General features: G+C 46.0%; 2 protein-coding genes across 2 annotated transcripts in view; both read left to right on the top strand.

Annotated features, from left to right (window-relative positions):
- Positions 1-7,995, top strand: part of LOC119963923 (coiled-coil domain-containing protein 142-like) — a 26,106-nt gene extending 18,111 nt beyond the window's left edge. The window contains exon 3 of the mRNA XM_038793348.1: positions 7,322-7,995. Within this exon, the coding sequence (XP_038649276.1) occupies positions 7,322-7,587 (266 nt within the window). The 3' untranslated portion in view covers positions 7,588-7,995. The remainder of the gene's footprint in view (positions 1-7,321) is intronic.
- A 130,076-nt stretch (positions 7,996-138,071) lies between these two features.
- LOC119963921 (protein FAM53A-like) lies at positions 138,072-273,339 on the top strand. The gene is given in 6 exon segments (XM_038793340.1): positions 138,072-138,250; positions 159,926-160,179; positions 180,335-180,389; positions 187,320-188,131; positions 272,297-272,311; positions 272,313-273,339. Coding segments are annotated over 5 exon segments (1,353 nt in total). The 5' UTR covers positions 138,072-138,250; positions 159,926-160,026; the 3' UTR covers positions 272,631-273,339.
- The last annotated feature ends 15,019 nt before the right edge of the window (positions 273,340-288,358 follow it).

The raw sequence follows: 288,358 nt of genomic DNA, 5'->3' as shown, positions 1-288,358 counted from the left end.
GATGACTATACTTGCTCAGTATTTTTGGAGGAAACCAGAAAATCAGGAAATATACAAGTTAGTCCTGATTTGTGCAGCTTCAACCAAATGATCTTTCAGTTCCTTTATAAGTGTAACAGTACAACATTTCTTGACTTGAAATGCTGAAGCGGACATGTAATCAGTTTCCGTCTGACAAGCAAGGTGATGGGAATTGAAAATTGTGTGGTGGGGGGCATTATTACTGTGTTTACCGTTTTCACAATCTGTCATTAGGAGTGGGCTGCTGCAAGTTCACAGTTTCATTGACAGCTCCAAAGACGTTATCAAGGATTAGCTTTTTATGATGTAGAGTTATGAAAAAAATATTAAGTGTTTGAAGGGATTTAAACATTTTGAATAGGCTTCTATCAATTAGATTAATTTTATGTAGTGAAGTCTTTAATGAATACTACAAAAATTATTTCATTTAATCTCAGCATGGCTCCTGAGGTCTTCTCATGGTGGATACTGGATGAGTTAGTGTAAAGGATGGTGGGTGGGAGCATGGGTTGGGATAACAAAGAACAAAGGAAATTACAGCACAGGAACAGGCCCTTCGGCCCTCCCAACCTGCGCCGATCCAGATCCTTTATCTAAACCTGTCTCCTATTTTCCAAGGTCTACTTCCCTCTGTTCCCACCCATTCATATACCTGTCCAGATGCTTCTTAAATGATGCTATCATGCCCGCCTCTACCACTTCCGCTGGTAAAGCGTTCCAGGCACCCACCACCCTCTGCGTAAAAAACTTTCCACGCACATCACGTGGCATAGCCTCAAAATAAGGGGAAGTAGATTTAGAACTGAGTTTAGGAGGAACTTCTTCACCCAAAGGGTTGTGAATCTATGGAATTCCTTGCCCAGTGAAGCAGTTGAGGCTCCTTCATTACATGTTTTTAAGGTAAAGATAGATAGTTTTTTGAAGAATAAAGGGATTAAGGGTTATGGTGTTCGGGCCGGAAAGTGGAGATGAGTCCACAAAAGATCAGCCATGATCTCATTGAATGGCGGAGCAGGCTCGAGGGGCCAGATGGCCTACTCCTGCTCCTAGTTCTTATGTTCTTATGTTCTTATCACCCTTAAACTTTCCCCCTCTCACCTTGAAATCGTGACCCCTTGTAACTGACACCCCCACTCTTGGGAAAAGCTTGTTGCTATCCACCCTGTCCATACCTCTCATAATTTTGTAGACCTCAATCAGGTCCCCCTCAACCTCCGTCTTTCCAACGAAAACAATCCTAATCTACTCAACCTTTCTTCATAGCTAGCACCCTCCATACCAGGCAACATCCTGGTGAACCTCCTCTGCACCCTCTCCAAGGCATCCACATCCTTCTGGTAATGTGGCGACCAGAACTGCACGCAGTATTCCAAATGTGGCCGAACCAAAGTCCTATACAACTGTAACATGACCTGCCAACTCTTGTACTCAATACCCCGTCCGATGAAGGCAAGCATGCTGTATGCCTTCTTGACCACTCTATCAACCTGCGTTGCCACCTTCAGGGTACAATGGACCTGAACTCCCAGATCTCTCTGCACATTAATTTTCCCCAAGACCCTTCCATTGACCATATAGTCCGCTCTTGAATTTGATCTTCCAAAATGCATCACCTCGCATTTGCCTGGATTGAACTCCATCTGCCATTTCTCTGCCCAACTCTCCAATCTATCAACAGTCCTCCTCGCTATCTGCAACTCCACCAATCTTAGTATCATCTGCAAACTTGCTAATCAGACCACCTATACCTTCCTCCAGGTCATTTATGTAGATCACAAACAACAGTGGTCCGAGTATGGATCCCTGTGGAACACCACTAGTCACCCTTCTCCATTTTGAGACACTCCCTTCCACCACTACTCTCTGTCTCCTGTTGCCCAGCCAGTTCTTTATCCATCTAGCTGGTACACCCTGAACCCCATACGACTTCACTTTTTCCATCAACCTGCCATGGGAAACCTTATCAAACGCCTTACTAAAGTCCATGTATACGACATCTACAGCCCTTCCCTCATCAATTAACTTTGTCACTTCCTCAAAGAATTCTATTAGGTTTGTAAGACATGACCTTCCCTGCACAAAACCATGCTGCCTTTCACTGATACGTCTATTTTCTTCCAGATGTGAATCGATCCTATCCCTCAGTATCTTCTCCAACAGTTTGCCTACCACTGACGTCAAGCTCACAGGTCTATAATTCCCTGGATTATCCCTGCTACCCTTCTTAAACAAAGGGACAACATTAGCAATTCTCCAGTCCTCCAGGACCTCACCCGTGCTCAAGGATGCTGCAAAGATATCTGTTAAGGCCCCAGCTATTTCGACCCTCGCTTCCCTCAGTAACCTGGGATAGATCCCATCCGGTCCTGGGGACTTGTCCACCTTAATGTCTTTTAGAATACCCAAAACTTCCCCCTTCCGTATGACAACTTGACCGAGAGTATTTAAACATCCATCCCTAGCCTCAACATCCGTCTTGTCCCTCTCCTTTGTGAATACCGATGCAAAGTACTCATTAAGAATCTCACCCATTTCCTCTGAGTCCACGCATAAATTCCCTCTTTTGTCTTTAAGTGGGCCAATCCTTTCTCTAGTTACCCTCTTGCTCCTTGCATATGAATAAAATGCTTTGGGATTTTCCTTAACCCTGGTAGCCAAAGATATTTCATGACCCCTTTTAGCCCTCTTTATTGCGCGTTTGAGATTCGTCCTACTTTCCCGATATTCCTCCAAAGCTTCATCAGTTTTGAGTTGCCTCGATCCTATGTATGCTTCCTTTTTCATCTTAGCTAGTCTCACAATTTCACCCGTCATCCATGGTTCCCTAATCTTGCCATTTCTATCTTTCATTTTCACAGGAACATGTCTGTCCTGCACTCTAATCAACCTTTCCTTAAAAGACTTCCACATTTCAAATGTGGATTTACCCTTAAACAACTGCTCCCAATCCACATTCCCTAGCTCCTGCCGAATTTTGTTATACTCTGCCTTTCCCCAATTTAGTACTCTTCCTTTCGGACCCCTCTTGTCCTTGTCCATGAGTATTCTAAAACTTACGGAATTGTGATCGCTATTCCCAAAGTAATCACCGACTAAAACAGCAACCACCTGGCCGGGATCATTCCCCAATACCAGGTCCAGTATGGCCCCTTCCCGAGTTGGACTATTTACATACTGCTCTAAAAAAAACTCTCCTGGATGCTCCTTACAAACTCTGCTCCATCTACGTCTCCAACACTACACAAATCCCATTCAATGTTGGGGAAGTTAAAATCTCCCATCACAACCACCCTATTGCTCCTACATTTTTCTATAATCTGTCTGCAAATTTGTACCTCTACTTCATGCTCGCTTTTGGAAGGCCTGTAGTAAAGTCCCAACAATGTTACTGCACCCTTCCTATTTCTCAGCTCCACCCATATTGCCTCAGTGCTCGAATCCTCCATCATGCCCTCCTTAATCACAGCTGTGATATCATCTCTGACGAGTAATGCAACTCCTCCACCCCTTCTACCTCCCTCTCTATCCCTCCTGAAGCATCTATACCCTGGGATATTCAGTTGCCAGTCCTGCCCTTCCCTCAACCAAGTCTCAGTAATACCAATAGCATCATATTCCCAGGTACTGATCCAAGCCCTAAGTTCATCTGCCTTACCTGCTACACTTCTCGCATTAAAACAAATGCACCTCAGACCACCTTTGCGTTCATCATCTCTTCCCTGTCTACTCTTCCCCTTAGTCACATTGAGTTTATTGTCTCGTACCTTACTGGCTTTTGTTGCTGCTTCTTTACTGACCTATAACTTCCTAATCTGGTTCCCATCCCCCTGCCACATTAGTTTAAAACCTCCCCAACAGAGTTAGCAAAAGCACCCCCTAGGACATTGGTTCCAGTCCTGCCCAGGTGTAGACCATCTGGTTTGTAATATTAGCACTAAGTTGTCAGAGAATCTATAAAGGGCCATGGGTGTAAGTGGAGAGTCAAGAGTTGGCACTAAGTTGGCATAGGGTCTAATGGGGCAATGGGGATGAGTGGTCAATCATGGGTTGGCAAGGAGGTATGATGGGTCATTGGGGGGTGGGTGGAGGCATGAGTTTCCATACATGAAGCATGGGCATTGGCTAGGGTGGTAAGAGGGTATGAGAGCACGACATCACACAACATGACTTTTAAAAAATTAATTTACAGGATATGAGCGTCGCTGGCTAGGCCAGCATTTATTACCCATCCCTAGTTGCCCTCGAAAGGGGAAAGTAAATCTCAGGGAACCGAGGCAGGCCTTTTAATCAGACTACCTCTGAAATGATTTTGGGGCAGCAGTCCTGACTCCAGCACTTACCACCAACACCTACCACCAACATCTCCCCCACCCGCCGGATTGAAGATCCCCCAGTTCAAGGCACTTTCTCCAAAGGAGGCTGTGGCAATTCTTTTTCCAACTCTTCGCACCCACCTGAGAAGCGATACAGGCCCCTGAGTTTTATCCTTTAACCATTCCTCTATCTGCAGTGATATATTAGTCTGAAGCCTTTGAGCTCTTGTGCCTTTCGATGGCACCTTACTGAATGCCTTCTGAAAATCCAAATGTGCCATGTCTATTGATTCTCTTTTATTTACTCTGAAGGAGGAGAGAAAGTTGAAGAGGCAGGGAGGTTTAGGGAGTGAATTGCAGAGTTTAAGGTCCAGGCAACTGAAATCCCTGCTGGTGCAGTAGTTAAAATTGAGGATATCCAAGAATCCAAGGAACATGAAGCATTTTGGGGATGAAGGTTACAGAGACAAGAGGATGAGTCCATGGAAGTATTTAAAAACAAGAATGCAAATATTAAAGTTGTGCCATTGCCAGATGGAGAGCCAGTGTAGATCAGAGAGCACAGGGGTAATAAGTGAACAGGCCAGTGCAAGTTAAAATACAGAATATTGAAGTGTAACAATAGTGAAAAGTAACAAATTTGTGGATAAAGATTTCAACATCATACTCATATCTAACATAGCATTGTACAAAGTAGAGGGTTGTAGGAATTTAGAAAATTAAAACATAGCAGATAATTTTTTTGGCATCATGAAATGTTTCAGTCTGAACTCCTAACAATTTCAATCCTCACCACCAGAATATTATTGAAACTCTTCAGGTTACAATATGAAGCAAAATCTCAGCCTCCTATCCTGTCAGCATGGTGTTGCTATTCGGTCTGCTTTCTTGATGAAGTTGATTTTAGCTTGTTCTGTTGAACTTTGGGTTGGATTAGAAATCCACAAGAAGACAATTGTTACATCAACCTGAAACGGTTCTCTTCACTATTGAGTTCAGTTTTGAAACTGTCACATTAACTCCATTCCTTCCATTTGTTACTCCAGCTTCAACCTTCCTTTCAAGGAACAGTCTCTAGCCCGTGTCTTTCTAAGATGAGAGGTTGGTAATTACAAAGCATATAACTCAACCAAGAACACTCTTTGTTATATCTAGTGGAAAAGCATAACCCGCCATTGGCCATCAGTGGATTGGATCTCTGCTCTTGCTGGAGATTTTAGTTTTATCCTTTCATGGAATGTAAGCATCGCTGGCACAGCCAGCAGTTATTGCCCATGAGAAGGTGGTGGTGAGCCACCTTCTTGAATCACCAAGGTCCATGTGACATAGGCGCAGCAACAGTGCTGTTAGGAAGGGGATTCCAGGATTTTGACCCAGCAACATTGAATTCATACAATTCCAAATGAAGATGCTGCGTTGCTTGGGGAGGGGGGCGGGATATTCCAGGCGGTGGTGTTCCCAAATGCCAGCTGCCCTTGTTCTTCCAGGTGGTAGAGGTCGCATGTTGGAAGGTGTCATCAAAGGAGGCTTGGGAGTTGCAGCAGTGTATCTTGTGGATGATACACACTGCTGCCACTCTGCACTCCTGGCAGAGGAAGTGGATCTTGGAGGTGGTGGATGGGTTGCCAATCAACTGTCTGCTTTGTCCTGGATGGTGTCGAACGACTTGGGTGTTGTTGGAGCTGCACTTTTCCAGACAAGAGGAGAGTATTCCATCACACTCCTGACTTGTGCCTTGGAGATACTGAACAGTTTTCGGAGAGTCGGGGTGAGTTAGTTGCCACAGAATTCCCAACCTCTGATCTGCTCTTGTTGCTACAGTATTTAAATGGCTAGTTTCTGGTCAATGGCAATCCTCAGGATGTTGATAGTAGGGGATTCAGCAATAGGAACACCAGTGAGTGTTGTGGAGAGATGAATTGATTTTTCTCTTGTTAGTCATTGCCTGGCACTTGTGTGGCACAAATGTTACTTGTCATTTATCAGCCCAAGCCTGAATATTGTCTGGGTCTTGGTGCATTTGGACGCACAGATTACTTCACTGACTAGTCTGTGGGTCAGCTCTCCCAATTAACATCCCCTGGCATCAGTGAGATGGACTTTCCAGGGCTGTCTGGGCAGGTTGTGCCTTTGGTGTTTCCAGTGCCTAGGTCAATGCATGGTGGTCGGTCTGCATTCTGTAGCGGTTCCATATAACTTGGTAGATTGCTAGGCCATATCAGAAGGCAGGTGAGGGTCAGCCAAATAGCTGTGCGTCTGGAGTCACGTGGGCCAGATCAGGTAAGGATGGCAGATTTCTTTCCCTGAGGACTTTGGTGAACCAGATGATTTTTTAATGAAATTCCAGGCATTTCATGATCATCATTGTTGATGCTATCTTTTTATTTCAGATTTAGCAATGTGCAGTGAGATTTAAACTCTGTAGGATTAGTTCAGGCCTCTAGATTACTAGTCTAGCAACATTTCCCCTGTGCTACTGTTAATTAATTTCTCTCAATCTCTATGACGATCAATTACAGGTTAACATAAAATCATTGAGACAGAGAACAGAATAAAACATTGTTGAAAAGAAGCTGCTCAAAATGGAGTTTATTTACTTACACTTCTATTTCAGGAAAATAACCATTTTTAAATCCATCAGTTCCTCAGCATTCCTTACACTGATGAGTAAAAGGAAGGGGGAGCAAAGTTTCTCTTGTAGTGATTTTTCTATCTATTATTACTCTTGATTGATATGGCATTTGGAAGACGGTTAAATTGGTCTGAAGTTAAATAATTAGTGTTATCTTTGGATGAAGGGTGATGTTTAAATTCTGATTTTAAACTTTGAAATCCTTTATAATTAATACCAACTGTATAATAGTTCTGTGGGTCAAACATTTGAACCTATTTTTGATCAATCATAGGTTTGCTGGAACAGGCTGAGATTGGCCTTTTGATTCTTTCAGCTTCGAACTCTACTGATGAAATATTTTTCTTTGCTATAGGCTCCTCTTCCACCAGGACAGTCGACTTCAGTCACGGGAGCTTGAACAGTCTTGACAGCCTGGATTTGCGGACTGAAAGGACCAGAGCAAACTTTCAGCCTAAACCCTCCACAGGCTCTGATCTACTGAGCAAGATTAGGGCGACCGGGCATCCAGAGTCCTATTTGGCAGTAAATCAGGAGGAGTGGCTTGCACTGAGAGTGGACAGCAATAGACGCCGGAACGTTCTCCGCTTGCCCTGCATGAATAAAACTGCAGAGCAGTGAAATGTCGATGCCATTTTGGTTTATAAATTGGAATTGTTGATCCGTAGGATTGCATTTACAGCAAAGCACTTTAATGTATTTTTTTACCTTTCAGTTAAATATGTTACTCATTTAAAGGTCTTGTCTAACTTGAACTTGAAGACGTGTTACATTTCCTGTCTGATCGACCACAATTCAGGGCATAGTCTTGAGCTATCTTGTAGCTCTGAAACATGAACACTATGAATGCTGATGGCCAACCCTAAAAAAAACTCCTTTTGTGAAAGGACTTTCATATCGTCTTGCGATCTTATTCCTTTTTTTTACCATTTGTGTTACTGCTGATTTTATGTTATCTTGTGTTTGAAAGAATTCATTGTACTATTTTGAAAAACAGTATTTTTTGACTCTGAAGTATACTACGTAATAATTTATCATATTTTTAAATACAAATATTTGTGTTACTGCTGATTTTATGTTATCTTGTGTTTGAAAGAATTCATTGTACTATTTTGAAAAACAGTATTTTTTGACTCTGAAGTATACTACGTAATAATTTATCATATTTTTAAATACAAATAACACTGACCTGAAATGGAACATCTTTACCAATCTTTGGGTGATTGATACAGTACTGCCTCCAAAAACTGTTTGTAATGTTGCAACTTGGAAGATGCCAGGTATGATTGACTTTTATTTGGGTCAGGCAAAAGAAACTGTAAACAATACTTAATGAGTGCCTGTCTTTAATTATCTTTCCTATAGAAGATTTTGTATTCAGATCATATACATTAAAAAAATATGTAATATATTTTTCTTTGCATTGAGTCCTAACTTATTTAGACATTGCCCAATCATGCCCCTTCCAATTTTTCTCTCTTTTCTGGAAGGCACAAACTGATGTTGGATACAGTTTCAGTGACAGCAGCTGAGTTCCTGTAATCTTGTCCAACACCCATTCTTCTTACATGTCTAACATACACAGTTATGGAGGAGACTGGTAGATGGGTGGGGAGGTGGATAGAGTCGAGTCTGGTCCTCATCAAATTTTCACACGCAACCTTGCACAAAAGTTCACTTGAAGGTCATTGGGTGGTGATCAGGGGTGGAGACGACTTCTGACCCCACATCAGTGTGGAAACACAAATGCGGCACAATTTTATGATGCAGTGTGTTTAATTGGCCAGGAGTCACATTCGCCACCCAATTAGTGGCGCAGATGTGGGAATGAGATGGAACCAAGCTGGAAGCAGGCCTGATTTAAAGGACACATTGCAGCCATTGCTGAGGCTGTTGTTCATGCACAAAATAGAAACACAACTTGAAGAGAGAACCAAAATATAAACAGAAAATGTTGGAAAGACTCAGCAGGTCTGGCAGCATCTGTGGAGAGAGAAACAGAAGCTGGGATTTCCCAGTTTGTTTGGCCGAATTTGGTGACAGTAGCAGAAGATCTCAAAAAATGCCCAAAATCCCAACATCAGGAACCTCATTATAATAAATGTGAATGTAATTATCAGGCCTCTACACCTGATCATTCCCCTCCCCCATTAGATCATCCATTCAGGCCTGCATCGGGGCACGGCAGCATGAATTACAACTGATCTCCCACAGCGGGCACCTGGTGGGCAGACCCGTCAGATCGCCTAATCATTCAAGGGGGAGAAAGTCATGCGTGGGCAGTGGCAAGGGACAGTCACAGGAGAGTGTTTGGGGGGGGGGGGGGGGTCCATTCTAACACTTGTGTACTGGAACAGCCTTTACAAATGATGCCCCGATCTTTTCTATCCCACCAGAATAATGACGTGGGTCCTGCCGCTTCAAGTTGTTGTAACTAAATTCCGAGCAATACAGCAGGGAAAGCCACCATTGGGGCGGGAAGCTTCAAAGCTGCTTTTCCTATCTGCTGCTACTCTCCATCAAACAGGGAAAATTCTGTCTAGAGTTAATGTCTCAAGTCCGTATGACTTCTGAGCTGAAGAAGGGTAGAAATGTGCTGAATTATGTAGATGGAGAGTTGAAGCAGAATAGAAGGCCGGGATAGATGGGAACTCAGGGGAGATTGACAAAGATGTTATGGACACAAGTTGCGCGACTTTCTGGAAAGGTTTCCAAGTGTGGTGGAGAGCGCAAACTGCCACGAGCCACCCAGCGAGGCCAGCAACGCTATTCAACATTAATTGGTCCACTTAACGAGGTCCCACGACTTCTCGCTGCAAATGAAGGCTTGCCAGCCAATTCCGTGCACTCCAGTGCCTCGCTAACAACGTCGAGCAGCACTTAAATAGTATTGGCACAGTCAACTCGCAGCCATGGCGCCGAGAAGACCGTCCCCAAGATTTGGGGAGGTTCCTCGATGCGGTGGAAGGATGTCCTATTCCCCCGAGGGACCTGGAGGATAAGCCACAGGACAGCTGGTTTGAGCCCCGGATGCCCCTGCACCATCTGGCTCTGCCAGCCCCTGACGGCTCCCCGATGCCTGCACCATCGTGTTAACGCCCTCGACGATGCTCCTCAGTGACTGGGACATGCACTGCAGCGCCTTGGCAATGCCCACCTGCAACTGGGACAAGCTCCACAGCGCCTCAGCCATTCCCATGTGAGAGTGGGACACGTCTCGCAGAACCTCATCAAGGTCAGCCTGGTACTGGTTCATAGTGAGTCAGACATTCTGCCTGGATCCTCAGCCATGGCTGTCACCGACTGCGCGACGCCTCGGTAACCTTCACTAATGGTGCTGATGTTGTGCACCAGGCTCTCCACTGCGGTCGCCACCCTAGCAGTGTTGGTCTCGGTGCTACGCATTGCTGGCAACATCTCCGGAGCCCTTAGCCTCTGGGACTCCTCCAATCGGTTATGGATCTGCTGGAATGCCGCTGACATCTCTCTCTGAATGACCTGACTGCACCCTTATCATCTCCATCAGTTCTGGGAATACCTCTTCCATAGGCTCAGCATCAGGCTGGGACCCAGCAGGGTCCTGGGATCCAGCAGACCTCCGACTGCTGTCTCGCCTGGAGGTTCATGCCTCCACCCGATCTACATCATCAGCAGTGTGGTGCTCACCAGATTATGCCCCAGAAGTCTGACCACTAACCTTTCCCACCTGTGCCTGTATCTGTGCTGGTGGAGGGTGGGGATGACAGCTGTAACACCTCAGTCATGTCTTCCGTGGAGCCCTCCTTCGAGGTAGTCTCCTAGGAGGCTGTAGATGGGGCCACCTGGGATGGGTCAGTGCTGTCAGCTAGAGGATCTGTGGGAAAATGGACACGTGGTCAGTGGGAGGGATGGGTCAGTCGGTATGGCAATAACAACTCACGTTTGACAGGTCCACCGGGGGGGGGCCCATTGGATCCTCACCTCTGTGGCGGTCACCACCTCTGTCCTCGGCCACCCCCAGGGCCCATTCCTCAAAGGTGGTGAAGATTCTTAGGTTCCAGGGCAGCACGGTGGCACAGTGGTTAGCATTGCTGCCTATGGCGCTGAGGACCCGGGTTCGAAACCCGGCCCTGGGTCACTGTCCGTGTGGAGTTTGCACATTCTCCCCGTGTCTGCGTGGGTTTCGCCCCCACAACCCAAAGATGTGCAGGTTAGGTGAATTGGCCACGCTAAATTGCCCCTTAATTGGAAAAAATAATTGGGTACTCTAAAAAAAATTTTTTTAAAGATTCTTAGGTTCCGCATCCCTCCGCCAGTCTGGGCCCTCTCCCAGCCATTATGGGAGCGTTCTACCTGAGGGGATACAGAGAGGGTGGGTGGGAGGGGGGAGTGGAGGTGAAGGAAGGGTTGCAGGAGATTGAAGGGAGTGTTGGAAGTCGCATGGAGAGTTGGTGGGGGGAGGGGTGGATGCTCGCATGGGGGCAGAATGGTCCTGGGGGTGGGTGTTGGTGTCTACGTTTTTCCGGCACTGAAGGCCAGTCCTCCTGGTCACAATCCCAGAGCTTACAGTTGCCGCCACCTCATCCCAGGCAGCTGTGGCTGACCCTCCGGGACCCTCGAGGGAACAGGACATCCCTCCTGGACTACACGCCGTAAAGCAGCCTCCCCAGTTCACTGTCCCCGAATCTTGGGGCTGGTATCCTTGGCGCCATTGTTGCAAGCTCGCTTGGGTTGGCTGAGCAAGTGCAGCTTAAGTGCTACTCGATCATGTTAACTGGGGGCTGGCGAGTGCGGTCCTGGCGAATCGGCTGGCGAGCCTTCATTTACAGTGAGAAGTCCATGGGGCTCGTTAAGCGGACCAAATAATGTTGGATAGCGTTGTCAACCTCGCTAGGCCATGCGCCAGGAAGCTCGAGGCAATTCCCGCTCGCTACTTAGAAATCTTTTCAGAGGGGCAGCACGGTGGCCTAGTGGTTAGCACAGCTGCCTCACGGTGCTGAGGTCCCAGGTTCGATCCCGGCTCTGGGTCACTGTCCGTGTGGAGTTTGCACATTCTTCCTGTGTCTGCGTGGGTTTCGCCCCCACAACCCAAAAATGTGCAGAATAGGTGGATTGGCCAAGCTAAATTGCCCCCTTAATTGGAAAAAATAATTGGATAATCTAAATTTATAAAAATTTAAAAAAAAGAAAAAATCTTTTCGGAGAATCACGCCCTTACTTTAGATGGACTTTTGACGGGTTCCCACATGTGAGACTGATCAAGAAGATAAAAACCCATGGATTCCAGGGCAATTTGTCAAATTGGATCCCAATATAGCTTAGAGGCAGAGGGTGATGATTGGAGGTTGTTTTTTGTGACTGGAAGCCTGTGTTCAGTGGTGTACCACAACGATCGATGCCGGGTCCCTTGATGTTTGCAGTGTACAATAATGATCTCGACGTGAATGTGGGGGATATGATCAGTAAGTTCGCAGATGACACGAAAATTGGTGGTGTGGTAAATAGCAAGGAAGAAAGCCTTAGATTACAGGATGATATAGATGGGTTGGTCAGGTGGGCAAAACATGTAATTTAACCCTGAAAAGTGTGAGGTGATGCATTTTGGATGGGCCAACAAGGCAATACACAATGAACAGTAAGATACTAAGAGGAACAGAGGACATGTCCAATGATGTCTGAAGGTAGCAGGACAGGTAGATAAGTTGGCTAAAAAGGCATTTGGGATACTTGCCTTTATTAGCCGAGGCATAGAATATAAGAACAGGGAGGTTATAAAACCCTTGTTAGGCCTCAGCTAGAGTACTTACTGTGTGCAGTTCTGGTTGCTACACCATAGGAAGGGTATGCAGAGGAGATTCACCAAGATGTTGCCTGTGCTGGAGCATTTCAGCTATGAAAAGAGGCTGCTTAGGCTCTGGTTGTTTTCCTTAGAGCAGGGAATGCGGAGGGGACCTGATTGTAGTGTACAAAATTATGAGGGAAAGAGGGTATATAAGAAAAAACCTTTTGACTTAGTTGGGTCAATAACCAGGGGGAACAGATTTAAGGTGCTGGGGCAGGAGGTTTAGAAAGGATTTGAGGAAAAACATTTTCACCAAGAAGGTGGTGGGAATCTGCCTGAAAGGGTGGTAGAGGCTAGAACCCGCGACATTTAAGAAGCATTTTCTTGAGCACTTGAAACGCCATAGCATACAAGTCTATGGACCAAGTGCTGAAAAAGGATGAAAATAGATTGTTGTTTGTTGGCCGGCACCGACATGATGGGCCGAAGGGCCACTCTGTGCTGTAAAACTCTCATGCTGTCACTTCAGCGTTGGGCTTCACTGGAATATTGCAGCTGGCCACAAATGGAAATGTGGACACGGGAGCAAGATAGAGTCATAGAATCATAGAAAAGTTACAGCACAAAATGAGGCCATTCGGCCCATCTGGTCCATGCCAGCCCTAGGACACCACGGTGCCCTTTCTAATCCCACCTTCCCTCCTCGAGTTTTACTGCACAAAACGAGGCCCTTCGGCCCATGGTGTACGGACCAACTATCAAGTACCTAACCTAAGATAGTGAGTTATAATGGCAAGTGACTGGAAGATCAGGGTCACGCTTGTGGAGTGAACATAGGTGTTCTGTAAAGTGTCTATCCAGTCGTGTTTCGTTTAAGTAGCGGGCAGTGGATCGTGAGCACACCCCTATGCTATAAATAGACTGCAGGTTTATATACTTTCCCAAAGGGAAAAGAAAGCCACATAGGCTTTGTTATAACCTGCCTGATTACTATTGGCTGGGGACTAATGGCAATCCCACAATCCTTAGTGAGTATGAGCTTGTCCAATGAGGGGGGCAATCATTAGCAGAGTCACCTGCATAAATAGAGCTGGCCAGTGTGGAACCAGCTAGAGAGGAGAGAGCAGTAAGGGAGTACTGCTGCTGTTGTATATTTGTAATTGTAAATAAAGTTATTTCTTTCGATTCGACAAACTCGTGCTGGATTCTTCGTGGCCCTCACAAAAGACTAAAACGCTGGATTGATGTATAGAAAAGGAAAGACTTGCATTTATATAGCACTTATGGACGCCTCGGAGCACTTTCAAACAAATGAAGTGCTGCGACCATCAATTCACTCAGAGACACGAGTTGGAGTAAACTGTGGCTTTAATCGGCTTACAACTGAGCCTGCCTGCGACTGCACGATACTGAGGGCGATCTCGCAGGACTGCAGCATTTATACTCCCTAAAGGGGGCCCTGCACATGCTCCTCGTCTCCCCCTGTGGACAGAGCCGCACAGTGGCTCACAGATGGGGCCCACAGGGACAACAGTAAGGTACAGTGTGAATTACCAGTTACACATTCACCAAATGATGTGCTTGTGAAATATATTCACTGTTATTTAGGAAACACGGCAGCCAATTTGTGCTCAGCAAGTTCTCAGCAATGACCAGATAATCGATTTATTTGTGATGTTGACTCACGGATAAATATAGATATGGATCGGCTGGGACACCATGGATAACTCCCATGCTCGTCTTTCAAATAGTGCCATGGAATTTTTAACATCCACCCTTGGGTTGATGTCTCATTCGAAAGAACTCCGTCGGCATTGCACTGGAGTTAGCCTTGCCTTTTGCAGTCCGACAACGGAGTGATAATTAAACATTAAGATTCAGAGGTGAAAGTGCTACCGTCTGACCCGCGTATGCTAAAGATTCTGTGAACTAATGTAATTGCTTAAAACAAGACAGTGACAAGACTGTTCATAGTTTCACAGAAACTATAGTGCAGAAGGAGGCCATTTGGCCCACCGAGTCTGCACCGGCCCTTGGAAGGAGCACCCTACCCAAGCCCACACCTTCACCCTATCCCAGTAACCCCACCCAACCCTTTCGGACACTAAGGTCAATTTAGCATAGCCAATCCACCTAACCTGCACATCTTTGGATTGTGGGAGGAAACCGGAACACCCGGAGGAGACCCACGCAGACACGGGGAGAACGTGCAGACTCCGCACAGACAGTGACCCAAGTTGGGAATTGAACCTGGTTACTGGAGCTGTGAAGCAACTGTGCTAACCATTGTGCTACCATGCCGCCCATATTTGGTTACATTGACTAGGGTGGACCAAGGGTCAGGTGTTCAAATTATGCAAGGGGAAAAACTAAATTAGACTGCAGAAAATTATTTTCCTCCAATGGAGGGGGGTAGACTCCTGGAACAAATTGCTGGATTGTTCTGCTACAATCGTTCAAAAGCAAATTCCTGTCAGGAACCAGGACCATGACAGGCAAAAGATAGGTTAGATGCCAAGTACAGTAAATCAAATGTGGACTTCAGAGCTGGTTCTGATTGACGAAGGGATCTCAGTGAAAGTTTCCAGCTGTTTCCCCCTAAACTGCCTTGGATTTCTTTGCTTCTCACAGGAGGTTACACAGTTTAGTAGCAGAGTTGGGGTTGGGCTGCAATGCCAGCCGGGGCCGAAAGGGACTCCGCCGGCCGACGCAGGTCCGCGCATGTGCGGGAGCGTCAGTGGCTGCTGACGTTATCCTCGCGCATGCACAGGGAGTTCACCTATGCATCGGCCATCGCGGAGGCTGACACGGCGCGTAGGAAAAGAGTGTCCCCACGGCACAGGCCCGCCCGCGGATTGGTGGACCCCGATCGCGGGCCAGGCCTCTGTGGGGGTACCTCCCCAGGGTCAGATCGGCCCACGCCCCCCCCCCCAGGACCCCGGAGTCCGCCCGCGCCGCCAGGTCCCGCCGGTAAGGGACCTAGTCTAATTTACACCGCTGGTCACAGGCCTCCTGAGAAACAACCCTCCACAACCACCCTTTGCCTTCAGTCGCCAAGACAATTTTGTATCCAATTGGCTACCTTACCCTGGATTACGCGAGATTTATCCTTTTGCAACAACCTACCATGCAGTACCTTGTCAAAGTCCTTGCTGAAGTCCATGTAGACAACGTCGATTGCACTGCCCTCATCTTCTTGGTTACCCTTCAAAAAACTCAAATCAAATTGGTGAGACATGACTTTTCCCTGACAAAGCCATGCTGACTTTCCCTAATTAGCCCTTGCCTGTCTAAATGCCTGTGGATCCTGTCCCTCAGAATATCTTCTAACAATTTACCTGCTATAGAAGTAAGGCTAACTGGTCTGTAGTTCCCAGGCTTATCCCTACAGCTCTTCTTAAACAAGGGCACAACATTTGCTCCCCTCCTAACATTCGTGCCTTTCTCAACAGTAAATACTGATGATAAATATTCATTCAGGACCTCTCCCATTCCTTGTGGATGTGCACATAGATGACCTTGTTTATCCTTAAGAGGCCCTACCCTCTCCCTAGTCACTCTTATGTCCTTTATGTATCTTTTCCTTATCTGCCAAGACAATCGTACGTCGCCTTTTTGCCTTCCTGATTAAAATGTATAACGTGTTTCTTTTTAAAGAGCGCTGCCAACAAACGCTCTCTGCTTTGCAATAGCAGAAGTCACGTTAGCTTGAATTTTAAAAATAGCTTTACCTATCCCCGGGATTATTCAATTCATAATCAAACTGAAATAATATTTTTAATTCATAATTTCCAATGCTCAATAGCTCTCAAACTCTGGAATCTCTGTAGTATTGATTGATATGTGCCAAGGATACATTTGATTATTTATATATCCAAGCTCGGCACAAAACAAAAATTGCTTTAAAACGGGTTTAATGCAATGAGTGCCCCATTTCCTCAAGGGCAATTTGTGATGTTCAATAAACACTGGCCTTGGCAGCAATGCTCATATCCCAAGAAGCAACCAAAAAACACCAAGCCCCCTGTTAATAAACACTAACACACTATAAGCCTTCTTCACGGCTCTATCCACTTGAGTGGTGATGCACGATCAATTGCACAAAGACTAAGGTTGGGTACAACTGTGGCTTTATTGCAGTCAGATGCATGGCCTCCTGCTGCAGCTGGCGAAATGGCTGATTAATGGAGGACATGCATATTTATACTCCTCCTGCTGGGCAGAGCCAGCCGGCAGGGGCTACCAGTGAACCTGTAATACAGGTCCTACCTTAAATCCCCTAATACAGGTGTACAGTGGTTCACCACATTCACCCCCTGTTAAAAATGAGTCCGGCGGGGGTGGTGTGGAACTATATACAGCATTATATACAGCGTTGAGAATTATGTACAGTGTCTTAGGAAAGAAGTGGGGGAGAAAACAAATGTCCATTTTGACGTTCCGGTGCCCGTTAGAGGTTCAGTCGATGCGGTGCTTTGACGATTCGCTGGGAGCGACGTAACGGTGGCGGCGATGTCGGTGCTGGCGGTGTTGGTGTCACCGATGTTGGTGGTGGCGGTGCTGGTGTTGGCCAGTAGTCGGATGACCCCGGGAGCGTGCCAAAATCTTCTTTGTCCTCTTGCGTGGGCAGGGGAAGGAGGGATGGACCTTGTGGGGTTAATGTTGGGAGCACCGGGGGAGGGGAGCATGGCGCCTGGGTGGGGAAGTGTGTTTGGTTGGAACCTGACGGTGCCAGGTCCCTGAGGGAGACAGTATCCTGACGGCCATCGGGGAACTCCACGTAGGCATACTGGGGGTTGGCGTGGAGCAAGTGTACCCTGTCCACCAACGGGTCCGCCTTGTGGGGTCGGACATGCCTACGGAGCAGGACCGGTCCTGGAGCTGCGAGCCAAGTCGGGAGCGACACCCCAGATGTGGACTTCCTGGGGAAGGTGAAAAGACGTTCATGGGGTGTGCTATTTGTGACGGTGCACAGTAGCGACCGGATGGAGTGTAGTGCATCAGGGAGGACCTCCTGCCAGCAGGAGGCTGGGAGGTTTCTGGACCGTAGGGCCAGCTGGACGGCCCTCCAGACCGTCCCATTCTCCCGCTCCACCTGCCCGTTTCCCCGGGGGTTATACCTGGTCGTCCTGCTGGAGGCGATACCCCTGCTGAGCAGGAACTGACGCAGCTCATCACTCATGAATGAGGATCCCCTGTCACTGTGGATGTAGGCGGGGAAGCCGAACAGAGCGAAGATGGTGTTGAGGGCCTTGATGACGGTGGCAGACGTCATATCGGGGCATGGCATGGCGAAGGGGAATCTGGAGTACTCATCGACCACACTGAGGATATATGTGCTGCGGTCGGTAGAGGGGAGGGTCCCTTTGAAATCCACGCTGAGGCATTCAAAGGGGCGGGAGGCCTTCACCAGGCGCGCACGGTCTGGCCGGTAGAAGTGCGGTTTGCACTCCGCACAGACCTGGCAGTCTCTGGTGACTGTCCGTACTTCCTCGACGGAGTAGGGCAGATTGCGGGCTTTGACGAGGTGGTACAGTCGTGTGACCCCCGGGTGACAAAGGCTGTCGTGTAGGGCCCAGAGTTGGTCTTCTTGTGCGCTGGCACATGTACCTCGGGAGAGGGCGTCTGGGGGCTCATTGAGTTTACCGGGGCGATACAAAATCTCGTATTTATAGGTGGAGAGCTCGATTCTCCACCGCAAGATTTTATCGTTTTTGATCTTGCCCCGCTGTGGGTTATTGAACATGAAGGCTACCGACCGTTAGTCAGTGAGGAGAGTGAATCTCCTGCTGGCCAGGTAATGCCTCCAATGCCGCACAGCTTCAACGATTGCCTGGGCCTCTTTTTCGACGGATGAGTGCCGAATTTCAGAGGCATGAGGGGTGCGGGAAAAGAATGTCACGGGTCTGCCTGCCTGATTCAGCGTGGCGGCAAGGGCGACATCTGAAGCGTCGCTTTCTACTTGGAAGGGCAGTGTCTCGTCTACTGCGTGCATCCCGGCCTTGGCTATGTCTGCTCTGATACGGGCGAAGGCCTGTTGTGCCTCGGCCATGAGGGGAAATTGGGTGGACTGTATGAGTGGGCGGGCCTTGTCCGCGTAGTTTGGGACCCACTGAGCGCAGTACGAAAAGAACCCCAGGCAGTGTTTGAGGTCCTTGGGGCAGTGGGGGAGGGGAAACTCCATGAGGGGACGCATGCGGTCGGGATCGGGCCCCAGAAGTCCATTCTGGACTACATAGCTGAGGATGGCTAAGCAAGTCGTGCTGAACACACACTTCTCTTTATTATAAGTGAGGTTGAGAAGAGTGGCGGTGCGGAGGAATTTAGCGAGGTTGGCATCGTGGTCCTGCTGATCATGGCCGCAGATGGTGACATTATCTAAGTACGGTAACGTGACCCGCAAACCGTGCCGGTCGACCATTGGGTCCATCTCCCTTTGGAAGACCGAGACCCCGTTGGTGACGCCAAAGGGAACCCTAAGAAAGTGATAGAGCCGACCGTCCGCCTCGAAGGCAGTGTATGGACGGTCCGATTTACGGATGGGGAGCTGGTGGTAGGCGGATTTCAGGTCAATTGTTGAGAAGATCCGGTACTGCCAATCTGGTTGACCATATCAGATATGCGAGGGAGGGGGTACGCATTGAGCTGCGTGTACCGATTGATGGTCTGGCTGTAGTCCACGACCATTCTGTGTTTCTCCCCAGTTTTAACTACCACAACTTGGGCTCTCCATGGGGCTGTTGCTGGCCTCGATAATACCCTCCCGAAGCAACCTCTGGACCTCGGACCTGATGGAGGCCTTGTCCTGGGCACTGTACCGTCTGCACCTGGTGGCAACGGGTTTGAAATCGGAAGTTAGATTGGCAAAGAGGGAGGGGGGGGTTAACCTTGAGGGTTGCGAGGCCGCAAACGGTGAGTGGAGGTAGGGGCCCGCAGAATTTGAGGGTGAGGCTCTGGAGATTGCACTGAAAATCCAGGCCCAGCAATAGTGCAGCGCAGAGATTAGGAAGGGCGTAGAGACGGAAACCACTGAATTCTACGCCCTGAACTGTGAGAGTGACCGTGCAGAACCCTCGGATCAGGACAGAATGGGATCCGGAGGCCAGGAAGATCCGTTGATTGGCGGGGTGGGCCGCAAGGGAGCAGCACCTTACCATATCCGGGTGTAGGAAGCTTTCGGTGCTCCCGGAGTCCAGCAGGCAAGAGGTCGCGTGGCCGTTGATTTTCACCATTGTCGAAGCGGTGGCCAGGTTGTGTGGACGAGCCTGGTCCAGCACCATCGAGGCGAGCTGCGGGTGATCATCAGAGGTTTCAGACGGAGAGCGTTGGCGGCCCAGGTCGTGGGATGTCGTTGGCGTTCCTGCCCCATGGGGAAGACAAGATGGCGGCGTCCGGAGGTCCTGCGGGGAACAAAATGGCGGCGCCCATGGGGCGCACAATGCGGGGGCGGGACAAGATGGCGGCACCCATGGGTCGCACGTGGACTGAGGGGAAGAAGATGGAGGCGCCCATTGTGCGTTTGGCAGGGGGGAGGGGTCGATAGCGGCGACTTCGCGGGCCTGGCACACTGCGGCGAAGTGGTCCTTTTTGTTACAAGACTTGTAAGTGGCCGGGTAGCGTTGGTGGGGGTCCTTCTGGTGACCACAGAAGTAGCAGCGGGGACCCCCCAGCATGCGTGGACTGACATGTGGCGCAGGCGTATTGCCAGCTGGGTGGGTCATTTGCGGGGTCCAGGAGGGATAGGAGTGGGTGGGCCATGCGGCAGGGGGGTAGGCCTGAACATTACGGGAAGCGACCGTCATGGAGAGCGCTAATGTTTTTGTCTCCGCTAGGTCGAGCGTGGTCCCTTCCAGCAGTCGTTGTCAGATGAGGTCCGACCCAATCCCCGTTACGAACGCATCGCGCATGAGGAGATTAGAATGTTCGGTGGCCGCAACGGCCTGACAGTCACAGTCCCGGACAAGTGGGATTAGGGCCCGCCAGAAGTCTTCGATGGACTCACCAGGGAGTTGAGAGCGAGTGGCGAGTACGTGCCTGGTGAAGAGCGTGTTTGCTTTCTGCGTGTAGTTCTCTTTTAGGAGTGCCATGGTTTCCGCGTAAGTCGAGGCATCCTGGATCAACGGGAACACACTTGAGCTCAACGTGGAATACAGGACCATTATCTTCTGAGCTTCCGTTGGTGTGGGGTTTGCTGTGTTGATGTAAGCCTCGAAGCAAGCTAGTCAGTGATTAAAGTCCTTTCTGGTGTTGGGCGAGTGCAGATCCTGCTGCAGGCGATCTGGTTTGATTATGATATCCATCTTGTTGAAAATCTGACTGCAATAAATTGATGCACGATCAATTGCACAAAGACTAAGGTTGGGTACAACTGTGGCTTTATTGCAGTCAGATGTGTGGCCTCCTGCTGCAGCTGGCGAAGTGGCAGATCAATGAAGACCCGCATATTTATACTCCTCCTACTGGGCGGAGCTAGCCGGCAGGGGCTACCAGCGAACCTGTAATACAGGTCCTACCTTAAATCCCCTAATACAGGTGTACAATGGTTCACCACAAGTGGCAACCTTCAGAGATCTGTGGACATGAACCCCAAGATCTCTCTGTTCCTCCATATTCCTCAGAACCCTGCCGTTGACCCTGTGATCCACATTCAAATTTTTTCGACCAAAATTAATCACCTCGCACTTATCAGGGTTAAACTCCATCTGCCATTTGTCGGCCCAGCTCTGCATCCTATCAATGTCTCTTAGCAGCCTACAACAGCCCTCCACCTTATCCACTACTCCACCAATCTTGGCGTCATCAGCAAATTTACTGACCCACCCTTCAGCCCCCTCCTCCAAGTCATTGATAAAAATTACAAATAGCAGAGGACCCAGCACTGATCCCTGTGGTACACCGCTGGTAACTGGTCTCCAGTCTGAAAATTTTCCATCCGCCACCACCCTCTGTCTTCTATGTGATAGCCAGTGACTTATCCAATTGGCCAAATTTCCCCCTACCCCGCACCTCCTTACTTTCTTCATGAGCCGACCATGGGGAACCTTATCAAACGCCTTACTAAAATCCATGTATACGACATCAACTGCTCTACCTTCTGTGGTGAATGAGATTCACACGGTATTATAATCTGTATATATATGTATCAATATTGTAAGTGCAGTTGCACTACCTGACCTCCAGGGGGAGTAGCTCTGGGAGTACTCGAGAGTTGTACTGGGCTCCTCCCTTGGCTCCGCCCAGGACTCTCCCCATGGAGCTGCTGTATAAAGATCCGTGCCACAGGGTCAGCCAGCATTCACCGAAAGTTCAACGGCTAATAGGCTGGCTCTGTTGTAAGTATATTAAAACCGCTATTCTAATCCTACAAGCACTTGTCCGTAGAATTGTTGGTTCCAACAATTTAATATACTTACGAAACAGTCAAAGTAAATCATGGAAGCAGCACTCAAGCCCGGACGCCTAGAACTCGACCCGCAGGATGCAGAGGCTAAGGAAATTTTTTCCCACTGGCTGAGATGTTTTAAAGCCTACCTGGCAGAAGCCAGCACCGCCGGAACAACGGAGGAACAAAAACTCAGCCTACTGCACGCGAGGGTAAGCCACAGAATCTACACACAGCTAAATCCGGCTGATTCTTACACCGCAGCGCTGGCGATATTGGACAAAATGTACGTTAGGCCCATTAACGAGGTTTATGCACGCCACATGTTTATGACTCACCGTCAGCGGCCTACAGAAACGCTAGCCGAGTTTGTACGGGAACTGAACAATCTTTCCAATGACTGTAATTATCAAGCCGTTACCGCAGCTGAACAACCACTTGCTGTGCGGGATGTTTTCTTAGCGGGCCTTAGATCTAACTATGTGTGCACCAAAGACTGCTAGAAAAGGGGGCCCAGGACTTAGATACTACTGTGGAGGCTCGATTCCCGCGGACCCCGCGACCTCATCGTGAACCCCCGACCAACAATCCCCCCAGGCCTGTGCCGCACGGACCCCCAGCTACCGCGCTGCCAAAGCCAGTTACTCTGCTGCCCCAGCCAGCTACTCAGATGCCCCAGCCTGCCATTTCTGTGGCCAAAGCCAGCACCTGCGGCAGCACTGCCCAGCCCAATCCGCGACCTGCAGCAGCTGCGGGAAGAAAGGCCACTATGCCAGAGTGTGCCTCGCGAAAAGGGCCCCAGTTTTTAACTCCCCAGTAGAGAGAACAAATCGCTCCCAACACCAGCGGGCCCGCGGGGCCCGAAACGCTGCGGCCTATGCCCTGACTCCGCCCCCTCCCACCACGTGCGATCCATGGGGGCCGCCATCTTGGCATACCCCCACCACGCGGCCGGCCACATGCGGCTCATGGGGGCCGCCATCTTCCTCGCCGCTCACCACGTGCGATCCATGGGCCCCATCTGCATCTCCATGCTCAGAAAGCTCATCTGAAGACTACGACTTCCCCGGGCACCCATCACGTGGCCCGCAACTCAGCGCAGCGATCCTGCATCAAGCTCGCCAGAACGTACCGGCATCTACTCGACCGGATGCCCACTCAGAAGACTATGACCTTCCCGGGCACTCATCACGCAGCCCGCAACTCAACGCGGTCACCCTAGATCAATCCCACCCCAAGCACCTACGAAGTTCGATGGCGGAGGGCCAGTCAACGGGTACAGCACGCCATGCCTCTTTGACTCCGGGAGCACCGAGAGCTTTATACACCCAGAGCTGGTAAGACGCTGTTCGCTTCCTATTTTTCCTGTGAGCCAAACTATCGCCCTCGCTTCGGGCTCCCACTCAGTCCAAATCCAAGGACGCACCGTTGCTACGCTCACAATTCGAGGCGCTAGTTATTCAAAATTTAAACTTTATGTCCTGCCTGACCTCTGCACACCACTCTTATTAAGCCTGGATTTCCAGTGCAACCTCAAGAGCCTCACCCTCAGCTTCGGCGGGCCTCTGCGCCCACTCACTATCTGCAGCCTCGCCATGCTGCGCATCTCCCCCCCTCCGCTCTTCGCCAATCTCACTCCAGATTGCAAACCAGTAGCTACTCGCAGCAGGCGATACAGCCTACAGGATAGGGTCTTTATCCGATCGGAGGTCCGACGGCTGCTCAGTGAGGGGATCATAGAGGCCAGTAATAGTCCCTGGATAGCTCAGGTGGTGGTCATCAAGACCAGGGAAAGATTTTGCATGGTCGTCGACTATAGCCAGACCATAAACCGCTTTACGCTCCTAGACACGTATCCCCTCCCCAGAATTGCAGACATGGTTAATTAGATCGCCCAATATCGGCTATTTTCCACGGTGGATCTGAAGCCTGCATACCACCAGCTCCCAATCTGCCCGGAGGACCGCCACTACACGGCGTTCGAGGCCGATGGCCGCCTCTTCCATTTCCTCCGGGTTCCCTTCGGCGTCACTAACGGGGTTTCGGTGTTCCAACGAGCAATGGACCGAATGGTGGAACAGTACGGGCTGCGGGCCACGTTTCCGTATCTGGACAATGTTACCATCTGCGGCTATGACCAGCAGGACCACGACGCCAACCTCCACCGTTTTCTCCAGACAGCACAGAAATTAAACCTCACTTATAACAAGGAGAAATGCGTTTTCCGCACAAACAGACTGGCTATCCTCGGCTACGTCGTGGAGAACGGAGTCCTGGGCCCCCTCCCTCATTGCCCCAAGGCCCTCAAAAGGTGCTTGGGGTTCTTTTCATACTACGCCCAGTGGGTCCCCCAATATGCGGACAAAGTCCGCCCACTCTTTAAGGCCACACGATTTCCCCTGTCAGCTGAGGCGCGCCAGGCCTTCAGCTGCATCAAGGAGGACATCGCCAAAGCAGCCATGCAGGCGGTGGATGAATCCACTCCCTTTCAGGTTGAGAGCGACGCCTCAGAGGTAGCTCTAGCAGCCACTTTAAATCAGGCAGGGAGGCCCGTTGCATTTTTCTCCCGTACCCTATCCGCTTCAGAACTCCGACGCTCCTCTTTCGAGAAGAAAGCACAAGCCATCGTGGAGGCTGTTCGTCACTGGAGGCACTACCTCGCAGGTAGGAGGTTCACCCTCATCACCGACCAACGATCGGTTGCCTTTATGTTTGACAACTCGCAAAGGGGCAAAATAAAAAATGATAAAATCCTTCGGTGGAGGATCGAACTCTCCACCTATAGTTACGATATTAAATATCAACCGGGGAAGCTCAACGAGCCCTCGGATGCCCTATCCCGCGGGACATGCGCCAGCGCGCAGATCAGCCGTCTGAAAGCCATCCACGTGGACCTCTGCCATCCAGGGGTCACCCGGCTCACCCACTACATCAGAGCCCGAAACTTGCCTTTCTCCAACGAGGAGGTAAAAGCGGTTACCAGGGACTGCCCGATCTGTGCAGAGTGCAAACCGCACTTCTATAGACCAGACAGGGCCCACCTGGTCAAGGCTTCTAGGCCCTTTGAACGCCTTGCGATCGATTTCAAAGGGCCACTCCCCTCCACTAACAAAAACATTTATTTCCTCAACATCATTGATGAGTTCTCCCGATTCCCTTTTGCCATTCCATGCCCCGATATGACCTCCCACACAGTCATTAGGGCCCTGCATAGTGTCTTCACCCTGTTCGGTTTCCCCAGCTACGTGCACAGCGACTGGGGTTCGTCCTTTATGAGCGACGAGCTGCGTCAGTACCTGCTCGACAAGGGCATCGCCTCAAGCAGGACTACCAGCTACAACCCCAGGGGGAACGGGCAGATGGAGAGGGAGAACGCGACGGTCTGGAAGACCGTCCTACTGACCCTCCGGTCTAGAAAACTCCAAGTCTCCCAATGGCAAGAAGTACTCCCAGACGCGCTCCACGCAATCAGATCCCTCCTCTGTACAGCGACAAATCAATCCCCTCACGAGCGGCTCTTCATTTCTTCTAGGGGCACCACCACGGGGGTCTCACTTCCGGCGTGGCTGAGGACACCAGGCCCGGTTCTCCTGAGGAAGCACGTCAGGGGGCACAAAACTGACCCCCTTGTTGAAAAGGTGCACCTCCTCCATTCCAACCCCCAGTACGCATTTGTGGAGTTCCCGGATGGTCGCCAGGACACAGTATCCCAGATACAGTGACCGCAATGCACTGATGCAGATTTTCCCCGCAACAGCCAATCAGCAGCTCCGCTCTGCTGCCCTACACTTCAGGGACTGCAGCAGTTCAATAAGGGCAACTAGGGATGGGCAATAAATGCTGGCTTAACCAACGACGCCCACATCCCGTAAATGACTAAAAAAGTCAATTCTTTGATTGAACAAACGAAAAGAAATACCACCCTCCATCTTCCCGTAGCCCTGTATATTCTTCAGAGGCCAATATAAGTGTTTTGCAGCCAACAATCAGCAGGTTCCACATCATCTTAAGTGTGAATTATTTATCAAGAACGATTCTTACCTTTATGACCAAAGGTAGCACTTAAATTGCCCTCAACAGTTAGGTGATCAAGATGAGGAGAAATCTTTTATCTCAGAAAGAATGTCTTTGGAACTCCCGTCCTCCAAAGACAGTGGGAGCGGAGTCTTTGAATATTGTTAAGGCAGAGCTAGATAGATTCTTGATGAACAAAGAGGTGAAAGGTTATCAGGCCTGGGCAGGGATGTGGGTGGAAGTTACAATCAGATCAGCCACGATCTTATTGAATGGTGGCGAAGGGGCCTCGAGGGGCCGAGTGGCCTATTCCTGCTCCTGATTCGTATGTTCGAATCGAGTTCAGAGATCAGCGCTGATTAATAATGATGCCAGTTTTATTCTAGCGGATGCTAGAATTTCAGCACAGCCAAAGTGTCACTGATCTGAGAAGATGTTTCCATATTACCATTCTGAAAAGCTACATAGGCCATGGAAAGACACAGTCAACTAATAGTAAAGAGATTGTGAGACATAGTGTGTGCCTGATCCAGGGAAACATTCCAATGTATCATTTTCATTTACTCATATTAGACAGAAGTCCTTATTGAGGTATATGGCTGATCCAAGCATAACATTCCTGAGCAAATTAGTTATGTATTCACCAGGGTTTGACTGAGTCTGCAGTCTCTGAGCCTGGTTATGTTGCTCAGTAGCTAGAAGCTATTGACTCAAAAGCTTTTTTAAACCTGGAACTCCCTTATTTTTGCAGAATCTGGAGTGACATTTTTTTTTATAGAACTCGACACTTAGTATGGAAACCTTCACTAGATTTGTTCCAGTTCTTTTAGCTGCACAAGTGAGATCCAGCCGAACATACAACAGCTTCCAATGAACTAAAACATTTCTTGTTCTGTGAGTGTTGCTGAACAAAGTAATTTCATCGAAGTTTTTGGCTTGCACTCATCAGGACAATCACAACAATACCAATGTCAGGAGAAACAACAACTTTATGCCATATAAAAAAAGAGAGCTGACTGGTTGCCAGGTGCACTCTGATTGGTGGAGGTGTTGCCATAGAGACTGCACCAGGTGACTGACTGTTAACTGCCAAGCATTGTTTGAAATTTAAACCAGGCAGCTTGATTTCTAGCAATGTTTTGACTACTATATTTGAACGGAACATAATCAGGTAAAGCAGAGGAAGTTGCAAAGGCTGTGCAAAGTCAGGAAGTGGGATTAGCTTTGGATTGCGCTAGCAAAGAACAAAGAAAATTCACAGCACAGGAACAGGCCCATCGGCCCTCCAAGCCTGCGCCGATCCAGATCCTCTATCTAAAACTGTTGTCCATTTTCTAAGGATCTGTATCCCTCTGCTCCCTGCCCATTCATGTACCTGTCTAGATACATCTTAAATGACACTATCGTGCCCGCCCCTACCACCTCTGCCGGCAATGCGTTCCAGGCACCCACCACCCTCTGTGTAAAGAACTTTCCACGCATATCCCCTTAAACTTTTCCCCTCTCACCTTGAATTCGTGACCCCTAGTAATTGAGTCCCCCACTCTGGGAAAAAGCTTCTTGCTATCCACCCTGTCCATACCTCTCATTATTTTGTAGACCTCAATGAGGTCCCCCCTCAACCTCTGTCTTTCTGATGAAAATAATCCTAATCTACTCAACCTCTCTTCATAGCTAGCACCCTCCATACCAGGCAACATCCTGGTGACCCTCCTCTGCACCTTCTCCAAAGCATCCACATCCTTTGGTAATGTTGCGACCAGAACTGTACGCAGTATTCCAAATGTGGCCGAACCAAAGTCTTATACAACTGTAACATGACCTGCCAACTCTTGTACTCAATACCCCTTCCGATGAAAGAAAGCATGCTGTATGCCTTCTTGACCACTCTATCGACCTGCGCAGCCACCTTCAGGGTACAATGGACCTGAATACCCAGATCTCTTTGTACATCAATTTTCCCCAGGGCTTTTACATTGACCGTATTGTTTGCTCTTGAATTGGATCTTCCAAAATGCATCACGTTGCATTTGCCCGGATTGAACTCCATCTGCCATTTCTCCGCCCAACTCTCCACTCTATCTATATTCTGCTGTATTCTCTGACAGTCCCCTTCACTATCTGTTACTCCACCAATCTTAGTGTCATCTGCAAACTTGCTAATCAGACCCCCTATACCTTCCTCCAGATCATTTATGTATATCACAAACAACAGTGTTTCGAGCACGGATCCCTGTGGAACACCACTAGTCACCCTTTTCCATTTTGAGACACTCCCTTCCACCACTACTCTCTGTCTCCTGTTGCCCAGCCAGTTCTTTATCCATCTAGCTAGTACACCCTGTTTTTTAAAGATCGGGGCACAATTTTTAAAAGCGTCCCTGCTACACAGGAGTTGGAATAGCATCCTCCACCCCACACAACAACCCCTCCCACGATGCAACACCCCTCAGCACGGCTTACAAGCACTGTCCAGGCACTGTCAAGACTGCCAGTGCTGGAGGCCCAGGAAGTGCCTGGGTACTTCCCAGGCATCCTCCTCTTCACCCTGAATGATGCGCTCACCTGACCTCCTCCAGCGGGTCTGCCTACCAGATAAATACAATGGGAGACCAGTTTTACATCGCGCCAGTGTACCCTCAAACCGACGTGAATGGAAAATCTAACGCTGGGAGGGCCGGGGGGGGGGGGTGGGGGGGGGGGGGGGGGGGGAATGATCAGGCATAAAGCCCCGGTAATTAGATTCAAATTTATTATAATGCGGTTCAACATTGGGATTCCCATAACTTCACTGCCAGGTGGGGCGGGGGCTATCGTGGCGAGACTTTTCACTGACGTTAAATGCGACTTGGGCCTCTCCCGTCACCAAAACCGCCTGAGAAACACGGGAGCAGAAAATCTCAGTAAGTAAGTAGCACAATGTTGAAAAGTGTACGGTAGTAGAGAGGCCATGAGGTCCATTTACACAAATCCTTAAAGATTGATTAGTTGATAAAGTGGTTGGTAAAACATATGAGTTACTTGAGTCAGATGAGTCAATGGGTGCGATTTAACGGAATAGTTTCGAAGTGTCGTTTCGGGCGCATTTAGTGGCGGGGTATTCCTCGACAGCCGCATTGCCGCTGAGGATCCATTGCCGCTGCACCCAGATGATCTGTCTCAAGTGAGTTATTCATGTCAGACAAAAGGATCCTTCCCTCTGACTGACCACATGTGCATTATCTCACAGGATCTCCATCTGATGAGGTCAGGCCATCCGGAGGTCCCCCCCCCCCCCACCCCCCACCCAAGAGACCACATCAGAGGAGATCTCTGAAGAGCTCACCATCAAGGTGTCACAGCTTTCAACTGCACTTTCCACGATCGCAGAGACACACACCTCAGTGGGTGACATTAGTGGACAGACTTCAGGGGCACAATCTGGTGAGCATCACACAGTTGCTGATGTACATCAGGTTGAGGCAGGAACATCCAAGAGAGACAGCAGTCAGAGGTCTGCTGGACCCCAGGACTCAGCTGGGTCCCAGCCAGAGGCAGAGCCGATGTAACTGATAGGCCAGACCCTTGGCATTCAGGAGGAGATGTCAGCAACATTCCAGTGACAGGAAAGCCGATTGGAGGAGTTCCAAAGGCATTCATAACCCTCCGGAGTGGAGAATTGCCAAACACTTTGAGTGAATAGATTTCTCCTCGTTTCAGTCCTAAATAATCGGTTCCTTATCCTGAGAATGTGTTCAATTCTTCTAGATTCGCCAGCCAGGAAACATTGATCCTGACTGATGAGCGGCATGGTAGCACAGTGGTTAGCACTGTTTTTTCACAGCACCAGGGTCCCAGGTTCGATGCCCGGCTTGGGTCACTGTGTGGAGCCTGCACGTTCTCCACGTGTCTGCGCGGGTTTCCTCCGGGTGCTCCGGTTTCCTCCTAAAAGTCCCAAAAGACGTGCTGTTGGCTAATTTGGACATTCTGAATTCTCGCTGTGTGTACCCGAACAAGCGCCGGAATGTGGCGACTGGGGGATTTTTACAGTAACTTCATTGCAGTGATAATGTAATCCTACTTGTGACAATAATAAAGAATATTATTATTATGATTGTTGGTAATTGAGCAATGGGGGTGCTGTAACCTTGTGACGCAGTTGGTACAATACGGCATTTCTTGACCACTTATGTGAGGCCATTAAACTGGTCCTGGCACTGCATGCTGTTTCTTAGCATTAACCTCCACAGCTGTCTGTTTCCACTGTTTTCTCACCATGTGTCTGGGGGGCTTCCTGCTGCTCTGAGGAAACAGCACATCTCACCTTCTTTCCACCCAGGTGCCTACTTTCTCTTACGATTAGCCATTCTTCTCCCATTCACAGATCAAATCCAGGTACAGAACAACTCCCCGTGCCTGCTCCAGCCACAATTCACTTCCCCTTTAAGGGATTCAGGCTAGCTCAATGTAGTGGCGGCCAGCTGTAAGTAGTGCATGATACTAGCCATATTGAGCTTGCTGCTGATGCATGTAGCTAATGAACGAGGAGCGCTGGCTACATTAGGCAATCAATATAAATGGCAGGCAGCATGAAGTTGGCATGATGCCTGCATTCCACTCAATGGGTAGTGGGTTAATCACACATCCAATCCTTGTGCACATTTTCATGGGCTAACCAATTTATACCCAGAGAAAGGCAGGTCAATAGAAGGGTTTAAATGCAAGGATATCACCTTAAATGGTTTGGGAGACCATAAACAGAAGATCGAAAGGCACCGGTTAGGTGTATTCATACCTCCTATATATAGCCTTTAGAACTTTGTAATAATTTAGTAGATCGTCTTTTTTAAGTGTGTTCCTAATGGTTTCACATCTCTCAGCAGCAGAGTTCATTAAGAATGCTCCCATCCCACATGACGGTCACGTTATGGGTAAAAGTAAAATTAATTATTAATGAAAATCTCTTCCAAAAATCATGGTCCTTTACGTATTACCTTATTAAGCACCTCCCTCCCCACCCTCACTAAAACTCACAGGACAGCTTTAGGCTTTATTTAGATTGCTGTAGAATCATAAAATCATAGAATTTATTGATTGATTGATATTTATTGTCACATGCACCGAATAAAAATTATTTTTCTGCGGCCGAGGGAACGTACACAGTACGTACACAGTAGACAAAAAGAATAATCAACAGAGAACATTGGCAAATGGCACATTGACAAACAGTGATTGGTTACAGTGCGGAACAAGGGGCCAAACAAAGCAGATACATGAGCACGAGTAGCATTGGGCATCATACAGGGAACAGATCAGTCCAAGGGAGAGTCATTGAGCAGTCTAGTAGCTGTGGGGAAGAAGCTGTTCCTATGCCTGAATGTGCTGTTCTTCAGACTTCGGTATCTTCTGCCTGAGGAAAGGGTCTGGAAGAGGGCAAAGCCTGGGTGGGAGGGGTCTCTGACAATTCAGTCTGCCTTTCTGAGGCAGTGGGAGGTGTAGACAGAATCAATGGGAGGTGGCAAGCTTGTGTGATGTGTTGGACTGAGTTCACCACACTCTGCAGTTTCTTGCTATCTTGGACTGAGAGTTGCCATACCAAGCTGTGATACAGCCGGATAGGATGCTCTCTATGGCACATCTGTAGAAGTTTGTGAAAGTCGATGCAAACATGTCGAATTTCTTTAGCTTCCGTAGGAAGTAGAGATGTTGTTGGGCTTTCTTGACTGTTGCATCAACGTGAGTGGACCAGGACAGACTGTTGGTGATGGTGACCCCCAGGAACTTAAAGCTATCGACCATCTCCACTTTGGAGCCATTGATGTAGGAGGGGTGAGGGAGGTGTCGTGCTCCGCTTCCTGAAGGCGATGATCAGTTCCTTGGTCTTTCCGACATTTAGAGAGAGGTAGTTTTGGGTACACCATGCAAGAAAGTGATCCATCTGTAGTCTGAATTTACAGTGCAGAAAGAGGCCATTCAGCTCATCGAGTCTGCACTGGCCCTTGGAAAGAGCACCCGACTTAAGCCCACGCCCCCTCCCTATTCCCGTAACCCAGTTACCCCACCTAACCTTTTTGGACATTAAGGCCAATTTAGCATGGCCAATCCACCTGGGACCCTGGAGCTGTGAAGCAAAAGTGCTAACCACTGTGCTACCGTGCCACCCAGAACTCGTAAAACTATATAAATGTATTTAGGGTTCATTTTCTGATTGTATAAAATATCATTATTTACACTTACCTGCTCAGAAGTTGCGTACATGAAATGAAAAATGAAATGAAAATCGCTTATTGTCACAAGTAGGCTTCAATGAAGTTACTATGAAAAGCCCCTAGTCGCCACATTCCGGCGCCTGTTCGGGGAGGCTGGTACAGGAAATCAGAGATGAATAAAATAAACCTTTTGTGTTATTATGTTGTGGTAGTATGACTAGGGGTATTACGGTACCTGGAAGTGTGAGCTGCCATTGGTGCAGAGGACTCGCTGCCCATTGGCCTAGGTAAGTCATGTGCCTCTCAGCCGATTGGCTGAGAGGTAGGTAGCTCCGCCTACGAGGCGGGATATAAGAACCCGTGCTTCCCGGCAGTCGGCCTTTCTTCTGTACGTCTGCTGCCGGGTACACTTCTTGTGTATTAAAGCCTATCGTTCGGACTGTCCATTGATTGTGCATCAATTTAATGCACAAGACTTTAAAGGATGGAGCTTCGTATCAAGCCGCAGTGCCTTCGACTCAGCCCGCACGCAGCAAATGCAACAGCAGCATTTAAACACTGGCTGGCTTGCTTCAATAGTTACTTGAGTACAGCTGAAAACCCCCCAACGAGGGAACAAAAACTGCACATCCTCCACTCGTGCGTTGGCACCGCTGTGTACACGCTCATAGAGGACACGACAGACTATGACGCAGCCATGGACTTGCTTAAAGGACATTTCATCCGGCCGGTGAACCAGGTCTACGCTCGGCACTTACTGGCCACGAGACAGCAATTCCCCGGTGAGTCTTTAGACAAATTTTACCGGGCCCTCCTCGTTCTGGGGAGGAACTGCGTCTGCCCACAGGTTTCTGCAGCCGAACACACCGAACGTTTAATCAGAGACGTTTTCGTTGCGGGTATTCAATCTTTGCAGATCCACCAAAGACTTTTAGAGAAAGAGACAGTAAGCCTCACTGAGGCACGGGCCCTCGCCTCCTCCCTAGACGTTGCGAATCGTAACACCGGCGCGTACGCCCCCGACCGCGCAGCAGCCCCCTGGGCAGCGTGGAATGCGGCCCCCCTCACCTCCGCAGACTCGGACCCCCCCAAGCCTGTGCCGCAGGGCACCCCGATAAACCCACGGGGCCCCCCTGCTACTTTTGATGCCAGGCAAAGCACCCACGCTAGTGCTGCCCAGCCCGCTCCGCAGCCTGTAAAGGCTGCGGCAAGAAGGGACACTTTGCAGCCGTCTGCCAATCAAAGACGGTCGCTGCGGTCCCGAGCAGCAACCGCGGGTCCCCCCCCCCGCTCTCCTCAGGGGCCCCGTGCAGCCCGCGGACCTCGCTGCCCCCACCCCCCCACCGCCACGTGTGATCCCGGGTGCCGCCATTTTGGGCCCCCAACACCACGTGCGACCCCCGGACGCCGCCATTTTGGGCCCTCGACTCCACGTGTGATCCCCGGGCGCCGCCATTCTGTCCACTACCCACCATGTGCGGCCGACGGGCGCCGCCATCTTGGATCGGCACCGAGGACCCCGCAGGCGGCTACTTTCTGCCAGATGACGACTCGGAGTTTCTGCCACGACTTGCCTCAGTCACATTGGACCAGTCGCGGCCTCGCACGCTATCCACGGTGACCACGAAGATCCTCCTCAACGGCCACGAGACAAGCTGCCTGCTGGACTCCGGGAGCACAGAGAGTTTCGTCCACCCCGCCATGGTAAGATGCTGCGCTCTTCCTGTTTACCCAGTCAAACAAAAAAATCGCTCTGGCCTCCGGTTCGCACTCGGTCCAGATCACGGGGTGCTGCATAGCGGACCTCACGGTCCAGGGGAGGGAGTTTAAAAATTACAAGCTCTTCGTCCTTCCCCACCTCTGCGCAGCAGCACTCCTGGGGTTAGATTTCCAGTGCAACCTCCAGAGCTTCCCCCTTACTGTCTGCAGCCTCGCGTCCCTCAAGGTCGATCCCCCCGTCCTTGTTTGCAAACCTCACCCCGGATTGCAAACCCGTCGCCACCAGGAGCAGACGGTACAGTGCCCAGGACAGGACCTTCATCAGGTCGGAAGTCCAAAGGCTTCTGAAGGAAGGGGTTATCGAGGCCAGCAACAGCCCCTGACGAGCACAAGTGCTGGTGGTCAAGACCGAGGAGAAAAATAGGATGGTCATAGACTACAGTCAGACCATCAACAGGTTTAGCAGCTGGACGCGTACCCTCTCCCCGTATCTCCAACCTGGTCAACAGGATCGTGCAGTACAAGGTCTTCTCCACAGTGGACCTCAAGTCCGCCTACCATCAGCTCCCCATCCGTGCGAGTGACCGAAAGTACACTGCGTTTGAAGTGGATGGGCGGCTCTATCACTTTTTAAGGGTTCCCTTCGGTGTCACAAACGGGGTCTCGGTCTTCCAAAGGGAGATAGACTGAATGGTCGACCAATACGGTTTACGGGCTACCTTCCCGTATCTCGACAATGGCACCATCTGCGGCCACGATCAGCAGGACCACGACACCAACCTCCCAAAATTCCTCCGAACCGTAAAATTCCTTAATCTGACCTACAACAAGGATAAATGCGTGTTTAGCACCGACCGTCTAGCCATCCTCGGCTACGTAATGCGTAATTGAGTGATAGGCTCTGACCCGGAACGCATGTGCCCCCTGATGGACCTCCCCCTCCCCCACTCCCCCAAAGCCCTCATGCGCTGTCTGGGTTTCTTTTCATATTACGCCCAGTGGGTCCCCAATTATGCCGACAAAGCCCGTCCCCTCATCCAGTCGACCACGTTTCCCCTGTTGGTGGAGGCCCGCCAGGCCTTTAGCCGCATCAAAGCAGACATTGCAAAGGCCACGATGCGTGCTATCAACAAGTCCCTCCCCTTTCAAGTCGAGAGCGACGCGTCTGATGTTGCCCTGGCGGCCAGCCTCAATCAAGCGGGCAGACCCGTGGCCTTCTTCTCCCGTACCCTCCACGCTTCCGAAATCCGCCACTCCTCGGTCGAAAAAGAAGCAAAGGCCACAGTAGAAGCTGTGCGACATTGGAGGCACTATCTGGCCGGCAGGAGGTTCACCCTCCTCACAGACCAATGGTCAGTGGCCTTCATGTTTGATAATGCACAGAGGGGCAAGATAAAGAACGACAAGATCTTGCGATGGAGGATAGAACTGTCCACGTACAACTACGACATCTTGTATTGTCCTGGGAAGCTAAGCGAGCCTCCCAATGCCCTGTTCCGCGGCACCTGTGCCAACGCACAAGTGGACCATCTTCGAACCCTCCACGCGGACTTCTGTCACCCGGGGGTCACCCGCTTTTTCCATTTCATAAAGACCCGCAACCTGCCCTACTCCATCGAGGAGGTCAGGACAGTGACGAGGGACTGCCACATCTGCGCGGATTGAAACTCGCACTTCTACCACCTCGAACAAGTGCATCTGATAAAGGCTTCCCACCCCTTTGAACGTCCCCTCCCCTCCAACAACCGCAACACGTATTTCCTCAACATAATTGACGAGTACTCCCGCTTCCCCTTCGTCATCCCCTGCCCTGACATGACCACACCCACCATCATTAAAGTCCTACACACCATCTTCTCCCTGTTCGGTTACCCCGCATACATTCATAGTGATAGGGGATCCTCATTTATGAGTGACGAGCTGCGTCAATTCCTGCTCAGCAGGGGCATCGCCTCCAGCAGGACGACCAGTTACAACCCCCGGGGTAACGGACAGGTCGAGAGGGAGAACGGTACAGTCTGGAAGACCGTCCTGCTGGCCCTACAATCCAGAAATCTCCCAGTCTCCCACTGGCAAGAGGTCCTCCCAGACGCCCTCCACTCAATCCGGTCATTTCTCTGTACCGCCACTAACCAAACGCCTCACGAACGCCTTCTTGTTTTTCCCAGGAAGTCTTCCTCAGGGACCCCTCTCCTGACCTGGTTGGCTCTCCTCTGGCCCATTCTGCTCCGGAAACGCGTGCGGGTGCACAAGTCGGACCCGTTGGTCGAAAGAGTCCAGCTACTCCACGCAAATCCGCAATACGCATATGTGGAGTACCCCGATGGCCGACAGGACACGGTCTCCCTTTGGGACCTAGCACCCGCCGGATCCCGGCCACCACCCCCCGGCGCTAGCACCCCCCCCCATCCCTAACTGCCCCCAGAAAGCCCCACCCCCCCCCGGTCCCACCGACACCCACATACCCACGACCCAGCAGACAGGACACCCCTCCCCCGGCCTGGCCCCCGCTAGCTCCGACCAGGGGTACGGACACAAGAACAGGATCATCGCTCCCGGAGTCACGGACAACCGCCGCTCCAACGTCGCCGGTACAGCTACGCAGGTCGAACAGGACGTCCAAGGCGCCCGATCGACTGATTGAATCGATGTGACCTACTAATGGACTCTTATTTTCCTTGTCTGTTGTCCATTTTTTCCCCACCCCAAATTTTATATACTGTAAATAGTTTTGTCGTATTTTGCACATAATTGTGGGCCAGTGGGCAGCCATCAATGCAATGGTATGGCCTAACATCTCTAGTCATACTACCAGTCTCTCACGTACTCATGGGACACGCCCCCCCCCCCACATCCGCGTTTCCCGTACCCCCCCCGGTTCCTTTTTCAACAGGGGGTGAATGTTGTAGTATGACTAGGGGTATTACAGTACGTGGAAGTGTGAGCTGCCATTGGTGCAGAGGACTCGCTGCCCATTGGCCAAGATAAGCCATGTGCCTCTCAGCCAATTGGCTGAGAGGTAGGTAGCTCCGCCTACAAGGCGGGATATAAGAACCCATGCTTCCCGGCAGTCGGCCTTTCTTCTGTACGTCTGGTGTCTTGTGTATTAAAGCCTATCGTTCAGACTTCATCTACGTTTTGTGTCCATTGATTGTGCATCATATGTAATCTCCAATTGAAACATGATGAATGTCTCTTTTTGTATTAAACATATACCAATCTGTCAGATTTGTAGTTTAAGAGAAACAAGCTGTTACTTGTTATGGAAATGTCTATGTTCACCCCTTTATAAAAATATTTTATCAGTAACGTGGCCGTGATTCTCCCCTACCTGGTGGGGCGGGGGGGTCCCAGCGTGTTGGAGTGGCATGAACCACTCCAGCGTCGGGCCGCCCCAAAGGTGCTGAAGTCTTTGCACCTTGGACGGGATTCTCCGAACCCCTCCGGGTTGGAGAATCACCTGGGGCCGGCGTCAATCCCGCCCCCACCGTGTCCCGAATTCTCCGCCCCCCGAGATTTGGCGGGGGCGGGAATCGCGCTGCGCTGGTCGGTGGGCCCCCCGCAGCGATTCTCCGGCCCGCGATGGGCCGAAGTCCCGCCGCTGACAGGCCTCTCCCGCCGGCGTGGATTAAACCACCTACCTGACCGGCGGGATTGGCGGCGCGGGCTGGCGCCGGAGTCCTGGGGGGTGATCTAACCCCGGGGGGTGCCCCCACGGTGGCCTGGCCCGCGATCGGGGCCCACCAATCAGCCGGCGGGCCTGTGCCATGGAAGCTCTCTTTTCCTTCCGCCTTCGCCAAGGTCTTCACCATGGCGGAGGCCGGAAGAGACCCCCTCCCCTGCGCATGCGCCAGGATGATGTCAGCAGCCGCTGACGCTCCGGCGCATGCACGGACTTATGCCAGCCGGCGGAGTGGGAACCACTCCGGCGCGGGCCTAGCCCCTCAATGTGAGGGCTTGGCCCCTAAAGGTGCGGAAGTGGGGCGGCCCGACGCCGGAGTGGTTCACGCCACTCCAACACGCCGGGACCCCCCGCCCCACCGATTAGGGGAGAATCCCGGACCTTTAGGGGCCAATCCCTCACATTGAGGGGCTAGGCCCGAGCCGGAGTGGTTCCCACTCTGCCAGCTGGCGTGAACGGCCTTTGGCACTACTCCAGCCGGGACCGAAAGGACTTCGCCGGCCGGCGTAAGTCCGCTCATGCGCCGGAGAAAACACATGCACAGGGGAGGGGCTCTCTTCCGCCTCCGCCATGGCGAAGGCGGAAGAAAAAGAGTGCCCCCACGGCACAGGTCCGTCCGCCGATCGGTGGGCCCCGATCTCTGGCCAGGCCACCGTGAGGGCATCCCCTGGGGTCAGATCGCCCCGCGCCCCCACCCTCAGGACCCCGGCACCCGCCCGCGCCGTCAATCCCTCCGATCAGGTAGGTGGTTTCATCCACGCCGGTGGGAGAGGCCTGTCAGCGGCGGGACTTCGGCCCATCGCGGGCCGGAGAATCGCCGCGGGGGGCCCGCCGACTGGCACGGCGCGATTCCCGCCCCCGCCGAATCTCGGGGGGTGGAGAATTCGGGACACGGTGGGGGCGAGATTGACGCCGGCCCCGGGCGATTCCACGACCCGGCGGGGGTCAGAGAATCCCGCCCCTTATTTGAGTACATTTTCACTCAAAACCTTCAAACTCCATAGACAAAATGTAAGATTGTTCTGGTAACCCCGAGAATGTGCCAATAGACTAATGAAGCTATCACTACAGGCACAGTGTTTGACAGCCATCCTTTCTCTCCATATAGGCTGTAATTCTCCGGCTCTTTGCTGGTGGCAGGGTTCTGTGGACCTGCAGGCAGCGCACCCCCCTGCCCGTGGCTTTTCCACTGGTGTGGGGGGGGGGTCTTACATGGGAATTCCCACTGTCAGCGGCGATAGGAGAGAATCCCATTGCAAGCGAATGACACATCACCTCCCATTACTGAGAAACATGGGGCTGGGTGCCAGAACATCCCGCCAAGAGTCAACTCCATCAGTCCGATTGGGCGGAGAATTGGTTTGGCACCGAAATTGTGGCGGGCACTGGGTTCATGACAAATCACAATTCTCTGGTGTCTCGACAGCGGGTCTGGTCCATGGGATGGAAGATGATGACAACCCGCTCTGCAATGATCTCTGATGCTCCACATCATTTGACAATGTCTGACTCCTGCCCACGGTAGCACTTTCCCACAGGGTGATCCCTGCATGCAAGCTGGCCATTCCAGCACACGGTCCCATCGAATCCCAGGGTGGCGGAGGTGGGGACGCTGGTTGGGAGGGGGGGGGGGGTGACACCAGAATGCAGAACGGTGCGCGCTGGCTGAAGTACAGTCCCTGAGCCAAGCCCACCCCCAACATCACCCATTCCAGTACCCCCCCCCCCCCCCCCCCCGCACCATCCAGCATCTCTTCTGCATAACCCGCCCCCCACACTCTTCTGACAGTGTGGCAGCACAAGTGGCTAGCACTGTGGCTTCACAACGCCAGGGCCCCAGGTTCGCTTCCCCGCTGGGTCACTGTCTGTGCAGAGTCTGCACGCTCTCCCCGTGTCTGCGTGGGTTTCCTCCGGGTGCTCCGGTTTCCTCCCACAGTCCAAAGACGTGCAGGTTAGGTGGATTGGCCGTGATAAATTGCCCTTAGTGACCAAAAAGGTTAGGAGGGGTTAATGGGTTACGGGGATAACGTGGAAGTGAGGGCTTAAGTGGGTTGGTGCAGACCCGATGGGCCGAATGGCCTCCTTCTGCACTGTGTGTTCTATGAGAGCACCAAGGCAGGTTGTGACATTTTTCACAGGTGTTTAATGTGAAAACACATATACAGAATTGTGCCCTAGCCCCTATCGCTAAACTGTGGCCTGCACCCATGCCAGCTTAGCTACTGTCAAACAGTCTGGCCTTATGGGCCTTAATGTTACATCTGGGTGGATCCCCAGATGGTACATCAGGAGTGGAGGCCGTCTGCTATAATTCCCGCCCTGTGACCTGGGTCCCCTGTGGCGGCCGTCTTCTTGAGCGACCAGGGCCGGTTGCTGCTCAGGTACCTGGGTGGCGTGATATCACCCTGCTCTGTGATGCGCCAGGGACAGGACGGGGAGTCCGTGGTGCTGCGGTGTTCTGGTACCAGCCCTGGGAGAGTCACCGGCACTGACCCCATCACCTCCTCCTTCCTCAGGGTGCCCAATAGCCCCAGGTGACTCCATGGGACAGGGGTGTGAGCGAAGCTAACGCTAGAGGCTCACCCGCCACCTTGTGCTGCCAGTCCTGGAGGGCCACTGGAGGGGCAGCACGGTAGCATTGTGGATAGCACAATCGCTTCACAGCTCCAGGGTCCCAGGTTCGATTCCCGGCTTGGGTCACTGTCTGTGCGGAGTCTGCACATCCTCCCTGTGTGTGCGTGGGTTTCCTCCGGGTGCTCCGGTTTCCTCCCACAGTCCAAAGATGTGCGGGTTAGGTGGATTGGCCATGATAAATTGCCCTTAGTGTCAAAAATTGCCCTTAGTGTTGGGTGGGGTTACTGAGTTATGGGGATAGGGTGGAGGTGTTGACCTGGGTAGAGGGTAGGGTGCTCTTTCCAAGAGCCGGTGCAGACTCAATGGGCCAAATGGCCTCCTTCTGCACTGTAAATTCTATGTAATCTATGTAATCTCGGCCAGGGTCTGCATGCTCGCGGCCATGGAGCACAGGGAGTGGACCACCTCCATCTGGGACTGCGCCACATCACACTGCGACTGTGCCAGCACCTTCTGGGTCTGTGCCACATCAGCCACTGACTGCGCCACCTCCCTCTGGGTCTAGGCCGCCTCCCTCTGTGTCTGTGCCACTTCGGCCAGCGCCCTGGAAACGCCGTGGATGCTCTCAGCCATGGCCTGCTGTGACTGGGCCACGCTCAGAAACGCTGCTACAATACCCAGCTGGCCCTGGCACATGGCTGCCTGTGAGAGGGCAGCCCTGTCCGAGGCATCAGCCACCGTCCCAGGCCTTGGACATGTTGATCCATGGCCGAATCCCTCACTCCAAAGGCCTCCACCCATGCTGTCTTGGCTTGGGTGGCACGCACTGTCGGCAGCACCTCCTGCTCCTGCCCATGGTTGGAGTCCTCCAATTGTACCTGCAGGTGCTGGATGCTCGCCGACAGCCCCTCATGCATTCCCTGGCTCTGTGACTGCATCTCCACAATCAATGGGACTGTCTGTTCCAGAAGCTCGAAACCAGGCTGGAGGGCAGCTAATCCCTGGTGTTGGCCCACCCTCCGTTCCCTCGGGAGTTCATACCTCCACCTGCTGTACCGGAGCATGTGTGTGGTGCGCACCAGGTAGGCACCAGGAGCCTCTTCATTAACATGCCCACCCCAGGTGAGTGTCTCTCGGATGCTGGAGGGTGTTGGTGACAGCTGTGATGGGAAACCTGTCATCCTCGCACCCCAGCACCGGGATGTGCTGGGATTCGGGTTGAGGGTTCCTGTCCGTGTCGGTATTGTCACTGGTCGGCAGCTGGGGTTCTGGCTGTGGCTGGGATTGGGTGTAGGGGACAGAAAACGCAGTGTTCGACAGTCCGACGCATGCAGTCCAGGGACTGCTGATACCTTCAGTGGTCAGGGCACCCGGCCATAGTGTCTGGTCTGGGTGCCGCCATGTGGTGCAGTCCAGGCATCTGAATCATACCTTCAGTAGTCCTATGATCTGTACTGCGAGGGAGCTTGTGGTGGTGTGAACAGCATTGTACCTTTCCTCGGCTGGAGTCCGAGGGTGTCACATCAGAGTCATTAGCCAGTGTTTAAGTGGACAGGCCTTATCCCCTGGCAACATCACTGCAAACTTTCTGACCCCTCAAAGATTCAAGGCATCTGAGAGTCACTGAGGATATAGTAGTCATGACAACTCCCAGGGAATTGTGCACAGCAACTGCACGTTGACACAATGAAAGCCCTTGTAATTAGTGGACATCGAAGGCTGCTGCCAGGACGCATTTAACCACATGGGTGCAGTCTATTCCACCCTGCACCCTTGGGTAACCAGAGAATTAAAAAAAAAAAAATTTAGACGACCCAATTATTTTTTTCCAATTAAGGGGCACTTTAGCGTGGCCAATTCGCCTACCATTTGGGTTATGGAGGTGAAGCCACGCAGACAAGAGGAGAATGTACAAACCCGACATGGACAGTGACCCAGGGTTGTGGTCGAACCTGGGACCTCGGCGGCGTGAGGCAGCAATGCTAACCACTGCGCCCTGTACCGTGCTGCCCTTTTGGAACCCAGAGATAGCTGCAAAGCCCCAGAATCTCTGAGCCTGTCTACCCTCGTCCAGAGCAAAGTTGACATTGTGATGAACGCTCCTATAAGGGTCATTCCTGTACCAGCCTCCCAGAACAGGTGCCGGAATGTGGCCACTAGGGGCTTTTCACAGTAACTTCATTTGAAGCCTACTCGTGACAATAAGCGATTTTCATTTCATTTTCATTTCATTTTGTTGGTCACTGCCTGAATATAGAGATGTGTTGCTGACTGTGAAATGCTGCACAGATCCCCAGTAGCTCTCTGGAAACTCCCAGAAGCAAAGAATATGAGCGCTGTATCACCTTCAGGGCCACTGGCAGGGGAGAAACTCCAAACCCACTGTCATAATATACATCCATGTATATGATGGTGCACAGACAGGCAGTGATTGACACACAGGATGACCAATGAACACACAGAACACAGCAGCCAATCACCAGACAGGGCACGACCACTATAAAGCCAGAGGGCACCAGGCTTCCCGCTCTCTCGGGATCCAGCCTCTGAGACAGTCAGAGCCCGTGAGCAGCAACTAGAACAAACACCATGTGGTAGTAAGATAGTCTGGTCAGGTTAGCCTCAGGTCTCCAGTCAACTCAGCATCGTGTCAACCCACAGTTAAAGCATGTATGATAGTTAAGAGTTCAATAAAACTTCAAGTGTTGGAAGCCTGTCTCTCTCACTGCTGCAGTAAACGCAGTCCTCGCAGACCCAGCTTACCCAACATATCACCCACGTGCCGCCAGGTGGCATATATGGTGGACCAAACCTCAGGAAAATGGCCCCCTTGCCCTGCACTGCCTCTCACTAGAGAAAGTGGACCCGTGGTCAGTAGCCGCCCGGTGTTGCCAGTTGTCTCCTCAGCCTGGGTCTCGGCTCCTCAGCCCCCTGTAGATGCTCACACTCCCTCTGGCCGTGTCCCACATGCAGCGCCTCCTGCTGGAACTGACCACACAGAAGCCTTTCCCTCCTTCAATCCTGCCTCAAATGAGGATTCATATGAAAGCTCCCGGGATTACTGGATTCACTCTCCCTTTATCAGAATAATTTACGGGCGCTTAAAGCAAAGGTGCGAACAAGAGACCTGTGGGAGAAGTTGGCCAGCTAATCTTTGGCACCATTGAAGCAATGTGATTCTGAACTCCATGACTGACTTGGCATAACTATGAGCATTCCTTTGCTCCTGCTGAATGCATGGAACCTGTTTGGCCAATGATGAATGGCATTAATTGTGAACCCATGAGTCCCCTTCACTGATGTGATGGCAGGATTGATGCAACCGTGCCCACTTGGCTGTAGCCTTCACCTCTCCAAAGCTGCATTCCTGTCTTCCAAGATGTAGCTTTTCCAAATTTGACCTGGGTCTATTGAGTTGTGCCAATCCCTTTCAAAGCGCAAAATTAGAAATCCGGCTTGCTCTTGCCTTCTGGACAATGGGCTCTTTGCTCTATGTAATTGACCTGGACCCTGTCCACTGTAGGGACACCAACAAGTGTGCATGCAGTCCAAGAAGGAACTCCAGAGCCCAGCTTAGTGGTCCTCCCACGGTTCATCATACCCCTCCCAGGTAGAAGATGCCATTTTACCTGAGTGTGGAGATGGTGGTGCTGCATCTTGAATACAGGATGGAGTTCCACCCTCCCTTCCTTACTGTCCGCGTGCCTCTGATTTACCTGGAACCTCAGGTAGAGATGCCACTTCTGGATTCTCAGCTCTGAAGAAGAGTCATATTATTATTATGTGGACTCGAAACGTTAACTCTGGGCTGGATTCTCTGTTTGAGGACTAAGTGCTGACACTGGGACTAAATGGTGGGTGTTCCACGGTCCCAATGGGGGTGCGACTGCCAGAGCCGTTCGGGACAGGCTAATGGGCCTGCACTCGCGCCATGTGGAACTAGTGCAATTCCGATACATGCCTGCTGGGGTCGGGAATGGCACTCGAGAGCCTGACTAGCTGCAGCTGCAGATAAGCACTCCTAGTCCCCACACTGTCGTTCCAGCCAAGAAGATGACACCCGGAGAACGGCCCAGAGGTTTGCAGACGCAGAGCGAGAGATATTGCTGGATGCTGTGGATGAGAAGTGGGGCACCCTGTTTCCCCAGGGTGGGAAGGAGGCTGCAACCTCCCGATGTCAACCGGTCCTGGGCGGAGGTGGCAGAGGTCATGAATGCCGTAGGCCCCAACGCGAGGATCAGACAGCAGTGCCGTAAGAAGCTGCACAACCTCCTCGGGGCGGGGCTCAGGTGAATCACCAGCACCATGCCCCTGGCACCAGGCACACCCCAACCCCAAACCCAGCTTACCCTTTCCCACCCCCATGCGGCACCCACCAGGCGGATCAGGAGCCAGAGCTGGGTGATCATGGGCAACCCCAGACCAGCCAGAGTGAGGCACCACCACCACGCCCCTGGCACCACCCCGTCCCACACTCCCGTAACTCACCCCCTCCTCCTAGAGAGCGACCGAACCCCCCCCCCCCCCCCCCCCCCCCGCCAGCATACACACCCCACCCTGCACCACAGGTCAACATGCATACCGCCTGCCGTAGCCGGGTGCCCTGCCCGCACAGGCCACTGGACACAGACATCGTTCGCTGCCTGTGGTGAATTCATGCTGTATTGTAATTCACACTGTATTGTATTGTATAGTATTGTGCCCTTGTGGGCTCTGTCTGTGAGCCGTTGCACGGCTCTGCCCATAGGGAGAGATGAGGAGCTAGTACAGGGCTCCACCCTTGGCTCCGCCCATGGCCCCTGCCACTACCGGAAGCATAAAGTGCTGCAGCTGTGAGCCTGCCCTCAGTTCTTCTGGTCGCAGGCAGGCTCAGTTGTAAGACTATTAAAACCACAGTTTGCTTCCAATCGCGTTCCGAGTGAATTGATGGTCACATCACTGCCCGCATCTGAGTGTCTCACACTGTGCATTTTCCGTCGTCCCAGGAGAAGGCGGCCCGCCACCTCCAGGATTGGGAGAAGACTAAAGGGGCCCCTCACCGTTGTAGAGCAGAGGGCGATGGACCTGGTTGGTGGAGTGGCAGAGTGGGCAGTCACAGAGGTGTAGGTCGGCATGGGACAACCAAGTGAGACCTCAATGCGTTGCGATGTCCCTATGACACGTGAGTCACCCCTCCCCCCCGCACCACGCCTGCCCTTGAACACACCATGCGTCTTGTCTTGTATCTTGCAGGGTCACCTCCCAACGAGGCAGGGCCGTCTGGGGCCCTCTCCCCCAGCCACAACCCCACAGCACCCCACAGCACCAGTCCCGACGTGGTGGCACAGTGGTTAGCACTGCTTTCTCACAGCGCCAGGGACCCGAGTTCAGTTCCAGTTTCAGGTGTCTGTATGGAGTTTGCACGTTCTCCCCGTGTCTGTGTGGGTTTCTTTTGGGTGCAAAGATGTGCAGGTTAGGTGGATTGGTCACATGAAATTGCCCTTAGTGTCCAAAGGTAAGGTGGGGTTACTGGGTTTACGGGGGAGTGGGTCTAGTTGAGGTGCTCTTTCAGAGGCTAGGTGCAGACTCGATGGGCGAATGACCTCCTCTGCACTGAGGGATTCTATGATTCTATGACACCGACTTCTTGTCACTGCTGTCACCAACATCCTCCACCATCCCAGAGGCACCCACCTCAGTTGGGCACTTTGATGAAGAGGCTATTGGGGCACTATCTGGTGCACACCACAGACATGCAGCGGTACAGCAGGTAAGAACCCCCGATGGGGCAGACAGTCGGAGGGCAGTCCGACCACAGGGATTGGCTGCCGTCCAGACAGGTCTAGCACTTCTAGAGAGGGAAGTCCCATTGATTTTGGAGATGCAGGTGCAGAGCCGGGACTACACGAGGACATGTCAGCAACCATCCAACACCTGCAGGTGCAGTTGGAGGTGCCACGCAGGCCAACACTGAATGGGTGGCATCCATGGTGGAAGGTTCAAGGGTTAGGGTCATGGATCAGGATGTCCAAAGTCCGTGGCACAGAGTGCAGGGGGTGGCTGAGGCACAGAACAGGGCAGCCATATCACAGGCAGCCATGTACCTGGGCCACATGGACTTCGATGCGATGCTCCAGAGCGTGGTTCAGTTACAATGGGCCATGGCTGCGTCAAGGGCATTGGTCTAGTGCTGGCTGACCAGAACCCGTCACAGAGTGACGTGGTACAAACCCAGAGGGACATGGCACAGACCTAGGGGGACATGACACAGTGTCAGAGGGACATGGCACAGACCTAGGGGGACATGGCACAGTGTCAGAGGAATGTGGCACAGTCCCTGTGCTCCATGACCGTGAGCATTGTGAGCCTAGTCAAGACGAAACCGGGCCTCGACGACAGACAGCACCAGGTGACAGTGGAGCCCCTGGAGTTTGATCCGATCATGCCCCCATCCAAAGGAGTAGGCCGAGGGCCATCGGTGCCCATGCCGATGACTCCCGCAGAGGACGTGCTGGAACACCACAGTGCCTCTGAATCGCCCCCAACTCAAATCTCATTGTCAATTTGGTCATTGTGGGAATCTCCCACGCACGATCGCGGAGACAAAATCGTGGCCCTTACATCATCTTCACAACTTACCTTCCTACCTATGCTTGTGTCATCATCAAATTTAGCAACTTTACTCAATCCCTTTATCCATGTCATTGATCTGAATTGTAAATAGTGACGGCCCCAGCGCTGATCCTGTGCACTTCACTTGTCCCATTTTACCAACCTGAAAAAGACCCATTTTCCTCTGTTAACTAACCAATCCTCTATCAAGCTATGATGTGCTGCCCTCAGTATTTTATGGAGCCTGTGCCCCAAGGTTCTGCTTGCATCCTGAACTGTTGATTTCACGAGTGTTCTGGCACAGAGGGATAGGATTCTCCGTCGCCCGACTCCGAAATCGGGATCGGCGATCAGACGGAGAATGGCTTCTGATAATCGGGGCAGGCGGTGGTTTGACGCTGGTCCACGATGCACCGCCCCTCCAAATCGGTGACATCGGGTCGCACGCCGCGCGCAGTCACAACGCCGTTGGCGTGATTTCAGCCGGCCCACTCACGATGCTCCACCCTCCGATGGGCCGAGTTCCCGACGGCGCGGGCTATGTGGGGTCCCAGCAGTCAGGAACCTGGCGTGCTGGCTACGGATTGTGTCCAGGGCTGCCACACTCAGCTGGGATCTGTGCCGCTGGCCGGTGGCCTTCTGCCAGGGCTGGGGGGGAGTGACGGAGGGTGGGCTGTGGGGTCGGGGTGGGCAGGTATGTAGTCCAGCATGGCCGCCGCAAGTTTTCCCAGCGCAATCAGTGGCCGCAGCTTGTCAGCCCTGCGCATGCACAGCCTGGGACCCGGCCATTCTCCGGCCGTTCTCCGCACGATCTGTGGACGTTCCGCGCTGTGCTGGTGCTAGCCCCTCATTGGTACTGGAATCGGTGAGGGATTGTGCCGATTTCCACATCGTGGACCACCACGGATTCTCCATTGGCTCCGGCACATAGCCGCAGAAACTGAGAATCCAGCATCTTTCTGCTTAGTCGGGAATCGAACCTGGGACCGTGGAGCTGTGAAGCAACTATGCTAACCACTGTGCTACCGAGCTGCCCACGGTATATAGATTGCTTAGGAATTGGGAAACTCCTCGGTGATTGCAGCAGCCCCTGTTAATGAATTGTAATTTTTAAATAATTCACCATATCATTTGCTCCAAATTAGAATGTATAGGCATTTACATATTAAAGAAGTGTCCTCGATGATGAACCTATCATCTTTCATAGATTCACAGAAAGGTTGTAGCTGTGGAGGAACCCATCAAGCTCGCCAAGCCAATGCATGCTTTCTGTAAAAGCATGTTATATTTTGTTTTAAAATTCATTTATGAAATGTGGGTGTTGCTCGCTATGCCAGCATCAATTGCCCATCCTGAATTGCCCTTGAGAAGGTGGTGGTGTGCTGCCTTTTTGAACCGCTGCAGTCCATGTGGTGCAGGTACACCCATTGTGTTATTAGGGAGGGAGTTCCTGGATTTTGACCCAGCGACAGTGAAGGAACGGTGGTATATTTCCAAATCAGGATTATGAGTTGCTTGGAGGGGAACCTCCAGATGGTGGTGCTCCCATGTGCCTGCTACCCCGTACCCATACAGACACACGAGGATCACTCGTCACAGAAAGATGCATTTGGTAGATGTGTACCTCTTACGTAAGAGAGCTATTAAATACTCACACCAATGAGCCTCAGAAGCAAGCTTAATACGTGAAAAAAAAAGGTGACTTTGCTCCACTTGAAGCTGCCCCTTCCCTCAATCAATGATTTAAATGCTGGTTAATATGTTTGAACTATAATGCTTAAACTCAGCAATTCATTTACTGGGCTGAACGCATATTAGGGCTAATAATTTCCAAAGCAGATTGTTCACCCTGGCAGCTATTTTTCCTCAGAGCGCTAATAATGTGCTGTTTGTACTACAGCCCCACCCAGGGATTTTCTGGATTAAGGCGACCACATTTCAACCTAATCACGCCGCTTAAATGTGATCAATTTAAAAATAACATCACTGGCCCACTAACATTTTAAGTGACAGATTATGTGACCAGGGGAAGTAAAGCATCTTGAACAATGAGGTGAAAATTTGAAGGCCTGTACACACATATATATTTAAGCTGCAATCTGTACTTTAATCATTTTAAAATTATTATCATTACAAGCAACTGCAACTATTTGCCCTTTACTGACCTGCACTGAGCATTCAAGACAACTCCCATCCCTTTCCGCAGGCACCAACATTTTGTTGAGCAGATTACTATTTGAGCAGTGAATAAATCTGAGGCAAAGGCTATATTTAACAGCAACTTTGGTGAAGCAGTTATTTTGCCGCCAATGCTGCGGATGATGTCTGGACACTGGGTCCTCTAAATGGCAGAGTGGCATCAACATTGGGAGTGCTATGTTTCAATGTAATAGTGCCTTTGGGTTCAACTAGAACACAGTTTGGAAAGTAAATCAGGGCTTCATAATGCTGGAGGGGAAGTAACTACACCCATTGCTAAGACAGTACTTAAAGGCCCAAAAAACCCCCCAAAATTGTCGAATCATCAAAATTTATAACACAGGATCATAGAATCATGAAATGATCAGAGCACAGAAGGAGGCCATTTGGTCTGTCAAATGGGGGAGGTAGTGGTGTGGTGGTTCTGTCACTGGACTAGTATTCCAGAGACCCAGGGGTAATCCTCTGGTGGTGGAAGGCTATTTACATGCAGGTATTTAACATTTTAGGAAAATTTACAAATTCAGACGATCGGGCGCCTTGATCCGTTGTTGCGAGCACCACAGTCCCGGTGGCGATGCAGACATCCGGGAGCGTGTTGACCTCATCTTCATCCCCGGGTGGGACTAAGGGGAGGACGGATCGTCCTGGAGCAGGGGCTGTGCTGGGGTGCGCCAGGGGGAGGGAGGGTGGCGCCGGGGCAGAGGGGAGGTGTGTGGGGGGACCCAGCTGGTGTCAGGTCCCTGAAGGAGACTGTGTCTTGGCGGCTGTTGGGGTACGCCATGTAGGTGTACTGCGGGTTCGTGTGAATTTGCTGTACCCTCTCAACCAACGGGTCCACCTTGTGGAGCCGTACGTGCCAAAGGAGAACAGGTCCTGGAGCTGCCAGCTATGTTGGGAGCGAAACCCCGGATGTGGACTTCCTAGGGAAGGCAAAGAGACGTTCATGGGGAGTTTTGTTAGTCGCAGTGCAAAGGAGCGACCAAATGGAGTGAAGGGCGTCGGGGAGGACCTCCTGCCAGCGGGAGGCCGGGAGATTTCTGGACCGTAGGGCCAGCCGGACAGCCTTCCAGACCGTCCCATTCTCCCTCTCCACCTGCCCGTTTCCCCGGGGGTTGTAGCTGGTCGTCCTGCTCGAGGCGATGCCCTTGCTGAGCAGATACTGGCACAGCTCATCGCTCATAAATGACAATCCCCGGTCGCTGTGGACGTAAGCGGGGAAACTGAACAGAACGAAGATGATGTTGAGGGCTTTGATGGCGGTGGCAGACGTCATATTTGGGCATGGGACGGCGAAGGGGAATGTGGAGTATTCGTCGACCCAGTTAAGAAAGTACGTGTTTCGATCGGTGGAGGGGAGGGCCCCTTTGAAATCCACGCTGAGGCGTTCAAAGGGGCGGGAGGCCTTCACCAGGCGCGCACGGTCTGGCTGGTAGAAGTGTGACCCCTGGGTGGCAGAGGTTGTCGTGCAGGGTCCGGAGTCGGTCCACTTGTGCGCTGGCACATGTACCTCGGGATTGGGCATCGGGGGGCTCGTTGAGCTTCCCGGGGTGATACAAAATCTTGTATTTGTAGGTGGAGAGCTCGATCCTCCACCTCAAGATCTTATCATTTTTGATCTTGCCCCGCTGTGTTTTGTTGAACATGAAGGCAACCGACCGTTGGTCAGTGAGGACAGTGAATCTCCTGCTGGCCAGGTAAAGGCTCCAATGCTGCACAGCTTCTACGATGGCTTGGGCCTCCTTCTCGACGGAGGAGTGCCGAATTTCGGAGGCATGGAGGGTGCGTGAAAAGAATGCCACGGGTCTGCCTGCTTGGTTGAGGGTGGCGGCCAGAGCGCGTCTGATGCATCGCTCTTGACTTGGAAGGGGAGCGTTTCTTTGACCGCGTACATCGCGGCCTTGGCGATGTCGGCCTTGATACGGTTGAAAGCCTGGTGAGCCTCGGCCATCAGTGGGAAAACAGTGGAGTGAATGAGTGGGCGCGTCTTGTCCGCATAGTTTGGGACCCACTGGGCGTGATACGAGAAGAACCCCAGGCACTGTTTGAGGGCCTTGGGGAAGTGGGGGAGGGGGAGTTCCATGAGGGGGCACATGCGGTTGGGATCGGGCCCTAGAACCCCATTTTGAGTCACATAGCCGAGGATGGCTAATTGGTTAGTGCTGAACACGCACTTCTCCTTGTTGGACGTAAGGTTGAGTTTGGCAGTGTGGAGGAATTTGGAAAGGTTAGCGTCGTGGTCCTGCTGGTCGTGGCCGCAGATGGTGACGTTATCCAGGTACAGGAAGGTGGCCCGCAGACCGAACCAGTCAACCATTTAGTCCATCTCCCGTTGGAGGACCGAGACCCTGTTAGTGATGCCGAAGGGAACCCTAAGGAAGTGGTAAAGGCGGCCGTCCGCTTCAAACGCAGTGTATTGGCGATCCGCATTACGGATGGGGAGCTGGTGGTAGGCAGATTTCAGGTCCACTGTCGAGAAGACCCGGTACTGTGCAATCTGATTGACCATATCAGATATGCGAGGGAGGGGGTGCGTGTCGAGCTGCGTGTACCGATTGATGGCCTGGTTGTAGTCAACGACCATCCTGTGTTTCTCCCCAGTTTTTACAACTATCACTTGGGCTCTCCAGGGGCTGTTGCTGGCCTCGATGATACCTTCCCACAGCAGTCGCTGGACCTCGGACCTGATAAAGGTCCGGTCCTGGGCACTGTACCGTCTGCTCCTGGTAGCGACGGGTTTGCAATCCGGGGTGAGGTTTGAAAACAGAGAAGGCGGGTTGACCTTAAGGGTCGTGAGGCCGCAGACAGTAAGAGGTGGTAGGGGTCTGCCAAATTTCAGGGATAGGCTCTGGAGGTTGCACTGGAAGTCCAGGCCGAGTAGCAGGGCAGCGCAGCGATTGGAAAGGACATAGAGCCGGAAGCCGCTGAACTCCACGCCCTGGATGGTGAGGGTGGCGATGCGGTACCCCCGGATCGCCACGGAGTGGGATCCGGACAGGGAGATGTTCTGGTTAATGGGGTGTACCGTGAGGGAGCAGCGCCTTACCGTACCGGGATGGATGAAGCTCTCAGTTCTCCCAGAGTCCAGAAGGCAGGAGATCTCGTGCCCATCGATCTTCACTGTCGTCAACGCGGTCGCGAGGTTGTGCGGTCGGGACTGGTCGACCGTGATGGAGGTGAGACGCGGCTGGTCGGCGTCGGTTGCAGGTGATGAGCGGCCTGATGAGGTGCCCGACGAGCAGGGGTCCTGAGGCGGGGAAGATGGCGGCGCCCACGGGGGGCACGTGGCGGGCGGCGTTAAAGATGACGGCGCCCACGGGCTGCAAGTGTCCTGAGGGAGGCAAGATGGCGGTGCCCACGGGCCGCACGTGTTGTGAGGCGAGGAAGATGGCGGCGCCCACGGGTCGCACGTGGGGGGAGTGCAGGGACAATAGCGGCGATCGAGCGGGCCTGGCACACAGCAGCAAAATGTCCTTTCTTCCCGCAGGCCTTGCAGAACGCGCTCCGTGCCGGGCAGCGCTGCCGGGGGTGCTTTGTCTGTCCTGGTCCCCCGGGTTGGTTGGCTGCCGTGTGGCGCAGGCCTGGGGTTGGCTGTGGGCGGCCGCTGGTGGGATCCACGATGGGGTGTTTGTTGGCGCGGTCCACGATGCCCAGTAGGGGTGGGCTGTGCATTCGGGGGCATACGCCTGTACATTGCGGGAGGCGACCGTGAGTGAAATCACTAGCTTCTTGGTCGCCACAAGGTCGAGGGTAGCCCCTTCTGAGAGGCGCTGGGAGATGTAAGCAGACCCTATGCCAGTAATGAACGCGTCTCTAATTAGAAGTTCCGAATGTTCAACGGACGAAACGGCCTGGCAATCGCAGTCCCTCGCCAGGGCGTGCAGGGTACGCCAGAAATCTTCCACAGATTTTCTTTGGGCAGCACGGTAGCATAGTGGTTACCACAATTGCTTCAAAGCTCCAGGGTCCCAGGTTCGATTCCGGCTTGGGTCACTGCCTGTGCGGAGTCTTCACATTCTCCCCGTGTGTGCGTGGGTTTCCTCCGGGTGCTCCGGTTTCCTCCCACAGTCCAAAGATGTGCAGGTTAGGTGGATTGGCCATGATAAATTGCCCTGATTGTCCAAAATTGCACTTAGTGTTGGGTGGGGTTGCTGGGAAATGGGGATAGGGTGGAGGTGTGGGCTTAGGTCGGGTTCTCTTTCCAAGTGCCAGTGCAGACTTGATGGGCCGAATGGCCTCCTTCTGCACTGTAAATTCTATGAGCTATGACTCACCGGGGAGTTGATGCCACGTGAACAGGAGGTACCTGGCGTAGATTTTGTTGGTCTGCTGAGCGTAGTTCTCCTTCAGTAGAGCCATGGCCTCAGCGTAGGTAGGCACGTCCCAGATGAGGGGAAAGATATCAGAGCTCAGCCACGTGTAAAGGATCTGGAGCTTCTGTGCCTCTGAGGGCGGTTCTGTCACAGATCCGATGTCGGCTTCAAAGCAAGCTAGCCAATGTGCGAAGGCTGACTTGCCGTTGTCTGCTTGAGGGTGAAGCTGCAGGTGATCAGGTTTGATGCGGAGATCCATTGTTGTAAAATCTCTGCGTAATAAATTGATGCACTATCAATTACGACGAGACGAGAGTAGAGAGTAATCGAGGCTTCATTACACAGAGATGTGGAGCCTCCCCCAGCTGCTGCCGAAATGGCTGCAGCTCGGAGAGCCCACACATTTATACTCCGCCTACTGGGCGGAGTCAGCAGACAGGGATCTACCCCCGTACCTGTAGTACAGGAGCCTTACAGTAGTACACCTTATATACGCTATATACAATACAACAGTGGTGACTACCATACACCCCGTCAACATTCCTCTCACCATGCTCTTCTCCCCCAGGAGAACCATCCCTGCTCTTCCAATTTATCCATGCAGCTGAAGTCCATTATCGTCATTTATGATGATTTAAACTAACCCTTAAAATCTTTTTCACTAACTTTCCCGTCGCTCAGATGGGGTTGACTGGGATAGGAGTTTATTCGCTCAGATTGCTAGAGTGTGGTGCAGAATGATGTCAACAGCACAGGTTCAATCCCTGCCTTGCCCCATGCTTGATGTGGGCCAATGCCCCTGAGGTTATATGGCCCCCTGCTTCTCTCTCTCTTTGTAACAGAGAGTGATACCTATTGTCCTTCATGGACTGTGGCTAATCCTCTGAATTTTCAGTCTCCCTTTTTGAACAATAGTACAAGGTAAGCCATCCTCCTTTGTCACTCCTGTATCCAGAGAGGATTGGAAAATGATGGTCTGAGTCTCCATAATGTCCTCTCTGCTTCTCTGGGTTACACTTCATCCAAACCTGGTGATTTATCTATTTTCAAAGATGTTAAACTCCTTAATATTTCCTCTCTCACTATGTTTATCCCAAGATAACCTATTTTTAAACCATTACCATATGGTAGAATAAACTGCTGTATGATTATCTCCACAAATGTCACAATTAACTCTCACTTTGATGCAAAGTTCTGAACTCCCTGCATTTCAAGCCAACAACTTCTTATTCAATTGGCATTTGACCAGCTGTCGAAAGGTCTTGTTTAATCCTCCCTAAAAACCAATCTAAATTCTGTACATTTTAAAATGTAAGATTAGGTACACCTTAATGCAAACTAATGAATACACCATAAGAATGTGAAGGCATTGGAGAGAGTACAGAAATGATTCATGAGGTTAGTTCCGAGGATGAGAAACCTCAGTTAAGAAGATAGATTGGAGAAGTTAGGACTGTCTTCCTTAGAGAAAAGAAGGCGGAGAGGAGATTTGGTGGAGGTGTTCAAAATCATGAAGGTTTTGGGCCAGGGAGATACGAGGGAAATTTAACATTAGAACATTACATCGCAGTACAGGCCCTTCGGCCCTCGATGTTGCGCCAACCTGTGAAACCCCTCTAAAGCCCACCTACACTATTCCATTATCTTCCATGTTTATCCAATAACCATTTAAATGTCCTTAATGTTGGCGAGTCCACTACTGTTGCAGGCAGGGCATTCCATGCCCTTACTACTCTCTGAGTAAAGAACCTACCTCTGACATCTGTCCTGTATCTCTCTCCCCTCAATTTAAAGCTATGTCCCCTCGTGCTAGCCATCACCATCCGAGGAAAAAGGCTCTCACTGTCCACCCTATCTAATCCTCTGATCATCTTGTATGCCTCTATTAAGTCACCTCTTAACCTTCTTCTTTCTAACAAAAACAGCCTCAAGTCCCTCCGCCTTTCCTCATAAGATCTTCCCTCCATAACAGGCAACATTCTGGTAAATCTCCTCTGCACCCTTTCCAATACTTCCACATCCTTCCTATAATGCGGCGACCAGAATTGCACGCAATGCTCCAAATGCGGCCGCACCAGAGTTTTGTACAGTTGCAACATGACCTCATAGCTCCGAAACTCAATCCCTCTACCAATAAAAGCTAACACACCGTACGCCTTCTTAACAACCCTATCAACCTGGGTGGCAACTTTCAGGGATCTATGTACATGGACACCGAGATCTCTCTGCTCATCCACACTACCAAGAATCTTACCATTAGTCCAGTACTCTGTCTTCCTGTTATTCCTTCCAAAATGAATCACCTCACACTTTTAGAACAAAGGAAATAGAAAAATACAGCACAGAACAGGCCCTTCGGCCCACGATGTTGTGCTGAACATTTGTCCTAGATTAAGAACAAATTAATCTACACCCTATCATTCTACCGTAATCCATGTACCTATTCAATAGCCGCTTGAAGGTCCCTAATATTTCCGACTCAGCTACTTCCACATGCAGTGCATTCCATGCCCCCACTACTCTCTGGGTAAAGAACCGACCTCTGACATCCCCCCTATATCTTCCACCATTCACCTTAAATTTATGTCCCCTTGTTATGGTTTGTTCCACCCAGGGAAAAAGTCTCTGACTGTCTATTCTATCTATTCCCTGATCATCTTATGTACCTCTATCAAGTCGCCCCTCACCCTTCTCCGTTCTAATGAGAAAAGGCCCAGCACCCTCAACCTTGCCTCGTCAGACCTACTCTCCATTCCAGGCAACATCCTAGTAAATCTCCTTTGCACCTTTTCCAAACCTTCCACATCCTTCCTAAAATGAGGTGACCAGAACTGCACACACTACTCCAAATGTGGCCTTACCAAGGTTTTGTACAGCTGCATCATCACCTCACGGCTCTTAAATTCAATCCCTCTGCTAATGAACGCTAGCACACCATAGGCCTTCTTCACAGCTCTATCCACTTGAGTGGCTGCGACAACGAATGAACGGGCATCGTGCGACAATCACCAGGCAGGAATGTTCCCTTCCAGTCGGGGAACACTTCAGCAGTCAAGGGCATTCAGCCTCTGATCTCCGGGTAAGCGTTCTCCAAGGCGGTCTTCAGGACACGCGACAACGCAGAATTGCCGAGCAAAAACTTATAGCTAAGTTCCGCTCGCATGAGTGCGGCCTCAACCAGGATCTTGGATTCATGTCGCATTACATTCATCCCCACCATCTGGCCTGGACTTGCAAAATCCTACCAACTGTTCTGGCTTGAGACAATTTACACCTCTTTAACCTGTGATTATCCCTCTCCCTGGATCTGTAATGATTTGATTACCTGCAAATGCTCGCATTCCAAGCATTGTCCAGCATCTCTGACTTTGTCTATATAAATGTTTCTGGAACATACCTCTCCATTCACCTGAGGAAGGAGCTGTGCTCCGAAAGCTCGTGTTTGAAACAAACCTGTTGGACTTTAACCTGGTGTTGTAAGACTTCTTACTGTGCTCACCCCAGTCCAACGCCGGCATCACCACATCACTTGAGTGGCAACTTTCAAAGATCTATGAACATAGACCCCAAGATCTCTCTGCTCCTCCACATTGCCAAGATACCTACTGTTAACCCTGTATTCCACATTCATATTTGTCCTTCCAAAATGGACAATCTCACACTTTTCAGGGTTAAACTCCATCTGCCACTTCTCAGCCCAGCTCTGCATCTCATCTATGTCTCTTTGCAGCCGACAACAGCCCTCCTCACTATCCACAACTCCACCAATCTTCGTATCATCTGCAAATTTACTGACCCACCCTTCAACTCCCTCATCCAAGTCGTTAATGAAAATCACAAACAGCAGAGGACGAGAACTGATCCCTACGGTACGCCACTGGTAACTGGGCTCCAGGCTGAATATTTGCCACCCACCACCACTCTCTGACTTCTATCGGTTAGTCAGTTTGTTATCCAACTGGCCAAATTTCCCACTATCCCATGCCTCCTTACTTTCTGCATAAGCCTACCATGGGGAACCTTATCAAATGCCTTACTAAAATCCTGTCTGAACCTTGTTTCCTCAGCCTTACATAAGTAGCCTTCTTCCTCTTAACAAGACATTCAACTCTCTTGTCAACCACACTCAACCATCTCTTCCCTGCCTGGCAGGGACATGCATATCAAGGACACGTAGTACCTGTTCCTTGAACAAGTTCCACATTTCAATTGTGTCCTTCCCTGACAGCCGATGTTCCCAACTGATGCACTTCAGTTCTTGTCTGACAGCATCATATTTACTCTTCACCCAATTGTAAACCTTGCCCTGTTGCATGCACCTATCCTTCTCCATTACTAAACTGAAAGTCACAGAATTGTGGTCACTATCTCCTAAATGCTCCCCCACTAACAAATCTATCATTTGCCCTGGTTCATTACCAAGTACCAAATCCAATATGGCCTCCCCTCTGGTCGGACAATTTACATACTGTGTTAGAAAAGCTTCCTGGACACATTGCACAAACACCACCCCATCCAAACTATTTGATCTAAAGAGTTTCCACTCAATATTTGGGAAGTTGAAGTCACCCATGACTACTACCCTGTGACTTCTGCACCTTTCCAAAATCTGTTTCCCAATCTGTTCCCCCACATATCTGCTGCTATTGGGGGGCCTATAGAAAACTCCCAACAAGGTGACTGCTCCTTTCCTATTTCTGACTTCAACCCATACTACCTCAGTAGGCAGATCCTCCTCAAACTGCCTTTCTGCAGCTGTTATACTATCTCCAATTAACAATGCAACCCTCCCACCTCTTTTACCATCCTCCCTAATCTTATTGAAACATCTATAACCAGGACCTCCAACAACCATTTCTGCCCCTCTTCTATCTAAGTTTCCGTGATGGCCACCACATCGTAGTCCCAAGTACCGATCCATGCCTTAAGTTCACCCACCTTATTCCTGATGCTTCTTGCATTGAAGTATACACACTTCAACCCATCTCCTTGCCTGCAAGTACTCTCCTTTGTTAGCGTTCCCTTTCCCACTGCCTCACGACACTCTATGACATCCTGAACATCGGCTACCTGAGTTGCTCGATTACAAGACAGGTTCCCATTCCCCTGCCAAATTAATTTAAACCCTCCCGAAGAGTACTAGAAAAACCTCCCTCCCAGGATATTGGTGCCCCTCTGGTTCGGATGCAACCCGTCCTGCTTGTACAGGTCCCACCTTCCCCAGAATGCACTCCAATTATCCAAATATCTGAAGCCCTCCCTCCTACACCATTCCTTTTTTTAAAAAAATACTTTTTATTCAAATTTTCACAAAATGTCAATAACAAAAAATACTAAGAAAAGAAAGAACAACCCCCCCCCCCCCCCACCCCCCCCCCCCCCCCCGTGTATACAAAAAGGAAGAGATAAATTAACGCCCGTCATTAGCAAAGAACAAATATACACGTCCCTTCAGCCCAAAACAAAGAGACGACCCCCCCCCCCCCCCCCCCCCCCGGGCTGCTGCTGTTGGCCTTTTTCTACCGTTCTGCCAGGAAATCTAGGAAAGGCTGCCACCGCCTGAAGAACCCCTGCACTGATCCCCTCAGGGAAAATTTCACCCTCTCCAATTTAATAAACCCCGCCATATCATTGATCCAGGCCTCCACACCCAGGGGCCGCGCATCCTTCCACTGAAGAAGAATCCTCCGCCGGGCTACCAGGGAGGCAAAGGCCAGAATACCAGCCTCTTTCGCCTCCAGCCCTCCCGGCTCCTCTGCAACCCTAAATATTGCGAGCCCCCAGCCCGGTTTGACCCGGAATCCTACCACCCCCGTCACCGCCCTTGCTGAGCCCTTCCAAAATTCCCCCAGCGCTGGGCATGCCCAGAACATATGGACATGATTTGCTGGGCTCCCTGAGCACCTAACACACCTGTCCTCACTCCCAAAGAACCGGCTCATCCTTGTCCCGATCATGTGAGCCCTATGCAGCACCTTAAACTGTATGAGGCTAAGCCTCGCACACGAAGAGGAGGAGTTCACCCTTCCTAGGGCGTCCGCCACATCCCCTCCTCAATCTCCTCACCCAGCTCCTCCTCCCATTTACCCTTCAGCTCCTCCACCGAGGCCTCTTCTACCTCCTGCATCACTTGGTACGTTGCCGAGATCCTCCCCTCTCCAACCCACACTCCCGAGAGCACCCTGAACTGGACCCCCCGCGGCGGCAACAGAGGGAACTCCGCTACCTGCAGCCTGACAAACGCCCTTACCTGCATGTACCTAAAGGTGTTCCCCAGGGGGAGCCCGAGCTTCCCTTCCAGCTCACCCAGGCTCGCGAACTTCCCGTCTATAAACAGGTCCCCCAACCTCCTGATACCTGCCCTGTGCCAACTCAGGAACCCGCCGTCAATTCTCCCCGGAACAAACCAGTGGTTCCCACGTATCGGGGACCTCATCGAGGCCCCCACCTCCCCCCGTGCCGTCTCCATTGCCCCCAAATTTTGAGGGTAGCCGCCACCACTGGGCTCGTTGTATACCTCGTTGGAGGGAGCGGCAGCGGCGCTGTTACCAGCGCCTCCAGGCTCGTGCCCACACAGGACGCCATCTCCATCCTCTTCGATGCTGTCCCTTCCCCGTCCATTACCCACTTACACACCATTGCTGTTTTGGCAGCCCAATAATACCCACAGAGGTTGGGCATCGCCAGCCCCCCCTATCCCTGCCTCGCACCAGGAACACCCTTCTCACCCTCGGGGTCCCGTGCGCCCACACAAACCCTGCAATGCTCCTGTTAACCCGCTTGAAGAAGGCCTTTGGGATAAGGATGGGGAGGCACTGGAACAGGAACAGAAACCTCGGGAGCACCGTCATCTTGACTGACTGCACCCTACCCGCCAGAGACAGCGGCAACATGTCCCATCTCTTAAACTCCTCCTCCATTTGCTCCACCAGCCTTGTGAGGTTAAGCTTATGCAAGGCCCCTCAGCTCCTGGCCATCTGGACCCCCAAGTACCTGAAGCTCCTCTCCGCCCTTTTTAGTGGGAGCCTACCAATCCCCCCCTCCAGGTCCCCCGGGTGTACAACGAACAGCTCGCTCTTCCCCAAGTTGAGCTTGTACCCTGAGAAATCCCCAAATTCCCTGAGAATCCTCATCACCTCCGGCATTCCCCCCACCGGGTCCGCCACATACAACAATAGATCATCCGCATAAAGCGACACTCGGTGTTCCTCCCCACCCCGCACCAGCCCCCTCCAGTTCCTCGACTCCCTCAGCGCCATGGCCAGGGGTTCAATGCCAGCGCAAAAAGCAGGGGGGACAAGGGACACCCCTGCCTCATCCCTCGGTATAGCCGAAAATACTCCGACCTTCTCCTATTCGTGGCCACGCTCGCCATCGGGGCCTCATATAACAGCCTCACCCAACTGACAAACCCCTCCCCAAACCCGAACCTTTCCAGCACCTCCCACAAGTACCCCCACTCAACCCTATCAAAGGCCTTCTCCGCGTCCAACGCCACCACTATCTCCGCCTCCCCTCCTACTGCCGGCATCATTATAACATTCAAGAGCCTCCGTATGTTAGTATTCAGCTGCCTCCCTTTCTCGAAACCCGTTTGATCCTCGTGGATAACCTGTGGCACATAGTCCTCTATCCTCGTGGTTAAAATCTTCGGCAACAGCTTGGCGTCTACATTTAAGAGTGAGATCGGCCTGTATGACCCACACTGCAGGGGATCCTTGTCCCGCTTAAGAATCAAGGAAATCAGCGCCCGAGACATCGTCGGAGGCAGAGCCCCCCCTTCCCTTGCCTCGTTGAAGGTCCTAACCAACAGGGGGCCCGACAGGTCTGCATACGTCTTATAGAATTCGACCAGGAACCCATCCTGCCCCGGCGCCTTCCCCGACTGCATGCTCCTTATCCCTTTGACCAGCTCCTCCAGCTCAACTGGCGCCCCCAGCCCCTCCACCACTCTCGGGAATCTCTGCCGGTCCAAAAAGCGCCCCATCCCCCCCTCCTCCGCTGGGGGTTTGGACCGATACAGTTCCTCATAAAAGTCCCTGAAGACCCCATTAATGTCTACCCCCCTTCGCACCACATTCCCTCCCCTATCCTTAACTCCACCAATCTCCCTGGCCGCATCCCACTTACGGAGCTGTGCGCCAGCATCCTGCTCGCCTTCTCCCCATATTCATAAACCGCTCCCTGTGCCTTCCTCCACTGAGCTTCCGCCTTTCTGGTGGTCAACAAGACGAACTCAGCCTGGAGACTACGCCGCTCCCTCAGCAATCCCTCCTCCGGAGCCTCCGCGTATCTCCTGTCCACCCTGACCATCTCCCCCACCAGTCTCTCCCTCTCTCTCTGCTCTCTCCTCTCCCTCTGGGCTCGAATGGAGATCAACTCCCCCCTAACCACCACCTTCAGCGCCTCCCAGACCGCCCCCACTCGGACCTCCCCATAGTCATTGGCCTCCAGGTACCTCTCAATACATCCTCGAACCCGCCCGCCCACCTCCTCGTCCGCAAGCAGCCCCACCTCCAAGCGCCAAAGCGGGTGCTGGTCTCTCTCCTTCCCCAGCTCGAGGTCCACCCAGTGCGGGGCATGGTCAGAAATGGCTATCGCCGAGTAGTCAGCATCCTCCACTCTCACAATCAGCGCCCTACTCATAACGAAAAAATCAATCCGGGAATAGGCCTTATGCACATTGGAGAAGTATGAAAATTCCCTGGCCCTCGGCCTCGCAAACTTCCATGGATCCACCCCTCCCATCTGGTCCATAAACCCCCTCAACACCTTAGCCGCCGCTGGCCTCCTACCCGTCCTGGATCTAGATCGATCCAGTGGCGGATCCAGCACCGTGTTAAATCCCCCCCCCATTATCAGGCCCCCCGCCTCCAAATCTGGAATCTGGCCCAACATGCGCTGCATGAAACCCGCATCGTCCAAATTTGGGGCGTATACATTGACCAGCACCACCCGCTCCCCCTGCAGCTTGCCGCTTACCATCACATACCTCCCGCCGCTGTCTGCCACCACATTCGATGCCTCAAACGACACCCTCTTCCCCACCAGGATCGCCACCCTCCGATTTTTTGCATCCAGCCCCGAATGAAACGCCTGGCCTACCCATCCCTTCCTCAATCTAACCTGATCCGCCACCTTCAGGTGCGTCTCCTGAAGCACCGGCAACAAACCAGAGATGACAACTCTGTCTGTCCTGGCCTTTAACTTCCAGCCTAACTGCCTAAACTTGTTTGTTACATCCACACCCCTTTTCCTACCTACGTCGTTGGTACCAATGTGCACCACGAATTCTGTCTGCTCACCCTCCCCCTTAAGAATCCTGAAGACACAATCTGAGATATCCCTGGCCCTGGCACCCGGGAGGCAACATACCTTCGGGAGTCTCGTTCGCGATCACAGAATCTCCTATCCATTCCCCCTAACCATTGAGTCTCCTATCACTATTCCTTTTCTATTCTCCCCCCTTCCCTTCTGAGCCTCAGAGCCAGATTCAGTGCCAGAGACCTGGCCGCTAGGGCCTTCCCCCGGTAGGTCATCCCCCCCAACAGCATCCAAAATGGTATACTTGTTTTGAAAGGGAACAGCCACAAGGGATCCCTGCACTGTCTGCCCATTTGTTTTCTTTCACCTGACTGTAACCCAGCTACTCTTGTCCTGTACCTTGGGTGTGGCTAACTCCCTGTAACTCTTCTCTATTACCTCCTCTGCCTCCCGGATGATCTGAAGTTCATCCAGCTCCAGCTCCAGTTCCCTAACACGGCCTCTGAGGAGCTGGAGTTGGGTGCACTTCCCGCAGGTATAGTCAGTGGGGACACCAATGGTATCCCTCACCACCCACATCCAACAGGAGGAGCATTCAACTGCCCTGGCCTCCATCCCCTCTTACCTTACAGAATACAGCTGCACTGTGGAGCAACTGGAACTCTGCCTTCCGACTCTGCTCCCAGTCAGCTGCAGTCTCTGTAAACTCCGGGCTCCCTTCTCGCTCTTTGATTGGATTGGATTGGATTTGTTTATTGTCACGTGTACCGAGGTACAGTGAAAAGTATTTTTCTGCAAGCAGCTCAACAGATCATTCAGTACATGGAAGAAAAGGGAATTAAACAAAATTCAAGAAAATACAAGAAAATACATAATAGGGCAACAGAAGATATACAATGTAACTACATAAGCATTGGCATCGGATGAAGCATACAGGGTGTAGTGTTAATGAGGTCAGTCAATAAGAGGGTCATTTAGGAGTCTGGTGACAGTGGGGAAGAAGCTGTTTTTGAGTCTGTTTATGCGTGGTCTCACACATTTGTGTCTCCTGCCCGATGGAAGAAGTTGGAAAAGTGAGTAAGCCGGGTGGGAGGGGTCTTTGATTATGCTGCCCACTTTCCCCCGGCAGCGGAGGTGTAGATGGAGTCCATGGATGGGAGGCAGGTTTGTGTGATGGACTGGGTGGTATTCACGACTCTCTGAAGTTCCTTGCGGTCCTGGGCCGAGCAGTTGCCATACCAGGCTGTGATGCAGCCCGATAGGATGCTTTCTATAGTGCATCTGTAAAAGTTAATGTAGGAAATGAAATGAAAGGAGCACTTTACTCCCTCCTCACCTAACTCCCTCAGTCACCAAACTCTCACTATAGCACTCAAATGCACCCAAATTCAGCACTCCCTCAGTCACCAAACTCTCACTATAGCACTCAAATGCACCCAAATTCAGCACTCCCTCAGTCACCAAACTCTCACTATAGCACTCAAATGCACCCAAATTCAGCACTCCCTCAGTCACCAAACTCTCACTATAGCACTCAAATGCACCCAAATTCAGCACTCAGTGAAAACAAAGTCTGCACTGTAGCTGGCTCACTTTTATACTGTGAATCTAGCCTCTGAAAACTGGCCTAATCCAATTAACTAATTAACAAGCTCCAGTTGCAAGTAGCTACAAGTAGAACCTTTGTTTAAAGCTAATTAAAAAATCACCTTCTTCTCAACCAAACAGCAACCTTTAAGTTAATTAACTAAATAAAAGAAAGACTAGACTTTAGATAAAAATAAAAAATATACCCTTAATATCCCTCAGTCACCAAACTCTCATTATAGCACTCAAATGCACCCAAATTCAGCACTCATTCAGCATTTTCTGCATTAAACTCCATTTGCCACTTCTCATCCCAGCTCTGCAGTTTATCTATGTCCCTCTGTAACCTGCAACATCCTTCCGCACTGTCCACAACTCCAGGAAACTGCTGCCCTTGTGAAAGGATCAAGGACGAGAGGGCACAAATTTGAAGTAATTGGCAAAAGAAGCAATAGTCATATGAGGAGAAACTTTGCAGCGAGTGGTTAAGGCTTGGAATGCACTGCCTGAGAGTTTGGTGGAGACAGATTCAATTGAAGCATTCAAAAAGGAGTTTGGCTGAAACAGAATAATGTGCCGCGTTACGGGGAGAAGGCAGGAGTATGGAACTAGGTAAATGCTCATTCGGAGAACCATGATGGGCCGAATGGCTTCTTGCTGCGCTGTGATCAAAAGTCTTGCTCAATTCAGGAGACCTGACTCCCGCCTCTCAGACTCTTGTTCCTCGGCAGCAAGAGGCGGTGCGGAGTTTGGGGTGGCGTCAATGGGAATCCCGCTGTCAACGGTATTTCCCATTGACGCCACCCCACTCCGCTGGGAAACCCGCAGCGGGGATTCGCTGCCGGCGGAACCAGAGAATCCCGCCGGCGGGTAAGGCCGAGGAATTTGTTTTACTTGAGTTGTGAATCCAGTGTGTGAAGATGTAATTACAACTCACTTACTCTGGCGTGGGACTGGGTGTGACGTTGGGGGTAACACACTTTGTCATTTCACCTTTGGGAATTGAATTTCAATCAATCTCGAACAGCATGGGCAGATTTAATTTCACTGATGGTGACTAAATAGTGCAATATGTTCTTAAAAAAACGCCTGTCCTTCGTCTGTGGAACCTGACAGATTGTGGTGGCGGGGGGGGGGGGGGGGGGGGGGGGGTTGTCTGCTAAATTGGTAATACTGCGTTTGATACAATACAGTCTGGGATCAGTATTTATCCTGTTTAAATAGGATTAAACCCGGGTAGGGAGGTTCTAAATCAATTGATTTCAGTTTTCAGGGATGTAAGTACAGTTTTCTCAGTACTTATAAGAAAAGAGCAAGAGAGATTGACAGCATCCAAAACGGTATTGAGATACCCTCAATTACGACACAGGAGAGAAGATTGGTAATTCAAAGGCTTTAATTACCAGAGAACCGGACAGCTGCCGAGAAGTGTGGTCACAGCACGCTGACCAGGGAGCATCACCTTATATACCGTTTCCTGGGGGCGGAGCCAGAGGCGGAGTCCCCCAGGGTTCCAAGCCCGGTCTTAAAGGGCCAATGTATTAAAGGCAAGGTACAGTTACAGCAGTTACCGATACCATTCATCACAGGTATACTTGTTTTGAAGGGGAACGGCCGAGGTGGTGGACCGAGAGAGAATGGGTAATGTTTTGAGACAAAGAGTTAAATGACTGGGCCTCTGGCATCCTAGCTTTTTGTGAGTGGGGGCTGTGCCTCTATTTTGCTGTTAGTGGCAGGTGTGGAGAACAACGCAATATAAATGAAGTGACCTTCGAGCCCCCACAAGATGTTTGAGAACTGTTGTAGGGGCGTTGGACACAGTTCAGTAGATCTGAGGAAGTTTTTGTCCTCACACTAAGTTGACTGTCAATCTTTATTGACTCTTAGAACTATTTACGAATATGCGGCAAAGTTTATAAACTGGGAGTTGACTCAATGCTTGGGTCTGCACGTGGGTCTGTCCAATACTAGACTGACCCTGGGTGTGGGTCAGATGCTCCCTTACATCACTGACTGGGTGGTACAGGACTCAGTCCCACACTCACCCGGAATGTGCCAGATGCTTCCACTACAGGGACCAGCATTTTGCGGCTATGTTGAAGAGAAGTTGGTGATCCAGAAGGTGCAAGACTGGCTCACCAACAGAAGACCCGTGGCCCACAGGAACACCAGACGGGAGGGGAAGCACAATGTCTGGAGTGCTGCCGTCTCAGTTTAACAGCAACAAAGTTTGAATGTGTTTTATAAACTACGCTGCACGATTTTCGGCAGTGTCGACAATTCATAGAAACTAACTGTTAAATTAATCATCATTTGTGAAGCAATTAAACCTCGGGTTTTCCACCTTCATGAATACAACAGATGGCAGGAAATTCGAAAACTAGTTGCTGGCAGAGGATTTGCATCTGACTTAACTGTCATCATTTGCCATATTTAAACATAATAGCCTTTACTCTATTTACTTGCACAGTATTAATAAACTGCACATTTTTCTGGGTTGGATTTGTGTTTGTTGAAAGGAATTGACCGCTATTGAAAGGCTGAAAGAGTGTACCTTTAAATAGTGGCTTATTGCAGCCTCAACATCCCAATCAACTTCATACGGGTAACCATGACAGCAACATACCATATAATGCAAATTAGGTGAGTGGCCAGTTTGTGTTTGTATCTTTGTTCTCAGGTGCAAGGCTCCATTTATTTTCTTTTTTTCAAAATATTTTTATTCAAGGCATGGGCAGCACGGTAGCACAAGTGGATAGCACTGTGGCTGCACAGCGCCAGGGTCCCAGGTTCGATTCCCCGCTGGATCACTGTCTGTGCGGAGTCTGCATGTTCTCCCCGTGTCTGCGTGGGCTTCCTCCGGGTGCTCCAGTTTCCTCCCACAGTCCAAAGATGTGCAGGTTAGGTGGATTGGCCATGATAAAATTGCCCTTAGTGACTAAAAAGGTTAGGAGGGGTTATTGGGTTACAGGGATAGGGGGGAAGTGAGGGCTAAAGTGGGTCGGTGCAGACTCGATGGGCCGAATAGCCTCCTTATGCACTGTATGCTCTATGTTATATTTTCACATTATTCACAAAGCACAGAACACAAGTAACCGTAGTCCTGACACCAAATCCCTTCACGTTCCAACCCAATCCACTTTCCAATTACTGGAAAAACACAACAAAAACCCCCACAACACAGTAAAAACAACCCCAACCAAGGGCAGCACGGTGGCACAGTGGTTAGCATTGCTGCCTCACAGCGCTGAGGTCCCAGGTACAATCCCGGCTCTGGGTCACTGTCCGTGTGGACTTAACACATTCTCCCCGTGTTTGCGTGGGTTTTGCCCCCACAACCCAAAGATATGCAGGGTAGGTGGATTGGCCGCACTAAATTGCTCCTTACTCGGAAAAAATGAATTGGGAACTCTAAATTTTAAAAAAATACAAAAAACAACCCCAACCAGCCCCCAGCCCCCCAGCTGACGTTTACCATTCCTTAAAGTAGGAGATTAACAACCTCCTCCTCGAAGAGAACCCCACTTCTGATCCCCTAATGGCATGAAGAAATTCCGCCAAGCCACTCACCTACCCCGCCATCTTAGGTGTCTCCGGATCCCACCACCCTAATGAGATCCGCCTCCAGGCTATCAGGGAGGCAAAGGCAGCGCCGGCCCGAGGGTTTCTGGCGCCCCGGGCAAGCTGAACTTCGGCGCCCTTCGGGGGGGGTCGGGTCGGGTCGGGTCGGGTCAGGGTCGGGTCGGGTCGGGGGCGGGGGGGTCGGGTCGGGGCGGGGGGGGGGGTCGGGTCGGGGGCGGGGGGGGTCGGGTCGGGGGCGGGGGGGGGTCGGGTCGTGTCGGGGGCGGGGGGGGTCGGGTCGGGTCGGGGGCGGGGGGGTCGGGTCGGGGCGGGGGGGTCGGGTTCGGGGGCGGGGGGTGTCGGGTCGGGGGCGGGGTGGTCGGGTTGGGGGCGGGGGGGTCGTTTCGGGGGTGGGGGGGGTCAGGTCGGGGGCGGGGGGGGTCGGGTCGGGGCGGGGGGGGGGTCGGGTCGGGGCGGGGGGGGTCGGGTCGTTTCGGGGGCGGGGGGGGGGGTCGGGTCGGGTCGGGGGCGGGGGGGGGGGGGTCGGGGCGGGTCGGAGGGGGACCGGAGTGACCTGGTATATGATCGGGACTCACCGATCGGCGGGCCGGTCTCTCTGTCGGCAGGTCTCTGACGCCGGTCACACACTCGTTGATGGCGCCCCCTAGCACATGGTGCCCCGGGCGACTGCCCGAGTTGCCGGTACCTTGAGCCGGCCCTGGGCAAAGGCCAACATGTCATCCTCTCTCCCCACCTGCACTCCTGGATACTCCAACGCCTTAAATAGTGCCACCCATGGGCTCGGCGCCACCCTCACCCCTAAAATCTTTGACATAGTCTTCGCAAAGGGCTTCCAGAACTCCTCCAGGCCCAGAACGTATGGGTGTGATTGGCACCAGCTGCATCTACTTTCTCCCCCTGGAAAAAAAATACCTAATCCACGACACTGTTATGTGCCCTCTGTGCAGCACTTTAACCTGAATGAGGCTTAACCTCGCGCACAAGGTTGAATTTACCCTTCGCAGAGCCTCACTGATGCACTATCAATTACGACGAGATGAGAGTAGAGAGTAATCGAGGCTTTATTACGCAGAGATGTGGAGCCTCCCCCAGCTGCTGCCGAAATGGCTGCAGCTCGGAGAGCCCACACATTTATACCCGGCCTACAGGGCGGAGCCAGCAGGCAGGGATCTACACCCGTACCTGTACTACAGGGACTTACCGTAATACATCTCATATGTGGTAACTACAATACAATACAACACTGGTGACAACCACATTCAGCCCCTGTTAAAAAAGAGTCAGGCAGGGGTGGTGGAAGGCTATTTACATGTCGGCGTTTGAAATTTTAGGATCAGTTCATAAATTTAGACGATCAGGCACCTTGAGTCGTCGTTGAGAGCGCCGCAGTCTCGGTGGCGATTCAGGCGCCGGTTCGGTCGTCGGTGACTCCGGGATCGTGTCGACCTCATCTTCATCCCCGGTTCGGACCAAGGGGAGGGCGGATCGTCCTGGAGCGGGGGCTGTGGTGGGGTGTGCTGGGGGAAGGGACGGTGGTGCAGGGGCAGAGGGCTGGTGCCAGGTCCCGGAGGGAGACTGTGTCTTGGCAGCCGTCGGGGTATGCCACGTAGGCGTACTGCAGGCTCGCGTGGAGCAGCTGTACCCTCTCAATCAACATGTCCGCCTTGTGGAGCCGCACGTGCTTGCAGAAGGGAACGGGTCCTGGAGCTGCCAGCCACATTGGGAGCGAAACCCCGGAGGTGGACTTCCTGGGAAAGGCAAGGAGACGTTCATGGGGAGTTTCGTTAGCCGCCATGCAAAGGAGCGACCGAATGGAGTGGAGGGTATCGGGGAGGACCTGCTGCCAGCGGAACGGCGGGAGGTTCCTGGACTGTAGGGCCAGCTGGATGGCCTTCCAGACCGTCCCATTCTCCTGCTGCACCTGCCCGTTTCCCCGGGGGTTGTAGCTGGTCGTCCTGCTCGAGGCAATGCCCCTGCTGATAAATGTGGATCCCCGGTTGCTGTGGATGTAGGCGGGGAAACCGAACAGAGCGAAGATGGTGTTGAGGGCTTTGATGACGGTGGCAGGCGTCATATCGGGGCATGGGACGGCGAAGGGGAATCTGAAATACTCGTCGACCACGTTAAGAATGTACGTGTTTCGATCGGTGGAGGGGAGGGGCCCTTTGAAATCCACGCTGAGGCGTTCAAAGGGGCGGGAGGCCTTCACCAGGTGCGCTCGGTCTGGCCGGTAGAAGTGCAGTTTGCACTCCGCACAGACCTGGCAGTCTCTGGTTACGGTCCTGACCTCTGCAATGGAGTAGGGCAGATTGCGGGCCTTGACCCCGAGGTGACAGAAATCGTCGTGCAGGGTCCGGAGTCGGTCCAATTGTGCCCTGGCACATGTACCTCGGGATAGGGCATCGCGGGGCTCGTTGAGCTTACCGGGGCGATAAAAAATCTCATAATTGTACATGGAGAGCTCGATTCTCCACCTCTAGATTTTATCATTTTTGATCTTACCCCGCTGTGTGTTATTGAACATGACGGCAACCGACCGTTGGTCAGTGAGGAGAGTGAATCTCCTGCCGGCCAGGTAATGCCTCCAATGCCGCACAGCTTCTACTTTGGCCTGGGCCTCCTTCTCGGCGGAGGAGTGCCGAATTTCGGAGGCATGGAGGGCACACCCCGGCACACCACCCTTCACGTGCGTCGCCAGCACCTTAGCCAATAGCTTCACATCCACATTCAACAACGATATCGGACGATATGGTCCACACTCCTCTGGATCCTTTTCCCTTCTTCAAAATAAGTGAAATTGATGCCTGTGTCAATGTGGGCGGAAGCTCCCTCTTACCAGTCGACCTGTTAAACATCTCGGCCGGGATTCTCCCCTACCCGGCGTGTCGGAATGGCATGAACCACTCCGGCGTCTCCGCACCTTTAGGGTCCAAGACCTTACATTGAGGGGCTAGGCCCGCGCCGGAGTGGTTCCCACTCCGCCGGCTGGCGTGAACGGCCTTTGGCGCCATGCCAGCCGGGGCCGAAAAGACTTTGCCTGACAGCGTAAGTCTGTGCATGCGCCTGTGCGTCAGCGGCTGCTGACGTCATACCGGCGCATGCGCAGGGGAGGGGGTCTCTTCCGCCTCCGCCATGGTGAAGACCATGGCGGGGGCGGAAGAAAAAGAGTGCCCCCACGGCACAGGCCCGCCCGCGGATCGGTGGGCCCCGATCGCGGGCCTAGCCACCGTAGATGCACCCCCTGGGGTCAGATCGCCCCACGCCCCCCTCCAGGACCCCGGAGCCCACCCGCGCCGCCAATCCCGCCGGTAAGAGAGGTGGTTTAATCCACACCGATAGGAGAGGCCTGTCAGTGGCAGGACTTCGGCCCATCGCGGGCCGGAGAATCACCGCAGGGGGCAGGCCGACCGGCGCGGGAGGCCCGCCGACCAGCACGGTGCAATTCCCGCCCCCGCCGAATCTCGGGGGGTGGAGAATTCGGGATACGGCGGGGGCGGGATTGACTACTTCTCTGTATTTAAGTCAGCCTCTCAGGGAATTCTGGGAGAAGCATGGTGAGAAGCACAAGGAGAAGCTTAGAGCAGAGTGAATGTTGATTAGAGATAGCACGAGGTTAGATCATAGTGTAGTTAGTGACTAGATATGCTATTGAATACTGTAAGACAGATTCAATATCATTTATTATCATCTGTAGCTCTGTAGAGTGTTTTAGCTTCATTTAGTTAGCAGTGTAATAATAAATTAGTCTTGTTTCAATCTTTTAATTGGTATATTCTTTGTCAACATGACACGGGTCATACAAAAGACAAAGAATACAACATATTACCAATAGTGGCAATATAACACTCTAAAAGGGGTCCCGGTTCTGTAACATATTTTTTTATAGAATACACTGGGAAACAGTCCAGACCCGAGCCCTTCCCAGACTGCATCAACCCCACAAACCCAATCACTGCCACAGCCCAAACGGGGCACCCAATCCCTGTAGCTTCCCCTCCTCTGCCACCGGAAAGTCCAGACCATCCAAGAACCACCTCATGCCTGAGTCCCCTCCCGGGGGCTCCGATCTGTACAACCCGCGGTAGAAGACCTGAAATACCCCATTCACCCTTCTGACTCAGTGATCATCCTACACGCCCCTCCCCCCCCACCCCGAATCCTTCATCCATCCAATTTCCCTCACTGCCACCTGCCGTCTCAACTGTGCCCAAGCAACCTCCTAGCCTTCTCCCCAAGCTCGTACAGAGCCCCTCCTAGCCTGACACAGCTGCCCCACCACCTTTCCTGCAGACATAAGCTTGAACTCCACCTGGAGCTTCTTCTTCTCCTTCAACAGCCACCGAATACCCCCGATCCACCGTCAGAATGGCCTCCAATCTCTGCCTCTCCAACCGTTCCACCTTACCCCTATGTGCCAGAATCAAAATAAACTCCCCCCTAATTACAGCCTTCAGCACCTCCCACAGCACGGCGGCAGAGACTTCCTCACTTTTATTGGGTTCTACATAAGTGCGTATGGCCACCACTATTGTCTCACAAGCCTCCTTATTGGCCAAGAACCCAACATCCATCACTGCAGCCGGTGATAACCTCCCTTCTCCACACACAGGTGCACAAGATGTGGCACATGATCCGACACCACAATCGCTGAATACTCCCTCCCAACCATCCCCGCCAATAACGTCCAGGCCAAAACCATCGACCCGGGAACACACCCGATTTACATGAGAAAAGAATGAAATTTCCTTCGCCCTAGACCTACGAAACCGCAACAAGTCCGCACCCCTTATCCGTCCATAAACCCAAACAATTCCCTCTTCATTGCCGACACCTTCAAGAACTTGGGGCACGACCGATCCAGCCTAAACTCAAGAACGATACTAAAATCCTCCCCATAATCAACCTCTGCATGTCAAGGTCTTGCACCCTCGTCAGAAAACCGTGCTGCCTCTCGCTAATACGTCATAGAACATAGAACGATACAGCGCAGTACAGGCCCTTCGGCCCTCGATGTTGCACCGACATGGAAAAAATCTAAAGGCCATCTAACCTACACTATGCCCTTATCATCCATATGCTTATCCAATAAATTTTTAAATGCCCTCAATGTTGGCATGTTCACTACTGTTGCAGGTAGGGCATTCCACGGCCTCACCACTCTTTGCGTAAAAAACCCACCTCTGACCTCTGTCCTATATCTATTACCCCTCAATTTAAGGCTATGTCCCCTCGTGCTAGCCACCTCCATCCGCGGGAGAAGGCTCTCGCTGTCCACCCTATCTAACCCTCTGATCATTTTGTATGCCTCGATTAAGTCACCTCTTAACCTTCTTCTCTCTAACGAAAACAACCTCAAGTCCATCAGCCTTTCCTCATAAGATTTTCCCTCCATACCAGGCAACATCCTGGTAAATCTCCTCTGCACCCGTTCCAAAGCTTCCACGTCCTTCCTATAATGAGGCGACCAGAACTGTACGCAATACTCCAAATGCGGCCGTACTAGAGTTTTGTACAACTGCAACATGACCTCATGACTCCGGAACTCAATCCCTCTACCAATAAAGGCCAACACACCATAGGCCTTCTTCACAACCCTATCAACCTGGGTGGCAACTTTCAGGGATCTATGTACATGGACACCGAGATCCCTCTGCTCATCCACACTACCAAGAATTTTACCATTAGCCAAATATTCCGCATTTCTGTTATTCTTTCCAAAGTGAATCACCTCACACTTCTCCACATTAAACTCCATTTGCCACCTCTCAGCCCAGCTCTGCAGCTTATCTATGTCCCTCTGTAACCTGCAACATCCTTCCGCACTGTCTACAACTCCACCGACTTTAGTGTCGTCTGCAAATTTACTCACCCATCCTTCTGCGCCCTCCTCTAGGTCATTTATAAAAATGACAAACAGCAACGGCCCCAGAACAGATCCTTGTGGTACGCCACTCGTAACTGAACTCCATTCTGAACATTTCCCATCAACTACCACTCTCTGTCTTCTTTCAACTAGCCAATTTCTGATCCACATCTCTAAATCACCCTCAATCCCCAGCCTCCGTATTTTCTGCAATAGACGACCGTGGGGAACCTTATCAAACGCTTTACTGAAATCCATATACACCACATCAACTGCTCTACCCTCGTCTACCTGTTCAGTCACCTTCTCAAAGAACTCGATAAGGTTTGTGAGGCATGACCTACCCTTCACAAAACCATGCTGACTGTCCCTAATCATATTATTCCTATCTAGATGATTATAAATCGTATCTTTTATAATCCTCTCCAAGACTTTACCCACCACAGACGTTAGGCTCACCGGCCTATAGTTACCGGGGTTATCTCTACTCCCCTTCTTGAACAAAGGGACCACATTTGCCATCCTCCAGTCCTCTGGCACTATTCCTGTAGCCAATGATGACCTAAAAATCAAAGCCAAAGGCTCAGCAATCTCTTCCCTGGCTTCCCAGAGAATCCTAGGATAAATCCCATCCGGCCCCGGGGACTTATCTATTTTCACCTTGTCCAGAATTGCCAACACTTCTTCCCTACGCACCTCAATGCCATCTATTCTAATAGCCTGGGTCTCAGCATTCTCCTCCACAATATTATCTTTTTCTTGAGTGAATACTGACGAAAAGTATTCATTTAGTATCTCGCTTATCTCCTCAGCCTCCACACACAACTTCCCACCACTGTCCTTGACTGGCCCTACTCTTACCCTAGTCATTCTTTTATTCCTGACATACCTATAGAAAGCTTTTGGGTTTTCCTTGATCCTACCTGCCAAAGACTTCTCATGTCCCCTCCTTGCTCGTCTCAGCTCTCTCTTTAGATCCTTCCTCGCTTCCTTGTAAATATCAAGCGCCCCAACTGAAACTTCACGCCTCATCTTCACATAGGCCTCCTTCTTCCTCTTAACAAGAGATTCCACTTCTTTGGTAAACCACGGTTCCCTCGCTCGACCCCTTCCTCCCTGCCTGACTGGTACGTACTTATCAAGAACATGCAATAGCTGTTCCTTGAACAAGCTCCACATATCCAGTGTGCCCAACCCTTGCAGCCTACTTCTCCAACCAACACATCCTAAGTCATGTCTAATGGCATCATAATTGCCCTTCCCCCAGCTATAACTCTTGCCCTGCGGGGTATACTTATCCCTTTCCATCACTAACGTAAAGGTCACCGAATTGTGGTCACTGTTTCCAAAGTGCTCACCTACCTCCAGATCTAACACCTGGCCTGGTTCATTACCCAAAACCAAATCCAATGTGGCCTCGCCTCTTGTTGGCCTGTCAACATATTGTGTCAGGAAACCCTCCTGCACACATTGTACAAAGAATGACCCATCTAATGTACTCGAACTATATCTTTTCCAGTCAATATTTGGAAAGTTAAAGTCTCCCATAACAACTACCCTGTTACTTTCGCTCTTTTCCAGAATCATCTTCGCCATCCTTTCCTCTACATCCCTAGAACTATTAGGTGGCCTATAGAAAACTCCCAACAGGGTGACCTCTCCTTTCCTGTTTCTAACCTCAGCCCATACTACCTCAGAAGAAGAGTCCCCATCTAGCATCCTTTCCGCCACTGTAATACTGTCCTTGACAAGCAGCGCCACACCTCCCCCTCTTTTGCCCCCTTCTCTGACCTTACTAAAACACCTAAACCCCGGAACCTGCAACAACCATTCCTGTCCCTGCTCTATCCATGTCTCTGAAATGGCCACAACATCGAAGTCCCAGGTACCAACCCATGCTGCCAGTTCCCCTACCTTATTTCGTATACTCCTGGCATTGAAGTAGACACACTTCAAACCACCTACCTGAACACTGGCACCCTCCTGCGAAGTCAAATCTGTTCTCCTGACCTCTATACTCTCAATCTCCCGTACCCTAAAACTACAATCCAGGCTCCCATGCCCCTGCTGAATTAGTTTAAACCCCCCCAAAGAGCACTAACAAATCTCCCCCCCAGGATATTGGTGCCCCTCAGGTTCAGATGTAGACCATCCTGTCTATAGAGGTCCCACCTTCCCCAGAAAGAGCCCCAGTTATCCAGAAATCTGAATCCCTCCCGCCTGCACCATCCCTGTAGCCACGTGTTTAATTGCTCTCTCTCCCTATTCCTCATCTCACTATCACGTGGCACGGGCAACAACCCAGAGATAACAACTCTGTTTGTTCTCGCTCTGAGCTTCCATCCTAGCTCCCTAAAGGCCTGCCTGACATCCTTGTCCCCTTTCCTACCTATGTCGTTAGTGCCAATGTGGACTACGACTTGGGGCTGCTCCCCCTCCCCCTTAAGGACCCGGAAAACACGATCCGAGACATCACGTACCCTTGCACCTGGGAGGCAACATACCAAACGTGAGTCTCTCTCGCTCCCACAAAATCTCCTATCTGTGCCCCTGACTATTGAGTCCCCAATTACTAATGTTCTACTCCTTTCCCCCCTTCCCTTCTGAGCAACAGGGACAGACTCCGTGCCAGAGGCCCGTACCCCACGGCTTACCCCTGGTAAGTCGTCCCCCCCACAAGTATCCAAAACGGTATACTTGTTACTCAGGGGAACGACCGCAGGGGGTCCCTGCACTGACTGCTTCTTCCCAGTCCCTCTTACAGTTACCCATCTATCTCCAGTCTTTGGTGTAACTATTTCCCTGAAGCTCCTATCTATGACCCCCTCTGCCTCCCGAATGATCCGAAGTTCATCCAGCTCAAGCTCCAGGTCCCTAACACGGTTTTTGAGGAGCTGGAGTTGGGTGCACTTCCCACAGGCACAGGCGTCCATTTGCTTCCAAATGGGAGTAGATCCCGTCTCGAAGAATTCTCTCCAGTAATTTCCTTACCACTGACGTTGGGGCATAGGTGTTCACCAATGCCACGGGCGCACCCTCCAGCCTCCCACTCACCATCACATTCCTACCCCCTGGATCCCCCACTATACTGCTAGACAAAAAAGCCATCATCTTACTAATCAGCACCACAACCTGCTCGTCTTCATATCTAACCCTGAATGAAACACCTGCCCCACCCACCCTTTCCTCAGTCTCATCTGATCTGCAAACCTCAGATGCGTCTCTTGCATGAACATCACATTTGCCTTCAAACTCTTAAGTGGACCCCCCCCCCCCCTCCCCCCCGACCCCTGCCCTCCCCTTCCAGCCACCTTATTCAGCCATATCTATGTTTCAAAGGACTCCTCCAGACCCATGTTCCGCCCACCACCCGGGTCTGCACAGGATAGCCGCAGCCATCCCCACCACCACCCCCGGCCAACTGCTTCACAACAATCACTTCAATGTCAGCAACTCACCGCTCCCCCCAAACCCTCCTCCAAACTAAACACAAAAACAAAACGTCCTGCCTCCCCAGGCTCACCACCCCCACCCAAGCCACCAACAAAGAAGACCAACAAAGCGCAAAAAGAAAACACCTCCCAACCCCCCTCCCTCCACAACTCTTCCCCCACTTTGGATCCTCACTGTCTTCAGGTGATGTTCCAGAGGACTGGAGAATAGCTAATGTTGTTCCTTTGTTTAAGAAGGGTAGCAAGGATAATCCAGGGAACTACAGGCCGGTGATCCTTACGTCAGTGGTAGGAAAACTACTAGAGAGAATTCTTCGAGACAGGATCTACTCCCATTTGGAAGCAAATGGACGTATTAGCGAGAGGCAGCACGGTTTTGTGAAGGGGAGGTCGTGTATCACTAACTTGATAGAGTTTTTCGAAGAGGTCACAAAGATGATTGATGCAGGTAGGGTAGTGGATGTTGTCTATATGGACTTCAGTAAGGCCTTTGACAAGGTCCCTCATGGCAGACTGGTACAAAAGGTGAAGTCACACGGGATCAGAGGTGAGCTGGCAAGATGGATACATAGAACATAGAACAGTACAGCACAGAACAGGCCCTTCGGCCCTCGATGTTGTGCCGAGCAATGATCACCCTACTCAAACCCACGTATCCACCCTATACCCGTAACCCAACAACCCCCCCTTAACCTTACTTTTTTTAGGACACTACGGGCAATTTAGCATGGCCAATCCACCTAACCCGCACATCTTTGGACTGTGGGAGGAAACCGGAGCACCCGGAGGAAACCCACGCACACACGGGGAGGTCGTGCAGACTCCGCACAGACAGTGACCCAGCCGGGAACCGAACCTGGGACCCTGGCGCTGTGAAGCATTTATGCTAACCACCATGCTACCGTGCTGCCCACCCATGCTACCGTGCTGCCACAGAACTGGCTAGGTCATAGAAGGCAGAGAGAAGCAATGGAAGGGTGCTTTTCTGATTGGAGGGCTGTGACTAGTGGTGTTCCGCAGGGATCAGTGCTGGGACCTTTGCTGTTCATAGTATATATAAATGATTTGGAGGAAAATGTAACTGGTCTGATTAGTAAGTTTGCAGATGACACAAAGGTTGGTGGAATTGCGGATAGCGACGAGAACTGTCAGAGGATACAGCAGGATTTAGATCATTTGGAGACTTGGGCGGAGAGATGGCAGATGGAGTTTAATCTGGCCAAACGTGAGGTAATGCATTTTGGAAGGTCTAATGCAGGTAGGGAATATACAGTGAATGGTAGAACCCTCAAGAGTATTGACAATCAGAGAGATCAGGTGTACAGGTCCACAGGTCACTGAAAGGGGCAACACGGGTGGAGAAGGTAGTCAAAAAGGCATACGGCATGCTTGCCTTCATTGGCCGGGGCATTGAGCATAAGAATTGGCAAGTCATGTTGCAGCTGTATAGAACATTAGTTAGGCCACACGGAGTATAGTGTTCAATTCTGGTCGCCACATTACCAGAAGGATGTGGAGGATTTAGCGAGGGTGCAGAAAAGATTTACCAGGATGTTACCTGGTATGGGGGGCATTAGCTATGAGGAGCGGTTGAATAAACTTGGTTTGTTCTCACTGGAACGAAGGAGGTTGAGTGGCGACCTGATAGAGGTCTACAAAATTATGAGGGGCATAGACAGAGTGGATAGTCAGAGGCTTTTTCCCAGGATAGAGGGGGTCAATTACTTGGGGGCATAGGTTTAAGGTGCGAGAGGCAAGGTTTAGAGGAGATGTACGAGGCAGGTTTTTACACAGAGGGTGGTGGGTGCCTGGAACTCGCTGCTGGAGGAGGTGGTGGAAGCAGGGACGATAGTGATATTTAAGGGGCATCTTGACAAATACATGAATAGGATGGGAATAGAGGGATACGGACCCAGGAAGTGTAGAAGATTTTAGTTTAGACGGGCATCATGGTCGGCACAGGCTTGGAGGGCCGAAGGGCCTGTTCCTGTGCTGTACCTTTCTTTGTTCTTTGTTCACTTCCATTGCCCACCAAGTCCCACGCATTTTATATTACAAACACCACTACCCCCAACACGGGGAAGCAAAAAAGATTCAAAATTCTACAATCATCATCGATTCCCCACAGTGTAGAAGGAGGCCATTCGGCCCATATAGTCTGCACCTTACCAGGTCCGCTCCCCACCCTATTCTGTAACTCCACCTAACCTAAGGGACATTAAGGGGCAATTTAGCATGGCCAATCCACCTCACCTGCACATATTTGAACTGTGTGATGAAACCGGAGGAAACCCACACGGACGCAGGAAGAAAGTCCAAACTCCACACAGAGAGTCACTCAAGGGCAGAATTGAAGCTGGGTCGCTGGTGCTGTGAGGCAGCAGTGCTAACCACTGTGCCACAGTATATTGCTGGAGTCAATGAATGGTGTGATTTGAATCATTTTGTTCTGTTGGTGCGGAGATCTTTCCAACCTCTTTGTCTGGTTAATTTCTTTTGTGTGCTTCAAATTCCTGTGGATTTGTTCAGTAAATTGCCTCCATGGTTTCTAAAAATAAGTTAGCGGGCAGGATTCTCCGGCCTGCCGCACCCGTTTTCTGGCAGCGGGATCCTCCATCCCACCAGGTAGCCAACGGGGTTTCCCATTGTGGGCACCGCCACGTCGTCGGGAAATCCCCGGGCATGAGTGCGCTGTGAACAAAGCAGAGGATCCTGTCGATGGTGAATCCAGCCCAGCATCTATCAAGCCAGTTTTACTCAGTGATCTGACTTGTCCAGTATTAACAATCAACTGGGTCATAACATTACAGTATTTAACTGGGCTATAATACATGACAACAGTGAGCTTCACATGACTCCATAAATTGGGTAGGCCCATGGGTATTGGTCCCACCCATACAAAGTCCCACCAAACAAACTGAGAAGCCTGAAAATTCCAGGCAGGCAGCCATTTTGAGAGTCTTGTGTTGTTGGGTGAAAACCCATCATAGACACCGAGGTTGCCCAGCAAGGGGTGCAGAGTGCTTCCAGTGTGGAAAAACGGACCATTTCCTGCATTTCTGCAAATCTCGCAATTTTAATCAAAGTCAAAGACCAGCAAATATGTATTCCTTCCAAGAAATGGAAAGTGTAGAAAGCAACAGGTCCTATAGAGGCCCTAGTGAAAATAGTCTTAACCCAGACCACTGGTCAGTTACAGGTACAAGTTCAAGGCTTTGATACTCCTTTTAAAAATTGATACTTGAGCAGCTGTTAACACATTAGCAGATAATCTCGATTGGCTTCAGTCAATGACTCTTTATCCGTCAGACATCAGGTTACAAGGTCCAGGAAGTGCTGACCTTCCAATTAAAGGCAGAATTATTGTTCCTTTAGCTGCAGAGGATGACAGATCATTGATTCTCTCTCTGTTCAATGTGCAGACTTATTGAGTGGTGATGTTGGCATACTTCTGGAAATGCTGGATCAATCGGAGTTTGCTGATTATTTGAATGACTCACTGTCTTTCCTGTAACAGTTTTCCGCCGCTCATTCAGAAGCTGAGGAAGTTTTCCCACTCAGCAGCTGGTTCCTCTCTTTCACAGAAGCGCCATCCACATGGTCCAGGGCAGAGAAGGAATCTATCAATCCTTCATGAAGTAAGGTCAGGGCTGGAGGACACAGAAGGCACTGCCGCAGACAGTACCCATCCCTAGATGACCAAACCTGCTCAATCTGAATTGGCTCTTCCTAGAGAGTGATGAGGAAGAATTCCTTGCAGCACTGAATGATTTGATGGAGGTTGAGATCCTCTACAATGATGTATCCGATGAATTCTGTGATGTCGTTTTAGAAGAATGAGCAGTGCTTTTCGTGGCCAAGCAGCATTCAGACCTTAGTTCCACTGAATCTGTTGATGTATTGCCTACTTTATCTCTGTCTTCCATAGAGAATGTTTTTCCTGAGTTCAAGGTCGAGGTCATAGAGGATCAGATTATTAGAGCTGGTGCCACCCCAGGGAGCAAGTCAATTGCCACCCGTACCTCAGACCCAGCTGAATGCCTCCTTTTTAATCAGAGCTGGAGGTCAGCACAGAAGCTCTGGCAGAATCTTGAGCACTTCTAAAGATGCCTTGTCCCAAAGTTGATTATCCTCAAAACATTACAAAAGGTGAGGCTGTCTTGTCTCCATATTCCCAGCAATTCTTCCCATTGCCCATATTGAATCTCTTCAATCAGAGGGAACTGTGGCTCTCTTATCACTGCCTATAGAAAATATTCCTCCCAGAAATTAATTGGAAAATCATCTCTTCTTCTTTTCTTATAGGAATTTGGTTGTTTTCAACTTTATTGTCTATGTTCATTGAAATCCAGGACCTTTGATGTCTTTTTAGTTTTTGTTACAGCTATGACTGTCTCCACTGGAGTTGTAGATCATTCCTCTTCTGAAACTTCTTCCCGGAGTCATTTGAGGGAGCAACAAGTTCCCTAGAGTGTCCCTGAGTTCTTCTCTTCTAGTCCCAGAAGGTCCAAAGTTCAAATCTCTTCAGTCTTCTCTTTTGAATCAGTCTTTCATGGAAAAGTCTTAGTTGTCCTTGCAGTTCAGTCATTTGGAAACCGACACTCAGCTTCCCCGTTATGTTGGCAGACAGGCTGATTGAAGTGTTGGCCTATCCTGAAGATGATGATGTCCAAGCAGATGCAGAACGCAGCTCTCATGCCTCCAAACTGTCTTCCCTGAGGGCCGAGAACACTGCGGGAGATTGAGATTGACTTATTAAGAAGAAGAGTGTGAATTGGAGTTGTGTAAAATCGGTAGTTGTAAAAACGTGATGTAAATATTTACAGACATAGACCGGGACTCCGCCCCCACCCCCCTCGGTCGGATTTCTGGTGATGGTGGAGGCTTATCATTGGCGTTGGGAGGATCTTCTGGTCTCACTGAAGTCAATACATAGAAACATAGAAAATCGAAGCAGGAGGAGGTCATTCTGCCCTTCGAGCCTGCTCCGCCATTCATCATGATCATGGCTGATTATCAAGTTCAATACCCTGATCCCGCCTTCCCTCCATATCCCTTTAACTCTTTGTTTATTTTTGGTTAGATCGGGCCCAAAGATCACTGAAAACTGCCTGTTTCCTGCCATATAATTGAATGGCGGATCAAGATTCAACTACCGAGGGCAACTCCACCATCCAAACTTTTGATCCTCTCCCTTTGGTTGATATGTTGAAGTGTGTTGGCGGAATGGTCAGGGGAATGCACAGGATGGGGCGGGAGGGTCGTGATTGTATTAATAATAATAATCTTTATGAGTGTCACAAGTGTGACATTATACAAATATACAGCATGTGAAGAGTTAATGTTATGTTAAGCCTTGCCACTAGACGGAGCTAAGGGGGACAGTACTATAAATTGCACTGGCTCTTAAGCTAGGGGGAGGAGTTTAGACTGGAGCTGAAGAAGATAAGATTCATAGTGTATTGCAGCGTTAGTTAAGATATAATAGCTATAATTGGTAGATAGAGATAGCGTTCGTGAGTGTAGTTTAATTCTTACATGTATGTTTGCTATTTTGAATAAGTGTCGAACTCAAATTTAGTAGCGTTAATAAACTTAGTTTAGTACTTCAAAAGAGCTTTGTGTATCTTTGTGATCACTGCGCCTTCGACCCTGGACATCCCTCACAAAGATCACCACAAAAAGTAGGCTTACATTAACACTGAATTGAAGTTACTGTGAAAATCCCCTCGTTGCCACACTACGGCACCTGTTCGCATACGCGGAATGTCCAATTCACCTAACAAGCACGTCTTTCAGGACTTGTGGGAGGAGACCAGAGCACCTAGAGTAAACCCACACAGACATGGGGAGAACGTGCAGACTCCATACAGACAGTGACCCAAGCAGTGCTAACCACTGTGCTACCGTGGAAAGTGATCAACAATTGGTGCTGAGATCCCTGCTGTTTTTAAATTTAAATCAGTGACTTGATTCAAAGAGAACTGGTTAAATTTACTATGATATTTTAAATAAGTGCAGTCAAAGGTAATAATGCATGCAAGGATCGAGAAAAGAAGTTGGATAAATTTGTACCGTAAATCAATACAATGGCGGTATATGGATATGTTCAAGGCAAACTTGCATATTCTGCAAATAGTGTTGAAATGGAGAAGGATGAAGCTATCAGGGGAATGTTGCAGTCGGATCACTGGATAGTGGAGAGTGATGAGGAACGAGAACATGCACTCGCACACACACACACACGTCCACACGCATGCACACACACACATATGCACACCCATGGTCAGATCAACACACACTCTGAATTATATCTTGAGCTGCATCCTAGTAACACATATCAATCTGCAAAAATATCTCCATTTATATCTCTGATGCGATTTTAAGTCAATTAAAATGCGCTTGTAATACTCATCAAAATGAATGAATTTGTTTTAATTTTTACCTCATGGGAACAGCAAAGCAACTGTAATGCAGTCTTGCTGAGCTAGTGAAAATCATGCCCCGAGCAAGGTCATGAACATCTCCTCTGCAATTCAGTGTGAAGCTGTCTAGAGAGGGCAGATCAACATTCTCAATTCTTTAGAAATGTAACTGCCTATTGCATATGAAAGATAACTTTTCTCCCCCTTCCCCAGTGCCACAGTGCCAGAGATAATGAGCCATAAAGCCTTGAAAGGTCCCAGGTTCAGTTTGAGGTTTGCTGGAATGGCGGGGGAGGGCGTGGAGAAGACAGTGGGCATTATTATCCCGAGGCTAGGGAGGGAAACTGTCAGCTTTCTCCTGATTAAAGCTGCTCATCTCTGCTAGTGTATCCGTGTGTGAGAATGTCAGGCCAGGTTAGAATGCCTGCCCGACCACCGCTCCCCCAAATCCTTCCAGCCTCTGGTTGGCACTCAGCACCTGCAATTCTGTGGTGCGTTACCAGTGTCCTGTCATTGGATAATTGGTGCAATTCCCAATAAAAGATGCAGACCACCATAGCCGATCAGAAGGCTAGGAGATCCCCAGAGAATTTCAAATCCTCACCGTCTCCGTTGGAACATAATAAATAGACAACTTCCCGGAAGGCACCGGAAGATTAGATCCTTAAAAGTGGCATCACAGGTGGAAATGGTGGTAAAGAAAGCAGGACGGGGTATCGAATATAAAAGCTCGAAAATTATATTACAATTATATAGAACGTTGGTTAGGCCACATTTGGAATACTGTATCCAATTCTGGTCACCGCACTACCAGAAGGACGTACGTAGAGGCTTTGGCGAGAGTACAGAAAAGGTTTGCCAGGATGTTGCCTGGTATGGCGGGTATTAGCTATGTGGAGAGATTGAATAAACTGGGATTGTTCTCCCCAGCGAGACGGAGGCTGAGGGGCGACCTGTTGAAAGTTTATTAAATTATTAGGGGTATAGATAGGGTGGACAGTTGGAGGTTTTTTCCCAGGGCAGAAATGACAATTACAAGGGGGCACAAGTTCAAGGTGAGGGGGGAGGAAAGGTTCAGGGGAGATGTGCGGGGGAAGTTTTTTACACAGAGGGTTGTGGTGGCCTGGAATGCACTGCCAAGTGAGGTGGTTGAGGCAGATACGTTAGTGACCTTTAAGACATATCTGGATAGGCACATCAACAGTCGGGGTATAGAAGGACACAGGCGGTTGGTCTAGATTGGACATGTGATCGGTGCAGGAGGGCCGAAGGGCCTGTTCCTGTGCTGTATTGTTCTTTGTTCTTTGTATTACTGGTGCCTGTGAAACTGCATCCTGAGAATGAACATAAGAACTAGGAACAGGAGTAGGCCATCTAGCCCCACGAGCCTGCTCCGCTATTCAATAATTCATGGCTGATTTTGGATTGGATTGAATTGAATTGGTTTATTGTCACATGTACTAAGGTAAAGCGAAATGTATTGTTCTGCGTGCAGCTCAAACAGATCATTCCGTACATGAAAAGAAAATACATAATAGGGCAAAAATAAAATTCACAATCGGCTGGATTCTCCATTATTGGGGCTATGTCCCCATACAGGCGTCAAAATGGTAGTTTTACGCCAGAAAAACTTGGATTAAAGAGACACGAATTCCCAGCGCTGCAGGGGGCGAGCAGGGACCTGGAGTAGATCTTGCAGCTTTTGCTGCAGATACGGGCCCCCGCACGTCCGGGTTGGAGGCCGCATGCGCATGACGGCAGCCTCCAGCGGCTGCGCCGTGCTCCATGGCGAACTCGGACCGCGGAGCTAGACCCACAAAAGAGACCCCCCGATCGGCTGCGTGCCCGACACTCAGCCTCCGCACAAGCATTCCCCCGCTGCCTATAAGGCACCCCCCGGCCTCCGATCTGTCCGACCCGGACTAGTCCGCAGCCGCCACGCCAGTATCCCGACAGGCTGGAGAACATTAGTTCCACTCCACCAGGACTTCTGCTGGTCGGGGGCGGAGAATGGCTGAGCAGGCCTATGGCAATGGCCTGAGGTAGGTCCCAAGTGGCGTGGTGTACTCCCTGAGTACGCCACTTTTCGGAGCCTGCAGAATCGGTGAAACGGCGCAGGTCCTGATTTCTTGCGGGAACATGGATTCTCCGCCCCCACGCCGGCCACAATTTTGGCGCAAGGGTGTGGAGAATCCAGCCCAATATGTCCAATTGTTTTGTGGACTCAGCTCCACTTACTCAACCCGCTCACCACGATCCTTGATTCCTTTACTGTTCAAAAATCTATCTTTGCCTTAAAAACATTCAATGAGGTAGCCTCAACTGCTTCACTGGGCAGGGAATTCCACAGATTCACAACCCTTTAGGTGAAGAAGTTCCTCCTAAACTCAGTCCTAAATCTCCTCCCCCTTATTTTGACGTTATGCCCCCTAGTTCTAGTTTCACCCGCCAGTGGAAACAACCTTCCTGCTTCTATCTTAACTATTCCCTTCATAATTTTATACGTTTCTACATGGCCCCCCTCATTCTTCTAAATTCCAATGCGTATAGTCCCAGTCTACTCAGTCTCTCCTCATAAGCCAATCCTCTCAACTCCAGAATCAACCTAGTGAATCTCCTCTGCGCCTCCTCCAGTGCCAATACATCCTTTCTCAAGTAAGGAGATAGTACTCCAGGTGTGGCCTCACCAGCACCCTGTACAGCTGCAACATAACCTCCCTGTTTTTAAACTCCATCTCTATAACAATGAAGGACAAAATTCCATTTGCCTTCCTAAGTACCTGCTGCACCTGCAAACCAACATTTTGCGATTCATGCACAAGGACACCCAGGTCCCTCTGCATAGCAGAATTCTGGAATTTTTTACCATTTAAATAATAGTCAATTTTTCTGTTATTCCTACCAAAATGGATGACCACACTTTGGATGACCCTGATGTTTGACACATTACACTTGATCCCCAACTCCGAATCATCTATATAATTTGTAAACAATTGTGGTCCCAATACTGATCCCTGAGGCACACCGCGAGCCACTAACGACCAATCAGAAAAACACCCATTTATCCCCACTCTTTACTCTCTGTTAGTTAACCAATCCTCTATCCATGCTAATAAATTACTCTTCATGGCGTGCACCTTTATCTTATGCAGCTGCATTTTATGCGGTACCATGTCGAGTGTACCCCAGAAAGAATATCCCAGCAAGAACCATCGATCCCAGCAAGGAGCATGCACTGCTGTGAGCAACAAATGCGGTAGCACAGTGGTTAGCACTGTTGCTTCACTGCGCCATGTTAAGTAATGGGTTAAGAGACATTGCAATTAGTTGTCTCATTTATGTTAAGTATCCAATAATTGACACAGATATGTAAAGGGGCTTCAGGTGGCCTTTGTGTCAGGTGATGTGATGTTAGAGTTTTGTACAGAGTCTGTTGAGGTGCAATAAAGGTGTTGGTGAAAAGGAGCAGAACTTTTGACTCTTTATACAGCAGCAACTAAACATCTAACATGCCATGGTCCCTGATTCGGTTCCCAGCTTGGGTGACGTGTGGAGTCTGCACCTTCCCCGTGTCTGTGTTGGTTTCCTCCGGGTGCTCCAGTCTCATCCCACAAGTCCCAAAAGATGTGCTTGTTAGGCGAATTGGACATTCTGAATTCTCCCTCAGTGTACACGAACAGGCGCCGGAATGAGGCGACTCGGGTCTTTTCACAGTAACTTCATTGCAGTGTTAATGTAAGCCTGCTTGTGACACTAATAAAGATTATTATAATTATATCCTAGCTAGAGGCATGTAACCAAACAGAGGCATGGATCCCAGCAAGGAGTGTATGTGTCAACAAGGAATGTGTACACAAGCAAGGGGTATGTACATCAGGAATAAACAATATTTACCCCGAGAAGCTTGAGTACATCTTCGGAAGACATAGGGCTAAACAGAAAGATAGCTAAAGAAAGTTCAGCTGTAATCTAAGATGTTCTGTTAATCTGAAACACTTCAGACATTTGCTATCAATAACATTATACACGAGCCACCAGTTTATAAATTATAGAAGTTCCTTAATAAGACAGCTTGTTTAAATGATTCATACTTTGCATTCGCTTGGCTCCTGGTTATGCTGTCTTTGTATCAGATGGGCCAATATGGCAATGCAATAATTAATTGATAACACAACAGCAAGTTCCACATTCACGTGTGCCAGATAAGTCACAAGATAAGTATGGATGAAGGAAGACTTTGGTGCATCTTAGCCTCCGACAGTGTCCAACGATCTTCTAAATTACAGTCAGGCTTTTGCTTCAACTTGATTAACCAAAGGTTTATTTCAATTGTTGATAGCTCTCTTCCTGAGGATCAGCCTTCCGACTGAAATTCTAAGTTTGCTTTTCACTAGTTTGAAGCTGTAACCCTCATATCCCGGGAACACTTAAGCTTTCCTGACCTGATTGGACATCATTCAGAGTAATTACATTTTTTTCGCTTTACACTTAGCTGTATTGAATTTAATCTACTATTGTTTCACCCACTTATAGATTTCAGTTAGTCTTTTTTTAGTCTGCTTCATCAGACTATAGTGTTCCCCTTCATTTAGTATTAGACTGGCTCGAACCAGCGTGTTTTGAGTTTCTGAATTCAAATTGTTGAGATAGATTGGAAACAATGGCGAACCGGTACTGATCTCTGGAGCGATCCAATCATGGTTTCCCCCAAACTCAGCATCACTTACCAATTGCTGCTTTCTTTTCCAATGCTATTTTCATCTTCACAGACATTTCCAGCTGTTTCCTTGAAACTCCACTGCTTTAATTTATGTAAAATGCAGAACTTTGTCAAATGCTTTCCAGATACCTGACGTATTAATGCTTTTCAAAGTTCGCTGCGATGTCACTTCTTCAGAAAAAGTCAAGGGTTTAGGGCAGCAACTTTTATAGGAACATAACACGGTAGCATTGTGGATAGCACAATTGCTTCACAACTCCAGGGTCCCATGTTCGATTCCCGGCTTGGGCCACTGTCTGTGCGGAGTCTGCACATCCTCCCCGTGTGTGCGTGGGTTTCCTCCGGGTGCTCCGGTTTTCTCCCACAGTCCAAAGATGTGCAGGTTAGGTGGATTGGCCATGATAAATTGCCCTAAGTGTCCAAAATTGCCCTTAGTGTTGGGTGGGGTTACTGGGTTATGGGGATAGGGTGGAGGTGTTGACCTTGGGTAGGGTGCTCTTTCCAAGAGCCGGTGCAGACTCGATGGGCCGAATGGCCTCCTTCTGCACTGTAAATTCTATGATAATCTATGATAGGAACACTGGAGTTAGGAGCAGGAGTAGGCAGTTCAGCCCTTTGGGCCTGCTCCACCATTCAGTCAGATCATGGCTGATCTCTTCCTGGTCTCAAATCCACCTCCCCACCTGTTGCCCACATCCCTTTAACTCATTTTTTAATCTGAACTATATCTACTCCTTGAAACCTTTTAATGTTTCGGACTCTACGGCACTGTGCGGCAGCAAGTTCCACAAATACGCCACCCCCTGCGAGAAATAGAGCCTCCTCACCTCAGTTCCAAATCCACCGCCTCTCAACCTATATCCGTGACAATTTTCAAAATTGTTGATCATCTTATGAAATAATGTTTTTTAAAAATCTGATCACTGAGGTTCAGTTTCGTTTCCACCAGGGTCTCTCAGTTCTTGACCTCAAACATAGACAAAAGAACTGAACTCCATAGGTGAGGTGGGAGTGACTTCTCTTGACATCAAGGCCATCCACAAACATTCACTCCCTCCTCCACCGACGCACAGTAGCAACTGTGTATACCATCTACAAGATGCATTGCAGGAAATCACAAGGCCTCCTTAAGCAGCACCTTCCAAGTCCATAACCACTACCGTGTAGCAGGACAAGGTAATAGACACATGGGAACACCAGCACCTGGATGTTCCTCTCCCAGCCATTCACCATCCTAACTTGGGAAATATATCGCTGTTCCTTCACTGTCGATGGGTCAAAATCCTGGAACTCCCTCCCTGACAACACTGTTATTTTCCAACACCACAGTGACTGCAGCGGATCAAGAAGGCAAATCACCACCACCTTCTCAAGATTTATGGATGGGCATTGAGAATGTGGAGGCAGTTTCACCAACACTTCGGGTTGGAAGTACTCAGGGAGTCCGGTAATAATAACTTCATTGAGAATTTGGAGGCAGTTTCGCCAACACTTCGGGTTGGGGGCAGGGTCAAGGGAAATGCCGATTTGGGGGAACCACAGATTTGAGCCAGGGAGGTGGGATGGAAATTTTCAGAAATGGGAGGAGCAGAGGATTAAGACACTGAAAGATTTGTTTCTTAGGGGTCGTTTTGCAGGATTGAAGGAGCTGGAAGCGAAGTATGGGCTGGAGCAGGGGGAAATGTTTAGATACATGCAGGTTCAAGATTTTTCCAGAAAGGAGATACAGAGCTTCCCGGTGGAGCCGGCCTCCACATTGCTGGAGGAGGTGCTGACGACAGAGGGACTGGAGAAGGGGGTTGTGTCAGCAGTTTACAGAGCTATTTTGGAAGAGGAGAAGGCACCACTGGAAGGGATCAAAGCAAAGTGGGAGGACGAGTTGGGAGAGGATATGGAGGAGGGGTTCTGGTGTGAGGTGCCCTGGAGAGTGAATGCCTCCACCTCGTGCACGAGGTTGGGGCTGATACAGCTGAAGGTGGTATACAGAACACACCTCACGAGGGTGAGGATCAGCCGATTCTTTGAAGGAGTAGAAGATGTGTGTGAACGTTGTGGGGGGAGGGGGGGGGGGGGGGGGCGCTAATCACGTTCATATATTTTGGTCCTGTCCAAAGCTAGAGGATTACTGGAAGGAGGTTTTTAGGGTAATTTCTAAAGTGGTGCATGTGAGACTGGACCCAGGCCCCCGGGAGGCCATATTCGGGGTATCGGACCAGCCAGGGTTGGAAACTGGTGCGGAGGCAGATGTTGTAGCCTTCGCCTCATTGATCGCCCGAAGGCGGATCCTGATGGGATGGAGAGCGGCCTCTCCACCCTGTGCCCTGGCATGACGGGGGACCTGTTGGAATTCTTGACTCTTGAGAAGGTTAAGTTCGAACTGAGGGGAAGGATGGAGGGGCTCTACAATTCATGGGCATTAGTCATCATGCACTTTCAAGAACTGGATAAAATTGAACAATAGTTGGGGGGGGGGGTTGGAGGGAGGAGGGCTGTGTGTGTTAATGGTGACTATGGGTGATTCCTCATTCCTTTTTGTCATTTGTTTATGTGAACATGTGGGCTAATGTTTGGGGTTTGGTGGTTTTGATGGGATCGTTGTTATTGATATGGGGATTGACATATTTGTTACTGATTATTGTTTATTGTTGGTGGGTGTAAATTTGGGAGAAAATGTGAAAAAGGAGGAGAATAAAGAAATATTTTTTAAAAAGTATTATGGATGGGTAATAAATGCTGGCTGAGCCAGCGATGCCCACATCTCAAGAACAATTCTTTTTTAAAAGACCAGGAGAAACTCGTCGCAATTTCATCATTAATTGTTTTCAGGGACCAATGAAAAATATTGGGTGGGATTTTCCTTCCCGCGACGCCGGAATCGCAAAACACGATCAGACGGAGATTCACATATCAGAAAACCGAAGCTGGCACCGCGCTCCAAACGTCATGCCAGTCTCCGGTCCTTTGACAGCGGCGTGAAGGCGTTCTGTGCCGCACGTTGGCATGGGCATGTAAATTGTACAGGAAAGGCCGTTGGAATACGATTAACGAGATCGCCCCGACATTCTCCAGGCCTCCCTTGATGCTCCGCCTCTACCAGGAGGAATTACCGATGGAGAGGTTCACTCAAGAAACAGGCTCCACGGCTGCTGAGGGAGAGAGAGGAGGAAAGAAATGTTCGCAAATGTGCAGCCGAGGGCTGCCGGTCCTGTCGCTGGCGAGGGGGGTTATCTGCCAGGAACAGGGGAAGTAGTGGGAATAGCCAGGGGATGGGTTGTGGGGTTAGGTTGCCCCCCTGGCACCGGGATGTCCACGCAGGGATCGCCATTGTTGCGCATCCCACTAGCTGCCCACCAGGGGCTGGTTTAGCTCACTGGGCTAAATCGCTGGCTTTTAAAGCCGACCAAGCAGGCCAGCAGCACGGTTCGATTCCCGTACCAGCCTCCCTGGACAGGCGCCAGAATGTGGCGACTAGGGGCTTTTCACAGTAACTTTATTGAAGCCTACTCGTGACAATAAGCAATTTTCATTTCATTTTCATTTCTTGGCCCATAGTTGTGCAGAGTGCCACCGGCCATATGGGCACCCCCTCCGAGGCCGTCCCGAGAAGCCCATAGACCCCCCCACCCCTGTGGGCACTGGAGTACTCGCCATGCAAACGTGTCGGCATTTGACTCCCTATAGAGAATGGGTTTCGGTCCCACTTAGTAGTGACCAAGGCACCACCACGCCCATCCAGAGACAACAAACCAACACGAGACCCAGAACAACGATGCCCATGCTGCGACCGGGGCGTGACAGAGCAGTGCGTTGGCATCCTGAAGATGCGGTTTAGGTGCCTGTACCACTCTGGAGGGGCCCACCTGTATAGCGCTGGGAGGGTCTCCCACATTGTGGTGGCCTGCTTCATCCTCCACAACATAGCGCATCAGATGGGTGACATGATGGAGAAGGAGGAAGAACACCAGGCCTCGTCCGATAAGGAGGACGTGAAGGAGGGCCAGAATGGGCAGGGCATGGGGCCTGGGCGGCCAATGGAGTCCACACAATCTGTGCGCCTGGATTGCCGTGCACTGGACACTCTAATTGACACCAGGTTCACCTCCCTCCCCTGCATCCTTCGTGCAGCCTTCCCCGGCAGTTGTATCTCTATAGGCAGCACAGGGGATGGTGGCTCTGGTGGTATGATTTGCATAACTGTCTGCCATTGGTGCAGGACACCGGCTTACCATTGGCCCTGGTCGGTCATGTGCCTCTCGACCGATTGGTTGAGACCAGTCATGTGACGGCTCTCCGATTGGTCGAGAGGCTGAGTTAACCACGCCTCCATACCGAGGTATAAATAGTCAGAACGCCCGGCGGTCGTCCATTTATTGTAGTCGACCGCAGGGCTAAGTTCTAGCTTATTAAAGCCTAACTTTTGTACAGCAACTCATCTCACGTGCAATTGATGGCTCATCAGTGGCATGTGGTGCAGGGTGGCGTGTGTACCGACAGCCGGCATGCGGGGTTCGATCATCCTCTAAGTGAGGAGTGGTCACAGGTGTGTGGGACAGGTGTTGGTGCTAGGGGCATGGTGGTGGAGGTGGCTCACTCTGGCCAGCCTGGGGGCGTTGTTCTCCCTCACTCAGGCTTGGCTGCCGGTCTGCCTGGTGGGGTACGGTTTATGGGTGTGGAGTGGTGTGGGACAGGGGTAGTGCCTGGGTCAGGGATATGGTGACTCATCCGGGCTACCCTGAGGAGGTTGTGCAGCTTCTTCCAGCACTGCTGTCCGGTCCTGTCAATGGGGTCCACAGCGCTCATGGCCTCTGCCACCTGCGCCCAGGCACGGTTTACGTCCCCGGGTGGCAGCCTCCTTAACACCCCGGGTATCCCGCCTCTCCTCCATGGCATCTAGAAATGCATCTGCAGATCTCAGGGCCACTCTTCGGGGTGGCATCATCTTGGCAGGAATGGGAGTGCGTGGGGTGTTTATACACAGCTACAGACTGTCAGGCTCTCCCAGTACTAATCCCGCCACCTGTGAATCAGATGCCGGTGTTTGTTGGAATTGCACTAGTTCCACGTGGCACCAGTGCTAGCCCATCAACGTGTCCTGAATCGCTGCAGGACCGGCATCGCTTTCATCCACGTAGAATTGTCGGGATTAGGTCCCGCCGTCAGCACTTCGTCTCTCAAACAGAGAATCCTGGCCAGAATATCCAAGGAGATCTTTTAAAATCTTTGCTTTCTTCCACAATATTTTGTTTTCCAAATTATTTCACATGAAACCCCTGCAGAAGCAGAAACATTGATTGGCCATGAGCTGTCCCACAGGGAACAGCTAATGTACTGTCAGGATACCGGACAAAAACCCCAAACAATTCTTTCAATTTGTAAAATTGTGAGGAAAGGATAGTTCACCCCAGGCGTGATGACTCGACCAGTAGGTATTTTTACGTTCAGACAAACTTTAATTTAAACACAGAAGTAACCACGTTAACATCAAAGGAATAGATTTACAATTATGAGTTAAACAGTTCTTAAAGACAAGGAAAAACTTGAATTTGCTATCTACACCTTTTAATAATAATATAATAATAATCTTTATTGTCAAGAAATAAAGTGAAAATCCCCTAGACACCACATTTCGGCACCTGTTCGGGTACACAGAGGGAGAATTCAGAATGTCCAAATTACCTCACAGCACATCTTTCGGGACTTGCGGGAGGAAACTGGAGCACACGGAGGAAATCCACGCAGGCACGGGGAGAACGTGCAGACTCCGCACAGCCAGTGACCCAAGCCGGGAATTGAACCTGGGACCTTGGTGCTGTGAAGCAACGGTGCTAACCACTGTGCTACCGTGCTGCCCACCTGACATTAATTCCAATTAAACAACCCAATACAGTTCAAATACCACTTATGAATAAAGTTAGCAAAACAGGTTACTTGCTTATCTGTGTGGAGACTTTTGGAGAGTTACCCTTTCTTTTTTGATTCATTTTCATTTGTATTTATATTTATAACAAAAAGGAAAAGATAAGAAAACACAGGAAACATATATAGAAACATGAGGCATATTAATACTAAACTCCAAATGGTTGGTTACAACAACCATACTATTAACTGTATACACCCTACCCATGGCATTAAAACATATTAGGGGTGTGTTCGAGGCAACAACGGCCGTGGCAGCATCATTGGGTTTTTCCTCCTCCCTCAATGTCCTTTAGTCCCTCTGTACTTGCTTCCCTTGCACTCTGTGTGTTGCCTCCCATTCTCCCTCCCCTTCCCCCCACCCTTTATGCCCCTCCCCCCTTCTTTTCCCCTGTCTAGCTTAGTCCCCCCCCCATCCCTTTTTCTCCCCCCCTTAGTTACTTACTGATCACGAACAGGTCCTTGAAGATGCTGATGAATTGTCTCCATGTATTGTGGAAGCCTTCTTCCGATTCCCTGATGACGAAGAGTTACCCTTTCAAGAGCAGACCCAGTACACTTATGCTCAGCCTAACAGCATTTGGCAAAGCTTCAAAACTACAGACAGACGTGGCTCCTCCCATTAATTACATCATCTGTATCTCACTAAGATGCCACATGACCTGCTTCACTAGGACGAAACACAATCCCCCAAATGACCTATACCCCTGGGAATCTCCAGCAATCAAAACATGATTTCATTAGCCCTTTATCTGTAACAAAGTAGGTGGTTGGAAGGAATGATTACCTCACCTTATATGACTCTTTAATTACAGCTTTAGTAGACATTTTGACTATGTATTTTAAACCAGGGTTTTTAATAACATTACTGCAACAGAATATAAAATATAATATAGATCAATTTCTTCCATTCATCATAGCACCGTATCTGTTTCTGCTTTCAAATGCAGCGTATGATCTTGAAACAGGCACATAAGTGTATCCATCTCACAGTCCCTCGAGCACAAGAACAGAGTCAGGATTGGTAATGGGATTTTTCATGTAATATTCATAATATGTATGTTCAGATCTATGAACAGCAACATAATAAAAGGCCCCACTGGGAGTAATTGTTCTTGGCTGGATCTTAGTGTCATCATCTAGAGTGCTGTCGGTATACACAATATGTTTTATTTATTAAGCTCAGTGGATCAATGGCTCAATCGAATGGGGCATTTTGTATGTCACTGCTCTATATTCTCATCACCATTGTGATCCAACTGTGTTTCTTTTGCCTTTTTGAGCCAGAATGAGGGAACAGCTGCACATTGGTGCCAATTTTAACTTTGGACGCACATCAGATGGATGGCGGTAGTGGGACGTGCAGTTGTGCAAAAGACCCGGCGCAATTTTAATGGTTGGCCCTCATTTTAATGTGCATGTCAAGCCAATACTGAGAGGCGGGAAATGCAACTGCTTCTGTGTAGAGGTGCTCCGTGAGTATTGACTTGGGGAATTGGTGGTCATTGAAGGAGGTGAGGGAGCCCTGAGTGGGTGAGAACATGTTATGCGGCGAGGAGAATGAACGTTCACCGAGGCCCCCAAAAAGTCACAATTGAAAGAAAAAAAATTCCTTCCTTTTTTTTTCTTGGGGTCCTGCAGCTCTCACTTCAAGGACTGCTGGCTTGACCTTCAACCTCAAAATTACATTTTCGATTTGCATTTAAGTAAGTTATTGCTGGAAAAAGGCGAGTGCCTGGGTCACCCTCACACAAAGGCCTCAAACAAAATGGCAGTGGGTGCATTGTGTGTGGGGATGGGGTGGCAGAGTTAGCTTCATGATTCGTGGAGCAGAAGCCCCTCATTATGGTCAGACAGTGCCTATGAATACGACCTCCGTCCAGCAGGGGATCTTCTTCTTTCAAAACTTGGCTGACATTTGCGATAGGGATTCCTGCTGGCGGTGGGAATGGAGGCAGTTGGGTGAGGAAAATAATGGCACCAGGTGGTCTGTCAATTTATTCGCACCATTCCCACCTCGGGCAAGCTTCATCAGGGTTGGTTGAGGGGGGGAGCGGGGTTGTTGGATGATGCTGGCGCTGAGAACCCATCTAATCCACAAATGATTGCAATTGAGGATTTTAAAGAGATAGGTTGAGATTTTGGTGAGGGTACACAGGCAAGGGTAGACCAGGTTCATAGACAGTGCAACACAGCTAGGAGTCAGTCACGGCCACCCCACACATAAAAGGGGGAGGGCTGAGGGGGGCACTGATCCATTGGCACACAGGTGTCATCAGGACTGTTCTTATTGCAGGGAGTTTCTTTTATTTACTCTTTCATGAGATGTAGGTATCATTGGCAAGGCCCATCCTTAATTGCCCTTAAACTGAGTGGCTTGCTGGGCCATTTCAGAGGGCAGTTAAGAGCCAACCACATTGCTGTGGGTCTGGTGTCACATGTAGGCCAGACCAGGTACTGATGGCAGATTTCCTTCCCTAAAGGGACATTAGTGAGCCTGATGGAACTTTACAATAATCAACACAAGTTTCACAGTCCCGTGAAAGCTAGCTTTATATTCCAGATTTACTAACTGAATTCAAATTCCACCAGTTGCCATGGTGGGATTTGAATCCACGTCCCCCACAGCATTAGCTGGGTCTCTGGATTTCTAGTCCAGCGACATTATCACTATGCCACCATCTTTGCAAAGTGCTCATTAAGCACTCAGGCCATGGATCTGGTTGTCACCCTCTAGGCATCACAGAGGTATAATGGAAGGGGGGAAGGCTTCCAGACAAAACTGGGCTACGTTCTCTGGAATTTAGGAGATTAAGAGGTGATATGATTGAAGTCTTCAGAATACTAACAGGAAAAGACAGGGTAGGTAAAGATAAACCGTTTCCATTGGTTGGAGGCTCTAGAACTAGGAGGCATAGTCTAAAAATTAGGGTCGGACCATTCACGAGAGATGTTGGGAAGTATTTCTACACACAATGGGTGGTAGAGGTTTGGAACTCTCTTCCACCTCCTGATCCTATCTTCATCTCTCTTCATTCCTCTACATTCCTCTTCATCTCTCTTCATCTCCCTTTGTCTCTGTCCATCTTTGTTCATTTCTCATCATCCTTTGTCTCTGTCCATATTTGTTCATCTCTCTTCATCTCCCTTTGTCTCTGTCCATCTTTGTTCATCTCACTTCATCGCCCTTTGTCTCTGTTCATCTCTCTTCATCCCTCTTCATTCCGTTTCATCCTTTGTCATCTTGCTTTATCTCTGATAGTCTTTTTTCATCTCTCTTCATCCCTTTTTATCTTTCTTTATTGCTCTTAATCTCTTTTCATCCCTCTTCATCTTTCTTCAGCCCTCTACATCGCTGTTCATCTCTCTTCACCACTTTTCATCCCTCTTCATCTCTCCCCATCCCTCTTCATGGTTCTTCATCTCTCTTCATCGCTTGTCATCCCTCTTCATCTCTCATCTCTCTACACCCCTCTTCATCTCTCTTCATCCCTCTTCATCTCTCTACACCCCTCTTCATCACTCTTCATTGGTCTTCATCTCTCTTCATTTCTCCTAATCCCTCTTCATCGTTCTTCATCTCTCTTCATTCTTTTCACTCCTCTTCATTGTTCTTTATCTCTCTTCATTCCTCTTCAACTTTCTTCATCTGTCTTCATTCCTCTACATTCTTCTTCATCCTGTTCAGCCCTGTTCATCCCTCTTCACCTCACTTCATCTGTTTACATCTTCCTTCATTCCTCGTCATCTCTATTCATGTCTCGTCCTTCCTTTACATTCCTCTTCATTTCTATTCATCTCTCGTACATCTCTTACATCTCTCTTACATCCCTCTTCATCTTTCTTCATCTATTTTAATCTCTTTTCATCTCTCTTCATCCCTCTTTATCTTTCTTTATCACTCTTAATCTCTCTTCATCTTTCTTTGTCTCTCTTCACCCCACACCATCTCCCTTCAACCCTCGCCATCTCTCGTCATCTCTCTTCATCCCTCTTCATCTCTATTTATTCTTAGTCATCCCTCTTCATTCTTGTTCTTCCCACTTCATCTCCCTTTCATCGCCCTTCATCCCTCTTCATCTCTCCTCATTTATCTTCATCACTCTTAATTTCTCTTTGTCTCCCACATCCCTCTTCATCTCTCTTTATCCCTCTTCACCTCCTCTCTCTACATCCCTCTTCATCCCTCTTCATTTCCCTTTATCCTTCTTCATCTCTCATAATTCCTCTTCTCCCGTACCACCATTAATAACAGGAGGCTTAATGATGTATCAATATTTACATGGTGCTCGAAAACACAGAAAGTGCACAATTATAAAAGTTCCCCAGCGACCGCTCTTTTCTCTACGTGATATTATACTCTCTGTCTTGGCTACTTCTACATGGTGCTTCCTGGTGACCTCGCTGACTCCGAGAAGGTGAAGACATGCTTGCAGGTCTTGGATTCTGGCTGAGGTGTAATTGTTGGTTTTCCATATTGTTGGGCATGGGGGTTCCCATGGGGATCCTTGCAGAGGCTGCTGCACCAGTGTTATTGCAGCAGCAGCCTCCAGCTCTGGGCTCTTTTATATGGATGCTCCCCCAGAGGGGCCTGATGGTTGATTATAGCATCAAAGTGATGGCTGGCATCCTCATCCTCCTCACTGACAGCCACCACTACAATAGAGGATACATTTCTGGAGTGTGTATCAGATGGTTTTCTGCACCAATACATTGAGGAACGAACAAGGGAACAGACCATCTTGGACTGGGTGTTGTGCAATGAGACAGGATTACTTGGCAGCCTAGTTGTGAGAGAATCTTTGGGGATGAGTGAGCATAATATGATAGAATTCCTTATCATGGTGGATAGTGAGGTAGTTAATTCTAAGACTAGGGTCCTGAACCTCAATAAATTACTTATAATGGTATGAGGCATGAGTTGGCTATGATGGACTGGGAAACATTACTGAAAGGAAGGATAGTGGATGGGAAAAGTCAAGCATTCAAGGAACGAATGGGTGAACTCCAAAAGTTGTTTATTTGACACAAGAGTAGATAGGGGACCGTGGCCAAACCATGGATTACAAGGGAAATTCGAGATAGTATTAGATTGAAAGAAAAGGCATACAACAAGTTAGCAAGAAAAAGCAATAGACCTGAGATTTGGGAACAGTTTAAAATTCAGCACAAGAGATTGATTAAGAAGAGGAAAATACAGCATGAAAGTAAGCTAGCGGGGAACATAAAAACTGAGTGTGAAAGTTTCTATCGGTATGTAAAGAGAAAAAGATTGATAAAAACTAATGTGGGCCCCTTACAGTCAGCAACGGGGAAATTCATAACGGGGAACAAAATGGCTGAGGAATTGAATTCACACTTTGTTTCTGTCTTCATAAAGGAAGACATAAATAATGTACCTGAAGTTCTGAGAAACACAAATTTCAGTGAGGAGCTAAAGGAAATTAGTATTAGTAGAGAAATGGTTTTAGGGAAATTAGTGGGATGGAAGCCGAATAAATCTCCAGGGCCTGATAACCTTCATCCCAGAGTACGTAAGGAAGTGGCCCTAGAAATAGTAGATCCATTGGCAATCATTTTCCACAATTGTTTGGATTTTGGAGTGGTTCCTACAGATTGGGGGGTAGCTAATATAACTCCGCTATTCAAAAAGGGAGGTAGAGAGAAAATAGGGAACTATAGACCAGTCAGCCTAACGTCGGTAGTAGCGAAGTTGCTGGTGTCCACTATCAAGGATTTCATAGCAAAGCATTTTAAAAGCAGTAGTATAATCAAAGTCAGACAGGGTTTATGAAGGGGAAATCATGCTTGATAAATCTACTGAAATTCTTTGAAGGTGTAACTAGTAGAGTTGACCAAGAAGACCTGGTAGGTGTGGTTTATTTAGACTTTCAGAAGGCTTTCGACAAGGTCTCACATAGCAGATTAATATGTAAAATTAAAGTGCATGGGATTATGGGCAGTGTCTTGAGATGGATAAAAAGCTGGTTCAAAGATAGGAAGCAAAACGTTGGATAAATAAGTCTTTTTTTGATTGGCAGGCAGTGACCAGTGGGGTACTGCAGGGATCTGTGATAGGACCCCAACCGTTCACATTATATATGAATGATTTGGATGAGGGAATTAAATGTAGTATTTCCAAATTTGCGAATGATACAAAGTTGGGGAGGGGGAGGGTGAGCAGTGAGGAAGATACAGAGATTCTTCAGTGGGATTTGGGCAGGCTGAGTGAGTGGGCATACGCATGGCAAATGCAGTATATAAATGTGAGATTATCCACTTTGTAGCAAAAATATGAAGGCAGATTATTATTTGAATGGGTGTAAATTGAGAGAGATGGATACTCAGCGCGACCTTGGTGTCCTTGTTCATCAGTCACTGAAAGTAAGCGCGCAGGTAAAGGAGGCAGTAATAAAGGCAAATGGTATGTTGGCCTTCATAGCGAGAGGATTTGAGCATGGGACTAGGGATGGATTAGCTGCAATTGAATAGGTGAGGCAACACCATTGGTGAAGCCACACCTGGAGTATTGTGTGCAGCTTTGGTGTCCTTATCTGAGGAAGGATGTTCTTGCTATGGAGGGAGAGCAGTGAAGGTTTACCAGACTGATTCCTGGGATGCAGGACTGTCGTACGAGGAGAGACTAAATTGGTTTGGATCATATTCATTAGAGTTTAGAAGAGTGAGGGGGGATCGCATAGAAACTTACAAAATATTTAAAATAAATTTAGAGTACCCAATTCTTCTTCTTCCAATTAAGGGGCAATTTAGCGTGGCCAATCCACCTAACCTGCACGTCTTTGGGTTATGGAGGTGCAACCCACGCAGACACGGAGAGAATGTGCAAGGGCCTGGATTCGAACCCTTGTCTTCAGTGCCGTAGTCCCTGTGCTAACCACTGCGCCACCGTGCTGCCTGCTTACAAAATTCTAACAGGATTAGACAGGGTAGATTCAGAAAGAGTGTTCCTGATGGTGGGGGACTCCAGAACTAGGGGCCATAGTTTGAGGATAAGGGGTAAACCTTTTAGGATTGGGGTGAGGAGAGATTTCTTCACCCAGAGAGAGGTGAATCTATCAAATTCACTACCACAGAAAATAGTTGAGGTGAAACCATTGTGTAATTTCAAGAAGGAATTAGGTATAGTTCATGGGGCTAAAGGGGTCATGGGATATGAGGGGAAGGCAGGATCAGTGTATTGATCTTGATGATCAACCATGATCATAATGAATGGTGGATCAGGCTCGAAGGGCCATAAGGCCTTCTCCTGCTTCTATTTTCGATGTATGTTTCTATCCACGTATGTTTCTCATATGTTCTATGTTTTTTCAATTTCTATCCCTCTTCAGAGTACGAGTTGTCATTTTTTGCCATGTCTCCAACCAAACAGCACAGTTTCATGGATCTGAGGGAAGGTGCTGAAGCAATATATTGGTAAAATCCCTCATATTATTAAGACACACATTTAAATATCTATTCTGGGATTATAATTATAATGGCATCGCTGGTCTCTTCCCTGGTCATATTGCACAATGCACAAATCTGGTCAATAGCAGTGTTTGCTGTGATTGGCAGCTTGTCCAAACACCCAGCATGCCTGTACACTTTAAGTCCTCAGGTGCTAATTTGGTTGCCACTCCATCCAAATCCTTTGAAGCCTAACTCATTGTTGAGTTGTGCCAAGATAAAGCGATGTTGGACACTTTATCCAACATTTTTAACATCATTGTATCAGGTAACAATACTTCATCTGACCTTGGTACAATAACAGAGTAATCGTTCACTGTGATGAATGACTGAGGATGGACTGATTGTTGGGCCTTGCCAATAGTCACATGATACAGCATACAGAACAAAATGACACCCGGGCTGGTGCACACACAAAATGGACTTTTGCTGCGCACTTGACATTTCTAAACAGACAGCCTTATGAAAAAGGGCTTATCCAGCAAATATCTGGGCAGTTAGTAGCCCCGAGCACTTCATTCCTCGGGTAACACCATCTGATATACAGACTCTGGAAACCACTGTTTCTGTTTCAGGTTGTGAGATCTGAAAGATGTGTCTGGCCCAGCAAAGGTATATGGGTTAACCATGTCTTATTGCTGAAAAATGTGATTTCCCCTTCATGATATAAAAATGCAGAACAGGAAACGTCACAAACTCACTGATTTTCAACCTTTGACCACATCATTCTCTTCAACTGCCTAAATGAATCGCTCCAATTGTCTCTCGTAATGTGCTCCCATTGTCTCTCCTTCAGAGTCATTACATGCTTTCCAGAAGGAGATAGATATATTTCTGATTTTAAAATAGGTCAAAGGGATCTGCGGACCAGGCAGGGTGGTGGAATTGAGACCAGGAAGAGATCTGCCATGATCTGATTAAATGGCGGAGCAGGCTCGAAAGTCTGAATTGCCTACTTCTCCTAATTCCTATGTTCCCATCAAAGAATCCCTAGAGTGCAGAAGGAAGCCATTCAGCCCATCGGATCTGCACCAGCCCCTGGAAAGAAAACCCTACTTAAACTTAAACCCACGCCGCCACCCTATCCCCGTAACCCAGTAACCCCACCTAACCTTTTTGGACACTAAGGAGCAATTTATCATGGCCAATCCACCTAACCTGCACATCTTTGGACTGTGGGAGGAAACCGGAGCAACCGGAGGAAACCCACACTATACGGGGAGAAAGTGCAAACTCCACATAGATAATCATCCGAGGCCAGAATTGAACCCGGGTCTCTGGAGCTGTGAGGCAGCAGTGCCAACTATTTATGCAGCACTGGCAAAACATCCCAAGGTGCTTCACAGAAGAATGAACATTTCAATCTCATATCAAGCCACATGGGCTCTTAGGATAGGGTGGACAAAACTCTGGTCAAAGAGGTACTGTGTAAGGATTGTCCTAATGGGAGACTGAGGGAGAGATGGAAAGCGGAACGGTTTGCGGGTGAATGCCAGAGCTTAGGGCAGCTGAGGGCACGGCTCCCTGGGATGTCTAATTATTCATTTCCAACAGACATGTGGGGCTGGATTCTCTGCACTCCGACGCTGAAATCGCATCCGGCGCCGGGGCGGAGAATCCAGTTCCACACATGGAATCGGGACCGGCGCTGGTTCCTCGATTCTCCAGCCCCTGAAAAGCGGCGTACTCTGGGAATACCCCCACCTGCGGCCATTGCCAGAGGCCCGTCCTGCTATTCTCCGCTCCGACCAGCCTGACGCCGTGGATCTAATGTGGTCCTGCTGTTCAGGATACCCACGTGGCAGCTGCTGACTCAGAGCGTGGCCGCCATGGTCAGGTGCAGGCCGATCGGAGGGCAGGGGGGGCCTCATACAGGACCGGGGTATTTTGATTTGATTTGATTTATTATTGTTACATGTATTAGTATACAGTGAAAAGTTGTTTCTTGCATGCTGTACAGACAATGCATACCGTACGTAGGGAAAGAAGGAGGGACTTTATTGAGCGGTACGGGTCGGGCTAATCGGGGGCACTATTTCCGCAGTCCAGCTCTGTGGTCTGAGACCGCCATGGGGCACGTCGCGGCCAGTGGAGGCCACCGCCGTGCGCATGCGCGGCTTCTGACCTGGCCTCGCATGGTTTGGCTGAGCGGGCAGTCCAGGCATTCAAACACAGCATGAAGAAACTGACCGCCGGATCCTGCGGGACCTGTCTGGCCCGGTTCCTGTTCAGCTAACGGATGGCTCCTCAGGCCACCACGGGAGGTGGTGCTGGCGGAGCTACTGATGGGAGTGTCGCCTCAGGTCATGTCTCAGCCTGGTCATCCCAGACCTCGGTGCGCACCACTCGGAGGCAGATGCTAGACAACACATATTGCTGCCTAGGTTCAAGCTCTGGGACGCCATCTATGTCGGGAATTTTGGCACCGGTGCCACGTGGATTCTGGGCGTGAAGCGTAGGCTGACTGGTCTGGTCTCTTATTCAGTCCCGGTGCAGAGAAAGGAAGCCTGCCGCCACCTGGACCCACGGGAACCTGCTCAGGACGCGTCGGTTCCGGATCTCCCACGGTCTCCGTCGCCGCCATCCCCGCCCATCGAGATCAAAGCTGCTGAGATGCCTGACGCAACTCGGTATACTTGGACATGGACTCCAACATGGATGGCCTGCCCAACGCCATCATACAGCCACTGCTCGCACCAAAACCCATGGCAGCCATGCCGCATCTACATCGCCGCTCCACACGCAAATGGTGCTCATTGGTGCAATATACGCCCCCCCCCCCCCCCCACCTCACCGCCCCGGCCACCCCTCCCCACCCCCAGGCCTGCTCTGTCAATGCCAGAATGATATCCGCTCCCCAAATGGACAAGAGGGATTTTATCTCAACCTATGGATGTGGACATTTCTCTGGACTTGGGAGTGGGGGGTGGGGGGGGGGGGGGGGTGCAGAGTGTTACAACCCCTTCAGGGGCCATGGACTATGTTCCAACCGGTTCTGCATAATTACCACTGAGTATGAACTCCCCCGGTAAAAAGGGGCTTCCCCTTAACAAGTGGGATCCTCATTTTGCAAGACCCCGGCCTGGGTTCAGGTCAGGGCGGTTGACCCTTAGGGTGAGGAGTTGTTAGTTGTGTTAATTGTGCAGGCTTAAATAAACCTGAGTTCATTTTATCCCACCACGCGTTCCTGCGTCTCTTTCGTTGGGTTCTCCAGGAACTATCTGGAATAATATCACTGTTGGAGGTTTTGTGCAGATTAAGGCGATTTGAACTGGGAATGAATTTTGGAGGGTGGTGAGCATCAAGATTGTGTCACCCTTCCACCCTCCCCACAACCTGACAACATCAATTTGGGGCCTGGCATATTTAACCACAATTGTTTTGTGTTTGATTATGTGAGTCTGTATGCTATTGATGCTGATTGTGCTCGATTGGTTAAGCCTTGGTGTGGATTCAGAGAAAAGGAAACAAAGCTATAGAAAGAGCTGGAAGCTGGAGCTGAAGCACGGAGCAGACATTTCAAAGTGTGAAAAGTATAAAAATAAGTTACGCAAATAGAAACTAGTGTGATCCCCATAAATCTGAAATCTAGAATATACAACAGTCAGTAACTGAGAACCGAAATTAGATTGCCATTTTGGCATCACCTCATGAGGGATCCACTGGAAGATGCCACAACACGGAAAATGTTATTTTGGTCCATTTCAGACAGGAGATTAGAACATAGAACAGATCAATATGCACACAGGAATTTAGAGGCCTGAGGCCAATCTCATTTGAAACTCAGGCCTAATTGTCATTATTTTTTCAAGGTGCAAAAGCTGCTTGAGCATCCCGAGGCAGCTTGCCAGTTTGCTGCGTGTCAACCTGTGCAGATTCTACAACGGCACTTAGGTAAGTTTTAGAGGGTGGGGGAAGGGCTGGCAAATGGAAGAAGTCTGCATAGGCCGGCATCAGCCTACAGAAATGCTGTTGGTTTGCAATCCTGCAGGAGGGCTCAAACTAGCTCTGCATAAAAGTACGCTAAAAATAAAAGAATAAAACCATTTTCTTGGCAACCATGAACAGTCACTTTAAGGACCATTGGGTAGGCTGCAGAATACCCCCAAAACTGAGCAAAACATTCCAGCGGCGCATGAGTTGCTCGATTCGCCCTACATTTGGGGAGAGTTTGTAAAACAGGTGTTAGGCCCTGCATTAACACATACAAGGGAGACAACAACTGTTTCAGGGGCTCCACAAGGCCATCTAAACATTTCCCGAACCGCTACGGCATCAGTCATACTTCCAGCGCAGTTTGGGAGAGGGTATTTGCACAAAATCTACGTTCTTGTGTTTCTCTCCTGAGCACCAAGGGGAAAAATTTACACTGCGATCTCATGGCCTCCCACCAGAACTTCTATCCTCTGCATGAGGATTTCCCAAACTGGGCCCACAGAACCCTGGGGTTCGATACATTCAGGAGTTCTGGGCTAGGCCAGGCTGGTGTATGAAATTTTAAAAATGCTATGAAGCTGCTTGTTCAATCAGAGGTTGGTTTCTCCCTGCATTGGCTGCTGATAGGCTCACTATCTCTGGTGTTCTATTTATCATTCAATCAACAAAAGACAGATAATTCGGTCATTATCACATTGCTGTTTTTTATGAGAGTTTGCTGTGCTCCTATTGAACATAGAACATAGAATTTACAGAACAGAAGGAAGCCATTTGGCCCATCGAGTCTGCACCGACCCTTGGAAAGACTACCCCACTTAAGCCCACACGTCTGCCCTATCCCCGTAACCCAGTAACCCCTCCTAACCTTTTTTGCAATTTCAGCATGGCCAATCCATCTAATCTGCACATCTTTGGACCATGGGAGGAAACTGGAGCACCCGGAGGAAACTCACGCAGAGACAGGGAGAACGTGCCGATTGCGCACCGATAGCGGCCCAAGCCGGGAATCGAACCTGGGACCCTGGAACTGTGAAGCCACAGTGCTACTCACTGTGCTACCGTGCCGGCCTCTGCTACCGTGCCGCCCATTGGCCGCCACATTTCGTACATTAGGGAACCTGGGTGTCCTTGGGCTGGCATGGACAAGATGGGCTGAATGGCCTCCTTCTGTGCTGTACCTTTTCTATGATTCTATAACAGCAGTGACGACACTTGAAAAGAAAGTGGCCTAATTCTCCAACTGTTTGCATTCTCTGTTCCTGCCCGTGGGTTTCCCAGTGGCATACGGTGGCTTCAGTGGGAAATCCCATTGGCAAGGCAGCATGGGGACAGCAGGGTAGCATGGTGGTTAGCATAAATGCTTCACAGCTCCAGGGTCCCAGGTTCGATTCCCGGCTGGGTCACTGTCTGTGTGGAGTCTGCACGTCCTCCCCCTGTGTGCGTGGGTTTCCTCCGGGTGCTCCGGTTTCCTCCCACAGTCTAAAGATGTGCGGGTTAGGTGGATTGGCCATGCTAAATTGCCCGTAGTGTCCTAATAAAAGTAAGGTTAAGGGGGGGGTTGTTGGGTTACGGGTATAGGGTGGATACGTGGGTTGAGTAGGTTGATCATGGCTCGGCACAACATTGAGGGCCGAAGGGCCTGTTCTGTGCTGTACTGTTCTATGTTCTATGTTCTAAGTGGTGGGTAAAGAGAATCCCGTCGCCAGTGAACTGCGAACCGCTGAGAAACACGCGGGTGGGGGACCGGAGAATCCAGCCCAGAAGTTCATTACCTGTGAGGTGTTTTGAGGAGTCCACTGGACATGAGAAATGCGAGATAAGCACATGACTTTTTCCTTTTTTTAATTTTTCTAACTTTTTCCACTTTTCTCCCTTAAACATCATTGCCTCTCTCTGGTCATTTATCTGCTCAAATACGAGGGCCAGCAGGCAGCTGATCCTTGTGTGGACTATCCTTCCTCTTCCCACATGACACAAACAAGACGGGCAAACAGGACCGCCTGTGGAAAAGGACGGGTGTAAATGCAGGTTGAGCTGGAAAATCGAAACCAGTTTACCTGGTCGGTGCTGCAGTGCTTCGAGCTGAGGCCCGAGCAGTGCCACCCTTGCCTGAAGGCTTGATCCCAACTGCTATGTGAAGAAACACTTACAAATCCTTCTCTGATTGGAACTACTTCCATTATTAACAGTGAATGGCTCGAACAGTACGACTGCCACAGTATTAATTGGAATAATTCATTTTTGCAGGTGAAGTGGAATGAACATTTGCCTTAGTTTCAACCAAAGAATGACAAAGAATATCGATGTGCATCTGCGAGACTCACAAGTACAGGAAAAAAGTATAAAAGCTTGATTAAAAAGCTTGATCAGGGCCAGATTATTCTAAGACTGGACCTCATTCTCTGAAGTTTAATCTGTTGCTAATCTTTTGCTTTCCTCGCCCTGGGTTAATACGCAAGCTTTTCACACAGTCTTCTTCGATCGGCATCTGTCCTCTTCCGCCCACCAGATTCCCTAATATTCTGTTCTTGTATTCTCTATCACACAAAGATACACAGATATATAGAAGATAGGAGCAGGAGGAGGCCTTTTGGCCCTTCGAGCCTGCTCCACCATTCATCACGATCATGGCTGATCATCCAACTCAATAGCCTAATCCTGCTTTCTCCCCATAGCCTTTGATTCCATTCTCCTCAAGTGCTATATCCAGCCGCCTCTTGAATGTATTCAAAGTTTTAGCATCCACAGGCTCACCACTCTTTGTATGAAGAAATGTCTCCTTATCTCTGTCCAAAATGGTTCACCCTGAATCCATTTCCATACCCTGAATCCTGAACACCTGGTTCAGGACACACCCATCATTGGTAACATCTTCCCTGCATCTACCCTGTCTAGTCCTGTTAGAATTTTATAAGTCTATGAGATCCCCCCCTCATTCTCCTGAACTCCAGCGAGAACAATCCCAACCTAGTCAATCTCTCCTCATATGACAGTCCCACCATCCCTGGAATCAGTCTGGTAAACCTTTGCTGCACTCCTTCGAGAGCAAGAACATCCTTCCTCAAAGAAGGAGACCAAAACGGCACACAATACGCCAAGTGTGGCCTCACCAAGGCACTGTACAATTGCAGCAACACATCCCTGCTTCTACACTTGAAACTTCTTGCAATGAAGGCCAACATACCATTAGCCTTCTTTACCGCCTGCTGCATCTACATGCTTACCTTCAGCGAATGGTGCACAAGGACACCCAGGTCCCGCTGCACATGCCCCTCTCCCAATTTACAACCATTCAGGTAGTAATCTGCCTTCCTTTTTCCTTCCAAAGTGAATAACCTCCCACTTATCCAAATTATACTGCATCTGCCATTGATTTTCCCACTCGCCCAACCTGTCCAGATCTTGCTGTAGGATCCCTGCATCCTCGTCACAATTCACCCTCCCACCTAATTTGGAATCATCTGCAAACTTTGAGATGTTACATTTTGTTCCCTCATCCAAATCATTAATATATACTGTGAATAGCTGGGGTCCCAGCACCGATCCCTGTGGTACCCCATTAGTTATTGACTTCCAATTTGAAAAGGGGCCATTAATCCCTACTCTTTGTTTCCTCTCTGCCAACCAGTTTTCTATCCACCACAATACATTTCCCCCAATCCCATGCACTTTAATTTTATTCATAATATCTTATGCGGGACTTTGTCAAACGCCTTCTGAAAGTCCAAATATACCACATCGACTGGCTCCCCCTTGTCGACTGTATTGGTTACCTCTTCAAAGAACTCCAACAGATTTGTCAACCATCATTTTCCCTTTATAAATCCATACTGACTCTGACTGATCCTGCTTTCTAAATGTTCCGCCATAAAGTCCTTGATAATGGATTCAAGCATTTTCCCCACTACCAATGTTGGACTTACTGGTCTATAATTCCCTGCTTTCTCTCTACCTCCCTTTTTGAATATCGGAGGGACGTGAGCTACCCTCCAATCTGCAGGGACTGTTCCAGAGTCTATAGAATCCCGGAAGATGACCACCAATGCATCCACTATTTCCAGAGCCACCTCCTTAAGCACTCTGGGATGCAGATTCTCAGGCCCTGGGGATTTATCCGCCTTTAACCTAATCAGTTTTCCCTGCACCTTTTCTCTACGAATGTTGATTTCCCTCAGTTCTTCCCTCTCACTAAACCTTTCATTCTCCAACATTTCTGGTATCTGATTTGTGTCCTCATTTGTGAAGACAGAACCAAAGTATGTATTTAATTGCTCAGCCATTTCTTTGTCCCTTATTATGCATTCCCCTGTTTCTGTTTGTAGGGGGCCTACATTTCTCTTTACCAATCTCTTTCTCGTCACATATCTATAGAAACTCTTAGTGTCAGTCTTTATAAGACCATAAGACCGTAAGAATTAGGCCACTTGGCCCATCGAGTCTGCTCCGCCATTCAATCATGGCTGATATTTTCTCATCCCCATTCTCCTGCCTTCTCCCCATAACCCCTGATCCCCTTATTAATCAAGTGTCTTAGAGACACTCAATGAATTGGCCTCCACAGCCTCCTGCGGCAAACAGTTCCACAGATTCACCACCCTCTGGCTGAAGAAATTCCTCCTCAGCTCTGTTTTAAAGGATCATCCCTTTAGTCTGAGATGGTGTCCTCTGGTTCTAGTTTTTCCTACAAGTGGAAACATCCTCTCCACGTCTACTCTATCCAGGCCTCGCAGTATCTTGTACGTTTCAATAAGATCCCCTCTCATCCTTCTAAACTCCGAGTACAGACCCAGAGTCCTCAACCGTTCCTCATACGACAAGTTCTTCATTCCAGGAATCATTCTTGTGAACCTCCTCTGGACCCTTTCCAAGGCCAGCACATCCTTCCTTAGATATGGGGCCCAAAACTGCTCACAATACTCCAAATGGGGTCTGACCAGAGCCATATACAGCCTCAGAAGTACATCCCTGGTCTTGTATTCTAGCCCTCTTGACATGAATGCTAACATTGCATTTGCCTTCTTAACTGCTGACTGAACCTGCACATTAAGAGAATCGTGAATAAGGACTCCCAAGTCCCTTTGTGCTTCTGCTTTCTGAAGCATTTCCACATTTAGAAAATAGTCCATGTCTAAATTCCTCCTTCCAAAGTGCATAACCTCACACTTTTCCACATTGTATTTCATTTGCCACTTCATTGCCCACTCTCCTAGCTTGTCCAAGACCTTCTGCAGCCCCCTTGCTTCCTCAATACTACCTGTCACTCTACTGATCTTTGTATCATCTGCAAACTTAGCAACAGTGCCTTCAGTACCTTCTTCCAGATCATTAATGTTTATTGTAAAAAGTTGTGGTCCCAGCACAGACCCCTGAGGCACACCACTAGTCACTGGCTGCCATTCTGATAAAGACCCCTTCATCCCCACTCTCTGCCTTCTGCCAGTCAGCCAGTCCTCTATCCATGCCAGGATCTTACCCTGAACACCAGAGCTCTTAACTTATTGAACAGTCTCCTCTGTGGCACCTTGTCAAAGGCCTTCTGGAAATCTAAATAAATCAAATCCACTGGTTCTCCTTTGTCTAACTTGCTTGTTACCTCCTCAAAGAACTCTAACAGGTTTGTCATATACGTCCTCCCTTTGACAAAGCCGTGCTGACTCATTCCTATTTTACCATGCGCGTCCAAATGCTTTGTGATCTCATCTTTAATAACAGACTCTAAAATCTTACCAATGACCGAAGTCAGGCTAACCGGCCTATAATTTCCTGTCTTCTGCCTCCCTCCCTTCTTAAACACTGGTGTTACATTAGCCACCTTCCAGTCCTCTGGGACCCTTCCTGCCTCCAGTGATTTCCGAAAGATCATCACCAATGCCTCCACGATCTCCTCAGCTATCACTTTTAGAACCCTGGGGTGTAGTCCATCCGGTCCAGGTGACTTATCCACCTTCAGACCTTTTCCCAGAACAGTCTCCTTAGTAATGGTCACTGCACTGACCTCTGCCCGTTGGTTCACCTGGAGCTCTGGCATCCCACTGGTGTCTTCCACCGTGAAGACTGATGCAAAGTAACTATTCAGTTCGTCTGCCATTTCCTTGTTTCCTATTATTACTTCTCCAGCCACATTTTCTAGTGGTCCAATGTCTATTTTTGCCTCTCTCTTACCTTTTATATATTGAACAAATCTCTTCCTATCTTCCTTTATATTACTAACTAGCTTGCACTCATACTTCATCTTCTCACCCCTTATTGCTTTTTTAGTTGTCCTCTGCTCGCGTTTAAAGGCTTCCCAACCCTTTGGTTTCCCACTAATCATTGCCACTTTGTATGCTTTTTCTTTAGCCTTTATGCTGTCCTTGACATCCCTCATCAGCCATAGATGCCTTGTCCTCCCCTTAGCACGTTTCCTCCTCCTTGGAATGAATTTCTGTTGTTCCTCCCTAATAACCCCCAAAAACTCCTGCCATTGCTGTTTCACTGTCTTCCCTGCTAGGCTCCTTTTCCAATCGACTCTGGCCAGCTCCTCCCTGATGTATTTGTAGTTACCCTTATTTAATTGTAATACCTTTACACCTGATTGCAGCTTCTCCCTCTCAAACTGCAGGGTAAATACTATCATATTGTGGTCACTGTTCTCTCAGGGTTCCTTCATCTTAATTTCCCGAATCAAGTCTGCCTCATTACACATCACCAAACCCAGGATTGCCTGTTCCCTAGTAGGCTGTCACAAGCTGCTCCAAAAAAACATCTAGAACATAGAACATAGAACGATACAGCGCAGTACAGGCCCTTCGACCCTCAATGTTGCACCGACATGGGAAGTCAAAAACTAAAGGCCATCTAACCTACACTATGCCATTATCATCCATATGCTTATCCAATAAACTTTTAAATGCCCTCAATGTTGGCGAGTTCACTACTGCTGCAGGTAGGGCATTCCACGGCCTCACCACTCTTTGCGTAAAAAACCCACCTCTGACCTCTGTCCTATATCTATTACCCCTCAATTTAAGGCTATGTCCCCTCGTGCTAGCCACCTCCATCCGCGGGAGAAGGCTCTCGCTGTCCACCCTATCTAACCCTCTGATCATTTTGTATGCCTCTATTAGGTCATCTCTTAACCTTCTTCTCTCTAACGAAAACAACCTCAAGTCCATCAGCCTTTCCTCATAAGATTTTCCCTCCATACCAGGCAACATCTTGGTAAACCTCCTCTGCACCCGTTCCAAAGCTTCCACGACCTTCCTATAATGAGGCGACCAGAACTGTACGCAATACTCCAAATACGGCCGTACTAGTGTTTTGTACAACTGCAACATGACCTCATGGCTCCGGAACACAATCCCTCTACCAATAAAGGCCATCACACCATAGGCCTTCTTCACAACCCTATCAACCTGGGTGGCAACTTTCAGGGATCTATGTACATGGACACCGAGATCCCTCTGCTCATCCACACTACCAAGAATTTTACCATTAACCAAATATTCCTCATTCCTGTTATTCTTTCCAAAGTGAATCACCTCACACTTCTCCACATTAAACTCCATTTGCCACCTCTCAGCCCAGCTCTGCAGACATGTCCCTCTGTAACCTGCAACATCCTTCCGCACTGTCTACAACTCCACCGACTTTAGTGTCGTCTGCAAATTTACTCACCCATCCTTCTGCGCCCTCCTCTAGGTCATTTATAAAAATGACAAACAGCAACGGCCCCAGAACAGATCCTTGTGGTACGCCACTCGTAACTGAACTCCATTCTGAACATTTCCCATCAACCACCACTCTCTGTCTTCTTTCAACTAGCCAATTTCTGATCCACATCTCTAAATCACCCTCAATCCCCAGCCTCCGTATTTTCTGCAATAGCCGACCGTGGGGAACCTTATCAAACGCTTTACTGAAATCCATATACACCACATCAACTGCTCTACCCTCATCCACCTGTTCAGTCACCTTCTCAAAGAACTCGATAAGGTTTGTGAGGCATGACCTACCCTTCACAAAACCATGCTGACTATCCCTAATCATATTATTCCTATCTAGATGATTATAAATCGTATCTTTTATAATCCTCTCCAAAACTTTACCCACCACAGACGTTAGGCTCACCGGCCTATAGTTACCGGGGTTATCTCTACTCCCCTTCTTGAACAAAGGGACCACATTTGCTATCCTCCAGTCCTCTGGCACTATTCCTGTAGCCAATGATGACCTAAAAATCAAAGCCAAAGGCTCAGCAATCTCTTCCCTGGCTTCCCAGAGAATCCTAGGATAAATCCCAACAGGCCCCGGGGACTTATCTATTTTCACCTGGTCCAGAATTGCCAACACTTCTTCCTTACGCACCTCAATGCCATATATTCTAATAGCCTGGGTCTCAGCATTCTCCTCCACAATATTATCTTTTTCCTGAGTGAATACTGACGAAAAGTATTCATTTAGTATCTCGCTTATCTCCTCAGCCTCCACACACGACTTTCCACCACTGCCCTTGACTGGCCCTACTCTTATCCTAGTCATTCTTTTATTCCTGACATACCTATAGAAAGCTTTTGGGTTTTCCTTGATCCTACCTGCCAAAGACTTCTCATGTCCCCTCCTTGCTCGTCTTAGCTCTCTCTTTAGATCCTTCCTCGCTTCCCTGTAACTGTCAAGCGCCCCAACTGAAACTTCACGCCTCATCTTCACATAGGCCTCCTTTTTCCTCTTAACAAGAGATTCCACTTCTTTGGTAAACCACGGTTCCCTCGCTCTACCCTTTCCTCCCTGTCTGACTGGTACGTACTGATCAAGAACACGCAATAGCTGTGCCTTGAACAAGCTCCACATATCCAGTGTGCCCAACCCTTGCAGCGTACTTCTCCAACCTACACATCCTAAGTCATGTCTAATGGCATCATAATTGCCCTTCCCCCAGCTATAACTCTTGCCCTGCGGGGTATACTTATCCCTTTCCATCACTAATGTAAAGGTCACCGAATTGTGGTCACTGTCTCCAAAGTGTTCACCTACCTCCAGATCTAACACCTGGCCTGGTTCATTACCCAAAACCAAATCCAAAGTGGCCTCACCTCTTGTTGGCCTGTCAACATATTGTGTCAGAAAACCCTCCTGCACACATTGTACAAAGAACGACCCATCCAATGTACTCGAACTATATATTTTCCAGTCAATATTAGGAAAGTTAAAGTCTCCCATAACAACTACACTGGTACTTTCGCTCTTTTCCAGAATCATCTTCGCCATCCTTTCCTCTACATCTCTAGAACTATTAGGTGGCCTATAGAAAACTCCCAGCAGTGTGACCTCTCCTTTCCTGTTTCTAACCTCAGCCCATACTACCTCGGAAGAAGAGTCCCCATCTTGCATCCTTTCTGCCACCGTAATACTGTCCTTGACTAGCAGCGCCACACCTCCCCCTCTTTTGCCCCCTTCTCTGAGCTTACTAAAACACCTAAACCCCGGAACCTGCAACAACCATTCCTGTCCCTGCTCTATCCATGTCTCTGAAATGGCCACAACATGGAAGTCCCAGGTACCAACCCATGCCAGTTCCCCTACCTTATTTCGTACACTCCTGGCATTGAAGTAGACACACTTCAAACCACCTACCTGAACACTGGCGCCCTCCTGCGAAGTCAAATCTGTGCTCCTGACCTCTCTATTCTCAATCTCCCGTACCCCAAAACTACAATCCAGGTTCCCATGCCCCTGCTGAATTAGTTTAAACCCCCCCCAAAGAGCACTAACAAATCTCCCCCCCAGGATATTGGTGCCCCTTAGGTTCAGATGTAGACCATCCTGTCTATAGAGGTCCCACCTTCCCCAGAAAGAGCCCGTTATCCAGAAATCTGAATCCCTCCCGCCTGCACCATCCCTGTAGCCACGTGTTTAATTGCTCTCTCTCCCTATTCCTCGTCTCACTATCACGTGGCACGGGCAACAACCCAGAGATAACAACTCTGTTTGTTCTCGCTCTGAGCTTCCATCCTAGCTCCCTAAAGGCCTGCCTGACATCCTTGTCCCCTTTCCTACCTATGTCGTTAGTGCCAATGTGGACTACGACTTGGGGCTGCTCCCCTTCCCCCTTAAGGACCCGAAAAACACGATCCGAGACATCACTTACCCTTGCACCTGGGAGGCAACATACCAAACGTGAGTCTCTCTCGCTCCCACAAAATCTCCTATCTGTGCCCCTGACTATTGAGTCCCCAATTACTAATGCTCTGCTGCTCTCCCCCTTCCCTTCTGAGCAACAGGGACAGACTCCGTGCTAGAGTCCCGTACCCCATGGCTTACCCCTGGTAAGTCGTCCCCCCCACAAGTATCCAAAACGGTACACTTGTTACTCAGGGGAACGACCGCAGGGGGTCCCTGCACTGACTGCTTCTTCCCAGTCCCTCTTACAGTTACCCATCTATCTCCAGTCTTTGGTGTAACTACTTTCCTGAAGCTCCTATCTATGACCACCTCTGCCTCCCGAATGATCCGATGTTCATCCAACTCCAGCTCCAGTACCATAACTCGGTCTTGTAGGAGCTGGAGCTGGCTGCACTTCCTGCAGGTAAAATCAGCAGGGACACTAACATATATCTGTTAGACATTCCACAAATTTCCTTTCTTGGGATCCACTACCACCTGATTTTCCCAATCCACCTGCATATTGAAATCCCCCATGATTATTGTAATATTGTCTTTTTTACATGTCTTTTCTATCTCCTGATTTATTTTCTGTCCCACATCCTGACTACTGCTAGGGGGCCTGTACATAACTCCCATCAGGGTCTTTTTACCTGTGTGATTCCTCAACTCTACCCACAGAGATTCTATGCCTTCTGATCCTATATCGCTCCTTGATATCGATTTAACCTCATCCCTTACAAACAATGCAACCCCACCCCCTTTGCCCATCTGCCTGTCCTTTTGGTAGGACATATATCCTTGGATATTTAGATCCCAGACCTGATCTCCTTGCAACCACGTCTCTGTGATGCCCAAAGCATTGTACCGTCCAATTTCAACGTGCGCAACAAGCTCATTTACCTTGTTCCTTATATTGAGCACATTTAGGTACAACACCCTCAATCCTGCGTTGGCTACCTCCCTTTTCACACTCTCCTCAGTTACTGTACCCTGTACTGTGGCCCTTTTTGATTTTTGACTATGGTTTCACTGCCTTACACTTTCCCCCTTACTGCTTTTTGTTTCTGGCCCCATTTTACTTCCCCTCCGACTTCCTGCATCAGTTCCCACCCCCCTGCCACATTAGATTAAATTATGTTCCCTTCAAGCTTCCTTTCGTATTGTACTTTCTCCTTCTTAATCAACCCCTTTGTCCTTCTTTGCTGAATTCTACACTGCTCCCAATCCTCAGATCTATTATTTTTCTTGGCCAATCTGTATGCTTCTTCCCGTATCAGATATTATTTCTAATTTCCTTTGTAAGCCATGGATTGGCCCTCTTACCCCCTTTGCTTTTGTGCCAGACAGGAATGAACAGTTGCTGTAGTTCTTACATGCGATCCTTGAATGTTTGCCATTGTCTATCCACTGTCATCCCTTTAAGTAACTTTCCCCAATCTATCAAGGCCAACTCATGCCTCATATCCTCATAGTTCCCTTTATTAAGATTCAGCACCCTAGTCTCCAAATCAATTACTTCACTCTCCATCTTGTCATGAGAATGTCACTTTAAGAAATGGTAGTCTGCTAAAGTTACTGCAGTGATGTCAGAGTGTGGGTGGAGCTGAGCTCTGGCTCTGCTTTTTAGTTTCACTTTGAGAAAAGCTTGGGTGTGGCTGTGTTCTTTTGGTTTTGTTTCAGTGTTGGAGCTGCAGACAGCCAGAGAATGTGTAATCATAGAATTTACAGTGCAGAAGGAGGCCATTCAGCCCATCGAGTCTGCACCGGCTCTTGGAAAGAGCACCCTACCCAAGGTCAACAACTCCACTCTATCCCCATAACCCAGTAACCCCAGACACTAGGGGCAATTTATCATGGCCAATCCACCTAACCTGCACATCTTTGGACTGTGGGAGGAAACCGGAGCACCCGGAGGAAACCCACGCACACACGGGGAGGATGAGCAGACTCCGCACAGACAGTGACCCAAGCCGGAATCGAACCTGGGACCCTGGAGCTGTGAAGCGATTGTGCTATCCACAATGCTACCGTGCTGCCCAATGTTGTTTTCTCTGCCATGTAAAGACTATCTCTTGATCATTTGGTGAATTCTGAGTGATAACTGGTCTCTGTAGTGAATTTAAACCTGATGTGCTTCTGTTAAAAGGTTTTTTAAAAGTCTTATGCATGTTAAATGCAAGTAAGGAATAATTAGTGTTGTATTCTTTGGGGGTTGTATTTGAATTAATGGTTGCTAAGATGGTCACTGTATGTTTTTAAAAGGGTAACTTGAGTTCATAGAATAAACATTGTTTTGCTTTAAAAAAATACTTTGATATCTGCTGTCCGACACCTGTAGAGTGGGTCGTGTGCTCCCCATACTACAATCTAGTAAAAGTCGTGGGTCAGGTGAACTCCATGATACACTTTGGGGTTCTCTAAACCCTGGCCCATAACAATCTTAATTTAAAAATTCTAATATGTTATGGTCGCTCATCCCCACTCTGGATTGTTCAATGTTCTCACTCTTGCAGCCTTGCTGTTGTCATGTGAGAGTACCTTTAAATATGAGTGTTTAAAAATGGGTGTGTATATAAATATCTGTACTGAGAGTACCTTTAAGACATGGGTATTTAAGAACTGTACCTTTAAGAAATTGGTGTTTATCAGTGATGTCAGAGTGTGGGTGGAGCTGGGTTGTCTGTCAGCTTTTTACTTTTGTTTTAGGCTGTTTTCTGCAAGGTGTGTTTTAGTTTCGTTTTCAGAGCTGGATAGCTGCAGTCACAGCCAGAAGGTGTATGAGTCCCTCTCTGTAATCTAAAAACTGTAAATCGATCATCCTTTGGTGATTTAAAACTAATAACTGCTCTCAGTAGTGACTTTAACCTGATATGCTTCGGTTTAAAGGTTTTTTTTTAAAGTCTTCTGGATGTTTAAAGGACAGCTTAAAGGATTACTTAGTGTTGCAGTCTTTGGGGGTTGTATTTGAATTAATGGTTGCTAAGATGTTCACTGTATGTTTTAAAAAGGTTAACTTGAGTTCCTAGAATAAACATTGTTTTGCTTGGAAAAATACTTTTCTATTTCTGCTGTACCACACCTGTAGAGTGGGCAGTGTTCTCCCCATACCACAATCTATTAAAAGTTGTGGGTCAGGTGAACTCCATGATACACTTTGGCATTCTCTAAACCGTGGCCCATAACAAATTGGGGGATCCAGGGAGATAAAAGTCTATCTATTGGATTGGCTTAGTGAACTTAAAGACAGTGAGGGGTGAGCATGTTGTGGCTGTTTTTCAGATGTGGTATTCTAGTTTAAGTAGTGAGTGTGTTGTGGACAATGGCTCTTTCAGAGGCTCTGAAGTTTTTGGGGGTGGTGACGGTCACACACAGTACCTTACGGACAGAGACTAAAAGCAGACTGTTAGATTTGGCTAAAACATTGCAGTTAACATTACCTGACAAAATGCAAAAAGATGAGGTAATTATGGCGGTGGCTAAGCATTTAAAGTTGCCTGAGATACATTTTGACTCATTGGAAATGGCAAAAATTCAGTTACAAATTAAACAAATGGAACATGAGAAAGAATTAAAGCAGCTTGAATACAAAAGAGAGAGAGAGGAAAAAAGAAAGAGAAAGGGAGATACAGATCAGGGGAAAATATAAAGAGAGAGAGTTTGAACTTCAGCAAATGGCCGTGAAACATGACAGTCAGTTAAAATTGGGAGGCATAAAGGGAAATGTACAGTTGGATGATAGTGATGAGGATAGTGAGAAAGAGCGTCATAGTTGAAAGCTTGTTGGGGATCTATTTAAATATGTCCAAGCATTGCCAAGGTTTGATGAGAAGGATGTAGAAACCTTTTTCATTTCATTTGAGAAGGTAGCTAACCAAATGAAATGGCCACAGGACATGTGGGTATTACTGATTCAAACAAAGAAGGTAGGTAGGGCCAGTGAAGTGTTTGCATCACTTGAGGAAGTATCTGGGACGTATGAGGAGGTGAAACATCCATCTTAGGTGCATATGAACTAGTGCCTGAAGCCTACAGACAAAGGTTTAGAAATTTAAGGAAAGAATTTGGTCAAACATACATGGAGTTTGAAAGGATCAAACAAAGTAATTTTGATAGGTGGACGAGGGCTTTGAAAATAGACCAAATGTATGCAGCTCTCAGAGAAATTATACTTTTGGAGGAGTTTAAAAATTCAATTCCTGATGTAGTGAGAACTCATGTGGAAGAGCAGAGGGTTAAATCTGCGAGGTTAGCAGCAGAAATGGCAGATGATGATGAATTAGTTCATGAATCAAAGCTTGGTTGCCGACATCACTTTCAGCCTGTGAGGGATAGAAACTGGGGACATGAGAAATACTCAAGTGGTAAAGGTAAAAGTGGTCTGATGGGAGATAATAAGGAGAGTGGTCCTCAGACTAAAAATGAAATCCAGGACGGTGGAAAAGAAATGAAAAGTTTCAAATGTTTTCACAGCAATAAACTAGGCCATGTAAAGTCACAGTGTTGGTGGTTGAAGAAAAGCACTGGGAAGGCTGATGTGGTAAAACAAGATAAGACAGTGGGGTTTGTTAAAGTGGTAAAGGAAAGCCCAAGTGAAGCAAAGGAGGGGCAAAAAATTGTACAGTCTGAACAAGAGGTGATTGATAAGAAGGTGCCAGCTCTCTTTAAAGAATTCACTTGTGTGGGTAAAGTTTACTCATGTGTATCAGGAGGAGCAGGTAAAGAAGTCACAATTTTAAGAGATACGGGAGCTAGTCAATCTTTAATGGTAAGAGATGAAGAGTTATGTAGTTTGGGAAGAATGTTGCCAGAAAAGGTGGTAATATGTGGAATTCAGGGTGAGAGGAGTAGTGTCCCATTACACAGTGCTCAGCAAAGGTTTATACCAACAAAAAGGAAGGACGGTAGAAAGAGGGAAAATCGACCGTGGATATCTAAGGAAATAAGGGAGAGTATCAAATTGAAGGAAAAAGCATACAAAGTGGCAAAGATTAGTGGGAGACCAGAGGACTGGGAAATCTTTAGGGGGCAACAGAAAGCTACTAAAAAAGCGTTACAGAAGAGTGAGATAGATTATGAGAGTAAACTTGTTCAGAATATAAAAACAGATCGTAAAGGTTTCTACAAATATATAAAACAAAAAAGAGTGGCTAAGGTAAATATTGGTCCTTTAGAGGATGAGAAGGGAGTTTTAATAATGGGAGATGAGGAAATGGCTGAGGAACTGAACAGGTTTTTTGGGTTGGTCTTCACAGTGGAAGACACAAATAACATGACAGTGACTGATGGAAATGAGGCTATGACAGGTGAGGATCTTAAGAGGATTGTTATCACTAAGGCGGTAGTGATGGGCAAGCTAATGGGGCTAAAGGTAGACAAATCTCCTGGCCCTGATGGAATGCATCCCAGAGTGCTAAAAGAGATGGCTAGGGAAATTGCAAATGCACTAGTGATAATTTATCAAAATTCACGAGACTCTGGAGTGGTCCCGGTGGATTGGAAATTAGCAAACGTGACACCATTGTTTAAAAAAGGAGGTAGGCAGAGAGCAGGTAATTATAGGCCAGTGAGCTTAACTTCGGTAGTAGGGAAGATGCTGTAATCTATTATCAAGGAAGAAATAGCGAGGCATCTGGATAGAAATTGTCCCATTGGGCTGACGCAGCATGGGTTCATAAAGGGAAGATCGTGCCTAATTAATTTAGTGGAATTTTTTGAGGACATTACCAGTGCGGTAGATAACGGGGAGCCAATGGATGTGGTATATCTGGATTTCCAGAAAGCCTTTGACAAGGTGCCACACAAAAGGTTGCTGCATAAGATAAAGATGCATGGCATTAAGGGTAAAGTAGTAGCATGGATAGAGGATTGGTTAATTAGTGGAAGGCAAAGAGTGGGGATTAATGGGTGTTTCTCTGGTTGGCAATCAGTAGCTAGTGGTGTCCCTCAGGGATCAGTGTTGGGCCCACAATTGTTCACAATTTACACGGATGATTTGGGGTGGGGGACCAAGGGCAATGTGTCCAAGTTTGCAGATGACACTAAGATTAGTGGTAAAGCGAAAAGTGCAGAGGATACTGGAAGTCTGCAGAGGGATTTGGATAGGTTAAGTGAATGGGCTAGGGTCTGGCAAATGGAATACAATGTTGCCAAATGTGAGGTTATCCATTTTGGTAGGAATAACAGCAAACAGGATTATTATTTAAATGATAAAATATTAAAACATGCTGCTGTGCAGAGAGACCTGGGTGTGCTAGTGCATGAGTCGCAAAAAGTTGGTTTGCAGGTGCAACAGGTGATTGAGAAGGCAAATGGAATTTTGTCCTTCGTTGCTAGAGGGATGGAGTTTAAGATTCGGGAGGTTATACTGCAATTGTATAAGGTGTTAATGAGGCCACACATGGAGTATTGTGTTCAGTTGTGGCCTCCTTACTTGAGAAAGGACGTACTGGCACTGGAGGGTGTGCATAGGAGATTCATTAGATTAATCCCAGAGCAGAAGGGATTGGATTATGAGGAGAGGTTGAGTAGACTGGGACTGTACTCGTTGGAATTTAGAAGGATACGGGGGATCTTATAGAAACATTTAAAATTATGAAGGGAATAGATAGGATAGATGCGGACAGGTTGTTTCCACTGGCGGGTGAAAGCAGAACTAGGGGGCATAGCCTCAGAATAAGGGGAAGCAGATTTAGGACTGTTTAGGAGGAACTTCTTCACCCAAAGGGTTGTGAATCTATGGAATTCCTTGCCCAGTGAAGCAGTTGAGGCTCCTTCATTACATGTTTTTAAGGTAAAGATAGATAGTTTTTTGAAGAATAAAGGGATTAAGGGTTGTGGCGTTTGAGCCGGAAAGTGTAGCTGAGTCCACAAAAGATCAGCCATGATCTCATTGAATGGCGGAGCAGGCTCGAGGGGCCAGATGGCTTACTCCTGCTCCTAGTTCTTATGTTCCTAGTTCTTATATAAGGTAAGGTTGGAAAGTCCAGTGAAGACGTAGTAGATGTAATAGAGAAAGTATCTTGACCAGGAATACAGTTTATCTTGGGTAATGATATAGCTGGATCGCAGGTGGGAGTGATGCCTACTGTGGTTGATAAGCCAGTGGAAAATCAGAAAATTGAAGTGTTGAAGGAGAATATCCTGGGATTGTTCCAGATTGTGTAATCACAGGTTAAGACAAGAGGAGAAATGAAAGAGTGAAGATGAAGTTGAAATGCAATTATCAGTAACAATTTTTGATCAGATGGTTGAAAAAAACATGAACAGGTGGAGGATGAGCCGGATATTTTTAGTTCAGGAAAATTGGCGGAGTTACAACAAACGCCGGATAGAAGGGAAACTCACCGAGTGTGTCATGTGAATATGCTTAAAAGGTACTTTGAATGGGAAGGAGAGGAAAAGGAATGATTCTAATTCAAAGTGACGAACCAAATCCAGATGACTGTGAATTTGACATACCTCAAATTAAATTGGAAAACAAGGATGTTCTTAAAAATTGGGATAAATTGTTGAGTTACCTTCCAGAGGAAAAACGAACTGACCTGAAAGAGTTATTGATATCACATGGGCAAGTTTGCGGAGATAAATTGGGAAGTACTAAAATGGCTATACATGATGTAGATGTGGGAAATGCTGTTCCAATCAAACAACATCCACATATACTTAACCCTTTAAAATTGGTACAGGTTAACAAAGAGATTGAGAGCATGCTTAAAAATGGCAGAATTGAAGTGGGTTGCAGCCAATGGAGCTCACCCATAGTGATGGTGCCTGAACCAGATGGTACCCAACGGTTGTGTCTGGACTACAGAAAGGTTAATGCAGTTACAAGAACGGACTCTTATCCCATCCCACGTTTGGAGGATTGCATTGAGAAAGTGGGACAATCAGCTTTTATTTCCAAACTGGATTTACTTAAAGGTTACTGGCAGGTGCCACAATTACTGTCTTGTGTCCTCTTGTCATGCTCTCCTGGATACAGCCATGGGGTGGATTTTACACAGAGTACTCCTGGTCTCCTGCTGTAACATTGTCAGAGAGTTTTGAGAACCAAGCTCAAAGTCTCTTTTCAGTTCTTTGTAATGTTTTTGGGTGCTTTGCCAAAGGTATTGCACTAGATCAGGAGATCCCCCCCCCCCCCCCCCCCCCCCCCGCACCGATACACAACAGCCCATATTGTCTTCACAAAATCATAAGATAAATACAGATGTGAAGATCCTTCCAATAAAATCAGAATCTCTTCATTCTTCGAACCAATTGTTTCTGAAATTATTTCAAGGATATTTCCTCCACTTATTTGCCTGGAAGTTTATTTCACAAGTGGATCACACTTAGTGTGAATAAATAAATTCTTGATATTACCTTAACTATACCCTTCCCTAGTTTGTGCCTGTGACTCTGAATTCTACTTCCACGGTTTAACATGTTTTGTCCTTGAAAATCTTATATGTCTCCAAGATCACATTTCAGATACCTCCTTTCCAGATATTCCCAGTTTCCCCACTCTCCTTGTGTAACAGTCCTTGACCGTTCATCCCTCCAGTCTTTGACCGTTTCTCTTGTTTCATCTGTGGAGCACTATAGTTCTGCATTTAATGTGCTGGTCCTGTGGAGGTATTATAACCCACAAGTATCTGTTGGGGTGGGAACAATTCACTTCCCCATGAACCTTGCAGATTCCGAGCTCCCCTGTCAATAAACAATGTCCAGTTATATAATATATAAAGTTGGTCAGTTAGGTACCGGCAAGGCAGATCCAGTTGGGATCTACTGTGTGATGTATATTATAGTTTTTAAATAAACTAAGTTTCTTTGAACTACTCGGTGTGGACTCCTTCATGGCCTCAGAATAGGAGGCTTGTGGGAAAGGAAGTGCTGGCTGGAAAAGTCAAAGGTCATGTTTCACTCTCTGATTTGTTCCATGCAACCATTGTGTGTATTGCAGGTACAAAATTTATTCTAAGCAATGTTTGATTTCACTGGCTGTACCATGACCAGACAGTGAGCAGCACTGAATACTGAATTCATGGCACTGTTTAACCATCACAAAAAACAGTACAGCACAGGACAGGCCCTTCGGCACTCCAAGCCTGTACCGGCCATGATATCACCCTCAGCACTTGCTTGTGTCGTATCCCTCTATACCCATCCTATCCAGGTATTTGTTGAGATGCCTTTTGAATGCCATTAATGTATCTACTTCCACAACCTCCCCTGGCAACGCGTTCCAGGCACTAACCACCCTCTACGTAAAAAAACCTGCCACTCACATCTCCATAGGCTTTGCCCCACGGACCTTAAACCTATGCCACCTGGTGACTGACCCCTCTCTGCCACTCTATCCATGCCCCTTGATGCACAATCAATGGACACGAAACGTAGATGAGATCCAAATGACAGGCTTCAATACACAAGATGTGTGCCCGGCAGCAGACGTGCAGAAGAAAGGCCGACTACCGGGACGCACGGGTTCTTATATCCCACCTTGTAGGTGGAGCTACCTACCTCTCAGCCAATCGGCTGAGAGACACATGACTTCCTCAGCCAATCGGCTAAGAGGCACATGACTTACCTGGGCCAAAGGGCAGCGAGTCCTCTGCACCAATAGCAGCTCACTTCCAAGGTACCGTAATACCCCTAGTCATACTACCACATTCACCGCTTGTTGAAAAAGAAGCGGGGTGGGGGAAACCCGGACATGAGGGGGGAAGGGGCGTGTCCCGTGAGTACGTCAGACTGGTAGTATGACTAGAGATGTTTACGTCATACCGTTGCATCGATGGCTGCCCACTGACCCGCAACTTATGTGCAAAAGAAAACAGCAACTATGTACAGTGTATAAAATTGGGGATGTGGGGGGAGAAACAAAATGGGGAACAGGCAAAGAACAAAAAAAAACACGAGTCCATCCGCAGGCAGAAGTCCACCAGTAGGTCACATCGATTCAATCAGTCTAATGGGCGCCTTCGATGTCCTTTTGACATGCGCAGCGGTGCCGGCGACGTCAGAGCGGTGGTCGTTCGTGACTCCGGGAGCGATGATCCTGTTCCTGTGTCCGTACCCCTGGTCGGAGCTAGCGGGGGCCAGGCCAGGGGAGGGGATCCGGGGGAGGGGGGGGTGCTGGGGGTAGGTGGGGTTGGAGGGGGGGTGCTGGAGCTGGGGGGTGTGGCCGAGATCCGGCGGGTGCTAGGTCCCTAAGGGAGACCGTGTCCTGTCAGCTGTTGGGATACTCCACATACGCGTATTGCGGATTTGCGTGGAGTAGCTGGACTCTTTCGGCCAACGGGTCTGACTTGTGCACCCGCACGTGCTTCCGGAGCAGAATGGGCCCGGGGGTAGCCAGCCAGGTCGGGAGCGGGGCCCCTGAGGAAGACTTCCTGGGAAAAAGTTAGAAGATGTTCGTGAGGCGTTTGTTTAGTGGCGGTACAGAGAAGTGACCGTTACCCCGGGGGTTGTAACTGGTCGTCCTGCTGGAGGCGATGCCCCTGCTGAGCAGGAATTGATGCAGCTCGTCACTCATAAATGAGGACCCCCGATCGCCATGAATGTATGCGGGGTAACCTAACAGGGAGAAGATGGTGTGTAGGGCTTTGATAATGGTGGTCGTGGTCATGTCAGGGCAGGGGATGGCGAACGGGAAACAGGAGTACTCGTCAATTATGTTGAGGAAATACGTGCTGCGGTTGTTGGAGGGAAGGGGACGTTCAAAGGGGTGGGAAGCCTTTATCAGATGCGCTTGTTCGGGGCGGTAGAAGTGCGGCTTGCACTCCGCGCAGATGTGGCAGTCCCTCGTCACTGTCCTGACCTCCTCGATGGAGTAGGGCAGGTTGCGGGTCTTTATGAAATGGAAAAAGCGGGTGACCCCCGGGTGACAGAGGTCCGCGTGGAGGGTTCGAAGATGGTCCACTTGTGCGTTGGCACAGGTACCGCGGGACAGGGCATCGGGAGGCTCGTTTAGCTTCCCAGGACGATACAAGATGTCGTAGTTGTACGTGGACAACTCGATCCTCCACCGCAAGATCTTATCGTTCTTTATCTTGCCCCTCTGTGCATTATCAAACATGAAAGCCACTGACCGTTGGTCTGTGAGGAGGGTGAACCTCCTGCCGGCCAGGTAGTGCCTCCAATATCGCACAGCTTCGACTATGGCCTGTGCTTCCTTTTCCACCGAGGAGTGGCGGATTTCGGAAGCGTGGAGGGTACGGGAGAAGAAGGCCACGGGTCTGCCCGCTTGGTTCAGGGTGGCCGCCAGGGCAACATCAGACGCGTCGCTCCCGACTTGAAAGGGGAGGGACTCATCGATAGCACGCATCGTGGCCTTTGCAATGTCTGCTTTGATGCGGCTAAAGGCCTGGCGGGCCTCCACCAACAGGGGAAACGTGGTGGACTGGATGAATGGGCGAGCTTTGTCGGCATAATTGGGGACCCACTGGACGTAATATGAAAAGAAGCCCAAACAGCGCTTGAGGGCTTTGAGGGAGTGGGGGAGGGGAAGCTCCATCAGGGGGCGCATGTGCTCGGGGTCGGGGCCTATCACTCCGTTACGCACTACGTAGCCGAGGATGGCTAGACGGTCGGTGCTAAACACGCACTTATCCTTATTGTAGGTCAGGTTAAGGAGTTTTGTGGTATGGAGGAATTTACGGAGGTTGGTGTCATGGTCCTGCTAGTCGTGGCCGCAGATGGTGACATTGTCGAGGTACGGGAAGGTTGCCCGTAAACCGTATTGGTCGACCATTCGGTCCATCTCCCGTTGGAAGACCGAGACCCCATTTGTGACACCGAAAGGAACCCTTAAAAAGTGGTAGTCGCCCATCCGCTTCGAACGCAGTGTACTTTTGGTCACTCGCGCGGATGGGGAGCTAGTGGTAGGCGGACCGTGGAAAAAGCTTTGTACTGCGCGATCCTGTTGACCAGGTCGGAGATACGTGGGAGAGGATAAGCGTCCAGCTGCGTAAATCTGTTGATGGTCTGACTGTAGTCTATGAACATCTGATTTTTCTCCCCGATCTTAACCACCAGCACTTGTACTCGCCAGGGGCTGTTGCTGGCCTCGATGACCCCCTCCTTCAGAAGCCTTTGGACTTCGGACCTGATGAAGGTCCGGTCCTGGGCACTGTACCGTCTGCTCCTGGTGGCAATGGGTTTGCAATCCGGGGTGAGGTTTGCAAACAAGGAAGTGGGGTCGACCTTGAGACACGCAAGGCTGCAGACAGTAAGGGATGGCATAGGGCCGCCAAATTTGAATGTTAAACTCTGGAAGTTGCACTGGAAATCTAACCCCAGGAGTGCTGCCGCGCAGAGGTGGGGAAGGACGAAGAGTTTATAGTTTTTAAACTCCCTCCCCTGGACTGTGAGGTCCGCTATACAGCACCCTGTGATCTGGACCGAGTGCAAACCGGAGGCCAGAGCGATTCTTTGTTTCACCGGGAAAACGGGAAGTGCGCAGCATCTTACCATGACGGGGTGGACAAAACCCTCTGTGCTCCCCGAGTCCAGCAGGCAGCTCATCTCGTGGCCGTTGAGAAGGATCTTTGTGGACAGCGTGCGTGGCCGTGACTGATCCAACGTTACTGAGGCAAGTCGTGGCAGGAACTCAGAGTCGTCATCCGGCAGCGAGTGGTCACTTGCGGGGTCCTCGGTGCCGACCCAAGATGGCGGCGCCCGTCGGCCGCACGTGGTGGGGGTGAACAAAATGGCGGCGCCCGTGGGTCGCACGTGGAGTCGGGGGCCCAAAATGGCGGCGCCCTGGGAACGTCCGTGGCGTCGGGGGGCCAAAATGGCAGCAGCCGGGGATCACTCGAGTCGGTGGTGGGTGGAGCAGCGAGGTCCGTGGGCTCCTGAGGAGCGCGGGGGGGGGGGGACCCGCGGTTGCTGCTCGGGACTGCAGCGACTGCCCTGGACTGACAAACGGCTGCAAAATGGCCCTTCTTGCCGCAGCCTTTACAGGTTGCGGTGCGGGCCGGGCAGCGCTGGTGGGGGTGCTTGGCCTGTCCGCAAAAGTAGCAGCGGGGCCCCGAGGGGGGTCCGTGTCTGCGGAGGTGAGGGGGTTTGCGTTCCATGCTGCCCAGGGGGCCGCTGACTGGTCGGGAGCGTACGCGCGGGTGTTGCGATTAGCGACATCTCGAGAGGAGGCGAGGGCCCGTGCTTCAGCGAGGCTTAAAGTTTCTTTTTCTAAGAGTCTCTGGCGTATCTGGGACGATTGCATACCCACAACGAAAGCGTCTCTGATTAAAAGTTCGGTGTGTTCGGCCGCAGAAACCTGTGGGCAGACGCAGTTCCTCCCCAGAACGAGGAGGGCCCGGTAGAATTCGTCTAAAGACTCACCGGGGAATTGCTGTCTCGTGGCCAGTAAGTGCCGAGCGTAAACCTGGTTCACCGGCCGGATGAAATGTCCTTTAAGCAAGTCCATGGCCGCGTCATAGTCTGTCGTGTCCTCTATGAGCGTGTACATGGCGGTGCCAACGCACGAGTGGAGGATGTGCAGTATTTGTTCCCTCGTTGGGGGGTTTTCGGCTGTATCCAAGTAGCTATTGAAGCAAGCCAGCCAGTGTTTAAATGCGGCTGTTGCATTTGCTGCGTGCGGGCTGAGTCGAAGGCACTCCGGTTTGATACAAAGCTCCATCCTTTAAAGTCTTGTGCATTAAATTGATGCACAATCAATGGACACGAAACGTAGATGAGATCCAAACGATAGGCTTTAATGCACAAAATGTGTGCCCGGCAGCAGACGTACAGAAGAAAGGCCGACTGCCGGAATGCACGGGTTCTTATATCCCGCCTTGTAGGCGGAGCTACCTACCTCTCAGCCAATCGGCTGAGAGACACATGACTTCCTCAGCCGATCGGCTGAGAGGCACATGACTTACCCGGGCCAATGGGCAGCGAGTCCTCTGCACCAATAGCAGCTCACTTCCAAGGTACCGTAATACCCCTAGTCATACTACCACACCCCTCATAATCTTGTAGACCTTTATCAGTTCCCCTCTCAACCTCCATCGTTCCAATGAAAAGTCTCAAACCTATGCCTTTTGGCCATTGCACTGCTTTGATACAATTCAACATTCTCATTGCTGGAAGTGGTGATACAGTGATAATACCATAGGACTAGTAATCCAGGTTACTGCTCTGGGGGCATGCTTTCAAATCCCGTCACGGCAGCTGGTGGAATTTGAATTCAATTAATAATCCTGGAATTATAAAGTTGGACTATAATGGTGGCCAATTGTTGGAAAAAAAAACATCTGCTTCACTAACACCCTTTAGGGAAGGAAATCTACCCCTTTACCTGGTCTGGTCAATGTGGTTGACTTTTAACTATCCTCTGAAATGCAAGCCATCCCATTCAAGGGCAATTAGGGATGAGCAAGATGTGTTGGCCTTTCCAGATGCCCAAGTTCCAGGAAATAAATAAAACATTCAATTGTCTTTGTTAATCACTGGGCAGGTTTAGCATAATGTCTATAAAGACTTCTAGGCCTCTCTCCCAGGGGATCTGAGGTGTGTAAGTGCATGCCCTTTGGGCAGGATGGTACCCTGGTACTGCTGGTGCAACCCAGGCACCTTGGCAGTACCAGCCTGGCACTCTGGCAGCACCAGCCTGGCACCCGGGTTGCACTGCCAGGGTGCCAGCCTGGCATTGCCAAGGTGCCCATGAGGTACGAGGTACTGCCAGATGGAAGAGATACTTCCAGGGTGCCAGCCTGGCACTGCCAAGGTGCCATGTTGGCATTTTTTCATGGGTTTGGGGGTGCCCTGCGCAGGTATTGGGCGGGTGCAGGGACCCTCCCATAGTGCATTGGGTCTTGGGGGGTCAGGGTTCGCTTAGGAGGTCATGAAGATCAGGAGGCCATTTTAAAATGGTGCTGCATTCAGCAGTGGGGCTGGATAGAGGGCCAGTGATAGGTGGAGATTAACAAAGATGTTGTGGACAAAAAGACAAAGGAATGTAAATGGTGGAGATAATGACTAAGAAGAGTGCTGATAGTGGCACATTAATAGATCAGAATGTGCTAATGGTTGAACAGAAGCAGTGTGTCAAAGACAACTGGGGCAGCACAGTAGCATTGTGGATAGCACAATCGCTTCACAACTCCAGGGTCCCAGGTTCGATTCCGGCTTGGGTCTGTCTGTGCGGAGTCTGCTCATCCTCCCCGTGTGTGCGTGGGTTTCCTCTGGGTGCTCCGGTTTCCTCCCAGTGTCCAATGATGTGCAAGTTAGGTGGATTGAACATGATAAATTGCCCTTAGTGTCCAAAATTGCCCTTAGTGTTGGGTGGGGTTACTGGGTTATGGGGATAGGGTGGAGGTGTTAACCTTGGGTAGGGTGCTCTTTCCAGGAGCCGGTGCAGACTCGATGGGCTGAATGGCCTCCTTCTGCACTGTAAATTCTATGATCTATGATGTTCACAGCTCCAGGGTCCCAGGTTCGATTCCCGGGTTGGGTCACTGTCTGTGTGGAGTCTGCACATTCTCCCTGTGTCTGTGTGGGTTTCCTCCGGGTGCTCCGGTTTCCTTCCACAAGTCCCGAAAGACCTGCTGTTCGGTAATTTGGACATTCTGAATTCTCCCTCCGTGTACCCGATCAGGCACCAGAATGCGGAGACTAGGGGCTCTTCACAGTAACTTCATTGCAGTGTTAATGTAACCCTACTTGTGACAATAAAGATTCACCTGAAGAAGGAGCCGTGCTCCGAAAGCTCGTGTTTGAAACAAACCTGTTGGACTTTAACCTGGTGTTGTAAGACTTCTTACTGTGACAATAAAGATTACTTTACTTGGAACAGAACCTGCCCTCAGTGGGCTGTGGTGGGGGGAGGGGTGATAATGGTGAGGAGAATGGAATCATGGAAGAAATTAAAATTAATTGGTAGAAATAAAAATGGGGTGAAGGTGGAGGAGAAAATTCACAGTCGGAAGTTGTTGAACTCAATGTTAAGTCCGGAATGATGCAGGGGTGGTATTTAGACCACCAAACTGCAGTGGTAATATTGGGAATAGCATTAAGCAGGAAATTAGAGATGCGTGTGATAAAGGAACCTCTGTGATTATGGGTGACTTTAATCTGCATATAGATTGGTGAGTCATATTAGTCTCAGTACAATAGAGGAGGAATTTCTCTAGTGTATACAGGATGGTTTTTCTCGACCAATACGTTGAGGAACCAACAAGGAACAGGCCATCTTGGATTGGGTGTTGTGCAATGACAAAGGATTAGTTAACATCTAGTTGAGGGCAGCACGTCGGCGCAGTGGTTAGCACTGCTGCCTCACGATGCCAAGGCCCCAGATTCGATCCCGGCCCCGGGTCACTGTCCATGTGGAGTTTGCACATTCTGCCCATGTTTGCGTGGGTCTCACCCCAAAACCTAAATATGTGCAGGGTAGGATTGGATTGGATTGGATTTGTTTATTGTCACGTGTTCCGAGGTACAGTGAAAAGTATTTTTCTGCAAGCAGCTCAACAGATCATTCAATTCAAGAAAATACAAGAAAATACATAATAGGGCAACACTAGATATACAATGTAACTACATGAGCATTGGCATCGGATGAAGCATACAGGGTGTAGGTGAATTGCCCACGCTAAATTGTCCCTTAATTGGGAAAAAAAGAATTGGGTGCTCTAAATTTTTTTTTTTTAATTCAACAAAGGCAGACCAAGGGATTGATTAAGAAGAGGAAAATACAATTTGAACATAAAAACTGACTGTAAAGGTTTCCATAGGTATGTAAAGAGAAAAAGATTAATAAAAACTAATGTAGGCCCCTTACAGTCATAAACAAAGAAATGGCTGAGGAATTAAATTCGTACTTTGCTTCTGTCTTCCCAAAGGAAGACATGAATAGTGTACCTGATGTTCTGAGAAACACAAGGTTCAGTGAGAAGCTGGACGAAATTAGTATGGTTTGGGGGAAATAAATGGGAGTGAAGGCAGAAAAATCTCCAGGGCCTGATAATCTTATTCCCAGAGTACTTTAATTTAATAATGATCTTTATTGTCACAAGTAGGCTTACATTGCAATGAAGTTACTGTGACAAGCCCCCAGTCGCCACATTCCGGCGCCTGTTCGAGTACACAGAGGGAGTATTCAGAATGTCCAAATTACCTCACAGCACATCTTTCGGGACTAGTGGGAGGAAACTGCGGATACGGGGAGAATGTGCAGACTCCACACAGGCACTGACCCAGCCGGGAATCGAACCTGGCACTGTGAAGCCACAGTGCTAACCACTGTGCTACCATGCTGCCCCTTAAGGTAGTGGCCCTAGAAATAGTAACATAGAAAATAGAAGCAGGAGAAGGCCATTTGGCCCTTCGAGTCTGCTCCACCATTCATTATGATCATGAAATGAAAAAAAATGAAATGAAAATTGCTTATTGTCACGAGTCGCCACCATCCAGCGCCTGTTCGGGGAGGCTGTTACGGGAATTGAACCGTGCTGCTGGCCTGCTTGGTATGCTTTCAAAGCCAGTGATTTAGCCCTGTGCTAAACAGCCTAAACATGACTGATCATCCAACTCAATGGCCTAATCCTGCTTTCCCCCATATCCTTTGAATTCCTTTGCCTTAATTTCTATGTCTAACTGCTTCACTGTTTCTTTAAAACATACGTTTTGGCCTCAACTACTTCCTGTGGAAACGAATTCCACAGGCCGACAACTCTCTGGGTGAAGAGGTTTTTCCTCATTCCTGTCCTAAATGGTCTATCCCGTATCCGGTCTATCCCGTATTCTGGACACACCCACCATCGGGAACATCCTTCCTGCATCTACGCTGTCCAGTCTTGTTAGAATTTTAGAGGTTTCTATGAGATCCCCCCCCCCCCCCCCCCCGTATTCTTCTGAACTCCAGCGAATACAATCCTAACCGATTCAATCTCTCCTCATACATCTTTTCCGCCATTCCTGGAATCAGTCTGATAAACATTCGCTGCACTCCCTATAGAGCAAGCCTCCCAGCCTCCCAGCCTCCCCGGACAGGTGCCGGAATGTGGCGACTAGGGGCTTTTCACAGTAACTTCATTGAAGCCTACTCGTGACAATAAGCGATTTTTCATTTCATTCCCTTCCTCAAAACAGCACACAATATTCCAGATGTAGCCTCACCAAGGCCCTGTATAATTGCAGCAGGATATCCCTGCTCCTGTACTCAAATCCTCTCGCTATGAAGGCTAACACATCATTTTACTTCATTACTGCCTGCCATACCTGTATGCTTACCTTCAGTGGCTGGCTTACGAGGACACCCAGGTCTCATTGCACATTTCCCTCTCCCAATTTATGGCCATTCAGATAATAGTTTGCCTTCTCGTTTTTGCTACCAAAGTGGATAACATCGCTTTTCTCCAAATTATACTGCATCTGCCATTCCATTTGCCCACTCATTCAACTTGTCCAAACAACACTGCAGGATCTCTGCAGTCTCCTGACAGCTCACCCTCCCACCCAACTTGGTGTTATCTGCAAATTTGGAGATATTACATTTTTTTCCCACATCTAAATCATTAATATATATTGTGAATAGCAGGGGTCCTACCACCGATTCATTGGTGCTTTTTCCAAAATTCTTTGGACTCTGGGATGGCTCCTACAGATTGGAGAGTAACTAATGTAACCCTGCTATTCAAAAAGGGAGGTGGAGAGAAAACAGGGAACTATAGGCCAGTGAGCCTAACATCGGTAGTAAAGAAATTGCTAGAGTCCATTATCAAGAATTTCATAGCACAGCATTTGGAAAGCAGTGGTATAATCAGATAAATATAGCATGGGTTTACAAAAGGAAATCATGCATGACAAATCTACTGGAATTCTTTGAAGACATAACTAATGGAGCTGACCAGCGAGAACCGGTGGATGTGGTTTATTTAGACTTTCAGAAGCCTATCCACAAGCTCTCACACAGCAGATTACTATGCAAAGTTAAAGCACATCGGTGTGTGTGTAATGTCTTGAGAAGGATAGTAAAATGAATAGTAGACAGGACGCAAAATGTTGAAATGGGTCTTTTTACGATTGGCAGGCAGTGACTAGTAAGGTACCGCAACTGTTCACATTATATATTAATGACTTCGAAGAGAGGACTTAATGTATTATCTCCAAATTTGCAAATGATACAAAGTTGGGTGGAGGGAGAGCTGTGAGAAGATGCTGAGATGCTTCAGTGGGATTTGGACAGGCTGGGTGAGTGGGCACATGCATGGCAATGCAGTATAATGTGGATAAATGTGAGGTTATCCACTTCCGTAGCAAAAATGGGAAGACAGGTCTTTATTTGGATGGCACATTAGCACAGTGATTAGCACCATTGCTTCACAGCGTCAGGGACCCATGTTCGATTCCCGCCTTGGGTCACTGTCTGTGCGGAGTCTGCACGTTCTCCCTGTGCCTGCATTGGTTTCCTCTGGGCGTTCCGGTTTCCTCCCACAAGTCATGATCAATGTTTAAAAATGGAGTTTTATTGATCTGGCTTTTATGTTCCGAGGCAAAACTATTGGCCGCAAAGAGACCAGTCGAAGTAATAAGAACAACATAAGAACATAAGAACTAGGAGCAAGAGTAGGCCATCTGGCCCCTCGAGCCTGCTCCGCCATTCAATGAGATCATGGCTGATCTTTTGTGGACTCAGCTCCACTTTCCGGCCCAAACACCATAACCCTTAATCCCTTTATTCTTCAAAAAACTATCTATCTTTACCTTATAAACATTTAATGAAGGAGCCTCAACTGCTTCACTGGGCAAGGAATTCCATAGATTCACAATCCTTTGGGTGAAAAAATTCCTCCTAAACTCAGTCCTAAATCTACTGCCCCTTATTTTGAGGCTATGTTCCCTAGTTCTGCTTTCACCCGCCAGTGGAAACAACCTGCCCGCATCTATCCTATCTATTCCCTTCATAATTTTTAATGTTTCTATAAGATCCCCCCTCATCCTTCTAAATTCCAACGAGTACAGTCCCAGTCTACTCAACCTCTCCTCGTAATCCAACCCATTCAGCTCTGGGATTAACCTAGTGAATCTGGAAAGGGGCTGGTTTAGCTCCAAGGGGCTGGTTTAGCTCCAAGGGGCTGGTTTAGCTCTAAGGGGCTGGTTTAGCTCTCTCAGCTAAATTGCTGGCTTATAAAGCAGGCCAGCAGCACGGTTCAATTCCCGTACCAGCCTCCCCGGACAGGCGCCGGAATGTGGCGACTAGGGGCTTTTCACAGTAACTTCATTGAAGCCTACTCGTGACAATAAGCGATTTTCATTTTCATTTTTTTTTTCAATCTCCTCTGCACTCCTCTCCTCCAGTGCCAGTATGTCCTTTCTCAAGTAAGGAGACCAAAACTGAACACAATACTCCAGGTGTGGCCTCACTAACACCTGATACAATTGCAGTATAACCTCCCTAGTCTTAAACTCCATCCCTCTAGCAATGAAGGACAAAATTCCATTTGCCTTCTTAATCACCTGTTGCACCTGTAAACCAACTTTTTGCGACTCATGCACTAGCACCCCCAGGTCTCTCTGCACAGCAGCATGCTTTAATATTTTATCGTTTAAATAATAATCCCGTTTGCTGTTATTCCTACCAAAATGGATAACCTCACATTTGTCAACATTGTAATCCATCTGCCAGACCCTAGCCCATTCACTTAACCTATCCAAATCCCTCTGCAGACTTCCAGTATCCTCTGCACTTTTTGCTTTACCACTCATCTTAGTGTCAAGAAGTAATGCTTCCTGTGATTTATTTTGATGAATTTCTGCACTGCAAATTCTATAAGGGGTTTTGGGGGTAGCCCTTTGGCGATGGAAGTTGACCTGTTCCCCAGCTCCAGCAGATGGCATCACCGACCTGGTAGCGCGCCGGCAATGTGTCAGGGACTGTTCGCACTTCGCATAAATAGTAATTATATATTTAATAGGGTCAACATTTTGTTCCGTGAGTTTTGTGAATGAAAGAGGGACTCGGGAGAAGCCCTTTTACTACATAAATGTTTAGATGGAGTATTTAAAAAAATGCATTATTTCCGCGTTATGTAAACAATGAACCGCAGTAACAAGTCTTCGGTCTCACTGGATGGAATGCAATCATTTAAAAGTAGCAATCTTAACTTCCTCACTCGGCCTAGGCGTGCATTGTAACGTGTTCTTTATATATACATATGTATTTCGACAAGAAAGGCTCGATTGACTATCAGGGGCAAAAAAAAACATGAGTACGATTGAATGATACGAGAAGTGGCAAGTCCCTCATTCACACGAATTGGTGTGTGCTATCTCTATATTTTACACACGTATCTTAAATATATGAACACGGAATGCCTATTTCAAAGCACGCTGCTTCCGGGCACTCTGCATTAAGACGCGGTTTGCAGCCTGGGATCCAGAAGGTTAATGGGATGAGCAATATTGCAGTGATGGTTGTTTGAAATGCTCTGTGTTTTATCCGCTCTGAGTTATTGAGCGGCTGCAGCTCCCACGAGGTTCCATTGTTGATAATCTGGGACCCGGACCGGGACTGCACCATCCCGGGCAGGCAGGAGTTTGAGGGGGGTGGATAGAGGATTGGGTTGATTTCTCACCGCGCCGTTTAAAACAAATAACACCGCAGCAAGGATGGACTTCATGTGTAAGAATTGTTTCCCTCAGAATCGAGGCCGTGCCGTCGAGGATGCCGCGCACTCGGCGTTTATTCACTCCGGACTCCCCGTCTCTTCCCCCCCATGACGCTGCGTGAGTGGTAAGTACCGAAGTTATAAAAGTGGCCGCGCTGGGCCGGCGGCTCAGTTCTCCTGGCGGTTGGGAGAAAGGTGCAAATGTGAATGGGAGCTGCTGTTCTATACTCGTACGTTGCTCACCTTTACCATAAACCAATGTGCCTGTGTTCCGAGACAGAGGGGTGGGTGGAATGGAAAGCCGGGCAAGAATTTTTGTTAGAAGGCGAGCTTGATGTCCTGTAATTTTGTTGGAGAGATGTGTTGAATGTCCAGGTATATGAAAGGGCCGGTGCAGTAATGAGGATATAGCGGCTCAGAGGAAGGTTTTTTACGGACGAGTTTTTATTGTTGCGGGAGGGAAGGGGAGAGCGACTGTTGGGGCCTCTCTAGTCTGGAGCTCGCACGGCCTTATGGGCGTTGTAGTTTTTGTATTCGGGCGAGGCGATGCGTGGGAAGAGGGAGGAACTCCATCTCCCGGCATTCCGCTTGGTTCTGCCTGGAGGTGGGGGGGCGGGGTGCTGGGAGCTCTCTCTGGAAGGTGACTGGGAGGGGAGGAGAAGAGCCGCCTGATTGACGGCTGCGCTGAGCCAATCGGACTTGGCGAGGACGCGCAGCTGTGGAGAGGAGGGGGCGGGTCTAAAGCGCTGGGGAGTCAGGTTGAGTTTTGCTCCCTGGGCTTGTGTGTGTGTGTTGTGGATGGGGGCTTGAGGCTCTCCAGAGAAAGGAGGGAGGTGGGGGTGGCACCTTGTTATTCAGCACCTCTCAGAGGGAAGTTCAGCTTTAATGGACACGGTAGGAAATAACGGTGAGTGCCTTTTAAGGAAAGCAATTTTTTTGTGAAAAAAAACAAATTCTCCTTTTTATGGATTGGCTGGTTACATTTGGGAAATGAATACAGCAGGAATATGAATTCAATTTTTGATTAGTCTCTATCATTAATTTGAAAGAAAAAAGTACTTTGATTAATAGCCAATGTTTATATTTACCCAGGACTGTTCAACATTTAAAAAAAGAAGTAAGCTGAATGGTTTTTCCATTAATTTTTTTGACCCTTGTGTGTGTTTTATATGTGCATGTTAGTTTCTGGCTTTAATTGGCATATTTGCTTTAGTATCTATAAAATGAAAATTTTGGTTGCAAGAAAATGTGTCCACACTGGGTGAACATCAAATAAATAATCAGATGCATCTTGGATCACTGTTCATCTTTGTGTCCTTTCTCTGCGAAAGCATTTAATGATGTCATTGTGGTGTTGCACTGAATCCTTGTTTTAATACCATGGCTGTTGCTATTTTGCAACAGGAGCTGAATTGTTTTTGAAGCAATTTTGTAACCAAAGATTATTGCTTTTTATACTTCTACAGTGTCGAAATATTGGATGTGTTTTGATGTCTTTTTCATATGAGCTGTATTGAAAGATCTTATGATTCCTGATATATACTGAGAATGCAGTGTGACGAACAGACGGCAAGCAGCATTCCACCAAAGTCTCTTTGAGTGGGAATGTGAAGGGTTTTGCAGTTGTTCGCCCATATGTAAATCATGAGCAGTCAATCCTAAAAGAGCTATTCAATGATTTATGAACTTATTTGCATTCAATGGTATGTGACTTCAGTATTAGGTAGATTCAAAACGTCGATTGAGGCCATGTATGGCTTTGCATTTTTGAGTTTTCCCATTTGGCAAATCCTTTTAATGAATTTCGCTGTTGAAGAATTGAAGTGAGTTAGTCTGAAATTCAGAGTCTGCCAATCTTTTGTGCTGATGGAAATCAGCTTTGCTAAACTGCAGCCACAATCTGATTTTTGCAAAGTTAATCTAGCTTGATTAAAGAAATACTTTAATTGTGGGCAGTAAAATTTCCTTCCAGGGCGATTCCATGAGATGTATGCAGATTTGAGAAATTGTGTTGTTGAGAAAATAGACTCCATTGGTAAAGGTGGATTTAAGGGAAATAAGCTGACTCCCATTCTGAATGAAAATGCATGAGCAGCATGTTGTCATTTTAATTCACTTCCAGTATAATGTGGTGAGCTGTATATCTATTGGAAATCTGTTTTTAATGATGTTGAAATAGTCTGAGCAAATGGATTTCATATCCTGTAACAGTAGGTCTGCAGTAAGCTTTAACATAGGGATAGTGCCACAAGAAATAACATTGATGATCAGTCCCTTGATCTAGATGTGGTCATGAAAGCAGAAGTAGGGACGTTACGAATGATGGACACTATCTAATATGCACCAGAAAAGATGTATATGGAGTCAACAATTGATACATTTTTTATTATAACTCAGCTATGTTTAGTAATCCCATTAATCTTGGTTTTATCTCCCATTTTCCATTGAAATGTTTGCAAGGCCGTGGTTTCCTCAGAAAAACTGAGAAAGAAAAAGTCACAGGATCTGATTCTAAACTTAGTTTTTAGATTTAGAAAATCAATTTTACCAGAAGCGATTTCGTTTTCCTGTGTACTGAAGGAAATAAATTTGTTTTGGATATCCTAATGGTGCCCATCTCAGTTTGCAGGTTGATCTGTTAACCCAAAATCTTCTCATCTTTTCCTCTTTTGTACACCTTTTTGTCATCTTGTTTACATTCGTTCAACATATATCAAGAAAGAAGTGTATCACTTGCATACAAATTAGGAGCAGGTGTCGACCACTTGACCCTTTGAGCTTGCTCTTCCATTCAATAAGATCATGGTCTGATTGTAGCATCAACTCTCATTCCCCCTGCCACCCCCAACATCCTTTCACCTTGCTTATCAGCAATCTATCTAGCTGTGCCTTAAAATTATTCGAAGATTCCACTTTCGCTGCTTTCTGAGGCAGAGTTCCAAATACTCAGACTCACCGGGAAAAAAATCAGTCTTAAGTGGTGGGCACTTATTTTTAAACAGTGACCTCTCGATCTAATTATTCCTACAAAGGAAATATCCTTCCCATGTCCACCTAGTCAAGACCCCTCAGGAGCTTGCATTTAATCAAATCATCTTTTGCTCTTCTAAATTCCAGCAGATAAACGTCCAACCTGTCCAGCCTTTTCTCATAAGACAACCCACCCCTTTGACTTATTAGTCGAGTACACCTTCTCTGAACTACTTCATCCTCATTTACATCCTCCCGTAAATAAGAAGACCAATATTGTGCACAGTACTCCAGGTGTAACCTCACCTGATGCCTTGTACAACTGAAGCGTGAACTCCTACTTTTGTGTTTAATTTGCCTTGCAACACGATACCATTCCTTTAGCTTTCATAATTACCTGCAGTGCCTATATACTAACCTTTTGTGGTTCATGCATCAGATCCCTCTGCATCTCCGAGCTCTGCAATCTTTCCATTTAGATGGTACTTTTTTTTTAACCTTCCTGCCAAATTAGACAATTTCACATTTTTCCACTATACTCAGTTTGCCAGATTTTGGTCCACTTACTTAACCTACCTATATTCCTTTGTAGCCTCCTTATGTTCTCTTCAGAACATACTTTCCTATCTATGCTGAAAGTGCTGATGACACAAAGTTTGCAAGCATACCTTTGGCCCCTTCATCCATGTCAGTTTATATAAATTGTAAAGTTGAGGCTCCGGCCTTGATCTTGCCAAACAGAAAGTGACCCACTCATGACTTTTGCTTTTTGTAAGCCGGTCAATCTTCTATCCATGCCAATGCGCTACCCCCAATACCAAGAGCTTTTATTTTATGCAAACGCCTTTGATGTGACATCTTATCAAAAGCATCATGGAAAATAAGTACAGTATGTCCACTGGTTCCCTGTTATCCATTATTATTTCTTCAAGAAAGTCCAATGAATTGGTTAAACATGATTTCTCCCTCAAAACCATGTTGACTGCCTGATGCATGGTGGCTCAATGGTTAGCACTGTTGCCTCACAGTGCTGAGGATCCGGGTTTGATCACGGCTCCAGGTCATTGTCTGTGTGGAGTTTACACACTCTCCCCGTGTCTGCGTGGGTCTTACCCCCACAACCCAAATATGTGCAGGGTAGCTGGATCGGCCATGCTAAATTGGCCCTTTTGGGGGAAAAAAGACTGCCTGATTACCCTGAATTTATGCAAGGGCTCTGCTGTAATGTATTTAATAGCTTACAATACTTTTCTTATGACAGATAAACTAACTGGAGTTACATTTGCTATTTTCCATTCTAATGGAACTTTCCCTAAATTGAGGGAATTTTGGAACATTTAAGTGAATACATCACCTATCTCACTTGCTACTTTTCAGACGTTATGATGAAGTCCCTAGTTTCCTACAAAGCAGAAGGAGGCCATTAAGCCCATCAAGTCTACAACTACCCTCTGAAAGAGCACTCTACCTAGACCCTATGCCTGTAACCCGGTGCATCGATCATGGCCAATCTACCTAGCCTGCAGATCTTTGGACAGTGGGAGGAAACCAGAGCACCCAGAGGAAACCCACACAGACGTTTGCAAATGTGCAAACTCCACACTCCACACTCACCAAAGGCCGGAGTTGAACCCAGGTCCCTGGTGCTGAGAGGCAGCAGTGCTATGCTACTATGCTGCCCACTAGGATCCAGGAACCTGTTAACCTGCAACTCAGTTTGCTCAATACCACGTGTCTTGTGATTGTAATTTTCTTGCGACTCTCTCCCCCGCCCCCCTTTCAATTCCTGATTTACAGTTTTTACTGGATTGTTGCTTGTATCCTCTCGAAGTGAAGACTGATGCAAAATATCTGTTCAATTTATCTGTCATCTCCTTATTTTCCATTATTAATTCCCCCCACTTTCTCTTGGACCAATGCTCGCTTCGTTAATGTGTTTCTATTAAAAATATTGATAGAAACTTTTCCTGTCTGTCTATATATTTCTAGCCAGCTTTCTCTCGTACTCTTATTTCCCTTCCTTTATTAATCTTTCAGTCATTCTTTGCTTTTAAAAAATATTCTGACTTGCCCACCCATCTTTGCTCAATTATATACTTTTTCTTGAGTTTAGTGCTGACTTTTAGACTTTTTTAGGTAACCATGGATGGTGGGTCCTCTGCTTGCAGGAAATACTTCTGGATTCCTTTATCCTTCCACCATGAGTTCTGTAGTGAATGGTAGTACAGTTTGTCATAACCTTTGCATGAACCAGAAGTGCACAGTCTGTTATGAATAACCTACAGTTGTTTAGCTTTCGCAGGCATTGCACAATTTAGGCCAAAAAATGAACTCTGGATTTTTTGCTCCACCAACACTTGCCTATCATCCATGAGTATTAATTTGTTCTAGTGTGGGAATGTTATATTTCTTTACCCATGATTGGAAGAAAGTTCCAGCAGGATTGACAACTCCTAATCTTTTAAATAAAAAGTAAATGTTTGAGGGTGTATGTCTTGATCACTTAGCAACTAAAGGAAATTGCATTGGGTTCTGCTGGTTTGAGATCACTGTTCGGGTCATGCTGAAGGGCTGAATTATAAGCTTCAGTCATCCATTCAAAAAGGAGTAATGACTGTAATAACCTCTAGTACATAGTGTAAAGTTGTTCTGCTGCAATACTTCTATTGGAATGGGAGGCCGGGTGAGTAATAACTCCTTAAATTTAGAGCACTGGTGTTGATTCTTAAAAGGTGAAAACGCTCTAGAAATATTCATGGTCAAATAATTTGTGTTTGAGAATGTTTCCTAAATCAAATGGATTTTACTTAAAGGGTAGGTTTTTTTGCCATTATTGGGTCGATGCTAATGTTAAGACATTTTACAGATGGTATTTGAACTCCAGAAAATGTTTATTTCAAAATAAAAACAACCTTGAATGTAAGCCTCTGTGCATTTTCTGCTTATGTGCAGGCACTCTCACAGTTAGTTATGACATAGGAGCAGGAGTAGGCCAACCAGATGGAGCCTGCTCTACCATTTAATTAGATCATAGTTAATCACAAGACATCTGATTAAATCTAGGAAAGCTGTAAGTGGTTTACATTGCTTTGGCACTGGCATGTCCAAGTTACAGGCTTTTTGGGCTATTTCCCCCCTGTGGAAGCTTTGTTTTTTAACTACTTGTATTTTTGTATTCTGTTGCTTCTCCAGTTTGATCTGGATGTCTGTAAAGTACTGCTTTCAGCAATGCTCTGGTTACATTTGACATTTATCCAAGTTCATTTAGAATTAGCTTGAGATGTATGCAGGTTTATTGGCAAGTTCATTTACACTGGGCATGCAGGCTTTTATGGTAGCAATTCAAAAGTGACCCACGACGAGTTTGACTACTCTTATTGAGGTTTTGCAGTGCCGGTGCATGTAGAATTTTTAATACCATTGTAAGGAATGTTTAACTGGATGTGATCTAGGTCAGTCAAATTGGTGACTTCATCTGACAGACTTGAGTATAGAGCTGGAAATATTTGGCTGTGGTGTGGGTGCTGACCCTCAAAACAGCAAACTAAACACTCCACTTTGGCCCTCCAATGTATGTAACAGGGTAGAGCTTTGCTAACTGAGCATGTGAAAGGCGTTGCAATTTATCTTGCCTCCGTCATTAAGTCAGTGGAAACTGCATTGTCCGAGTAGCATCAGCTTCAACAGAAAACAAGTGATCCTGACTGGTGTATCTTGTGCTGTATTTATTCCTGTGCAGCGCTGCTTCCATGCTGCTCCTTAAGCACCTTCCCACTGTTAGCCCCTGCTATTGCACTCTCAAAGATAGTCAGTAACAAAGCTGCAAACCACAGTTTTTTTAAAAAGTAACCTGGCAAACTGTGATACATTGCATGTTTTTATTTTTAAACGGGCCTTCCTTGAAATTCGTGTACCATTCAAAATGTAATCAAGATATGGGCATTTAAGTGATTTGCAAAGAGGAAATAAAGGCAGCTGTTGAAGTTTCAGCACTAATCTAAGATTTATTTTGTCCACTTATGTAAAAACTGGGGCAAGTACCGGTGCACCCTTTTTCAGTAGGATGCAGTTGAGACTGGAAGAAAAATATGAGCATTGTGTTGCTGCAATTAACACACATACCCTTGAGCTTTCTTGTCCTCCCTCTTTTTCTAAAATCATAAAAGACCAAAGCAGAACCACAGATTCCTTTCAGATAATTTCAGATAACCGTGTATGAAATGTGAGTGAATGCTGCCCCACACACCAATTAAAGGGGAACGGTTGACATGTGCTCTGCTAGTAATTCTCTTCACCTGTGTGGAATGAATGGTCCCTCAGCATGGTCAAACATTTGCCTAAAATGGTTGAATTGGCGGTCAGAATGATGGTGACTCACATGGTGACGCATTGCTTCATTTAGTGGACTGCACACCACCATGGGATGACGAGACTATCTTGGTGAGCAGCATGTGAAGAAATCAACAGCTTTCATTTTGTTAACTCGGGAATAGCTTCCACAGACAATGGGCACTGAATTGTGTTCAAGTTTTAACAGCTAGTAATTTCAAACTGGACGTGGAACATGCTGTTATTTTTTCCCAAATTTTAGAAATATTTTCACTCATTTGAAGACTCATTTCTCAGCCTAGGTGGGGGGTGGGGTGGAAGAAGGGGGGGAGAAGAAGGAAGGGGGGGAAAAGAAGGAAGGGGGGGGAAAGAAGGAAGGGGGGGGAAAGAAGGAAGGGGGGGAAAGAAGGAAGGGGGGGGAAAGAAGGAAGGGGGGGGAAAGAAGGAGGAAGGGGGGGAAAAGAAGGAGGAAGGGGGGGAAGAAGGAGGGGGGGGGGGGGGGGGAAGAAGGAGAGTGGATAATTTTCAGAGTCGTGATTACTACTCCTGGGTGACCAGAGTGATTAATTCTCCTTTCATTCAGGGCATTAAGTTGAGGGCTATAAATCTGGCCAATGACTTGTTTGATAGTTATTGTAGTGGATGGCCACAGTGAGGGGCAATAACATGCAAATGTCCTTTCCAAATGCCAGGAGATAACTTTGTGTCACGAATTTAGGAAAGATAAAAACATAATTAAAAATGCTGGTTTTTTTTTAAACAACTAATTCACACACCTTTTAAGGTTAGGAATCTGCCACCTCTACCTGGTCATTCAGCTATACGATATGGTTTACATCATCCACCCCTCCAACCTTGCCAAGCCAAGAATAAACTTTGAATGTTATCTCTTGCCTGTGTTATTTTCTGAATAGGTTCCTCCGGACAGAGATGTAATTAAATCAAAAGTTCATGTTGATCAGTCAGTCTCCAGTCAGAGCGAAATCCACCTCTGTGCTGGGATGATGTGGAAATTATTTATAGGCCGGAAGATAACCATTGTTCTTTGGTCAAATTGCAATCTGTTTTTGTAGCTCTGGAGCATTTATTTTTTCTTTGCACTAATGCATTGCTTAATGTTTGAAAGTGTCAGGCGCACAGCTATTTAAACTGAAATTGTATGAAATGCTTTTTTGCCAAATTCTGTGTTGCTGCAAAATAGCAACATTCAGGAAACGCAAGTGGGAAAGCCATCTTGAAATCAACACTTGTGGTGAGCTGATTTTTGACTTTCAAAGCTAGCTTTTGCAAGATTTTGTTTTGCATTAAAGCTTTTTAAAAAAAAATGTTTTTATTAATTCATTTATAAATAAATATATATATATATATATATATCTCTCACACACATCAAACAAAACCACAACCAAAAAGAGAACAAACAGGAATTTGCATAACAAATAAATAACTAACACCCCACCGTCTCGCCCTCCCTGCCGTTACCCACCATTCACCCTGCCTCCTTTTTAACCCCAGGATCAGCCACCTCCCTCCCCCCTGCTGACTTTGTAACTAGCCTTGAAGTCGATAAATGTTCCCTCCCTTCTTCCTCGCCTTATTAATGTCCTTATCAACAGTGGTACCAGGTCTCCCAAAAACATCTTAAGAATTCCATCTGGGGTCTTCCCTGCCTGCATTGCCCCCCCCCCCCCTCCCCGTACACTCTGTCACCTCCACCAGTCCAATGGGTGCTCCCAGGTCCTTCTCCAATTTGGGGAAGTCCCAACCTGTCCAAAATAAGCCTCATCTTGAATATATTCAAAGTTTTAGCATCAAGTACTTCCTGTGGTAATGAATTTCACAGGCTCACCTGAAATGTCTCCTCATCTTTGTCTGAAATGATTTAACCTGAATCCTCAGGCTGTGACCCCTGTTCTGGACACACTCATCATTGGTCACATCTTTCCTGCATCTACCCTGTCTAGTCATGTTAGAATTTTATAAGTCTCTATGAGATCCCCCCTCATTCTTCTGAACTCCAGTGAGAACAATCCTAACCTCGTCAATCTCTCCTCATATGACAGTCTCACCATCCCTGGAATCAGTCTGGTAAATCTTCGCTGCACTCCCTCGAGAGCAAGAACATCCTTCCTCAGAGAAGGAGACCAAAACTGCACACAATACTCCAGGTGTGGCCTCACCAAGGCCCTGTGTAATTGCAGCAACACATCCCTGCTTCTATACTGGAAACCTCTCACAATGAAGGCCAACAAACCATTAGCTGCCTTTACCGCATGCTGCACCTGCAGGCTTACCTTCAGCGACTGGTGCTTAAGGACACCCACGTCCTGCTGCACACTCCCCTTTCCCAATTTTCAACCATTGAGGTAGTAATCTGCCTTCCTGTTTTTGCTTTCGAAGTGAATAACCTCACACTTATCCAAAAGTACTGCATCTGCCATTGATTTACCCACTCACCCAACCTGTCCAGATCATGCTGGAGGATCCCTGCATCCTCTTCACAATTCGCCCTCCCTAGCTCCCCTGCCCACGCCGATCGCCTCCCTGACCACGGACATGACCAGCCCAATTTAGACTCGATGACCGTATCAAAATCCCCCCCTCCATTATCAGCCGGTGTGAATCAAGGTCTGGAATCTTTCCCAACACCCATCTCATGAATTCAACATCATCCCAATTTGGGGTACAGGCATTCACCAAGACCACTGACATCCCTTCCAGTTTCCCACTCACCATCACAAACCTTCCCTCTCCCACCCGCTATTATATTCCCCACCTCAAGCACTACCTGATTATTTATTAACACCACCACCCCAGACGTCTTCATGTCTAATCCTGAGTGGAATACCTGGTTTACCCAACCTTTCCTTAGCCTAGTCTGATCCTCGATCTTCTGGTGCGTTTCCTGTAAAAATGCCACATCCACCTTTTATGCTCCTCAAATGCAGGAATGCGCGCGGCCGCTTGACAGGCCCATTCACTCATCTCACATTCTGTGATCAGTCAGCCGTAGCCCCTCTTGGGCTGGCCCATGTCTCACAGCTCTCCAGGCCCGCCCTCGGATGCCCACCGTCACCGACCCTCCTTATCGTGCTTCAACAACCCCACCCCTGTCAGCAGTTACCCCCCTCTCCTAAGCAAAACAACAATCCCAGCCCTTTCTAACATTCTAATCACCTGCTCAGCCCCCTCCCCCTACTGTGCCCCTGTGAACTAGGTCACCCAGCTAGCCTGACAGCCCCTGCCCACATTGCCAAACATCCTACCCCCCACCGATTTCCCCCCCCCTTCCATGGTGCAAATAAAAATAAGAAAAAAGTGGCACACTCCTTGCTCGTTGCTCTAGCATCCCACCAAAGAACCAAAATAGAAGAAAACCCCCGAGTGAAAAGATGTCCTCCTCTGACCACCCCCCCCCCCCCCCCCCCACAAGAAACAGAGCAATAACAACAGTAATAAAAACAATCCCCAACAAGGGGGCAGAGAGAACCACCGTCCCCTCACATCTCCTTCAAAGTTCAATGCCCTCCTTCTGCCATTCCATTGTGTCTCTCAAACTCCATTGCCTGCTCCGGTGCTCCACAATAATACTCGCGGCCCTTCTTAAAGTGGGCAGTCTTAACTCGGTTGAATCCTGCTCTCTTGGCCAATTCCACTCTCAGATCCTGGTATACCCGGAGCTCACTACCCTTCCAGGTATATCTCCTCGTCTGCCTGGCCCATCTCAAGATCTTCTCCTCATCCAGGAATCAATGTGACCTCACCATCATCGCCCTCAGCGGCTCGTTTGCTTAAGGCTTCCTCATCAGTGCCCTATGCGCCCAATCAATCTCCAGGTTTAGTCAAAGGCCCGCTCCCCCAATATCATCTTCAGCATTTTGGCCATAACAGCCCGCATCTGCTCCCTCAATGCTGTCTGGCAACGCCACAATTCTCAAATTCTGTCTCCAGGAGTGGTTCTCCAGGTCCTCCACTTTCTCCTTGAGCTGTTTCTGGGTATCCCTCAACATCCCAATTTTGGCTGCCAATGAGGTAAGCTGCTCCTCGTGCTCCCCCACTGTCTCCTCTACCTTCTGGATCGCCTGGCTCTAGGTCTGCAGCCCGAGCTCCACACGGTCGATCCCTGCTTTCAGTGGGTCTACCACCTTTGCCAGGTCCTCCAGAGCCTCCTTCCTCTGTTGACTGAACTTTTTGTTCAGAAAATCCACCTGTCGACCATTGAGCTGGTGGGGCTGACCCATTGCTTCCTGCCATCGTTCTCCCGTGTCGCACGCAGAGTTTCTTCCTCTTGCAGCTCCTTTCATCTGAACCCACTTCTGGTCCACAAATCCATTCACCGGTGGATTATAGTCTTCCTCCATTACCCCTGCATCCTTTTCCTTCAAAACATCTGTCTGGCAGCCGGGCAAAAGGACCGAAAAGACAGCCTCGAGCGTGTGTTGTCAAATGTGTGACCATTCCATGACCGCCACCGGAAGTCCTCTTGGGTTAAAGCTTTTAATGATTTATACACAGACCCTAAATCTCTCTGCTCCTCCATAGTTTCTAATCTCAACTTTTGGAAAATTTTCTGATTTGCCTTTCTTTCTCTGATCCAAAGTGGATAATCCCGCTCATATTGGCCTCCTGTGTCCATTTCCCCCACTCGCTTAGCTTGTGTCACCAGCCAGCTTTTTACTCTCCATTATCTGCTTCCATTAAAATCCATCCATTCATTTTTTAGCTTCATTGTTTACAGACAGACTAAAACTGGGACAGAAACGTTATCTTAAAAATTAAGGTTCATTGGATTATTGCGTATTTTAAGAGGGAAACCTCAAATGCATGGTGGCACAGTGGCTAGCAATGCTGTCTCATGGCTTTAGGGGACCCGGGCTCAATTCCAGCCTCTGGTGACTGTCCGGAGTCTGCACTTGTGTCTGTGTGGGTTTCCTCTGAGTGCTCCAGTTTCCTTCCACAATCCAAAGATGTGCAGGTTACCTGGGGCTGGTTTAGCACAGGGCTAAAGAGCTGGCTTTTAAAGCAGACCAAGGCAGGCTAGCAGCACGGTTCAATTCCTGTACTAGCCTCCCCGAACAGGTGCCGGAATGTGGCGACTGGGGGCTTTTCACAGTAACTTCATTTGAAGCCTACTTGTGACAAGTGATTTTCATTTCATTTTCATTTCGTTAGGTGGATTGGCCATGTTAAATTGCCCTTCAGTATCCAAAATGTTATGTGGGATTATTGGTTACGGGGCTAGGGTGGAGGTATGGGCTAAAGTGGGGTGCTCTTTCCAAGGGCTGGTGCAGACTCGATGGGCTAAATGGCCTCCTGCACTGTAAATTCTATGACCTAAGATTCCTGGCTTTGCCTCCAGTTCATTGCCATGTTATTGATGTGGGTGGTTTAGTCAAGCTCGTCCTTCCTGTTCCCTTCTCCCACTCTTATTGTTGCTGCTTTCTTTCATTTTCCTCTCCTATCCCTTTTCTCTTGGTTTTTCCTCACCATTTCCCTCTTCCCTTTTACATTTCTCTTTCCCCCTTGGTCTGTTTGCTATACTGCCGCCAGGTCTTTGTCAGTGGGGAACTTACTATTTGCTTATCTTCACATATCCATCAACAGAGTACGTCAACTTTTAATTCTCTTGTGTACTTCACCCACCATTAGAGGCCGTGCCTTTAGCGGGCTACTTCCCAAGTTATGCAATTCCCTCACTTTCAGCAGAGATGATAAGAAAATTTGGGATGAGGAATGGAGACTTGTGTAGAAATTTGAAGTCCACAGAAACTTTAGGGCAACTCGGAGCCTGGCCATTTGTAAACTGAATCTGCGTTTCTGACTTGCACCTGAGAAATTACTGACATGCAAATGCAGTACTTCACTTTGGGAATTATTGGTGCCGCTGTTCTTACCAGTTAGCTCAACGTTTTTGATTTTGCTTGCCTGTCTAAGACGAATCCAGTTTCCTGAGATTTGGGGGTGGGGAGGGAGGCTGTCCTGTGTTGGACGGAGCTTTTGCCTATAGGGAAGCTAATCATACATTGTGCAGAAGCATTATACAGGTACTCATTAAAATTGCAAAATCAGTGTCTAGGCAGTACTGGCAATCCTCCAGTAACTTAGATAAGGAGCGTTTACCCTGTTAGCCTCGATAGCCTGTGATGGCAAATCTATTTGACTGCATGTGATGCCAGATCACTGGAAGTTGAGGGCTATTGAGTAGATTGCCTAGATATGGAGAAATAACTCACTGAAATATTTATTGATTATCCACTGTAGCACAGAACTATGAGCCTTGCCTTTGACCCGACGCCATGTGATAACTTGTTTAGAAGTGCCAGGATTCATCAAAGGCTTTGGTGTTATTCAATGATAGGGGATTAAATAAAAATGTTAGTAGCTTGGTGAATGTTGAGATGAACTCTTGATAGGGCCACAAAAAAGATTGGACCTGGTGGGTTAATCCTGTGATTTATTTCTCACAAATGGCTGTTGCAAGTGAGATCTAGCTTCATGACAGTTCAGAAAGGTTCTTGCCTGTCGTGTGCCGAGTGAAATACTTCTCTGGCTTTAATTCTTGCTAGTATCAGCTTTGCTGAAGGATCAATATTGAGTGGCATGTAGAATGAAACTGCAGGAAGGAAACCAGTTTCCTGTTTCGTTGATTAGGGTTAAAGCCTGGTGCTGCTGATCAGAATTGAAACTTGCAGTTGAAAGCTTTACCTTGAGTTCAGCAGCAATGCCCTTCATGAAAATGTTAACACAGCAGTTATCTTTCATAACCTTGGGCTGAAAAATACATTTGAGGTTTCCCTCTTAACATGCGCAATAATCCAATGAACTTTAATTCTTAAGATAATGTTTCTGTCCCTATTTTAGTCTGTTTGTCTGTAAACAACGAAGCTAAAAAATGAATGGATGGATTTCAATGGAAGTAGGTAATAGCCTAAGGAAGAACTATTCACTTTTGGCAAAGGCGCGGATCTGGATCCTGGAATTGTTTAATGGATTCGTCAACATTAGGAGATGGGGAGAACTGGCGTTTTGTAAACAATGTCGTCTGGACTGCTGGAATTTTTCACAGCTGTCCAGAATATCAGCAGAGTTTTCAGAGCAGGTTGTTGGATATAGTTTGCCCTGAATCCTGCTCCGTGAGATCAAAACTTTTAATGAAAAGATTTCATCAACTAGGCAGGAAAAAGCCTCCAGGATGAGCTTCTTAATTTTATTAAAGATAGTTAACACAACGTGGTCGAGGTATGTGCTCGATTCCCTCTTTACTTGTTCTACATATAATCCTGCAGTTACAGTTTACATCTAAATGGGTCATTTGCCAGAGCTTAGCTTTCTTGGGTACAGTGATTTTTGGCACAGGTCATTGATCAAGGTGTTGCAAGCGTGCTTAAAAGTTGCCCAAAAAAACCCAGTTAGGTTGGTGATTATATTGAATGAAAAACACAATTTTCCTGCAGTGGCATATACGAGGTCAAAGTTTCCTCTGGAAGTTTACCAGTTTATGCTGTTACAGCATCAAGTAGCTTTTGAGCCTATATCCTAAATCCTTCATTTTCGTTTTCATTTTTTCATGTGTGGCAGTGTCAATATTGTAGCTCCATGAACAGTTTTCATTTGGTTGGGTGCTCATAATTGTGGGCTACAAGGCACATGAGGGTAGTTCACGTCATTCTGTTTGTCACTTGACTCTTTAATTGATTTCTTCTCATCTGACAGTACTTCAAGGAGAGATTTGGAAGCAATAATATTCAATGTTGCTTATTATTGCTTGCCCTTGAACAGGTATTTGTCAATGGTTTTGATCCTATCTGATGTTAACCAAACTTTATTTTGTTCAACTTAGTTCTATTCAAATATAACTTAATGAGAAGTTGTCTTTGTTATTTTCTATTTGTTCTTGGTGTGGCTAGCAAGGCTGGTTGGTATTCCTGTGCTGTGTTGCTTTGGCAAGAGTGGCTTGCTAGGTTACTTCAGAGGGTAGTTAAGAGGTGCCCATGTTGGTGTACGTACAAGGAGGCCATACCAGCTTGGCAGGTTTTCTTTCCAATAGGACACAAGTGAACCATTTCAATTTTTATGAAAATACAACAGCTTCGTAGTTAATTTTAGTGTTGCCCAGCTTTTTTAATGCAAATTCTCAAACAGCCATGGTAGGGTTTGCATTTGTATTCTGTGATTTATTGGTTCAGACTTCTGGGTTACGAGTGTAACATGGCTATTACATTATTGTATATGTGCACAAAGTGTCACTTTTAAAAGGTTACCTGCAATGGTACAGTTGATGATATTTTGACATCAACTCTGGCTGTTGTATTCCCATGCAAAAGTCCTTTCCCATCCATGGAATGATTAGGTGGTTTTTAATGTCTCTGCCAATATTGCCCTTCACTACAGAGCTCTCTTCCTGGAACCTTGTATGGTTTGAGTTCCAATTTTTTGTATTCAGATCTTGCATTTGACACTGCTGTCTGGAAGCTGTAGGAATGTTCGTGTTTTTGGTAGCATGGGCCATTTGGGTGACGACTATGAAAACTTGCAGGGCACAGCAAGTTTAAGCTATGTTCTAATTAATGTTAATCTGCCTATACCTCCACCTGCTTATACAACAGAAATAGGTGATTTGATTCTATCTTTGTCTGTGGCAGCAATGCTGGGAAAAGGCCCCTCCATATTTTCAGGTTCATGGCTAAATAAAAATCAAATGGAGCTGCCAGTGGTTTGAAGGCCAGGGTGGAACATGGTTTCAGCACCCTCTTTTAATTCAAACTTCAGATACAATTTGCAGATCAGGCAGACAGTGGGGGCTGCATTTCTAATTTGCTGCATTTGTCCTATTACCCCCAGAGTATTTCCACAGTCCCTCCGTTTCTTTCATGTGAGTTTCATGAGTTGCTGACTTCGTATACTGGGTCTATTCCCTCTGTCTTTATACCTCTAATGTCACCTGGCTCTGCACATACCTCGAGTCATCAGCTGCTGAAACCCTCAGCCATGTCTTTGTTACACCCAGATCTGATTCTTCCAATACACGCCTGGTCAGGTATAATGATCCACCCTCTTATCACCCTGTTCACCGGCACGCCTGATTTCTGGTTAAGCCATGTCTTGACTTTTAAAATTTTCACCCATGTTTTCAAATTCCACCCTCCCCAATGATCTCTAGCCTCCTCTTCACCTCAATAATCTTCCCCAGCTCCACAAGCCTCTGTGCTATCTGCACTCCTCTGATTCTAGCTTAGTTGAGTTTAATCGCTCCACCATTGGTAGCTGTACATTGTAAATTCCCTCCCAATTCCTGGCTCTTTACCTCTCTTTCCACCTCTTAAGACACTTTTTAAAACTGAATTCTTAGACCAAGCTTTTGGCCATCTGCAGTAATACATTTGTGGTTCAGTGTCATTTACTTTAGCGCACACTTGTTACATTAATGGAGCTGCATAAATACAAGTTATTGCTTTGAAAGGATAAACATTTAAAAAATGTATAGAATATACTTGATCCATTTTGATAACTTTTTGCATTACCAGCTCTTATGGCTAATCTTCCTGTTTGGTTAATTTAGGCACTAATTTAGCACATATCAGATGAAATTGTGGTTTGTGGCTTGACATTACACATGTGTAGGAAATGAGGCTCCTTTAGCTTGTCAGATGGCATTGACTAAGTGATGCATTAGTGCAGATCTATAATGAGCTCAGTTCACACAATTCAGAAGTACATGGAATCAAAAGAATAATACAGAACAGGAGCGATGAATTTTATTTTTTATGTTGCTTTTGTTTGTCGTGCCTCTTTTTAATACCAACAATAAAATGAAACACTAAGCTGCACTTAACCAATGGTCCTTCATTGAATCTGCATTGCTTTAGGTTTTTATTCTTTCACGGGATGAGGGCATCATTGTCAAGGCTGGCGTTTGTGGCCCATCCCTATTTGCCCTTGAACAGCTCGAATGGCTTGCCACACCATTTCAGAGGCAGTTAAGAGTCAACCACATTGCTGTGGGTCTGAAGTCACATGTAGGCTAAACAAGCTAAGAATGGCAGATTTCATTCCCTAAAGAGCATTAGTGAACCAGATAGGTTTTTACAACAATCGAGAATGGTTTCAAGGTCAACATTACTGACACTAGTTTTTCAATTCCAGGTTAGGCGGTACGGTTGCACAGTGGTTAGCACTGTTACTTCACAACGCGAGGGTTCCAGGTTCGATTCCCACTGGGTCACTGTCTGTGCGGAGTCTGCAGGTTCTCCCCGTGTCTGCGTGGGTTTCCTCCGGGTGCTCCGGTTTCCTCCCACAAGTCCCGAAAGACCTGCTGTTAGGTGAATTGGACATTCTGAATTCTCCCTCTGCGATCCTGAACGGGTGCCAGAATGTGGTGACTTGGGGATTTTCACAGTAACTTCATTGCAGTGTTAATGTAAGCCTACTTTTGTGACAACGGTTATTAGTGTCACTTAAATTCAAATTCTGCCAGCTGCCGTGGTGGGATTTGGACCCTGGTACCCGGATCATTAGTCTGGGCCTCTGGATTACTAGTATGTTAACATTGCCACTATGCTGTCATCATGGAGGTTTGGACTGTAGTGTGCATTCTCTCTTTTGCACTGAATGGCAGCAAGATATTTAGTCCAGTTTCAGCAGTGAAATATTTTTTCCACTTTGTGAAGCCCCTTGTTTCTCCTGCTGATATCTGCGAAAATTGCACTCAATCAAATTACACACGAAAAATCGGGAACCAAAGATTGATTCTTGTTCATAATTGTGATTGAATTAATGTACAAAAATAATTAAATTCCACTAAATGCTCAAGCCGAATGTTGATTTAAAGTCTCAAATACTCAGAAATAAGCTCACCTTTCATTAAAAAAGAAAGAAAATAATTGGAATGCAGATTGTTTCTCAGTTGAGCCCTGGAGCTTTCAAAATGTGAAATGTTGGTTGAAATTGAATTTCTGCAAATGGCTATCATCTTCAGGATCTTATTGACAATACAGAAGCTTTAGAAACTGCGTAGTTTAATTATGCCCTCGCTTGAGGTTTTCAAAATTAAAGGGTATAATTATGCTACTTTCAAGCAGCTGCATTTAGTTTTCAAAATCTTGTCCTTTTTCAAAAAAAACATATTAAACTAAATATAGGGGATAGCTTTCGTATTGGAAGGACTTGTTCCAAAATGGCAGCTTTTGGATCATGAGATTTTCAGGCCAGATAAAGACTGGAAGTCTATTTAAATTCTGTTTTGTTTGTGCAATTGTGCTTCTAACAAATAAGCTTTTTGTCTGAGATATTAAATGCGGACTAATTCTGACTGGGGGTGGCGGAATGGCAGCCAGTTCTTACGTGGATGGATTTTGTAAAAAATAAAGCTTTGTAGCACCTTTTAAATGCACTGTAGTTTAAGACGCTAGCATATTGTATGCCATGCCTGTGCAAGGGTCAGTGAGTTTAATCAAGATCTCTTTAAAATGAATGATTTTTACTCCGATATTGCTCCAGGTAGGCTATGCAAAAACAAAAAGTGGACTCTGCAAGATGGCAATTGCTGCAGCTTAATTTCAGTGAGGTTTTACTTGAATCTTTCATTCGGGGAATTGTGACCGTGGAGACTTTTAAGTGAGTTGGCCTTTGCCACCTGTAGAAACCAATACCAAGGATGTTTTGGAAATTGTAGAAAATCTTGATGAAAACAAAGCAGTGTGTCAAAATTTGCACCTAATTGAATACGGGTGAACATACACAACCTGCAGTTTTTGTTTGATTTGACATGATGAAAGACTTTGAACTAGATCTGGGGGGAAATTATTTACTGCTTTGGCAGTAGTTTTTGATTGCAAATTCCATGTTGCCGATGAGCGAGTTAATCGGGACACAGTCTAATCTTCAGATACCATAACCAACATGATGTCGAGTGTAGCAAGATTTCAAGACTGCCATTTTGTGCAGTTATGACAAAAATGCATGCTACTTTCCAATTTACATACAAACATGCAAATTAGGAGCAGGTGTAGGCATTTGGCCCCTTGAGCCTGCTCCACCATTCAATAAGATTTCAGCTGATCTGACTGTGGCCTCCACATTTCACCTACCCCGATAACATTTGATTCCCTTTTTAGCCAAGAATTTACCTACTTTTACCTTAACCATTGTGCCATTTGTTGACCCTGCCTCCACTGCTCTCTGGGGAAAAGTTTCAAAGGTTCGTAACCCTCAGAAAAAAATTCTGTCTTAAATGGGAGACTCCTTATTTTTAAACAGTCCCCTCGTGCTAGTGTCTGCCACAAGTGGAAAAACATCCGATCAGCATCCACTCTGTTAAGTCCCCTCAGAATCGGAATCTTCTCTGTTCCAATAAAATCACCTCTGAATGGATACAGGCATAACTTTTCCTCATAAGCTAATGCCCCCATCCCAGGTTATCAATCAAATAAACCTTCTCTGAATTGCTAATGCATTTTCTTAAATAAGGAGACCAAAACTACGTGTGTTCCAGATATGGTCGCATGAACCATGGTAAATGATCTCGACTTTCATATTCCATTCAATAACCTCAGGACACCCAGATCCCTCTGTATATCGATAATTCTGCTGCATTCTTCTGGCCAAAGTAGCAAGTCTGTTTTCCCACATTATATTCTATTTGCCACTCAGTTGACCTATCTATGTCCTTTTACAGACTTATTTTGTCCTATTCCCAAATTTCTTTCCTACCTATCTTTGTATCATCAACATAATTAGCAACCATCCATCTGGACCCTTTTGAACTTAGTGAATATTCTCTTTATAATGGCCTATTAGCAACAACACATGATTGGGAATGTAACATCTATTGAAGTTAACATTTAGTGAGGTAATGGATTAAGTTACAACAGCATTTTAAATATTTGTGCCAATGTTAGACCACTATCTATGCAAAATGTAGAATCATAGAATCCCTACAAGGCAGAAGGAGGCCATTCGGCCCATCAAATCTATATCAATCCTCTGAAAGAGCACCCTACCTGGGCTCACGACTCCACCCTATCCCCATAACCCAGAAACCCCACCTAATCTTTTTAGCCACTAAGGAGCAATTTAGTGTGGCTAATCCAGCAAACCACATCTTTGGGCTGTGAAAGGAAACTGGAGCAACTGGAGGAAACTCACGCAGACATGGGGAGAATGTGCAACCTCCATGCAAATAGTCACTCAAGGCTAGAATTGAACCGAACAAAAGTTGCCGCAGTTGAATTTCACATCACGTGTTCGGAATTGCAAGTGGTGACAGATGCTTGTCTGTCAATTCTGTTTTCCTGGACAGAATTTGTCTAAACTACTTTTACAGAGATCTTGCTTACTTACCACAGTGGCTTTTAGCTTGTGAGTAGATCCCTTGGAAGAGAGTTGATTCTTTTTTGCGCATGGTCAGAGGGTATAGGAGCTTGAATTGAGATACTTGGGCAACATTTTACAAATATCTTCTTACTGGAAACATTTGTAAAGGAACGCAGGATATGTGAATGGAGCGAGGGAGGATCCGAGGCAATGAGGTAAAAATAGACTGGTACTGGAAGTTAACCTGCTTTGCAATTATTTGAGGACTAATCTTTATTAGGGTTTTCAAGCTAGCATTTTGGGATGGCATCACTGGCTGAAGATACGGCAATATCAGATCTTCCCCTAATGTAGTTAGAGCCGCACTAACTTGAAACCAATTTCAAACATTTAGTTGGAATTAAAATATAATGGCTGTGGGTGCTTCATTGTTTGACCAAGTATCTGCCAGTGATGAGGGTAACCATGCTTGAACTAGAATGTACAGTGCTATTACTTAGATCTTAAATGTTATTACCATGCCTCCTATGGACATCATTGTTTTTGGGTTGAATCTCATAACTGGAACAGCTTTGGAGGTACGTTGTGTTTCCTATTATGGGCCGGCATTCTAATCTGGATGTAACATTTTTGCAGGAACCAGAGCTGTGGAGTGATGAATGGGTGTGCCTTGGGTGCTCAACTGGTTTTAAAGAAAGTTTCCACTTCAAAACTTTCAACGTAGCATGTAGGATTTTTTCAAATCTGATTTGTGATGTGTAGCCGCTCTAGTAACCCTACAGCAGCTTGGTTGGCTTATCGGTTCAAGAAAAATACTGAAATGAGCTGCTGGGAGGGAAATGAGTAATATCTTCAGTTTTTTTTTTCCAAAAAAGGATGGTTAACACTTTACAGTGAAAGTACTCCTCCCTAGATTTGTTTCCCTTTTTTTTGAAGGCTCTAGTTCCTTGTCCATAAAACTGAAACTCTATAGGTGCTGTGCTTTAATGGAGTACTTTTGTTTTTGCAACACTCCATTATAGAGCAAATTCTCTTCTGTCTTTATCAGTGTCATGGGTGAATTTGGCCAGTTGTGAAGAGTCACAAGCTATTTGATTGAAACTGGGGACAACCTAGTCAGTTTTTCTCATTCTTTCACAGGACGTGGGAATTGCTGGCTAGGCCAGCATTTTTATCGGCCATTCCTCAATGTCCTTAAGAAGGGGGGTAAGCTGCCTCCTTGAGCCACAGCAGGAAGTGTGGTGTAGGTACACCCACTATGCTGTTAGGGAGGAAGTTTCGGGATTTGATCCAGCGATGTTGGAGGAACGGTGATATATTTCCAGGACAGGATGGTGAGTGCCTTGGAGGGGAACTTGCAGGTGGCGATGTTCCCAAGTATCTGCTGGCTTTGTTCTTCTAGGTGGTGGATTTGGAAGGTGCTGTTGATTTATTGCTGCAATGCGTCTTGTAGATGGTACATACTGCTGCCACAGTGCGGTGGTGGAGCGAGTGAATGGGGAAGGGGTGCCAATAAAGCAGGCTGCTTTGTCCTGGATGGTGTCAATCATCTTGGTTTTGGAGCTGCACTTATCCTGGCAAGTGAAGAGCAACCCATCACACTCTGACTGGTGCAGTGTAGTACAGCCAGTGTAGTCAGGCTTTGGGGAATCAGGAGGTGAGTTACTTGCCGCAGTTATCTAAACTTTAGCAAGATTGTTGCACAAGACAGAATTATTGGAGGAAACATAGGCCACGAAACTGGCTTTACTTGAAATTCTTATTGGTCTGAACTCCAATTGAGTGTTTAAACTTTACTCTTTGATGACTGGACTGATGTCCACAATTAGTATTTGGAAAGAGTTAATTAGAATGAACTTGGGCATGGGTTAGCCTGACGTAGCAAAGTTTCAACAAGTTTTTTTTCCCCAGTTTTTTTGTAAATGAATTTTGCAATAAAACCTTTAATTCTTTGTTGCATTTGTAATTTTGGCAGATAATTGAATGTACCAAAGGAAATGTTGGCTTGTGAGCAGTGCAGCTGTCGTGAAGGTCTATGAATAAGAACGGGGATGCAGCACGGCAACCAGGGAATGCATGGGGAATATTGAAACCGCACATAAAGAACCTCCAATGCTTGTTAGTGTGAGCGGTGAAAAAGGGACAACTACCATGGTAACGCTAATCACAGAAAAATTGCAGAATCAGAGCCTGGAGGATATCACTTGCAAGGCCTACAGTATTAATCTGGTAAGAGCTTCACAAACTCCCTTGGTAAACATGTATGATAGACTTGATTTGTATAACGTCTATGCTAATCCTAGTTACTGTTGCCTTATGTTGCATTTTAATATCTTTCTATTAATGTTAATTTTAGGCTTAATTATGATGAAAGCATATAGTGGAATTCCTTTAGTGTCAAATATTTATCAGAACTTGAGCTAAATAACAACAAATCACCAACTGCAACATCATTGCTTCCATCACTGAGTTTAACACTTGTATCCAGTGGGTGAGTATCCAAATTGTTGGCCAATCTTGCCAGTTTTATCATCTCCCCCGCTCCCCCCTGAGAAAGGGCACTGCAGTGTGCTTTATCTAAAGTTCTGGTTAGAGGAGTGGGAGTTTGACGTTGCATGGTGGTGAGGATTTTTCACCTTTGATAGCTTCTTGGAAATGTATTTTTGTCTGGCCTACTTTCCCAACTTAAAAAAAATTCTATACTCATCTTCCAAAGTTAGGCTGGCAAAGTAACCACTTGACCTTGTTGTCATGCTTGACTATGAGGCTATTTTTCTGTCACTCTGAGCTTGTTGTACATATCTCAAGTATGCCCTACCATGCACAATCTTTCCAGTGGGACTCATTCCATCACCTTCAGAGGTTACTTCTGCTGTGCAATATGCATGTCCTTTGCATTATAAGCTATTCCCCGTTTCAAAATGGTGCACATGATTCCATGCAAAGGCATGTGGCCTGCTCTATTTCTGTGCGAAATGCCATCATTGAACAGGGCTGTTGATTTACTTTATCCTATTTGAGCAGAAATGCATAATGTCCGGTCAAGCTGAGATAAGATTACAATCTGACCAATTGAGGGAAAGGCCCTTATCCTCTCGTTGTATAGCATCAGCTGACACTTGTGAATGCTAATCTGGTTTTGCATTTGTGGGGTGTTGTAGCTTTTTATTACGCAAAACGTTTAACGAGTCCCAACGTTTTAAATTGGGTGGGGTACATACATAACGCTTTTATGTTTTTGGGTATATTGATCGTTTTTTTAATGGAAGATCACAAGTCTGTAAGATCATTGGCTTTATTTGTCCATGAAGAACTAATGTCACATTTTTAATTTTGGTTTCATAATGGTGGTGAAGATCTGTTCAGTGTGGAGTGAGCATTTGTCCCCTTTACAAATGATACCTGATTATCCATTGTGTTTTTTGGAGTTAGATTATTGGGCTGAATTTTGCCATCAATGGAAAATGAATGGTGCTTGCCATTTAATAGTAGTATAGCTGCCCCAAGACTTTTCATGAACTTGTATGTGGCGACTTCAGGTAATTGGAGATCCATTTGTGTGGCATCTTCACCATGGGATCTGGGACCTGTGTGCATCTGTCAGGCAAGAGTGTTTCCTCGACCAATTATTGAAAAACATTCTCAGAGTCTAAATCAGTAAGGTTTAATATTTAACTGAATGTAAAATTGTTTACAGAGTGTGAAATAAAGAGGGAAAGAAAGATAGGATTGAGAGATGAAGTTTCGAAAGACTTGCTTGGACATTCTGAATTCTCCCTCTGAGTACCTGCACAGGCACCTGAGTGTGGCGAATAGGGGATTTTCACAGTAACTTCATTGCAGTGTTAATGTAAGCCTACTTGTGACAATAATTAAAAAAATTATAGGCACAGTGGTTAACACTGTTGCTTCACAGCACCAGGGCCCCAGGTTTGATTCCCCGTTTGAGTCACTGTCTGTGCGGACTCTGCACATTGTCTGCGTGGGTTTCCTCCGGGTGCTCCGGTTTCCTCCCACAAGACCCGAAAGACATGCTGTTAGGTGAATTGGACATTCTGAATTCTCGTGTACCCGAACAGGCGAGTGTGGCGACTAGGGACTTTTCATAGTAACTTCATTGCAGTGTTAATGTAGCCTACTTGTGACCATAATGATTATTGATTGATGAGGAACAAATAAAAGGTTTAAATAGCTAATTTTTATGTCCTCTTTAAATTGTCCGATGATAGTTAAAAACTTGAAGGAATGCGACCCACATTTATCAGTGCTGTGGTTTGATGGTAATTAAAACTTGCCAAACCATTAACAAAAGGTCATTCACATTTGAATGGGCAGCCCTAAATTTTCTGGCATGTTTAACAGGCAAGTACTGCAACTTTGCACCCTTCATGTGTTTTAATAGCAAATCTGAGGTGCCAGTATAGCAAAGCTTGTGAAGGAACAGGGCACCACCTGATTTCTACATTCATTGTTGATGCTGGAAGTTGCAGTCCAATTTTTAAAAAAATAATTGAGCGTAAATAGCTTCCTCTTTGATCCTAATAATAATAATAATAGCTTATTGTCACAAGTAGGCCTCAACGAAGTTACTGTGAAAAAGCCCCTAGTCACCACATTCCGGCACCTGTTCCGGGAGGCTGGTACGGGAATTGAACCCACGCTGCTGCTTTGTTCTGCCAGCTGTTTAGCCCACTGTGCAAAGTCCTGGCTGTTTAGCAAGGTGTTGCTTGAACAGTGACTTGAATTGAGGGACTCGAGGACCACCTTTCGAGGCTTGGATTTGTTTTGATTCAAACCATGCACATTTTTTCAGCAAGTTTGTCATTCTGTTCTAAAATGCACTGTCACACCGCACATTTAGGAAATTGCTATTCTCTGCGAGTCAGTACTTTTAAAGTCAATACTTAATCCTTCTTGTACAGTTTACTCCTGGCACACACAACTGAATTACTTTTGAATTGTATTGAATTATGTGTAAACAAAAATGGCACATTTTGCGCACAGCATTTGTCAATGATTTCATGGACTCGTTTTGCTCCCCTCAAGGAGAAATTTTCCAATTTTTTTTTCCTTCCCCCTACCCTGTAGGCTTGTTTTCCCTCTGTGGTAAATCTGCTGGTGGGAACGGGCATAGGTAGAACTGGTCCTGATTCGGTTCTAAGGGAATAGGACTTTCCACACATTTGAAAGGATTAAATTGCCCAAAAAAGTAAGCGCAGGGCTAATATTTTGTCACCAAGTATCAGCTAATCTGGTGAGTACCGTATACCAATCCTTGTCTATTAGTACTAATGACAACAAAGGGCACAATATCACCATTAGGGGAAGATTTTCACTATTTGGATTCTTCATTAAATAGAAGTCGTGTATGGAACTTATTTTCAATTTCTTGTAAGTCATTCTATACATATTGTATTGTTACCTGCACCCCATCAAACTAAAATCTGTACCCATCTTTTCAGCTGGATTTCTTCACTGTACAAAAATGGCCTTCATTAAAATACAAATGATGTCCTTTGAATCTGCATTTGATGCACAAACTCTGTCTTGTCCACTGCCTTTCGCATGAATTCAGAAGATCTTGTATTCTAATGTTCCTTGCCTGATGTAGCAAAGCATTTTACAGCTAATGAAATACTTTCTTCAGTGTACTTGTGTTGCAATGTCGATAACCTGGCCCAATTTTGCACACAACACAGCCCCACACAAATTATATATTTTCTTTTTATTTTATTTTCTTTACATGTATTAAATGAGATGCTCGCAGAAAAATACTTTTCACTGTACCTCTGTACACATGACAAACCCAATCCAATCCATGGACCTGTTTGTGATGTTAGTTGATGGATCAGTATTGGCCAGGGCACTGGGGAGAATTCCTGTTCTCTTTTAAATAGTGCCACAGGATCTTCTATACTGATCTGAGAGCAGTGGGCCACCATTAATTGTACCATCCAAAAGAAGTTGCATGCCAGTTTCAGCCTAGATTTTGTAAATTATTTTCTAACGTGGAATGGAGGTGCAGTTGAAACTGTCACCATCCTCCTCGTTTGTTTGTAATTCAGTGGGATTATCTTCTCTTGGTTCCCCATATAATCCAATCTAAAACAGATTATACCCACTGCAAACACGAAGGATGGAATAAAAGAAAAGGAAGTGGAAACTGTGATGTATCTTTGTAAATAGTCAAAACCGATCTGTGTAAAAAGTTCTAGTTTTACTTGTTCTCTTGTTTAACTCCCACTGTTCATATTTATATTTGTTTTGTATGCCAAAAACTCTCTAAAAACATTTATAAATTAAAAAAGCTATTCTCCTCCACAATGGCTTCTCTTCCTGTCCTGCCCTCTTACCCTGGAGCCTGCAAAGATCCAAGCTTGTACCAGGAAATAGTAATTGTTTACTAATGTACTATGATTGAATTCTCACTGTAATGTAGCAATGTTAACCTTTGCATTTTGAGCAGGAACAGACAAGCCAATTTAAATAACTAGTGGGCTATTGGACCAGGGCTGCTGCTGCAGCAGTGGTCAGTTTCAGGGTGAAATAATAATTAAAGACATGCCATTGCATTGTGAGTCATTTGATAACTGTGTGGGGAAGCAGTTAGTTCTGCAGAGGAAACATCTGAGTAATCGTCCTTTTTAATTGGTACAGAAACAAAGACCAACTTCTAATTATAAGGTTTCACTTGATGGCATAGCAATTGTATGGAACCAGAATGAAACCATCTAAGATTATAGTAAGGGAGTTGTTAATAGAAAAAGAGCTGCTTCAGTATGGAAAACCAAAGTTACATATCGGCAATAGATCAATTAAATTTCCATTTATGGTTTTTTATTTTTACTTCTATATAATTACATCACGCACACTTGTGCGAATGGTCATATGGAGCGAATAATTGAGATATAAAAATTGGCTGATTTGTGAAAGCTTAGTATTTTAAGCTTTGAATTGTAACTCAATGTCCAATCAACCATCACCATGCACCTTTTAAGTGCATCTTTAAGCACTTTACTGCACCTAATAAATCTGACACCTGATTTTCATGCTCAAGCAGCTTATTGATTAGGTGAGTAAATTGCAAGTAAGACTTGTTCCTCATCTACATGCTGGCCTTTGGTGATATGGCCCTCCAATGAGTTCACCTTTCACATATGCTGACGACCTTCAGTTCTACTTCCCCGCTACCTCAGTTGATACTGCTTCTGTGTCGCCACACTGCTGTTCTGACATTTAGTTTTGGATGGGCTGCAATTTCCTCTAATCGTGTATTTTAATGATTGAAGTCTTTGTCTTTGGCCCGTGTGTAAAATTCTGAACCCTTGCCAGAGATTCCTTTTTCCTGATCACTCTGGGGGTGAGCCAGGCTGTTTGGAGCCTCGGTAAGTTTCTGATCCCCATAGCTGCTATCATAAAGATGGTTGACTTTCACTTCTGTAACTTTGGTTCAATGTCTGCTGAAACTCTCACCTATTCTATTCCTACTGGCTTGAGTTGGGTTGGCTCGCAGTCTCCCAGTGTGTCAAATTTGAAACCCACTTTTCTTTTGAAATTGCCTCATGACTTTGCTTCTCCCCATCTCCTTCACCTCTTCCATCCTGACAAACCGCATACATATTTTCTGGTCTTTTGTGAAACCTTCCATTCACCCCAGCATTGGCAGACATGCCTTCAGCTTGGCAAGTCCTAGACACTGGAATTTCTCCAAACCACTTGCCTTTGCACCTCCCTATGCTATTTGTGACCCTCTTTCAAAACCCACCTCGTCACTCAAACATCAGGTCTCTCCTAATATCATCTTGGCTTGACATTCATGTTTTGTCTTGCACATCTAAGTGTCTAAGGATACTTTCTGTTAAAGGCACCATATAAATGCAAGTTGTTGCCAGTCAGTTCTGTCGTAAAATAGGGATTTATCCAAAGGAGTTGAAAAACTGCCTTGTGGCACACCAGGCTTTAGGAACTTGTAGCTGTAATTGCCTTTCCACCTTGCCTTAAAAAGGCAGATCTGAAAAACTTTGCTTGCAACACTAAAATTAACAAGGTGTGGTATGTGTAGGAGGTGTAACTGCAGAAACTCGGCATAATAAATTTTATGGGATTAAAGGAGAATCCAATGTTTTTTCTGCTTTGTGCTTCACTGCTGAACGTCCACAACTGTAAGATCTATATTGTGGAATTGGAAAAATGTCTGTGTCTGTTCAAATCTTAGATTGGTTTCAGAAAGGGCTGCTATATAGCTATTGCAAAATATTTGTGTGTTGAGAGCACTTTATAAATGTTTAATTTGTTTGGATTATTCCACTGCAGATATTTGACTGAAGTCCGCAAACATTTCTAATTCTCATTTATTCTTTGGATATGGTGAGGCTGATAAGGGGACATTTATTGTGCATCCTGTGGTGCTCTGAGAAGCTGGTGCTGAGCCGACTTCTGGAACTGCTGCAGTCCTTGTGAGGTTCTCCCACAATATTGTTGTGTTGTGCATTATAGGATATTGTTGCAATGATGCCAAAAGAATCGTGATACAGGTCAGGAATGTGGGTGACTTTGGGTAGGCTTTGAAGGACATGATGTTACCCGAGCTTTGAGTGTGCTATTCTTCTCGGTAGAAATTCTGACAAAAGGAGCTGGAATTTAAGTAACCTTGGTGAGATACTGTAGATATTGTCTTTTGCACCCACAGTGCAAGGTGATTTGTAGGGGTTGATGGAGTCCACTGGAATGGAGGTGCACCAAATGGGCAACTACTCACCAATAACCAGACCATATGTTGAGTTTGTTCCAGCAAAATCACTGTTCTGGACCTCATTAGCAGCCTTAATCTAAACCGCTGAACTAGACCCGATGTTAGAGAATTTGTATGTAATTTCTCTTGGTAAATTGAGGGTTATTACTGTTTAATGAAGGCTATATTTTGATAGCCAACCTGGTTGAATCATGTGTTCTGTCATGTTGCAATTTTTGTTAAGTTGCTGTTCAGCAATGTACCCAGGTTTGTGCCCAGTGGAAGGAACTAAAAGTGTTGCATTGCTGCTGGGTCTGAGGAGAATGTTATCTTCACCTTGAACGCATTAGGAAAGCCTATGTGTTTGCAATTGACAGCAGACCCCTAGTACAAAAGCACTTACAAACCAGTTCTTTTGTGACTTTAAATGGTATATATTCATTCAGCTATGTTTATTTTTATTCTGTTCTTGCCCCCCCTCCCCCCAACCGTTGCCCTTAAATTTTTAATGAGGCCAAGCTCTACATGAGACATAGTCCCATAAATAAATTGCTCAGCTAGTAGTTCTGCAGGTTTCATTCATTAATTTGCCCTTTAATATTAAAGTTATATTTCAGTATGTCTGATTTATTAATATTCCTTTATACATTCCATCAATTTTAGAATATACACCCAGGCTGGTGCAGTTACACTGTCACACTACCAGTGAAAGAAAACCAACATCCTAACAGCTAGGATATCTCCAACATAAACTTGCATTTACATGGCACTTTGAACTAGAAAAATATCCTAATGTTGATGCCGAGCCAAAGATGTTTTAGGAGATCGTGACCAACAGCTTTGCCAGAGTTGGGTTCCAAGGATGATCTTGGAGAATGGAGCCTGGTGTTGAATTCAACAGTTTTTGACTTTGACTTCTTGAAGGCGCACTCACCTCTTCAACAGAATTGCATTGAGCATACTACAATGTTTTTACCAGTAACACTACAACTTCAGGCTTCCCATAAGCAGTGCCATGAGTAATTGTTAGTAATTTTATAAAAACAGCAATTTAGCGTTATGGAACAAAGAACAAAGAAAAAGTACAGCACAGGAACAGGCCCTTCGGCCCTCCAAGCCTGCACTGATCCAGACCCTTTATCTAAAACTGTCGCCTATTTTCTAAGGATCTGTATCCCTCTGCTCCCTGCCCATTCATGTACCTGTCTAGATACATCTTAAATGGCGCGATCATGCCCGCCTCTACCACCTCCACCGGCAATGCGTTCCAGGCACCCACCACTCTCTGCGTAAAGAACTTTCCACGCATATCCCCTTAAACTTTTCCCCTCTCACCTTGAACTAGTCATCCCTAGTAATTGAGTCCCCCACTCTGGGGGGGAAAAAGCTTCTTGCTATCCATCCTGTCTATACCTCATGATTTTGTATACCTCAATGAGGTCCCCCCTCAACCTCCGTCTTTCTAATGAAAGTAATCCTAATAAACTCAACCTCTCTTCATAGCTAGCGCCCTCCATACCAGGCAACATCCTCGTGAACCTCCTCTGCACCTTCTCCAAAGCATCCACATCCTTTTGGTAATGTGGCGACCAGAACACTACGCAGTGTTCCAAATGTGGCCGAACCAAAGTCTTATACAACTGTAACATGACCTGCCAACACTTGTACTCAATACCCCTTCCGATGAAGGAAAGCATGCTGTATACCTTCTTGACCACTCTTTTGACCTGCGCAGCCAACTTCAGGGTACAATGGACCTGAACACCCAGATCTCTGTACATCAATTTTCCTCAGGGCTTTTCCATTTACTATATAGTTCGCTCTTGAATTGGATCTTCCAAAATGCATCACCTTGCATTTGCCTGGATTGAACTCCATCTGCCATTTCTCCACCCAACTCTCCACTCTATCTATATTCTGCTGTATTCTCTGACAGTCCCCTTCACTATCTGCTACTCCACCAATCTTAGTGTCATCTGCAAATGTTCCATGAATGTTCCATTCATTTTCTTTTGTCAGACCAGATCACTCTGATTTCTGCACTACGTCGCAATAAAATGAAGAAACTCACTGTTGCACCAGAATAGGCCTGTATTTAGACATAGCAAGTCCTCACTTAACGTTTTAGTTGTGTCCCTGAAAAGTGCAACTTTAGTGAAATGACTTTAAGCCAATCAGATTTTCCCATGAAAAGCAATGTCAAAGCTGTAGTTGGGTTCTGCAGGACCTTTCTCATCAGGAAAAAAACATTAAATCTTAATGTCAGTTGAAATACTCTACATTGGTAAATTTCTATATTGGTGAACTAACCAACATTTAAAATATATTTAAGAAATGTAACTTTCTACTTCTCTTCAGTTCACCACCTGTCCTTCCTGGAAACTCCTGCTTGACACACATCCCACTCCTTAACCCACCCTCTCACTGCTGACCCTCTGGCTCCTCCTCGCTAATCGCTCACTCAGTGAGCGTTCAGGAGAGGCAAGCGGTGAGCTGTAGAGTTTGTGCAAGGGAGCATCAGCAAGTGACAGAATCTGCTCCAAAATGACACCGATTGGACATTGTGACCTTATGTCAGACCAGTGCAAAATGACTTTAAAGTGAAATTTGTGATGCTAAGTGAGAATTTGCTGTGTTAAAAGACCAATGTTAAGACAAAACAAAATAAAACTGAGCAATGTAAAACAGATACTTGTCATTGCAAGATAATCATGATTTATTGGGTAACAAGAGAACTACCACTTATTAGTCCTTGTCCTTAATATCTGGTATCTCATCCATGTTGTGAAATTATTCATTACTATCATATGGTTTTGGGTGGGCGTTTAAAATGCACTCTGCATAGGCATCACCAGAAATAGCATGAAGATAGGAGCATAACTGCAATATTGTTTGCACCCCATTAAAGCATTTTCGGTAGCAAAAATGGGAAGGCAGATTATCCTCTGAATGGCCATAAATTAGTAAGAAGTCTTACAACACCAGGTTAATGTCCAACATGTTTGTTTCAAACACTAGCTTTCGGAGCACTGCTCCTTCCTCAGGCGAATGAAGAAGTATGTTCCAGAAACATATATATAGACAAATTCAAAGATGCCAGATAATGCCTAGAATGTGAGTATTAGCAGGTAATTAAGTCTACAGATCCAGAGATAGGGGTAACCCCAGGTTAAAGAGGTTTAAAGTTGTCGCGCATCCTGAAGGCGACAACGCAGAATCGCCGAGCAGAAACTTATAGCCAAGTTCCACACACATGAGTGCGGCCTCAACCGGGACCTGGGATATGTTGCATTACATTCATCCCCCACCATCTGGCTTGGGCTTGCAAAATCCTACCAACTGTCCTGGCTTGAGATAATTCACACCTCTTTAACCTGGGGTTACTCCCTCTCTGGATCTGTAAAGATTTAATTACTTGCTAATGCTTGCATATATATATATATATATGTTTCTGGAACATACCTCTTCATTCACCTGAGGAAGGAGCAGTGCTCTGAAAACTAGTGTTTGAAACAAACACGTTGGACTTTAACATGGTGTTGTAAGACTTCTTACTGTGCCCACCCCAGTCCCACGCCGGCATCTGCACATGGCCATAAATTAGGAGAGAGGAATGCGCAAGGAGATCTGGGTGTCCTCGTACGCCAGTCGTTAAAGATAACCATGCAGGTACAGCAGGCAGTAAAGAAGACAAATGGTATGTCGGCCTTCAAAGCAAGAGGATTAGAGTACAGGAGCAGGGATGTCTTGCTGCAATTATACGGGCCTTGGTGAGGCCACACCTGAAATATTGTGTGCCGTTTTGATCTCCTTATCTGAGGAAGGATGCTCTTGATTATAAAGAGAGGGCAACAAAGGTTCACCAGACTGATTCCTGGGATGGCAAATGGCAGGCAGCCGGTAAGAGGATAAATTGTGTCGGATAGGATTGTATTCACTGGAGTTTAGCAGAATGAGAGGGGGGGGGGAGAGAGAGGTCGTAGAAATCTATAAAATTCTAACAGGACCAGACAGGGTAGATGCAGGAAGGATGTTCCCAGTGGTGGATGTGTTCAGAACCAGGGGTCACAGTCTGTGGATACGGGTACACCATTTAGGACACATATGAGGAGACATTTCTTCACCCAGAGAGTGGTCGGCCTGTGGAATTTGTTACCACAGAAAGTAGTTGAGGCCAAAATATATGTTTTCAAGAAGCAGTTAGATACAGCACTGAAGGGAAGGGGGGGGGGGGGGGGGGGGGTGGGGGGGGGGGGCAGGATTAGGCTATTGAGTTGGATAATTGGCCATGATGATTGGCTGAGTAGGCTCGAAGGGCTGAATGGTCACCTATTTTTCTATGTTTCTATCTTTATCAGATACATAATGATTAATCTGATCAGTTCACGCATGCAATTTATCATTCATGGTATTTTGAGATTAGCCTCCTAAATTTAATGCAGAAATGCCCTAAACTGTCATTTCTCTTGCTCTTTAAAATCTTCTCGGCTTGTTAGTTTGCTAAAAGTGGAAAAATTGACAAAGCTGAAAAGAACTACCATTTTTAGCCATTTGCAAACAAAGGATGTGATTGGAATGAGAAGGGACAAGCCAAATATAACAAATTTTATTGCAGCCAGACTAAGGGAAACTCCGTTGTTCTGTTAGCAGCCACAGGGTATGATTTTTGTTTTGTGCAGTGAGAAAATGGTCTGCAGAGTGCTCAGATAAAAATAGGTTGGTGACTAGCAGATTCTGCAGTGTCAATTTAAGTGACTGCATCATTTCTATGTGGTAACTTGCTGTAGATCACAGAAGCGGTAGTTCAAGTGTGAACTATGTGGAAGTTAAAAAATCTGGTGTTGGGGTTTTGACAGCCGCACCAAGTTACTGCCACACAAGACCCTCTTCACTAAAGCGGACAAATGACATTTTGTTAGCCTGCGGAAATTAAAGGCAGTCAGTGAAGATGTTGGATTAATGAAATGTTTGCTTTCTTTTCATAAAAGTAACTGCAGTGCTCAACAGCAGATAGTTATATTAATGTAGAAATAGAGACAAATTCTGTTTACTTTTAAAATATTTTCTTAATTTTGGAATTTACCCAAAGCATTTTTGACAGGGGTTCATTGATTTGGTGGTGTGAAAGTGGACTTGGCCAAAGTCATTAAAATTCTAAGATGTTGAATTTGGGTAGAGGAATTGCTCACTCGCTTGTTCAATGGAATAAATGGTTGCTTCAAGTGTTGAATCGATCGAGCGACCTTTCACCCGTCATTTTGATGCAGCAACTTTATCTTATATATTATATATTTGCGAAGAGGAGCTTAGCCATTATAATGTTGTTTTATTGAGATTCTCTGGTCTTGAACTCCAAGTTAGATTTTTCTCGAATTTGTCATATTCCTATTCTCCACAGTCTACTTTTAGTGAAGGACCTGAATATATAAGCTGCTGTTTCATCCTTGTGTGAGCAAATCGTTTTCTACCACATTACAGATCCAAAATTGACAAGGTCGGACTTCTCCATAGGTGCTTTGAAGCTAGCAGCTAAACCTTTTACACCATTGTTGCTACCTGTTAAATATTACGGCCGTTGAGTCCTTTCCCATGTGGGTGTGACCATTTTGCATTGCTTATTCTTGTGTTTGCGTTCGTAGTTGTTAAAACTCGGCGTTTCACCTAAGCACTGTTGATAACGGTGATAGGTTTATGTGCAAACCTGAAGGTAAACACAGCCGATTGGTGACAGCATTGGAACCCTTTCACACCTCTCATTGAAGGAAATTGGTGAGTTTTTGCCGCACAAAGGGAGGTTGGCCTCTACTTAGTCTACAACATTACGATGCAATCACAGCAGCAGCTTCTCATCCAGGCACCGAAGCAGTAATGCCAGGAAAGATCCAGACAGTCAATTCTTTTGGTCCTTGGTGCACTTTAACATCTGCACTTTTAACACTTGATCCTATCTTTCACCTTTCCTGATTGATGGTTTCACCTGGGAGAAGAGACTCATGAAATATCACCTTCCATGGATGCAGAGTCAGAGGTGACGGGATGTCCCACTCAACAAAAAGTGAACTTAGCCATTATGTTAGTGAATTACTGCCCCATTGTATCACGCAACTCTGCAGTTAAAGTTTCATCATTTGTTTTGATATGACAGATCAGCCATCTGCATTATGGTGTCTACCAGTTAGATCTGGCTCATTTCAAAATGCAATCGGATAAAGGGCATGAAGATCAACATCTGAGCCCAGTCATGAAACTCTACCTCCTTGATTAGGATTAAGAGATGTCCCCTTCACTGTTGAATGTGTCGGTTTTACATTGGCTACAACTTCTTCATCCTGGCCTCATGTATAGTGAAGCAAAAAGGTATGGCACTGATCTGAAGTCATGCACCCTAGCATTCGGCCACCAGAGATTTCCCCAGACTTGGGTTCACTGTTCGATGAAATCCATGCATCTGCTGATGCCAAGACTCCGCACTGCCACTTTGTTCTTCCAAATGCACCAACTTTGCCTTCTAACAAGCTAAGATTCTTGAACTTCCTTGGTTTATTCACATGAAAGTTCATGCTCATTATGTAAGCAATTGGACCAACCAGAGAAATATTTCCTCATGAGTGTAATTTCAGCCTGATCAAGTCAGCCAGAATCGGACTGAAGCTTGTAAGGTAGTCTGTATGATAATTATATAATTGCAAATGCATGTTTACGTTGAAACATGCATAGAAAATAGAAGCAGGCGGAGGCCATTCGAGCCTGCTCCGCCATTCGTTATGATCATAGCTGATCATCAAGTTCAATACCCTGAGCCTCTCTCTCTTCTTCTCTCTCTCTCCCCCCCCCCCCCCCCGAAATCCCTTTAGCCCCGAGAGCTACATCTAACTCCTTGAAATTACACAACGTTTTGGCCTCAACTACTTTCTGTGGTAGTGTGAATTCCACAGATTCACCACTCTCTGGGTTAGGAAATTTCTCCTCGCAGTCTTACAAGGTTTACCCCATATCCTCAAACAATGGCCCTTAGTTCTTAGCTCCTCCACCATCGGGAACATTCTTTCTGAATCTACCCTGTCTAATCCTGTCAGAATTTTATAAGTTTCTATGAGATGCCCTCTTAGTCTTCTAAACTTTAATGAATATACTCCTGACTGTCTGATCTCTCCTCATATGACAATCCCACCATCCCAGGAATCAGTCTGGTAAACCTTCGCTGCACTCCCTCCATAGCAAGAACATCCTTCCTCAGATAAGGACACCAAAACTGCACACACTATTCCAGGTGTGGCCTCACCAATGCCCAATACAATTGCAGTAAAATATCCCTATTCCTATACTCTAATCCTCTCACTATGAAGGCCTACATACCATTTGCCCCTTTACTTCCTGCTGTACCTGCACGCTTACTTTCAGTGACTGATGAACAAGGACACCAAGGTCTCGCTGAGTATCCACCTCTCTCAATTTACACCCATTCAAATAATAATTTGCCTTCCTATTTTTGCTATTGAAGCAAATAGCTCGCATTATGCTGCATCTGCCATGCATATGCCCACTCACTCGGCCTGTCCAAATCCCGCTGAAACATCTCTGCATCCTCCTCCCAACTCTCCCTCCCACCCAGACAAAAGGGGATTAGGAACCTGCTGATGGTTTTGGACTCGTGTGCCAAAGTCTGTCTCCCTACTTTGACATTATTTGTGCACCATGCTATTTGAGTGATCACCTGGCTCACCATGGAATAATAGAATTTACAGTGCAGAAGGAGGCTGTTTGGCCCATCGAGTCTGACACCAGACTGACAATTTGTCACCTTAATTGATGAAGCACACTTTTCTCTGCCCAGAGACTATCGCAATGTTGTCTTTGAAGGACCCATGAATTTATTAAAAGAATGAAGTTGCAAGGTTCACTGTTTAAAATAAAATAGTTTTTGTTGCATAAAAATCGAAACATAATTCATAAACTACACCATATCTTAAATCAGGGATGGGCAAACTACGGCCCGCGGGCCGCATGCGGCCCGCCAAAGGTATTTCTGCGGCCCACCAAGTCACTAAAAAAAAAAAAAAAAATTTAAAAAAAAAATTTTTTTTTTTTTTTTTTTTAAATTTTTTTTTAAGGTTAATGGGGGGGGGGGGGCTGTTGGGTTACTTACTGGTATAGGGTGGATACGTTGACTTGAGTAGGGTGATCATTGCTCGGCACAACGTCGAGGGCCGAAGGGCCTGTTCTGTGCTGTACTGTTCTATGTTCTATATGAGGCGCCCAGAATCATAACCGGGTGAAGTAATTATTTTACTTTATATACGTACTATGCGGCCCTTTGTGAATTGTGAATTTCTGAATGTGGCCCTTGCACGGAAAAGTTTGCCCACCCCTGTCTTAAATAGTCAGACTGGCCAAGCCTTCACTGCTAATTCATGACTCCACCATCTATACTTGCTGAGTCAGCCCAGCCAATTTGGCCAGGGATTTTATCAAGATGACCCTAACTGATAATCTTGCAGACCTCGGGACATTTGCAGTTGAATGGTACACTTCCTTCTGGACCAAAGCTTATCGAGCCACTCAATACTTAGCTTGCACCACGTATTTTACCAGTGCTGTTGACGAGATTGGCTTTGTGAATCGCAAGCCTTAGCTTGTGAGCGTTATGCTCAAATGTGATCTGCCTTCATCGCCAGCAACCAAGATTCTCCATCTTTTCAGGACGACACAACACAGCTGCTTACTAAACAATGCAAGTATATTTAGAATCTCTTTTTGTGGATCCAGATAACACGCAACCTCTACACCCATGGTCCATTCAACACCGTTTCAGGAAAATGCGAATTACCGACGTCTTTAATCCAGGGTCTCCAGTTACAATGACAAAGCTAGACCCTTCATGGCTAATGGTAATCTGGAACCTGAACAACTCCCACAATGCACAGTTTTATTCCCCAGAGATAAACTTTGGACCTCCAGGTTTTGAGTGGATGATGTGGAGGTCACTGGCATACCTTAATCCATCTCTCCTGAAGAAATCACAAAAAGGTTCTAAACTGCATTTGCCAATGTTGGGTGCTACACAGCATGCTGCAACCTTCACTCATGCCAGACTTAACCTTGCGCGATATTGCCCACTGGAAACTCATCACTACTAAGATGTGTCCAACTCCTTTTACCAGATTCACTGGAGCAATTTGCCATGAAGTATAGTGGAGTGCTCACACCCTGCAGAGGTGCTCATGTGTGCACTCTTATCTGTCATGGACATGCCTGGATCTAAAACTGACCTTGAGGAATTGACATGCCGTGTTCTAGGTGGTCTTCTCGAGGAAGCCATAATCATCAAACTTGCAGATGACCTCTCCTGTGGTGGTAAGTGTCCTGAAGAACTGTCACAATTGGCAACATGTACTACATGCTCTGTCACATGTGACCTGTGCCTGTCTGTTAAAACTAACACCTGCCCTAATTCATGCCTGGGCGCCTTGCAGGCTAACCCATACTGTGGCCATCCTCTCTACCTACTGTCCACTGAAGAATGCCTTTAACAAGAGATCTTTAATCGGAGCTCACATAATGCTTTTGAGAGTCCTTTTGTGCCTCATACACGGCCTCCTTGGAGGCTGTTACTGCTGGATTAAGGGGACAGATTATCATACGAGTTTACAAATGGCACAATCTGCTCTTTCATCAGTTAAAATCATCACTCTCCCTTGTCCAGAAAATCAATTGTGTTATTACAAAAGGTGCTGTTTGGAAATATGGCATTGCATCTACCATGTGTGTGACCTGTAGCAGTGGACTCTAGCATGATGGTTTCATGTCCTTCAAATCATCTGGTTGCCCATTGTAGTTTCTAGCAAGCATCTCAGTCCATATATTGTGCAGTGTTCCTGCAGAGAGCAAGCAAAGAGCTCTGTAAAACTTCTATTCTCACTTTTTAATTTATACCGTTGCTCACTGAACTCTTATTGTCTGCTTCCATAATAAGATGCATGATGATCTGTGAATGATGATCCCCATTTTGCCTCCTATGTTTATTCCTACATGGGATGTGAGTGTCTTAATTGCCCTGTTGAAGGGCTGGAGGATTTGTCTGCTGTCCTGTATCCTGTAGTAATATGGCTGAGACTCACCTAAGTTTTGAGGATTTTGTTGAAATTTTGTCTTAAGTTAAGTGTCCTTAACAAACTGTTCTAACCTTTTTTTAAAAAAAGCTTCATTCCAATCTATCACTGTTCTGTGTTCTAATTTGTTAATTTGGATAACTTTCTGTGCTCAACACCCAAAATCTTAGAAATGTGGAGCACATTCTTGCTCTTATTATACTGTAGAGCTAAGGTAACTAGTGTTCCCTCCTTCACTACACTGATGTCTTCAAACTGGCTGGCATTTCTCAACATTAAGTTGAACAAACTTGCCCAGCCCTGCATTTGTGGACAGCATTATGGAGATTTGGATTTCTCATGCTTTCCTGTAGTCTCATTGGCTTTAATATTCTACCAGTTTAGAAGCAACATTGAGTTCCTAAAAAATTGTATCTCCTTCTAGTAAACACGGTAACCTGCGTTGGAAATATTTTGTGCTGGAAATTGATCATGGAGCTAAATATATTTTTTTGTCCAAGAATTATTAGAGCTCGCACATTTCTCCTAAATAGCTGGTCTTGAGTTTAGGGTGATTTGAATGGCTTTTAGGGCTAGATTATTTCTTAACAAAGAAATTGGTGGAAAATCTGACCCATCTAATTTTAACTTGGCAGTCTGTCATGGGCAAGGGATCGGTCAGCTCAGTTGATTGATTAGCTGGTTCACGATGCAGAGCAAGGCCAACAAGGGCAGCATGGTGGTTAGCATAAATGCTTCACAGCTCCAGGGTCCCAGGTTTGGTTCCCGGCTGGGTCACTGTCTGTGCGGAGTCTGCACGTCCTCCCCGTGTGTGCGTGGGTTTCCTCCGGGTGCTCCGGTTTCCTCCCACAGTCCAAAGATGTGCGGGTTAGGTGGATTGGTCAGGCTAAATTGCCCGTAGTGTCCTAAAAAAAAGTAAGGTTAGGGGGGGTTGTTGGGTTACGGGTATAGGGTGGATACGTGGGTTTGAGTAGGGTGATCATTGCTCGGCACAACATCGAGGGCCGAAGGGCCTGTTCTGTGCTGTACTGTTCTATGTTCTATGGTTCAATTCCTGTACTGGCTGAGGTTATTCACGACGGCCCGGCCTTCTCAACCTTGCCCCTCGCCTGAGGGGTGGTGATCCTCAGATTAAATCACCACCAGTCAGCTCTCCCCTTCAAAGGGGAAAGCAGTCTGCGGTCACCTGGGATTGTGGCGTCTTTACTTACTCTTGAACAGTAGAGACTACATAACAAAAGTGGAAAATCACCTGGAGCTGAACTGTGCTGTGTAATATATCTGCTTCAAGCTTAGTTTGCACACTGGACTTTAGCAGTAGCCCTGGAAGTATTGAGACTGAATTTAATTGGTTAATTAACATTCAGAAGCCAGCACAATTAGTGGCCATTTCTTTTTTTAAAGTGTGGTAAGGTAGAAAAGATGACCTGTGGATCAGTTAGTGCAGCCTCCCAACACTCAGTACTGCTTTCTGAGCTTGAGGAAGATTCTTACGTAGTCAGATTTTCATTTTCGCACAAAAAGAGAATATTTTGCTACTGTGCTGTGAATACTAACTGTGATATTGCAAATGCTTTAATGAGATGTCCGATTTCAAAACTAACAAATGAAATTTCCCAAAATTGGGAAGTAAACCTCCAAATAAAAACTTGCTTTTGGGTTTTCATTAATATGTTAACCAATTCCTTCTTGGTCTTGCCCAAGAATCATAAATGTATCAGATTGTGCCTTGGAATGTATTGAGTACATCAAAATTCAGAGTTCACTGGCCTTCAGTCCCTCTGGTTCCTCCCTTTAACTTTATAGTGGCCAGTGGAGGTGTGCTCTGATGCGGACTGATGACCGTTGGATCTCATTGTTGAAAGGATGGAATCTGGCTTCCAGCTGAAGACTTGACTCTCGCAAGCTCCCTCCCTGCACATGTAGGGCTCAGGAGACCAAGCTGTTGGGAGTTCTGGCAATTATGGAATTACTACACCTCTATAGTCAAAGGCCCCTCTGCTAATGTCATCATCTAGAGTTAAGCTGGAATCGGTCTTGCTGTGTGTCTGTGCTCAAGGGCATGGACTGGTAACCTAACTGGTTGAGTTTACCTAAATTTTAACCAAATATTTGTATATATTCTGATACATTTGTACATTCTTGGATTTCCAAGTTGAAGGTGGGGATAGTTTGAGGTTTCCACCTTTCTAGTCTGAGGTATGTGATGAGCAAGTTGCTTTGGTCTTTTCCCTGTAGTTCCATAATCTGATGAGTATCATGTACTATGTTTGATTGAGAAAATGGTGGATTCCTAATCCCTCTTGCAGTTGAATTTGTTTTCCCTGGGGCTGATCAACTTTGGTCAAGGCAGATTCACAGCCAGGCAATGCAAAGTCTGGCAGAATCCCACGTGGTAAATGTATTTTTGTGCAGGAGAAGAAACTGAGGCGCTTGAGTGGCTCAAAACATTTGCTGTTGCAACTCTATATTCCATATTTTCCTTAAATCAAACAACTCTTTCCTCCTGCCCCCCCCCCCCCCCCCCCCCCCCCAACCACCACTCACCAGCACCAAGAATAAAACTTTTTTCAAAATAAATTTAGAGTACCCAATTCTTTTTTCCAATTAAGAGGCAATTTAATCAGGCCAATTTACCTACCTTGCACATCATTGGGTTGTGGGGGTGAGACCTACGCAGACACTGGGAGAATGTGCAAACTCCACACGAACAGTGACATGGTGTCGGAATCGAACCTGGGACCTCGGCACCGTGAGGTAGCAGTGCCACCATAGAAATAAAACTACTGGGAAAGCCTGGGCTTTGTGTAAGACAATCTTCCGTTGGTGATTTTATATTGTGGTGGACAAATTAATAGTTTAAATGCTAACGGTTGTTTGTTTTTGACACTCTTAACCAATTTTGCTGGGCGCTTGCTTTGAGCATATTGTTGAGTCAAAAGTTCTGACTCCTCCTCCTCCACCCATACATTCCACAGAATTCTCATTCTGCTGGGTGGATTTTAATTTTGTATTAAGTTTTTACTCCGTCCAACAGGACAACTGAACTCTGTATGCGTGCTGTAGTAAAACTCCTATTACTTGTGTACAAATAAAATAGCGAACTTCACAGAAAGCTGTTTTTCCTATATCCCTAAAACTGCAGTGATCTAATGCAGTTTGCAGCATTTGTGCATCTTGAGCAGTGCTGCTCAAGAATGTTTATTTAATCCCCACACAGTATCCGTGCAAGAGGAAAATCATTAAAACAATGCTTTTGAGCTCTGCCAGACTTTGCACATGAAAAAAATTGAAAATGTACTAAAATATTGTAATAAACGTGCAGGCTTGCAAGCTTCCTATCAATTGGCTTCTGCTCGATTTATACTTGGGACGAGCCTTGACTCCGAGAAGGCTACTGGAGCATGGCCTTGTGACAAACCTGAAACTGTACGGATAATTGCTGGCCCAGGTTTCCACTTTGTTGCAGTCTTTACCACCACTGACCTTTGCACCATTTTTGCTTCTGTGGTGTTTAATTTATTTCTCTTTTGGTTGATTTCAGCACTCAACTGAGAAACTGAATGAAAGTGGCAGCTTGTTTCCGTATGAAATTGATGGTAAGTTTCTTTTACATTTTCTCCACAGCCGCCGACGCGAGAGTAAAAATAGTGACAGATTTCCGCCAAACGTTTTAGAAATGTGCAGCTCTTTGCAGTGGGAAGAACCAGAGCATATACTTCCATAGGATTAGGAGTAGTCATTAAGTGGCCCCAGGGGACTTCCACCATTCAGTTTGACCCCCTCCTCCTGTTCTCAATTGCTCTTCTATCTTGTTGCTGAGCAAAAATCTATCAACAACAGCGTACATTTTTATAGCAGCTTTAACATAGTGCCAAAGCACTTCACAGGAGTATAATCAGACAATTGTTGATACCGAGCAAGAAGCCTCTTTGGCTGTGTTTTTAGGAGTGTCTGAGGAAAGTGAGAACCAAGGAGGTTTAAGAAGAGCATTCCACAGCTTGGGCCCAGGAAGGCTGAAATCACTGCTGCCGATGGTGGCATACAGTTACACAATTTGTCCTAATTTAATTCTTTAAGCACTGGTATTATTATTGTCTGATCCTCTAAAGTATTGAGATAAAGGCCAACATCTCATGAAAATTTTTCATCATTTCATTGCACTGGCTTTTCAACAGTAAAGCACTTCCATTTATTTGGCATCTTCCTAAGACCTCGGGATGTCCCTAAGCCTTTTTAAAAAGTGCTTCATTGGTTGTTGTGTATTTATCTCCTTCATGTAGGAAGTGTGGCAGTCCATTTGCTCACGGCAAGCTTCCCCAAAAAGCAATGTAATAATGATCGAACTTTTTTGTGATAGTTCAGGGGAAAATATTGACCAGGACACAGGACTCCCCTGCTCCTCTTCAAACCCATGGGATCTTTAATAGAGCAGGTGGTGCCTTTGTTTAGTATGCCGTCTAAAGAAAGTGCAGCACTTCCTCAGTCTCTATTCTGAGCTTGAGTTTCAGCCTGGACCTGCGTATTGAAGACCCACAGCTATCTGACATTGAAGTGAGATTGCTGCCAAGTGGTCCATGGCTGATGTGCACCTCAGTAATTTTAGTAAACAAGGCACCCAAATTCCTTTTTCCTTTTGTAACTGCTAGCCTCTCAACACAAGAAAATATTCTGATTTGTCTTTCTCCAGTCTAAAGTGAATTCCATAGGTTTGCTTTCTCACTTAGTGTATGTTCTTTTGATGTGGAGGTGCCGGTGTTGGACTGGGGTGAGCACAGTAAGAAGTCTTAGAACACCAGGTTAAAGTCCAACAGGTTTGTTTCAAACACTAGCTTTCAGAGCACAGCTCCTTCACCTGAGGAAGGGGCAGTGCTCCAAAAGCTAGTGTTTGAAACAAACCTGCTGGACTTTAACCTGGTGTTGTAAGACTTCCTACTATGTCCTTTTGCTACTTGCTTCTATCATCCAATTTGGTATATTATTGTCTGCTGCCTTCCAATGCAGTACCCGCCCCATGTCACGTGGTTTCCTCCAGTTCTGTGTACTCATTTTGTTGATAACCTTATCAGATGCCTTCTGGTAGTCCATAAGGGTAATCCCCAGACATTCCCCTTACCCACTATGCCGGTGACCTCTTCAAAAATTATAATCTAATTGAGTTAGACATGACCTCCCTTGACAAATCCATGCTGCGTCTCTTTGATAAGCTGACGTGTATCCAAGTATTCGATCACTCTGCCCTTGATAATTCAACACTGAGCTCGCCTGTGGAAAGCAAGTTTATTCATTAACTGCGAATCTTTCAAAAGGCTATGATATTTTATCCTGAGCAAATGCACTCTTAGAGGGCACAATCATGAATTTGTGATGCAGTGGTTATTGAAAACTGATTTTCAGTGAGCACTATTTTTCAGTGCTAAGTATATTTTCATAGCTATAATTATAATACAAGTTGTTAGCCATATTTAGATATCAATAATTAAATTTCCTGTATGGTAGTGTCATGGTAGCACAGTGATTAGCTTAACAGCGCCAGGGTCCCAGATTTGATTCCCGCTTGGGTCACCACCTGTGTGGAGTCTGCATGATCTCCCCATGTCTGCGTGGGTTTCCTCCGGGTGCTCCAGTTTCGTCCCACAAGTCCGGAAATATGTGCTTGTTAGATGAATTGGACATTCTGAATTCTCCCACATTGTATCCGAAAAGGCACCGGAATGTGGCGTCTGGGGATTTTCACAGTAACTTCATTGCAGTGTTAATGTAAGCCTACTTGTGACAATAAAGATTATTATTACTCAAATCTGAATATTTACTCTGGGTGTTTTTTGTTTTCCTCGTGGATGAGTTTCCTGTTCAAAATGGGTTGTGAAGCTTTGGAATTAACATTCCTGGAGATCTGTGGCAGCTCAGTTATTGTGGATATGCAAAGTCAGAGTTCGATAGATGTTTGGCTGTGGGATAGTGCAGAAGGTGGAATTGAGGTAGAAAATCAGCAACGATTCTATTGAATTGCAGAGCAGTCACGAAGCGCAGAATGATATTTCCTATTTGTGTATAAAATAGGCTGAGTAATATATTTAAAGTACTGATGAAAAATTCTGCCTTAAAACGAGTGCTGTAAAGGATGCAGTAGAAACATTTTTTAAAGAAACTTTTAACGCTTCTCAAATTGACGTGTAAAATTTTGGCCGCTTTAATGCTTGTTTCAAAAACTTCTGTCGCATTAGGAAATAGATTTTGAAAACAACATAGGAGAATTAGATTTTTGCCCTCCATTACTAAACGGTGTTGAAAATATTTGAAAATACAAGTACTTGACTTGCTGAATATGCAATTTTAAAGTTCACATTGCTTTGTACATAAATGCACATGTAAATTTATGTACTGAATATGTTTGTGTGTGTGTAACTGAACAGAAGTGGGTGATGAGGTAGTCATAACTTAATTGTTTGAATAACCTCAATTTTCATTTGCAGGGTTAATTTCTGAGTATTTTCTTTCTTAACCATGTTCAGCTATATTAATGAAAATAATGCAGTAGCTTAAAAAAAACAATTCTTGCTATGCCTTTGGTAAACACTGTTCATAGCTTGGAATTTTATTTGCTGCTTTTGATTGCATTCTTCATTGTGGTATTGCACAAAATGAGCTCCAGGAGTGAAAATATATCCTTGGAATGTCGACTCACTCCTGGATTCACTAAGTCGGGTGCAAAGTAGCATGAAGCTGTACAATGTCGTGAATAGTGCTATTCCAGTAATTTAAAAGAAAATTGCTGCTGATGCTGAAATCTGAAATCAAAAATGCTGAACAATCTCAGCAGGTCTGACGGCATCTGTGGAGAGAGAAGGGAGCTAACGTTTCAAATCTTGATGACTTTGTTATGTGGAACTTGTACCTGTATTGCTACTGCTCAGTCTTGCTATTGCTCTTGCTCTCAGTTTCATCTCCTAGCTGCCCTGCAGGATTGTTTGATAAGAATGTACTGGACTGTAAATAAAATTGCATGTGGATTGGCTGCACTGCATTCCGTTTTGGGTACCGTAACTCAAGGAAATATTGGCCTTGAATGCATATAGCTCATTCATCAGCATGATGTAGGGGCTTAAAACTCATTCCTATGTAATGGAAGGCCATATCCTATTTTGCTACTTTAGTGTGCAGCATGTTATTTGTTACAGTAATGGCCTAGAAACTGGTAATGCACGCATGGAGCACACCATTGAAATTCGGAAAACTGAATTTGATAAACCTGGTAATCTGAGTTGACACTAGCAAGCAAACAGTGACCATCCCCTCCAAAGTAGCGGATCTGACGATTGTACTGGTCTGCACACTATTCCAATCAGTGTAATTAAGTCTTAATTTCCTCATTGTTGAGCAGGCAGGCCATGCAGGTGCAAAAACATCTTCCCAGTAAATGTGGTCTGCAAGCATTACCCACGTTCTGAGGAAATTAAAGAAAAAATTATTTTGCAGTGTTGAGTTGGAAGGGTCACAGAACCAAGCCACTGCATTGATCATTGGTCAGCATATAATGAAGTGTCTTTATTGTGAGAATAGTTAATTGGCTAATCTTCATAGTAGTGTTGATACAATTCTGTTGAATCTGGCTTTTTAGTGACCTGCTATTTAGGGTGTCAGTTTCTTCCCACCTTGTCAGTGAGCGGTGGGAGCCAAAAGACAGATATGTTAGAGTTTTCATCTGAAGCTGAGGATTTAAAGTGAGGCAAGTGAAGTGTGGCAGGCAAGCAGAAATTATACTTTTCATTGGAAAAAAGTTTGGGACTTATGATTAAACTTTCTGATATTTCTGATATTTGAATTACATTATTATCATGAGTAGCAAATCAGATCCAAGGAAATACCCAACTCTCAGCCATCTAATGTTTTTTTACTTCATGGAGAGTGTCGAACTGCCACCTTAAATTGCTGCATTCAATGTAGCTGTCTCTGCTTGTTTGGTAGCATAGTAACGGGGTTACTGGATTAGTAATCTAGATGCCTGGACTAATGAGCCGGAAGCACGAGTTCATATTCCATCGGAATTTAAATTCAGTTAATTAAATAAATTCGGAGCACAGGTAAAGTGTGTCAAAACTGGGAACATCAGCACAGAGTTTCTACTGGAGTTTGGGGCAGTCAGGTTGAGCAGGTCAGGCCAAGGGTTACTTGCACAGGAAAAGATCTGTGCAGAAAGACGGTATGCCATTGTACTGCCCATCAGGCATTGTTTTACTTATCGAACAATAATACAAATTCATGCATGGCAGCTTTTTAAAAAAAAAAATCTCCTGTTTTTTTCAGACATTGGAGATTTTGGGGTAGCTGGATTTGAAAACCTGTCTGTTTTTACTGTTGTTAAAGACCATCTGGTTCATTAATGTCCATTCTTGTTTTGGCTTCTATGTAATACCTAGCTCACGGTAATGTGGCTGACTCTTACTGTGGCTGCCATCTGAAATGGTGTAGCGAGCCACTTGGTTATAACAAATTGTTATGAGACAGCAAATAAACTGCACACAGATTAGAGGTTTAGAAAGGAAGTTCCAGGACATTTGGGATGGGATATAAATGCAGGCCATGCCATTGATGTCTGTACCCCCCAAATGAATAATTAAAACAGTTATTTGGCTCAAAGAGTTGGGAATTTCCTCTGATCTGCTGATGGTTGAAATGTTAATTTCAAAAAGTGGTCTAAATGATACATCCGGCCAGATTTCACCTATTGTCACAATTTGTGCAGTACTGCTTTACAGAATATTTTATAAATAGGGGGTGGGGAGGGGAGAGACCCATCACAAAGGAAGGTGGTTATGGTTGTTGGAGGCCAATCATCTCCATTCCAGGGCATCCCCGCAGGAGTTCCTCCGGGTACTGTCCTATGCTCAACCATCTTCAGCTACTCCCCTCAATGACCTTCCCTCCATCATAAGGTCAGAAATGGGGATGTTTGTCAATGATTAAGTTTAGCACCATTTAGCATGTCCAAATCATGCAACAAGATCTGTGCAATATCCAGGCTTGCGCTGACGGCAAGTAGCATTTGTGCTACGCAAGTGCCAGGTAATGACGATCTCCAACAAGAGAGGATCAACCCATTGCCCGTGACATTCAATGACATTATTGTTGAATCCCCCACCATCAACATTGTGAGCGCTAACTTTGACCAGAACTGAACTGGACTGGCCATATAAATAGTGGCTACAAAAGCAAGGAATCCCGCAATGAATATCGCACCTCCTGACTCACCAATGCCTGTCCCATCACCCACTTGGATGAAGGCAGCTCCAACAACACTCGAGGTTTGACACCATCCAGGTCAAAAACCTGCTTTATCAACACTCCCTCCACCATCAACATACAGTGGCAGCAATGTGCACCATCTACAAGATGCACCAAGGCACTTTGGACAGCACCTTCCCAACCCACGACCGTTACCATCTAGAAGGACAAGGACTGTGAGCGCCACCACTTGGAAGTTCCTCTCCAAACTATTCACCATCCTGACATGAAAATATATCGCCATTCCTTCACTGTCGCTGGGTCAAAATCCTGGAACTCGTTCCAGAACAGCACTGTGGGTGTAACTGTACTACATGGACTGCAGCGATTCAAGCAGGCAGCTCACTGCCACCTTTTTGAGGGCAGTTAAGGGTGGGCAGTAAATGCTGGCTTAGCCAGTGATGCCTACATCCGAGGAATGAATTAAAAAAATTCTCTCATGCAATGTACTTCTGGACATTTTATAAAGTCTGTTCCAGTTGGATTCCAAATCTGAAGTTCTGTTGATGTACTTTTGGGGAAAAATGTAAACTGCAAACATTTTTCTTATGCTAAATTAGGGTACATTGCCTTGTATAGTGGCCAGATGAAATAGATAAATGTTAACTTGCTTGAAGTTCATCAGAGAAAGTTGCAATTTGCTGTTTATAATTCTAATTAATCATCAAATACCACGGATCAGCTCCGAGCAGCCCAAAATTTTGTCACGATTCTTTAAGCACTCTCCAAATCTTGTCTTTTTGATCCTGACATTCTTGTAATTGTATCCTTGATTCCAGTATGGTCTTTCCATTCTACTAATTTGAATGCTGAATACTTTTGACTATCTTAAAGTATAAATAGTTGATGTATTCCACCCCTAAGGCCTAACCTATTACGTAACCGAGAGCTCGCCTGTATTGGTTTGCATTTGAAAATAGGTTACGAGGGATATTTTTCATTGCACAAGCCTACATATGACCATAATAAAGATAAAGATTATAAAGCAAAATGCTTTTAGCTGAAAGCATTTTTAGGCTTTCCCTAATTTTTTAAGATGTAAAAATTGATTTAGTCAAATAGCCTTGTTGTTCTGAAGTTTCAGTACTTCATTGTGTAATAGAATATGGTGGCATGAGGCCATTTGTTCATTAGTGTTGCCTGTATGAATGGTTTGAAATAATTTTATGGATGTTTTAATCCTCTATCCCGTTGATCTGTAAACAGGAGAATTTGTTGACTGTGCTTCACTTTTTTCTTAACAGAAGAAAGTCCGTGGACACTTGTAAACAGGACTTGTCCGACTAAAGCTGAGACGAACCGCAATGTGGCTTTTCCTTTTTCAACGTGCACGTTTAACCATGGCCTAGCTGACCACATTGGGTTACAGTGGCAGATCAACACAAATAAAACCTCTGTCTCCGGCTGGATCAGTGAGTTGAATCTCAATGAGAACTCGAGCACTCCCTTGGCCCCCCCGACAAAACGGCATTGCAGGTCTCTTTCGGAGCCTGATGAATTGTCCCGGTGCCGGTCTCCATGGAAACCCTGCAGTTCCAAGGTCTGGACTCCTGTGTCAAAGCGACGGTGCAACAGTGGTGGCAGTGCAACCTTGCAGCGCTGCAACAGCCATGGAAGTGCCACACTGCAAAGAAGCACAAGCATCAATCTGCTCCAACATACCAGTAAACATACATTATCGCTCAACAACAGTATATTTAATATCACCAGCTTCAATACTTCACCAGTACCAAGGCCCTCATCTGCCAGCAGTGGATTTGTAGACAGTAGTGAGGGAAGCACGTCAAGTGTCCGTTGGAACTCTGGGGGACAGTTTGATTTTAACCCAAGACGGCGGCTGTCACTTTCACAGGAGCACATTACAGAGACGTCGAATCTCTTGCCTTCAGCAAACAGCACTCCCACCTCCACCCCAGAGCTGAGCCGTCGACAGGGGTTGCTGCGATGCCGCTCACAGCCTTGCGTGCTGAATGAAAGGAAATGTGGGCTGAAGCGCCGGCGTGAGGAAGATGTCAGGTGGACACGACCCTCTTTGGACTTCCTAAAGATGACCAGGGTAAGTTAGAGAAAGTTTCTTAATTTGGTAAATGCTACTATTTGTGGTTTAGCATGAAAAGGAGCAGGAATAATTCATATACAGGAACTATGGAAGATAGTAAGGACAGCATATTTTCATTTTCACTGTCTTTTAAAAGTATAAATATGGCCAGTCAAAAGTATGTATGCTTTAATACTTGAGGTCACTTTTTCTCAGGTAATTTTAGATCTGAGACTTTCCATCAGGGCCCATTTTAACAACGACTTTACAAAGATTCAAACAACTTTTTTTACAGGTTTGGGCACCAGAGAGATTAACTTTAGTTATGGTGTTATTTCTAAATTCACAGATGACATGATAAAGATGAAGTGCAGAATTTACAAGCTAATAAAGCAGGGAAATTAGCACAGGAATTGTGTGGCATGGGGCTGGATATACTTTAACCATTCAGCCACTTGGATAAGTGTTATACAGTTCAGAAAGTCCCCCTGGTAGACCAGGAAATGAGCAATTGTTTTGCAGAAAATCCACTCCACTTACACAGCACTGGATTTCTAGGTGTGGTCATTCTCAGTCAGAGCCTGTGCCAGAGAATGCCCCATCAGGCTGGGTAATGAGGAAGGAGTTCCTCACAGATGCAAATGGTTCTTGCATTTTATTCATTGTAATGAGACCATGCTCACCATGGAGATGGTTTGTTGCATAGTCCAGATTGGTCGTCTCCTGTGAAATATGGAGCAAGGCATAATCCCCTCCTTTCCATATATCTTTGAACGGTGGTAGTTTTGGTATCTCCTTCATTTTCTCTAGCAGGCTCTATGTTGTAATAGTCTCCTCATCAGTCAGGCAGGATATGTATTTGAGAGGACTGATCGACAATGAGTTTATTCGTCTCTTGAGCCCTGTTATTATTTGCATTATTTAATTCAAATCGTGCTAGTAATTTTGCGTGGGCCATAATTGAACCACATTTTGCATTATTCTCCAACTGAGTGGCAAAGAGCTGCAGTTAAAACTGCTCATTATTTGCAAGATAGCTCCTCAAAATGAGCTTGCACGCTTTTTGGGAGGAATTTCTAATTTTAAAGTAACAAAAATTTACTAGTAGTCCATAGCTGGGATAATTTTCAATATTTGGGGAAGGAACAAAACTATGGTTGGAAATTATCTTATTCTAGTCTGAATTTTGACATTCTTGAAGTAGCTGTAAGCATTTCTACCTCATCTTGTGTGGTATTTTACTCAACCATATGAATTTTCAGGTCTCCTTGTTCTTCCCACTTTAGTTCTTGTTTTATAGTTGCTAAATTACCTCCGATTTGGCTACCCTCATAATTGGGGAGCAATGCTAGGTTTAATCCGCCCAGTTATCTCCTTTTGTCAAGCTGGGTGAGTGCATGAGGGGGAAAGCATAGTTAGCTGAAATAGTGAGAAAATAGCAAGAGATACAGAAGTCTGAGAACACGCACGAACAGTCTCAAAAACAGCTTCTTCCCCGCTGTCACCAGACTCCTAAATGACCCTCTTATGGACTGACCTCATTAACACTACACCCCTGTATGCTTCATCCAATGCCGGTGCTTATGTGGTTACATTGTATATCTTGTGTTGCCCTATTATGTCTTTTCTTTTATTCCCATGTACTGAATGATCTGTTGAGCTGCTCGCAGAAAAATACTTTTCACTGTACCTCGGTACACATGACAATAAACAAATCCAATCCATATGGAGCATGGACAATGACAAGTTGTCCATGCTTGTTGAGTAGTTAATGTGTTGGATTATCTACAAGTGGTGATCAGATTCCTGTTTTAAGTTGTATACTGGCTATCCATTAGCCAATATTTCTATCTATATCCATTTCAAGAGCACCTGAAAATCCCAAGCCAACTGATGCCTGCAGGTACACTGTAACCTCTCCTCCAGTCCGGAATGCTTGGGAGCAAGGCACTTCTGGATTATAGTATGACTTTGGAATGCAAGTGTGCGAACCAGATAAAAAGATGCACCTGAGACATGCAACATGCCGAAACTAGTATAAAAGCAAATCACTACAGATGCTGGAATCTTGAGATAAAACCCCTCAGAAAATACTGGACAATCTCAGCAGGCCGAACAGCATCTGGCGAGAGAAGGGAGCCAGCATTTCGAGTCTAGATAACTTTAGGCCCCTTCTCGCCACAGATCTTGTCTGACATTCCAGTTTGGTGCTGAAACTAGAGTGAGGCCACCAAGTGCACTTTTGCAAACCTGTTCGTAAAAAAATATGGGCTGATGCACAGAGGCCCAGAATTGAAATGTGCCTGTTTGTTATGGCTTGTATACTATGCATTGGGGTGTACATTTGAAAACACTTGCAGTAATCCCTAATCTGTACTCAGTGCTTCCCAAACTGTTTTCCAACCTGATCCCATTTTCTCAGGCATGCACACACCCTCTCCCCTCCCCACTTTGGTCTATTTGGCAGAGCCTGCAAAGCAGAGATGCCAGCCTAGGATAAGGAGCCTGTGCAACAGGCAGACAGGCGCAGCAAAGTATGAAGTCTCGACTCTGCTTCTTGGCTCAGCTGCTTGACCACGCAGTTCCTCCCACGCTCTGGGAGATGCACTAAACACGGGCCACGAATTGTGGATTTTTAACCATATTGCAGATAAATGCGAGCTCCCAGGGCCAAATATTACTTGCCTTAAATGGATAACTTTTGTGCAATTGAAAATTGATCAACAAAATGGTAAACCTGGACATGCTGTAGGAAATGTTACATTTTATCTGATCTTGTCACATTGTACTTGTAGGTCGTAGGTTGCTAGCTATGTCCTTGCCTAAAATTATTCTTCGTCCTCACTCTTATCCAAGCCAAATGGACATTATTCTGTGTCAAATGCGTCCACAACACAGGTAAAAATCTAATAACTGAATGCTGGAGATCTGAAAAAGCAAAATGTTGGAAATAGACAGCAGGCCAGGGTATATCAAAGTGGGGGTTGTGACCCATGGGTGCGTGTCAGCAAGGTCATGGAGTGCAGGGTCACAAAAAAATGTGTGAATGTCAAGGACCAGAATGAAAGAGGGCAGACAAAGAACAGAGAATGTAATTTGAAGTTTAGGCAAGAAATTAGGGAATAGATTGAGTGAGGCTGGTGTGGGCTACAGAGGGAAGCAGATGTACCTTAGGGTAATACTCAGCAAAGTCACATTGCTAATTGCCCCGATTACAGAAATTGTACTGGAGAGCATGGCAGTAATGTATTTGAAGGTGCGACTATTGCTGTTCAGAAAGGAGCAGTTGGGAGAGTTGCTACCATTGCCAGTGGGCAGGTTAAAATTGCTGGTGTTTGGGTTAAAATCATCCGTTACATCGGTACGGCTAATGCCTCGTTGAGATAATCCATCCTGCTTGTGGTCGGGTGGAATAACTCCAGGTGATTGGAAAATGAATTAACTTCATTTATAATCTTCCAGAGTTCCCTGGACTAACTATGATCTCCCAGAGCCCCCAAATTCAGGAGTAGTTTCTCTGGATTGGAAAATTGCACATGTCACTTCACTTTTTAAGAAGGATGAAAGGGGGAAACCAGGCAATTACAGATCAGTTAGCCTAATATCTGTGGTGGGGAAATTGCTGGAGTCGATAATCAAGGATAGGGTAACGGAACACCGTGAAAAGTTTGATCGATCAGAGAGCCAGTATGGATCTGTGAAGGGAAGGCCTGACTAATTTTCTTCAATTTTTTAAAGAGATGACTATGGTAATGGACGGGAAAATGTCTATGGAAGTCATTTATATGATCTTCCAGAAAGCATTTGATAAAGTTCCACGTTAACTAAAGTGGAAGCCTGCAGAGTTGAGGTTAGGAAATTGGTTGAGTGGCAGGTGACAGAGTGGGGAAAATGGGTAATTACTCTAATTGGAGGGGAAATGACTAGTGGTGTCCCAAAGGGATCTGTTTTGGAATCTCAATTGTTCACACTATTCATTAATGACTTGAATAATCACACAGAAAGGCATATATCCAAATTTACGGATGATGCAAAGTTAGGTGGCATTGTACGCAGCCTAGATGATGGCAGAGAATCAGAGAGGATCACAGAGTTCCTGGGGGTCACCATCACCAGCGCCTGTCCTGGTCCACTCAGGTTGATGCAACAGTCAAGAAAGCCCAACAGCATCTCTACTTCCTACGGAAGCTAAAAACAATTTGGCATGTCTGCATCGACTCTCACAAACGTCTACAGATGTGCGATAGAGAGCATCCTATCTGGCTGCATCACAGCTTGGTTAGGCAACTGCCCAGCCCAAGATCGCAAGAAACTGCAGAGTCTGGTGAACTCAGCCCAATGCATCACACAAGCTTTCCCCCCCACATTGATTCGGTATACACCTCCTGCTATCTCAGGAAGGCAGATGGCATTATCAGAGACCCCTCCCACCCAGGCATTGCCGCTTTCCAGATCCTTCCAGCAGGCAGAAGGTACAGAAGTCTGAAGACCCGCACATCCAGGCATAGGAACAGCTTCTTCCCCACAGCTACAAGACTCCTCAACGACCCCGCCCCTCGGACTGATCTGTTCCCTGTAAGAACGCTATTCACGATACCCTATGCTGCGCTTGCTCATGCATTTGCTTTGTTTGGCTCCTTGTTCCGCACTGTAACCAATCACTGTTTGTCGATGTACCATTGTCAATGTTCTCTGTTGATTATTCTCTTTGTGTACTTTCCCTCGGCTGCAGAAAAATACTTTTCACTGTACTTCAGTACATGTGACAATAAATCAAATCTATCAGTCAGTCAATCAATTAATCAGCGCCAGGATCCCGGGTTTGATTCCCGCTTGTGTCACTATCTTTGTGGAGTCTGCATGTTCTCCCCGTGTCTGCGTGGGTTTCCTCCGGGTGCTCCGGTTTCCTCCCACAAGTCCCAAAAGACGTGCTGTTTATTTGGACACTCTGAATTTTCCCTCTGTGTACCCGAACAGATGCCAGAATGTGGTGACGAGGGCATTTTCACAGTAACTTCATCAAAGTGTTAATGCAAGCCTACTTAGGACACTAATAAAGATTATCACTGCATCCTGAGAGCATTCATAGTATTTTCCATGTAATTTATCATTTTCAAAAATTGGAATGTTTTATAATGTGAAATCTCGTTTTTCAGTGTTTGCTTCTGCTTGTCCTTCCTGTTGGTTAGTCAGTGCCCAGCTGGGCATGTGTGGAAGAAATGCATTGTCTTGTCAATTTACTGTTTCTATAAAGCCAACGTATGCTCCTAATACTTTTGACTATGGAATTGGGAGCTGGAGATGATTTTCAACATTTTACTGGTATTTGCGAAGGGGTGATCTCTTCAGAGGGAGAAAAATATTTCTGCCGAGTCCAATTTATGATTTTAAAAACTAAAGATTTCTTGAGGGAAATACAATCCTGTGTATTTGTTAATTTTTTAAAGTTGGCACCCAGTGACTCATTGGGACATTAATGGTGAGTGAACGTGGTGCGTGGGTCAGCTGGCCGGTTGGCAAAAGTGGGTCCAGTGGAAAAGAAGTTTGAACGACACTGGGCTGGGCTGTACCTGTGGAGAGAAAATTTGACATTTAAGATCAATGGCTTTTCACAGGAATGGGCAAAGTTAGATTTGTAACGGGTTTTGAGCAAGTGAAAGGGTGGAGCGTGGAAAAGAACAACAGGCCTGTGATGGGGTGGAAGGCAGGAGAGATTCGATGACAGAAGAATTGATGGGGCAGTGCCAAAGGGAGTGATAATGGGATGAGTAAAGAAACAGAATGTGTTTGGTTGGGTGCGAATGGCAGACTGATGAACAGCTGCCATTGGAAAGCAACAATGAGGAGGAAAAGGAGACAAAAATGGAAACAAAATGGGTGGGGGAGTGGGGGGCAGGGGGCAGAGGAGATCAGGCTTGGGGGCTGAGATCACAGCCTGAAATTAGGTGCTGTAACTAGAACATGTGTTGAGCTGTATTTATTCCTGATTTCCATTACATTTGAGTAGAAATGATTTTGCTTATCTGTGCTGAAATCTGCATTATAACCTTGCATTCAATTTATCAGTTCTGGCTGACCTCTGCGCTTTAAATATTGGCACAATGTTGATTCTTATTTTTTGAATCATATTCTGCTGTGTTAGTCTATTTTTACTGCTGCAGCAACCTTGCTAGACTTTTTGTAAGAATTACTCGGATACAGTTAAAAAAGTAACTGCGAGTTTCCATTATTAACTGCTAAAGTATTACTTGAGCCACAATCGCTTAAAGAGCAAGGTTAAACAGCAACAACAGGTGACTCACCCAACATCAAAGTATAATTATTGAAGCAATTATTTCTATCTTTACCCAGTGATTGTAGCTTTAATTTGGAGACTTTCATGGTTGAGGAGAGCAGAGAATACATGCAGTATTAACACTTGGGATCACTCTATCATTCAAGCTCCGTAACAGAGTAAGATTTTGAGTTGGAGAGGTGTATGCATACGTTGCAGGAATATTAAAGCAGCTCTCCGAAGAAATTGGTTTTCCACTGACTAACTGCCAGAATATATCTTGGCTCAATGCTGAACTAAACAGGGATTGCTGTTGGGATTCAAAGAGCAGCTGCTTTGCAGTGTGTCTCCCTAATTTTACTTTGGGGGGAAAAAAAGGGATTTCAGTTGCCAGAAGTAAGTCAAGCAGCTGTGCAGGATGGATGTAAATAGGCAAATCATTGGTGTGAAAAGACTTGCTTGTCTGGAATCCATTGATTTGGGGGATAGCCATACTCTGGTAAGGATTTATGGTCTTATCCTTACAAAGGTTTCTTTGGTTTTTATATCCTGTTTCTCTCCCTTCCTCCAAGTTGTACACAATTTCTTTACTGAGCAGTGAAATTGGATAATCTCCAGGCATCTCCTTGTGCTGCTTTCTACACAGTAACTGGAAGCTGTGCACAGTATGACTTGACCTTTCTTCTCTTCCACCCCCCCCCCCCCCCCCCCCTCAATAAAAAAACGAAATCGCACATTGAGTCTTCAATTGCATGCATTTGTGAACCTAAAATTTCATCGTGATGCTGAGCACTGAAGTTACAAAATATGGTTCATTTTTTTTCTGGTCTAAAAGGTGCTTGCTTTAGATGTTCAGAAGATTTGGGATGTCCAAGTTGCAGGAAGTTTTGAGGATACTGTTGATTGCAATGAGAATGTGGAGAGCGCGAGGCTGAAAGGCATTGTTTATATCGAATCTGTTTTTAAAAAAACACATTCCCTCGATTTCAATGATGATGGCAAAGCTGCATTGATTTCCTTTCCAAATTATAGGTGATGGCCATGATCCTTGGCTGCAGTCTTGGTGTTGGATATTGATCTATTCAGTATTCTGTGTGACTTATTGGTGTTCCCACAACATTGCAACTCTCCCTTCACATGGTGGTAGAGGTTGCAGGGGAGGAAGAACAATTGAATTAACCTTGATGAATTGCTACAAACCCAGCACTGATAACAGTATTCACATTAGTGATGGAGAAAGTGAATATAAAACCCAGTGGCAAAGGTACGGATTAGTCAAGTTGCTCTGTCACGCATGTTGTTGGACACTTGACTGCTGTTTCTGCTGGATGCGTCTCGATGAAGGGTGAATATTCCATCGCATTCCTGACTATGTTGATTGAGGCTTCAGGAGGCAAGAGGTTAATCGCTTGTCCCAAAATACCAAGTGACTGGCTCTTGTTGCCATATTGTTGATATCTTTGTTGTATTTACGCTTCTGGTCAATGATGAGTATTTCCAGTTCTGTATATACCTCTGAATATTGAGGGTGGGAGTGGTACTGTTAGAGAGATGACTGGTCTTGTCAGAGATGATCATTGGCCAACACTTGTAATTATTCAGACCTCAACTTGTGTTGAACATGCTTACAAACAGGTTAAGATCGTACAAACAACAAGTGATAGAGCCAAGTGATCCACAACCAACAGATTAGATCCAAGCTCTGCAGTCCTGCAACATCCAGCCATGAGTGGTGGTGGACCATTAAAAAAAAAAATCACTGGAGGAGGAAGCTGCACAAATATCCCCCATCCTCCATGATGGAGAAGCCCAGCACATCAGTGCAAAAGACGAGGTGGAAGCATTTTCAGCAATCTTCAGCCAGAAGTGCCGAGTGGATGAACCATCTCGGTCTCCTCTGGAGGTCCCCGTCATCAAAGATGCCCGTCTTTAGTCAATTCGGTTCACTCCACATGATATCAAGAAACGACTGAAGGTACTGGATGCTGCAAAGGCTATGGCCCTGACAATATTCCGACAATAGACTTTTGTTCAGAACATGCTGCAGCCCTAGCCAAGCTGTTCCAAGTACAACTACAACACTGGCATCTATCTAGCAATGTGCAAAATTGTCCAGGTGTGGCCTGTACACAAGGAACAGGACAAATCCGGCCTGGCTAATTATGGCCCCATCAGTCTACTTGCGATTATCAGCAAAGTGATGCAAGAGTCATCAGCAGTGCTACCAAGCGGCACTTAGTTAGCGATAACCTGCTCACTGATGCTTAGTGGGTTCAGCTAGGGTCACTCAGCCCCTTACCTTATTGCAGCCTTGGTTCAAATGTGGACAAAATAGCTGTACTCTACAGGGGATTGAGGCAATAGTTGACCGAGTAAGGTATCAAGGAGCCCGAGTAAAACTGAGTCATTGGGAATCGTCAAACTCTCTGGTTGGAGTCCTACTTCACACAAAGATTGTGGTGTCTGGAGGTCAATCATCTCAGCTTTAGGGCATCTCTGCAGGAATTCCTCAGAGTAGTGTCCTCGGCCCAACTATCTTCAGCTGCTTCATCATTGACCTTTTTGCTTCATCAATGACCTTCCTTCCATTATAAGGTCACGAATGGGTATGTTTTCAGATGACTGCACAAGTTCAGCGCCATTTGCAACTTCTCAGATACTGAAGCAGTCCAAATGCAGCAAGTCCTGGACAATATCCACACTTAGGTTGACGAGTGGCAAGTAGCATACGTGCCACACAAGTGCCAGGCAGTGACCATCTAACCAACACCCCTTGACATTCAATGGCATTACTCAGAGTTCCCCCACTAACAACATCCTGTGGGTTACCATTGACCAGAAACTGAACTGGACTAGCCATATAATTACTGTGGCTGCAAGAGCAGGTTAAAAACTAGGAATCCTGTGGTCAGTAACTGACCACGAAGCCTGTCCACCATCTACAAGGCTCACATCAGAAATGTACTGGAATACCTCCCACCTGCTTGGATGAGTGCAGCTGCAACAATGAAGAGACTCTACACCATTGCAGGACAAAGCCCGCTTGATTGCTCCCCCTTCCACAAACATTCAAACCCTTTACCACCGACAAGTGGCATCCATGTGTACCATCTACAACCGTAACTTGATGACTTAACTCACCAAATTTACTTCAGTAGCACCTTCCAGACCCATGACCGTTGCCCTATAGAAGGACGAGTAGCAGATACCTGGGAACACCACCATCTAGAAGTTCTTCTCCAAGTCACTCATTATCCTGACTTGGAAATATATCGCCATTCCTTTACTGTTGGCGAGGCAAGATCTTGGAACTCTCTCCCTAACAGCACAGTAGGTGAACCTACACCTCAGGACTCGAGTGGTCCAAGGCACCTTCTGCAGGGTACATGAATTTTAAGAAATATTCTGGCTCCTCCATTGATTAAGATGTGGATGTTCATGAATCCTCTTCTTTTTGGCCGGTTATCCCACCGCCTTTAACTGATGCAATACGGTTGGGGTTGTCTGTTGCTTTTGTTGTTTAGTATGCAGCTTGTCTTGTGTAGTAACTCACTACATTGGCCCAGTTCCTTTTCTTCTAGCAGGTATGTAGTGTTAACACCACTTGTCCGCTCTCAGCAGCAGACAGTGAAACCAGGAAGGGTCAGGTGTCAGTAACCAGTTTGGCTTCAACCCCTACTTTGTTGATGAGGGAGCCATAAACACCCGAAAGAGAGGAACACAGTCTTTCAGCCCCTTTTTGACCACACTGTCCATGACAAATCAGAGTGTGAACCCAGTAACCACAACCCCAATTCCCTAATCATCAACAGTACTATACTAACATCCACCTGTTACTGATCATCAACAGCCTCCTGGCCACAATGCTATAGCCAGCACAAATCAACAGACCAAAATGATTTCTGCATGAAAATTGCATAGAAAAGTCAACTAATTGCCTCAGTGCATGCTTTTTGTCCCTCTTTTATGCGCAAATGTGTTTCCTTGCGCACCTTCAGTATTACTCCAAAGACTATAGCAGGGCATCCTCAAGCAGCTCTGGGCCCTGAAGGCACAGTTGCTGACTCTATCTTGGTGTCATTGGCAATAATCTGGGCCAGCTGCTCAACAGGCAACATGGATACTAGTGGAGTGGCCAGGCCTTGACAAAGGACAGCAGGTTTGGCAATGGAACTATTGTCACTGCTCTGGATTCGTGCCTTGGATAAGAGAGCAAATTGTTGAACTGCAGCAACACTCCACAGGCCCCTTTTACGCACTTAATCCACAGCCATGATGGCAGTCGTCCTAACTTGACCAGCAGCAAACTGACCTAGCATGACAATAGTCTGAACTTCCACGGAGGCACTTAAGACATTGGTTTCTGTTGCGTGCTGCAATGGCAACAGCAATAGTGGCCAGACACTTCACAGTAGGGCCCATAAGTATGCAACCAAAAGTTGGCTAACATTTCCATGTTGGAAAGCACAATGCACAGAGCCAAGTTAATGCTAAACTCCTCCAAACTCCTTGACATTGACTTTCAGACAAAATGTGCAATGAAACAGGCATTTGTTGTATCTTGTGAAGGTAGCTTCATTGAAGAACCCATCTGAGCGCTCTTCAGTGTAACTCTATGCATGATCTCTCTCCGGTAAGCCAGTACCGTCACTGACCGCCTCTGGCTGCAAGACACTGATGCTTGATGCCTCGATGTGCATATTCTGCCCCCAATTTCATGGGTGCAAGACAAGAGAGATTAAATGACCAGAGATAATGGTGCATGTTGCTAATAGAGCGAGGGGGAAATATGTGGGGAAAGTGTAGAACTATTGCCGACAGTTGCCAACCAAGCAAATTGCTGTTTCTCAAGCTCACATTGAGGTTGTTTGGAACAGCACAATGGGATTGAAGAGGAGAATTACAATGATAAGTGACTGGAAACCCAGAGTCATGCTTGGGAACTGAATGAATACCCTGGCAGATATTGACTTCGGCTGAGAACTCTTCTCTCTCCCTCTCTTTTTCCCCCGCCCATCTTCCCGCTTCAGACTCTACATTCTGCAAGGGGATTACCGACTAGAGTATCTGTGATGGAGTAACTGGCTTGTGCAGAAACCTTGATATAGCAACAAAGAATATCCTTCTCTTGTCGCTCAACTCCCTTTGGGCATTTGCAACTTGAAAAATCTAAGGTAAAGTCGCCATAGTCCCAGATGACCATAGGCTGCTTTTCCCTTTGAGGCGGAGAGCTGACTGGTGGTGATTTAACCTGAGGATCACCACACCTCGGGTAAGGGACAATGTTGAGAAGGCGGGGCCTTCATGGATAACCTCAGCCGGTACGGGAATTGAATCCGTGCTGTTGGCCTGGCTCTGCGTCACGAACCAGCTGTCCAGCCAACTGAGCTAAACCAGCCCCCATACAAATCACCAAACACTTATAGAATCAAAGCAGCAACCAAGAAAAAAACTCAACCAGCAATTAATCTGAAAGTTAATCTCTTTATATTGCACCGGTGCAAGGCTCCTTCAGGTGCTGAATGGGTTCAGCTGCTTAAAGGCCATTAACTGAGTGATTTTTAAAATGGCACCACTGGTGTCAAATTAATGTTGCATGTTGATTACAATCATGATCTGCCCGCTGTGTGGCTATTTACTGTGCAGGTTGTAAGATTTTGCTGGTAAATGCCGCCCCTACTACCTTCCGCGGGAGTTCAGCTCCGTGATCCTGACGGCAGTTTTCATACCACCCCATGCGAACTTGAAAATCGCACTGGACAAAATATTCACCATCACAAATAGCCTTGAAATGAAACATCCCGAGGCCTTGTTCATTGTAGCTGGGGACTTTAATCAGGCCAAGCTCGAGCGTACTACCAAATTACTACCAACACATCACCTGTTCCACCAGAGGCCCAAACACCCTGGACCACTGCTACACAAATATCAAACATGCCTACCGCTCTATCGCCTACCCACACTTCGGCAAACCTGACCACAAGGCTGTGCTCCTGCTCCCGGACTATAAGCAAAAACTGAAGCGGGAGAATCCATCAAAGAAAGTTGTGCGTTGTTGGGCTGAGGAATTGGATGATCTCCTACTGCTTAGTCAGTGGACTGGTCGGTATTTAAAAACTCTGCGACCAGCTTGAATAAGTACGCCACAAAGTAACTGACTTCATTAGTAAGTGTGTAGAAGACTGTGTGCCAAAGAAACAAATCGCATGTTTCCCAACCGGAAACCCTGGATGAACAGGGATATCCACTGCTTGCTGCAGTCTAGGTCTGAGGTGTTCAAGTCAGGCGACCCTGACCTCTACAAGAAAGCCAGATATGATCTAAGGAGATCCATCAAAGGTGCCAAAAGACAGTACTGAACCAAGCTCGAGTCCCACATGGCCCCCGCCGACTATGGCAAGGTCTGCAAGACATAACGGGCTACAAGATGAAGGCATGTAAAATCACTGGCTCCAATGCACCCCTCCTTGATGAGCTCAATGCATTCTATGCCCATTTTGAGCAAGAAGTCAGCGAGAGCGAGCCCTCCACCCCAGAAGCCTTGGATGAACTTGTATCCGAGATCACCATTGCAGACGTCAGAGCAGCCGTCTCGAAGGTCAACCCACAGAAAGCCACTGGCCCAGATGGGGTACCTGGGCGGGCACTCTGGTCTTGCGCGGAGCAGCTGGTGGGGGTATTCGCCGACATCTTCAACCTCTTTTTACAACAATCTGAGGTCCCTATCTGCTTCAAGAAGACAACCATCGTTCCTGTTCCAAAAAAAAGTCAAGCAGTGTGCCTTAATGACTATCGTCCAGTGGCTCTGACATCGATCATCATGAAGTGCTTCGAAAGGTTAGTCATGGCACGAATCAACTCCAGCCTCCCAGATTGCCTTGAACCACTACAGTTCGACTACCGCTGCATCAGGTCCACAACAGACGCCATCTCCTTGGCCCTGCACTCTACCCTGGAGCACCTAGATAACAAAGACACCTATGTCAGACTCCTATTTATCGACTGCAGCTCAGCCTTCAACACCATCATTCCTACGAAACTCATCTCCAAACTCCGTGGCCTTGGTCTCGGCTCCTCCCTCCCTCTGTGACTGGATCCTGAACTTTGTAACCCACAGGCCACAATCAGTAAGGATAGGCAACAACACCTCCACGATCATCCTCAACACCGGTGCCCCACAAGGCTGTGTCCTCAGCCCCCTACTATACTCCTTATACACCTATGACTGTGTGGCCAAATTCCCCTCCAACTCAATTTTCAAGTTTGCTGATGACACCACCGTAGTGGGTCGGATTTCAAACAACGACGAGACCGAGTACAGGAATGAGAGAATCTGGTGAACTGGTGCGACAACAATAATCTCTCCCATAATGTCAACAAAACGAAGGAGATTGTCATCGACTTCAGGAAGCATAGTGGAGAACATGCCCCTGTCTACATCAGTGGAAACAAAGTAGAAAGGGTTGAGAGCTTCAAGTTTTTGGGTGTACAGATCACCAACAACCTGTCCTGGCTCTCGCTCACTCTCACTCTCTCTCTCGCTCTCTCTCTCGCTCTCTCTTCCTTCCCCCCCCCCCCCCCCCCCCGCCCGCTGACACTGCAGGTAAGAAAGCCCACCAACGACTACTTTCTCAGAAGACGAAGGACATTTGGCATGTCACCAATGTCTACAGATGCACCACAGAAAGCATTCTGTCTGGTTGAATCACAGCCTGGTATGGTTCCTGCTCTGCCCAAGACTGCAGGAAATTACAATGGTCGTGTACGCAAACCAGCCTCCCATCCATTAACTCTGTCTACAATTCCCGCTGCTTCAGAAAGGCAGCCAGCATAATTAAGGACCCCACGCTCCCCGGACATACTCTCTTCCACCTTCTTCGTCAGGAAAAAGATACAAAAGTTTTGAGGTCCCGTACCAACTGACTCAAGAACAGCTTCTTCCCTACTGCCATTTCATAGAATCATAGAATTTACAGTGCAGAAGGAGGCCATTCGGCCCATCGAGTCTGCACCGGCTCTTGGAAAGAGCACCCTACCCAAGGTCAACACCTCCACTCTATCCCCATAACCCAGTAACCCCACCCACCACTAAGGGCAATTTTGGACACTAAGGGCAATTTAGCATGGCCAATCCACCTAACCTGCACATCTTTGTGACTGTGGGAGGAAACCAGAGCACCCGGAGGAAACCCACGCACACACGGGGAGGATGTGCAGAGTCCGCACACAGTGACCCAAGCCGGAATCGAACCTGGAATGGACCTACCTTGTATTAAGTTGATCCTTTCTCTACACCTTGCTATAACTGTAACATTATATTCTTCAGTCTCTCCTTCCTTCCCTATGTACTGTATGCATTGTTTGTACAGCATGCAAGAAACAATACTTTTCACTGTATCCTAATACATGTGACAATAATAAATCAAATCAAATAAAGTGTCAAATCTGATTTGTTCCAAAAGTGTGTATAGTACACTATTTTGGTATTCTAAAGGCACTTGTAGATCCCGAAATGGATGCCATCAATCTTCTTTTCTCACCTGTTGTCTTCCAAGGACCGTGCATTGGTCACTTATCTTTTGGATCTATGGTAGCGCACAGATATATTAGAACCACAACCTACCTGGTGACAGATGAGTCTGAGGTAGGTTGATGTTACATGCTCGTGATGCATGGAGTATATAAAAGGATACCAACTAATATGCAATGAAGTACAGTATAGCAGTGATGCCAATATTTCAAACATCTATATATTTTGATATAAACACTTTTACATGAAAAACTTGTAAATTGAGCAAGGCTATTGGTTTTGGGTCAAAAGTTCAGTTTTAGAAATGATTAACACTGGATTAAATAAAAAATGTAATATTTGGTGCCTAACTGGAGCATTGATTGTTACTTTAAGGGAACATTTTAGAATTGATTTTCTTCAGGCCCTCAATGGAAGCCTTTCTGGAATTTATAGAGGACCCATGGGAGAATGATGTTGCCATTGAATAACCATTTGAAGCAGTGATTTTCGCATTTCTAAGCTTGCCAATTTTGTTGGCCATTAATTTCAGTGGTGTGACGTGCACCTGATTTTAGGATGCCAAAGTAATATTTCAACTGACTTAACGCCAAAATAAAGCTTTCAAATATTTTTGGTCTAAAGTAGTAAGTCTGCTTTAGGTAATTCATCAATCTACCTGTATTTTAAAATATTTTGTTATTCTGCACTATCCAAGCGCTGACCAGAAGACATGTCGATGTTTAAATACTTTTAAGTGTCTCCGTTTTATTATTTGGTGATTTGTATTACTGTCCTTCCCAGTGTCTTAATCTTCAATACCTCTAGGTGAGCACTCATTTTCTATGGTGAATGTGTTGGTCTTGTATGATGCAAATTCATTACTGTGCAATTGACATAGTCAGTGAATATGCCCAAAGCTGGCAGCACTTTCCTGCCTCTTCAGTGCCAGTTGTTTTGTGTTACAGATGTCAGCCCAACTAGTTTTAGTTTGGATGCAGAGACAAACCAGTATCTTTTTGTGCACTTATGTGCCCTTCATGTAGGAGGGAAGAGGGTCTGTGGGGAACAGTGTTGCCTTTAAGCTGCATGAATACACAGCAGCCTGAAGAGACCCTGGGCAGGTTGTGTACAGTTGACCCCTTTAAGTTGCCAAGTTTGCATGGATGAACAAAACACTTCAATCACCCATGCACTCACTTGAAATAAAACTGGATGAACATGTCACTTGGGAGGGGTGGCGACTGGTGGTAAGGTCCCATAGTCCCAGGTGAGCATAGGCTACTTTCCCCTTTGAAGGGGAAAGCTGACTGACTGGTGGTGACTTAACCTGAGGATCACCACACCTCCAGCGAGGGGCAAGGTTAAGAAGTCGGGGCCTTTATGACCTCAGCTGGTATGGGAATTGAACCAGCGCTGCTGGCCTCGCTCTGCATCATGAACCAGTTGTCTAGCAAACTGAGCTAAACTCACCCCGATAACTTGTGAAGTGCAGGTTCGTTGAAATCTCTATCCCTGCTGCATCTTTCCCATCTCTTGCTATTCCGTCTCTGTTAGAGTCCTTTGTTCCAAACTAATGGACAGCACAGTGACAGTGGTTAGCACTGCTGCCTCTCAATGCCAGGGATCCGGGTTGAATTCCGGCCTTGGGTGACACTGTGGTTTGTACATTCTCCCCTGGCGCACCGGTTTCCTCCCACAGTCAAAAGATGTGCAGATTTGGTGGATTGACCATGCAAAATTGTGCCAGGAGTGTCCAGGGCTGTGCAGGTTAGGTTGCTGTGTTACGGGTATAGGGCGGAATTGATTGGTCCATACTCGATGGGTCGAATGGCTCCTTCTGGCTCACGGTAGCATGGTGGTTAGCATCAATGCTTCACAGCTCCAGGGTCCCAGGTTCGATTCCCGGCTGGGTCACTATCTGTGTGGAGTCTGCACGTCCTCCCCGTGTGTGCGTGGGTTTCCTCCGGGTGCTCCGGTTTCCTCCCACAATCCAAAGATGTGCGGGTTAGGTGGATTGGCCATGCTAAATTGCCCGTAGTGTAAGGTTAATGGGGGGATTGTTGGGTTACGGGTATACGGGTTACGTGGGTTTAAGTAGGGTGATCATTGCTCGGCACAACATCGAGGGCCGAAGGGCCTGTTCTGTGCTGTACTGTTCTATGTTCTATGTTCTGCACTGTAGGGATTCTATGAATTCTGATTGTCTAATAAACTGTGATGTGCACTGATATTGGGCACAAGTGAGGGCCTCGAGTTGATAAAATATTTCCATTGCTGTGAAGTGAGCAAGAGAAGGCATGTCTTTCAAATTGAGCACTGGAGAACACAATGCTTTAGATTTTGTAATTTTCCTTTCTTTGGAGCACATATTCAATAACTATCTTTTTGTGGGCTGCTGTTGCGCAAGCCAAGCTGATGTGTGCCGTTTCTGAGTAGATGGGCATCAAAGTTCAAAAGGAAAGATAATGCTGAGCAATCCAGAGTCCCAGGTTAATACTCTGGAGCAAGGATTTAGATCCCACTCATTTTAAACTTAAAAAGTCTGAAATGGAAAGGTAATCTCTGCAATGGTGAGCACAGTTGGGGTTAGAAACTACCAGTTTCACAGATGTCCTTTAGGGAAGAAAACCTGCCATCCTTGCTTTGTCTGCTACATGTGACACCAGTGTCACAGCAATGCTCTTAACAACACAAATGCTGGCCTTGCCAATTCATAAAAAAATTGGATGATTATTGATCTCTCCTCCAATGTTGGGAGGAGAGAATGGGAGAGTATTTGTTTTCAGCATCCAGAGGAAATGTGATTTCACACCATAATTGTACTATATCGTGACTTCTTAAAAACTGTTTGGAAATAATTTAATCTGCTGGAGAGGCACATAGTGTGGCTTACTGACATTGCAACTGGACACAATGTAATGTTATGTAATTATACAATATTTAGTGCAACATCGTAAGTTTTGAGAGCTGATTCCATTAAAATTAGCTTTTATTCCCTTGCGTTTAGTAGGTTGATATAGTGATCCTCGGGTATGGGAATCTAGGATAACAGCACATAAAGTTCGAGCTGGACCGTGTTGTTGTATCTCAAAGTCTGGTTCTCGGTCAAGTGAAACGAAGATTAGAATTGATATATTTTTGGTGGTTAACTGTGACGAGCAAAAAGTAGCCAGGCAGGCAAATTGGATTGTGGTATGATTGAATGGCGGAATAGACTGAGAGGATAAATGGGCTACTTCAGTTCCCATGTTTCTCAGGCAGACTAGTAGTAGTAATTGATGGGGTAGAGGTATAGGTGCTGGGAGAGAAATGAAAAATGATATAACATGATGACCAGAGAGGGAGGAGATGAGAGGTTGAGCAAAATGTAAACTAAAGCAATGGCTGCACATCTGCAGTTGAAATCTGTCGCATTTTGGTGTTCATGGAATCGATCTGTTTGGAAACACTTGCTCAACCTCAGAAGCAAGACAGTAAACTCAAATAATTGTTTTTTCCATGGATGGATTTCCTAATTATAGTTGACCTTCCAAGAGATCATCAATGCAAGTTAAACCCACAGATGGCATGGTTTCAGCAAAATTGGGCATGTGTTCTCAGACCTCACACAGTTGGAAGTGGAGATGGGCATTCTTGCCTGCGATAGTTGAACACAAATAATCCTGCTGAATCTCAAAACAGGCCTTCCGTCTCGGTGGGAAAGGGTTTTGATAGACTTAACCAGTATGGAATATATTGAAGGCAGTATGCAAGTCATGATTTGGAGCAGATGTAAGATCTATTACAAAAATGCCCTTGGGAAATCTACACATTGAAGCCATCTAAATCTGTTACCTCTGGGATTTAACTCTTTGTTTAAGCAATAAACCAAATCAGAAAGTAAAATATTTTAATACATGAGTTGGGTTGTAATTTTAGCACATTAAAAAAAATAATGTTTAATCGCACATCTAACATTTCAACTTCTAATGCAGCACATAGGGAGTTTCTTGCCAACAGAAACTGTTAATTTACAAATCTATTTCTTGCTGCATTGTGCAGTTTTGCAAGCTACCACACTTGTATTTGATGCTTTTGTTCAATATTTTAATACTGTTGTGGTGTGTATGTGTGTGTGTTTTCTGACTTTGGGAGCTGATACTTTCAGACAAATAACAATTTCCCTGAGTTTTTTCTGATAATCAGATAGTTAAATTGGCAAAAACTGAAATATATGACTTAAGATCTGCCAAAATAGAAAAGCAGTTTGCTTAAGTTTTAGGGTTTTTTTTAAACAAAAAAAATGCTCGAGTTACTCTGCCCTCGAACCACGATGGTATCAATATTTAACTTGTAACTAAAATGATTCTTATTGAACAATTACAGGTCGTATTTCATTAATGATGAGCTGACCTTTTCTACTAATTTTGATATCCTCATTGTATCAGAAATATTTTTAATATTACAAAATTGACTGCAATATTGTTGCAAAACATGCCTTTCTCCCTGCAACCCTGTCAGTACAGTGCTGCTGTAATTTTCACCACTTGCTACACTGACAAATTATAAGGTGCACTGCTTCATACAGCTGAATCATACAGCAGATTGGATTATGCAGCATAGAAGGACAAATGGAGGGAGCAGCCAGATGATACATTTGTTTTGAAAGAGAAGAATATATAAATTAACATGTTTCACTCCATACATGTGCAGAGCATAGATTTCACAATTATGTTCCTCTTCTCCAGTATATATGCACGAGATGTGGTAAGTTTTGTTAAAAGCTTACTGTATCGCCTGTAACTTCTGTTCTTTTACATGGTTGTGAAATATCAGTGTCTTATAGTTTGGACATCCTCATTTTCTCCAAGATAAGCGAACAGGTTAAAGTTGGAGACTGGCTTGAAATTAAATATGTAATTGCACTGCTTCATAGAAGAATTCCTGGACCATCTTGACAGGATTTCTGTTTTGCTGCTTAATTCTGATTGACTGCAGTTGCGTTAATATTCTGTGCAATTGTAACAGTCAATATAGTCACAAGTAACTCACCACCTGACTCTCCAAAGACTATCCACCGTCTACAAGGCACAAGTCAGGAGTGTGGTGGAATGCTTTCCACTTAGCTGGATGAGTGCAGCTCCAAGAACAAAGAAACCTTTCATCACAGCATGATAGCATAGTGGTGAGCACAGTTGCTTCACAGCTCTAGGGTCCCAAGTTGGATTCCCGGCTTGGGTCACTGTGGAGTCTGCACGTTCGCCGCGTGTCTGCATGGGTTTCCTCCGGGTGCTCCGGTTTCCTCCCACAGTCCAAAAATGTGCAGGTTAGGCCACGCTAAATTGCCCTTGGTGTCCAAAAAAGGTTGGGTGGGGTTACGGGGATAGAGTGATGGGGTGGGCTTGGGTAGGGTGCTCCTTCCAAGGCCAAATGGCTTCCTTCTGCACTGTAAATTCTATGATCACTCATGACACAACAACTCCACAAACATTCACTCCCATCACCAACGCACAGTGGCAACAGTGCATACGACCTGCAAGGTGTACTGCAGGAACTTGCGATGACCCTTTTGACGGCACCTTTCAAACCCACAACCGCTGCTGTCAAGATGGGCAGCAGACACCAGGTTCCCCTCAAAACCGCTTGAGGAGAGGCAGTGGACTAGTAATTCAGAGACCAGAACAAGAACTGGGGACCCAGGTTCAAATCAGATGGTGAAATCTGAATTCAATTTTAAACAAAATAAACATTACTATACAAAGTCAGGAAGTAAAACAATTTACAATATCTAACTAAAATTCCCAACATTCAGAATTAATATGACATAATCATGAATTAGCAAACTGTGGTTGAACACACAGGTGAATTTTCCCATATTCTGTCGCATTTTTCTGTGTCAGGCTCAGATTGAAAACCAGAGTGTAGCTCTTTCCCATCCAGATATTGAGCCCCTTTTGAGTTTGCGCTGTTACTGTGTTGGGGCGGAGCCAGATAGAGCTGTCAGAGAACAGGGCACCCTTTGAAAATGGCATCCTTACCAGCACAAGGAATCGGCAGTGCTAACCTCTGTCATGGGGCAGTGCCGAGGGTGTGAACTTTGTTACTTCACCGGTGAGGAGCAAGGAAAATTAGGAACCATGATCTTGCCAGCAAGAATCTCCTTTCCCGATTCTCATGAGATTTTGCACCCGCGTTGCCGTTCTTGCTGACGGCAGCCATGGGCACAATCACTTCCTATTTTGCATAATAAATGGCAGCTGCAACCAAGGCAGATCCCACAGCTTTCTCGGCAACCGATCAGGATGTCAATGTCCACTTGAGTTATACAATATCATTAAAACTATGTCCCTCCTCACAGGAATCGAAGTCTTCACTCTCAAGATCTAGCATCTGAATTCCCTTGAAATTGGTCCAACTGGAACTGCCTCAACAACTCTTGTGTTCGTTTAATCTTTTCCCATTGGATATTCCACTGGCTTCCTAAGACAGCACTCCAGCATTGACTCAGTAACACAACTTCAGCTCTTAAGCTCTCAAAAGATAACCTCCTGCCCCCAGCGTATAGTAGCACAGAGTGATATTCCATGCTTTGGGGAGTTTCTTTCTGCAGTGATTCAGCTTCTAAACCACTCGTAGCCGCAGTATTTATGTGGCTAGTCCAGTTCAGTTTCTGGTCAAGGATCCTGGCCCCAGGATGTTGGTAGTGGGGAATTCAGTGATGGTAATGCCATTGAGTGCAAAGGAGATAGTTAGCTTCTCTCTTTGGAAATGGCCATTGCCTGCGCTTGTGATATTATTTGCCACTAACAACCCAAGCTTGATATTGTCACGGTCTTGCTACGTAGGAATATGGACTGCCTGAGTATCTGAGGAATCGTGAGTGAACATTGTATAATCATCAACGAACACCCCCACTTCTCACCTTATGATGGAAGGAAGGTCGCTGATGAAGCAGCTGAAGATGGTTGGGCCTAGGACGCTACCCTCAGGAACACCTACAGTGATGTTGGAACTAAGATGATTTCTCCACCAACCAGAACCATTTTCCTTTGTACTATGTATGAAAGTGGAGAGTTTTCCTCCTACCATTAACATTTCTCTGCTTTTCAGTTCTGCCCTAGAAATGAAACCCAGTGCTTGGTTTGCTTTTTTAATGACCTTTAACCTGTATTGCTCTTTTAATTCAGAACTCAATGATGTTGGATTATAGGACAAATTATTCTGAAAGTCTGTGCCTTCAGTTCTCCCTCTGTTTTTTTTTTTATAAACTCATTTTATTCAAACTTGTATCAAAGTAGGTTATAGCAAATAAACACCCCGGGAAACATTCTTCCCAACAATCAACTCTGCAGTTTGTACAGATTTTTCTCCTTTTTCACCCCCCCCCCCCCCCTTTCCTATCCCCACCCCCCTGTGACGAACAGCTCCTCAAACACAGTCACAAACATTCTCCGCCTTTTCTCAAACTCCCCTGCTGAGCCCCTTAACTCATACTTCATCTTCTCTAACCGCAGGAAGTCGTACAGGTCACCCAACCATGCTGCTACCCCTGGTGGAGATGCCGACCGCCACTCCAGCAAAATTCATCGCCGTGCAATCAGAGAGGCAGAGGCCAAGACATCGGCCTTCCTCCTCTCCATGAGCTTCGGCTACTCCAAAACCCCAAATATCTCCACCAAAGGGTTCCGTGTCCACACCCTCCTCCACTATTCTGGCCAAGACTGTGAACACTCCCGCCCAGAATCTTCCCAATTTTTCACAATCCCAAAACGTGCGCATGATTCGCTGTGCCCCTCACACTCATCTGCTACCCCCTGAAAGAACCCACTTTCTCATATGCACCCTGTGCACGACCTTAAACTGTATTCGGCTCATCCTTGCACAAGAGGAGGTCCCGTTTACCCTTCGCAGTGCCTCAATCCATACACTCCAATTGATTTCCATTCCCAACTCCTCTTCCCATTTCTCCTTGATCTTCACCACCCGCTCGCCTCCCTGCTCCCCCAGCCATTTGTGTGTATGTATGTGTATATATAATTATATCCCCAATTCTACCCCCCCCCCCCCCCCCCCCCCCCCCCCCCCCCCCAAACATCCAGAAGCAGCAGTCGCTCCAGCAGGGTGTATCCCGGCAATCTAGGGAACCCCTTCCAGACCTTTCGTGCAAAGTCCCGAACCTGTCCTGTAGATACCTGAACTCGCTACCCCTTGGCAGCTCTACCCTCTCCCTTCGCTCCTCCAGACTGGTGAACCCTTCCTCCAAATACAAATCCCTCATCTTGACCAGGCCCACTTCCCTCCTATATACACTAACCAATCTCTCTCTCTCTCTCCTTTGGTATAAAGATCGGGAGAGCCTGAAAGATAAACAAGAACCTCGGCAGAATATTCATTTTCACCTCTTGCACCCTCCCAGCCAACGTTAAGTGCAGTGCATCCCACCTCTTAAGATCCTCCCGGCCTCCTCCACCAGCTTCGTTAAGCTCCACTTATGGAGCCCCGTCCATTCCTTCACTACCTGAATCCCCAAGTACCTAAACCTACCCCTCGTTACCGTAAATGGCATCCCCCCCAAATTAGCCCGCTGTGTCAGCTCATTCACCGGGAATACCTCTTTTCCCTACATTCAGCTTGTATCCTGAGAACCCTCCAAACCTCCCCAACAGGCCGATAATCCTTCCCATTCTCTCCAACGGATCCGAAACATACAGCAAGAGGTCATCAGCATAGAGCAACACCCGATGCTCCCTCTGTCCCCTCATTATCCCCTGCCACTCTGCAGACCCCCTGAGAGCCATCGCCAATGGCTCTATGGCCAGCGCAAACAGTAGCGATGACAGCGGGCACCCCTGCCTCGTACCCCTGTGTAAGTCAAAGCTTTGTGAGTTTGTATCATTCGTCCTCACTCTCGCCCTTGGCGCCACAGACAGCAACCGCACCCATGCCACAAATATCGGCCCAAACCCAAACATTCCCAAAACTTCGAACAAATACCGCCACTCCACCTGATCAAATGCTTTCTCCGCGTCCATGGACACCACCACCTCCGGTACCAGAGCTCTCGACGGATTCATCACCACATTCAACAGCCGTCTTATATTACTCGCGAGCTGCCTGCCCTTCACGAAGCCTGTTTGATCTTCTGCAACCACCCCCGGGACACAATCCTCCATCCTCTCCGCCAACAACTTAGCCAATACTTTCACTTCCATGTTCAATAGTGATATGGGTCTATACGACCCACATTCCACTGGATCCTTCCTTTTTTTGGGGGGATTAGTGTGAATACTGCCTGCTTCATCATCTCTGGCAACTCCCCATTCTCCAGTGCTTCATTAAACGCCCTCAACAGATGTGGCACCAGGTCCGCCGCAAATTCCTTATAAAATTCTGCCGGGTACCCATCCGGCCTAGGGGCCTTCCCCGACTTCATACTCCTGATCCTATCCAGCACCTCCCTAAGCCCCAAGGGCTCCTCCAACGCCGGCCTCTTTGCATCCTTCACCTGGGGAAATTCCAACTCGTCCAGAAACCACCCCGTTTCCCCCTCCTCTCCTCCTGGGCCTGCCGTTCCTGGTAATACTCTCTAAATGCCTCATTTATCTTCCCTGGCTCTGACACCACATCCCCAGTCTGGATCTTCAATATTTCCCTGGACGCAGCCTGCGGCTCGCCTTCTCCCCATACTCGTATTGCACCCCTTTTGCCCTATGCAGTTGCCCTACCACCCTCCCCTCGAATATTCTCTGTCCACCTCCACTATCTCGCTCACTAGACGGTCATGTTCCGCCCTCCTTTCCTTATTCACACGAGCCGTAAATGAGAATTTCTCCCTGGACCACTGCCTTCAGTGCTTCCCAAAAAATCGACACCTCCCCATTCTGATTGAACTCCACATAATCCCTAATCGCCAACCGCACCTTATCACAAAAACCTCCATACGCCAACAAACCGGAGTCAAATCTCCACCCCGGCCTATGCTCTCGCCCCGTACTGAACCGAATATCCAGTCAGTAGGGTGCATGGTCTGAGATAACTATCCCCACATACTGTGCCCTCTCCACCCCAACCAAAATCTCCTGACTCAGTACAAAGTAATCAATCCTCGAATACACCTTATAGACGTGAGAAAAGAAGGAATACTCCCTTCCCCCTAGGTTCGAAAGTGCCATGGATCTATCATGCCCATCCTCTCCATAAACCCCCTCAGCTCCCTTGCCATTCGTACCCTACCCATCGACCTGGTGCTCGATCTATCCACCCAGGGCTCCAGGACATAGTTAAAATCCCCTCCCATGATCAACTGTACGTGGCCAAATCTGGGATTGCTGCCAACAACCCCCTCATAAAACCCACATCATCCAAATTTGGGGCATACACATTTACCCACACTACCGGTGCCCCTTCCAATACCCCAATCACATATCTCCCACCTGGATCCATCACCTCCTTCGCACTCACCAATCCCATTTTTTGCTCATTAAAATCGCCAAACCCCTCAATTTAAAATCAAACTCGAGTGAAAAACCTGCCTGACCCACCCCTTCCTCAACTTAACCTGGTCCTTCACACGGGGTGTGTCTCCTGCAAAAAGACAACCCCGGCTTTCAAGCTCCTGAGGTGCACGAACACCCGCGACCTTTTAACCGGCCCATTCAGTCCCTGGACATTCCACATTACCAGCCTTACCGGAGGCTTGCGCCTCCAATTCCCTCTACCATCATCTTCCCCACTTAACTCCTACCCCTTTAATTTCACTCTGTACCTAACCCATCTCAGATGGCCCCTTTCTTTGCCTGTGACCATGTCATCTCTCACCCCCTACCATGTTGCAGAAACCCCCGCCCACCCCCTCTTTTCCCCTTCCCCCTCCTTTTCCCCTCCCCTCCCCCCAGCCACCCCTCTTGGCCTTCTCCCCCACCACCTCGCTTCAGTTCACCAGCATAACCTGCTAGCGCGGCTGCCCCTGCCCAAAGGCACATCCTAATGACCCCCACCCAGCTCAAAGAAGGCCTCCTGCTGGCCTTGCCCTCCCCCACCCAAACAAGGACTTCTTCTGAACTCCAGGTGGCCTTCTCCAAAAGCAAACAAACAGACCTTTCTCCACAAATTTATGGAGTCTCACGATCACTGCCCACGGCGGCTCCCTAGGTCTTGGCTTTTGCCTCAGAGGCCTATGCGCTCGGTCCACTTCAGGTGCTTTATCTCGCACCCCGTTTGCCACCAGTCCCGCCAGCATCCTCGAGACGTACCTCGTGGAAATCACACCTTCCACTCCTTCAAGCAGGCCCACTATTCGCAGGTTCTGTCTTCTCGAGGTATTCTCCTGCTCCTCCACCTTTGCCCGCAGCATTTTACAAAGGTCTCCTAGCAGCCCCACCTCTGCCTCCAGAGACACCACACGATCGCTGTGGTCCGAGATCACTCCTTCAATCTCCAGAATCTGTAACCCCTGCACTTCCCAACACCTCTCCATCCGCTCCAAAGTACTCTTCAGGGGTGCCACCGCTTCTGCAATGGCCTTTGCATGATCCTCATGCATTTCTTTCCTCTGTTTATGGAATTCCTCCTTGATAAAAGTGATCAGTTCCTGTATCTGGGGCCTTACAGTTTGCCCCTCCCCCGCCTGCATGCTGGAAGAGACTGTCTGTGAAGCACAAGACTGTTTCAACTTTCCATCCAAACCTTACTGTTTTCTGCAGGGTATGGTGATCAGAAGACATACCAGTCCAGGGGTAAACTACTCCTCTAACATTCACCGATGCCTTTTGATCAAAATTCCACCCAGATCTGGGTAAAAAGAGCCCTTTACTGTGACTTTGAACAGGAACAGCCCTTTATGTGACCGATCACTCCATGGTCACGAGCGGAAGTCCTTGATTTTTTTTTAAATACCAAGTCGTTTGATGCCTTGCCAACCTACATATCTTGATATTCTCTCAAATAATAAATGTTGCATTGTTTCAGAGCCTTGGATCATTTAAAATTCAACCATTGTTTGCTTGTTTTAATTAAACATTTCAAAAACATTGATTTGCCTTGTGGTTGCTGAGCATTTTAAATGAGTACCATGTTGATTACAGCAATTTAGATGTATAGTGGCAGAATGCCAATAACCCTCTTGCTGTACTTGAATTTAGGACTTCCTCTTCAAAATGTGAACCTCCCTAGTTGCAGGGCTCTTCAACTGCATAGAGTCAACAATAGTATTCAAGCCAGCCTTGAAATCCATCTGCAATGTTATCAGAATTCTGTGTACAGACGTGTGCACTAGTAAACTTGCAGCATTGAAAACTAGGTTTAATGAAGCTTAATATGGATATAGGTAGTTGATTTGTGAAAAGCAAATGAACTAGCGATGGGAACTGTGCAACCCAATGCTAGAGCCATTAATAATTGCAGGATCTTTTTCCGGGGCTTGTAAGGTTTTGCTTTTAATAGTAGACTCATTGACTAGACCAGGGGTGGGCAAACATTTCCGTGCAAGGGCCACATTCAGAAATTCACAATTCTAAAGGGCCGCATAGTATATTAAGTAAAATAATTATTATTTAAAATAGCCAAAATAAAAGGTTTTTAAAGAAAAAAAAGCAATTAATTTTTATTAATTAATATTTTTAAGTAGAAAATTTACATGAAACACATTTATTTGAAAAACAAAGTAACTCAGTTTAAAGAAAAAAAACAATTCATTTTTATTAATTAATATTTTAAAGTAGAAACTTCACATGAAACACATGTTGTGCCGAGCAATGATCACCCTACTCAAGTCAACGTATCCACCCTATACCAGTAACCCAACAGCCCCCCCCATTGACCTTTTTATTTATTATGACTTGATCTTGGTGGGCCGCATACGGCCCGCGGGCCGTAGTTTGCCCACCCCTGGACTAGACTGTTTCCTTTCCTCGATGTGCTAGAGGATGATTCCACCAGCACCGGTACCTAGACTTTTTGGTAACCTCTTGTATTTTTTAGTGTAAACGTTGCTGTGGGAAGACATTTCATCTTCGTGGGCTGTTAAGGCCTCATTGTTCACAGATTGAAACCTTGCGGCAGCAACACTCTACAGGTTCAGGGGAAGGAAATTGAGTTAATATTTCCATAACCGTGCCAGTATTCCCTTTGTTGTGTGAGTTGGCTTGCTGCACTGTATAGTCACTTTCACATTCTCGCAGCCGTGCATGCATACGCTCTAAAGGGAATGTTGCTTGTGCGTTTGCGAGACCGGTTTGTTCCCTGTGTGGCACATTGCTGATCAGGGCTGCACACGTGCACAACTTGGAAAGAACATTGAACCTTATTTCAAAGGATACAAGCTACCTTGAATTGGAGCACCCAGCACTCTGGCTGAGGTTGCGTAACTAACCCAGACCACAATCAAACAGTTGCTTGATATGTCTTGTGTGGTAAATTTATCTATTGAGCCAATGGGCTGGACCCTAATTAGGTTTAATGATTTGTCCAACAGCTAATCAGGTGGATCGCTTTTTCATTAACCAGTATCATGGGCTGAATGTGCTGTATGATTCTTGGACAAAAGTATGTGATCAAGATATTAATAAAAGTCACAAGCTAGTGTCTTAAGATACATTGAGCTGAATTTGTACAGTTGTCTAGTCAGAAAAGGGTCCGTTTATTTTCAGACCATTGGACTGATTAGTAAGTCAGATAATGTGCAGTGTGCGAGAAGTAAACTAGTGGTATGTGTCTCATTCTGTTGGCTTAGATCAACCTCTTAAGCTATCTATGCTTTTAAAAAAACTTTTCTTTGGTTTGCAGAAACTGAAGCCCAATTATGATTTGACTTGTGGTCAAAAAGCAGTGAACAGATTTTTTTGCCAAATTGTTACCCTACTCATGGAGCACCGGCAGGCTTCCTATTCTAGACTGCTATATGAAGGATGTGACCGAGATTGAATACAGAAAATTAATGGCCAGTGTTAACTGAGAAAAGTTTCCAGGCAGAGTTATTCAGGTTACATCCAACTGCTAATTATTGCTCTGCCAATATGACAGAAAAGGAATGGAAAGAAATTGGTTCCTAAAAGTCGCACCTCCCAGAAGTAACTGACTAACCCAATTTGCTTTTTTTTATTTTTTCACTGTCTTGTGTCTTAATTTTTACGCAACACCCCAAATGTTAATCTGTTACCTCTAGAACTGACTATTCCAATGGTCTGCTCCGTGGCCTCCCATCTTTTCACTTCACCCAAATCTCTCCTGTCCCTATTCTAACCTGTGCCAAGTCTCATTCGTATTATGCACCAGCTCAACAGCAGCAACTCTGTACAATTGGCAATATTATTTACAACACATAAGTAGATATCTGTTTGGGGGGGGGTGGAGTCTGGGAAGTAGATATACATTTGGGTGCCGGAGAAACAATTACAGGTGGCAATACTCGAATGGGTCTGGTGTTGGTGTTGTCACTTGCTTCTCCTGGACGGATTTCGCTGCCGTTGTCGTCTCGCCTCCGCTTCAGCCGTTCGTCCCGTCTTTTGCCTGTATTCTCCTTGCTCTCTGTTCCTGTAGATACCAAGTTTGTTATCGTTGCACTAGCTGTTTTAATCATGGGAAGTTAATGATCTCTTTTTGACCATACCTGGCCTTTGTAGTGCAGTAGCACCTAGCTACATTAGAAGGAGCTGGCTTGCAAAATCGTAGCTTTCAAATCTTTGGCTTTGGAACTCCATTGTGGGAATCATACTGAAACATTTGTTTTCACCAAGAGATTGCACTGGAATGTCTCCTTTTGGCTTGAAGCATGTTAGTGGAAAAATTGTCATTTTTAGCAAATTGTAAGAAGCTGTCACGGTTATGTCATTGCACCAGACAGCTCATTATTTGTGTCTGGTTTCTATACATATGTGTAGTCTTGTGTTGTCTTAGTGAGCTGTCCATTGATGGGTTCAATTTTTCAATTTGCAGTCATATACTTTGCTAGGATAGTATTTGTTGTCTTCGCATTTATATCTGTACTGTGGCCTTTCATGTGAATGTGCAAAATGATTGGCTCCAAATGGACTGTCATTCAGGTATTGGATTGAGAATTGTTTTCTACAAATTGTCTTCCGTCTTTCACCTTTTATGCTCGGGTCATTGGCGCCGCTATCATTTGCCGGCAGTTGTTCTCCCAGCTGTATTTTTCTATGTTCTATACCTGTACTAATGCCATTTGCAGCAATCCAAATAGTCAACTTGGAAGAATAATACAAAATGAAAATGAAAATCGCATATTGTCATGAGTAGGCTTCAAATGAAGTTACTGTGAAAAGCCCCTTGTCACCACATTCCGGCGCCTGTTCGGGGAGGCTGTTGCAGGAATCGAACCGTGCTGCTAGCCTGCTTGGTCTGTTTTCAAAGCCAGTGATTTAGCCCTGTGCTAAACAGCACCTTTCCTGCTTTTTTCCCCCATTCTACTGCTTTCCCACTGTTTCCCAATTCACCTGCTCTGCCCCGAGCCAAACAAAAAAAAAGTGGGAGATGCTTGACATCGACTTTGTGTGTATGGTTCTGTGATGTGTCCGAGCCCTGCCATGATGGAGTGGAGTCAAGTCTGACCTTGATGGGGTGCCATTCGTCAACTGGAGAGTGAACCCAAGCTGTTTCACCCCTATTGTGTGGGGATGAAAATCACTAATAATCATTATTATTATTGTCACAAGTAGGCTTACAGTAATACTGTAATTAAGTTACTGTGAAAATCCCCTAGTCGCCACACTCCGGTGCATGTTCGGGTCCACTGAGAACAAATTCAGAATGTCCAATATACTTAGCTCGTCTTTCGGGACTTATGGGAGGAAACCTGAGCACCTGGAGAAAACTCACGCAGACACTGGAGAACGTGCAGACTCCGCACAGACACTGACTGTGCTACACATGATTGGTGCACTCTAACTGTGAGCCCCACCTAAAGGTGCCCTGGCTGACTGAGACATTGAAAGCAGCACAAAGCACAATGCTGCCTCAACGCCATAGATCGGGTTCGATTTCGACCTCGGGTGACTGTCTATGTGGAGTTTCCTGTGTCTGCGTAGGTTTCCTCCTGGGTGCTCCGGTTTTCTCCCACAGTCCAAAGATGAGCAGGTCAGGTGGATTGATCATGCTAAATTGCCCCTAGGTGGGTTAGGGAGTTAGGGTGGGGTATTGGGGGTGCTCTTTTCGAGGGTCGGTGCAGACTTGATGGGCTGAATGGCCTCCTGCACTGGAGGGATTCCATGATATGTTAAGTTGGTATATGGATGTATGATCTTTGGTACTATATGGTCACTTGCAAAGAATGATTAAAAGACTAAGGAGGGAAAAATTAGTTTGAGAGAATAGCCAGAAATATATAAATAGATGAGTTTTTTAAATTCAGAATTTATATAAGAAAATATTTAGTCCTATATAAAGTGCATCTCGATAATTGATAATGGAAAACAGGAAGAAATCAGATGAATTGAACAGATATTTTGTATCAGTCTTCTCTATAGAGGATCCAAGTAACATCCCAGAGCAGCAGTAAATCAGGAAATTGAAGGGAGGAACTCCAACTATCAGAGAAGTGGCACTGAGAAATTGTTGGGGCTGCAGCCTCATAAATGCGAGGCCTGATAGACTTTATCCTGGGATCTTAAATGAGTGTCTGGTGAGAGTTGTGCATTGGTTTTAATTTTCTGAAGATCCCATTGAATTGGAATTTAACAAATGTACCTTCATTATTCATAATGACATAATAATTATCGTTATTGTCACAAGTAGGCTTACGTTAACACTGCAATTAAGTTATTGTGAAATGCCCCTAGTCGCTACATTCCAGCGCCTGTTCAGGTACACAGAGGGAGAATTCAGAATGTCCAAATTACCTAACAAGCACGTCTTTCGGGACTTTTGGGAGGAAACCGGAGCACCCGAAGGAAACCCACGCAGACACTGGGAGAACGTGCAGACTCCCACAGACAGTGACTCAAGCCAGAAATTGAACCTGGGACCCTGGAGCTGTGAATCAACAGTTCTAACCACTGCTACCGTGCTGCCACAAAAGGAGTGAGGAAGAACACTGGAAACTACAGGCCAGTTAGCTTAACAGCTGTTGTTGGGAAGATGCTAGAAGCTATTACCAAAGAAGTTTTATAGCCTGTGCTTAACGGCTGTTGTATGAAAAATGTTTGAAGTTATTATTAAAGAAGTTTTATAGCAGGATGCTTGGATAAGTTCAATATAATCAGACAGAGTTAACTTTGGGTATTTTTAAGGCAGTAACATGTGCTGTGGATAAAGGGGAACCAGCGAATGTACTGTACTTGGATTTCCAGAAGGTATTTGATAAAGTGCCACATCAAAGGTTCTTGCAGAAAATAAAAGCTCATGCTATGGGGGGAACATGTTGGCATGGATAGAAGATTGGCTAGCTAACAAAATGTAATGAGTGGTGTGCCGCAGGAGTCAGTGCTGAGACCTAAACGTTACAATTTATGTAAATGTCTTGGATGAAGGGATGGGTGCCAAATTTGATAACACTTGTAGGAAAATAAGTTGCGAATAAGGCATTACTGTAGTAGGCTACAAAAGAGAGACAGTGAGTGGGCAGATATCTGGCAAATGGAGTATAATGTGGGGAAATTGTAAAATTGTCCATTTTGTCAGCAAAAATAAAAAAGCATATTATCTAAATAGAGAGAGATTGCAGACTCTGGTATTACCAGACTAATACCGGGAAAAGTTGTCTAATGAGGAAAGGTTAGACAGGTTGTCTGTATTCACTGGAGTCTAGAAGAGAAGAGGTAACTTGATTGAAACGTGTAAGCTCTTGAGGGGCCTTGACAGTGGATGTGGAAAGGATATTTTCTATTGTGGGAGAATCTTGGGGTCACCCCTTAAAAATAAGGGAAGCCCATTTAAAACTGCGATGAGGCAAAATTTTTAACTGACGTTAGTGAGTTTTTGGAATTCTTCCTGAAAAGGTTATGGAAGCAGAGTCTTTGAATCCTTTTAAGGCAGAGATGGATAAATTCTTGGTAAGCGAGGGGGTGAGAGTTTATCAGGAGTAGAAAGAGTAGCTATGGTCTTAAAATGGTGCAGCAGGCTCGAGAGGCTGAATGGCCTACTGCTCCTTCGTAAGTATGTTTCTATTGGTATTGTGCGCACTTTCCAACAGTGAGCGTAACATAATGTTCCTTGTATCATGAAGAATGATCATACTCTGCATTCACATTCCCTCCCAAGTGGATTCCTGTGTGAGAAAACATTGAAAAAAATTATAGTCTGGATATGCACACATTTTTCCTGTTAATACTTAGCCGTCAGTGAGAGATTCCCCTAAGACTTTGTCAAAAGCAGTAAGAACAATGATGGTATATGTAGCCTAGATCTCAAAGAATTTTGCTACATCTCATACCTAAAATGGAATTACCAAAGTAGCTACAGATTTAAGGATTTAGCTAGATATTTGTTAAATATTGTAACCATTTAACAATAGCATTTTATAAATACAAAAAGCAATACAATTTGGTAGGAGGTATGCTGAAGTTATCCTGCCAGAATTACCCATGATAACCTTCAAATAGTATACTTGCAAGTGCCATTACTAATTTGTATGCTCTTTGAGGTTATATGCATTATTACCTCAATAGTAGCATGGGGTCTTTAACATTCATTTAAATAATTGCAAACGGCAATTCGCAACTTGATTAATACCTCATCTGAAGGCCAGCACCTCCGCACAGCACTTTTGGTGTTGCGTTAGTGACATTTTACATTATATGCTTGAATCTTGGGATGTAGCTTGAAATCCAAACCTTTTGATTTAGAAGTGAGAATGCCATCCAACATCTTGACTTTGCTGCTTCACTGTCTGCTGAGCTAATTGTGCAGGCTGTTTTAGACTTTTTTTTTTGCTATGCCAAGTTACTTTTGATGTATCTGCTGGCTGTGAGAGGCCCAATGATTGTCATCATAGGGCATTGGTCTGGGGACCCGGGTTCAAATCCTACCACTGCAAATGGTGAAAATTGAATTTGATAAAATCTGGAATTGAAAGTCTAATAATGGCCTGACACCATTATTTACGGGACGGCACGTTGGCACAGTGGTGAGCACTGCTGCCTCACTGCGCCAAGGACTCTGGTTCAATTCTGGTCCCGAGTGACTGTGTGGAGTTTGTACTCTCCGTGTCTTCGTGGGTTTCCTCTGTGTGCTCCGGTTTCCTCCCTCAGATGTACAGGTTAGGTGGATTGGCCATAATAAATTGTCCCTTGGTGTCCAAAAGGTTAGGTGGGGTTTTGGGGATAGGGTGGGGTGCGGGCCTGGGTGAAGTGATCCTTCGGCGAGTTGGTGCAGACTTGATGGGCCGAATGGCCTCCTGTACTGTAGAGATTCTATGAATAGCAACAGCTGGATCAATTTGCATTTAAAATACACCTTGAAAGTGGGAAAAAGTCCCAAGTTGTTTCACATGAGAGTAATAACACACAAATTGCACTGAACCAGAGGAGAAGATATTGGGGCTAAACGCTTATTCAAAAGAGGCAGGTTTTAACGAGGAACTTCCAATGGTTCGGACGTGAGATGACTTTAAGCACGACCAACAATGGTACTTGCACCCAATTATAATACAAAGACATTGCATTTTGATTGGCTGGATTGCCAATCCCACTCCCGTTAAATCAGAAGTGCAAATACTCCCTTTTACAGAGGCATCTAGATCTTGTTTATGTGGTGCTACAGTAACGGGAGCTAGCACTTGAAACATTTGCCTTTAAGCCATTATTTATCTTTATAAATTCAGAGTACCCAATTCATTTTTTCATTTTAAGGGGCAATTTAGTGTGGCCAATCCGCCTAGCCTGCACATCTTTGGATTGTGGGGGGCGAAAGCCACGCAAACACGGGGAGAATGTGCAAACTCCACACGAACAGTGACCCAGAGCCGGGATTGAACCTGGGACCTCGGCGCCATGAGATAGCAGTGCTATCCACTGCACCACCGTGCTGCCCACTTTAAGCTATTATATAAATGCAACTTGTTGCTTACCTGATGGTCACTTATTCAGAATGAATGAAACAGCTGTGTCTGCTGTGCCTGAGATTGGTATACTATTCTGCATGATGAAGATCAAGTTAAAGATGCCAACCTTAAAATAATCAGATGGCTTTTTATAGAACTTGTTTTTTTTAAGCCTTGAAGAGATGACAAAGGATATCCTTGGAAGTCGCCAGAAATTTGTTTTTGAGTTAAATATGCTTATTATTTAATGTCATTCCACATTTGTGAATCCATTCCAAATCATCACAGTTGGCTAGATCAGATATTCACATCTGTCTCCAAGGAACTGGAGGACATGTACTCCAGAGTATCAGACAATGTGTATAAAATTACTGGGTGAATCATTGCACAGCTGTAATTGTATCAGGATGAAAACTAGTTTTCCACTTGACATTTAAAAAAAAATACCCATATCTTGCTTCACATTGTTTTTCTCATCATCAGATTTTAATGGCCCACATTTATTTGATTTAATTTTCCTACCTTCCTGTAGTGAAATCCCAATTCCCTCAATACATGGCATTATGTTTGAAACAGTCTCCCCATTTGAAAGTTGGAGGAGTAAAATCTTTGCCTGTTCATGGTAGGTGCAAATGTACCTGTAACGTTGGATTAGACAACCGTTTTTTGGCTTGCCTCCACCCCTTGATAAAATGGCACAGTGAATTAGCAATTTCAGACTAAGTCGTTCCCCATGCCAGCTCAATTGCCTGTCCCAAGGAGAGTTTGCATTCCCAGATTTGGGAATCATGATGTTCAAGCATTTTTTTTGGTCTTGTGCAAGACATTTGCTGTCTATGGGAGAGGATGGTGGTACTGTTTGATAAACCATATGCTTTGTGGTGTTTCGGAATGTTGTTCTCTTGCAAATGGAGTTGTGACCCTGTAGGTTGTTTCTCCAACCCAGAGGGTGGTCATGCAGCAGGTTTTGTGAACCCAGCAAATTCTACTCTTAAGACCCTCACGTTGCACACAAATTAGTAACCTGTTTTACAGATTACCAGTCTTGTCTATCTGTAATATTCAGTTGATTTTAGTTTCAAAAATTATCATACTGTCCAACACCAAGACAAATGAATTATGCTCTAAACCATAAAGATCATTAAACTTCACATGGTCCTTCATTTATGTTGACTTAATCAAGGTTAGCTTGGGACAGTGCTGTTGCTGCATCAGTGTCTCTCTCGAGAAAAATCATCTAATTCCTGGTGATTGTCAGCATGTATTGATTGGGTCGGTGAGGGCAAGATGTTTTCAATCGCCAATAGTCTGTTCAATAACATTACCTTGGTATTATTAGACTGGCATCATTGAAGAAGAAAAAAGGGGTTTCACAAGATTTAAACTCGCTGTAAAAATAAATGGACTATTTTTTAACAAAATTCTAATCATAGAATAGAATTCTTACATTGCAGAAGAAAGCTGTTCAGCCCATCGAGTCTGCACCAATCCTGAAGCTCATGCCCCCAACCTATCCCCATATCCCAGTAACCCCATGTAACTTTTTGGACACTTAAGGGACAATTTCACCTGACCAATCCACCTAACCCTGCACATCTTTGGACTGGATATAAACTATTTCAAGAACAGTGAGTTGATTGTGTAGACTGACTTCTAGATTGCAAATCATGAGATTATTTAAGTTCATACAATAAGACTTTCAAACTTTAAGCCATTATTATGGGGGGGGGGGGGGGGCAGGGATTATACAAATTATGCTTTGGGTTTTTTTCTTTCCCACTTAATCAACTTTATTGCATTTGGTTAGCCAAAGGAAACCACAACATATCTAATATACGTTCATGTATTAAACGTCTTGAGTTTGTGAAAATACCTGGTCAATTAATAGATGGTCGTACTTAATGTAAACTGTGTTCTTGTAAATTTGCCACCCTCCTACCAGAGGTGGTGCTGCAGTGTTTTAATGGCCTGCTGCTCAGCCTATACTACAGGGAAAGTTATCATCCAACTATACTTCTGTGCTTCCTAAATTGCGATCTGTTTTAAGTATTAATAATAAAGTCAAATGTACTGCAAACATTAAGGATAAAAAATTGATTTCAAAATGAATATTGAATTACTTCTGATCCTCTGTCCTCTAGTTCCACCTCACTTAAAGGCTGACTCACTGTGTGCACAGGAGATCCCAGTATTTTATAACTGTCGCATTACAAGCTGTCGAAATGAGAAAAACAAAGTTTTTTTTTAAGTAATCTGGAGTCGGCAAATTTAGAATATATTAAATTTGTAAACTTTAAATTAATCTGTAAATCAATCAGTGACCACAGAACTTCTGGACAATTTGCACAGTTGGAACACCTTAACAATGGACTTCAAAGGACAGGCAAGCTAGCGGCTAATCATAATTGTGTTGCAGAGCCCCCGGGCTCCTGTGCTCATCAGTTTCCACAATGTGATTTGGAATTGATGGCAGAATCTGTTATTTTCATCACCTGTGCCATAATTACAATTATTACACTGTGATGAATGTAGAAATTTCAGATTGTGTCATATGTATTTCCCATAGAGTCCCGACAATGCAGGAGGAGGCAAATCGGCACATCACGTCTGCACTGACCCTCGGAAAGAGCAAGCTACCTAGGCCCAAGATCCCTTATCCTATCCCTGGAACTCAATCACCCCAACTAATCTTTTGGACACTAATGGGCAATTTAACATGGTTAATCCACCTAACCTGCGCATCTTTGGACTGAGAGCAAACGAGCACCTGGAGGAACCCAACGCACATGGGGAGAATCAGCCATGGTCAGAATCAAACCCCAGTCCCTAGACCTGTGAGGCAAAAGTGCTAATCACTGTGCTGTCCAGTAAGGGTTAAACGCCTGGGTTTGTATGTGTATGACTGCTGCAGTAGTGTTTTGAAAGAATCCTGGTTTGAAAGGTTTTTGGAGCGGCATTGTAATAGCTTGGGCTAATGAAGTTTTGTTTGGATTGAGGGAACTCCCTGTGAAGTTAATTAAATACATTGAGTTTCAGCTTGGTAAGATGTAATTAATGGGAGGAACTAGAGGAACATTTTGCAGAGGAGCAGTTTAGTTTTAGTTCTGGAGATGGAACACAGTTTCTGAAGACTTGCATTGTTCTGAAAAGGTCAGGTACCATTTTCTAAAGCAGTGTCAAATGAGCTCGCTCTTAAAGTAGAGTATCCAGACATCTCTGTACAGCAGGTATTCCAGAGTGCTAACTGTGTTTGAAAGTGGATTGAGAGCTGAGATGGTTTTGCTGATTGAGTGGGAATAAAGATAGCAATTGAGGGTTATTATATCACTGCATTAATTAGCATTGTTTAAGGGGTAATTCGAAGCTAATTTTCTTACGTGATGCTAAAGATATTTTAATACTGTTAGTAATAAAGTTTGTTTAAATACATCATATCCCTATTTTGTGTGAAGTCACTCCTGGAGCGAGGTATCCTTTCCTCCCAGTAATAAAATTAAAATATTGGGATTTCTGTTCAGTATCCTAGCTGCTTTTGGGGGTCTGGTCTGGGAATGTAATAATAGATTGATCTTGGCAGTTTGTATAATATTTTTGCACATGGTGAAGTTTCTATATAATACAAACAACTTTTGAAAGTGACCAAATACTCTTTGAAAGTACAGAAGCTCCCTGCTCCAGAGTTTCTATAGAATGAGGGTTCCCTCTTGTTATTCCTGAGGAGATTGACTTAAAGTTCTCAAACAGCTGTTGGGGAGAAAGAGGAGGATCTCGTGGATTACTAAACATTCAGCACCAGTCATGGAGTTGGTTGAAAGTTTTCATAAACCTGCCGTTATTAATGGTTGTTGATTTGGGGCTTGGTTAAAAGAAGTTCCCACCAGTCCTCCGTTAGGTCTTTGCTCAGCATTAATGACTAGAGGACAGATTAAATGACAACCGTTCTCATGTTTGCTGATGCAAAGATATGCTGAGGATCTTTAGTGGAGTACATGTTGCCAAGATGCAGGCTGATTTTAGCTAAGTTGGGTAATGGAATTGGAGCATGGTAAATAGTATTTTAGTGGGGACAGGATCACAAATAGGGTTAGGAAACTCTACGCAAGGGCAGCACTGTGGCGCAGTGGTTAGCACTGCTGTCTCACGGCGCCGAGGTCGCAGGTTCGATCCCAGCTCTGGATCACTGTCCATGTGGAGTTTGCACATTCTCCCCGTGTCTGCGTGGGTTTCGTCCCCACAACACACAAATGTGTAGGATAGGTGGATTGGCCACACTAAATTGCCCCTTAATTGGAAAAAATGAATTGGATACTCTAAATTCAAAAAAAAAGGAAACTCTGGGCATGTCAACAGATAGGAGAGATTCAGAATTAATCAATTGTTAGAAATGCACAAGTGTGATGTTTCTTTACAGTAAGTAATAATCACTTATTGTCACAAGTAGGCTTCAATGAAGTTACTGTGAAAAGCCCCTAGTCGCCACATTCCGGTGCCTGTCCGGTGAGGCTGGTACGGGAATCGAACCGTGCTGCTGGCCTGCTTGGTCGGCTTTAAAAGCCAGCGATTTAGCCCAGTGAGCTAAACCAGCCCCTAGTTTGCAAATGTCATCATGGGATTTCATTTAGGTCAGTTGCATGTAAACATTTTCTGTCCCATGTTCAGTAAATGAGAAATTAATGGAAAATCTTCTCCCAGCAAGAGGTTTTTGGGCTAGTTATAGAACATGAGCCCTCCAAATCTGGGAAGAATGTGGAGAAGAGCACTGGGTCTTCTGTCGCCATTGACTCCAAAAAGCATTCAACTCTGGATTGTGATGTACTCTGGACAATCAAATAGCAAATTGGTGGCGTAGTGGAGTTGTCACTGGACTAGTAATTCAGACCCAGGGTAATGCTCTGGGGACCTGGTTTTGAATCCCACCAGGCCAGTTAGTGGAATTTGAATTCAATGAAAATCTGGAATTCAAAGTCAAATGACCATGAAACCATTCTTGATTGTCGTTTTTTAAAAAAAAAACCATCTGGTTTTACTAATGTCCTTTATGAAAAATGAAAATCGCTTATTGTCACAAGTAGGCTTCAAATGAAGTTACTGTGAAAAGCCCCCAGTTGGCACATTCCGGCGCCTGTTCAGGGAGGCTGGTACGGGAATTGAATCGTGCTGCTGGCCTGCCTTGGTCTGCTTTCAAAGCCAGCTATTTAGCCCAGTGTGCTAAACCAGCCCCTTGGGGAAGGAAAGCTGCCATCTTTACCTGGTCCAGACCCGCAGCAATGTGGTTGAATCTTGAATGCCCTCTGGGATGGGCAATAAATGCTGGCCCAGCTTGTGATCCCATGAACGAATAAACAAAAACAATTCAACTGTGTTGACATGATTGCCCAAATAATAGATGACGGTTGCGAGTGTGATCAACATCTTTATTCGATACTGCACCGATGACGACATCTTCAAAATAGAAGTATTGGTGAAAATTGTTTAGCATGTCATGACAGAGGAGAGTCAAGAGTTTTTTTTACAGCATGGGAAGAGGTCCTTCAGTGTATCGTGTCTGTAAACTATTCTAACCCCGTTTCCTGCTTGTATGTAATGGCATTTCAAGTGTTCAGCTGATTACTACTTAAAAGTTGAGGGTTTCTGCCTCCACCAATCTTTCAGGCAGTTAGTTCCAGATTCCAACCACCCTCTGGATGAAAAACAATTCTTCCATCTCCTCCTGTCCATAAACAAACATTAAATCTATGCCCCCTGCTTTTATTGACCCCCTCCACTTACTCACCACCCTATTTATGTCCTTAATTTTATACACTGCAGTCAGGGTTCACCCCCCCCCCCCCCCCCCCCCCCCAGCCTTCTCTGCTCCAAGGAAAACAACCCCAGCCTATCCAGTCTCTCTTGGTAGCTGAAACAATCCAACCCAGGCAACATCCTGGTGAATCTCCTCTGCACCCTCTCCAGCACAATCATTTCTATAGAGTGTGACCAGAACTGCACACAATACAGTACTCCAGCTGGGGCCTAAGCAGCCTTTTATCCAGCTCCAGCATAACCTCTGCTCTTGTATTCAATGCCTCACCGGCTGCAATTAAACTGCTTTGCTTAGGTGGCAGTGTTTTGATGTTCAATTCAACTTAAAGACTGATGACATGGTCCAACCCATTCCCTCACATCCTGTTTATGGTCAGAGCAAAGAACTTGTGGCTTATTGCAAGTAACTGTAAATTCTTGGAGCCAGCTTTTAGTTTGGTTGAATTGATGCTTTCCCAGATTTATCACTATTTGGCACAGTTTTGGCACATGGGTTTTGTCTGTACAAGGAAGCAGCATTTCTGGGAGATGTAGTGACGTTCAAAGGTTCAGCAGTTGGATGAGGGTTACTTGATGAACTTGTGGCCGTTATCTATTCCGTTTCCTCCGAAAATTGACCAATGTAATTAGCAAGGCCAGTCAGCCCCTTGAACCTCCTCTGAAATTCCAGAAGGTCATGGCTGATCTGATCGTGACCTCAGCCCCAGTTTTCTGCCATTCCCCAAAGCAGATTGAAAAATGGTCTAACTCAGACTGCTGTCTGGGAAGAGAATTCGAAAGATTAACATCCCTCTGAGAGAGGTTACTCTTCATTTCCATCTTTAATGGGTGACCCTTTTTATGAAACTGTGTTCTCTAGTGCTCGGTTTCCCCCCTCTGGGAGAGCAGCCTGAAGCATCCACCCTGTCAAGCCCACTCAGACTGTAGACTGATGGTGCCTAAGTGTAGCTTTGTGTTTGACTGACTTGATTTAATTTTATTTCCCCCTTGGGCAGTGTTTGACTGATCTTTACAGGTGTTCTGGCAACTAATTTTCTCCTTTAAACTGAACCTGAATAAATTTAGTCTTAATATGTTCGCTGAGCTATTGAGCAGTTTTGTAATATAACACCTATACCATTTAACAAAGAAATATTTTCCATGAATAAAAGGAGGCTTATATATATGCATGTGTATGTATGCATATTTTGCGCACACACCACAAATGTATGTATATCTTCTAACCTCATACCTAGGTGGTTAGGGGAGAGGTTTTTAGAAATGATGATTTTCGCTAAAATTTAACAAGTCACTTGGATAAACATGGATCAGTTAATAAGAGCCAGCACACATTTGTTACGGGCAAAATTTATTGAACTTCCTTTAAGTTATCTTGCGGTTAATGTGATGTACATAGGCTTCCAAATGGCATTTGACAAAGTGGCACATAACAGACTTGAACAAAGTGAAGCCCATGGAAAAGACATTGATATGAGTGACGGGAAGCAGTATTCGTGAGCAGTTGATTTTTTTTGGCTGGTAACAAGTATACAGCAGGATTCCCAGGGTCAATTTTTCCTTGGGGCATTTCTCGATCTGTATTAATGGCTTCCTGTTAGTTGGGTTTCTAGGACACAACTTCAAAGCTTGCAGTTGGAGCAAAACTTGAAAATATTGTGAACTGAGTAGGCTGATGATGGACTTCAAGAGAATACAAACTGGTGAGTGGAAGGACAAACAAATTTAAAGCAGATAAGTGTGAAGCTATGCATAGGAAGAATGAGGGACGGCAATATAAAATTCAGGGGTACAATTCTAAAGGGGCTGGAGCAGCAGAGGCATCTGGCGATGGATATAGGTACGTACACAAATTGTTGAAGGTGGCAGGGCAGATTGAAAAAGTAGCTAATGGGATCCTGGGCTCCTAAATGGAAGCAAGGAGTACAAAAGCAAGGAATTTATGATGAACCTTTATAAAAACATGGTTCAGATTAACTGAAGTATTGTGTCCAACTCTGGGCACTGCACCTCAGCAATGCGTTCACATCATTTCTAAAGGGGACAGAAAAGAATTAGAATGGTTCTGGAGATGAGTGATAGACCATAAGACATAGGAGCAGAATTAGGCCACTCGGCCCATCGAGTCTGCTCCGCCATTCAATTATGGCTGATATTTTCTCATTACCATTCTCCTGCCTTCTCACCATAACCCCTGAACCCCATATTAATCAAGACCCTATTTATCTCTGTCTTAAAGACACTCCGTGAATTGGCCTCCACAGCCTTCTGCGACAATGTGGATAGATTGGCGAAACTGGGACTGTTCTCCTGGGAGAAGAGAAGAGTGAAAGAAGATTTGATGAGGGTTCAAATCAAGAAGTGTCTGGACAGTAGATGGGAAGAAATTATTCCCACTGGTGGAAGAGTTTCAGGACCATTTAAGGTCATTGGCAAAAGAAAAAAAGGTGCAATGAAGGAAAACTGCTTTACAGAGTGGTTACGATCTGGAATACACTGCCTCAGTGTGTGGTGGAGGCAGATTCAGTTGTGGCTTTCAAAGATGAATTGGATAAGCACCTTAACAGATAGAAATGGAAGGCCTATAGGAAAAAGGGAAGAGAAGTAGGATTAACTGAATAGCTCTTATAGAACCAGCACAGACATGATGTGTCAAATAGCCTCCTTTGCCAGTCTGCCAGAATAATTTGAGGTTCTGTGATTGTTCCAAGTACTTTCTGAGAAAGACCAGCTAGTTCATGAAGTCTGTCCACAATCGTGTTGACCTGAACATCATGACTAGAGTTCCTACATCTTCCCATACCTCTGAAACCACCAATCTCCTGGGAGGTTTTGCAGATCTGGAGGATCGTGCACTTGCTTTCTATGAGATGCAATCTGTTTCGCAGATGGGAACTGTGCCAGTTACCTCTTTCAAGGATGTAGACTGGTCAGCACCCACCATACCAGCAGGCAATGTATTCCAAAGACGTACTTCTCTGAGAAAGGAAGATCCGCTTAACAATAATCCAGTCTTGCATAGTTTTGGCTCCATGTCCTTGTCTGTTAAATTGGGATGATTTATCAGTAGGCATGCTGTCACACCCTTCAATCATTTAAAGACCTCAATCGGGCTGGTTTAGCTCACAAGGCTAAATCGCTGGCTTTTAAAGCAGACCAAGCAGGCCAGCAGCACGGTTCGATTCCTGTACCAGCCTCCCCGGACAGGCGCCGGAATGTGGCGACTAGGGGCTTTTCACAGTAACTTCATTGAAGCCTACTCGTGACAATAAGCGATTTTCATTTCATTTCATCAGGCTGTCTCAAAGTCTACGGTGCTCCAAAGTGAATAGACCCAAGATTCTTGATCCTGTCTATTTGGTTGAGGCTTCTTTAGCTCTCCTGTGGACCCTTTCCAAGGTCACTAGATTATTCACCAAGTTTGGGGGACTGAGGGAGGCCATTGGCATGTTCTTACCAACTACCTGCATAATGACACACTGGTATTGTTTTGATTCATATTCGAACAGTGAGTGGAAAGGGGTTCGTTAAGAGAACTAAGAACTTTACTCGGGCATATTTCCTATTGGCTATGTGTTTAAATTTGACTGTTCTAACTGAGGTTGAGGGGTAAAATTAACTGGAATACTTTAGGACTTGAAACTTCAAATAAGGTCAATTTTGAGTTCAATTAAAGTAGAAAATTGACATGGTAATTTTGTTTGGAAATCCTAGATCACTGTGGGTGAAAAGGTTTTTTTTTCCTCGTTTATTTGGCAAGCAGCATGGTTACTTCAATTATGTTATGAAGGAAAATGAATGGGTGCTTATTGAGCAGCTCTGAGGCAGACTGTTCACTCAAAGGTTTCTGGTATAATGCCCTTTCAAGAAATGACTAACAGCTGGCTGAGCATATTATTAAACCAGCTTTCTCGGTGCCGACATTACTTTAGGGCTGTGCAACTAAATGTACAATAAAAACCACATTATGCCAGTTTGCAAAGCAGTGTGCTCTTTGTGTCTGTGCCAAATCCATTCAATTGCTTATTTATCTCCCTACACGCATACACCTGTTGACATAAACCCTTATTTCTGATAGGAGATCAGGTGTCCCAGACACAGCATTCAATTGAATTGAACCATTGAGAGAGGGCATGTATCGATTAGACCAGCTGCTGAACTGCCTTTTGCCGCAGAGTATAGATCAGCAGCCCAAAAGCATTGCATACAAAAGGTTCCCTGTGAAGTTAGGATATTTGCAGAAATGTCCATTTTATATAATGACAAGATAGTCGCACCATTTGTTTCTGAACATTTATGTACAATATGTGCCAACTTTGGATATCTTCTGCATAGATACTGTGCACCCAGGCAACAATTTGACTCTCAAAAAAAATTGAACTTCTCTGTAATCATTATCTTCTTGCCTATGTGTAGGCACTTGGCTAGTGTGGTGGCTGCAAATGGTAATGACACTGGTTTCTGTGTGCCCATCAAGGAATAGGAGTTATGTGCTCCTAAAGGAAGAGTGCTAAATTGGGGAAAGGCCAACTATAACAAAATTCGGCAGGAGCTCGGGAATGTGGATTGGGAGCAGCTGTTTAAGGGTAAATCCACATTTGAAATGTGGGAGTCTTTTAAGGAAAGGTTGATTAGAGTGCAGGACAGGCATGTTCCTGTGAAAATGAGAGATCGAAATGGCAAGATTAGGGAACCATGGATGACGGGTGGAATTGTGAGACTAGCTAAGATGAAAAAGGAAGCATACATAAGATCGAGGCGACTCAAAACTGATGATGCTTTGGAGGAATATCGGGAAAGTAGGACAAATCTCAAACGTGCAATAAAGAGGGCTAAAAGGGGTCATGAAATATCTTTGGCTAACAGGGTTAAGGAAAATCCCAAAGCGTTTTATTCGTATATAAGGAGCAAGAGGGTAATTAGAGAAAGGATTGGCCCACTCAAAGACAAAAGAGGGAATTTATGCGTGGAGTCAGGAAATGAGTGAGCTACTTAATGAGTACTTTGCATCGGTAAGGAGAGGGACATGATGGATGTTGAGGCTAGGGATGGATGTTTAAATACTCTAGGTCATGTCGGCATAAGGAAGGGGGAGGTTTTGGGTATTCTAAAAGGCATTAAGGTGGACAAGACCCCAGGACCGGATGGGATCTATCCCAGGTTACTGAGGGAAGCGAGGGACGAAATAGCTGGGGCCTTAACAGATATCTTTGCAGCATCCTTGAGCACGGGTGAGGTCCCGGAGGACTGGAGAATTGCTAATGTTGTCCCTTTGTTTAAGAAGGGTAGCAGGGATAATCCAGGGAATTGTAGACCTGTGAGCTTGACATCAGTGGTAGGCAAACTGTTGGAGAAGATAATGAGGGATAGGATCTATTCACATTTGGAAGAAAATAGACTTATCAGTGATGGGCAGCATGGTTTTGTGCAGGGAAGGTCAGGTCTTGCAAACCTAATAGAATTCTTTGAGGAAGTAACAAAGTTAATTGATGAGGGGAGGGCTGTAGATGTCATATACATGGACTTCAGTAACGCATTTGATAAAGTTTCCCATGGCAGGTTGATGGAAAAAGTGAAGTCGTATGGGGTTCAGGGTGTACTAGCTAGATGGATAAAGAACTGGCTGGGCAACAGGAGACACAGTAGTGGTGGAAGGGAGTGTCTGAAAATGGAGAAAGGTGACTAGTGGTGTTCCACAGGGATCTGTGCTCGGACCACTGTTGTTTGTGATATACATAAATGATCTTGACGAAGGTATAAGTGGTCTGATGAGCAAGTTTGCAGATGATACTAAGATTGGTGGAGTTGCAGATAGCGAGGCGGACTGTCAGAGAATACAGCAAAATATAGATAGATTGGAGAGTTGGGCAGAGAAATGGAAGAGGGAGTTCAATCCAGGCAAATGCGAGGTGATGCATTTTGGAAGATCTAACTCGAGAGCAGACAATATGGTCAATGGAAGGGTCCTGGGGAAAATTGATGCACGGAGAGATCTGGGAGTTCAGGTCCATTGTACCCTGAAGGTGGCAACGCAGGTCGATAGAGTGGTCAAGAAGGCATACAGCATGCTTGCCTTTATCGGACGGGGTATTGAGTACAAGAGTTGGCAGGTCATGTTACAGTTGTATCGGACTTTGGTTAGGCCACATTTGGAATACTGCGTGCAGTTCTGGTCGCCACATTACCAGAAGGATGTGGATGCTTTGGAGAGGGTGCAGAGGAGGTTCACCAGGATGTTGCCTGGTATGGAGAGTGCTAGATATGAAGAAAGGTTGCGTAGATTAGGATTGTTTTCATTGGAAAGACGGAGGTTGAGGGGAGACCTGATTGAGGTCTACAAAATTATGAGAGGTATGGACAGGGTGGACAGCAACAAGCTTTTTCCAAGAGTGGGGGTGTCAATTACAAGGGGTCATGATTTCAAGGTGAGGGGGGAAAGTTTAAGGGAGATGTGCGTGGAAAGTTTTTTACGCAGAGGGTGGTGGGTGCCTGGAATGCTTTGCCAGCGGAGGTGGTAGTACGATAGCATCATTTAAGATGCATCTGGACAGACATATGAACGGGTGGGGAACAGAGAGAAGTAGACCTTGGAAAATAGGCAACAGGTTTAGATAAAGGATCTGGATCGGCGCAGGCTGGGAGGGCCGAAGGGCCTGTTCCTGTGCTGTAATTTTCTTTGTTCGTGTTCTATTACCTTCCCAAAAAGCAACCTTTGGCTAAAAAAGACCATGTACATTTTGAACCTACTTCTGAGTTAATGCAACGGGATGCAACTGAAGGACATCCCTCTCTCTCTCTCTTTAATCTGCCAACACTTAGTTAAGCAATTTTTAAATTAGATATCATTTGGAGGTGAGAAATTTTGAAGAAAAAATTAAAACTGAAAAGTACAACACTATTTTGGTTTGGGTGATTCAACAAGATGCATGTTTTTTTGTGGTTAAAAGATATTTGTTTCTATTGTATATGTTAAATGAGATTCAATGCACCAGAAAAATAGATCTTGACTTAATTTTTGGTGACATCAGTCAATTTTTGGTGGTATCAGCCATATCAACATCTCCTTCAATTAGCTACAAAACTTATTTTTTATTTCCTTGGACCTAGCAGCCTCTTGGTGAATCTGTGTACCCTCCCTAAAGCCACATCCACTGTGCCGATTAGGCAGTAAGGTGATTGTTACGGTACGGGCGGCACGGTAGCAATGGGAGGCATGGTAGCACAGTGGTCAGTACAATTGCTTCACAGCTCCAGGGTTCCAGGATCGATTCCCGCCTTGGGTCACTGCCTGTGCAGAGCCTGCACGTTCTCCCCTTGTCATTGTGGGTTTCCTCCGGGTGCTCCGGTTTCCTCCCAGTCCAAAGATGTGCAGGTTAGGTGGATTGGCCATGATAAATTGCCCCTTAGTGTCCATAAAGGGGTGGGGTTACAGGGATAGGATGGTGGTGTCGGCTTAGGTAGGGTATTCTTTCCAGGGCTGGTGCAGACTCGATGGGCCGAATGGCCTCCTTCTGCACTGTAGAATCTATATGTTACCTCATTTTTTTCTTAAAAGTTACCATGTCAGCCACAAATTCGCTGTTTCAGAAAAATTGGAATTGTTTTCTGACCCAGAAAAGACGTGTTGTACTCAACAACATCAACTTGTATTTAGATGGTGCTTTTCAACATAATGGAACATGCTAATGCAATTCAAAGGGCATTATAAAACAGGATATGGCACCAAGCCATATGAGGTGTGATATTAGTCAGGGCAGATGACCAAAGCCCGGTCAAAGTGGTAGAGAAGCAGAGTGCTTCAGAATTTGAATTTGGGATTCAGGCAGATGAAGTCACTGCCACTAGTGGTGGACCAATTAAAATGGGGGCTGCTCTAGGATAAGAGGAATGCAGAGTTTTAAGGCTGGCAATTATGACAGAAATAGGGAGGGATGAGGCCAAGTAGGGATTTAGAAAGCAAGGTTGAGAAATTAAAAATTAAGATATTGTTTCACTGGGAGTTGATGTCGATTGTTAGATGAGCAATGCCTTGGCGAGAGTAAGGATACAGGGAGCAGAGTTTGATGACCTCTTTCAGTTTACAGAGGGTTCAATGTAGGAGGTTGACCAGGATTACATAGGAATAGTCATGGTTTTGCGAGCAGGTGAGCTGAGACAAGATGGTGACACTGTTATGGAGGTGGAATTAGGAGGTCTGGGTGATCATGTATACATGTGATCGGAAGTTTATCTCTAGATCAGATATAACACCAGGGTTGTGAGCAGTCTGGCTCAAAGTTGCTGAGGAGATTGATGGAGTTGGTGGAGAGAGCCAAAGTTAATGGCTTCGGTATTCCCAGTTCTTAATTGGACGAACTTTCTGCTCCTAGTACTGGATATTGAACAAGAAGTCTGACCATTTCCAGTTAGTGAAGGTGTTGAGAGAACTGATTATGTGGGGTTGGGCATCATTGGCATACATGTGGAAACTGACTGATGATGTCATTGAGGGGCACCATGTATAAATTGGAGGACAAGTAGAGATCCTTGTGGGGAATGCCATAGGTAACTGGGAACAAGCAGAGAAGCCATTTGAGCTGATTCTTTGCCTTTGAGGAAAGAAATCAGTGCAATCTCGGCATTTTCCAAGACTAGATTTTTAAAATGTTTTTCCCACAAGATTATGAAAGCCAAATCAATTGAGAATCAAAATTAGGCACCTAACCATGATGTTGGGGCAGATGGTTAGTTAGAAGATTTATCGGATTTTATTTTGGGACCATCTTCATGTGACCTGAAGTCATCCTGATAGCAAGCCTGGTTAATTTCAATGTCGGAGGTTAAAGGGACCCAGCTTGTTTAGCAAGGTGTTTATACTTGGATTTCTAAGAGGAAGAGATTTGAGTTGGGGAGGAGGGGAGCCAGGTTAGGTCAACAAACACTGGTGATGCTGATTGAACAGGATTTGTTAGTAAAGAGGCAAGAGTTTTGGGTGACCTCTAGTTTATCCAGGGTAGAAAATGTGAAGCCAAGTAGGAATGTGTTGGGATATTAAACCAAGAGATATGTATTATTTGAGTGGACTGATTTTGAAGCGTGACCAGCTTTGTATCTCTTTCGCACTAACACCCAATTGTATTATTAAAGGTGAAGGAAGAAAATTTGAAATACTGTTCCGTTGTGTGGATGGTGACCTTCGTTCGTGCAACAATGCACAAGTCTGTTAGTAATCCCAACATCGGCAGTTTAATTTCAGCAGAAACCTCATCTTTGTTTAATAAAAAAGCCATTATAGATGGTTTTTTACTTATTCATTAGTGCCAGTTTGGTGCACTGGATCAACCAAGTAAGCTATGCTCATGCCATTTATCCCTGCCGTAGCACCAATTGGTTGTATTGTAGAACTGTAATTAATAGAAAATTGAGGAATTTTGCTGATGGCTCTCTTTATGTTGTGATGTGGAGATGCCGACGTTGGACTGGGTTGAGCACAGTAAGAAGTCTTACAACACCAGGTTAAAGTCCAACAGGTTTGTTTCAAACACGAGCTTTCGGAGCACTGCTCCTTCCTCAGGTGAATCTTTATGTTCATCATGGAGAGTCCCAGGTAGGAACTTCAGCTTCGTTGAATTGGTTGTCAGAATTTCCTTTAATGTGTTTTGCCTGTAAGCTTTGAATCTTTGTGCATATGTACATATTCGGAATTGTGGTTTCACAGATCACAACTGTTACGGTGCATTCGGCCCATCCTGACTGCACCGACTCTCCAAATGAACATTGACTTAGCGCCCCTCTCCTGCCTTTTCCTCCAGCATGCTCTTAGGAGTTGGGGATCCCATTTGACTGAACGTGTAGTATGCATACAATAGTTTGTCTTCATCTAATCCTCCAATTTGGACTTCAGTAAGATTTCAAAAAAAATTTAACTTTGCAGATCTTACAGTCTGCTGCAGTGCACATCCTGCTATGGCTACTGTGGTGTGATGATGGGTTTTCAAGGACCATTCTTGTTCAAAACCTCTGTCTTTAAGTGCTACTTTTTAAATGAAGTTCTGCCTCTTCCTCCTCCACCCCATTGTCAATTATTTGAGTGCCCTGACGTTAGAAACCTTGTCCTGCAGATTTCTTTGGTTCTAACAGTGGATTTGTGTCTGCAATTTGCTATAGTGATCTGAAAAGTCACCTGTTTGCTCCAAAGGGGCAGACCAGTAGATCTTGCATTGGCACAAGATTGAAGTTATGCATTTTGTCCTTGGCCATGCATATCTTCCAATGAAGCTAACGTTTCGAGTCTGGATGACTCTGTCAAAGCAGAGTTGACAAAGAGTCAACTAGACTCGAAACGTTAACTTCTTTCTCTCCTCACAGATGTTGTCAGACCGGCTGAGATTGTTCAGCATTTTCTGTTTTTGTTTTAGATTCCAGCATCCGCAGTAATTTGTTTCCATCTTCTAAGGCTGTTCATTTATTGAATGTATGATAAATATAAGTATAATATACTGTTCTTCTGCCTTTTCAGGGTTTAAGTTTACATTGTACCAAGGAAATCTTTCACATAATGTGGGCTCCTTCTCCAGAATCATTCCGGCTACTGGCACGCAGTAGATGCTGTGTTTTACAGACTGCATACAAGCCAGAATTAGAAGCCTGGCACCTGAAGATATTTGTTGGTTGGAAGCAATAGTTGGTTGTTTTAAAAAAAATTTCACAGGATCTTGGTGCCCATGAGTCACTGTTGTGAGAAAAGCTTGTTAAAAGGCAAAATTGTAACGGGCATTTACATAGTGTTGCATTGGTGTTTTATTTAAGGCACCACTCGGTTTGACTTAGACTTGGCTGTTTGAAAGATTGAGTGAAACAAAATGGTTAGGCAGCAAAGAAACTGGTTGAAAGAGTTCATGTTAGATCCTGACCTACTTGTTTCGCCATTGCTGTGGTTACAGATAGCTAACGATCATGCGAGTAAAGACAAAGGCTTGCCATTTGTAAAGCAATTAATTTTTAGTGTTGTGCTGTACCTGGACACTATAAATTCAGCTTGTAAAAAAAAAGGCCAGCATCACTGCAGACGGTGTACTGTGGCATGACTTCTTGGATGATGGCATGGTCTTCCATGTTCTCACAACAGGTTATTCCAGAAACGGAATCTGCTATATAATCCTTTAATTTAACAATTACCTGACTATACTAAATATTCTATCATATATGGAGTAAACTGTGAAGGTTTATAACTTGTCGGTGTTTATTGCACCTGAGGCAAAAAAAAAGTGTTTAATCCATTCTGCACCAATCCTGACATCAGGGTAAAATGCAATTCCTTTTTAATATGTATTTCTAAATTGTTAATGTTCCGCTGTGATGTACAGCTCTAGTAAATTGTGCCTTTCCAACTTTCTGACTCCATGTTAACCGTTTTCTCTAGTAACTTGGCTTGCTTTCGCTGAAATGTATCCTCTTTAACATTTTTAAAATCATTCCTGAATTGTCAACATGTCATCAAGTACACAGTTGGGGGGGGGGGGGGGGGGAGAGGAGACAAAGCTTTGGAGTGAACATTGCTGTTTATGCTGGTAGGACAAAGCATTTATTTTAAACTTTTCTCTCCTCCCTGCCTCCCCGTTTCAAGTTCCTATGCACTGGGCTACGTTAGTTGTGTTTTTGGAAAGTGTTTGTGCTGGTAGACTTGCAAGTTGGGTTTCCAAATGTACAAAACTCTTTACAGCACTCCTTAACCAAAAAGGCAAACCTGCACAATTGTAGAAATATAATAATTGAAAGTAATTCCTTTTTGTCACTGACTTGGTTTGTCCACCCATTTGCATTCCGCTTTCGCTGTGTGGAGAATTATAGGCCCAGGGAAAAATCAGTGTTTTAGGGAGTTAAAAACATTAAATTCAGTTCAAGGGAAATTATGCTACTCTGGGGAATTTATAAAAAGAATGTAAGCAAAGTTTCTGCAAGATTACAAGCCCTTTAATGGATTCAGAAATAAAAAGCTAGCTTTGATCCCTGATTGCCTTCATAAAAAGCAATAACTGCAACTAACCTGCCATGTATTTTTACAAGTTCCTCTGTCTGTGAAGAACTTAACAAAGAAGCAAAATGCCTAAAGACCCAGATCTCATTCTGGGGGCAGGAATGAAATTTGGGGTGATTTTCCCCTCCTACACTACACAATGGAGATTTTCTTCTATTGTATATGTCTCTCAAACACTTGCCTAAAATCTCTAGGATGCAGGATGTTTACTGAAAGAGCTAAGACAAGAGTCACTGTTGAAACTGTGTCTTTCCAAATTCTAATCTGCTTGCTTTAAAAGACTTCCTTCGAACTTCGAACCTCAATTTTACCTCGGTCCAGTGTGTAAATACATCGAGGTGTAAGCTGGACTAGAAAAGTTTTAGTTTTTGAACTCTGACATTTTGTCACCTGGGAACAGAGTGGGGTTGCCAGTTTTTCAGCTCTGGAGAAGGAATAGGGATATAAAAAACATCCAGTTTGGCTAGTTGGCCTTTTGTTTTAACAAAGCTCAATTTTTGGTATGGGAATTGAGTGTCTGCTGGTGATGTGTGCCATGCTCCCATAGCATGTTGAGAATTGTTCATCAAACTGACTCGAGTAATATCAATGAAGGTAAAAGCCTGTCTGGGAGCTTGACCACAGATTTGTACTGCAGTGTAATGACTTATTTCAATACAGGAGTTATCAGGGTAAAGGAAGAAGTTGTACAAACCCTGCATTGGAGATTGTTTCACTGCAGTAATCCAGGGGGTAGAAATGTGCTGGATTGCTAAATAGTTCAAAATATTCTTTATGGATTTTCCATTTACTGATACAGCAGGGTAGCATGGTGGTTAGCATAAATGCTTCACAGCTCCAGGGTCCCAGGTTCGATTCCCGGCTGGGTCACTGTCTGTGTGGAGTCTGCACGTCCTCCCCCTGTGTACGTGGGTTTCCTCCGGGTGCTCCGGTTTCCTCCCACAGTCCAAAGATGTGCGGGTTAGGTGGATTGGCCATGCTAAATTGCCCGTAGTGTCCTAATAAAAGTAAGGTTAAGGGGGGGTGGGGTTGTTCGGTTACGGGTATAGGGTGGATTCGTGGGTTTGAGTAGGGTGATCATGGCTCGGCACAACATTGAGGGCCGAAGGGCCTGTTCTGTGCTGTACTGTTCTATGATTGGAAGGTCCAGGAAAAATACTGAACTGGTGAATTCCATGTGTTGGAGCATCCGTATTAGGAATCGCCAACACTTACTAGTTGACTCCATTCTTGTATAGCAAAACCAGCTGTGATGAAATGTAATCGTGTACAAAGTAAAACAGCATGTCCTTAACTCCACTCTCCAAACTAGTCTTGCAGGTTACAGTACATTTGGATGCATTTTACTGTACTATTACTTTCAATTGTTTTGGTTTTTCAGGTATTCAATCGTTAAGGTGTTGTCAGAGCTGCCATTCAGTGTGGCATTGAAATTTATCCATAAAAACTAGTTGGGTGGCATTTTCTGGATTTCAGCAAGTGATGGAGAAGGGCTGCGATTATTTCAATTGTCAGACATCTTAGTTTTAGAATATGAACACACCACAATTTTATTGACCTTTGAAGCAATGGAACAGGACCAGGAATGAGTTGCAATATTATGCTACTTGGCTAGAATGGAACGTTTTATTATTGCTACCTTTTGGTTTGAATTCAAATTGCACAACTGTCCTTTTACCCGAAGCTTCCTCTTTGCACTCCTGCAGCTTGTGTTTCAGGATCTTGCATTTCACAGCATTGTGGTTTCAAAGAGCAGCTCAATGTTTTCTCAGCAAAAACCAAAACTAAATGTATTTATTGAAACTAAGGAAACTGGGTCCTTTGACAGCTTTTCAGAATTTGAAACTTTATTCATGTCGCTTTACCAGCCTGGCCATGCTTCCTCACAGACCAAATTAACAGCGAACCGCTTTGACGTTGCAGTGTAGAGTTTCAAAGTCCAAAAAAAGGGTAATTGATACAACTCTAATGCTGACCATGGAATTCTAATGTTTTAGTTTTTTCAAAAAATAGATACATCGGGGCAGCAGGGTAGCATGGTGGTTAGCATAAATGCTTCACAGCTCCAGGGTCCCAGGTTCGATTCCCGGCTGGGTCACTGTCTGTGTGGAGTCTGCACGTCCTCCCCCTGTGTGCGTGGGTTTCCTCCGGGTGCTCCGGTTTCCTCCCACAGTCCAAAGATGTGCGGGTTAGGTGGATTGGCCATGCTAAATTGCCCGTAGTGTCCTAATAAAAGTAAGGTTAAGGGGGGGGGGTGTGTTAGGTTACGGGTATAGGGTGGATACGTGGGCTTGAGTAGGGTGATCATGGCTCGGCACAACATTGAGGGCCGAAGGGCCTGTTCTGTGCTGTACTGTTCTATGTTCTATGTTCCAGTGCATTTCCGGTGGCACTTCTAGTGGATTCGCACAACCACAGTTAATAGTTCCAGTCAGTGGAGCTCCGAAATTGAACCCAGCTACACTAAGGAAGTAGGAGACCAGAAATTGGATTGGTCATTGACAGTGACTGGTGAAGAGGCGGGCTGGGCTGTGAATGGAATAGGAAAGGCATGGCTGAGTCTTCCTTGTTTTGTCTCTGGTAACAAACAGCAAAAACTCAGTGGGGAGGCCAGGAAGAAAGATACAAGTGGCCTTAGAGGCACACTCAATGGGCCATTTCATGGACCTAATCAAAGCCAAACAGAATAGTGTAAATATTATCAATAGATATCTGTTTTATTCATGAGAACCAGTAGCTTAATCTTGTTTTCCCAAAAATTGGAAACTGAAAATGTTTGCTTTAGTACATGCTTGTGATGATATTCAGTGTTATGATACGGAGATATTAAGAAATTGGATCCAGAAATGGAATCGAAGATGTAGTGGGTGATATAGGGGTTAACAGACTGAGGGCAGGACTGCGAACACTGAGTCAGAGGTATACGCCCACACTTGGTCTGAGTTACGTTGTCCCATTCAGACTTAAGCTCGTTAATGGGAATAAACAGGATACCCCTGTTCAGCCGGGGTGATTCACTCAAGATCGATTGTCCACTGGGACACTGATCTGATCAGCTATTAACCCATTAATTGCATATTCATGGAAGAGCCCTGTTCTTTAGTCTGGACGAGAATAGGCAATCAAAAGCCCAGATAGCAATGGTGAGTTCAGGTCTGGATACCCCAGGACTGATCCATTGTTTGGTGGGCTGGGTGGAGCTCTGAGAAAAGAATCCTATTAGGACAGGAGGAAAGAGAAGGATTTGGAAAGCCACTGGAGAGGCCATGGAAAGCTGCCATAGAGACCGGTTTTCACAAAGGGGTCTGAATGAGTGATTCTAACAACATGGTATATATTCTATAAATCCACGTATCATTGTTGCCAGTGGAATTGCTGCCTAAGTGGAATTGAGAGCTGTATGCCCATTTTACATGCTGTTTAATGGGAAGTTGTGTGTTAGGGTTAAAAAATAAATAAATGTAAGCTGTTCTTGTTGGGTTTGAAGTTTTAAAAGTTTAAATATTGTTTTTCTTCTGTTTAAATTTTTTTTAAAAAATTAAAGTAACCAACCTCTGACCTCTCATGTAATCACTCCTGGAGCGAAACCATCCTTCCGCATAGCAAAAAAATCAAAAACAATTTGCCGTCTGGTCCAGTATATCAGCCACTGTTGGGATCAATCAAATGGATGGTTCTATTCAACCAGCAACACTTGGGTATGTGGAATGCTCAATGGACAGAGGCGTGCAGGCAGAAGAGATGGTCATTGTGAAAGTGCTGAAAACAAAAATGGTTTATGTAATAACTTCAGCTGTTAATCATCTTTTAAAAATACCATGAAGGCACTCTTCGAAGTCTGTGTAGAATCCAGAGAATGATTTATGGGGTTCACCGACTAGAACTGTATTCTAGTATTTCTGAAGCATCTATAAAAAGACTCGGTAGCTCGATGTGCATTCAGGAACTGGGAAGGAGAAACTAGTGTACACAGTCGCTGAGAGTCGCCTCAGCTGAACTATCCCTTTCTGGCCCTTGTAAATAAAACCAGCTTTATATCTGTTTAACATTTGGAAGTGTTTAAGAATAGCCAACAGTGACATCTTTTTATATAGTTTTAATCTTTTGAACCCTATCTGTTTAATCCATCTTCAAGAGTCTTACATTTAGTTATTTTTTAACCCTAACACACAACTTCCCATGAAACAGCATGTAAAATGGGCATACAGTTTCTTTCCCACCCCCATGTCAAAAACAAGTGAATTCTTAAAATTTGCTACTTTGTCCTTTTTCAGCTTGTCCTTCATCTTGTGAATGTGCTGAATCCTTCGTGTGGATTTTGCGAGGTGGTTTCAGTTTCTGCCTCTTTCCCTCTCACTCGACACTTGATTCTTCCAGCACAGAATATCGTATGTCAAAATATGGTGGTGTGATCGTGCTTGCGTGACAGATCATATCTGGAGGGACTGAGATGTAGTAAATCTGACCTTGTGGCTTGATTCTGAAGCTGGATTTTGATAAACGTGGACACTATATTATGAGACTTATTTTGACCACAGTAGTTTATTCTGTTGGTACTGGTTTGATACTGAAAATGCAAGCCAGCAGCAGAATATTCCTGGCTCAACCCCCTGCTTCCTTCAAACAGAAGGAAAACGGGCACTGCACGTTTCCCTGAATATTTTTGCAGTTCTGTACTTCTGTTGGTGACTTAAAGAATTAAGGGAACAACCTCGATAGCAGACTGTCTTGGATTTTTAAAATGACTGTTTTAAAGTTTTTTTTATTCTTCACTGTTAATTCTCAAGGTGCTACAATTGTCTTCAGCACCCTCCCATCAGGTTTAGTTCAATAGTTAGAATGTTTTGATCATTACTACGAAAAGATAACTATTTCATGCTGCCACTGAATCAGTGCAATTGGTATATGAACTGCTGCCTCCACCCCTCACCTTAACTATTTGTGTTGTTTTCCAGTACAGTAGTTGATATTTTGTTAGGCCTGAAACAATGAAATCACCTATGCCACGTAAAGTCATCTATCTGGATAGATATGATAAATAGTTTGCAGTTTTTGATGGTTGCTCGCATGCAGCTATCAGTAACTTTAAGTAGGCAAATACAGATTTAATCAAAATAGCTGACCACATAACCCTAATGTGGCGGAGAGCCAGTTGTTATTTTAATACTTACTATTTTTGATCAAGTCATCCCGTTCAGCAAAACAGTTGCCAGAAAATGATTTTGCTTGAACAGTTGCCATGTTGTGTGGAATGACACTTATTAGGGTTGAATACCACAAGGGTTTATTCTGGGGTGTGGCAAGATCACCTTGGATGAAGGAGAAATTTCACAGAATGGAAATGTTTAACTTTTTATTCTTTCATGGGATGTGGCTTTATTGCAAGGCCAGCATTTGTTGCCCTCCAAGGTGGTGGTAAGCCAGTGACTTGAATTGCTGTAGTCCATATGATGTAGGTGCATCAACAGTGCTGTTAGGGAAGGGAATGATTATATTTTGGTCTAACGACAGTGAAGGAATGGTGATAGATTTCCAAGTCAGGGTGGTGAATGTCTTGGAAGGGAACTTGGGAAGTGATTTCCCACGTATCTGCTGCCTTCATCTTTCCAGGTGGCAGAGGTTGTGGGTTTGGAAGGTGCTGTTGAAGGAGCCTTGGTGAGTTGCTGCAATGCATCTTTTATACAGTACACACTGCTGCCAAGGTGCGTCAGTAGTGGAGGGAGTGGATGGTGTATTTGTTGATTTTAAAACCCAGAGGAGGAAAAAGTGTGCATGGAATACGGAGGGCATGTTTTGGTGCAGTTTGACCTTGTACATGGCCGGCTGATAGTTTGATGGCACTCTCTCTTTAGTACACTCTCAGACCAACTCTATTTCCTCTATTCTCTCTCTTCCTCCGCTCCCATTCCCCACCACCATCCAATAGCCATGACCCAACACTGGCTCAGTTTCTTCTCTGGTCTGGCTGTGCTCTGCCCTACATTGACATGTTCTGCAGCACCCTCTTCCTGCTAATACAATCCACCACCAGTGAACACTGGTTATTTCTTCTCTCTGCCACAACCTGCAACTTTCCCTGAGCTAAACATGCTTTCCATTTGTGCAGCATTTATGTTACCATGGTACTATGTATCCAATCCAAATGAGACCCCCTTCTTTCTTACCCACATCCCCATCAATGGATTAAACCTTTCACCGTTAATTTGCAACCAGTCCCTCCTCCCCACACCTAATTAAACTTTATTTTCAATGGACCGAACCTCCCCTCCCCACTGATCAAACAATTCTTGATGGGTGCCTTCCTGTTCATGGTTTCCCTAGAGAAGGGGAAGAGGGTAAAAAGGATAAGAGGCAGTACCTCCACATTTTTTTTCCCCCTCTCCCGGCACATGTGCACCCATTCCCCACTAGTGATTTTAACTGGTGAGTTGCTTTTGCCAGGCAAAGTAATGTTACATTAGTAATGACGTATTGCTGAGTTTATTTCCATGCTCTAAATAATTTGGTCTAAAATATATTTAGCAAAGTCAGGCCATGTAATTTCCATCTGCCCATAATTTCCATTCAGCTATGAACAATTTTACTGAAAACCCTCATCTGAAGTCTGATTTTTAACAATGTTGGGAGAGAATTTCTTTGGTTTGGGGTACCTGAATTGATTTGGCCTCTGTCCAGAAGAAAATTTGGACTAGTAAGACTTTTGTGGTAATGATTAGGGGTGGGGGAGGGACTAAAATATTTCCATGTTCCCATGGCAACGGGTGCATGATGAACTGCAGACCCTGGGAAGCACCAAGGATCAGAGATCATGGTGTGCATGTACACTGGTCCTTTAAGGTAGCAGAGCAGGTGGATACAATTGACAGTCACTTCATTGAAGCGTTAATATAAGCCTACTTGTGACAATAATAAAATTATTATTAAGACATTCGGCCTATATTAACTGAGTTTAAGAGCAGGGAGGTTATGCAGGAACTGTATAAAACGTTGGTTAGGCCATAGCTTGGAGCATTGTGTGCAGTTCTGGAATCCATATTCTAGGAGGGATGTGATAGCACTTGAACGGGTGCAGAGGAGATTTACCAGGATGCTGCCTGCGCTGGAGAGTTTTCATTGTGAAGCGAGGTTGGATAGACTGGGGTTGTATTCCTTGGAGCAGTGGAGACCCCAGGAGGACATGACTGAGATGTATAAAATTATGAGGGAGGGGCATAGACAGGGTAGACGGGAAGAAACCATTCCCCTCGGTGGAGGGATTAATGACCAGGGGGCATGTTTAAGGTAAAGGGCAGGAGGTTTAGAGGGGATGTGAGGAAAAACTTTTTTACCCAGAGGGTGGTGGGAGACTATGGGCCAAGTGCTGGAAAATGGGTTTAGAATAGTTAGGTTGTTTTTGACCGGCACAGACTCGATGGGCTGAAGGGCTTTTTCTGTGCTGCATCACTTTGACTCTATATTAGTATGGAATTTGTGGACTTGCCAATTTATTTTTCAATTGGCCAATATTTTAGTATCCACGGTTACTAACCTAGCATATTTGCCTGAATTTGACTAGTGAATTTGTACTCTTACTGACTTTGCTTCTTTTGCAGACCTTTTTAAGCAAATGCTGTTTGGATTTTTAGTTAGCTTGGATCAAACTGCCGGCTGCTTCCATATCCAATTCACAATTTAACGACAACAACACAAGCAAAATACTGCAGCTGCTGGAAATCTGATCTGAAAGCAGGAAATGTTGGAAATACTCAGGTTAGGCAGCATCTGTGGAGAGAAATAGAGCGAACAGGAACTATTAATGGTCGCAGTGGGAAGCCGATTCACTGGCTGGTAAACCAGTGGCAACTCCTCCATGGCCATTTTTGGGAGGCCTGATGGGGCTAGAATCCTATTGGGCACGTACATGCCTGTCGTCAGGCTTCCTGGCTCTTTTGAGGGAAAATTCCCTGGAATTCCTAGTGTAGGATGGGTGACTTGCCTTCGAGCTACTGGCCAATCGGTGTCTAGTTGCTCTCCAGTACTGGCAGTGCCACCCACCAGGTGTGGGCATTGCTGGTCCCCTAGTGATAGCCCAAGATCAGAGATCGACAATGGAACCCCAAGGAAAAAGTTGAGTGGGAGGGGTTTCCTGGGGTGAGGAAGGGGGAGATGGTTTAAAGAGCAGAGCGGAGTGTATTACCTTGTGTCCCCTGGTTCCTGCCCGAACATGCCAGGAATAAATGCATTTAAACAATTTGAAAGCACTTCTGCCCTGAGACTACTCTGCGAATATTGTATGCTAGTTTTCTGATTTGAATAATTATCCTGTGAAGCTAATGAAGAAATGTATTCTTGCCCAAAGTCTATTTTGTAATTTATAATGTGCGAGTCTGCTACTGTGATTGTAAACTGGCATTGCTGACATTGATATTGGATGGGAGTTACAGGCTCCTGAGTTCTGGTGCTTTATACCTTTTATAGTGCCTTTTACCAGCCATGGTCAGAATCTTTATTCTGTAATAAAGATTATAGGAACATGTCTATTTATTTAACCCAGCTTAATTTAATCACAATTTTCAATTACACTGGAGAAGCTGGATTGGTTTAACCTTTCCTAATTTAGTATAATCAGTTATAAGCCAGACACATTAAGTGATTTTGGCAAGAACCTGTTGAGTCAAACAACCTGTTGCTATATAAGCACACAAAATGGAAGCTGGAGCAACCAGGAGCAATTCTGCGGTAGATTACTGCACCAGTTTTATAACGTTTACACTTTGCTCTGCCTTTTTGATGCATTCAATTTTGGCTTGTTCTGTACAGGCAAAGTGTCTCAAAAAAGGACCATTGCCCACCTTTTTGGGCCCTGTTAGTTTTGGGGCTGGACGATTAGTGGCAGGTTAAGGGTCAATCACTGAGCAGAGGTGGTGTGGAAAGAGATAGGCACACAAAGCCAGTAAATAGTCACCCCACCTTGGCACTAACCAAGCACCTAGCCCAACATGACAAGTTAATGTATTCAAATAGCAAAAATACATGCAGGGCAGCTTTGCTGGGTCCAATTCCGCAATGCTTCTGTTAATTTTCTTGACACTTATGGTGGCGATAGATGATGGGGTTTCATGATGAAACTTGTGGTCAAAGTGTTGGTAAGGGTAACTCGCATATGAGCTGTGCTGCATGTTTAGAGATTATCTAAAAAGTTAATGCTGATGTCTCACATTGATTTACAGAAATAAATTACTGGGCCAGTAATTATGCATTGTGGTTAATGAATGATAAGCTGAAGTACATATATATTATGGGATGGGAGTCACCATTTGTTGTAGCATGTGCACTGCAGCTGCACTGCAAGTTTGATGTATTGAAGTTATTAATTTTGCAATTGTGGCATTTTTTGTTAAAGAAACAATAAACTGTATTAGTACTTGTAGTGCCAGCTTTTAAATGAGTACGCCTTGTATATGAATCGGTATGGTTAAACTGTCTTCACCACCAGCACCTTATTGAAACAGTGACTGACTATTTTGGCAATCAGTTGCAATGGACTTCTGCCTTTTTGAGTTCTGAAGTTCCAGGACCATTTCAACTTTAAACAGAACAAGTTTTTTTTAACCCCACTATCCATTAGGATGTGAAATCTATCGCTACTTTATCCCAAACCTCTGGAATTTTGCCCAGTGTCTTGCTGCATGCAGCGGCCGCGCGGGTGTCGAGTGTTTCACACTAATGAATGGACGATCAGTCAGTGCAAAAGAGTTAATTTGAAGGCCCATGGGCCCGACATTCATGTGGCAGCTGCAGCTCCAGTCGTCAACGTCGTCTGTTGAGAGGGATGGGGGGGGGAGAAGAGGCAAGGAGGATTGGGGGGCGGGGGGTGATGGCTGACAGCAGCTGCTTCCACTTTTCATTTCCCTCTCTGTAATTTAGTTTGGTCTAACAGAGTGAACTTGTTACAAAATATCATTAGGTTTAATGAGCTTGAAACTTGGCAAGCAGCTCCTGGATGAAGCTGCCAGGAATGATTGTTTTCAGCTGGCTTATTGCAGTTAATGAGCATTTCTGCACCAGTGTTACCTTCCTGCAGATCTCAGATCTTTCATTGTCCACCTTTTTTTGAAAATGGGATTGTGATAGATCTAATTTACAGTGGCTGAGATAATTTGAGAAGAATAAAAGGTTGATGTGTGTTGATTCAGTTGGTTTGAACTGTTGCCAGGAAGGGAAGGGCCTACCAGTTAAAAGATTCTCCAGAACTAGTCTAGTGAAGCTATTGAGGCCACCCAATGGCGTTGAGCATTCATATGTGCGTAGTTTGGCAGTAAATAAATGCCTTCAGCCAGAAAATCTAACCTTGCATCTCAACAGTGCTAAGTATTAGGTTAGCTGAGTTAGGATCACTCTCCACTCTGTTGGTGAGATTGCTGGAACACATCATTGAAGCTCACTGTGTGGTACTGAGGGGGAGTGTTATATTGCCTTTGACTTGGGACATAAACTTGAGACGCTGTTGCCTATTCAAGTGCCAAGATGAAGGGAAGTAGGGAGTTCCCCTGATGTTCCAACCTTAGACCAAAAGCAGAATTTTCGGTGATTCAACATAGTAATTTTGCATACACATACAAATCTGCCTACATGGATCACTGCAGCCTTGAAGTAATGCATCCTGTGATGATTTTGGAATGTTCCCAAGACACATTATGCAAAAAAGTTTTTCTCCGCACACTTCCAAATCTAATCTTGAGAGAAATTCCGTGCAATGTTTAATCCTATCGTTTTCTCAATGTTTTATGTCTTTAGTTAGTATCTGGTTTAAAACACACCTTTGCCTGATCCTAAACTATATCTGATTTCTGTAGAGACTGTTTTAGTAGTAATGGCATGCATGTACCCATGTGCACCTTAAGCTACAACCTGTACTCAGCTATACATTTATTTATTTATATATATGTATAGTGGCTAAATCTGGGCAAGCCCGATTTACAGACATTCAGTTTGGAGTCAAAACTAATTGTGATCATTGTAAGGACCACAGCATGAAGATTTTTAAGTGAAGCCACTATAAATCTGTTAGTATAACTTCCAGTGTTCAAGCTACAAAAGTGAAGTTAGAATTAAATAATTCATGAATTTATAGGGCACCTTTTCAGTTGGTCAAAATATCACTGTTTTATAATAATGCATTTCTTTTCCAGTGATTTCTGTTATGTGACAAATGGCAGCAGCCATTCTGTTCCAGCAAAGGGCAACAAAATGAATGTCTAATCTTTTTCTGTATTAGCTGGGGAAGTGGAATTTTAGCTAGGCAATCAGGAAAATGCCCATATCCTTTAAATATGACCATCCACCAGCATGTGTATAGTACCTCAGTGCAACACCAGTTAAGTACAGTACATGTCCCAATGTTGTAGTGCTGAACTGAAAGCCTTGTTAATGCACTGAGTCCAGTGTCCGACTTGAACATGCAAGTTCCTGACCAAGGACTGAGCCAACAAAGCTGCTGAATTGCATCTTTAGGATACGAGCACATGGTTAGCACTGCGCCTCGGACCCGGGTTCGATTCTGGCTCTGGGTCACTGTTCATGTGGAGTTTGCACATTCTCCCCAAGTCTGCGGGGGTCTCACCCCCACAAACCAAAACCTGTGCATGGTAACTAATTGGCCGTGCTAAAAATTGCCCTTAATTGGAAAAATAAAACAATTGGGCACTCAAAAATATAAACTTAAAAAAGGATATGAGCACACTATCATTCAAAGGTAACAGGTTTGCTGGCTAATTCCTAGGAAGGGTCTAGCACTGACCAACTTCTATGCTATAAATTGCTTTCATCAATACAAATGACAGCAGCATAACCCCCCCGGCCCAATGCAAAGTCACTGACAGGCTAAGCTTACTTGATTTATAAACCGTGAAATAAAAGCAATGAATCAGTTGTTCCCTATATAGAATTTGAATCATGCCCAAATGAACATTTTGATACTACAAAATTATTTTCAACTAACGAACGGCAAATGGGTGGGTTTTGTTAACAGCATCCTACTATATTTTTGAAGGTGGCTGGAGTGACGTTGGAAGACTGGGTGGGCAAACAAATGACCAAATTTGGTGCCTTTCGCTCAAATAGGCTTGAAAATCATACGCAAGCATAACATGTTGAAGGAAACAACATTTTTTTTTAAAACTCATTTTATTCAAACTTGTATCAATGTAGATTACAGCAAATAAACATCCCGGGAAACATTCTTCCCAACAATCAACTATACAGTTTGTACAGATTTTTCTCCTTTTTCACCCCCATCTCCCCCTGCGATGAACAGCTCCTTAAACACAGTCACAAACATCCTCCACCTTTTCCCGAACTCCCCTGCTGAGCCACTTAACTCATACTTCATCTTCTCTAACCGCAGGAAGTTGTACAGGTCACCCATCCATGCTGCTACCCCCGGTGGCGATGCCGACCGCCACTCCAGCAAAATTTGCCGCCTTGCAATCAGAGAGACGAAGGCCATGACATCGGCCTTCCTCCTCTCCATGAGCTCTGGCTTCACTGAAACCCCAAATATCACCACCAAAGGGTCTGGGACCACTCCTTCCTCCACCATCCTGGCTAAGACCACGAACACTCCCGCCCAGAATCTTCCCAATTTTTCACTACCCCAAACATGTGCGCATGATTCGCTGGCCCCTGTCCACACCTCTCGCACTCATCTGCTACCCACTGAAAGAACCCACTCATTCTCGCCTGGGTCATATGCACCCTGTGCATCACCTTAAACTGTATCAGGCTCATCCTTGCACCACCTTAAACTGTATCAGGCTCATCCTTGCACATGAGGAGGTCCCGTTTACCCGTCGCAATGCCTCACTCCATACTCTCCAATTGATCTCCATTCCCAACTCCCCTTACCATTTCTCATTGATCTTCACCGCCTGCTCGCCTCCCTATTCCCCCAGCCAGGAAACAACATTTTATTTAGAACTTAACACTAACATTTTAAAATAACGTATTAACACAGCTGCAGTAAATTGTAACGGCAAATGCTGCCAGCAGTTTGTATTGACTCCGGTAATTCGGGTTGCTTCTGATCATTTTCAGCATATAAATATCAAGATCCAGAGCTCCTTGGCTCATTTGTGCAAATTACTGTCATCTGTTTCCGAATCAACTGCAATTTATTCACTCCTAAATTTTAATCTGCAAGGGTTACATTTTTTTGAACACTAAAGGGAACGACATTAGAATGTTTCAACACAAATTTTGAAATCTTACTCGTGATCCCGGAGTATATGAAGTGATTGACTTGGCAAAATAAATTTTTTGTTCCGGTTAAAAGTATTCTAAATTGTAAAAGTAAGTAAATATACTAACGTTTACCGAGTTCCAAATGAATTCATGCGAGGAACAGGAATGGACTGTTCCTCAGCATACATGTGTCTATGTGCATGGTTAGGTTTGAAATTTGGCTGTCTACCAAAATAAAGCCTCTTCATTCAGAGGAAACATAGTTAAACCTGAGGATTTTTTTTTGAATAGAAGTGAATACTGTCTCTACAGGCAAAAGCCTTGCTTCAGAATGGGCACTACTGGATAAGTTCGAGCCAGGCTAAGCTGAAGATGGATCTTGGCCTTTTCTTTCTGAGCGATGCATGAACAATCAAAGAGCCTTTTTATCTATTGTTCCTGAGAAGAGCATCCATTTAAAGTTCAAATTCCAACAGGCTTGGGAAGAAGGAAAACCGATAGCAGTAGGCTGGGCCCAAGAGATGATAATCAACCGTCAAGGCTGGGCTGCAAACAAACCAGTGCTTTGTCCTGTGACAACAGATAACAGGCTGGGGTACTTAGTTCTGAATAGAGGCTTTAGGTGCAATGAAAAAGCACTACTAAGGTGGCGAGCACTGAGAGCATCTGGCGTTTTGCTGCTTTCAGATCACCGTGGGGATCGCAGCGTGAAATTAGGTCTGGAGTGGGCTTTAATGGAGTAATTCTGTATTAAAGGTTGTTTCTTAGTCTTTGGTTAAAACTTGTCTAAAGGATGACCAAATCAAGACTTCTGGGGAAATAAAATAATGTCAAGACAAATTTCATTATTAAAAATGTTCTCCCGTAACAAATGTTTTGTGCATCCGTTCAATCCATTCTGATTTCTTACTATCCTGGTGGGTCTGCTTTCCCTCTGCCACACCACCACAATACACCCTTCTCACATGCGCGCCCCCCCCCCCTCTCTCTCTCTCTCTTTCCCTCCCCCACACACGTGCACGCGCACACACACACAAAACAAATCCCAATCTGACTATAGTTATCATTTCCAGTCTGAATAAGAGTTGCACATTGAGTTTTGCATCTTTTACTGTGCTTTACTCAAAAATTAATACATCCAAACCCTATGTCACTTAATTTGTCTTTAGTGTTGTGTCCATTGTTTACATAGTATACAATGTTTCCAGATTTTGGGTTATGGCTAGCGCCCATGGCTTTTAAGGAATTGTTGCACTTTGTGAGGCCACATGAGAGCGCAATGCATAAGCCTTCATTTTAATTGTTGCTTTAAACTTTGCACAAGGAATGGTTCAATATTTTTTGTTCAAACTTTGTCTTATTCCTGGAACTCCGCCTTTCAGCAAGAAATAAATGATTTGGGATTGAAGAACTTACTGTTCCCAAAATACCAAAGAGACGAGTCCCACAGTGAAGATCAATATGAGTATTGGGTGGGTCAGAGGAAGATGGAAAGAAAGTTAATTCATTGGGCTTGATTCAATCAAATGGGGAAAAAGTCCCATAGCGAGTGCGTTTAGCCACGTGTTTCCCCGGCGTTTGCAGTGCCGAGAAACACATGGCTTAAGAGGCCTCAATGGGGAACGTGCGGCCAAGGCCGCACATAGCCCCATTTTGTATACCGGGGAGCTCGGCTCGCCAGAACTCCCCAGTGTAGTGAGAGACATTTTTAAATGGTGTCCTGATATCTGAGGACCCCGAAGTAATGACCGACTAACTGTCTTGTTCTAAAATGCAGATTTGACAGAAAAGATCCCACCTACAATGGGCGTGATTTACATCTCCTGAGATCGTATTGGATCTCGCCAGGCTTCCAAGCCGGGTAGATCGCGGGACTGGGGTCTCCCTGCTTTTAATGGCCACTCTGTGCCGTGTCACGCTGCCTTTCCACATAGCGTGGCCTTCGCATTGCGGTCTCGGTTGTGTGCAAGCCTTTAAATGTGCCTTGTGCAAGGCAAAATATATTTTCAGCACAGCAATACCGTTGCACCAGAGTGCCATTGTTTATCTGCTATGTGTTTACAGAGGTTTCTGAGGCGAGCATTTGATAAGCCCAACTATTTTATACAAAAGACTGTAGGCCTGTGAGGAAAAAAGAATGTCTGTGCCTAAATCAGTGAAACAGCAAGTGATAAGTCATCCTCATACTGGATTTGGCGGCTTAATTTGGCTGACCACTTGAATTTGTTACCTGCTTGTGTACAGGGTGGGGACACATCACCAAAAATCTGTCCTGGTCCACCCACTTCAATGCTACCACCAAGAAAGAACAAGAGCGCCTATACTTCCGCAGGAAACTAAGGAAATTCGGCATCCACATTAACTCTTACAACTTTTACAGAAGGAAGTCTTAGAACACCAGGTCAAAATCCAACAGGTTTGTTGAAATCACTAGCTTTCGGAGCACTGCACCTTTCTCCGGTGAATGATTCATCTGAGGAAGGAGCAGTGCTCTGAAAGCTAGTGATTTCAACCAACCTGTTGGACTTTAACCTGGTGTTGTAAGACTTCTTACTGTGCTCACCCAGTCCAATGTCATCATCTCCACATCATAACTTTTACAGATGCACCATAGAAAGCATCCTATCGGGCTGCATCACAGCCTGGTATGAGAACTGCTCGGCCCAAGACCGCAAGAAACTTCAGAGCATCGTGAACACAGCCCAGTCAATCACACAAACCTGCCTCCCATCCACATGACTCCATCTACACCTCCCGCTGCCTGGGGAAAGCGGGCAGCATAATCAAAGACCCCTCCCACCCGGCTTACTCACTCTTCCAATTGCAGGAGATACAAAAGTCTGAGAACACGCACGAGCAGATTCAAATACAGCTTCCCCACTGTTACCAGACTCCTAAACAACCTTCTTATGGACTGACCTCATTAATACTACACCCCTGTGTGCGTCACCTGATGCACCCGGTGTCTATGTAGTTACATTGTGCATCTTGTGTTGCCCTATTGTATATTATCTTTTATTTCCTTTTCTTTTCATGTACTTAATGATCTGTTGAGCTGCTCGCAGAAAAATACTTTTCACTGTACCTCTGTACACGACAATAAACAAATCCAAATTAGCTGACAAGAGAGGGAACAAGTTCAGCTCTGGGTCAAAGAGGAGAGGATGGTATTGCCTCATTATGGGGTTGGGCAACCAAGTGCGAACGAAAAAAGTTCCATTAATTATAAACAAATAACTTGACCGAACATTGCACCTGCAGATACAAGTAAAATTTGCTTCGAAAACATGTTTTGGGACAATGATAGTAGACCACCTGTTGCGGTAATAAATGACTATTTGTTATCACTGAATTGTTACAGCATAGATGGGGGCCACTTGTGTTTGCACTGACTTTCCGAAATGAGTAAGTGCCATTTCCCCCACCACCTCCTCATAAACCTGCACTTGCTGCCTTTTCAGTTAACAATCTCATTCCCTTTTGCATGCCTTGTTGAACCTGCTTCCACCACACTCATCCCAATGCATCACAGATCCCAACCACTTGCTGTGTAAAGGTTTTACTCATCGCCTTTGCTTCTTTTGTCAATCACACCAAATCTGTGCTCCTTCATTCGTGGTCCAACACCAAAGGGAATCATTTCTCCCTAACCCCTCATAATTTTGAACACCACCTATCAAATCTCCTCTCAATCTTCTCCAAGGAAAACAGAGACTATCTTCACAGTTCCTCATCCCAGAAAGCATTCCTGGATTTCTGACTAAGCAAAAAGACTTGAGACATTGACTCGGTTTCTCTCCTAGTAAGTGTTGACAGACCTGCTGAGTTTTTCCGGGTGTCCTCCTTTTCTTGTTAAGCATTCCTGTGAGCCCTTTCTGCATTCTCTCCAATGCCTTCACATTCCTAATGATTTGTGGCGCCCAGAGCTGGGCATGACGCTCCAGCTGAGGCCGAACGTGTATTTTGTACGAGTTCAACACAACCTCCCTGTCCCTGTACACTATATCCCCACCATCTGGCCTGGGCTTGCGAAATCCTACCAACTGGCCTGGCTTGAGACAATTCACACCTCTTTAACCTGGGGTTACCCATATCTCTGGATCTGTAAAGACTCAATTACCTGCAAATGCTCGCATTCTAAGCATTGTCTGGCATCTTTGAATTTGTCTATACGTTTCTGGAACGTACCTCTTCATTCACCCGAGGAAGGAGCAGTGCTCCGAAAGCTAGTGTTTGAAACAAACATGTTGGATTTTAACCTGGTGTTGTAAGACTTCTTACTGTGCCCACCAATAATGGAATACTGTAAACTGCTCCCTCACTCTGTCCCCTCCATCAAATCGGCACACATAAACCCAGGTCACTCTCGAAACTTGGCCTTATTTTAAAATATTTTACATTTGTGTAGGATGACTTCTATACATAAAGAATAGATCTTAGCTGACGATACAATGCAAATTCATTTTTTATTTCCTCTCTGGCAGTTAAAATTTCTGATCAAGCTCATTTGTGGTGGGATGTTCTTCACATCTCACTGCTTGTTGTGCATCTTACTGCTTGTTGTGCAGCTTAACAGCTGCTGTTAAATTGATAACTGGTGAATTATAAAGTAATTGTCAACTGATACACTTTAGACTGAGTTCAGTTTAACCACATTAAAGTCGTGCAGTGTTGATCCGGTAACCACCCCCTTACCAAGTTCTTAAAAGCATGTTGTCGTAAGTTATTTATTGCCAAGAAATTTTAAGGGCCTTCAATTTCCTGAAGAGTCTAATTGCCACAATGTTATGCTCTTCAATTTTTCAGCATTTAAATATTTATCAAGTTGTAGGAAACTAGGTTACAATCCCAGTTGATGTACAAACTGGAGGGGAAGATCCCAGAATGGAACCCTGGCTCAACAAGACCGCAACTTATATTTTTAAAAATGGAAGCGTGGAGGAACAGAGTTGCTTGCTGGGTGTGTTCTATAGGCCCCCGAACAGCCCAAGAGAAACTGAAGAGCAGATATATAGGCAAATTTCAGAAGTGTAAAAATAATAGGATAGTTATAGTGGGGGATTTCACTTTCCCCAACAGTCAATAATGTGAAAGGTTTTGAGGGAGCGGAATTCTTGAACTGCCAGTACGTAGACGGTCCTGGGCAAGACTGTTCAAGTGATTGAAGTATCACTGGGGAGCATTTTGCAGGCAATGCTCATAACTGGGTTGGAGATTGATGTGGCGATGCCGGCATTGGATTGGGGTGGGCACAGTAAGAAGTCTTAGAACACCAGGTTAAAGTCCAATAGGTTTATTTGGAATTACTAGCTTTCGGAGCATGGCTCCTTCATTGGGTGAGTGATTGTTATGGAAAAGGACAAGAATGGACCTGAAATCAAAGCCTTAAACTGGTGGTAGGCCGATTTTAATAGGGGCGGATATGATTTGGGCATAGACACCGTGAGGTAAATCTGCAACAGAAGAGTGGGAGATGCTTTCGAGAAGGAAATAGAGAGAGTACAGGGCCAAAATATTCCAGTCAAGAAAAAGGGTGGGACCAACAAATCCACTGAACCCTGGATATTGAGGGATATACAGCATTGATAAAGAGAAAAATGGAAGGAAGCTTATGGAAGATATCAAGGGCTCAACAGCAGTAGCTGGAGAGGCCTATAGAATGTGCAAAAGCAAACTTAGAAAGGAAATTAGGAGAGCAAAAAGGAAACATGAAAGGATACTGACAGGTAAAATAAAGAAAAATCAGACGTTGTTTTACAAGTACATTAAGGGTAAGAGGATAACAAGGGAAAGAGTAGGGTCCATTAAGGGCCACACTGGTAATTTGTGGAGTTCCGGAGGACATAGGTAGGGTTCTAACTGAATACTTTGTTGGTGTTCATGGAATGATGTGGATATAGAAATCAGGGAGAAAGACTGTGATTAACAATCAAGAAATTAGCATAGAGAGGAGGTTCTGAATGGTCCACTAGGCTTAGAAGTAGATACGTCTCCAGGGCCAGATGAAATGTCTCCCAGGTTGTTGAGTGAGGCAAGGGAGGATATAAAAGGGATGCTGGCAATAATTTGCAATTCCTCTCTGGCCACAGGAGAGGGACTGGAGGATAGCAAATGTGGTACCATTATTCAAGACTGGAGGAATGGATAAACCAGGAAACTACAGGCCATTCAGTCTAATCTGAGTGGTGGGGAAACTATTGGGAGCAATTGTAAGAGAGGGAATTAATCTGCATTTGGGGAGGCAGGGATTATCAAGAACAGTCAGCATGATTTTGGGCAAAAGTGGTAAGTAGCCAGAAAAATAGCCTTGCATTACGAGAAGATATAGACGGGCTGATTCGATGGGCTGATCAGTGGCAAATGGAATTACATCCGATTAGTGTTAGATGGTGCACATGGGCAGGACAAACAAGGCAAAGGAATATATGATGCAGCAGGACCCTGGGAAGTACTGAGGTATCAGAAGGACCTTGTGTACATGTACACCGATCCCTTAAGGTAGCAGAGCAGGTGGAATACAATGGTTCAGAAGGCATATGGAAATACTTATTGAATAAAACTTGCTTTGTTCTCACTGGAATGAAGGAGGTTGAGTGGTGACCTGATAGAGGTCTACAAAGTTATGAGGGGCATAGACAGTGTGGATAGTCAGAGACTTTTTCCTAGGGTAGAGGGGTCAATTATTAGGGGCATAGGTTTAAGGGGCAAGGTTTAGAGAAGATGTACAGGGTAAGTTTTTTTTTTTTACCTCGTGGGTGCAGAAGAACATAAGAACTAGGAGCAGGAGTAGGCCATCTGACCCCTCGAGCCTGCTCCGCAATTCAATGAGATCATGGCTGATGGACTCAGCTCCACTTTCCAACCTGAACACCATAACCCTTAATCCCTTTATTCTTCAAAAAACGATCTATCTTTATCTTAAAAATATTTAATGAAGGAGCCTCAACTGCTTCACTGGCAAGGAATTCTATAAATTCACAACCCTTTGGGTGAAGAAGTTCCTCCTAAACTCAGTCCTAAATCTACTTCCCCTTATTTTGAGGCAATGCCCCCTAGTTCTGCTTTCACCCGCCAGTGGAAACAACCTGCCCGCATCTATCTTATCTATTCCCTTCATAATTTTATATGTTTCTATAAGATCCCCCCTCATCCTTCTAAATTCCAACGAGTACAGGCCCAGTCTACTCAACCTCTCCTCGTAATCCAACCCCTTCAGCTCTGGGATTAACCTAGTGAATCTCCCCTGCACACCCTCCAGCGCCAGTACGTCCTTTCGTAAGGAGACCAAAACTGAACACAATACTCCAGGTGTAGCCTCACTAACACCTTATACAGTTGCAGCATAACCTCCCTAGTCTTAAAGTCCATCCCTCTAGCAATGAAGGACAAAACTTCATTTGCCGCCTTAATCACCTGTTGCACCTGTAAACCAGCTTTTTGCGACTCGTGCACTAGCACACCCAGGTCTCTGCACAGCAGCATGTTTTAATATTTTATCATTTAAATATTAATCCCTTCTGCTATTCCTACCAAAATGGATAACCTCACATTTGTCAACATTGTGTTCCATCTGCCAGACCCTAGCCCATTCACTTAACCTATCCAAATCCCTCTGCAGACTTCCGTTATCCTCTGCACTTTTTGCTTCACCACTCATCTTAGTGTTGTCTGCAAACCTGGACACATTGCACTTGGTCTCCAAATCATCTATGTAAATTATGAACAATTGTGGGGCCAACACTGATCCCTGAAGGACACCAGTAGCTACTGATTGCCAACCAGAGAAACACCCATTAATCCCCACTCTTTGCTTTCTATGAATTAACCAATCCTCTATCCATGATACTACTTTACCCATAATGCCATGCATCTTTATCTTATGCAGCGACCTTTTGTGTGGCACCTTGTCAAAAGCTTTCTGGAAATCCAGATATCACATCCATTGGCTCCCCGTTATCTCTACCGCACAGGTAATGTCCTCAAAAAAATTCCACTAAATTAGTTAGGCACCACCTGCCCTTTATGAACCCATGCTGCGTCTGCCCAATGGGACAATTTCCATCCAGATGCCTCGCTATTTCTTCCTTGATGATAGATTCCAGCACCTTCCCTAGTACCGAAGTTAAGCTAACGGGCCTATAGTACCCGGCGTTTCTGCCTACCTCCGTTTTTAAAAAGTGGTGTCACGCTTTCGAATTCCAATCCGTCGGGAAACCACCCCAAAGGTCCTAACTAAATTTTGGTGTAAATGTATCACTATGCATTTGCAATTTCCCTCAGCCATTCTCTTTTAGCATCTGGGATGCATTCCATCAGGGCCAGGAGACTTGTCTAGCTTACGCCCCATTAGCTTGCCCATCACTACCTCCTTAGTGAAACATCAGCTCAAGGTCCTCACCTGTCCATAGCCCATTTCCATCAGTCACCTGGCATGTTATTTGTGTCTTCCACTGTGAGACCGCCCCAGAAAAACCTGTTCAGTTCCTCAGCCATTTCCTTATCTCCCATTATTTAAATCTCCTTCTCGCCCTCTAAAGGACCATATTTACTTAGCCACTCTTATTTGTGTTTATATATTGTAGAACTTTTACTTATCTGTTTTTATATTCTGACAAGTTTACTCTCATCATATATCTCACTCTTCATAGTTTTTTTAGTAGCTTTCTGTGGCCCCTAAGATTTCCCAGTCCTCTAGTCTCCCACTATCTTTGCCACTTGCATGCTTTTTCCTTCATTTGATACTCTCCCTTATTTCCTTAGATATCCACGGTCCGATTTTTCCTCTTTCCTCCCACTGTCCAAAGATGTGCAGGTTAGGTTGAGGAGTGTCTTGCTAAATTACCCCTGTGGTTGTCCAAAAAGGTAGGTGTTACGGGGTTAACGAGGATAGGGGGGGTTGGGGCATTGGTCTTTGGTGGGTGTGCTCTTCCAAGGCTGGTGCACACTCAAAGGGCCTAATGGACTCCTTCTGCGCTAGTTAAAATGCATAGAATTCTTGCTAGAGAAACCGCGGTTGAGCTAATTAATCTCGCGGGGGGGCTATGCACTACTCTCCGTACTCTCTCCCCCCCTTTCCCAGACTCTCCCTGGCCCAATGTTCCTCATCTTGCTCTGTTTTAGGAGTTGTGCAGTGCGATTTGCCTGAACGGTTTCCTGTGCAAAGAATTTCTATGCTTGAAATTTTATAGAGCTCCATGTTTATTTTTTTGTATAACTCTCTCGCCCCTTCTGTTAGTGGCTCTAACCAGAGCAAAAGACTTGTAAAGCTTAGTTAAAGCTCTTCATAAGTTTTTAAAACTGCAATTAAATCTGGTTGGTCCACAGCATGGAACAAAAATCTGAAGTCTCTTCGTTTCTCGTGCAGATATAATCCCAGTGAATTATCATTCGTTTTAATTCCGTCTCGGTAAAGAAAAGTTTAACATTGCACACTATAACTGTCCCCATCGTTTGCCACTTCTAAATTTATCATCATTTGTAGATGAGTTCATGAGAAGGAAGTGAGCTGCTCTGTTTCTTCTACCATTGTTGTGGTTCTATTTTAACCACAAGTGGCTCAAGTAGCAAGTGCGATGGGGAAATTCACAACTGAAAATGTATTTTAAAATGCAGAGGCGTGTGGTTTTTTCATGGGTGGTGGCACTCTTGTCAGTAGAGACCAACTTTTAAAAATGGGAACTCTTTTAATGTATTTTCCAATGTTCTCATTGGCTTGCAAATGCAGACAGGAGTTCTTGAGATAATGTCCCATTGGAATGTAAAGTAAATGAGCAGGAATCGTCTTTGCAATTTACTGCTTTAACATTGCAGGGTTATTTGCATTAACAGCAGCTGTGTGTGATTGGAGATATGAAAGAGCTCCAACTTGTTTGTTCAATAGTGTGAAAAGCATTGGGGATCTTAAAATATGATTGAGTCATTTATCTTCCGTTCTCTGCATTATTATCAGTTTCAGGCGTGCTGCGTACGATTATTCCAAAAAGGGCAGTTAGTTTAAAAATATTTGTAACTGCGATACTTGCAAAAAAACCATTACAAGGGGACAGAAATTTAAGTGAATGGTGGAGATGTAGGGGGGATGTCAAGGTAGGTTCTTTACCAGAGAGTAGTGGGGGCATGGAATGCACTGCCTGTGGAAGTAGTTTGATTCGAAACATTAGGGACCTTCAGTGGCTATTGGTTAGGTTACATGGATTTACGGTAGAATGATGGAGTGTAGATTATTTATTCTGAATCTAGGACAAATTTCAGCACAACATCGTGGGCCGAAGGGCCTGTTCTGTGCTGTAGGTTTCTATGTTCTATATAGCCTGAAACCTTCAGTTTATTCCAATCTCAGCTGGTCTGTCAGCAATAGTGGAGAGAAAGAGAGCTAACGTTTGAGTCTGAGTGACTCTTGTCAAAGTCGTCCAGACTCGAAACGTTAGCTCCCTTCTCTCTCCACAGATACTGTCAGACCTGCTGAGATGGTCCAGTATTTTCTGTTGGTGTTCAGATTCCAGCATCCGCAGTAATTTACTTTATCTTTCAGTCTATGCCAAGCTTCTTGGTTCGAACTGAGAATATAAGGTTTATTGTCAGTGAAATATAATTTCCATCAATCTATTGCAAAGTCTATCTCTCTGATTTTGTGTGCGAAATGGTGTGGTTCTTCTGGTTTAGGTTGTTTCCTTGTCATATGCACCAAGCCCCCTTCGATGTCAAAAAATCTGGTACCCATCAGGTTTTCCTGTCTGACTGAAATGAAGGTATGGAACTTAAATACACCATATTCCAAGCACCATAGCCCCACCAATGTAAATTCTAGCGCCAGTGCCGATATTGCGTACATTGTTCATGCTACGTTGTCTTTCCAGAGGAGCATTGATAAAAATTATTATTCTTTGTGTGCCTCTCAAAGGTGATGTAGAAAATATATAATATGAATAAAATCACTGCACATGTTTTGATAATTGCCTCCTAAATAATTGCTTTCGATAATTGCCTCAGGGCAGCATGGTAGTATAGTGGTTAGCACAATTGCTTCACAGCTCCAGGGTCCCAGGTTCGATTCCCAGCTTGGGTCACTGTCTGTGCGGAGTCTGCACGTTCTCCCCGTGTGTGCGTGGGTTTCCTCCGGCTGCTCCGATTTCCTCCCACAGTCCAAAGATGTGCAGGTTAGGTGGATTGGCCATGCTAAATTGCCCTTAGTGTCCAAAATTGCCCTTAGTGTTGGGTGGGGTTACTGGGTTATGGGGATAGGGTAGAGGTGTGGGCTTGGGTAGGGTGCTCTTTCAAAAAGAGCCGGTGCAGTCTCGATGGGCCGAATGGCCTCCTGCACTGTAAATTCTATGATTCTAAATTGTTTTCTTGAAATGTTTTAAAACAAACTCTTTGTGTGCAAGATGGAGTGCAAGATGTGCATTTTATGATGAGCAAATACCTCTAAATCTGCTGCCTGCTTTATAAATTGTATGTGTGGAGGAGCTGAAGCATCATTAGAACATAGAACATAGAACGATACAGCGCAGTACAGGCCCTTCGGCCCTCGATGTTGCACCGACATGGAAAAAAAAACTAAAGGCCATCTAACCTACACTATGCCCTTATCATCCATATGCTTATCCAATAAATTTTTTAATGCCCTCAATGTTGGCGAGTTCACTACTGTTGCAGGTAGGGCATTCCACGGCCTCACCACTCTTTGCGTAAAAAACCCACCTCTGACCTCTGTCCTATATCTATTACCCCTCAATTTAAGGCTATGTCCCCTCGTGCTAGCCACCTCCATCCGCGGGAGAAGGCTCTCGCTGTCCACCCTATCTAACCCTCTGATCATTTTGTATGCCTCTATTAAGTCACCTCTTAACCACCTTCTCTAACGAAAACAACCTCAAGTCCATCAGCCTTTCCTCATAAGATTTTCCCTCCATACCAGGCAACATCCTGGTAAATCTCCTCTGCTCATAAACCTCATTAAGAGGTTTAGCACCATTCTGATTCTTGTGAGGCTTTTTCTTTTCGCACAGGATCCTTTAAACCTGTGGCTAGGGCATTTGTTACTTTTGTTCTATCGGACAATAACTTGCATTTAAATATAATGCTATTATTGCAGTAAAATGGCCCAAGGCCCCTCACAGAAGTATTATTAGACATTTGACATTGCCGTATGGCATATTAGGACAGGAAAAAGATAGGCTACAAGGTGTCTCTTGGAGGTAGAGAGATGAAGGGTTAAGAGGGCGATCACAGAGCTGAGGGTCTGGACAGTTGGGACATATTGCTGCCAATGAACGGGTGAAGAGATGTGCATATCTGAATTGGAAGAGCACAAGAGTTCTGAGTGAGTTCCAGCGAAGGAGAAGGTTGGAAATGAGGTGAGGTCATGAAGGGACTGAAAGCTCGGATATGAGGATTGTAAATTTGAGACTCGTCACAAATAAAGTTACATGCAAGCTCTTCACAAGTGAAATTGCATGCGAGTGTTGTGCATTTGTGTTGATAGGGTATTAATGCCGATTCTGCAACCATGGAGCCAAGATTGAATGCCCTTGTCAGCAATTCCAACTTCCTCTTTGATCTTAGATGGGAAACCATGTAATTAACAGTTCTATTTTAATGCAAAAGCATTGTAAAGCATCAAGAGCAGGAATAGACCATTCGGCTCTTGGAGCCTGTTCCACCATTCATTATGATCATCATAGAATCCCTACAGTCCAGAAGGAGGCCTTTGAGTCTGCACTAACCCACAAAAAGAGCATTCTTACCTGGGCCCATTCCCCTGCCCTAAAACTGTAAGCCCCACCCAACCTTTGGACACTAAGAAGCAATTAAACATGCACCTTACCTGCACACCATTAGACTGTGGAAGGAAACTGTAGCACCCGGAGGAAACCCACACAGACACGGGGAGAAATTGTAAACTCCCCATAGATGGTCACCCAAGGCTGGAATTGAACCAGGGTCCCTGGCGCTGTGCAGCAGCAGTGTTAACCACTGTGCAACCGCGCCACCCATGGACTATCGTACAACTCAGTAAGATGTTCCTGCTACTCGGACGGTAGCATGGTGGTTAGCATCAATGCTTCACAGCTCCAGGGTCCCAGGTTCGATTCCCGGCTGGGTCACTGTCTGTGTGGAGTCTGCACGTCCTCCCCGTGTGCTGCGTGGGTTTCCTCCGGGTGCTGCCGGTTTCCTCCCACAGTCCAAAGATGTGCGGGTTGGTGGATTGGCCATGCTAATTTCCCGTAGTGTAAGGTTAATGGGGGGATTGTGGGTACGGGTATGTGGGTTACGTGGGTTTAAGTGGTGTGATCAGGCTCGGCACAACATTGAGGGCCGAAGGGCATGTTCTGTGCTGTACTGTTCTATGTTCTATGTTCTACTCGATTCTTCTCTCCCCCCCCCCCCCCTCCCACCCCAATAGTCCTTTGATCCCTTTCGCCCCAAGAGCTATATCTAACTCCTTATTGAAAGAATACAAATTTTGGCCTCAACTTCTTTCTGTGGCATTAATTCCACTGGTTCACCACTCTAGATGAAGAAATTTCTCCTCACCTCAGTCTAATGGTTTATTCCATGTCTTTAGAACTGTTACCCCAGGTTCTGAACTCATCCTTCTGCATCAACCCCTGTCAAGCCCTGTTAGAATGTTATAGGTGTCTGTGAGACCCCCCCCCCCCCCCCCCCCCGCATTCTGTATCTGCCCTGTTAGAATTTTAAAGGTTTCTATGAGATCGCCTCTCATTCTTCTGAAACTCCAGCGAATACAATCCTAACCGATTCAATCTCTGCTTGTATGACAGTCCTGCCATCCCAGGAATCAGTCTGGGTAAACCTTCGCTGCACTCCCTCGAGAGTAAGAACATCCTTCCTCTGATAAGGAGACCAAAACTGCGCACACTATCCCCTAGTGTGGTCCTCACCAAGGCCCTGAACAGTTGCAGTAAGACATCCCTGCTATTGTACTCCAATCCTGTCGCTGTGAAGGCCAACATACCATTTGTTATCTTTACTGCCTGCTGCACCTGCATCCTTACTTTAAGTGACTGGTATACCAAGACACCGAAGCCTCTTTGCACATTTCCCCCTGAATCTATAGCCATTCAGATAACCTGCGACCCTGATTTTGCTACCAAAGTTATACATTATACTGCATCTGCCATGCATTTGCCCACTCAAATGTCCAAATCACATTGAGCATCTCTGCATCCTCCTCACAGGTCACCCTCTCACCCAGCTTGTTGTCATCTGCAAATTTGAGATACTACATTTATTTTCCTCTTCTATATCATTTGTTTAATTATGAATAGTTGGCATCCTGGCACTGATGCCTACGGTACCCCACAAGTCACAGCCTGCCATTTGAAAAAAAACATTTATTCCTACTCTTGTTTCCTGTCTGCCAGCTTTTAAAAAATTATTTCAATACACTACCACTAATCCCATGCCCTTTAATTTTGCACGCTCATCTCTTATGTGTGACTTTGTCTAAACCCTTCTGCAAGTCTGACATCTACTGTTTTCCCCTTATGAACTCTACTCTTCTAAATTCCAGTACATTTGTTGTGATGATTTCTCTTTCATGCATCCATCCTGACTGTCCGAACCTTCCACTGTTCTCTACGTGCTCTGCTATTAAGTTTTTAACTATGGATTTGAGCCTTTTCCCTAATGCCAACACGAGGCTGACTGGTCTATAAATCCTGTTTCTCTCACTTCACTTTTAAATAATGCTATTACATTAGCTTCTCTCCAATCTGTAGGGAACTGTTCTAGAGACAATAGAATCTTGGAAGATGATCACTATTTCTATTACCACTTCCTGAAGTACTCTGGGAATGTACTCTACTGGATCTCTGGTCTAGTGACAATGCCACTGTACCTCCATTTCTTCAGCTATGTGTTCATCTGATGTCTCCTGCTATTTCTGCTCTGACTAGCACTCATAGTCCTGTCATCTTGCTTTTGAGGTCCCACTTTTCAACTTGCTTTCTAATTCCCTATATTCTGCTTGTTGATCTGATCTTGTTTTCTAACCTGTATTTATACCAATGTGTACCACGGCCACTAGCTGTTCACCCTGCCCTTCCAGCATGTCCTGTAGCTGCACTGAGACATCCTTCAAGGAGACAACTCACCTTGTTGGAGTCTTGTTTGCGGCCACAGACGCGCCCATCTTTCCCCTTAAAATTGAATATACTATAACTATTGCATTCCCACACGTTTATCCCTCTCCTGTGCAGCAGAGCCAACCATGGTGCAATGAATTTGGCTGTTTCTGCTTTCCCCTGAGGCCATTCTCCTCCCAACAGTATCCCACTGGGTATATCTGTTTTGCAGGGGAATGGTCACGTTAATTCTTTTATTGCCTAGTTCTCTTCTCTGCCTGATGGTCACTCATTCTCTTCCTGTCTGTGGAGCCTTAGCCTGCAGTGTGACCACCTCTCTATATAAGTGATATCCATGATATTCTGCACTTTGTGGATGCTAGTCGCTGCTCCAGCTCAGAACCCAAGCTTCAAGAGTTGCAGGTGGAGACACTATACATGCTAGCCTCAGCATTAGAAATGTCCTGGCTTCCGTGGTGCAGTGGGTTAGCCCTGCTGCCTCACGGAGCTGAGGTCCCAGGTTCGATCCCGGCTCTCGGTCACTGTCCGTGTGGAGTTTGCACATTCCCCCCATATTTGCGTGGGTTTCACCTCCACACCCCAAAGATGTGCAGGATTGGCCACGCTAAATTGCCCCTTAATTGGAAAAAATTAATTGGCTATTCTAATGTTTTTTAAAAAGAAAGAAATGTCCTGGCTTCCCACATAGAGCATGAACAGCACACCATGGCTTTGAGCTCTCCTGCTATGCCTTTCCCCTTTAAGCAACTTCAATTTAAAATCAAATAATATCAATTGCTCTAGCGCTCTTCTTCCCAGGTCCTTGTTACTACAGAATATAGCCCTCCCAAATCAGCTGCTTCCACTTGCCCCGCATCACTTTTGAATCCTGTCATCACTTCAGTAATTCCCAAGCTACACACTGGCTCTTTTATCTCCCTGGCTTGCTCAGCTTTCAGTCACGCACTTACACGGACTCTTTTATCTCCTCTGCTCAGCTCTCCATCTTACACGTGCTCTTTTATCTCCCCAGCTCCGCTGTAATAGTAAATGTGTGAATTGTAATGTAGATCATTTCTAAACTACCATTCACATTCCGTATAGTAGCTTTGGGTTGTTGCCTTTGACTATATTTGAAGCTTTTCTTCTATGAACAAGGATTCAACAGCTTGGTAATGTAATTTGTTTGGTGGGGGGTGTCAGGAGCAGGGGAAGGTAGAATGGGGATGTTTCTTGAGGTCAGAGTCCAAGAAATGGGAAGTTTGGAGGAGTTATTGTGGGGGAGGTTGAGAGAATTTAAAACCAGTTAAGTATTGAAAAGAGCAAAGCCACTACCCGAGGGCCCAGCACCAGCTCCACTGCCTCTTCCCCTCCTTCAGCCTGTTTCAGACAGAACCAGTTCTTCCCAATCTTAGCACCAAATTGAACTTCTAACCCCATATCAAAAAAGCCATCCCCCTCCAGTCCAGCTGTTGCTGAGCCCCTTATCCACCATGCTTAGTGTCACCTCGAGACTCAGCTATTGCAATGATGCCCTGGCTAATCTTGAGCTCATCCAAACTCTACTCAACCTTTGACCACACCAAGTCCCACTCAGTGTTCACCACCTGTATGACTCATGGTTCCCTAATGCCTTGAATGAAAAAATCTCATCCTTGCATTTAAATCCCTCCAATAATCCGAAACAAAATAGGAAATGGTTGAATTGTGCAAGAGTCGGGCAGCATCATTGGGAAGAGAAACATGGTTAATTATTTGACCTGAACCCGCATATTGCAGTGCTGGAAATCACTTCCCATGCACATTTTGTTTGCACTCTTGTCAATTCCTATTGCCATTCTCTTGATTGTGCAACCAACTAGACCTCATGTTCTGGAATTTCCTCTTTGCACCTCTTCATTTTCTTTCTTCCCTTGTTCTGCAAACCCACCCTTTTGCCAAGCTTTTTACCCCTCCTACTTTCATTCTATGGTTCAACACCCAATTTTTCCTTGCAGCAATAAGATGTTTTCCTATGTTATAGATGCATCATGTAATACATGTTGTACTGAAGTGGGTCAGTTGAAAACGTTATACCATTTTCCATAGAAGTCTTTTTTTTTGGTGAGGGGGGTTGGGGAAATGGTTCAATAATTTTGATATTTTGCAGACTTTTAAGTAGGTTTATACCAGTTTGGGAATGAACTCCAGGAAATAAACTCAACACTGTTGCTTTACTTCTAACATGTATCAATATGAATTCTGACTTGGGCAAGAGGGCTAACTCCATACAGAAACTTTGTGTATAATTTAGCTGTGGAGAACATACAACTTTTTACATAGAAATTTAACCGCACCGAAGTGAACCATTTGACCCAATGGGAATGTGGTGTTTATGCACAACAGGATTCTTCTCCCGTCCTATCTATGCATTCTTTTCCTTTCTTGGTAATGTGGATGAGCAGAGAGATCTCGGCGTCCATGTACATAAATCCCTGAAAGTTGCCACCCAGATTGATAGGGTTGTTAAGAAGGTGTACAGCTTTTATTGGTAGAGGGATTGAGTTTCGGAGCCATGAGGTCATGTTGCAGCTGTACAAAACTCTGGTGCGGCCGCATTTGGAGTATTGCGTGCAGATCTGGTCGCCACATTTATAGGAAGGACATGGAAGCATTGGAAAGGGTGCAGAGGAGATCTACCAGGAAGTTGCCTGGTATGGAGGGAAAATCTTACGAGGAAAGGCTGAAGGACTTGAGGCTGTTTTTGTTAGAGAGAAGAAGGCTACGGGGTGACTTGATTGAGGCATACAAGATGATCAGAGGATTAGATAGGGTGGACTGAGAACCTTTTTCCTCGGATGGTGATGCCTAGCACGAGGGGGCATTGCTTTAAATTGAGGGGAGATGGATATAGGACAGATGTCAGATGTAGGTTCTTTACTCCGAGAGTAGTAAAGGCGTGGAATGCCCTGCCTGCAACAGTAGTGGACTCGCCAAAATTAAGGGCATTTAAATGGTCATTGGATAAACATATGGATGATATGGGAATAGTGTAGATAGAGTGGTTTCACAGGTTGGCGCAACATCGAGGGACGAAGGGCCTGTACTGCGCTATTATGTTCTATGTTCTCTCGTGTGCATGCTTCATTATTCTTTTAGTTTTTTCTTCTCATCTCTCCTCTTCCTTTCCATTAAATATCGAAGAGCTGCTACTGGAGTTGAAATCATTACCTACCAAAATAATTTAAAGTGAGAAATGGTAGGTTGTAAGTGGAATGATTCTGAGAGCTTTTGGTTAACGAAGGTGTCTTTTTTTTTTACCAGACATTAAAGAATTCAAAAAGGCCTTTGCTCTCTTGACTATGAAGAAGATGATGAAGATGAAGATGATCACCATATGAAGACTATTGTGTCGTCACCTTGTGACTCAAATGATCTGTTAATGAACATCACTCCAGGCTCCAGTCCGGTCAAAGAGCGCGACTCTGCAAGATACCTTGGCTCTGGCAGCCGAGATGGCTGCCATCCAAGGAATTATGGGAAAGAAGTCACTGTGAGCGAAAGTGAAGAAGATACAAGTGATTGTGAAAGCACTGAAGAAGGAATATTTCGGCTGGACTGTGGGGATCTGGATCTAGAGCAGATAGAAAACAACTAAATGCTGCAACAATGTTCTAGATAAGACTGGTTGTTTTTATACTTTTTGTTGTGGTAGAGGATTACCTTTGCATAACTCATGTCCATTAAAAGAAAATTCTATTGGTTATTTTGGGCTGCTTGAAGGTTTTTGTGCAAAGCATCAGTAGTCCCATGTCATGTGTGCACAGAAGAAGGTTCAGGGTTCAGCAGCTTTATCTTGAATGCACAAGGTCGCCAATTTTTCGGGTTTGAGAAACATTTTGGAGGAAGAGATTTTCTATAAATCCACCTCCATTGAGGGTCTTTTGCAACCTATGCTACTTTTGAAACGGCGAGAAAAGCTGACCTCTGCAAGGATGTGGATTTTGTTTTAAAAGGGGCATTCTACATTAAACGAACTATACAGGTTTAACTACAGTGGTGTTGGTGCGGGTATCGTGCTGCTTTTTGTGGAGGGGAGGGGGAAGTCAGTGTTTCAACAAAAAAAAAATTGACATTTCACTTTAAAAAGAGAAAACTAATGGCTTTGATGAACCCGAAATGGCCAACTAGACACAATGGACATCTCGTACTCTGGTCACAAGAATGTAATAAGCACTTGAGCTTTGGAAAGAGACTGTGATTGCCTGTTGTGATCGATTTCCCAGGAGTCAAACCCCTCAGCAATATTAGAAGGAAGACTTATATAGTCTTTAAATAAAATAAAATGAATTTTTGCTTTGCATTTCCTTTGGTTGTGTGCCTCCTTTATTTCCTGGATTTTGCTGTATTGCTATTTTGCTATTTGCACTCTATACAGTAAAAGGAGAACTCCGCCTTGTGCAAGAAGGCTTTTTCCCCCGTTTTCTACAAATGTTTTATGATGGTCCTTCCAAAATAACGGTGTGTAGCAATTACGTTTGCAAATTTATTTTTTGAACCAAATGTTATGAGCAATGTCTGGCATTCCTTAGTTACTGGAGGTATAAAGGGGAGACCTACCAACTAGGGATAAACAATTTGCTTTATTCTCAAGTAATCTTGGACATGGAGTGGTAACATTGCCTTCAGGAGTACTGTTTTTAAGTTGGGTCAAATCGAGAATTGTCAGTTTTGTTTTGGTGGAGAGAACGATTTAAAAAAATATCTTGATTTTCATCTTGAGGCAGGTGAGGTCCAAGGTTGCTGATGCAAGTGTTAACATAGTTGCCTCTGAATCAGGCGATGGTTGATTAAAGTTTCATTGCAGAGACTTGGGCGGAAATCTCAATTGACAGTTCAGTGCAGTATTATGGAAGAGGTGTTATGCTATTGTGGCCACGTCTACCCTTTTAGGTTGACTTAAGATACACTCCACTTGCGTCCATTTGTGCCAGCAAAAGTTCTTTCAAATTCATCTTCCCACAAGTTGAGTGCCTGGTCCTTTAAATAACATTAGTGCTGGGCCCAATTTGCGGCAGTTGGCTTGATCTTTGGTGATTGATGTGCAGACTTATCCCAATGCACCTGTGGGTTCCAAATTTGGCGAATGGGCATCGCAACAGCCACTTGGACTGTGTGATGTCAGGATATCATGAGTTGAGTTGCTTTTGTAGCACTTGACGTCTGCATGAGTGCCCTCCGTGAGGGACCATGGAAGGTGATGTGCTACAGATATAAATTTTGCGCCCTGACCTCATCCACTAGATTTAGTACCAAGGGACAAGGTGATCCATGATTAGTTGACTGTTTGTGGCGAGTGAATCAGTGGAGGGTGAATCAAACTTACCATCTTGGTGACCATGCACATAAGTATCTTAAATTAGCTTGCAGTTGAAATTGGCCAGCTGGAGCATATATATGGACTATATATAAATATGAGGAATGGAAGATAGATACCAATACACACCCAGTTTGGAATAGCATTTCTGTGCTGTTGGAGGAATAGTCTGAAATATGCTGGGCTGACTGATTATCTTGGAAGAAGCAGAGATTTAAGTCTTTGTTTGTTTCCTTAACACTTAAGTTAATGGACAAACATTTACCTGCAGGTGAAGAAGCAGAAACTATTTCCAAAACTGATAGTAAAATCTTGATCACATTTAACTCGAGCACTTTGGCTTCAGCTGGCAGCAGTGAAGTGTCAATGTTTGGGCAGTATTACTTTACAATATCGGTCATACAGATATGAAATATTTAATCAAAAGTAGTTCCTTCCCAGATCTGTGTGAATGTCAGCGACAATTGCTTAGAGCAACTTGCTTGAGCCCATTGCATGAAACACAAGTGGATGATCAGGCCATATTAATATTTATTGGAAAAAGATTTGCAAAAAGCAAAGCTTTGAGGTGATGGTTCCCCTTCTCCTGATGAGGCTTTGGTGGGGTATGGGATCATCCCGTGTGAAATGTGAGAGATGTCAGTTTGACGGTTTACCCAATGACACAACTGTACAAGTTGCAGAGGAAAGTACAGATATGGGAGGCTGGTTGGCCTTTCATTAACAATTGAACTCTTTCACAGCATGTGGCTTTTGAAAGAACGTTGCTTGGAAGTGAGTTAGCAAGTGTGGCACTGCTATTCAAGGAAAGAGGGAGAGACCACTTTGAGAACTACAGGCCAGTTATACTGACATCAGACCTCAGGAAATGCTGCGATCCATTGCGGAAGTCTTAATGCACTTAAGTCCTTTATTACAAGAGGAATTGAACATGACCGGGTAGATGTGAGAAGGATGTTTTCTCCTGTGGGTGAGTCCAGGACTAGGGGACACGATTCTAAAATTAGGGCAGATGACACAAATTTTTTTTTTTTTTTTTTGAGGGTTGTGCAAATTTGGAACTCTGCCTCAAAAGGCCATTGATACAGGGTCACTGAATATTTTTAAGGCAGAGCTGGATAGATTCTTAGACAAGGGAACCTAAGGTTACTAGGGGTAGATGGGAATGTAGAATTCGACACACATCAGCCATGATTTTGTTGAATGGTGGAACAGACTCGAAAGGTGATCAACCTCCTTTATATGTTTGTACGGTATGATCAGAGAGTCGATGTGGTTTTGTGGAGGGGGAATATTGTTTCATAAATTTTAGGATTTTTTGAGGATGGATAGATAAAGGTGAACCAGTAAGTGTAGTATGCGATTTTGCAAAAGGCATTTGATAAGGTGCTGCACAAGGTTAATATGCAACATGAGTTGTGGGTAATCACATGAATGAAGGATTAATTAATGGATAGGAAAAAGAGTAAGGATAAAAGGCGTGTTTTCAAGTTGGCAGATTCTAACTTGAATTGCTGCAAGGGTCAGAGCTGGGCCCTTGGCTATTTGTAAACCATATTCGCGACTTCGACCAAGGGTTTGCTGACGATACAAAGCTAGGTGTGGAAATGTAAACCACGAGGGTGACACTGCAAAGAGATATGAGCAACTAAGTGAGTGAGCAACAATGTGGCAGATGGAGTATAAATGTGGGGAAGTGCAAGGTTATACATTTCAGTAGTATGAATGGAAAAGCAAGCTATTTTTAGGTTTGGGGCTTAATTGATCAGAGTGGGTGTACCCATTTAAGGGTACAGCAACCAAATTTGGGAGGCTTTTATAACCAGGGAGGAGGTCTTGTGATACTATGGGTAGCGCTTCTGCCTCTTGAGCAAGAAGCACAGAGTCCAAGTCCCATCCCAGGACTTGATGGCCAAGGATGGTCTGATCCTTAAACACCGCTGTTTAAAAAAGGAGATAGGCAGATAGCGGGTAATTATGGGCCAGCGAGCTTAACTTCGGTAGTAGGGAAGATGAAAAATGAAAATCGCTTATTGTCACGAGTAGGCTTCAAATGAAGTTACTGTGAAAAGCCCCTAGTCGCCACATTCCGGCGCCTGTTCGAGGAGGCTGTTACGGGAAGATGCTGGAATCTATCATCAAAGAAGAAATAGCGAGGCATCTGGATGGAAATTTTCCCATGGGGCAGACGCAGCATGGGTTCATAAAGGGCAGGTCGTGCCTAACTAATTTAATGGAATTCTTTGAGGACATTACCAGTGCGGTAAATAACGGGGAGCCAATGGATGTGGTATATCTGGATTTCCAGAAAGCCTTTGACAAGGTGCCACACACAAGATTGCTGCATAAGATAAAGATGCATGGCATTATGGGTAAAGTAGTAGCATGGATAGAGGATTGGGTAATTAATAGAAAGCAAAGAGTGGGGATTAATGGGTGTTTCTCTGGTTGGCGATCAGTAGCTTGTGGTGTCCTTCAGGGATCAGTGTTGGGGCCACAATTGTTCACAATTTACATAGATGATTTGGAGTTGGGGACCAAGGGCAATGTGTCCAAGTTTGCAGGCAACACTAAGATGAGTGGTAAAGTGAAAAGTGCAGAGGATATCGGAAGTCTGCAGAGGGATTTGGATAGGTTAAGTGAATACAATGTTGACAAATTTGAGGTTATCCATTTTGGTAGGAATAACAGCAAAAGGAATTATTATTTAAATGATAAAATATTAAAACATGCTGCTCTGCAGAGAGACCTGGGTGTGCTCGTGCATGAGTCGCAAAAAGTTGGTTTACAGGTGCAACAGGTGATTAAGAAAGCAAATGGAATTTTGTCCTTCATTGCTACAGGGATGGAGTTTAAGACTAGGGAGATTATGCTGCAATTGTACAAGATGTTAGTGAGGCCACACCTGGAGTACTGTGTTTAGTTTTGGTCTCCTTATTTGAGAAAGGACGTACTGGCGCTGGAGGGTGTGCAGAGGAGATTCACTAGGTTAATCCCAGATCTGAATGTGGTTGGATTACGAGGAGAAGTTGAGTAGACTGGGTCTGTACTTGTTGGAATTTAGGATGAGGGGGGGATCTTATAGAAACATAAAATTATGAAGGGAATAGATAGGATAGATGTGGGCAGGTTGTTTCCACTGGTGGGTGAAAGCAGAACTAGGGGGCATAGCCTCAAAATAAGGGGAAGTAGATTTAGGACTGAGTTTAGGAGGAACTTCTTCACCCAAAGGGTTGTGAATCTATGGAATTCCTTGCCCAGTGAAGCAGTTGAGGCTCCTTCATTCAATGTTTTTAAGATAAAGATAGATAGTTTTTTGAAGAATTAAAGGTTATGGTGTTCGGGCTGGAAAGTGGAGCTGAGTCCACAAAAGATCAGCCATGATCTCATTGAATGGCGGAGCAGGCTCGAGGGGCCATATTGCCTACTCCGAGTTCTTATTATGCTAACTAGGCCAAACAAGTTAAGTGTCAACTGGCGAAATACTTCCAAGACACCAATGGCTGGTGATAAGAGTGTTGGCAGACTCCTGGTCAGCCATGCTTGATGCAGAGTGGTGTCCCTCAAGCTATGTAAGCCTCTGGAAACAGACAAGTGACCTGTTCCTGGAATAACGAGCAATGGAAGCAAACAAAAGTCTGCCTTAGTTCGGGAGGACAATTGGAATTCGAACAAGGAAAGTTGTTCTATAATTGTACAGAGATAGCACAGCTGAGGAATGTAAAAGGGGCAGTCTATGAATATGGGGAGAAAGCGAGTAGAATGCTGGTGCACCAAATTCGTAGGAGAGAGGCGCCCAGGGAAATTGGAGGAGTGAGGGATAAGGAAGTTAACACGGCCGTAGACCCAGAGGGAGTGAACAAAGTCTTTAGGGTGTTTTATGGTAAACTACGAGTCGGAACCCCCGGCAGGAGGGGAAGGGATGAAGCAATTCATGGACCAATTGAGGTTTCCAAAGGTGGAAGAGGATCTGGTGGAGGGATTGGGGGGCTCCGATAGAGTTGGAGGAGATTGTTAAAGGCCTAGGGGGTATGCAGTCAGGCAAGGCCCTGGGGCCGGATGGCTATCCTATAGAATTCTATTAGAACTTTTCAGAACTGTTGAGCCCACTCCTGCTAAGGACCTTTAATGAGGCCAAAGAGGGACCCTCCTCCTCCTCTTCCCCCCCCCCCCCCCCCCAAAATGTCACAGGCCTCGATTTCACTCATTCTCACACGGAAGAAAGATCTGCGACAACCTTTGGGGTAGCATGGTGGTTAGCATAAATGCTTCACAGCTCCAGGGTCCCAGGTTCGATTCCCGGCTGGGTCACTGTCTGTGCGGAGTCTGCACATCCTCCCCGTGTGTGCGTGGGTTTCCTCCGGGTGCTCCGGTTTCCTCCCACAGTCCAAAGATGTGCGGGTTAGGTGGATTGGTCATGCTAAATTGCCCTTAGTGTCCTAAAAAATAAGGTTAATGGGGGGGTGTTGGGTTACTGGTATAGGGTGGATACGTTGGCTTGAGTAGGGTGATCATTGCTCGGCGCAACATCGAGGGCCGAAGGGCCTGTTCTGTGCTGTACTGTTCTATGTTCTAACCTGAGTCCTACAGACTGATATCACTCCTGAATGTAGATGCCAAACTGCTGGCCAAGATCTTGGCCGCTAGAATTGAGGACTGTGTCCCTGGGGTGATAGGGGAGAATCAGACAGGCTTCGTTAAGGGCAGGCAACTGAATTCCAATGTACGGAGGTTCCTAAACATTATTATGATGCCCTCAGAAGGAGGAGAGGCAGAACTAGTGGCTGCGATGGATGCAGAAAAGCCTTTGACCGGGTGGAATTTCCCTGGCCGCCTCTGGAATGGGAGTACCTGTGGGAAATGCTAAAAAGGTTGGATTCAGTGAGGGTTTCATAGGGTGGGTCCAAATACTTTATCAGGCCCCCGTATCAAGTGTATGCACAAACAGGGTGAGGTCAGAGTATTTTGGGCTTCACCGAGGGACGAGACAGCGGTGCCCCCTCTCCCCGTTACTATTTGCCCTTGCAATAGAGCCGTTGGCCATAGCGCTGCGGGCTTCAAAGAACTGGCAGGGGTTGGTTTTGGGGGTGGGGTTGGTTTTGGGGGTGGGGTTGGGGGGAGGAGCATCGGGTCTCGCTCTGTGCGGATGATCTGCTCCTGTATATTTCGGACTCCCTAGAGGGATGGGGGAGTGACTTTGGCAATTTTTCAGGGCACAAATTAAACGAGAAGAAAAGTGAGATGTTCGTGATCCAAGCTAAGGGGCAGGAGAAGAGACTGGGAGAGCTTCCGCTGAAGATGGTTTCAGTACCTGGGTATCCAGGTGCTTGGAACTGGGATGCCCTCCACAAGCTTAACTTATCCCGGCCGGTAGAGCAGATGGAGGGGAACTTTAAAAGGTGGGACATGCTCCCGCTTTCTCTAGCGGGGAGGGTGCAGACCGTTAAGATGACGGTCCTCCCCAGATTTTTGTTTGCTTTCCCATCTTTATCCTCAGTCCTTTAAGCGGGTGAACAAGATCATTTCGGGATTTGTATGGGTAAATAAGACCCCTCGAGTAAAGAGACTGTATGTAGAGGGGGGGGGGGGGGGGGGCACTGCCCACTTTTGCAGCTAATATTGGGCAGCTAATATAGCCATGACTAAGAAATGGGTATTCGGGAAGGGGACGTGCGAGCGGTTAGTGGCACCCCCATGCAAAGGTACCAGCCTAGGGGCACCTCTGCCATTCTCACCGGTGCGCTACTCCTCGGGTCCGGTGGTGGTGGCGGCACTAAGGATCTGGGGTCAGTGGAGAAGGCACAGAGGGGTGGAGGGAGCCTCAGTTTGGACCCCGATACACAATAATCACAGATTTGTCCCGGGCAAGATAGACGGGGGTTTCAAAGCTGGCATAGGGCTGGTGTTAAAAGGATGGGGGACCTGTTAATAGACGGGACTTGAAAGCGCCCAGCTTGAAAGCGCAGGAGGAGAATTTTAATTTATCCCCTGGAAATACCTTCAGATACTTCAGGTACCCGCCTTTCTTAAAAAACAGATGGTGACATTTCTGTTGCTACCCCCACGTAGGATACAAGATAGGTGGTCTCCAGCACCTGGGGAGGGGAGGGGAAGGTGTCGGACATCTACCAAGAACTACAGGAGGAGGAGGAAGTCCCAGTGGTGGAACTTAAGGGCAAGTGGGAGGAGGAGCTAGGTGGGGACCTGGATGTGGGCCTGTGGACAGGTGCCCTAAACGGTTAATTCCTCTTCATCATGTGCCAGGCTTAGCTTAATCCAGTTTAAGGTGCTCCACCGGGCATACATGACAGCGACGAGAATGAGCAAGTTCTTTGGGGTTGAGGATAGATGTGCGAGGTGTGCAGGAAGCCCAGCGAACCATGTCCACATGTTCTGGGCATGTCTGGCTCTTAGTATTCTGGCAGGGATTAGCTACGGCAATGTCCAAGATCCTAAACACGTGGGTGCTGCCGAGTCCAGAGATAGCGATCTTTGGTGTGTCAGACGATCCGGGAGTTCAGGGGGTGAAAGAGGCCGACGTACTGGCCTTTGCCTCCCTGGTAGCCCCGAGACAGATCCTTTTAATGTGGAGGGGCTCGAAGCCCCCGAGTGTAGAGACCTGGATTGGTGACATGGCTGGGTTTCTCAGTCTCGAGAGGGTCCATGGCGGGGTTCTCTCGGAGGTGGCAGCCGTTCCTCGACTTTCTAGGAGAGCAGTAAAGGTCAGCATTCCGGGAGGCGGGGGGAGGGAATATTGCGTATGCTTGTTCTTTTTTCTTTATATAATGTTAACGTTCACCTTGTTTTGTTAAATGTTGTTAATGGTTATGCAAAAATTATGTTTCGATAAATTTGAATAAAAATAATTTTAGAATAATTGTACAAGGATTTGCTGAGCCCACAATTGAGAACAGTGTGCAGTTTCAGTGTCTCTATTTAAGGAATGAAAGCTGCTTCCATTAGAGGCGGTACAGCGAAGGTTAACTCAACTGGTTGCTCGGATGAAAGAATTGGCCAATTATAGGCTGAGTAAATTGGGTCTCAAGTTTTGAAGAAGAGGGTCACATTGAAAAAGAAGATTCTGGAGGTGCTTGACAAGGTTAACTGATTATTTCACCTTGTTATGGAATCTATCGTGGGCACAGCCTCAGGACGAGAGGATGATCATTCGGGGCTGAGAAGGTTGTGACTCTTTGGAATTATCTAACCCAGAGAACTTTGAATGCTTCATGCCATACGTTTGAGGTTGAGACGGACATATTCTTGATCTCGGGAAATTGAGACATGGGGAGTGGATATGACAGTGGACAGTCAGCCATGATTGTACAGAATATTGAAGCAGGCTTGAGGGGCTATAAGGCTCTTTTCCCTTGTGATCCTTTGCTTCCACTTACCTGAAAGACCATTTGACCTATGAGAACAGGTATTTCCTAGCATCAGACTTGGGCTATTCTAGACTGGTTTCTATCTCTGACTGGTGTCCAACAGTCTTATGTCGACCATGGCTCAGAGGATACTAATCTTACCTCAATGAGAAGGTTGTGGGAGCGAAGCATCCTCCATGGATATGAGCATATAATGCTGGTGTGATACTTCAGTACGGTGCGGAAGAACGTCTGCACTGCTGGAGGTGCTGCTGTCTTTCAGGCAAGGTGCTAAGGCCCTGTCTGGCTACTGTGACCAAATCTATGGTGCTATTGAAAGAAAATCATGGGAGTTATCCTCCGTATTCTGGCGAACATTTATCACTCATTCAGCTGGGTCATTATCCCATTGCTGTTTGTGGTACTTTGTTGTGCAGAAATTGGTTGCCATGTTTTGTTTATTTGCAGTGATAAATTACACTTAGTAAAATGCTTTCAGGCAAAGGCCCTGAAAGTGTTACAAATAAGCAATTTCTTATATAACCCAGTAGCATTGAGGATTAATCTTTCCACTTGCATAACACTTTAGAATCAGGCATTTTCAAAGTGGGGGTTGCGACCCACAGGTGGGTGTCCATTGCGACATTCCCAATGGCGTCAATTCAGGCGCAACGGCTTTTTAAAATGCTGGCTGCGAGCGGCTTTAAAAATGACGGCCGCGACTGCTCAAAAAAAATGCGAGCACATCAGTGCGCATGCCCGGAACCCAAAGAGAAACACCGCCGCCTCCTGATGTCAGTGCGCCAACTCAGGAGAAGATTTTGTTTAAAATTCAATTCAGTCTTCTTGCATCTGTCTTGAATATGCTCAATGGCTGAGCCTGCAGAACTCTCTCTGGTATATTCCAGAGATTAAAAAGATACACAACACTTTGAGTTAAGTAATTACGGGGAAGGTTTAGCACACTGGGCTAAATGGTTGGCTTTTAAAGCAGACCCAGGCAGGCCAGCAGCACGGTTCAATTCCCGTACCAGCCTCCCCGAACAGGCGCCGGAATGTGGCGACTAGGGGCTTTTCACAGGAACTTCATACAATAAGCGATTTTCATTTCATTTCATTTTCATTCATTTCATTTCATTCCCCTTCAACTATGTCTAAAATCGTCACATTGTAATTTGCAGACTCTATCCCCAGGCTGCAAACCACCCAACTGAGGAAAACTTCATTCTACATCTACTCTGTATAGGCCTGAGAGAATAATGCCCATTTCAATTGGGTCATTTCTCATTCTTCGCTACTCTAGACTATAGAATATAAGCCCAGGCTCACCTCTCGCATTAAAGGTAAGAGGAAATGGTGGGTCGTGAAGGTTGCCGGTTGGTAAAAATGAGTCACGGGCAAAAAAGGTTGAAAAACACTGCCTCAGATACTGTATCAGGTGTGTGTTCAAGGGAGTGTGTGTAAATACCAAATCACATATGTTACAGCGTAGGTGGCGGCCTGGCTTTCTGAGTCTATTTGGCTTATAATAACTGGATTTAAGATGTTTATCTGGGTTCCAGAATAATGCAGGTAAATGGATTTTTTTGTGCAAAATACACTTAACCCTCCCTATTAAGTTTAACATATTCAAAGGTTCTGACACTAATGCATCTTGCTATGGTTTAGAATTGTTTCAACGATAAGACGTGTTTTTGTGAGAAAAAGAAGTGTACTCCAGATAACAGACCAACAAATTTTAAACGCGAGTAAGAAATGGAAACGCAAATGGAACTGAATCGCTGGGGCCTCATGGACCAAATGGCCAGAGTTTGCAGGCCAGCTATGACCTCGTACACAAAAGAGTGCACATCGTGCTTTGAAGTCTCATTTGTTTCCTTTTGAGTGTCCAAGATTTTGCCACTTTCCCTCATAACCTCTTAACGTAGGGTCAGCCTTCTGTCCTGTCTGCACTGCTCTCAGGGCTTACCTCTTCCTGTTGTAATTATGTTGGATGATCCCTCATCACTTCGCTTTCTCTTGGTAGTTTTGTGGCTGATAACTGAAATTGAGATATATATCTCCGCTCCAGAACAATGTGGGTCCCCTTTCCTTGGTTCCTCTATAACTTGCACCCTGCTTCTTCCTAAACACTTTATTCTTTATGGGTTTGCTCTGTGCATGTGCACCTCTCACTCTTTTCCCCCTCCCTTCTCCCTTCCTGGTGAAGAACTGGAATACAGTTCAGAGCTCTGACCCTTTGATGGTCACAAGAACTATCTTGTATCTCCTGGGTGCAAAGGCGGTAGAGAGGAAATTGGGATGAATGCACAAGCTGGAAGTGAATAACAGCCTGGCTGCACAAAAGCCCTCTTTGAGATCACTCCAGTGAAATGTTGTTTTTTCAGTAGGAGAACATTGGATCTTAAGTAATTGTTAGTCAAAATCCTGGAGTTGCCTTCCCGCCAGCATTCTGGGTGTTCGTACGACAAGTGGACTGCCGGAGTTAAAGAAGACAGCTTTCCGCCATCATATCAAGGGCGACTGGGGATGGTCAATAAATGCTGGCCAAGCTAACAATGCCCACATTTCACAAAATAATTTTAGAAGTCTGGGACAGCCTGTTATGATCCCCATCTTTCATCTTAATATTGATACCCACATACACAGGAAGTCAACTGTGTAGACCAGAAAGTGTACACATACTATTACGTATTCGCCACACCATGGACCAATGATTAGAACTATCTGTTTAAATGGACCGCAGCACATGTCATTTGATGCCAGACGAGCAGGAGGATGGAGGATTGAGTCAGATGGATTGGAAAGATCAGTTGAGTAGATGTGGATGCAGCATATGGAATTCAGACCAGGCTGAGCTAGACAGTGGCCATTAGGGTTGCTAACCCCTCAAGGGCAGGCCTGGAGTCTCCAGGAATTGAAGACAAATCTCCAGGACACCGCCCTGTGCATCCCTGGAGAAACAAAATCGGAACGTTAAAAATTATTAATTTTTTTTTCTTATTTTCTTTGCGCATTTCTCTTTACCAGATATAAAAATATTGAAAATGGAAGAAAGTCTGTTTGGCTGACATCGAGCATCATCTAATTGGCTAATGAGCCTTTATGCTTTCCAAGCGGTTGTACGAAGGGGGTGCGTCTCAAGGTTAATAGTGTTGGCCAACTGGAGCGTGGGTATTAGTCATGTGACGAAACCACCAGGAAAATATATAATTACAATTGGTAACCCGAGTGGCCAGTCAAACCAGTGGCCCAATTGGCCATGTGATCGTGCAGACGCAGAAATTCAGGCTAAACAGAACTATGGAAGTTCAAGTCGTCGCCACCAGAGTAAGAAGTAAATAATGAATTTTTAATGAAGCAATGTCAGGCCTCCATTTTGAATATTTTGGAAGGGATGACTGTTGGGGTCTTGGAGCCATGGAAGTCTGTGATTTTGGGGTCCTGCGAATGTATGATTTGGACTGAGGCGACATTGCAGATGAACCTTTATTTTCAATATAATTAGAAGGGACCCTGAGCCATAGAAAATGAACAAATGAAATGAAAATGAAATGGGAGCAGAATTAGGCCTTTCAGCCCATCGAGCCTGCTCCGCCTTTCAATCATGGCTGATATTTTTCTCATCCCCGTTCTCCTGCTTTCTCCCCTTAACCCCTGATCCCCTTATTAATCAAGAACCTATCTATCTCTGTCTTAACGACACTCGGTGATTTGGCCTCCACAGCCTTCAGCGGCAAAGAGTTCCACAGATTCACCATCCTCTAGCTGAAGAAATTCCTCATCTCTGTTTTAAAGGATCGTCCCTTTAGTCTGAGATGGTATCAGAGACAGACCAGCATTAGAGCAGAAATAAAATTAATTTTTAAAAAGAAATCTGTGCTTTAGTAACGTAAATGCAATAAAGCTATTTCTGGGTAACACTGTTGTAATTGTTTTTTGAGCAACCTCTGTGAGATGGCAAGGTAAACAAGACTTTTGTTGCACCTCTGATGTACTTGGGCTCATTTTTCTATGTTGTCCCATGAATCCTGACTTCTTTAAATCTGCCACCAATTTGGGATTAATTGTGTAAAGCTTTGCTTTTCTAACTAGCATCAGTTACAGCTAAAATAGAAAATTAACTGCAAAGGAGGAGAATATTCGGTGCAACATGTGTATTCCAGCCAGGAAAGATCTATCCAGCACAATCTTGGCCCATAGCCCTGTAGGGCACAGCACCTCAAACACATAGCCAAGTGTTTGTCTTTATTTTGCAGTGAGCGTTTCTGTCCCTACCATTCTTCCAGACAGTGAGTTTCAGACCACCGCTGCCCTTGATGAACAAATTACTCCTGAATTCCCCTCGACTCTTCCCACCAATTATTTTATATCTACATCCCCGGTAGTAGACCTCTTCTGGGTTCTTCCTGTAATGTTCTTGTCAGATGGCCTGATTTATATTACAAGAACACTTGTAGCTAAAGCTATAAACGATTTATTAAGATTAACTGTGGGTCAACTATATACAAAACAACAGATGAGTAACAGTATGAGCATGCACACGTAACCTCTCTCCCCAGCTTCCTCATCAGTCTGAGGTCACCCTGACTCTAACATTCACCGATATACTAATGAGACTCCTAGTGGTCAGTCAGTGAATTACAACAAAACTATGATATCACTACACTTCCTATCCACTATATTTTTCCCCCTCATCTATTTATACAATTCAATCTGTCCTCAGCTTCTTCTGTTCTAGAAACAAAACAGCTACAGCACATTTAATCTTTCCTAAGAGATAAAATTCGCCATTCCTAGCAATGTGTCTGTAGATTTCCTCTGTACACTCTCTAGTCTGATCACATCCATGCCATAATACAGTGGCCAGAACAGAACACAATAATCTAGCTGTAGCATAATCAATGTTTTATACTGTTCTGGCATAACTTCCCTGCTCTTAAATGTCATAGAGTCATGGAGGTCAACATCACAGAACAGGCCCTTTGGCCCATCGCGTCTGGGATGCTCAAAGACCACCACCTTAGTATGTCTTAGTTCATAAAGGAATGTATACTGTTTACTTTGTTCACTGATTCTGATTATGTCAAAAACCTGAAACATTAACTCTGTTTCTCTCTTCACAGATGCTGCCATGGCTTCTGAGTATTTCAAACATTTTCTGTTTATGTTGCCTTAACCACATTATCTACGAGTCCGACAACATTCAGACCTGTAGACACGTACTCCAAGTTCCCTCTGCATATGTTTTCTTCAATTCTAACATCTTGCTCTTATAAGAACATTAAAATAGGAACAGGAGTGGGCCCACGCAGTGTACCCGAGCAGGCGCCAGAGTGTGGTGACAAGGGGATTTTCACAGTAACATCATTGCAGTGTTAATGCAAGCCAACAAAGGGATCAGGGGTTATGAGGAGAAGGCAGGAGAGTGGGGATGAGAAAGTATCAACCATGATTGAATGGTGGAGCAGACTCAATGGGCCGAGCGGCCTAATTCTGCTCCTATGTCTTATGGTCTTAACTTGTGGCACTAATAAAGATTATTATTAGGCCCCTTGAACTTTCTTTACCAATCTATAAGATCACGGTGATCTGATCTTGGCCTCGACTCTACTTTCCTGCTGTTCCACATAACCTTTGACTCCCCTCTAGTTCAATAATTTGATTATCTCAACTTGAAACATATTCAATGTCACAGCCTCCACAGCTCTCTGGCACAGAGAACAATTCAGGATCTTCTGAGAGAAGAAATTCCCGCTCATTTTGATATGAAGTGGTCAGAAACTTTGTCCCCAGTTCTCGGTCCCCTCACGAGGGGAAACATCCTCTCAGCATCTACCCTGTCAAGCCCCCTCAGAATCTTATGTGTTTCAATAAGATCACCTCTCACTCTTCTAAACGCCAATGAGTACAGGCCCATGAGACAATGCCATCAACCTCATTAATATTTGGAGTCATTGAGTTTTACAGCACAAAAAGAGGCCCTTTGGCCCATCGTGCCTGCACTACCCGTCGAGCACCTATCTCTTCTAATCCCATTTTCCAGCACTTTGTCCATAGTCTTGTATGCTCTGGCAATTCATCTAATTGCTTCTTAAATCTTGTGAGGGTTCCCGCCGCTATCACCCTTTCAGGCAGTGAGTCCTAGATTTCCAGCACCCTCTGTGGAAATGTTTTTCCTTTAATCCCCTCTAAATCTCCTGCCCCTTAAATCTATGCCCCCTATTTATTGACCCCTCTACTAAAGGGAAAGTTTCTTCCTATCTATGTCCCTCATAATTTTGTACACCTTGATCAGGTCCCCCCCGCCACCTTCTCTGCTCTAAGGAAAACAACCCCAGCCTAACCAGCCTCGCTTCATAGCTGAAACATTCCAGCCGAGGCTAAATCTCCTCTGCACCCTCTCCAGGGCCATCACACCCTTCCTATAGTGTGCCGATCAAAAGTCTGAAAATATCTTTGTAAATGATCCAAATTTCTGTTCCTGTCTACTTTCAGACACAAGGTTTGATTGGTTTAGCACAGTGGGCTAAACAGCTGGCTTGCAATGCAGAACAAGACCAGCGGCGCGGGTTCCATTCCCGTACCGGCCTCCCCGAACAGGTGCCGGAATGTGGTGACTAGGGACTTTTCACAGTAACTTCA

The sequence above is a fragment of the Scyliorhinus canicula genome, chromosome 3 (assembly GCF_902713615.1).
Source record: "Scyliorhinus canicula chromosome 3, sScyCan1.1, whole genome shotgun sequence".
In the NCBI taxonomy this organism is placed as follows: domain Eukaryota; kingdom Metazoa; phylum Chordata; class Chondrichthyes; order Carcharhiniformes; family Scyliorhinidae; genus Scyliorhinus; species Scyliorhinus canicula.
This window is presented reverse-complemented; position numbering and strand designations above follow the sequence as displayed.